The sequence below is a fragment of the Oryx dammah genome, unplaced genomic scaffold, assembly GCF_014754425.2.
Source record: "Oryx dammah isolate SB20612 unplaced genomic scaffold, SCBI_Odam_1.1 HiC_scaffold_26, whole genome shotgun sequence".
NCBI classification, from domain to species: domain Eukaryota; kingdom Metazoa; phylum Chordata; class Mammalia; order Artiodactyla; family Bovidae; genus Oryx; species Oryx dammah.
Genome location: NW_024070210.1, coordinates 59,367,419 through 59,635,350, shown reverse-complemented (window position 1 = coordinate 59,635,350; position 267,932 = coordinate 59,367,419). Strand labels below are relative to the sequence as shown.

The 267,932-nt window shown below is 41.4% G+C and overlaps 2 protein-coding genes and 1 long non-coding RNA gene across 8 annotated transcripts; 1 reads left to right on the top strand and 2 right to left on the bottom strand.

Moving 5' to 3' along the window:
• The first annotated feature begins 29,983 nt into the window (after positions 1-29,983).
• Positions 29,984-41,532, top strand: LOC120853142. The gene is made up of 3 exons (XR_005718722.1): positions 29,984-30,035; positions 31,053-31,194; positions 41,426-41,532. It is a non-coding gene; the product is annotated as an uncharacterized LOC120853142 (long non-coding RNA).
• A 93,630-nt stretch (positions 41,533-135,162) lies between these two features.
• VCPKMT (valosin containing protein lysine methyltransferase) lies at positions 135,163-161,290 on the bottom strand. Of its 6 annotated transcripts, XR_005718719.1 has the most exons (8): positions 160,793-161,290; positions 160,586-160,696; positions 160,342-160,414; positions 159,418-159,537; positions 158,327-158,431; positions 155,765-156,134; positions 136,785-137,028; positions 135,163-136,602 (listed from the first exon to the last, which is right to left on the bottom strand). XR_005718719.1 is itself a non-coding variant. In XM_040226799.1 (6 exons), exons 1-6 carry the CDS (start codon positions 161,056-161,058, stop codon positions 156,120-156,122), a joined length of 690 nt encoding a protein of 229 aa, XP_040082733.1. In that variant the 5' UTR covers positions 161,059-161,290; the 3' UTR covers positions 155,121-156,119. The 6 variants fall into 6 exon arrangements, 2 of the variants coding, with proteins under 2 accessions (XP_040082733.1, XP_040082734.1); XR_005718717.1 differs by having other exon boundaries at positions 135,163-137,028; XR_005718718.1 differs by lacking the exons at positions 135,163-136,602; positions 136,785-137,028 and adding an exon at positions 155,121-155,256.
• Positions 161,291-161,712: 422 nt separating this feature from the next.
• On the bottom strand, positions 161,713-261,832 carry SOS2 (SOS Ras/Rho guanine nucleotide exchange factor 2). Its single transcript, XM_040226783.1, has 23 exons — positions 261,704-261,832; positions 240,903-241,028; positions 237,139-237,270; positions 236,042-236,206; positions 224,899-225,102; positions 221,009-221,152; positions 217,847-217,957; positions 209,356-209,454; positions 196,928-197,055; positions 195,099-195,754; positions 194,609-194,690; positions 192,893-193,015; positions 190,377-190,480; positions 187,484-187,706; positions 184,254-184,373; positions 183,935-184,097; positions 179,312-179,429; positions 178,133-178,305; positions 175,463-175,579; positions 173,882-174,143; positions 172,912-172,953; positions 164,903-165,012; positions 161,713-163,414 (listed from the first exon to the last, which is right to left on the bottom strand). The coding sequence occupies exons 1-23, from the start codon at positions 261,788-261,790 to the stop codon at positions 162,905-162,907; spliced, it is 3,999 nt and encodes a 1,332-aa protein (XP_040082717.1). The 5' UTR covers positions 261,791-261,832; the 3' UTR covers positions 161,713-162,904.
• Positions 261,833-267,932: the final 6,100 nt, after the last annotated feature.

Below are 267,932 nucleotides of genomic sequence, written 5' to 3'. Positions count from 1 at the left end.
AAAGTGGCTCGCTTTCATGATTGGTAAATTGGTGCTGACTGTTGGCAGGAAGTGTTTTCTCCCTCCATGTGCCTCTCCAGAAAGCTCCCTGAATGTCTTTAAAGGATTGCTGCTAGCTTTCCCCACAGTGAGCAATCCAAGAGAGCAAAGCAGAAGCTGTGATGCCTTTTATGATCCAGCATCAGAAGTCACACAGCATCCCTCTGCTCTTTTCTGTTAATCACACAGGCCAGCCCTAATTCCTTTTGGAAGGGTACTACTCAAAGCTATAAAGGCCAAGAGTTAAGGGGCACTGGGGGCCAACTGGGATGCTGGCCACCATAGTAGGAAATTCATAGGTAATATGAAGATAAAGGTATGTTATCATAGATCCAAGCTCTTTCTCATCTTGCCAGTCTGCCATCCATAGTTATGAATTTCTGTCCTATGGCTGGAACACAGCTGTGGTTCTGCCAAGTGTTACTTTTAGGTGCCAGAATGGAAAGCAGAGCAGGAGAAATATGAATACAGCACACTACATTCCCTCATACCATATATAAAGATAAACTCAAAGTGATTTAAATACTTAAATGTAAGACATAAAACCATAAAACTCCTAGAAGAGAACATTGATGGAACACTCCTTGACATAAATCATAGCAATATTTTCTTGGGTCAGTTTCCTAAAACAAAAGAATTAAGAGCAAAAATAAACTAATGGAACCTAGTTAAACTTAAAAACTTTTGCACAGAAGAGGAAACCATCAACAAAACAAAAGAGAACCCAAGGAATGGGTTTGCATATTTGCAAATGATGCAGCTGTCAAAGGGTTAATATTAAAAATATACAAACAGCTCATACAACTCAATATCCAAAAACCCAAACAATCCCATTAAAAAATGGGCAGAAGACTTGAATAAACATTTTTTCAAAGATGACATACAGATGATGAACAGGCACATGAAAAAATGCTCAACATTACTAATTATTAGAGAAATGCAATGAAAACCACAGTGAGATATCACCTCAAACCTATCAGGATATCTACCATGAAAAAGTCTACAAGTAACAAATGTTGGAGAGAGTATGGAGAAAAGGGCACACTGTTGATTGGAATGGAAATTGGCATAGCCCATAGGGAAAACAGTACAGAGGTTCCTTAAAAAATTAAAAATAGAACTACCATATGGTCTAACAATTCCACTCCTGGGCATATACCCACAAAACCAAAAAACATTAATTTGAAAAAATTCATGAACCCCAATCTTCAAAGCAGCACTATTTACAATAGTCAAGATATGGAAGCAACCCAAGTGCTCACTAACAGATGACTGGATCAAGAAGATGTGATACACACGCACACATCACACACACCACACACGCACACACACACACCTATAATGGAATATCACTCAGCTGTGAGAAAATGAAATACTGCCATTGGCAGCATTGTGGATGAACCTAGAGAATACCATGCTCAGTGAAATAAGTCAGAGACATATACCAAGTGATTTTATTTATATGTGGAATCTGAAAAATAAGTAAATATAAATGCAAAACAGAAACAGAGTCACAGATATAGAAAACAAACTTGTGTTACCAAAGGGGAGAGGAAATGGGGAAGGGATAATAAGGGATATGGGATATTATATATAAAATAAAGAAGCAAAAAGGATATGCTGCACTGCACAGGGAAGTAATACCTAGTATCTTATAATAACCTCTAATGGAAAATAATCTGCAAAAATTACTGAATCACTAATTTGTACACCTGACAACACAATATTGTAAACCAACTATAGTGAAAGTGAAGTTGCTCAGTTGTGACTCTTTGCAACCCGTGGACTGTAGCCCACCAGGCTCCTCCATCCATGGGATTCTCCAGGCAAGAATACTGGAGTGGGTTGCCATTTCCTTCTCCAGGGGATCTTCCCCACCAACTATACTTGAATTAAAAAAAAATTCAGCACACTTTCCCTTGTGTCCTATTTGTAACACTGTGTCATGTGACCACACAAAGCTACCAAGACAACTAGGAAAGCGAGTCTTTAACTTTTGCACCTTCTGCAGTAGAGGCAGGCAAGGGAGAAGAGTGTTGGAAGCGTTGGCTGGTCAGCCAGCACGAAGTGTTTGCCACCAACAGCTTCTATCACCATAGTAAGGCGGTCGTAATACCTAGTGGCTTCCCAGGTGGCTCAGTGGTAAAGAATTCACTGGCCAAGCAGGAGACATGAGTTTGATCTCTGGGCCCATAAGACCCCTTGGCGTAGAAATGACACCCACTCCAGTATTCTTGCCTGGGAAATTCTATGGACAGAGGAGCCTGGTGGGCTAGAGTCCACAGGGTCATAAAGAGTTGGATATGACTTAGCAACTGAGAATGCAAGCACAATAATATTTAATATTGAAGAGGAGCATGCTAAGTATTATGCATTCTTATAAATTAAAGAAGATTTTTCAAATAATAACACAGATTTTTCTCCTCTCAGAATTTCTGAGAGCAAAATGATTAAAGGCCTAACTTGGAAAGAACTAAAACGATAATTGAACATACAAAATAATACTGACTTCTAAATGGTTCTATGTTTAGGTTTATACTATACCAGATTTATGGTATTCCACATGTGTTTCAGTATTATCCTAGCATCATAAAAACATTTTCTGTTTTAATGTATATGTTATGTTATACTGTATAACTGCATAGTGCTTATATTTATGTCATATTTTCTTCTCTACCAGTAATATCTTAGTCAACATTTACTGTTGACTACAATATAAAAATGGCCATTGCCTTTGGAAGTTTATAAGCAAACTGGAGAGGTAGTAGGATCATCTGTGAAAACACATAAACAAAGGAAATATTACACAAAATTTGAGGGAAGAGATAAGGGTGTAATGTTTCAAGAAATAAATATGAATAATTTGAAATTAATTTAATATACATCAATTCTTTTCATTAAAGGGATCAGTTCAGGTAAGACAGAGATTATGAGGCAGAGAGAAAAACTAGAAAAAGTGATTTGCATGATCTCATTTCAGTACAAAAGGCAATGTTCACATTCTCTGTTGCACTTCATTTCTTAGGGTTGTTCTGGAGTCACAAGCTCCAATAAGCCTTTGGATTGCACTGAGGGATGTTATATTTAAAGGGACAATTTGATACACAGTGTATATTTATCATAGAACACACAGTTGAAAATGTGTACTATAGAATCAATCAGGGTCTTCTATATGAGACCCTACAGGAGAGATTCCTTATGCCCTGCTGCTGCTGCTGCTAAGTCGCTTCAGTCGTGTCTGACTCTGTGCGACCCCATAGACGGCAGCCCACCAGGCTCCACCATCCCTGGGATTCTCCAGGCCAAGAATACTGGAGTAGGTTGCCATTTCCTTCTCCAATGCATGAAAGTGAAAAGTGAAAGTAAAGTTGCTCAGTCGTGTCTGACTCTTAGTGACCCCATGGACTGCAGCCTACTAGGCTCATCTGTCCATGGGATTTTCCAGGCAAGAGTACTGGAGTGGGGTGCCATTGCCTTCTCCCAGTACCTTATAAATGCCTTGTCCTGAACAGTTAATAAATTTTTATAATAAGGACAATATAAATCCTGTGACTGGTCATGTTTTCCTCTTTTTTTTGGCCACTAAGATCCCCAGGGTCTGATGAAGTGGACCACTTTTAATAATTACAAAGCACTTACTTCATGCATTGATTTCTTTGTACTAATAAATACTTCCTGAACTTATCGTACCTATGAACACTTATTCTTTTTTCTCACTCTAATTTTTGTGCTTGTTTTTCATCTTAAATGAATGTTAGTAAATTGCAGATATTTTTTGGAATAGAAAGAATATTTTAATTTAAAAATAAAATTGCTTACACACCTACCAAAAGACTAAACCTAAAATGACTGACAATACCAATTGTTGGTGGTGATGTGGAGCAACTGGAATGTTCGAATATTGTGGGTGGGGATTCTAAATGCACAACTCTCACATCCTACATATCCATTAATATGAGACTGGATGTACACACTGTGATATAGTAGAATACTACTCAATAATATATAACAAACACAAAAAACAAAGTGGATGAATCTTGAAAACAAGGTGAACAAAAGATACCATATACAAAAGAGTACATACTTTATGATACCATCTATATGAAATTAAGCAAAACTAATCTATGATTGCAGCCATGAAATTACAAGACGGTTACTCCTTGGAAGAAAAGTTATGACTAAACTAGACAGCATATTAAAAATCAGACACATTACTTTGTCAACAAAGGTCCATCTAGTCAAGGCTATGTTTTTTCCAGTGGTCATGTATGGATGTGACAGTTGGACTAGAAAGAAAGCTGAGCACTGAGGAATTGATGCTTTTGAACTGTGGTGTTGGAGAAGACTCCTGTGAGTCCCTTGGACTGCAAGGAGATCCAACTAGTCCATCCTAAAGGAGATCAGTCCTGGGTGTTCATTGGAAGGACTGGCTGGAGCTGAAACTCCAATACTTTGGCCACCTGATGTGAAGAGCTGACTCGTTGGAAAAGACCCTGATGCTGGGAAAGATTGAGGGCAGGAGGAGAAGGGGATGACAGAGGATGAGATGGTTGGATGGCATCACCGACTCAATGGACATGAGTTTGGGTAAACTCCAAGAGTTGGTGATGCACAGGGAGGCCTGGCGTGCTGTGGTCCATGGGGTCGCAAAGAGTCGGACACAACTGAGCGACTGAACTGAACTGAACTGAATCTATGTTGGAAAAAAATCAGAATATTGATATCTTCTAAGGGCATGGAAGTATGGATTAACTAGGATGGGGCAAAAGGGAATTTTGGGGGGGTAATAATAATGTTCTATATTTTGATAGAGGTTTGATTTACACAGATATATGTGCTTGTTAAAACTCAGTTATATGTGCATTTGTTGAAACTCAGCAAACATTGAAGTGTATTCATTGTATATACAAATTTTACATAAAAACTGTAAATAAATATTGAATTCTAGTTAATCATAGGGAGGAAATATTTAGGGGGAAGTGTACTGATGTTTATAATTTTTTAAAAAATGCATCTATGGGAGTTTCCTGGTCTAGTGGTTAGGATTTGGCACTGCAATGATCCAGGTTCAATTCCTGACTAGGGAACTGAGATCTTGCAAGCTGTGCATGGTGGCCAAAAAAAAAAAAGCATTGAAAAATAAGGTGGATTAATAATGGTAGAGGGATGGATAAGGTGATAAAGCAAGTATAAACAAAACAGAAATAATTGAATCAAGGCAGAAGGTACATAGATGTTCATCACAAAATTCTTTCAACTTTGTTCTTTGCTTAAATTTTTCATGAAAAGATTTTCGGGTGGAGGAGGAATGCCCTTAGACTTTCATTAATTTGCTCTGACTGGATGTGTGCACTGCGCGCTCAGTCATGCCCAATTCTCTGCAACTCCACGGACTGTCACCCCTCCAGGCTTCTCTGTCCATGGAATTTTCCAGGCAAGAATACTGGAGTGGGTTGTCCTTTCCTACTTCAGGGGATCTTCCTGACCCAGGGATTGAAACTTGCATCTCTTGAATTGGCAGGCAGATTCTTTACCAACTGCGCCACCTGGGAAGCCTGTATATATTCTTCTCTAATCTCACATAAATGTTCAAACATTTCCTCTCAGGGGGAATGTGTCATACTTTCAGAATTTATATAATGCCTAATATACACTATTTCTCAGAAATTCAATGAATGGCCTTCAATCTTGATATAACTCACTTAAAAATTAGGTAAATGGTGGTATATTTTGATATTTTTTGCCTTGTTCATGGCGGGATATTCCCAAGGATACCGGGGATGGAGCCAGATGTGTGCCCTACATAGGATCCATGATTTTCCACATCTGTTATGATTTTGAAATAAACTCAGCCTTATCTACTTTTTTAAAAGACAGAAAAGCTCCTGTTATGTTAGCTAAAGACCCGGTACGTCAATAATACTTGTGTCAACACACATTTCACCGTTAAGTTTTTTCTCTTTTAACTTAACTAATTTGGAATTTAATATCCTGTGTGCTAATTCACTTCAGTCGCGTCCGACTCTTTGCCACCCTATGGACCATAGCCTGCCAGGCTACTCTGTCCATGGGATTCTCCAGACAAGAGTACTGGAGTGGGTTGCCCTGCCATGCCCTCCTCCAAGGGGTCTTCCCAACACAGGAATCAAACCCACATCTCTTATGTCTCCTGCATTGGCAGGTGTGTTCTTTACCACGAGTGCCACCTGGGAAGCCCATTCACTAGCCTAGTGGACCAGAAGTATGGTTGTGGGGCATTTTTATCCCAGAAAAGGCCAGGTTAAGCTAGGACCATTCTTAGTTCTATATCTGAGGTTTTGTGTTGGTTTAGCACATAATGACAGCCAAGGTGGGCAAACAGAAAGATCAGCTGGGATGGCTGAGGTGCCCATTGACCAGGAGAAAATGGTGGATGGAGAAGAGAAACTAGCTGATGAAGACGAGCGTAAGGCAGATTCTTTTCTAAGTCATTGATTTTAAACTCCTGTCATGGCTATTTCCAAGAAGAAGAAACATAGCTGATGAAAATCATATGCTTCAAAGCAGGTGAAGTGAAGTGAAAGTTGCTCAGTCGTGTCCAACCCTTTGTGACCCCAGGGACCCCAGGCTGGAATACTGGAGGGGGTAGCCTTTCCCTTCTCCAGGGGATCTTCCCAACCGAGGGACTGAACCCACGTCTCCTGCATCTCAGGCAGATTCTTTACCAGCTGAGCCACAAGGGAAACCCAAAGCAGGGGAATTTGCCGAAATAAGAAACTCCTGCGTGATGGAGATGCAATGCATAATGAAACAGTGCTTTAAACTGGAGAAATTGCATTGTCTGCTTTTAATATTTAAAGAACCTCACAAACCACAGTATTTTATTTTTCATAAAAAGGCTTTTGTGTTGGTCACCTCTAGCCTACGCTTTGGGTTGAGTACTCCAGAAGGATTTCTTCTCTCTCCAACCCCCGCCCTCCTCACTGAGTGCCCACTTGATAAGCCAGGCACTGATGCAGGCGCTGGCAATGTGGTGGTGCCATAGCAGGCCAGACCCAGCTCGTCTAGAGTTTAATCTAAGGAGGGAAGACAGTGAATAAATAAATGAAATGGATATTTGGGGAGAGTGAAGTGCTTCCACTGAATTTTCATGGGAGGCCTTCAGAGGAGGTACCATTTGAACAGAGACGCAAACATGGAGGAGAAATCAGCCTTGGGGAGGTCTGGGAGCACAGTGTTTCAGGAGGACACAGCCAGTGGAAAGACCTGAGTGGGTACACAAGCCAGCATGCAGGGTTCTAGTTCTGAGACTGAGAGAGAGATCGTTTTTTTCACACTAAGGAAGCACACATCTATTCCTATTCTAGGGAGAGTTTCTAATCAAGAGGTGATGGTACATTTATATCTAATCTTTTTATAGCATCTATAGAGGCAATCATACATATGATTTTTCTCCCCACATCTATTAATATGGTGATTATTATAATAGGTTTTCTAATGTTAAACCAAACCTGCATTCCTAGAAGGAAAGCTACTTGGTGTAGTATTATTTTAATATGAGGCTGGATTTTGTTTGCTGACACTCACTGTAGACTTTATGGCATTGATAATCTTCAAAAATATTGGCCTATAGTTTTCTGTGTGTGCTATCTTTGTCATATTTTAGCATCAGTTTTATCTTAATTGGTATTATCACGAAGTAACACTGATAATAATGTTATAGATTATGTTATAGTTACTATAAATAATAATTACTTATTATAATAATATCAATAGTAATATTGCAAGGTAAGAATTTACCTTGTAAATTGTTAACAAGAATTTCCTTTATTTTTCTATGGAAGGGAGCAGTTTGCTTTTTTTTTTGGCTGCACTGAAAGGTTTGTGGGATCTTATTTCCCTGACCAAGGATCAAACCTGGGCCCTTAGCAGAGAACACCAAGTCCCAACCACTGGACTGCCAGGGAATTCCCAAGAGCAGTTCAAGTATCATTTTCAATGTCTTTAATAATTTGAATTGTGCTTCTCAGCCTTAGCTAAGTATTGGAACACTTGAGGAGCTTAAAAACTACTGCTATCTCCCAGAGATGTAGATTTAATTGGCCTGGGGCACAGCCTGGACTCCTAGAGATTTCAAAGCTTACAGGAGATTGTAACCTGTGTTGTTTGACCATTTTCTCTGTTTCTTCTCTACAGTTGGTCTATTTCGATTTTCTGTCTCTTCTTGGAAAGTTAGTTAAATTATACTTTTACATCATCAAACTTTCATGAGTGCTTCAATTTCTTCTGTATCTGTGATTATTTGCCCTTATGTTTCATTTATTTTATGTTTTCAAATTTTCTCTTTTTGTCCTTGATTTGTTAGACAGGATTTTATTTGCCTTTTCTTTTGTTTTTAAAGCAACAGCTTTTGAAATTTATTTCTACCTTTTCTCTGGCTTTTAATTCACTAATCTCTATTTTTATCTTTATAGCTTAATTCTGTTTTCCTTAGAAAAGAAATAAAAATAACTAAACCTAACATATTGAGAGTTTAAAGTTTTGTCAGAGTTTTAAGTTTTTGTTTTCTTTTTCCTTTTTATTTAGACATAGCTATTATTGAAGACTATAAGCTTCCCTGGGACCACTTTTCTAATTGTACCTCTAAAATCTGATTTGTAGTGTTTTCATTATTGCTATATTTCAGATATTCTGAAATGTCAATTTTTTATTTCCTCCTAGATCTAAGAGTTTTCTATTAAGGATGGTTGATACTGTCCTTAATCTTCTCTTTAGCCAATAATCTGTTAATTCTCTACTGTGAGCACTGATGAGATTATTATACTGTATATCCTCTTTATTTTCCTTCCCTTTCTTTTTCCATCTAATTTTAGTTATATTACCTATATGATATTATTATAAAAAGATATCATCTTTTTTGGTAACTTAATTATTTCTATATTCTCATTAATTCCTTTCTCAGTTTAAAGAAATCTTGAGGCTCTCAGCTAGAAAAAATGGAGAAGTTAATATTCTTTAACTACCTCCTCCTACCTTTCCACCTTTCCCTCTCAATATTTTTATTCAAATTTTTTCTACTTTGGTAGAGTTTTTAGTGTTTACATTCGGTTCTGAAACCATAATTCCTACTTTTGTTTTCGTTCTAGTCCCACAATTAAATAGATTCAGGGGCTCACAGGCAGTTCTTGGCTGCAATTTTTCCGTTTATGTCTCAGTTGACTGAAATTTGTCCTCTGATCGTTTCTTCAGAAAGAGCTCTTGGTGTTCATTTTGGCAGCACATATACTAAAACCAAAAGAGCTCTTGGAAACAGTATTTCCTGAGCGTTTGCATATTCAAAACTACTTATTGTCTTTGGAAGTGAGTGACAGTTTGGAATATATATTTTCTTTCTGGGAGAATTTTTCATGTATTGCTACAGTATCTGTCTAATGTTATCACAGAGAAATCTGGGGCTAATTTGACTGTTTTTCCTTATAAATGTCTTGATTCCTCCCTTCAACTTGCTTGGCTGCTGAAAGAATATTTATTTTAAAATCTCTAGATTTCAAACTATACATTTACTGTGACTGTTCCAAATCAAGATTTTTGTGGGACATGGTATGCAATTTCAATTTGTAAATTCAAGTCTTCTTTTATTCCAGGAAAGTTTTCTTAAAATATATCTTTAAATGTTTGTTCTCTTCCACTATTCATGTTGTCTTCTTCAGATACTTTTATTTTGTGAATACTGAATTCCCTCTCCTGTGTGCGTATAAATTGACCAAAATTTACACATTTCTCTCTGAACATTTTGGTCTTTGTTTACGTTTCATTTTGTACTTTTCTCTCATTTTCGGCTGCTGTGCTCCATGCTGGATCTTTTCCTCCTTACCCTGCTTCTGGTTTTGCGTGTATCGCTACCATAGTCTTGGTTTCTTTTTCATTTATTTCTTTGCTGAGCTCTGTCAGCTTATGTTTCTGCTCCTTCAGTCACTTCCCCCCACTGCTTCTCTGAGTGTTGTTTCTTTGTTTCATGCTCATTTACTGAAAGCAATTGCTCCATTACATCTTTTGAAAAATTTAAGACAAAATATGTGTTTAGAATTTTCATCTGCTCTGAGGTAACATCTTCATGGTGACTATTCATCAGCATTTGTGTTTCTGTATGTTTTCTTTTTTGTTTTTTTCTTATATCTTTGTTGCCTTCTTTTCCATTCTTCATGTTTGAATGAGAATTTTTCCTATATTAAATATTTATTTATAGGAAGTTTGTATATGGAATGGCAGCCCATTCCAATACTCTTGCCTGGAAAATTCCACGGACAGAGGAACTTGGTGGGCTACAGTCCATGGGGTCGGACACGACTGAGCAACTTTCACTGTGTAGTGAAGGGGCCAAGGGCACCTCCTATACCCTGGGGAATTTTTCTTTTACTCAGGGCTTTGTATGTGAGATATTTTAGCCTTTCTCTTCCCCAGCCAGTGAAGACAGGCAGTGCAGAGCTGTTCACAGTGTAGTCTCTTTTCTTTCTTCCTGAATATATGACTTCTTGTGAATACGGTTTGTATGTGGAATTCTAACTTAGGTCTACTTTCTCTGCTACTCAAAACCAAACTAGGTCCAGGGAAACTCGCGCTACCAGCCTACCCATCTGTATTAGACAGCTAGAGCTGCCGTAACAAAGTACCACAGATCAGGTGGCTTAAGACAACAGAAATGTATTGTCTCACAGTTCTGGAGGCCAGAAGTTCAAAACCAAGGTGTTGGCAAGGTTGGTTCCTTCTAGAGGCTCTGAGGGAGGATCCATCTCATGCCTCCATCCTAGCTCCTGGCTGCCAGAAACCTGGGTGTTTCTTGGCTGATAAAAGCATCACTCCAATCTCTGTCTTCATCTTCACATGGCATTCTCCTCTCTGGGTCCAAATTTCTGTCTTATAAAGACACCAGTAATTGCACTAGGGCCTACCCTAATCTAGTATGATCTCATTTTACCTTGATTATGTCTGCAAACTCTAAATGAGGCCACATTCAAAGGCTAGAAATTCAGTGCCTCTTTTGGAGACACACACAAATCAACCCTTAATACCAGCTTACTTCCACTGTTGTGCCAACCAAGCAATCGATTTCTCGCCTCAGCATGTGCCTCTCGTTGGTTGCCCTGTTAAGCTCTTTCTAAGATATGTAGCCTCGGGTGCCCTCTCTCAGCTTCCTTTCATGCCTTTGCTCAAACTCCACTGCTTTTGGTACCCCTTCCATCCTTTTGAGGGCTTCCTGTTGGCTCAGTCAGTAAAGAATTTGCTGGCAATGTAGGAAAGAGAGTGCCTGCAATGCAGGAGACCTGGGTTCAATCCCTGGGTTGGGAAGATCCCCCGGAGAAGGAAATGGCAACCCACTTCATATTCTTGCCTGGAGAATCTCATGGACAGAGGAGCCTCGACATAGCGACTGAACCACAACAACCACCGCATATTTTGTGGTTAAATTAAAAAGGACTTTTTGTTCGAAGGTGAGATTTACTCCTTTTTATGTCTTCTTTCCTTTGTTGTTGTTTTTTTTTTTTTTTTTTGGGTGGTTTTTTGAGAGATAACAGAAATGCCAATTTTATGTGACATCTTCCAACTGGAAATGCCTTTGGTCTCCCTTATTTTATAGGGGTCACTAACATACTGAATTGAACAAGAAAGGAATGCACAGTATTTTTTAGTACTTATTTCAGTAAAAATAGCCTTCTAGTATCCTAGTCTCAGTTTAGCATGCCAGTTCTACCAACAGACTCATAAGTAGGAACTAATAGAATTTATTAATGCTTACATTGAACTTAAAAATCTTTCATAAGGATTGTATTGAATTGATATACAATTGCATTATTTTTATTTTTATATAACAATCAGTGTCACAGTTCTTTACAGGATAATCAGAAAGTTAATATTTATTTTTCGCAGTATTTAACAAGTCTGTGTTGTATCTTTAGAACTATGTAGCGTTGAATAATTTTTTGACATTTAAATTATTTTTGCTCTAGTTGAACCTTTCTAAAAATAAATACTTTAAGAAATCTAAAACTATTCTGTCAAAAACAAAAGCCATTTTGTCAACTTAAGGGATTTATTTCCAGGAATAACCACTACTTCTTATATATGAAATATTAAAAAAATTCTTTGCCCCCCAAATATTCCTGAAATCTGCTCATTTATTGAGATTTATTTTTGTAATACTTTCTACTATGGTCTATTAAATACCTGATTCCATTAAATGCTAATAACAAGCCTGGCTTTTCAAGTCTTTCCAAGTCTGTCAATTTTGAATTATTACCACTTCAGCTTCAGAGCAATTCTTCTGAATGGCAGAGTCAGCAATTATATTCTGCTAAGTAATGGATGCACTTAACATACAGAACTATTCAGAATTACAGAATACACGAAGCAACTTATTTTAACCATTTCTCTGCTTAGGACTGTGAAAGGTTACATATGATTTGGGGGAAATTTTTTGGCATTTGGGGACAATATTTGCCTGCTTTTTAAATAAAACATTCTTGGGATACTATTAACCTAATCATGTGAGAACCAATGTAGCACAGTATTTAAAAATGTGGACTTGGAGCCAAGCTGCCTGGGTTCAGATCTTGGTTCTATAAGCTGTGTGAGCTCAGGCAAGTATCTTAACCTCTCTATGCTTCAGTCTCTTCAACTATAAATGAAAGTTGGTGTTGAATTAAATGGGTTAAGGTATATAAAGCCCTGGGAACTGTGCCTGGTCCATTTTAAGCCCTGTATGAGTGTTAGCTATTATGACAGGCCTTAATTATTTTATTCATTTACTCCCTGGACCTGCAGCCAAATCAGCAGAGTAGCAGTTACTAACTAACAAACTACACTGAGAATTATTAGTGCATAGTAGGTGTTCAGAAACCACTGTTGAAACAAGTGAAAGACTAGGGAATTTGTATGTGAAAGAGGGACACCAAACTTGAACCCTCGCCTCAATATCTTCCAGACAGGAAGTTACATTCAAGAGGGAAAGCACCTCAGATTTCCAAGAACAGTGTCTGGCACATGGGCGCTCTGTAGCCGAATAGTTAATGACACTGTTTCAGAATTGGATTGTTTAAACCCCTCATTCCAACTAGAGAGAAACAAGGGTAAGGTACTGAACACCAAGGAATGGAGAGTTTCTAAAAGGAACAAGTCAACTGGTGACGCTAAGCAAAAACAAAAAAAAAAATTTGCTCGCCCAAGAAATAAGCACCCAGAAAAAAATCCAGGTGATTAAGTAATAAGATGAAGCTACTGTATCTGATCTGTTTTGTGGCTATTTTAACCCTTGTCAATAAAACTTCCTTCTTTTTTAGGAAGAACATATGCATTTTTAACAATTAAACGTTCTAGGCAAGGTGTTTGGCTTCCACTTCGCTCTGTGTGGGAAAGGCTGAGTGAGGTGTGCTGGCTGTGTCTGGGCATCCCCTCTGAGGCCCCTACGCTACCCACAGACCTCACCTGGCTGCTCCTCATGAGATGTTTCAGTTTTCTTGTGAGAGGACCGGTAAAGCTATTTTGGTCAAGTGACAGGAGGCCTGGCGATCAGATGGAAAATAAGAGCCCTGTTGAATAGGTCCGGCGGTGCTATGAAAAGACCAAGAGGCTTCGGAGGCAAAGACTGATCTTCCAATCCAGGCTCCAGGACCTACAAGCTGGGTGATTTTAGGCAAGTTACTTAATGCCTCAGAACCACATTTTTCCTATGTGTAAAATGGGGTGAATATTACCTTCTAAGTCTGTTGTGAGGATTAAAGTTAATTCTCATAAAATGTTAGGTACAAAGTAGGCCCTAAACTATTAGGGTTTTTTTCACTGTAAACTGAAGACAGAAGCATCTAAACTGACTCTACTTAAGCCAACTTGATATTTCTTGTCTCCAGCAGTGAAAGGAGAAATAAGACAAAATTTTATAGACATAGAGATTCTACTCAAGTTCTCTATACATTATAGAATCATGGAGGATCTAAAGTTTTAGAAAATTGTCTATTTTATCCAGTGATCAGAACAATATGACCACTTGCTCACAGTGAAACAAACGAGTTTTGATGTTAGCTGAGGAGCAGTATAAAATCAGACTTAGATGCTAAGGGTGGAAACTGTCTTCTTTAGGGTTCCCGGAAACAGCTGCTCTGGTGTGGTGTACACAGGAAGTGCTGAAAGTGCTTGTAAAGTATTTTACTGAAGTGCCCTTTGTACATATTTATACACAGATACATTTTTATAATTCATTTCTGTATCTTTGAGGATGAATCTTAAAAGAAAAAAATGTAATCCAGAGGGTGGGATGGGGTGGGAGGGAGGGAGGGAGGGAGGCTCAAGAGGGAGGGGATAGATACATACATATATATGTATATATATAATATACACACCTATGGCTGATTCATGTTGTTGCAGAAACTAACATAACATTGCAAAGCAATTATCCTCCAATTAAAAATAAAAATTAAAAGAAAAAATATCGTCAAGCAGAGCCTTTGCTAGGGTTGTCAAGGCCAGGCTTGAACATTGATTCATCCTCTGTCATTGTTATGGACTCTTGGTGCTGTACAAATAAGCAAGCCTGGGTAGGCAGAGGATGTGAGGGAAATAAGGCGAACTCCTGCTCCATGAGGGCCTGGACTTCAGGTAAATTTTCTGTTACCTATGTTTTAATTTTCTTTAATGAATACATTGAATACTTTTAAACTTTTCAACCCAGATGTCTTCCCTCCAATCATGGATATACAAGCATGCATGCATCCCTCATCCACTTCCTCAATACATACACACTACACCAGAGTGTGAATATCACCAGACAGGAGTTACTGGGGTCACCTGGGAGGCTGACTACCAGTGTTCTACAAAGTGTGATACAAAAATATTGCTGTTTTTTAGCATCTGCCAAGTAGAGATGGAAGTAAGGGGTCTGTGGGGGGAGATTTCCTTCTTTCCTGAGAATCATTTGCAACTTTTAGCAGATTCTTTTACTGTGCTTACTTTTGATATAGATTTTCTGTCTCTTCTACTTTTTCTCACTTCCTATCCCAATTTCTAAAACACTGTCCCTACACTTCTTATTCTTGTTCTAGTCTTCCTGGATTTGTGGGCAAATAAAAATATTGAGTGCGGATGAAGGTAATGAGGTAACTTTCTGTAAGTTAAACATTTAAGTTTCAGGACACGAAACATTTACAATCTGGACAGTGTTTAAGGATGTACAATTTGTTCATCATGGAAGGAAATAGAACTTATTATCTATGTAATAAAGACATTTGGGCATTAAGTGCTATATGACACATTACGAAGTTAGACATATTAGATGTGATTCCTGGCTTCAAAATTACCATGAAGGGAAGAGCCGAGATGAACTGAGATATTTTAAAGGACAGTTTGATGATGCTTAATCCCTACATAAGCTTTTTAGTAGAGTCACACGTTTGCCAACTCTTCAGGGCTATACAGTGCCCCCAGTGCCCTGGAGGACCAACTTCATGTGATGATGCTGTACTTCAACATTGATAGAAGGTAGACTCCTTGCTCTGAGGGCTGGCTGTGAATCAGGCAATAGAGAGCCATGGGAAGAGGTGGACTCTGGGCACATCTAGAATTCCTGTGGCTCTTTAAGAGCTTTTCAGACTCCTTCTGACTCTCCTGGTCATTTCTCACTGTTTTCTGGGCTCAGTCTCCACCTCACAGTCACTTCTAAGTTTTTATTTCTTTAGAATTGCTGTGGACCAAGAAGCAAAATAACCAAGCATATTTCATTTAAGTTAAAAAAAAAGGATATTAATACTACTAATAAAATGAATAATACTAAATGAATGCAGCCACCAGATCCCCTGGGATCTGGCTGTGTGTTGGAAGGGGTCCAGAGCTAGGTAAAAGAGTTGTGAGTTAACCCAGTGAAAATTTTGACCTACTAGTACTGAGTTACTTCTGCAGAGCAACTCCAACAGAAGCCTAATTGAGGCATTCCAAGAAGGCAAATGTCTGTTCCCTGGTGTGCAGGTGGGGTTAAGGGATGATAAAAAAAGAGTCTGTGGATTCAGTCATTACAAAGACTTCAGCTGGGTGAACTTGAACAGATTTTTTAGCCTCTTGAAGCCTTAATACCTCTTCCTTTAAACAGGAGAGAAAAGTGCCCAGCACATAAGGTTTTTGTAAGGATTAATGAATAAATACATATAAGGTCCTCAGCATACTGCTTAGTGTACAATAAGCTTTCAAACACTAGCATTTATTAAAAAACACATGCACACACCTTGGAGCCTCACTGTATTTCACCATGGGATTTCATTTCTTAAAAGTAGGATGCTTTAAAGTGAGAATCTTCTCTTTTTTCCCCACCAATTAAAATCTCTTGTTTAAAGAACAGTGATAGAGCAAGAATGGGTCTTATAGAATAGCAGTTAGGATATGACTATGGGATGGAATGTATTCACGTACGCATATATCAGAGGCTTGAAGGCTTTGACAGGTATGGGTTTATATAGGAAACATCCTTTCAGAGTTAGGTGCTGATCTGAGTTTAAAGGACTAGAGGGGATAATATGGAAAATTTAAGGCAAAGGCCACAAAAGGGTGGAAGATAACCATATAAATAAGCTGGGGAGGGGATGAGCTTAGGTGTTGGGAGGCTTTCAGGGAAAGAATCACATAATATGTAGATGAAGCAAACATGGGACTTGACTTGCTCACAGAAGTGAACTCCAGGCTCCAGACAGGGTCAGATGCAAGGCTCAAATGGTGTGTATGGGAAGTCCCCTGCCTCCAGCTGGCAGACATATTCTCTCCATGTGGTGAGCAAGACTCACATTCTTTTAGCTCAGTGCACAGAGAAAGTGTTATCTGAGAACTCAAATTATAAGAGGTTTGGCTTGACCTGAGTCACAGGTTCAACTTTATCCCAGTCACTGTGGCCTTGGAGGAACTGAGTGCTCTGAGGATGAGCAGAGGTCAGGTGACCCACATGGATGGGCTCACCACAACCAAGAGGAACTTTTCTCCTAGAAAAGCAGGGCGAAGGATGCTAGGCAGGCAAGAGGAATATGGCTCCAGCTGGTAGTGCTTGACTTAACCTCCCCTCGCCATCCGCCAGTACCCCATGGGCATCCATACCTTCTGCTTCAACTTGACACCAGCTCTCTGAGCCAACAAGACCCCCTGAGATGATTGTGAAGTCACATGGGTTCCTGGAAACCCCATCTTAGGGTAGATAGTTGTTAAGAGGACTGAGTGTAGACAGTTCCTTTGTTCCAAGAATGACAGAATTCACTGAATATGAGATCAGCAGAGTGAAGAATGGGGTGAGGGTATTGCTCAGGTGGTATAACACAAGCACAGCCTCTGGGACCATGCAGGATCTGGCCACAGGTTGAAGGGAGTCCAGTGCTGGGTAGGTTACAGTAGACCTGTTGTGAGTTAGCCCAAGTAAAACGTTAGTAGAGACGTGCTAGTACTGAGTTACATGTACAGCCTCATTTCTAGTATTCTTCCTATGAAGACATGTGGTCTTCAGTTCAATGGGATGTTATTCTTTCTCTCTAGTAGAACAATCTCAGGGACATTTTTAGAGAACTGTTTATTTACAGTAAGAATTAGTATATATCCTGTGCTTGACATGCATGCTTCAAAGACTTCTGGGTGAAGAGGCACGTGGGGCTGGGGCAAGGAGCAAAGGAAAGTCGAGCACAGGTTACTAGAATGCTTTAGAAATCCTTTTCTGCTTCAGATAAGTGGCTAATTAAATTTGGGGTTGGCTACTGGAGAAGCGCCAGTTATGGAAACGAGCATCTGTTGATCACACTTTGCTTCGGAAGCTTGGCTCCTGACTCGAGCCATGTTGGGGAGAAAGTGGGGTGCCGTGCTCGCACCACACACCGGCATGGTGGGAGGAGTGATTCATCGGATTTACTTTCAGGCTTTCATCTTGTAACAAGATTAATTCAGTAGAATTCAACTTTCAGAGAAAAATGGACCATTTATTGTTTTAGATTCAGGCTTAGGCACAGCAGGTGGATTTCCAAAATTGCCTCATCTGACATTTCCTAGAAATGTAAGCTAACATGATTCCATTTTTTGGCAACTGGAAAGTTATATTTGAACATTCTACAAGTCAGTTGGCAGGACTGGGAATTTCGAACATTTAACTGTCTTGCTAGAGCTTGATTTTGTCGAATGATTTGTAACTGTGTGACAGTCCTGAGATCTGGAAATCATCTCAGAAAATGTAAGTCATTTGCCAAAGGTCACTGAATAATATACACATGAAAGCTGGGAACTGGTGAATATTGATTAGAATCTAGTTCTCTTAAATCTCAGACTCACTTGTAGAAAGTGACCACAATTTGTGATGTGTGTAACTGTGTTTAACACATGGAGGAAATGAAGATTTTTGACACCCATCTCCTGGCTTTTTCCCCTGGCACTTCTAGGGCTTGTTTACTCTGGTGTCTGCTCTACTGTAAGTGAGTGTGAAAAGCTACAAATCACATTTACCTTTCTCCTAGAAGCACATGTTCCTGCTCTGTTGGGCAGATCCAGCAAGAAAAGCAACTTTGCCAACAGTAATACCATATTCCAGGTAATGATGTCCTTTGATCTTTTCAGTGGGACGTGGTAGGCCTAAGCAAATTAAATTCAAGCAAGAACCATCAGTTTTGACTTCTTAATTAATAGCTGTCTCATCTTCACCAGCTGTCTCTAAGATACCTTATTAATTCACTATTTAATCTGTTTTCCCATACATCTTTGGGGGTTTCTTTATTCAATAATTTTTTAGATTATTCTTCAGCGTTTTTCTTGTTTGCTTTTATGGATGTCACAGATTTCTTCCATATTCCTCTATATCTTTGGGATTGTTTATTGTGTGTAGCATTTTCTTGTTTAGAATTTCTGATGTTTGAAAGTAACTCTTAGGTTGATAAAATTCAGGCATTTTCTGGGGATGTGGATTTGAAAAGAGATGAGAAAACAGATGAGTTTGGATTTAGACTTATTTATTTAGGTGCCTCTGGCATATCACCTCTGGCACAGCCAGGTGGACATAACCAGTATGCACTGAGAAATGGTTTGGAACTACGAGTTTAGAACTAAAGATAGATCTTTGGAATTACCAGCTTTTAAGTAATATATGACATCATGAGAATAGATATAAACATCCAAAGAAGAAAGTGCAAGTGGGAAAAAAAGCTAGTATTAAGTGCATTCAGGACAGCATGAGTGGCAGGTGAAGAGAAAGGAGGACAGTGGACCCAAAGAGATTGGCAGCGAGAAGGGGAGGAGTAGAACGAAGAGGTTTTTCAGGATGGAGAGCACTGACCATGTTTCTCAGGGAGAAGATGGGGTAGGGGAATTACTGGCAAGGGAGAAAATGAAGAAAGGATGGAGCACTATCAGGAGCATTATGCAGGTCTCGGAAGGGGTACCCATTCCTTCGGCTGCAGGCAGGAGGTGAGTGAACATGTAAGGTAGGAAGTAGAGAGGAGAGACATGAAGCAAGTTATCAGTCCTGATGCCCTTTTTCTTCTTCATGGATCAGGAAACTGAGTCATCTGCTGAGCACGGAGGGAACTTGAACTGCTGAGCACTTGGTAAAGTTTGCAAGCATCTTTATAAATTAAAACTCCGGTGTACCTAGATCTTGTGGAACTATATGGTACACTTCCATTTTGGAATTGAAGTCATTTTCACTTCCTTCTGAGCCCTAAAACATGATCGAGAGCCAGCAACTTACACCAAAACACACGGAAGCATGAGGGTCCCAGCCCTGCTTGTAAAGCTCACCCTGGGAATTTCTGACCAGCTGAAGGCTTGCCCTCAGATGAGCAACTTGGTCTCCTATAGCATATCTATGCAGATCTGATTGATATAAAGACTGATGGCCGAGCAATGGATGCCTTAACTAATGTGATAAGTTGACTCACTCCTTACGAATGTTCTATCTTCTTTGGAGATGGAGTAAAAACTCCTTGGGGCAGGGAGGCCCCTTAAGAAATGTTAGTGTTCCTGAAGTAATAATAGGGTAGAAAGCCTTTTACTGTAGGATGATTGTGACAGCTGAGAAATGGAAAGAAATGAACATGAGTCACACAAAAACCTCAAGTCATGACCTTCAGTTGTTGTCAATCATATTTAAGAAAATGTGAGGAACTTCAATATTAGGTATTTTATTTATATTTTCTATTATATCTATAATTGCTATATATGTTGGCTTCAGCTCAGATGAGAAATGAGACAAATGTGTAGTTTCACTTTCCCCGAGGCTGAAACTCCTTAAGCAGAGTGATCAGTCATGAGGGAAGGGGGCAGGAAGGAAATACAGGCTTCTGTGTCTCAGCGGAATCCTTAGAATTTTAAAATTTGCTCTATTTTCCTTCAGGACTCTTTACCTTTACCCCAGGTTTCCCTTTTCAGAGCCTAAATTGGAGTAAGCCCAGAGCAGGCTCCTCGCCCCTGTACGTCCACAGGACTCCGCAGCACTTGCCTGCTCTTGTCCGGGCTTCACACCGCACCTCAGGGTTGGGTACAGAGCAGCTTTCCAAATCTGAGGTATGGCCAGCCAGAACCTGTTCACTGCTGGCCAGTGGCCAACTTTGGAGCCACTGGTGCTGTGGCTTTCAAGGCCCTGCCTATTGGCACATTCGGTTACCCGGGACAAGGAAAGGTGGAGGGAGGCACGGCCTGGGATGACTTGGTCCTTCTTTGGCCTAACTAACAACATAAGACCCTTACATATAGCATGAGCCAAGGGACAAAGCTAAGGAAAACTAGAACAAGAAGCATTGGAGAGATTTTGCCTTTACTTAAATTTTCCCTACTTCTCTTTTTAAAAGAAATTCAATGAATTTGCATATATCAAGCATTGGTCATGCTTTGACCAATGCTTGCCTGGAGAATCCCAGGGTCGGGGGAGCCTGGTGGGCTGCCGTCTATGGGGTCACACAGAGTCGGACGTGACTGAAGCAACTTAGCAGCAGCAGCAGCAAGACCTTTGTAGTGCTCACTGCAGGTTTGTAGCATAGCGGCTCAGAATCAGCCTGCAATGTGGGAAACCCAGGTTCCATCCCTGGGTCAGGAAGATCCCCTGGAGAAGGGAATGGCTAACCACTCCAGTATTCTTGCCTGGAGAATCCCATGGACAGAGGAGCCTGGTGGGCTATAGTCCATGGGGTCGCAAAGAGTCGGACACGACTAAGCAACTAATACACACACAAGTTTGAATGTGCCCTTAGACCTCATCTGGTTTTTCCCTTTCCGGAGCATGTGTTCCCCTCTGTCTGGATCCTGATAAACCTCTTGAAAAAGGGAGATTCTTTTGTCAGACTCAGATCCTGAGGCTTATTCCCTCCAGCGCTGACAGCTGTGAGAGAAGCTTCCACCTCCAACAGAGGCTTTGTCTGCTCACTTTGTCTGCTGCCTGAAGCTGGCAAAGCAGCCAGGAGCAGTCATGCATGTGGGGAGGTTATGTCCCCAGCCACTGTCATAATCCCTTGGACAGCCTCTTCCTCCTATTCTTGTCTATCTTCCTTCACATTTTTTTGGTTTGTTTTTTAATTTAAGTATGGTTGCTTACAATATTATGTTAGTTTCAGATGTCTAGCACAGTGATTTAGTTATATGTTTTATATATATATTCTTCTTCAGATTCTCTTCCCTTAATAGGTTATTACAAAATGTTGAGTATAGTTCCTATACTATACAGTGGGTCTTTGTTGGTTGTCTATTTTAAATATAGTACTGTGTATATGTTAATCCCAATCTCCTAATTTATCCCTCCCCCCACTTCCCATTTTTACCAAGGGTTCTCTGTTTTCTTCTGAGTCTTCAAACACAGTTTGTGTCTTATGTATTGTTGGATATATCGAGGATAGTGTTTTTCTGCCTCTTGAAGAGCTTAAAAAACAGGCCATATTACTACTTTTCAAGAATTTGGTTCTGTCTCTAAGTAAGGAGATGAAATATCTTTCTAATTCTGTGGTCCTTAAGCCTGAATATGAATATATGTGTGCACGCACAGATGCACATTCGTATCCAACTTTGGGACCCCCATGGACTATAGCCCACCAGGCTCCTCTGTCCATGGCGTTATCCTGGCAAGAATACTGGAGTGGGTTGCTATTTCCTCCTCCCCCGAGGGATCTTCCCTATCCAGGGATCAATAAGGTCCTTAAGCTTATCTTCCCTCTTAACTTTACCAGGAAGCCAACAGGACTCATGTGTACCTGAGAGGTAAGAGGTGAGAGATAAAGTGAAAGTGTTGTTCTAAATGTGGGTGCCTGGCAAACCTCTGTCCCTGAGCTGGGAATTGCTATCGTAATCTAAAATCAACAGAAGCAGCAATCCAGGGCCAAGTACGGGGCAGGAATCAGGGTCATGGGTTACAAATTGATCTGGGAGTGAAATTACAAGCCTACGTAACACTTTTACAGGGCTTGATTCCAAGAAATAAGGCAAATGTATTTCCAAGGTAGTTCATTTAAAGCTGGAGCTTTCAGAACTTTAATACCCTTTCGTTCTCCCTGAATGGTTGGGAATGTGGTGGACATTTGCCTAGTTGGTTTTCTGCTCAGCATCTCCCTTTCCATCTGGAGGCAATGCCTTGCTGTGTGTCGTACTGGGGAGGAGCAGTGCTCCACTCTGTATCAAGGATGATCCCTCCTCCCTACCCCAGTCATTCTGAGGAGGATCCAGGCTCAGCCAGTCAGACCCTCCTCTCTGGGACATTGAACATCAAGGGAGTAAGGCAAAGATTCAAAGATTGTTTAGAAACCACTTGTAGTGATGGTGTGCTGTGGGCAGACACTCCCATGGCATGACTTTGGTCCCTACTGTCCATCCTCTCTTGGTGTCCAGCCCATTTTCTGAACCTTGGTCTCCAATCCTCCCATTTATCCAATGAACTCTTCAATATCCTCCCAGTACTCCATCTAAGATAAAGTGAGCAGAGTTGTCTTCTGTTGCTTGCAATCAGGCCTTAGGTTGGACCATCCGATGCTCCTGAAATTTAAAGAGGTGTTTCTGGTGCTGCTAGTTGGTGTCTATCTAGAATGGTCTGGCAGCATGCATGCTGTGCCCCTCCACATGAAAGCTGCTGTACTTGGAGATTTTAAGACAAACTTAGAGTCAAGGGTTTCTGGCACTTTCCCAAACTTAACATAGAGAGGGATTTCGCTGAGGGTGGGCCCTAAATGGTCAGTGTCTGCAGGTATGACTTCTAGGCCACAGACCTAGGTGGCAAGTTTTACTGAGTTTTTGCATGTATTTAAATCAACTTAATTTCAACCTCACCTTTTCCTATATAGCAAGAGGGTAATGTATATCTATAGGCATATATGACTGCCCCCAGAGCCTCCTCACCCTAAGGGTTGTTTGGAAGTTCGGGGTCTCATAGCACCAAGATATAGGGGAAGACCCTCTGTTCTTCAGTACCTGGACTGTACTGGTGACCTCTGAGACACCTTCTGCCCCAGCCAGTACAGTCTCTTCAAACCTTCTGGCTCTGTTTTCTCCCCTGCAGCACATAGAGCATGGTGACCTATGGTGAGGCTGCTGCCTAGAGTTCTAGTTCCTTGGTTGTATCACAAAGTTGAGCCTTTGAAGATCTGGTCACTCCTTAGGTCACTTATAGTTATGGCTCTGGTCGCTGATGCTTGAGGAGCCTAGACCTCTGTCCATCTCCCTTGTCTCCTGGAATCTTTTAGTTTGATGAACACTCCACTTTCTTCATGTTTCCCTTGTAGGTCCCCCACCCCTCCTGCCACACATGCACCCTACAAATGAATCAATGGCTTAAGCTTTTGAAAACGAAAGTCGAGAAGGAAAATATATTGCAGGTAACTTGTGCTCTAAGCTCTGCCACAGCATCCTTTGAGACAAGGAAGCAAACGAACCTGTTCTTTGCTCACATGGTAGAAGGGAGAGAGTGCTCACTGCATGGGGTGGGAGAGGGATTAAAAACAAATGAATAGGTTAAAAAAGTCTTGTCAATAGCATTTAAAATTAATGAGGGGAAAAAGAAAATAGACATGCTGAAAGGCTATTAGCTGCCAAATAGAAGGGTTAATTGGCTTTGTATTTGGTGTCACTATCTTCTGTGATTCCTTAAAATTTCATAAGTGATGCAACCTCATCTCGAAGCTATTCTGGTATGAATAACGTCACTCCTCCTTTCCCCTTCTAACTTCTTAGAGTCAGGAATGAGGAGTGTTTCTTGTCTATATTCTGTAAACCAAGTCAGCAATTCTAGCTCTAATTAATATGGGACTCCTACTCCAGCTGGAAACAAATATTTGTGTAACAAATGAAACAGCATATAATCCACAATCAAGCTTCTTACTGAGTCCGGCTACTTCTCTGAATAGAAACCATTTACTATTATAGTCTCCAATCGTACATAGCAAGGCAGCTTAGGTGGGGTATCTCTGCTGGCATGTGAGCCTAGTAATTTATTGATACATTTAAGACAAGCAAGCGTATGCTAACTTTTTTATTCATTATAGATCCTATCCCAAGAAGCAAAGAACCCACATTTTGGGGATTCACAACTCTAACTCATGCCATACATATGAAGGCTGGATTCTAGCAAAAACTGATGAATCACTCACAGAGGGAAGGTCAGTTCTTCTTAAACCTATAACCATGATTGACTGAGTCACAGAAACTCTGATTCAAATGGGGTAAAACAATAGGGGGATTTATTGTTCCATTTAAAAGGCCAGAGGTAGGTTGATTCTAGCATTGGTTAATCCAGGGGCTCAGTGACATCATGGAAGACCCAGGCTCTATCCAACTTTCTTCTCTGCCACCCACTATGTGTTGGCTCTTCCCTTGTCCCAAGACAGATGAAGCTCTTCCAAGCTCTAAATCCCAGCAAGATTTCCAGAGTCAGAGGGAAGGAATGGCCTCTTCTTGCCTGTCACTCCTTAATAGCAAGAAAGTTTCTCCCAGAAGTATGCCCCTAACCAGAAAATTTCTTCTCATGTCTCATTGGCTAGAACTGAATCTAGAATACCGTCCCAGGGCTTGACCCATGGTGCCCCTTTCATGGCACCTGGCCATGGGAACCAAGTCAAGGCTTTCCCAAGAGCGGAAGGGATAGATTTAAACAGGCAACTGACAGTGTATATCATACCAGCTTATCCCCCATGAGCTAATAAATGGCTTATAAATGTATTTTCTGGAATGTAGTTAGAAGTAAATATATGATGTTAACACATATCCTATCAACTGTGTTTTTGTGTGTGTGTTTGTTCCTTTTGTTTACTTTTTTAGCCTCAATTTTAGTTCCTTGACCAGGTATTGATCCAGGGTCCTTGGCAGTGAGAGCACAGAGTCCTAATCACCGGACTTCCAGGCAATTCCCTACTCTATTAACTGCTAGATGTTTCATCTGAACTTTCATCAACTTTTGGAAGACACAAAATAATTTTTAATGGGTACCTTTAATGATCTAAGTCTTTCTTAATTCATATCATTGACACTTATTTAAGAGATGTCTTAGGAGTCAGGGAGATGTTATACGACTTGGAGGCTGTTACTTCTCAAGAGTCATCCTGAATGCCCAGGTGTCTTCCGCGGCTCCTCTGTAGACTCATGCAGTCATTGTCTTCACATCTTGGTCTTGCTCTTTGCTCTTCTTCATGCCCGTCTGCTCCTCTAGAGAGGTGTCTGCTTATGTGATGCTCCTGTAGCAACCACGTGAATTACGGCCACATTTACATTTTGGTTCTTTCTTCCAAACTGCCTCCCTCACATTTCCGTATGATTGATGGATACCTCCAGTAGGTATATTGCTAGTACCTCAAACTCAGCACATTTAAAGTCACCATGCCTTCTCTCATCATCTCCAGTTTTATTCTGGTCATTTAATCAAAGCGAACCAACTCAAATTTTATCTTCTTCGTAAAGAACTTTCTGATTTTCACCCGTCCAATAAAATAATATGTATCAAGTGCCTGTCATGGGTCTTGGCCTACAGTAGGCCTCCCTATAAAGTGGTGAGCAAGCCCCCCTGGAGCATATGTTCCTGTGCAGTGATGTATCAGATCATGAGTGACCGATCATCTCTGCAAAAGCTGGCCTCTAGTCTCTGACCTTCCAGAACTTTCACTGTCTATGTGAGACACTGTAATAGCGAATTCATACCTTGGAAAGAATTTGGGCAGGGCGTGGTTCTAAGTGCCTGAAATGTAATAACTCATTTAAACATCATGACAACCTTGTGAGGTGGCCCTGCTTGCCCCACCCTTTACAGAGGAGAAAACTAAGAGAAGAAAGGTTAAGAAATTCACTCAGGTTTACAAAGCCAGTAAGTGATAACCTTCCTTCCTTGAAAGCCAGGAAAGTAAGTTGGAATAAAGTCTAGTTTGAGTGAAAGTAAAAGATTGAAACTTAAAATAATGTGACGTTTAGTGCACTTACTTTTACATTTTCAACGTTTTCTCAACTACATCAGTGTCACAGGAAAATAATAGCAGTTAAAACTACAGTGAAACATCTGCGTAGGGACACATGGTTTTCTTTCGTTTAGGGCTCCAGTATGACTTGACACGGGATTGCTGGAGACTGTATGTATTCAAACTTTTGCTATTTTGTGCATCATGAGTTTTTTGTATTAATTTTGATTTTCAAAAAATATTGCATTAAAATATTTATCTTGATCACCAAACTTTTGGCACCCTTGTAAATTGTGTGCCCAAGATGAGCCCTTAACTCTAATCCTGGCCTTCAAGGGTAGAGCTGGGATTTAAAATAAGGCACTGGGCTCCAGGTCTGTACTTTTGACTATGGCACAACTCATGTGCTAGCACTGTTGATTTTTGTATCTATATCGACATACCACTGCTCTTTCCAATTAAACTAAAAATGCCTTGAGGACACAGACCATATATCATACTGCCTTCTTGTATTCCTAAAGCATCTGGCATGGTATTTGATATAAAGGGTGCTTGATAAAGATTGGCTGAAAGGGACTTTTCTAGTAAGCTAAAATTTGCTATAGAACCAGCTACTTTTACCACAATTTGTAGTTTTGCTTTCTTTCTGGCAATTTCCCTCTTATATATTACATTTTAATTTTATAAAGATAATTAACTGAATAATGCGTCTCATATAAAGATGATGAATGAACACAGGCTAACAAAAAAGTTATAAAAATAAAATGCTTTCTTCCACCTAGTATTTTCTTTTTAGTGAGACCTTTTGCATTTTTCAGAAATATATGGCCTTTGAAAAGAACATCTGTGTTAGTTTTGTAAGTGAACAGATGGATATAGTAAAGAGAAAGTAGAATGTTCATTGACATAATTATCAGCTCTTTGGTTACAATGCAGCAGTTTCTGAAGTACAACAGTTCTATGATTTATGCCTCCCTGCAAACTAGAGCTCTGTTCATTACCTCCCACACCTTGCTGGGATTCAGCTTTACCTGTGGGTGTACCCCTCTCAGGGTAGTGATGACACACCTGGGCGGTTATGTTTTCTCCAGCACTACTTCTGGGAATGATGGAAGGGTAATGAGTATCTTCTCTCCTGCCACTGAACTTAGAAATGTGGCCTTTGGAGGGAAGAGGGAATCAGTGATGAACACAGGGATTTCTTCATTATATAAAAGCCATTGACTTGCTTTTCTGTATGTTAACATCCTATGAACAGGTTTCAACAGCTTTTGAATTTTATCTTTAAGCAGTCTACAGGTAAATTCTATAGGATACTCTACCAAGGTATAGAGCCTAAGAAAGTAACAAATGGGGAGGTGTGTGAGGATGTGATTTAAGAAATACTTGAACTGGGGTCTGAGCTGGGGTCAGATTCCACTCTCACGGGAGCCAGGGAGTCATCTGGGCAAGCTGGCCGCCACCGCTGCTCGTGCTGCCCTTGCTGCTGGCTGCGTGGCCCAGGGCTGCCCCTTCCACCCAGGCTATGGCTGCTACCAGCCCCTGGGCTGGGAACAGCATGCCCAGCTGGGGTGCAGGACAGACAGTGGGCCTCGTGAGTATGGGTCGCCATCAGATCTGCCCAAGAACTGGAACTGGTGCAAGGTGGGATGGGGCTGACTAGGCCAGTGTTACCAGGAATGGGCACACTCCCAGCATGGCAGTACCCACTGGATCCAGCATCCACCCCACCACAGCCCCAAGGAGACCAGTAACAAGTACCAGGCCAAGGACCAGGAGTGTGACAAGGTTAGCCAGTGCAGAACAGCTGCTGAATTCAGACAGTGCCATACCCTCCAGAACCACACCCTCTAGAAAGTTGGTGACTTCTCCCTCTCTGGGAGGGAGAAGATGATGGCAGAAATCTAGGTGAGCGGGTCCATCAGCCACAGTACAATGGCAACAGGCAAGATGTCTAATCACTCTGGAGGCATCTATGCTGAATACCATGAGGAGACCCATTTCCGTGGCCAGGTGGGATGTCAGCGATGGAAGAGAGTACTGAATTGTCCAGAATTTACAGAGTGAACCATGGGGTGAGAGAGGCTGTATGAGGATAATGACCAGCATCTACAAAGATGGGAAGAGTACTGATTACAACCTTGCTATCCAGGAGAACTGCATATTTGGGGACTCCATCACTTAAGGCAGATGTCTCCAGAAGAACACTTCTTAAAGAAATGATCTCATGAGCCATAACCAGAGGGGATTCCATCATCATGGGCACTGGGTTGGTACTACCATGGTTTGAAGGAATGGGAGTTAATGTTCAAGTACCTGATGGCTGGTAACAGCACTGAGTAGAGGAGGGACAGCTGTCTAAATGCCAGCATGTGCTGAAGGAGCGTTCCTGGGGGAGAGTCTGACTGGATGACTTGCACCTACACAGGACCACTTCCTGCCACAATGATGGCTGTGAACCATCTTACCTGGAGAAGAGTGATCGCCAGACAGTGAATGATGTGACCTACGTTTTATTCAGTAAACGATTCGGCAACTGTGGTCTGTGATGAATTTAAGAGGCAAAACAGTTCAGACTTATCACCAGTTTGTCACCTTGAAATCCATGGTAGGGTTGGGGGAGGGGAGATGACAATTCAAGTTGCCTAAGGGATGAATGAAATGGCAACCCACTCCGGTGTTCTTGCCTGGAGAATCCCAGGGACGGGGGGAGCCTGGTGGGCTGCCGTCTATGGGGTCACACAGAGTCAGACACGACTGAGGCGACTTAGCAGCAGCAGCAAGGGATGAATAAAATACACATGTCACACTGGAAAGAGGGAAAGAAGGGAGAAAGAAAGAGAGAAGGAAGAAAGGAAGGGAGGGAGGGAGGCCGGCGAGAGGGAAAGGAACTGAAAGCCATCCTGGGGCAAGGTGCTGGCCCCAGGACTGGAGAGACCCGCATGGTCAGACACGAAGCTGCCCTCCTGTAGCTGTGATCTGTCTGGGATTATGTGCTGTATATGCCAGCCTACTGCGGCTTTCCAAGACTGGACAAGTTGCAAATCCACTTTCAGAACCACGTGCTAATATTTGTGGAAATAATAACTGAAAAGTCTGTAGTGATAGGACTCTGTTTTCTTTCCTTACTTTAGTAGTATTTCTCACACTTCAAAACACCTTTGTATTATGCATCTTCCAGGCCATGTTTCTTCAATACCTGCCTTGACTTCCCTCCTGCTGAGCCCTGCTCTACCATACATTTGCCTCCCTAGAAGCTAATTAGAAGTCTGTATTTTAATGCCTACTTACAAGGAAAGCTTGTGTCAAAAGCAGCACACACACACACACACACACACACAAATATATACATAAATTGCAAAGAGTACAATTCCAGAACAGTGATGGAGCAATGCCCTTGGATATGTTCACCAAGGAATGATTCAGGGAAGTTGAAATAGGTCTGTTCACGTTAGTGCTGGCCAAGTCCCGATGCTTAATCAGTGTTTATTGACAATAGTCATCATGATAGTGATGAAATGACCTGGTAAAGTTCATTTGGGACACTTTCTATCTATAAAAAGGGGCAGATGAACTTCTGTGCTTGTCAAGATCAGAGCTTAGGTTCCTGAAGCATTGAAGGTAAGTTCATGCCTTTGCAGGTCCACAAAGTTTTTCACTAGTCCTTCTCAATCTTGAGAAATAATGTTTCTGTTGTAATAGTAGCTTAGAATATAGAGTGAGGTCTTAAGTTTTGGACTTTTAATCACAGGCTTTCTAGCTAATGTTACAATCTCTTTTTGGTCTTTGGTCTCCTGAGCCAGTTCTGAAAAGCTGAGATGCTATTATCACTTTCTCTTTTGTACTGAAATGTTATGAGGTGTAAGGGGGAAAAAGTATAAATAGGAATAGTTTAAGTATGTATTTACATCTTGGATTTTTGAAGAGAAAACTCAGATCTCCCAAATTGTCTTTTATCATCTATTTAATGTCTAGAGCACTGTTGAAGCTCGCCTCCCCTTAAAACCAAACAAACAAAAATGTTTTTCAGAGCTTCCATGAACTTCTGTGTTTATAGATGGAAAGATCTATGGGACCACACACTTTCAAGCATTGTTGCAGGACCCTAGTTTTAGTGGGATCATGTAAAACCTTGTATTGTTGAAAACCCAACCTTGTATTGTCTTCCATCTTGAAGCACCATTGAGTATTTTATCAAACTGATAGCAAGGAAGTGTTTTACCTGCTTGACTTCTTACTATTTCATTCGAGTTTCAGTGCAGTGTGTCTACACCCTACTGGGTGTGGAGGCCGTGACTCACCTAGAGAGAGGATGTAACTCTCTGGGCGCATCCAGGCTGTTGCAGGATGACTGAGGCACTTCTCACTTGGGCTTGATGCCATTTTGTTCCTTCCCTGGTTCTCACTTGGATATTTACTTGGCTACTTGCTCCCAAGGAGAACCAGTCCGTTGAGTATTCTAATATTAATTCCTCTTTCTACACAAGTGGCTGAGCAAGTTTTTACTGGAAGCTAGACTAGTGCCTGAGGAAAGATGGGGGTGGGGAGAAGAGAGATTGAGGTTAAGAGGCAAAGGGACCTGCAGAAAATAGCTTTCCTGTCTAATTACAAGTTTTATGATGCTGTCCCATTGTCCAGGATCTCTGTGCACAAGCCTAAGAAAATGTTTTGGTGAGAATAACCTCACATTGATCAGTTCACGCCAAGGAGCTCCCTCTCCTGCTGCAGCACCACCGCTTGGAGCTCAGGGAGGGACCTGACGCCTGGTCATCTGAGTCCTGTGCATTTTGTACATAGCACCTTCTCTTTTCACCCTCTCTCAGACTAAGCAGTTGCCCAGAATGCTAGTGGCTGCAGGCCAGGTATAACTGTGGGGAGAAGCTATCTGGATAGAAGCAGGCGCAGTCAGGCAAAGGGTGAACCTGTACGCCAGGCAACCTTTCCTCCCGAGGGTGTCAATGCTCTCCTCATTCTCAGAGGCTCGTTCACCCCTGTGTCCTTTTCTTTCCCTCCTGTGGGCACTTCCAAAGCTGGGTAGCTTGGGTACATTTCTTATCCAAAGCCTTTTCTTTCTTTTTTAAAATATAATATGACTAGTTGATCAAGAGTTGTATCTAAGAGTGGTCAGATTGGGTGTTTGGGGTAGTCAGGCCCAAACCCAACTCTTTATCAGAAACATGGGAGCAGGGGAGAGGGAGAAGTTGGTTAAAAAAATATACACTCCAAAACAACAAGTACCTACTGTATATCACAAGGAATTGTATTTAATATCCTATGATAAATCATAGTGGAAAAGAATATGAAAAAGAATGTATATGTGTGTAACTGAATTACTTTGAGGTACAGCAGACATTAACACAACATTGTATATCAATCATGAAAGTGAAATTGTTAGCCACTCAGTGGGGTCTGACTCTATGACCCCATTGACAGGCTTTTCTGTCCATGGAATTCTCCAGGCAAGGATACTGGAGTAGGGTAGCCATTCCTTTCTCTAGGAGACCTTCCCAACCCAGGGATAAAACTGAGGTCTCTGACACTGCAGGCAGATTCTTTACTGTTTGAACCACAAGGAGATCATACTTCAATAAAATAAATTAGGGAAAAAACCATTCCAGGATGATATATCTTTACTGATGCATTCCACCAAAAATTCAAAGCCTTAATACCACTCTTTCTCACAATCTTCCTAAATCGAACAGAAGGGAATATTTTTTAACTCATTTTATGAGACCAGCATTACCCTGATTCCAAAGCCAGAAAAAGATACTACAAGGAAAGAAAACTATAGACCAGGGTCCAATAAGAATATAGCTTTTAAAAAAAATATTAGCAAATCAAATTCAGCAACATATTAAAAGGATTATGTACCATGACCAAATGGAATTTATTCATGAAATGCAAGGAGAGTTCAATATTTAAAAATCAGTTTCTGCAATATACTACATTAATGTAATGAAGAAAAAACACTCAATTAATGCAGAAAACTGTTTGACAAATTTAACACTCAATGACAAAAATACTCAATAGACTAGAAACAGAGGGAAACTTCCTCAGTATTAAAAAGGCTATATATTAAAAATCCTCAGCAAATATCATATTCAACCGTGAAAGACTGAGAGCTTTTCTCTTAAGATTAGGAATGAAAGAAAGATGTCTGCTTCTAGTCAACATAATATTGGAAGTTCTAGCCAGAGTTATTAGGCAATAGAAAGAATGAAAACATATCTAAATTGGACAGAAAAGAATAAAATTATCTCTGTTCAGAGATGATAGAATTTTTTATGTAAAAAATTCTAATGATTACACACACACACAAAACAACTAGAGTGAATAATATTTAGCAGTTTCAGGATACAAAAAAAAAACATACAAAAAGTCAGCTACATTTCTATATACTAGCAATGAAAAGTCTGAAATGGAAGTTAAGAAAATTATTCCATTTATTAGGATGTCAAAAAGATAGTGTTCAGGAATAAAACTGTATTTTTTTTGGTGACACTGTGCAGATGTGGGATCTTAGTTCCCCACCAGGGAACAAACCTGTGACCTCTGTGGTGGAAGCATAGTCTTAACCACTGGACTACCAAGGAAGTCTCAGGAATAAATTTTTAATCAAGGAGGCTAAAGACTTGAACATTGAAAATTACAAAACATTGCTGAAGGAAGTTAAAGAACACAAATAAATGAGAAGACATCCTGTGTTCATGGACTAGAAAGCTTGGTAAAATGAAGTATGTGTTAGTCACTTGGTTGTGTGTGACTCTTAGTGACCCCATGAACTGTAGCCCATAGCCCACCAGACTCCTCAGTCCATGGAATTCTCCAGGCAAGAATATTGGAGTGAATAGCCATTCCCTTCAGGAGAGCCTCCTGATCCAGGGATCAGACTTGGTCTCTGGCATTGCAGGCAGATTCTTTACCCTCTGAGCCACCGATGAAGCCCATTAAGATGAAAATATTACGGAAATTGCTCTATGCATTCAATGCAATCTCTTTCAAAATCCCAACAGCGTTTTTTTCAGAATAGAAAAATCTATTCTAAAATTCATATGGAATATCAAAGGACCTGGAATAATCAAAACAATATTTCAAAAGAGGAACAAAGAACAGAATTGGAGGTCATTCTTCCTGATCTCAAAACTTACTACAAAGCTACAGTAACCAAAGCAGTGTGGTATTGGCATAAGGATAGACATATAGACCAATGGTACAAAATAGAATCCTAGAAACAAACCCTTGTATATATGATCAAATGATTTTTGACAAGGGTGCCAAGATCATGCAATAGGGAACAGACAATCTTTTCAACAAATGGTACAGTGAAAACTGGATATCCACATGTAGAAGAATGAAATTGGATACTTTCCTTATACTATTTTAAAAAATCAGCTTTGTTAGGAACAAAGGCCTAAACTTAAGAGCTAAACTATAAACCTCTTAGAAGAAAACACAGGAGAAAAGCTTCATGACGCTGGACTTGATAATGATTTCTTGGCTATGACACCAAAAGCACAGGCAAGAAAAGAAAAAATAGACTGGGCTTCAGCAAAATAAAAAACCTTAGTGCATCAACGGACACTCTGAAGAGAGTAAAAAGACAACCCACACAATGGGAAAAAATATTTGCAAGTATGATAAGGAGTTAATATTCAGAATATATTAAAACTCCTATAACTCAGAAACAAAAAAATAAAACCAAACCTAATTTTAAAATGGACAAAGGATTTGTATAGATATGTCTCCAAAGAAGATATACATATGGCCAATAAGCACACAAAAAGATGTTCGGCATCATTAGTCACGTTGTTATTGTTTTGTTGTTAAGTGGTGTCCGACTCTTTTGCGACCCCTACGGAAAGGTAGGCTGCCAGGCTCCTTCTGTCCATGGCATTTCCTAGGCAAGAATACCGGAGTAGGTTGCCATTTCCTTCCCCAGGGGATTTTCCTGACCCAGAGATCAAACCACAACGCCTGCACTGGCAGGCAGGTTCTTTACCACTGAGCCATCAGGGAAGCACCTATTAATCATGAGGGAAATGCAAATCAGAACTACAAAGAGATACCCCTCTACACCCCTTACGACGGCTTTTACCAAAACCAAAACCAAACAAAATGAAAAACAAAAAGAAGAAAGCAAAAACAATGAAAAAACACACAGAAAATAGTAAGCGTTGACACAGTCGTAGAGAAACTGGAACTCTCATACATTGCTGAGGGGAATATGAAATGGTGCAGCTGTTGTGGAAACCAGCTTGATCGCTCAAAATGGTAAACATAGCATTGCTTGTATTCAGTAATTCCACTCCTTGGTATATACTCAAAACAACTGAAAGCAGGCAATGAAACAGAAAGTTGTACACCAATGTCTGTGGTGGCATTACTCACAATAGCTGAAAAGTAGAAACAACCCAACTGTTTAGCATGAGATGAATGGTTAAAGGCAATGTTCCTTATACATATAATGCATATTTAGCCATAAAGAGGAATGAAATTCTAATACATGTTATAATAAATGAAACTTGAAAATATTATGCTAAGTAAAATAACAAAAGGGCAAATAACATATGATTCAACATATATATGTGGTGCCTGGAAAGTAGAATAGAGATTGCCTGGCACTCAGGGGGAGGGAGAAATGGGGAGTTATTTTTAAACTATTCCTGAGTTTCTGTCTGGGATGATAAAAATGTTTTGGGAAATGAACAGTGATAATGATGGCACAACATTGCAAATGCATTAAAGCCACTAAATTGTACACATGTCTGGTTAGTCGTGGTTAGTTCCTCAGTTGTGTCTGGCTCTTGTGACCCACCCCCCCATGGACTGTAGCCCACCAGGCTCCTCTGTCCATGGGATTCTCCAGGCTTGAATACTGGAGTGGGTTGCCACGCCCTCCTCCAAGGAATCTTTCCAACCTAGGGATTGAACCCAGGCCTCCTGCATTGCAGGTGGATTCTTAACTGTCTGAGCCACCAGGGAAGCCCAAATTGTACATTAGAAAAAAAACACACACCATTTATTTTTAAATTGTACATATAAAAATGGTTAAAATGGTAAAATTTATATTATAAATATTGTGAAAGTGAAAGTGAAGTCACTCAGTCGTGTCTGACTCCTTGTGACCCCATGGACTGTAGCCTACCAGGCTCCGCCCTCCATGGGATTCTCCAGGCAAGAGTATTGGAGTGGGTTGCCATTTCCTTCTCCGGGGGATCTTCCCAACTCAGGGATCAAACACGGGTCTCCTGCATTCCAGGCAGACGCTTTAACCTCTGAGCCACCAGGGAAGCCCCTATAAATATTTTACCATAGTTAAAAAAAAATAAAAATAAATACACATACCAGGGCTCCATTCTTGAAGAACTGAGAGGCAGATGCTGTAAATGTGGGATGGGTACTTGGAATCTGTATATATATATATTTTTAATGCCTTCCTGTCTTTCTTGGGCATAGACAGTTTTGGGAATTTAGGATATAATCTCTATCAACTCTTTCCAAGGGGACTGACGCCAGCCTGTGAGGAAATGTTTAACAGTCTATGAGGAAAATGTGTTTTTCATAAGATCTTAGTGTATTAGAGTGCTGCTTTTAAAATCTGAGATTGTCATTTTCACATTGTCTTGGTATTAGAGTCAGGTTGTTTTTGAAACCGTCTGTACTTGGTAAAATGAAAATCATTAATCCTTTGTTGGGCTCCTCCGAAACTGTGAAATTTTAATGGCTTATTAAATTCCAAAGGCTGGAAAAGTTTGCTCCAGAGGCTAACCATTTGAAAATATAATAGCATAGACTGCTCCTGCTATTTATTTGTACAATAAGAAACTGGAAGGATGTATGCATTTTTCGTTGTTCATAGGATCCTTGAGGAAAAAAAAAAAAAGAGTTGCAGTCGACAGTATTAAAATATTATTTCTCTTGCTGCCTGTTGCAATGTTCTTCCTCCATAAGGGGAGGAGGGGCCAGGAGGACAGAGAATAGTATAACTCTTCCGGGAGAAGAACTGCCTTCCGGGCAGGGCCTTGAAGGCCCTTGCCTCTCTATGTTTGGGGGCTGAGGAAGGGCAGGGTCCAGGGAACAGCCACTGCTAAGGGATGCCTTTGCATTCCAAAGGACTGTTTCTGTCCAGGGAGTGTAGAGTCGTGGGAGCCACACCCACCTCGCCCTTCAGGCAGTTTAGTTAATTATTGAAAAGTGCTTCGGAAGCACAAAGGGCTGGAGAGACTCCATGTGCCCTTGCTCCGGCCTGTGTGGGAGCTGGCATTTGTGAGACACTGAGGCTCCTCTGGGAGGCTGTGGAACAAGAAACACTTCTTTCCTCTTGCGGTTCAGTCTTTAGGACTTGTCCAGGAAACAGAGAGACGGTCCAGGGACTGCATTCTATCTATCTCCAGAGAGAAGTTAAGGTGCCTTTTTTTTTTTTTTGGTGATAGGATTTGTAAGATATTTAAATAAATAAGCCACATCAGATTTTAGTTTTGTTTTCTTGTTTTAAATTTTATTTTAAAAGTTTACATTCAGGTCATTTATATATAAACGAGATCATATAATATGTTTCTGTTCTGTGACTTAACTTTTTTTAAACTTAACAATGTTTGCTGGAGTTCTTTTTGTGTTAGTACATAAAAGCTTCCCTCATTTTCTTTAAAGGCTACATTCTTGCCAAATTATGGACACATAGGTGGTTTGCCATTTTTCAGCATCAAACAAACAATACCGCTGCAAGCTTTTTGTTCACAAATTTATGTGCTTATGCATCAGTATTTCTGAAGGATATATTCCTGAAGTAGGATTTCTGCATCAAAAGGCAAGCACATTTGAATTTTGGGTAAATAATGCCAAAGCTTCTCCCTGAATAGTCTGTTCTAATTTACAAATACACCAAAATACTCATGAACATTGAACATTATAAATTTAAAAAGTACTGCCAGTATCATATGCAGAAAAAGCTGCATCATTTAAAATGGCATCTTTTCATTGTGCATCTTAAAATATGCCTATTGACCATTTGGATTCTTGGTAGCATTTTCTCGAAGTATAAAAATACAGAAAAGTATAAAAGTATACAGAAAAGTATACTACTGAAAGAATTAACAGAATTCTTCTTATACCCACCACCCAGGTCAAGAAACAGAATATTATCAGAACTTTTCCCACCTCCCCCAAAGTAATCACTATTCTGCAATATAACTTGCATAGATTAGACGTGCCTGGTTTTAAACTTCATAAAATGGAATCATACAGCATACACTCATGTCTAGCTTCCTTCATTCAACATTATGAGTCATTCATGTACTTGCTTGTTGCTGTAATATATTCATTTACATTGCTTATTATATTCCATTATGTGAATATACCACAATTTATTTACTGATGGATATTTGGATTCCTTCCAACTTTCAATTACTAGCAAATTATGATGCTATGGATGTTCTTGTGCATGTCTTTCAGAATACATGTCCATACATTTTTGTTGGGTATATTATCTAGGAATGAAATTTTGGGCTCATGAGTAATATCAACCTGGCCAATTATATTTGTGAATTTTCTATAACTCTTCCTTGTACATTAGTTATTGGGTGGTTTGTATGTATTCTATTTATTGTGGATGTTTTTTCTGTGTTATAGCTCTTATAAATATTTTCTCCTGGTCTTTATTTATATTGACTTTTACTTCACAGAGTTTAAAATTTTTATGCAGTCAAGGTTATAAATATTTTTCTTTATGGTTTCTGAGCTTTATATTTTGTTTAGAAAGTCTTTCCCTATCTCAAGATTGTAAAATATTCTATGTTTCCTTTGAATACTCATTTTTATTTTTACATTAGGATTTTTAATCAGTCTGAAATTTATGCTGGTAAGAGGCAGAGGCTAATTCATGCCCAACACTCGGGGCATGAATAAAATGATACTCTTTGCTGTCTGGATTTTTAGATATTTATTTTTAAAAATTCCAAGATAGGTGATGACACCAACGAGCTAAGAAACTGTCAAAAAAATTTTTTTTAATTCTTTTTTTTTTTTTTTTTACTTTGTAATAGTTTTCCCTAACATAAGCCTCAGATCTTAAATGGGCAAAAGTTCTGTATTAGTGGTTGCTACCACAAATGCCGTGCTTGTAAATGGTCAGTGACAATTCATTTACTGTGTATTTATAAAACTTTAAAGTGCAGTTCTCGTGGATTTTTGTGTCTGATAAGGAGAAAGACTCCATCCTAGAATCTTCAAGGCAGACTGATGGCACATTGGATCTGGGCTCTCAGGCCAGGAAACCCATAGCTTCTTCTTCCCTGCTAAGAGCCCAGCTCCTCTCCATCTGAGCAGATGCCCCCAGATAGGTTATGTGATCTCAACCCATCCTCAGTATAGAAAGGGGTCCAGTTAAGATTTTATCCAGTCCCCAGGGTCAGCTTTTGTTTATAGACTTGACTTTCTCACCTAAGTCTCACCAGACAAGTCTGCTCATCTAAGGGAAACTATTTTCTTGCCTACCTGGATGATGGGTGTAGGGCCACATATGGAGAAGCGTGTGAGAACTCAGTTTGTCCTCCCAGTTTGTCTGAAGTGAAGCACTGGCTTGTTGTGCCTGTGAACTAGCAGTGCTCAGTGTGGAGTTACCTGGTTGTTCACAGACTTTCCACTGGCTCACAGTGTGAGCTGGTTTTATTCTGTTTGCCCCTCCTTTTTAAAACCTTTTTCCTTACACATGTTGGAGAAGGCTGGTTACCTGTGGTTTATAAGCTCTATGACTGGAGCTTGAGCTGGAATGAGAAGAAACATCCCCCTAGCTTAACAAAGAGCTTGGTTTCTGGCTGGTGAACCGCACATTCCCTGGTGAACCGTCTGAGCTGGTGCACTTGGAAATTGCTCTGCTGAACAAGCTCCAAAAATATAATGAAGGTGGGTTGAAATCACTCATTTTGTCACTTTCATTCTTAGTTTCACAGTTTAAGGATTTGGCTGGTGACTGTCCTGAAAGCGTGGAATTTTCTATTTGTGACATATGGCATCGTGTGTGCACATATTCAGTGTACCGGGCTTGTCTGTACAGGCACGTTTTCAGCTGAACTATTTACACCTAAAGGCATGCCCTGATTAAAGATTACAGCGTACGGCGTTTTCTTTGATTTCCAGAATTGCCTATCTGAACTTGTAGGTTAGTGTCTTTGGAGAAATGCAATGTGCATCCGACTGATCACCTAGGTAGAGGACCTTGCCTCAGAAATACCCGAGGATAATTTACGTAGAAGAAACCAATATGCCTTTTTTTTTTTTTTTTTTGAGGAACAGGTGTATTTGACCACACATTGGGGAAGTGAAGACCTGAGCTTTGAGGAAGTCAAGTGTGAGGCCTCACTGTGGTTATTTATATCAGAGTGATGTGTATTGAAAGTCAAAGACATTCATTCCCCCAACATCACAGAACCAATTTAGAGAAGAGGAAAGGTGTGAGTTTTGCCTTGTTAAATATCTGTTGCACTGAGAAGAGTTCTAGTGTGGGTCAGACTTCTCAGGATCCACACACAGGCTCTACTGTAGACAGAAGGGTACTCACATGCTCTTGCTTCAGGACTTTGTGGATAAAGGGGCTCACTTCCCATTGGTTGATGGATGTGTGACTTGATTCTGGCTTCTTTTCCCAAGATGCTCCTCCCCCAGCCCCACCATGTGAGCAGCCTGGTGTGCATGTTTGGGGGAGAAGGGGAGGAAGAACCTTACATTTTCTCTCAGCTCAAAATAAGATCACTGGACTCTAACAACCACCCAAAACTATACATTAGAAACTCTTGCGTTCGCTGTTAGAACAAACGAAGCCTCATGTGACTAGTTTCCACTTTTATGTCTCTTGAATTGTAAAGTTCCCCTGCTCCAGGCTCTTCTGGTTACGGGAAACGAGTGTGTTTTCAGACCAACATGTCAGAATTATGAGGAAGAAACTTGGCTGTGGAACAAACTACGTGATATGCTTGACAAGAACTGAGTAAAAATACGTCTCAGATTTTCTGAGGTGGCCTTCCATTTTTGGTTCAGAAATAGGACCCAGTAGCCACAGAAAGAGAAGCACCTTTGCGGCACCATTAGGGTCACATAGAGTCTCGAGTCGGAGAAGGCAATGGCACCCCACTCCAGTACTCTTGCCTGGAAAATCCCATGGACGGAGGAGCCTGGTGGGCTGCAGTCCATGGGGTCGCTAGGAGTCGGACACGACTGAGCCACTTCACTTTCCCTTTTCACTTTCATGCATTGGAGAAGGAAATGGCAACCCACTCCAGTGTTCTTGCCCGGAGAATCCCAGGGACAGGGGAGCCTGGTGGGCTGCCGTCTATGGGGTCGCACAGAGTCGGACACGACTGAAGTGACTTAGCAGCAGCAGCAGAGTCTCGAGTAAGGAACCAACAGAGGATGTTTCTGCACAGAAAAATGGGGTGTCTCTAGGAGGAGAACTTAGTCCTGTTTCTACCAGGGGTAGGTGGAAACTGAAAAAAGAATTTGTGATCATTTGCTCTAAATGAGAAGACCAAGGTGCCGAGTCCCCAGAAGGATGGAGCAGTGAGGAAATGTGAGGTGGCGGGAAATCACGAGCCCGTTTACATAAACGTTTAGCTCCTTCTGGGTTCGCCTAATCCTAGTCCTTTGGAGTTTGCCTTTTACGAGAGTAAACATGGTTTAAGAGTGAGCAAATATTAGTTCACATAATTAAAACCTGTTGAGTTGAACAGGAAACGTTCAAGGGAAATCTGCAGGTGTCTGCAAGCAAGGGTGACTCTGGAAGGATCTCCATATATTGGCGCCTTTTCTCCCAAGGGGAGTGTCCCTGGAAGGAAGCCACCAAGGACAGGAGAGGAAACAGACAGCTTGTAAAAAACTGGAGCAGCGTGGAAAGGTTCTGAACTGATTAATAAGCCGCTAGCCCTGGGGAGGGTATAAAAGGCATCTGGGATGTTTGCATCTTTGTTTATTGAAGACAGGAAGGCGTCTCACAACTCTCTTTCTCTCCCTAATTCATTCAGGACATGATATTTCCAAGACTGCTGCCATCTCAAGCCTTGAATCTGTTTTCAGCTTCTCTCCAGGTTTCATCATACATGTATATTTAAAAAAAAAAAAAAGACAGTTCTAATATGACTTTAAAAAGAAAAGCCAGCCTGACTTCTAAAATCCAATTTTGCCCCATGGATGTGTTTTCTTCCTGGAGGGGGCCATGTGATCCCTCCCCTCCTCACCATCCTGCATTCTCTGCATTCCAAGGCCCCACAGCCAGACAGAAACCCTTATCCTCAGGCTCTCTGTAGTGAATGAGAGGGGGGCCTTGTTCAGCTCAAGGGTGGAGACAAGTGGGTGTGTAACTCACCATAATCCATGGCAAGAAATAATACACATCATGAGAGAAAAATAAAGTGCTGATGGAAAATTAATCTCATTAGGGAGATTTGTTTGTGGTGGCATTTGAAATGAGCCTGAAAAAATGAGTAGGCTTTTGACAGATGGCAAAGAGTATCACTGGTATTATTATGGTGTTAACTTTCAATAAAGTCAAATGAATCTGAATCTGTTCAGAACTCTATAAATTTCTGTGAGGCTGGGCCTGGGCATACTGCTCTGCTGGTAGTAGCACCCTAGTTATGCTCTGGGGCATCATCTCCCAATCTCAACCAACCTCCTGGCTCCAGGTTCAGGCATGTGACCCAGACTAACCAATAAGAGAACCACATTCCCTTAACACAGTGATTGATTCAGTTGTAAGCATGTGACCCAGGCTGAGCCAATCCTAGAGCTTTTTCTGGAACCACTGGGTAAAAGGCATCCTCTTTCTACTGGGATTGCTGAGGTGGTGGGTTGATATGCAGGAGCCCCAGGCGGCCAGTCTTGTTACCGCAGAGCTAGAACCTGAGAGGAGAGATTCCTGTGAGCACTTGGAGCCAGCTGTGCCTGAAATTCTACTTTGGACTTTTTAGTCAGGGCAATAAATTCACTTTTTAATAAGGCATTTTGTGTTTTTCTCTTGCAAACAAAAATCCTAACCTATACAGAAAATTTTAGTCTGCTTTAACAAACAAAAAAACCCCAGTGGGGCAAGGGTGGTTACAGATTCACAGAGCAGTTTCCTAGCAAAAAGAAATCTTCCTACTGCTAACATTTCCAGGTGCCAGTGACTAAGAATTTGGAGACTGTATCCTTAACCCCCCTGGTCTGAGGCTGCTCACCAATCTAAGTGACTCCTGTGTGCTGGATATGCCCCAATGAATCAGAAATGAAATACACAGCACAATAGCCACAAAGCATTGAAAACAGCTCATTTGCCTTTTGTTTCTTTCTCCAAGCTTTGTTTTTTCTGTGTCACACTTTGTAAGTGAAGAGTCATAGTGATAATTCTGTTTGGATTTATTAACAGTTGAATAGACCTTTGAGAAAAGATTTGTTAATCGTCAGAAGCAAATTCACCGCAGAAGCATCGTAGACAGAGTGGGATGGTTGCCTTGAGCCAACTAATTCTCTGCCCCTTCAGGGAAAACTTTTGGATGTTTGAATTAAGTGCCACATCTGGAAGTGCAGAAAGAGAATTGCTTTTATTGAATGCATAGTATGTCCTTGGTACAAAGAACAGCATTTTGCCTGCATTCTCTCTCAATTTCCTCAGCTCTGCAAGGTAGGTCTTAGTCCTGTTTTACAGGTAGGGAATGATACAGACACTGCCAGTTGCTACCACCAAATCCATCCTCTTTTTGTTCCTTACAGATAGATAACCTCAAGCAGTTACTGCTTCTAGTTCAGCGTTTATACTCCACGGGTGATTGCTGTCAACATTAATCATTTTGCAAACATATGTCATGTCTTTCCTGCAGCTATGAATGGCCATGTGATATGGTTCTGACCAGTGAGACTTAAGTAGAAGTCTTCTGGGGATTTCTGGGAAAGTGTGGCTGTCCTTGTATGGACATTGCTCCTTCCTCCTGTTCTTTCCTTCACCCTACTTGGAACACGGATGTGAGGCTGGTGCTGGAACAGCCATGTTGTGACCTTGAGGCTACCATAAGGAGGACAGCCATATCCTGAGGGTGGTGAAGCAGGAATACGGAAGAACCCTGGGGTATTTTGATATTCTGAAGCTACTCTTTCTGCCCCTAAAGGCCTACTTTCAGTCTTGGCGCGTGAAAAAATAAACCATTGTTTCATTAACCCAGTGAGGTTGGGTTTCTGCTACAGACAACTGAATTCTATCCCTGCCTGACACAGAAACTGAACTAAAGAAGTTTAAGGGACCTGCTCATATTTCCATATAAAGTAATGTCTTAAAGCTGAATGAGGCATAGTACCCAGCCTTAAAGAATTCAGGCCTAGTTTGGGAGGTAGATACATAAATAGATAATTATAGTGTAATGATGGGATTTGCCTAAGGGAACCATAGATGCCTCAAAAAAAAAAAAAAAAAAGAGAGAGAGAGAGAGTCAGAAGTGGAACAGGAGTTAGCCAGGCAGAGGAGTGAGGTGGGGAAAAGAGAGTACAGCTTGAATAAAATGTATGGAAGTGAGATGCAGCACAGCCTATGCAGGGAGTCACAGAGGCTGCTATGAGTTGTTGAAGCATAAAGTATGAGGCAGGCAGTGGGGAGAAATGCAGCTGGAGGGGTGTTTCATTTTACTATTGAGCATAATAAGCCACCACCCAAAACTTGATGGGCTTAAAATGACATTTTATCATTTCTCATAATTCTGCAATCTGAGTTGAGTTCAGCTAGGTGGTTCTTCTGTTCATGGAGTATCTACTGGGATTGAGACATCCAAGAAAACTTCTTAACCCCCAGGTTTGGTGCCTTGGCTGAGATAGATAGAAGAGCTGGGCCATTCTCTCTCTTTCTCTGGCCTCTTCAGGTGGCTTCCTCACACTATGACATCAGAGTACATGGCAGATGGCTTCCAACTGAGAGGAAGAAGAAGCTTCCAGTTCATGTAGGGTCTGGGTCCAGAACTGCCAGAACATTACTTCTACTGCACTCTGTTGATCAAAGCAAGTCACAAGACCAGCCCTGAGTCAGGGAAAGGAAGTACTTTCTACTTCTTGATAGGAGGAGCATTGCACACACAGGGAGAGATGAATTAACAATGGTCCTCTTTGGAGACTACCTACCCCAGAGGTAAGAAGGGTACAGATGAAGGACAACCTTGTCTGCTTGTCAGGGAGGTTGATGTGAACCCCAGACCTGGGAGTGGGTGGATGTTACTCTGCTTCATATTTGGGATCAGAAAGGAAAATACCTCTCAAACTGCCCCAACTTATCACAGTGAAACAGAGTAGTGTGATTAGGCAGAGGAAGGCTGGAGCTTGGCTTCTCTGAACTCCCTTCAGTTCCCATGTCTTATGGGAGATGGTTGAGTTGAGAATCAGAGAGTCTACTCTGGGGTTTGTAGTGGTAAAGGACAAGGGGAGCTGCTAGCCAAGGCTAGGAGGGCCTCTTGTGTCATGGGCTGGAGGGGAGGGTGGCAGAGCAGCCCTGGAGTCAGAAGCTGAGCGGGCTGAGTCCAGATACCCCACAGCAGGAATCAGAGGGTGTGGTATGGGTATGAGCACCTTGTCTTTTACCCTCCCAACCCCTACCCAAAAGGTCCCCAAAGACAGCATCCTTCCCACCCAGTGAATTTACACAAAGCATCACGCTGGAGAGCAGCAAGGAGGAGAGGTGACCTGAGAGTCTGAGAATGTACCCGAAGGGACAACTTTTTCAGTGGCCTCTTCATAGCATTTCCTGGACTTCCCTGAAATCTAACCAGCAAGAGAGGCTCATAAGGAAAAGTGACAAGTTATAATGAAATAGAAAAGCCATGTTAAGGCAAATTACAAAGACATCAGGAGTGCTGGCAGATGCGGAATGGCAGTTACCTCTGTGGGAGAGGATGGGAGGGGACGCAGGGGCAGTTTTGGCTGTTGTAGAGATAAGGCTTTATCTCTGAAGCTAGGGGATGGGTATGCATGTTGTTATAGTCTTTATGCCTTTTTGTGGGTTTTAAATAGTTCATAATGTAACTTTTTAAAAAGCTGCCATTCTGAATAGAATTGTGAGCTGCCAATGCCAAGTTTAGGTTTTGAACATATTGCATGGGAGTGGGAACATAGAAAGAGGCTTGAAATGGAATCAGATTTGCTTGCTTGAAAAATCAGCCAGGCTGGATATGAGGAGGACAAGAGTAGAGACAGGGAGGCCAGGGAGGGGGCTGCCACTCCAGTCCCCTGAGAGGTGACGGTGGCCTGACTGACATCCCAGGTTGTGGTTAGGGTGGCTAAGGGGTCTAGTCGGTCATAAGGACTTCGTAAGATGCAAGGGTGGGATGGTAGGGAAGATTTCTGCTGTGAGTGAGCACCCCATCCCCTGACTGAGATAACAGAATCCAAGTGGAGGGCATATTAGAATGGAGAGCCACCAGGGTCACTCAGGAAAGGTTGGATTTGAGGTACCAGTGCGATGTCATGGTGGAGGAGGGATGCATGAGTCTGGTCCCCAGGGAAGACATCTGGGAACCTCGAGCGCTGATGCAGATGGGAGCTGCAGAGGTAGGCGAGATGCTCTGATGGGGATCCTGGTAGGGGAGAACAAAGAGGACCCAGGACAGACAACTGCAACACCCACTCAGGCAGAGAAAGCAAAGCTCCAGCAGGTCCCAGCCCTGCAGACACCCTTTGGTGTCTGGTTAGCAGGAAAACCAACCCCCACCACTACTTGCTCTGATGGGCTCCTCCCTCTGTCCTCCCCTAGTGCGGCCCTACCCTTCCTGCCCCTGCCCATCCTGTTCTCTATTTGCTGTGCAGGTTTGCCTGCCTGGGGTATTGTATTCCTTTCCCTCCAGAATTAGTAAAAGAGCCAGAGAGAAAGGCTCCCTCCAGATCTGGATTGAGATCCTCACACAGGAAGGCCCAGCAAACCCCTGGGCCTGTCTCTTTCAAAGACAGAGCCCTGAAAGACCCACTCCTGGAACCTCCTCTGAAGTAGAGGCCAAATCGAGGAAGAGTACGTAAGACAGGTTACAGCCTAGCTGGCCCCTTCCTTCAGCCTCTCACCTCCCTTTATTTTTCCTTATGATAAATGTGAGACAGTGTCAGGCTTTGTCTCCGCTGACAACCTAAGTATCCTCTTTTCTATGCAGCCCCTGGTTCTAGAACTGGAAATCGGTTTCTTACAATTTGAACTTTGATATGAAGTTTGGGCCCTGAGTTAGGCAGGGATGGCTCTGGGCTCTAGGAAAAAAAAAGAAAAAAGTGTTTCTGTCTCAAATTTGGGAAAACTAAAAACAACGAAGTTGCATTTCAGAAATACCAATCTCTCAAAGCATTTCTCCAAAAATGTAGATTTTAACTGTGGTATGAAAATATACTGGAGGGAATGTTACAGGGTTTTGCTTTTCTAAAACCAACCCTATGGTCAAAAGTAATAGAGCTATGAAATAAGATAATCAAAAAAGGAAAGTTTTCATACAGGAAACATTTTAATGAGTCAGTTTAATGCCAAACTGTTGCATCTATCTACTCGGAGATCTCAGAAGGGCTTTCAGAGTGAGTTACTTACCAGCCCTTTGAAACTCACTTGTATAAACCATAACCTTCTGCTCTAAAATATATGCCAAGAAGAACAGGTGTGTGCAAAGAAGCAATCTCCAGTCTCATGATCTTTCTTTTCACCCAATAATTGGGTTTTTACAGAACTGCGCAGGAGGCATTGAAAGGTCCATTGGATCATTCCTCTGCATCCAACTGAACATCAACCAAATCAGAGAGCAGGCAGCCATTCCCTCTCAAGCCTTCCTCTGCAAACCTACACTGGTCTTTGGTTTCCTTTCCTTGAACATCAAATTGTTTTTGATGTGCCTTCTAACTCTTGGAATGCTCACTGCCATCATTCTTATTCTGGGCTTATCCTTGGGGGATGGTAGCCCTGGCCCGGTCCTTCCATCCGTGTTCACTGTGGGCCAGGATTCAGCCAGCTGATTGAATCAATAACCTGGAGGAAGAGTTGAAAGTGGTGCTTTTCCCAGGTAATATATTTACATTTTAATAAGAGTCTCCTGGGAGAAAAAAGTGTTAACTTCCAGGCACTAAAACTAGCTGTGTGTGTGTGTGTGTGTGTGTGTGTGTGTGTGTGTGTGTGTAGAGGGAAGGAGAGAGAATAAGAGGAGAATTGAGGAGGAGGAAGAGAGTGGCTGCCATTTATCAATGCAGCAGGAAGAACACAGAGAATACCCAGAGATGATCTCTGTTAATATTTTGATTTGGGCTTCCCAGGTGGCTCTCGACTTCCCTGGTGGCTAAGACAGTAAAGCATCTGCCTACAATGTGAGAGACCCAGGTTCAATCCCTGCGTCGGGAAGATCTCCTGGAGAAGAAAATGGCAACCCACTCCAGTATTCTTGCCTGGAAAATTCCATGGATGGAGGAGCCTGGTAGGCTACAGTCCATGGGGTTGCAAAGAGCCGGACATGACTGAGTGACTTCACTTTCACTTTTCAGGTGGCTCAGTGGTAAACCATCTGCCTACCAAGCAGGAGACACAGGTTTGATCCCTGGGTCGGGATGTAGTTGAATCCCTGGAGTAGGAAATGCAACCCACTCCAGTATTCTTGCCTGGGAAATCCCTGGGACAGAGGAGCCTGTCGGGCTATAGTCCATGGGGTTGCAAAAGAATCAGACACGGCCTAGTGACTAAACAACAACAATATCTTAGTATATATCCTCCCAAGGACCTAGTGATATAAATATGAAGAATCATCCTTATCTCTAGCAGTCACATTTTAGACACTTTTATAAAATTCAAAGTTTGTACACATTGTTTTATGCGTCCCATTCAGTAACACTTACACCGCTGTTCTAGTAATCCCACGTCTAGGAATTTATCCTAAAGAAAAAACTAGAACGATAAGAATAACATTAGCTCTTATATATTGAATTTTAATTGTGTACCAAGAGTACTGTACACACATTAACTCACTGAATTCTTACACCCAGCCTACAAGGCAGATAACATCATCCCTCACTCGAGGTCAGAGAAGCCAAGGACCTCGGGCAGGGTGCCCTGCTAGCAGGTGGGTCTGGAGCTGGGGCTCTGTGTGAGGGAAGGAACCCCAGAAAAAACTATCATCCACTTGGCCTCTCCAAGAGGAGTGTATCCCTTATCCCAGGGTCTCCTGTCCTCCCCAATGGCTCCAAAGGTCCTGGACAGGAGGAATGTGGCCAAAGTCTGGCCCTCGCCTTCGAGAGTTGGGGGGCAGCAGATGACCGTGCCTGTGTGCCTCCCACTGTCTAGTTTTCAGCTCTTTTTTAAAAGCACTTCTTCCAGGAAGCCTTCCCTCAGTCTCTCAGACCAATTCTGTCTCCCCTTTCTCTGTTCTTTCGTGGGACTGGAGCCACCTCAGTGAAGCTGGCAAGAGATTCTATTGCCTCCCACTGTGTCACCGTGTCTCTCAAAATACATTCTTAGGGTCCGAATCAGAATGCCCTGGAGAGGTGTTAAAAGGGCAGACCAACTGGATCAGATTCTCTAGTGGGGGGTGGGGCCCAAGAATCTGCCTGTCGTAAGCATTTAGGGGTGCCCGTAGCACATTTGAGTCGGGGGGTGGGGGGGGACACCGCACTGGCGTGGATGCCTCCTCCGAGCAGGGACTGTCCCATTGCTCTCTGAGTTCCCCTCGACCCTTAGCGCAGGGAGGTACAGCAGACAGCAGTGTTTGGAGGATTCATCACAGAGATGTATTTTGAGAGGAAGGAAATGAAAGTAGAGGAGGTGGAAAAAGTGGGATTGTGGGTGTGGAATAACTGAAGAGGGTGTAATTTGAGAGCTTTTATAGAAGAGTAAATGAGATGGGAAATCTTGGGGCTGATTGGGGTCCTTTGAGTGCTACCAATAGATATTTGGTCAATATCTCCTTTTTACTCCCACAGATATTAATACATACTTTAGTCCCAGGGATTTTTTTTTTTTTAATCTGGACTTTCAATGCCAGAATGAGTAATTGTGTATAAAGTGGGTCACAAGGAAGCGATAACTAATGCACAGACTATTTTAACTGCTGAATCAGAAATCCCTATGCTACATTATGAAATATGCAGGAAGGAAAATAAGCAGATGATAGGAGTGAAAGCAATCCTAAAATAATATTTTCACAAACAGATTCTAGCCCAACCTACGCCTGAAGGGTGGGGGGAGGGGAGCGGCAATGATACACTCCCCTGCACATTGACAAAGTGAGGTAAGATTGCCGAACTAGAGAGCTTTCCAAATGACATAAGACCTTCTGAGGCGCATGACCACCCAAACCCACAGCCTGAATGGCTTTGGCAATGTTGTTGGGGGCATCTTAGTCACTCTTCTTCCTAGCACAGGCAGGCAGGGCTTAAAGCAAGCAGAAACAAACAGAACAAAACCCAAATGGAATTAAAAAATCTGTTCTATTTACTCTTCCTAAAACAAATAAACAAAACCCATCTTTTCAGTTTAATTTTTGTTTAATAGATTTTTTTTCCTTGTGGTAAAATATATACAACATAAAAATTACTATTTTAACCATGTTTAAGTGTACGATTCAGTGGTATTAAGGACCTTCACAATACTGAGCAACCGTCACCACTATTTTCCAGAAGTTTTTTTATCAACCCAAACAGAAACTCTGTACCCAATGAGGAACAACTTCCCAACCACCCTGCCCAGATCTTGGTAACCATCATTTTACATTCTGTCTCTGTGAATTTGCCTATTCCAGGAAACTTACATAAAGGGAAAAAAAATAATATTTGTCCTTTGGGACAAAAATAACACAGTATTTGTGCTTTTTCATTTTGCATCATATAGTCAAGTTTCTCTCATGTAGCATGTATCAGAATTTTGTTCATTTTTATGTCTGAATAATATTTCATTGTGTACATATACTACATTTTTTTTAGTCCCCTTCATAGGCTGGTGGATAGTTGGGTTCCACCTTTGGTCATTGTAAATGATGCTCCTCTGAGCACTTGGGTGCAGGCATCTGATTCAGTCCCTCTTTTCAGTTCTTTAGGCATGAGATCGCTGAGTCATGGTAATTCTATGTTTAATTTCTGAGGAACTGCAAACTGTTTTTCACAGTGGCTGCATCATTTTATAGTCCCACCAGCAAGTGTTCCAATTTTTCCACCTTCTGCCAATACTTACTGTTTTGCGTTAAAAAAAAAAAAAAAAGCCATCCTAATGGGTGTGAAATAGTATTTCATTGTGGTCTGGAGAGATTTTTAAAACAGAAATCATACCAAGAACACATATTATAGATAATTTCATATAATTTAGATTTTGAACCAAAAGTAGGGATCATAACATATACTGAAAACAATACTAAGGATATCTATAAACTCATTGTGCAGACCATCTTTTGCTTTATTCTACTTGTGGTGTAAAGTTCTAACCTCCTATATTCTCATCCTGTACATTAGCTGATTTTTCTTTCTGACACAAGTTTAAATTTTGTCTAATATTCTAAAAATAATTTGTGTACATAACATGAAAAGGTGTGTTCATCCCTGGTGGTGATTGTTATTACTTCTGGTATCCTGTTGCACTAGTTTTCAAGGTTGAACAGATTCCTTGAATTCCACTGTTAGGTTATGTGGCATTTTACAGTCACAAGGAACAAAGATAAGAAGCTATTTCTTTGAAGTTGACCTGTGGTCTTTTCTTAAACTGCTTATTATAGTCAAATGACAGATCTAATGTATTGAAATACTCTCTGTTATATCTTACTTTTCTTTGGGCATAACCAACACATTTGATAAAGAGAGACCTTTCATGAACACTTGGTTAATACAAAGTTGAAGGCCCTGCTATGAGCCAGCCATTCTGCTGGATCTGGATACACACTGGTGACTAAACAGACTTTATGGCATGTGGCAGACATTTCCAGAAAGAGATAGTCCTATTGTTTGATTAATACCTTAAAGGATAACTAATAATTTAAGGGTAACTCATAGAATTTTAGAGATAAATTTGGACCAGGACTGAATTACACTTATTGAATTGAATTTTACCTGATTTCCCCTAAAGGATTTGAGTTAACTTATAAAAGATATATACAATAATGTTCATATACAGAAAGACAGAATCCAGATCAAGAAGTAAGGAAGGTAGCAACATACTCACCCTAAGCTGCCTATGTTAGACACAATTACTATTATGTAATTACGATGTTTGACACAAACTTTAGAGATGCATTTGCTTGCAGAAAAACAATTAACATTGACTTGTTATAACATTGATATATTGAGGCTCATATATTGATATATATATATCATATATTGATATATTGAGGCTCAACATTGATATATTGAGGCACATGTATCTCATAACAAGAAGACTCAAGTTATGCAGTCCAGGGCTGCCACAGTAATTCTCTATTAGGACCCAGTTTCATCATCTTTCTGCTATGCCATCCTTAGCATGTTGACCTTTGTCCTCATGCTTGTCACTTCATGGTCCCCAAATTGAGGTTGCTGAAACCTCAAGGCAGGAAGAAAGGAGAAGGGCTAGTGGGCAAGAACTCTCTCCTACTTTTCTTTCTTTTTTAAAAAAAATTTAACCAAAAACAATGAAGGGTCTGAGGTATCATCCTGTTTGCAAGCTAAGCAGTTAGCCTGCCTTGGTTTCATGGTTGCTGGTAGAAGTCATGAGACTCCTGGGTCAGGGACAGCCAGCTCTATTACTCAGCACACAGCAAGCAGCAGGATTTGTGGTAGTTCTCCTTGCCCAAGTCCCATAGGGGTGATACAGATAAGCCCACAGGAATGTCAGCACACTCAGTGGGTTGCCTCCAGGGAGAGGAACCTTGAACTCAGGGATCCCAAATCTTACAGGATGAGCAGTAGGCAGGCCGGCCCTTTGCTCTGGAGAGAGAGTATCTGTATCTTCGGAGGCTGTTATGCTATGCAAGCATCCTTGGAAGAGTACTCTGTTTCTATCAGTAAGTCCTCTGCTTGTAAGGTACACAGAAATGAGAGAGACTCTGGAAAACTGTCACCCAACAACATCCTCCCCAGGGACTTCTGCCTAGACGCTACTGCCCAGAACTGTATCTCCAGGCCACCTCTGATTTGCCAGGGAGCTGTGAACCTGGGCACTCTGGCTGGGTACACTGTTGTTCATTAGGAAAGACGAGTGCAGGATGGAGCTTCTCAAGAACACAACAAAAGCTGTGCCCACAAGTTTTTAATCTGGGTGACCAATGTCTTTTTTCTCATTGTATAACAAATGTTATGACACTTTATTTATTGGTCCTGCCAGAAATAGTGTGTCCAACTTAGAAGAAAACTCCTAGTAAGTACCACTTTGTAAATTTCAAACAAGGCATCAGCAGTTTAGTGCAGAATTTTAATGTCATAACTGCATAATATCCAAGTGTATAGGCCCATCACTCCTTAGAACTCTTCATATTAAAAAGAAAATCTGCATTTGTTAATTTTCCAGATCATTTTTAGGGGGTGAGTAACCATTCTTTTAATAAAATGTTTATGTCATGAAATTCCTCCCAATCTTTGAGTATCTGTCACTTAAGGAACAGGTTCTACTTTGTCAATAGATAGGTGTTTGATAAGAGGTTTATAAATATATCTTTTCTGGTTTCATTTATTTTAAGAGAATTTTTTCACCTCATGACAGTCATTTGGGGCTGACGATGTTACCATGGTAACCATGAGCTACAATACTGGTTGCTGGTGAATATTGATCCTCCGCCTCTTTCACTACAGTGCTTGCTCCCTTACTAGAAGGAGCCTTGCTCAGAGCACATCTAGGTCAAGGAACCCAGGCCCTGTGGCAGCTGGTACTATAACAGAAACCTCCTGGCTTTTCCTCCCAGGAACCAGTCTAAAGATTCCACTGAGAACCCTGGCTCAACCCATATCATCATGGCTTACATTTCTACTGTGACAAATAGAGGCAAACTTCTTTGTTTGTTTTTTGGCTGCACTGTGAGAGCTCAGAAGCTCAGTCAGTGCGACAGCTAAGGCACTGAGGGAAAATCTCTGATGTGAATGGACATGCCTTCCCCAGTGGCAGAGAAGTTTACAAACTACTCTTCAAAGCCCTTACCATATGATTTTGAAATAAAAATGCTTCTTTCCTGAGAAAGAAGGAAAGATTTTAATCTGGGTGGTGCCCTGGGAATTTAATGATGGAGCAGAGTCCAGGGGCATCCCAGAGGTGACAACTATCAAGGGTGTGGCAGGGTGATCGCAGATGGGGTTGACCTCGCTTCTCCACAAATGGGGGAGAGCCTGTCCCCTTCAGCAAGGTTTTGTGTATGAGAAGTGGGGGGTGGCCGGGGGTGAATGTGTGGGGAATGGGAGTTTGTTTGAGAAAGCAGCTTCGAAAACTTCGTTCTCCTTGCCAAGAACTAATGGACTGTCTTCAATGTGCATGAAAATCTGTTCGGCATGGTGACCAGGGGAGCCAAAATGAGGCCTCCACAGACCTAATTTGGCATCAGTCTATCTCCGTGTGAGAAGGTCTAGGTGTGTTTATTCTACTCTCTGCTGTAACTAAGAAGAAAACAAATAAAAACCCTGCAAAGGTTCATTGAGACAACAGTTGGTCACAAAAAAGGAATTTGAACTAAGATAACACTGGTTACATTTTATCCACATGTTCCTGAAGCCAGTGCACTCACAGTTGAGTACATAGCCTTTCACTATTAGATGAAAAAGGAGCCTAATCAGCGTAGACTTTGTAAAATTAAAGTAATCTACATACACACACTTTTGATATCTCAAGAACCACTGACACAATGAAAGGATTCCTACATCAAGTGAGACATTTCATTCTCTTATCATCTTTGTCCCCTGTTGGGAGAGGTGAATGAGTGTTGGTAGAGTGGAAATGTGTGGAAAAACTGCTCCCCTGACACGTGCAGTGACAGCCAGCCTTTATGGAGCTCTGTGACCTGCACACTGTTTCTTAGCGCTTTCCAGTGGGATTTCGCTGAATGCTGGTTAATGGCCCTTTTAAGTAAACTCGATCCTAATCCCCACTTTACTGTTGTGACAACTGAAGCACAGAGAAGTTAAGAGACTTGTCTAGCGACACACAGCTAGTTGCACAGGACCTATGCCTCTTGTGAAAAATGATTTGCATGTCCCCTCCAGCTTTGTGGCTCAAGGTCCTCACAACAAAATGCTCCGACAGGAAGGGGAGAGGAAACCAGGCTGCGGTATATTGGAGGGGGAGAAAACAAGGGAGGTTCTTAAAGTCCACTAGGCAGCGTCTCCAAGGACAGCGCAATTTCTCATCCGTGAGCTATTGGTCAGGCTCCCTGGCCTCAGAGGCCTGTCCGGGGTCACATTGCTCAACAGCCGGTAGGGGAGCTGCAGGCCTGGAAAGAAGCCCAGGCTGTAGGGCTGCCAGGGCCTGGCTGGTCTTCGACTCCCAGATAGAGGAGAATGTTGTTCTGGGTACATTTTCCTTCTAATGACCTTTCTGAGATAAGCAGAAAGGTCGTTTCAAGGTCATTCTGTTTCCCAAACTGTCTTCCTCCCTTTGTCTTCTTCAGCACCAAAAAGTCTCCTCCTCTGGGATCCAGCCAGTTCCCCTGACCTCCGTGGGGACTTCTGACTGTGCTTCTAGGGGAGTGAAGTCATTCCTGGCATTGCTTTTCTGCGGGGATCCAGTCAGGCTGATGGTGGTGTCACGACTGAGTACAGACTGGCTTTTCAGCAAGATGCACTTCTTTTTGGTTTATGCTGCCCGTTTCCCCCAGAGAATCAAATTTTGTTTAATCTGAATGGGAACTGTTTGGAATGGTGATGTCACTGTCTGTCACTGGAAATTAAAAAGCAGAGGGGATATATGCCAACACCTTCCCTTGGAATTTCTTTACCTCCTCCCCGTTCAACATAGTAACAGAGTTTCTTGGATCTTAAATCTTTTCACCCTTTATCTCTTAGTCATCAAGATAATGAATGCTTCTGGCCCTAAAATATGCATTATTTCATTTCTTTGGTTTAAGAATATATGGATAGTTTTCATAAAAGAGATGATGGGATCAATTCAACTTTCTAAATCCAAAGTCAAGCCATCTTGGTTAAATCTATAATACTGTGTCTCACAGGCTTAGTTTTAAACCAAGGATTTAATGCGTAACGTATTTGTTCCTCTGAAAAACTTAAAAAAAAATCCAAATGGGGATAATTGTTCACATCTGCCTAATGATGTTTCTAGTTGAAAGACATAAGAGAATGTACAGTTTTGAGTTACAATAACTTCCAGTTTATAATTAAAATCAAAATGGGAAATTCAAGCGAAAGAACTAGAGACTTTTGAAAGGTATTCTTTATATGAAGACTCAAGCTAACACATTTTCTTAGCTTTAGCAGGCATTGATTTTTTCATCTTTGTTTTTTTCTATTTTTGTGCAGGTGAGGTAGGGAGGAGCAGATGTTTTGTCTCCATCACATCAATAATTCACTTGATTATTATTGTTTGACTTGCCTGTGTGTACTGTTCACTAATGAGGCCTACAGTGCTGTCCACAGGGTCTGAAATGTGTAAGAAGGGGTCAGAAGGCCTTGGGAGAACTGAAAAAGAAGTCACTGCCCTGGCTTCAGCCACCTGTCCCCAGACCAAACCACAGCTAGTCATCCATGATGATCTGGAGACCGGCCCCCACTCAGCTGCTATTTTTGACCACAGTCCTTGTTGCCCTAGGCGCTCACCCATGAGATTGAGAACGTTAAAGCCAGAAAGAAGTTAGAAACTTATATTGAAGAGCAGACCTGTGTTGTAAAGAACATAGTTCTAGGGAGACTGGTGAATGAAGAAGGGTAGGTATGAATGGGGTCTGACTAGAGCGTGACAGAAAAGATCAAATGTGCTGACGTAAATGGAAGCCAAGATTCTAATGAAAGACTAAGGTGTTCTACTGAAAGACAGCAGTGCTCAACAAAAGCTTCTTAACTGGATTAATCACAAGATGGTGGTCAAGGGATCCTTGGTGGTGGGGGGGCGGCAGGGGGGCAGAGAGCAACCAGCTCAAGATGTTAAGGGTCTGAAAAAGTGAAAGTGAAAGTCACTGAGTCTTGTCTGACTCTTTGTGACCCATGGATTATACAGTCTGTGAAATTCTCCAGGCCAGGATACTGGAATGGGTAGCCTTTTCCTTCTCCAGGGGATCTTCCCAACCCAGGGATCAAACCCAGGTCTCCCGCATTGCAGGTGGATTCTTTACCAGCTGAACCACAAGGGAAGCCCAAGAATACTGGAGTGGATAGCCTATCCCTTTTCCAGCAGATCTCCCTGACCCAGAAATTGAAGCAGGGTCTTCTGCATTGCAGGCAGATTCTTTACCAACTGTTAAGGGTCTGTGGAGAGGGTAATTGCAGCTTGAATCGGGAGTCTCTCTGGAGGAGCAGATACCAAGCAACAGAACTGCACACTGAAGCCAGGCTTGGTTGTGAAGTGAGATGGGGCAAAAACTGCTAGTTGCCTACACAGTATCTACTTGTCCCTTTTCCCCTCATAACAAAACTCAGATTTTAAACTGGGTGACAATATGCCCAGCTGGAAGATTATATATGTCAACCACATTTGCATCTGGGTTGGCCATTGAGATATAAGCATAAGTCTTGGGGTTGATCTTCTGTGAAAACTCCTTAAGAGGAGCTAGACTGCTGACATACTTGTTTGTTTTTTTTTTTTTCCTCCTTCTCCCTTCCTCTTGTGCCTTCTTGGACCAGAAGATCAATGTGATAGCTGGAGCTCTAGCTGCCACATTGGACCATGAAGTGAATTTGAAGATGCAAGTCATATACTAAGGATGGCAGAACAAAAAGAGGAAATCTGAAACTTTGATGACACTGTAGCTCCCATATCAGCCAGAATCCTGTTTTATTTTGTATGATAGAGAAATAGACTTCTATTTTATTGAAACCATTGTTATTTCCTCCTTCACCTGGGACATCACAAACCTAGGGAATTTTTGGAAGGCCTTGACTAAACAGTGGAAAATTAGGGATTTTATTTGTTTTTTGGTATGTTCATTTTTAAAGTTAAATAAGCTGTAAAATAAAGGTGATATAACTTGACAAAATGGTCTCTGAGCTCAATCATAAAAGGAATCAAGAAGTTATGTATTATTGTGTTATGTATTCATTTGGTTTAAACGAAAAGAGGCTTTGTTTGCTTATGTAACAGAAATTCAGAGGTTGTGTGGACTTAAGTAAGGCCAGATATAATAGCTGGACAAGCCAAAGAAGACCCAGTGTCTCTTCATTTCTTCTTAGTCTCCCATGGTTTTATTCTTAGACTGTCCAGGTGGCCAGCCCCAAGCCAATCACTGTGGCTAGGGTAGCTATGACAATAGAACCCACTGGATGTCTTGACCCTACCAAGGTCCACCCAGAGAACTGCAGTTAGGTTAATCTCTCCCAGATGCACAGCTAGGAAGTGTGGGGCTCTGCTAGGAAAGGGGAAAAGGAAATGCACATATGGAGGTCACCATGTGCTCTATATCTCTCCTGGCCATCCTTCCCAAATAGTGTTATTTAAAGTGCTCCAGTTTTTAAAAGGAGCCTGGTGGACTATGGTCCATAGGGTCGCAAAGAGTCAGACATGACGGAAGCGACTTAGCACACAAGCGTGTATGTATCATACAGTCAGTAGGTCTTGCTTGAGAGGATGAGCACATATTAAGCCATGAGGACGAGTGGCGCTAGCACGCAGGGACACATACTCTTTCTGAAGGTCAGGAAGCATGCATGAGGGCATGGGGAATAGAACGGGAAAGACTATGACTAGGACTGGGTGCTGCTCAGAGAGGGTGCACCTGGGTGGGTCCCTAAGCTCGGCCCCTGGGTAGCTCACTGGTCCTGTGCATCTGAGAGAGGGAAAAGCAGATGGGGGATGCACATGGGGGCCTCAAGCTGCACCTGTTTTGCAGTCTTACCAGTGCTGGGTTTTGACTGGGGTTCTGAGTCCTGCTGGTTGGGGAGTCTGGGGGAGGAGGATGGTTAGAATTTATTGGCTCTTAACTGGGATTTGGGCAATGCTTGGGGGATAAATCGTTAGGAAATGAGGGTGAAATCCCTGAAACTCTTAGGAAGAAGAGTTTCTGCCAATCCAGCCACTCAGCTGCTCTCCTGACCCTGGAGCAGTTTCTTGGGGGTTTTCGGTTTATCATGACACAATTCTTTTTCCTAGAAGAGTTAGAGAATAAGGGCTCTATAACCCAAAAATAATTCAGAGCATGGTATTGTCTCTATTTTAAATCATCTCCCATGGGGTTCGGTTAACAATGTACATGTCAAATTATGTCACGTCCATTAGCTGCTCTAATTTGGTCAGGCTGGGTCAGGCAGTCCCTGAACTGACGGAGCTGTGAACGTCCCAGCAGACAGTTAGAGCAGCGGCGCCCGAGCTGCCCTTGGCTTAAGCTGCCTCGGGGTGTGACATCCCGCTAGGGAGCGCCAGGCAGCGACACATGGAAGGTTAACCTCATGATGACAGAGGCCCGTCATCAGGCCCTTTTATCAGAGGTTTGCCCCTGGAGGCCAGAGTATGTGGGTTTGAATCCCAGCTCTGTCATTTAGCAGCTCTGTGATCCTGGGTAAGTTCTTTAACTTTTCTGAGCCGATTTTTCACATCTGTAAAATGAGAAAACTCGTAACACTTCATTTATAGGGCTGTAGTGAGAATGAAATGCATGTAAAATGTTTGGCAGAGTGCCTGGCACTTAATAACAACTCAATCCTAGCTATTTACTAGTAGTAGTAGCATTTAATTTTTTATCTTGTGTGTGTGTGTGTTAGCCTCTCAGTCATGTCTGACTCTTTGCGACCCCATGGACTGTAATCTACCAGGCTCCTCTGTCCGTGGAATTCTCCAGGCGAGAATGCTGGAGTGGGTTGCTGCTCCCTTCTCCAGGATCTTCCCCACCTAGGGGCTGAACCTGGGTGTCCCGCATTGCAGACGGATTCTTTACCCTCTGAGCCACCAGGGAAGCCCTTGTTTAGTCCTACAAAATTGGGGCTCCTTCCAAGATTACCCCCTCAAAATTCTTCACCAGCCCTCCAGAGACCAAGAGAAGATGAGCAGCCCTTTCTGGAGGGCGTGTAGAGGTAGCTAGGAGTCACAATGGTATTTTGACATAAAATTATTTAAAATGTGGCAAGCCTTGACTTTAAGTCCAGCTCTGTGTGGGCACGGAAGGCTTCTTTATCTGCCTAAGTGACCACAGGATGCCCTTGTACGGCCACACAATGGGTCCGTGGTGCTCCAAAAAGGCAGACATAAGGGGCCGCCATCCTCTCCATTTTTCGATAGAGGTAAACTGAGGCACAGAGAAGTCTACACACACAGGCATAGTTCCTTCCCTGGCTTCTGAAAGAACAAGTGAAACTGGGGTAATTACAGAGGCAGAAGCAAAATCTCCTCCTCAGATGCCAAGAGACTGAGGTATCTGGGCCGTAAACCACAATGGGAGCTAACATCAGGGAAGTGTTGCTTCACATGCAGACAGACTTTGCCTCTCACCCTCTTCCTCATCCAAACCCTCTGGAGTTGTCTGGCCACCCTATTCGTGGGTACATCCAGGAGGTGGTGTGTTGTAGAGAAAAGGTGTTAATTGTTCAGTTGTGTCCGACTCTTTGCTACCCCATAGATTGTAATCTGCTGGGCTCCTCTGTCCATGGGATTCTCCAGATAAGAATACCGGAGTGGGTAGCCATTCTCTTCTACAGGGGATCTTCCGGACCCAAGGACCAAACCTGGGTCTCCTGCTCTGCAGGTGGATTCTTTACCATCTGAGTCACCAGGGAAGTCTAAAGTGAAGAAAGTGTTAGTCGTTCAGTGCTGGCTGATTCTTTGTGACCCCATGGACTAAAAAAGCCCCGGTTTGTATTTAAGAGACCTGTACTTTAAGCCCAGTCCTGGCAGACCAGCTATGTGACCTTGGAAAAGTTACTTAACCTAGGACTGTACTTTAGAAATGGAAGTGAAGGGTTTGCATGACATCAGTGGTTTCCCAACCATGACTGGTCAGGAGAATCTCTGGGTGTGTGTTGGGGAATAGGGTGGGGAGGTGAGATCTGGAGCTTCAGAATCTGTATTTGCAACATGTTCTAAGTGATTCTGAAGAGCAGTCTCTGTTGGGAACTCTGGAGCAGATGCTATCTAAGATCCCTCAAAGGGCTCCAGGGTTTTCTGATAACAAAGCCTCCTTAAGCACATGTTGCACAATTCAGTTCAGAGGAGATGGCAGCCCTCACAGTGAACCCCATGAGAGAGTCGGTGTGTGTGTGGGAGTGGGCTCCGGGGCTGGGCCTGTTTCTTAGCTGGTTCTCCCTTGGAGCCAGTGAACTGGGCTCACCTGGGGTCACTGGGACCTTGGCCTTGACTGTGACTGTCCGCTGCCTTGTACCTGAGGGCTTGGGGCTTCTTGGCATTGTGCTGTGGTCTGGAACACCCAACACACCTGCCTCAAGACTCAAGAGCCCATCAAGAATCTCACAAGCCTGCTGTGCATTCTGGAGGCCGCCATCCTTCACGTGAGCTTTGGAATTATTCAGCCCTGTGCCTCCAGCTGTCCCCAAGTCACAGGAAGTCCTGGTTTTAATGAGGAGCTGTGGAATGCTGTGGCTAAATCTGCCTTTAGTTCTTTTTCAAAAAGTTTCAATTATGGGTTGATCCCGACATTCTTTGGCTTTACTAAATGGAGAGGAGGCTTTTGTGTTTGTGTGGGGGCTGAGGCAGGAGTCAGTCATGGCTCTTGGAGCTGACTATGATCCGGAAATGTGTGTCTAGACTGCCTCTGAGTGGCAGAGAGAATGGAGTGGTGGTCCCTGGAGGGACCCTCCCTGCCTACAGAACAGTGAGCAGGGGGGCGCTGCATGGGTGTCCGTGTACGGATTTGTGTGCCTTAGTTCATGGGGTTGGCCACCACCAGCTCTTGACTGTTGTTGCCATGTACCAATGAGAGCCTAACGTTGCCAACACTCCTGCTACTTTAAAGAAGTCAGAAGTTTCCATTTTACCTGAATTCTCCCAGTTTTAAAATAATGACACCTTGAATTTAGAAATTCCTCAGACCAAGCAATGGCACCCCACTCCAGTACTCTTGCCTGGAAAACCCCATGGACAGAGGAGCCCGGTAGTCTGCAGTCCATGGGGTCACTAAGACACAACTGAGCGACTTCACTTTGACTTTTCACTTTCATGCATTGGAGAAGGAAATGGCAACCCACTCCAGGGTTCTTGCCTGGAGAATCCCAGGGACGGGGGAGCCTGGTAGGCTGCCATCTATGGGGTCACATAGAGTCAGACACGACCGAAGTGACTTAGCAGCAGCAGCAGACCAAGCAAACCATACCTTCAAGCCACAGTCTGAGACTCTAGGCAGAAAACCTGGTCCAGAGGACTGGTCTGGGTATGCTTTAATAGTCTGCTCCCAAATGAGCAGAACCCCCAAAGGGAGACTATTAGGTCTTAAGAGTGAAAGCCATCTCCTAGGTGAGTTCCTTGGCTGGAGGAGAAGGAAGGCTCTGGCTTTCCGAGGCCCTAGAAATCCCCCTTTCCACTGCTCTATAATACCCCGCTGTAGTGCCAGGGACCCACAGAGCTCACCTGGGCTCTTCCTCTATGTGACCCTGCTCCCAACAACCCCTAATAACACAGCCTGCTTCCTCAGGTGTGACACCCAGTTACAGACTGTGACACCATTTCCTTTCCCACCTAGAAAAACAACTGAACCCACGTAACACGGCAATAACTTCTGACATGGACAACTTTGAGGTTTCTTTTATTTTTTAAAGGTTAATCACTTATGTAATACTTTGGTACTCTAATAGAGACGATTTATTCATGACACACGTCTCAGTGTGGCAATACATAAAACAGATTTCTATATGGGAAAATCTTGGGGGTGGCATTTTGTTGGAAGCAAGGAATAGCTGAAGGATTTCTTCTAAAGCTATGCTATATATTCTTAAATTGCACATTTATCTAAAAAGCAAAGGAATCCCCAGCAGCCAGGCTTTGGCCCTACCATTGTGATGGGTCAGGACACACGCAAGAGCAACACTAAGGTAGAGACCCACCCTCCTCCTTCTCGATGGGGAGGGGGATGGGCAGAATGAAGTCCCAGAACAACCCAGGTGCACCACAGGCCCCATTGCTCAAGAAAATATTCAATCTGTGGCTATTACCAAAAAGTCGACAAATAAATGTTGGAGAGGGTGTGGAGAAAAGGGAACCCTCCTACACTGTTGGTGGGACTGTAAAGCGGTACAGCCACTGTGGAAAATAGTATGATTCCTTAAGAAGTTAAAAATAGAGCTACCGTACGATCTGACAATTTCACTCTTTGGTATATACCTGGAAAAAATGAAAACTCTAATTCAAAACGATATATGCACCCCAATGTGCAAAGCAGCACTTATAATAGCCAAGACACGGAAGCAACTCAAGTGCCCATCAACAGAAGACTGGCTTAAGATGTGGCATATGTACTCAATGGAATAGTACTCAGCCATAAAAAAGAATGAAATATTGCCATTTGCAGCAACATAAATTAACCTAGAGAATATTACACTTAATAAAGCAAGTCAAAGAAAAATTCTATATGATATCATTCATATGTGGAATATAAAAATAAAACAAATGATTTTATATCTAAAACAGAAACAGACTTACAGACATAGAAAATAAACTTATGGTTTACCGAAGAGGAGAGTAAAGGTTGGAGGGAGGGACAAATGAGAAGTCTGAGATTAACAGATACAAACTACTATACATAAAACAGATAAACAACAAGGATTTACTATACAGCACAGGGAATTATAACCTATAATGGAATGTAATCTGCAAAAAACAAACTCAAATCAATTTGTTGTACACCTGAAAGTAACAGAATATTATAAATCAACTATACTTCAATTTAAAAATAATTATAAGAAAATATTCAATTTGGAGGCTGATGATTTTGAGCCTAATCACTGAAGTGTCTTGGACCAAAAGTGGAGGCTGAGCCATTCTGGATAAAACCAAACCTGCTCCTTGGTAAAGGTCAATGGTAATGTCAGTAATATCTCAGACACCTGCTCCCATGGGCTCCTTCCGCCAGGCAGCCAGATGGCTCATTATGACCAACATGCAGCCCTCCAGGTCTGGTGGCCTGGTTTGTTGGCAGCAGATGCCCTGGGGGACAGGGACTTAACCCCATTGCTCAGAGTGGTTCCCAGGGGATCCTGTCCTTGGGTCCCTCCTTAGAACTAGCAAACTCAAGGATAACCAGGGGGAAGTTTACTTTGAAGTGACTTATAAACTAACTCTAGAAAAGGAGAATAAAATGAAATAATACTCATACTTGCCATGACGTGGCTGAATTATTTCCATCACCAAAATGCTACTATTAATATTTGGTAATATTTCAAATATTACCAATATTCATGTATAACTCAGAGGGTTCCAATATTTGACCCTTCATTAAACTGGTGGTTGTCATCACACTTAAAACCTAACTCACTAGCACATCATACCTTTCTGGAATATCGATCATCAGCAACTGGTGAGAACTCACATCGTTTTTACTTAAATTTATCTGTTCATAGATGGCTGGATTGTTCTTTCTTTCTTTTCTTTCTTTCTTTATTTTTTTTTTACTCTTTAAGCAGTAGTAACTTGACACTGAAAAGGCTTATGATGTTGGTAGCTTATGTTTCTCCCTGGGAACAAAGAAAGCTGGCAGGACATACACACAGGTATATACATAGACACACATGTGGGTCTGCATTCCGAGCTATGCACCAAGAGTGTGTCTGAGGGACAAAGGGACCAGAAAGTCACTTCTGCAGAGGGGGTTGTCCATACTGTGGTTTCTTCTGTCCTAAGTCACCTCCTTGCAGTTACCCCTGGGTGTGTGCTGTGCTCCGACCCACTCACCCAGCTCACCCACAGAGTTTCCTCATTCACCTCCCTCAGGCCTGGCCAGCCAGGAAGTTCAGCCACAGTAGAGACTCTGAGCTGAGCATCTTCAATGGCCCCAAAGGCCAGAGGCACTTGGTAACATCCAAGGCAGGTCTGAGGCTTGGGGCCACTTCACAGCAGGACCATCTTTCTACTTGGGTCATTCTAGATTAGAGCTCCCTTGGATTTCTTTGCCTCAAATGCCTTTAAATGTCTGCAGCTCTCCTGAATGTTCATCTGGTTTGCTATGTCTTAGCCTGCTAAACACAGGTGATAAGATGGTAGATGAGACAAGAGGCTTCATAACATCAGTTTTTGGTGATATGTGCAATTTCTTAACACGCATGTGGCCTAAACACTTGCACATGCAGCATCTTGAGAACAGAGAGTGACTTCTTTAGCTGGTTTTTTTTTTTTTAAAGGAATGATAGTAATCCAACCAGCATACATCATCTGAGAACAGTTGCTATTTTTCAGGTATTATCACAAGACTGTGAGTTTCAATGTCAGAAAGCCTCTGCCCTCCAGAGTTTTACAGTTTCAGTGGAAAGAGATTCTTGCTAAAAAGTATAAAGCCAAATTCCTCTTGCTTCTTATGTCAGGGATGTTCTATCCCAGTGTGAGCAGCAGCCTGCCAAGGCAGGTAACAGCACAGAACCATGGGCTTAGCATGGTCCACAACTTACAGAGAACAAAGGTCCTCAAAGATTTGGAGGGAACATTAATCGTTTTTCTTAAAATAACCACAAACCTATTCTGGAATAGCATGCAAAAAAAATGATATAGTCCTCCCACCCCCAACTGCAGTTCCTCTTCCACCCATATCTCCTTGGTGGAAAAAGGGCTGCTGCTTAAGACAGGGCTGCCGAAGGGACAGGGAGCAAAACTGAAGAAGGGGGAGTGGGGACAGTCAGAGAGGGTCAGCTGGGCAGAGGCATCTAAGAATGTGTAAACCACAGACAGCGTCCCTGCTGGGCAGGCCCAAGCACCCCAGGTTAGAAGGAGACACACAGAAGCGTCTTTGGGGACTTTGTGGCTTCAGCAGTTCTTCACTTAGTTTCAGAAACAGGGGAGAGACATTCACCCTGAGCTCCAGACCAGGAGGAGACACCATGTTTGACGCAAGCTGGGGTCTCCTCAACTGTGGCCTTGTCTGCTTTAAAGTTCTCCTCTACTCTCCCCACGAAGTGGGGAGGCTCATGAGAGCCTGAAGCAGAGAAGTTGTGTAGAACAGAAAGCGCCGGGGCAGGCACACCATGCTCTCCAGCACCGCAGGCTGGCAGGAAGCTCTGCGGAGCAACTTCGGTTTTAGTTGGAAACCTTCTGTCCTGTTCCCACTGGGGCAGCGGTGGGGGGGCGGGGCGGGGCGGAGATGTGGTTAGATTTCCTCCTTCCTTGCAGTGGGGAAGGGGTGGGGAGGGGTGACGGCGGATGAAGCCAGCCATGGACGTGTGGAGAAGTGACACTGAGAGAAGGGGGAGGTTATCCCAGAGGGCTTTCAATGCACAAAACTTTTCTGCTGTGGGGAGACACTCGCCTGTGCAACAGGCCACTCACTGGGGGAGGTTCCAGAGGAGGGGCCGCCCAGGCCTCCTGACTTGTGGCTTTAATTACCCAGTTAGTCACTGGTTTACTGTCAGCCAAGAGTAATAAGCTTGACTGTGATCCAAAAATTTGAATAGGCCAAAAAGAACCCCAGCCACTCTGTGCTGTCCGGCAGGCTGAGGGGCAGGACGCTTGGGAGTCCATTAGTCCTGAAGGAGCAGGGGCCGCCTACCTCTTCATTTCTTTTTTTTTCTTTAGACCTGGGATCCTGAACACAGGGCCTCATGTGCAGGCCAGGCCAGTTAAACCGGAAACATTAAGGAGGCGACAGCATGCAGCTGCTCAGAGGGAAGGTTCGCTGGCACGGAGCACCCATGAAAAGCAGAACCCCGATCTCCCAGCCTGGGAGGCTGTAGCTGAGGTTCTGGGACCCTGACAGGTGCTGGGCTGCTCATCCAGCTTTTCATGGGCAGAGACAGGTCCCCTCTGGTCCTGGCCCCCTGCCCAAGCCCAGGAGGAATGGATGTGTTTTAGGTGGCATCCTCCCGGACAGGAAGAGGCAGGGCTTTGTCCCCTGACCTTGGAGCACAGCCTGAAGCTCAGGGCATAGCTCAAGCCTCCATTGTGAGAAACCTGATCCTGGGACTTGAACACTCTGCTCTTTGTGTTCTGCACAACAGGATGGTCCTGCTACTCGCTCAGCTCAGTGTGTGTCCTGGCTTCAGCTTCCCTCCTAAGCACCTGACTGCTGGCAGGTTACTGTGATTCATGGCCATTATATCTGCTGGGCTTGTACTTCCAGCATCTCACTGGCATGGGCATCTCCCAGGCAAGGGTTTCCATGCAGAGGCTGCCAGGCCAGCAGGAGAGGAGACCTCTAGCCCATCTGTCAGCACTAAATAATTTCATCCGCACGTACTTCTCTTCCAATCACCCAGGCTACTTTAGCTTCCCTGAACCACGCCAGCCAAAGACACTGGACGACCTGCACCCTCTCACGCAGGATCCATCTCCTCCAGTGCTTTGGGAGGCCCACCACACTGGTTTCTCTGTGAGGTCATCTTTGCCATGATACTCCGGCCTCCTTCCTGGTAACTTCACACATTCTGGTTTGCCAGACTTCTGAAGGTGTTCAATTAAGTCAAAACACAAGGGCCTTCTGATCATTCAGCTCTGTGCTTCAAGCCATGGAGGATAAAAAAGTCCCTAGGGGGATGGCTAGGAGTTGTCCAAGGCTTGTCCACCCAAAGGGAGACCCAAAGAGAAAGAATTCTACTGTCAGTTAGATTGGGGAATCTTGATCCTTCAAAACATATATTTTTATGTGAAAGTTTCTGTGAAGTCCTGTCATAAAGAAAATCTGTTGCCTTTTTTTAAAAAATCATCCTTACTGACATCTCAAGGAACTAATGAATGCTTTTGGAATATAATTTAGGAAATGAGTTAACTGGTCCTCAGCCTGCTGCTGCTGCTGCTGCTGCTGCTGCTGCTAAGTCTCTTCAGTGGTGTCTGACTCTGTGTGACCCCACAGACGGCAGCCCACCAGGCTCCCCTGTCCCTGGGATTCTCCAGGCAAGAACACTGGAGTGGGTTGCCATTTCCTTCTCCGATGCATGAGCGAAAAATGAAAGTGAAGTCGCTCAGTCATGTCCAACTCCTAGCGACCCCATGGACTACAGCCTACCAGGCTCCTCCATCCATGGGATTTTCCAGGCAAGAGTACTGGAGTGGGGTGCCTAAGGAAGTATAATCTCTAAGGAGCATTTGGACACAGGCAGTAGCATTTTGGGTTGTCAGAAAGAGAGGGAGGTGCTCATGGCCTTAATGTATGAGGGAGGGGTAATGCGACCCTGCAGACAGTGACCCCAGCCTCACTAAGCCATGAACAGTTCTGCCCCAAGTGTCCTGGGCACTCCCCACCCCACTGACAAGCGGAAGCTGGACAAGTGCTCAGCACGGAGTCTCCCCACCGCCCCCCTCCACCACCCACAGGGTCTAACCCTTCCCGGCTATCTCCTTGGTCCCTGGTCCCTTGCTTCTTCTTATGGGGTGCCTTCCTGGCATTACGGCATCACAGGACAGAGTTCATCCTTGGATCCGGCAGAAGCAAGCAGAGAGCAGGGTTCCACAGTTCCAGAGTGGATGAAAACAGGGTGCTCAAGAGGACCCGGGAGATAAAGTGGAAGGGGCTCGTCTTCCTGAAAGTTCTTTCACTTCACCTCATCTGGCAGAGAGAAGCCTGCCCCATGGCTCAAGCCAAGGAGAACACACCTGGCGCTTAGCCAAAGTCAGGTGACTTGAAAAGGAACGTGAGAAGGGCGGGTGCAGCCCTCCATCCTTCCGGGTTAAAGGAGACACCAACTTCCACAGTCTGCAAAGTCGGGGGATTCGGTCTGTGCCTGCTTCTATCAAAACAGAAAACGCCCATGGCAACCGGCAAGTGTTACCTGAAACAGCAGAGTGTGTTTCACAAAACAAGGGTGGCTCATCGATAGTCACCCAGGGAGATTCTGGCCCCGTGCCCACGAGGTGGCAGTTGGTGGGTGGGATCTCTGCAGAGCTGGGGAGTTTCCGGGCCGCCGCCCCTCCAGGGAGGAGCCGTAGGGGAAGCGGGCGGCCTTACCTGCCCGAGCGACCGAAAGCAGCCTCCATCCGCGCCTGGGGCGGGAGACCGGCGAGCAGTTGGACTTGTGACGGAGAAGTGCGATCACCATCTGCCTCCTGTCCTACACACAACGAAAGAAGCAACGCCTGCACATTTGCTCCTTGCAGGACAAGTCCCATGTCTGCTCTCCTCATTCGGCTGTAAATATGCGTCGTTGGGTGGTGGTTTCTGGAGCAGTCAGCATGGTTTTCTCCCAGGATATTGCTTTGCGTCTGTTCTCCCCTTCCTCTTTTTCTCTCAGGATTAATTAGTATGGGTGATGAAGGTGGGGGTGGTGGGATGGGACGGATGCGGGGGTTTCTTTTGTGTGTGTGTGTTTAATTTCAAAAATGACCTTTAGCACAACGTCCTGCAAAATGTACAGTCCCTCAAATCCCATAGTATAGACAAGAACACGGAGAGCCAATGCAGTCAAATTTAAGGTCACCCTGCTGGTGAGCTGCCAAGCCAGGTAGAGAACCCTTGTGCCCCACACTTTAAGCATTTGGCCTCCCCATTCACTATCATTTCCCCTTCTTTAGTACCCATTGAAGCAAAATGTTGATGTTTCTCCCTGTTAAGAATAATGATTAAAAAAAAGAAAAAGACTAATGATTAAAACTTTCTCAGTTCAGTTCAGTTCAGTCGCTCAGTCGTGTCCGACTTGGGGAGGGGCAAAAAACTTTTGATATCAAATGAAAGCAATGTCTAATGAGCCCATCTGGGGTCACCAGGCTCTCAGGGGAAGGTAACTTTGACTATTTACTATTAATTAGAGTCTGGAAAGGCATAATATTGTAAAATTAGATGAGACTGTGTAGAAACTGTTAAAATGTAAATGACTTTTCTGTTTCATAGTAATGCAAATGATTTCTATCTGGTAGGGAAAATATAACCCCAAAGATTACAGTTTTGTTGCCCCTGTAACCAGTGACTATAACATTGACCAGTTTTGTATCTAACTTTGCATTCTTACATCAAGCATTCCTTTTTGTTCTGAGTGCACAAAATCTTTGATCCTATGTCCTCTAAAAATCAGCTTATTTACCCCTCTCCATTTTCCCCTAAAATAAATGAAAATCATGGGCACATATTCATCATCTGTCAAGGCTCATGTTCCTCTTCCTCTACAGCCCCCACCAATCCATGATCAGCTTGGAAGGCATACTAAGCACCCACCATTGATTCTTTGACCCAACTGGAGCACACACATGGCATCAGGGGGAACTAGGGATATGTACTCACCAACTTTGCAGAGTAAAAGAAATCTCTGTGTCAGAAACACACTAGAACTGTCAAAAGGATACAAACTCAACACGTTAACTCCAAGTAATCTCTGCCCTTCCCCGCTCACACTTTAATCATGTCACAGCTATGATCAGGGGCTGGGGGCTCTGGCCCTCGGGACACCTGCTACACTTTCAGTCCCTGCAAAGAACTTCTGCCACCCCACACAGAGTCATACCCATGACCCCATCACCCTGGATCCAAGCAGCTGCCCACTTCTGGTTGGTGAGCCAGTTCAAAGCTCAGCCCAGTGACACCAATGAAATCCTCTATCTGGGCAAACTTGACAAGGAGACTTTGAGGGAACACTTGTTAGTAAAGGAGACAGAGACAAAGCAGGGATTTGGGGTCCTGAAGCAGCAGATGTGTAAATAAGCAGCAGGAAGAGCAAGGGCAGAGAAGGAGTCCCCAGGTTGCCCCACTGATGAAGCATGAAGGCAAGGATGGATGGAGCCTGCTGCTCAGCTGACAAGATGACGGAGTGTCATTTTCTTAGGACTCTTGGTTCCTGCACTACGTCTGTCGGGCTCTCCAGAGATCCTGTGTGGTTTGTCCCAGGTCACCATTAGATCTGTCATTTGGTCTATGGCCCTCACTTCCTTTTCTATGTTTGGTCTTAAAATAAATCCTACCATGCTTAAAGGAACTTAGTGGATCTCTACTCCTTCCAATCTAGCTCCTGATCACTTTCTCATCTTTTTGAATAACTTAATAAGTTAAATAATATGGTAGGATTCTTGATTACCTTTTGTTCAGCTCTCCAGATTCATCAAGGATTTTCTAGGAAAGAGCAAGTTTCCCTGGTTAGAGCTTCCTTTCCCCACTGTGTCCCTCAGTTTATTTCTGCTTAATTATTCATTCACTCATTCATTCTCGCCACAAGCTCACATGGATTCTAAAATGCACAGGGCCACATCCATGCTTTGAAGGAGCTCATAGGTTCACAAGGACAGCATCATAATTGGGGTCAGTGCAGGAGTAAAGAGAAGGGTGGGTGCTGCATGCACCCCAAGGTGGAGGCACTGGAATCTGGGGCATTAAAGTGGGGGTGGGGAAGTCTACTCCTTGGCTCCACTGTTTGCACTGGCAGCTTTTCCTCCTGACCTTCCTGCAAATGCTGGCTGTTGTGCCTCTGGCCTGGAACCACATGTAACCAAAGCCATGTGTTCAACTTGGTTTAATTAAATGGTGGCCTCAGCAAATTTCTGATTCTGTGTATGATGCCTTGGTGTTATAATATTGTTAATATTTGTTACTGTATGTTGTTTGTTGTGCTTAACCCTGAGGCTGAGATTCTTTTAGTCTGTAAAGTTTAAATATCGAGAGACTTCTGGTCTTGGTTTTTAAAAATCAGTATTATTTTTCATTTATTCCATGAGAACGTATCTTCTCTCCTCTAGGTTGGACCTGGGAGGATCCACAGTCCTAATTTTTCTGGGAGATGAATATTTGCAGGGCAGCAATGGAGACGCAGACATAGAGAACAGACTTACAGACACGGGGGGATGGTGGTGGTGGGAGGAGAGGGTAGGACAAATAGAAAGTAACATGGAAATTTATACACTACCATATATAATACAGATAGCCAGTGGGAATTTGCTGTATGACTCAGGGAACTCAAACTGGGGCTTTCTGACAACCTAGAGGGCTGGGTTGGGGTGGGAGGTGGGAGAGAGTTTCAAGAGGGAGGGGACATATGTATACTAAGCTGTCTTATGGCATCCATACATATCATGTTGGTGTATGGCAGAAACCAACACAATATTTTAAAGCAATTATCCTTCAATTTAAAATAAATTAAAAAAAGAAATGTTAGAAGAGAATGTTGTGCTGTGAATACAAAGATCTGTCCTCGATTCTTAGCCCTAAACTGCAGAAAAACCTAAATTCCCTATCCAGTTTCTAAGTGCAGTTGCCCAAGCACCCAAGATGGCAAGCAAAAGGGAAAACCCGCCTTTTCCTAGGTGAGGGCCTCTCAGGCTTGGCTCAGCCCCTACTCTCCCGGGGCCCATGTGGGCAGGTGAGAGGGGAAGCCTTGGCCAGGTGTGTAAGTGAACCTGCCTATCTGTGTTCTCTAGCCCACAGAGGTTTGCAGAGGCAGCAGAACTGCCATCTCGGCCAGGTCCCACTCACGCAGCTCCTGTGCTCTTGACCCAAGGGCAGATTTGGTCATTTTATTTGGGGGTGGCGGGGTGAGGTTGATACAGTGACAGAGAGTCCCGCCAACCTTGTACAAGTTCCCGAAAGGGCAGGCCTAAGTGTCGGCTGGCTCCTCGGCAGCCAGCTGAGAGAACGCCTGTTTCAGAAGGTGAGAGTGACACAGGACGACATTGGGGGTGATTGCCTTGGGAGAGGGGGACCAAGGTTGCCTTCCTGATGCTTACATCCGTATTTTTGGGCTGGGGCGACTTTCAGAGGCAGACAGGGCACTTCTGAAGGTGGGGGGCCCCAGCATGGACCTTGAGGAGGGCCTGTGGGAATTTCCCTGAGGCCTCCAATTCCTGCGCAGGGCTGGGCTGGGGACGGTGGTTTTGATGCTCACAGCTGTGCTCCAGGCCCAGCGAATACAGTGAGACCTACCTGCCCTTCTCACTGGGCTGGAACTTCAGGGAGCTGGGACTTCCCTTGGGTACCTCCCAGCACAGGCTCCTCACCCTGTCTAACTGCTCTGTACATCTACCTCTTGGATCCAGGGAGATTGGCCTTGATTTCAAATAAGCAATAAACATTCAGAAGACGAGCTTATACTTAGTTCCAAGGCTGCTGCCCCACCCCTTAGCTTTTAGCTTTCAGTTCAGTTCAGTTTAGTCACTCGGTCGTATCCGACTCTTTGCAACCCCATGGACTGCAGTATGCCAGGCCTCCCTGTCCATCACCAACTCCCAGAGTTCCACTCAGACTCATGTCCATTGAGTCAGTGATGCCGTCCAACCATCTCATCCTCTGTCGTCCCCTTCTCCTGCCTTCAATCTTTCCCAGCATCAAGGTCTTTTCAAATGAGCCAGCTCTTGCATCAGGTGGCCAAAGTATTGGAGTTTCAGCTTCAGCATCACTCCTTCCAATGAATATCAGGACTGATTTCCTTTTGGATGGACTGGTTGGATCTCCTTGCAGTCCAAGGGGCTCTCAAGAGTCTTCTCCAACACCACAGTTCAAAAGCGTCAGTTCTTCAGTGCTCAGCTTTCTTTATAGTCCAGCTCTCACATCCATACATGACTACGGGAAAAACCATAGCCTTGACTAGACGGACCTTTGTTGGCAAAGTAATGTCTCTGCTTTTGAATCTGCTGTCTAGGTTGGTCATAACTTTTCTTCCAAGGAGTACGCGTCTTAATTTCATGGCTGCACTCACCATGTGCAGTGATTGTGGAGCCCAAAAAAATAAAGTCAGCCACTGTTTCCACTGTTTCCCCATCTATTTGCCATGAAGTGATGGGACTGGATGCCATGATCTTAGTTTTCTGAATGTTGAGCTTTAAGCCAACTTTTTCACTCTCCTCTTTCACTTTCATCAAGAGGCTCTGTAGTTCCTCTTCACTTTCTGCCATAAGGGTGGTGTCATCTGCATATCTGAGGTTATTGATATTTCTCCCGGCAATCTTGATTCCAGCTTGTGCTTTATCCAGCCCAGTGTTTCTTATGATGTACTCTGCATATAAGTTAAATAAGCTGGGTGACAATACACAGCCTTGACGTACTCTTTTTCCTAGTTGGAACCAGTCTGTAGTTCCATGTCCAGTTCTAACTGTTGCTTCCTGACCTGCATACAGATTTCTCAAGGGACAGGTCAAGTGGTCTGGTATTCCCATCTCTTTCAGAGTTTTCCAGAGTTTATTGTGATCCACACAGTCAAAGGCTTGTGGATCACATAGTCGAGCAGAAATAGATGTTTTTCTGAAATTCTCTAGCTTTTTTGATCGATGATCCAGTGCTATAGAGTTAGTCCCAGGATTTTGACTAAACTATTGAAAAGGAGTGTTTGGCCTTCCACTGGGCTGGCTTGGCTGGAACCAGGTGCTCCTATGGCTCCTTTGTCCCTCTTGCCACTACCTGGGGAGGGGGAGCCTTGTGCATGCGTGCTAAGTCGCTTCATGTCTGATTCTTTGAAACCCTATGGACTGTAAGCCCGCCAGACTCCTCTGTCCATGGAATTTTCCAGGCAAGAATACTGGAGTGGGTTGCCATTTCATCCTCCAGGGGATGTTCCCAGCCCAGGTATCCAACCCAAGTCTCCCACTTTGCAGGCAGATTCTTTACCATCTGAGCCACCAGGGAAGCCCGGGCAGCCTTGTAGAGAAAAGCAAAGCTGAGAGATAGCGCTGAGGATGCAGTCCTGAATCCAGCTGCTTGTGGAACCCCTGGACTTGCCAGTTAGATGAATTGATAAATTATTACTTTGTGTTTGCTGCCGCTGCTGCTAAGTGGCTTCAGTCGTGTCCAACTCTGTGTGACCCCATAGACGGCAGCCTACCAGGCTCCCCTATCCCTGGGATTCTCCAGGCAAGAACATTGGAGTGGGTTGCCATTTCCTTCTCCAATGCATGAAAGTGAAAAGTGAAAGTGAACTCGCTCAGTTGTATCCAACTCCTAGTGACCCCATGGACTGCAGCCTACCAGGCTCCTCCATCCATGGGATTTTCCAGGCAAGAGTACTGGAGTGGGGTGCCATCACCTTCTCCACTTTGTGTGTAGGTCCTTTTGAATAGGAATTTATTTCACTTTCAATTGAAAGAGATCTGACTGCTAGCTAGCTGATTTGTAAACTGATTTCTAGCAATCAGAGACAATGTGTTTTTCCAGGTAAAGCAGAGGGAAAAAAAAGCAGGGTGAAGGAATAACAGAAGCTCATGTGGAGAGCTGGGAGTCTAAAATGCTGCCTTTTTCTTACTGATTTTTAAAATCCTTCCCCTCCCACCCTCACAACCATGTAATCACGTGCTTTCGGAAACACACTCTTGAAAAGGAGACACTGAGAGACTTGCTTTGGTCTTGCAGAATTTTTGGACCATAGCGAGGTTTTCTCTCGGAGGATCCCTTCATGAATCCTTCCTGAGATTGTTTTGCGCTGATGGCAGCAGCTGTGGGGAATGGTGATCTGGATCTCCCCTCTGACATGGAAAATAATTCTTGGAGGAAGTGTGCGGCTTGCCGAAGTCTTCAAACCTCCAGTGGGACAGGCAGCCTCATGCCCTAACCAGGTGCCAGCGAGACTTAGATTCAGTTTGTAATGACCCCGCCCTCCACCCCCAAACGGTTAAAACCAGACAGAAATCTCTTTCTTGCTCACATAAAGGAAGTCTGGACTTAGGCTTCGGGAGGTTGTTGAGAACCCAGTATCACTTTATCTCGCCTTATCATCCTCAGTGTGGGGCGTGTTCCTCCTAGTGTCCCTCCCTTGCTCCCTCACCCCTCCCACCCCCACACACCACACACTCACTTACAGCATCGTGCAGATGCAGACACCACGAACAAGACACTGGAAGACTCTCTTCACTCTGCGTGCCAGCTAAATATTGGGTGTACGTTACTAAGGAAGAAAACTAAAGTGGCTACTGGATAGTTAACCCATGATGGGACAAACCAAAGCCCCTCTCGGTGACTGCCCCACTGCTGGGGCTGCCAGTGAGGGTGAAACCGGTTTCCCCTGCTGAGTTACTGATTAACCTCTCTATCCAAAACTTTATGCCCTTCTGTTAGAGAGCTGTTGACAGAAACCATCTGCCTTGGCCAGGCCTGCTTGCTTGAGTTATCTCACGACAGGAGGTCCCAATAAGGAATAGGTGCTGCTGCCTGAAAACTAAACCGGAGAATTTGGGAGGGGCTGAAAGAGGGAGGAGATGGCCAACCTCCCAGAGTCCTTCTTGTTGGAATCCATCTTGGCTGAGAGATGCATGCCACCAGGAAGGACCCTGAGTCAGACTGTGAACCAAGCAAGATAACTGGCTGGAGGCAACCTGGAAACTAACCCCAGTACCATAAAAGCTGAGACTAGGAGCCACGTGGCAGAGCAATTGTCCTGGGTTCCCTCACTCTCCTGCTCTCCACCTGGGTGCCCCTCTCCGATAAAGTCTCTTACTTTCTCAGCACATGTGGCTGCTTGGATGATTCATTTCTGAGTGTTAGACAAGAGTCCACTCTTGGGCCCTAGATGGGGCTCCCCTTTCCTGTCCAACCTCCCTGATCCCCTCAGGACTGAGGAGTATCAAAGAAAAGAGGGGGATTGAAACTGAGAAGGACCCTGTGGGGGCTTCCCAGGTACAAAAGCCCCACGTGTTCCCCACGTCTTAGTTTTAGAAAAAGCCTGATAGCCTCCTAGCCTTCACTGAGTTCCAAAAAGTAGGCACAAGGAATGAGGGAATGCAGAAACAAAGGAAAAGCAGTCAAGCAAGAAAAGTAATGACTGTAAAACAGAGTCCAAGTTCCTCCTCAGGGGATATACGTAACAATCCTGTTTTGCAGACACTGAGACCCTCCTCCCCTCCCCACCCCCACCCCTTCCCAAGGTGGAGAATGGTAACTATGAGCTGAAACCCCAGACTGGTTGGAACCAGAAGTTTGATGATTGAGATTCCTGGAACACCACCCTGTTACCTCACCACCAACCAATCAGAAGAAAGTCATGTACGCTGCAGCCCTCCCTACAAATGTTGCCTAAAAACCTTTCCCTGAAAGCCATCCCGGAGTTAGGGTCTTCTAAGCTTGAGCTGCCTTTTCTGCTTGCTTGGTGTCTGCAATAAATCCTGCACTTTCCTCCATCACAACCTGGTGTCAGCAAATTGGCTTTGCTGCTTGGCAAGCAGACTCAAGTTCAGTTTGGTAACAAGGGCCACTGGGAAAAAGAATAATTCCTTCCATTTGTATCAGTTGTATGTGTAATTTCTTCCTGTTATAAATGCTAAGAAATGGCCTGGGACCACCTAGGGAAACCTTCCCCATCGCTATCTGTCCTGATTATTCAGGGGTCACTGTTCTTCAAGAGTAAGGACTCAAATCCCACCTCAGCTTCTCAAGGACAGCTGGACTTATGATGGCATTAGATCCACAGAAACGTCTGAGAAAACTCCCAGGGAGCCAGAGAACAGGCAAAGGAGCTGTGTCCCTAGTTGACACCATCTCAGCTGAGATTACACAATAGCAGCTTTCTTAGTGAAGAAAATAAAGTAGGAAGAGTTTCTTAATGTATTTCACTATCATTTGATATGAATAAGTGAACTGTGGATTTCCACACAATGTTGTTGGATCCCAGAGCTCCTTCTGCAGCTCAGGAGAGTTGTAGCCACATTGGTTGGTCACTAACAAAAGGCAACTATCTTAGGGAAGAAACTCAACCTCCTTACTCACTGCTTAACATTTTCAAAGTGCTTAAAATCCTGGTTGGCATTTGAAAGGAGCTCAGTAAATAGTAATAGAATATGAGCCTGAGTATTTCTGGGTGAGAAAAACACTTATGGTCATCATTACTATTTTTAAAAATATTTATTACACATCTATTATATATAAGGGACTGCTCTAAGGGCCATGGGTTGTCACAGAGATGAAGAAGATACCATTCGTGCCTTCAAGGAGTTTATTAATATGCAACCCCATGGACTGTAACCCACCAGACTCCTCTGTCCTTGGAATTCTCTAGGCAAGAACACTGGAGTGAGTAGCCATGCCCTTCTCCGGGGGATCTTCCCAATCCAGGGATTGAACCAGGGTCTCCTGCATTGCAGGCAGATTCTTTTTCATCTGAGCCATGAGGGAAAAGTGAAAGTGAAGTCGCTCAGTCATGTCCAACTCTTTGCGACCCCATGGACAGTAGCCTACCAGGCTCTGGGATCCATGAGATTTTCAAGGCAAGAATACTGGAGTGGGCTGCCATTTCCTTCTCCAGGGGATCTTCCCAACCCAGGGATCGAACTCTGGTCTTCTGCATTGCAGACAGATGCTTCACCATCTGAGTCACGAGGGAAGCCCCTGAGGGAAGCCCATTACTAATAGGGAAGATAAGAATAGTGTTTTATTTCATGTCAATTACCAAAACAAAATAAAAAACAATCAAGAGATGCTGGGATCCTGCTTCCTGCATTTGTAAGTGTCTTGGAAGAGGCTGGTTTCTAAATCCCCATGTCTGCCTCCTGGAAGAGATGCCGAGGTTTCGCTGTGCTTCACGCGGGCCAGGGCATGGGGAGTTGCAGGTCGACCTTTGGAAACAGCAACAGTGGTGCCTTTGGTTTGCCCTGTCACCTCCCACCCCCTCGATGAGCCTCTGCCTCAGTTTACCTCTCTCTAAAATGAGGACAACTGCATTTGTTTCTTCCCAACTCCCTCCGTCCCTTGCACTCTGTGCTGATGAAAGCAGCGATAGCTGTGACTCACGTGGCGCTTCCCGAGAACTGGTTTTACATCAAAGGTTTCTTGGGAATGTAGGAGTGAAACAGCTGGCTTTTCAAAAAGGCTGTTTCATTTTGCATTACTCTTCACCCCAGCTCTTTGCAGGATCCATGATGAGGTTGGGGAGAGAGGGCAGCACAAAATGCCCATGGGAGAGCAAATAAGATGCCAGAAGACCTGGGGAAAGACCAGTTGTTCCCAGAGCCCACCCCTCTGTCCCAAGGCAGCTCTTTGATCTCTGGGCTCGGTCCTTGAGGTCTGTATGTTGGGCAGTACTACCCCTACCCTAGGGCCACTCTCCTCTCCACCAAACAGCAAGTGTGTGCGACCAGCAAACCATAGCTGACATCAGTGGGGGCTTCAAAATCACCCACATACGTGTGTCATTCTTTTGTTGGCTCATTTATTCATTCTCTGTTTATTCAGCATTTACTGAGCACCAGTAGGTTCTGTCTGGAAATCTTGCCTCCATTTGATACCAGGAAGAGTATGCATTTGTATTGACTTTCTGTACAATTAGTTTCATTTACCAAGAGTGGTTTTGAACTTGAAAGTAGATGTTACTCACAACCTTTTCTGAAAGCTGTGTCTCAAGTTCGCAGAAAGGGGCCCACTCCTCCAAAGAAGTCTTACATATCCTGGCCCAGGTGAGCACATCCTCATGGGCATTCAGAAGACCCAGAGGTATCTTTGCACAGTCCCGGGCTGTCCCCAGGGAAATCAGAGCCACTTGGCTGCAATTAACAAGGACTCTTTGTGTTTATGGGGTTGAGTCACCTGACAGGTCTGAGATATAACTTCCTTCTCTGGGGCCAGGGGAACTGAATGCGAAAGACTAGAAGGATGGGTCGAAATGAAGGTAAGATTTTACAGGAATCAAAGTAGAGTCTTGTACTTAATGGTTAAAAGCGGGGGGGGGGGGGGGGAGAATGACAAAAGAAGAAGGAATTCCGTCTCAGTGGTGCTGTGTGTGAAACTGACCTAGAGATTTTGTTTGACTGCAAGCTCAGTGTAAACCAAGAGCTGACCCAGCATCTGGAAGACTGAACAGCCTTTGGCAGTGTTGGCAGAGTCACAAGTGTCTAGAGATGGAGATGGGGGCCCCCTGGGCTGGTCACAGGGCAAGGCCATATCTGAAATGTTTAGGCTCAGTTCTGGGTCCACACTTTAAGAGAAACTTTAATATATTAGAAGGATCCCTCAGGTGTTTGTGTGAAACCACACCACGTGAAAAAACACTGGTGTTTAGCTAATTTATGGACTCGAATCTTTCTTCAAATAGTTGATTGGTCTGGTGGAGAGGAAGGCTGGAGAACTGAAGAAAGGCAACATCATTCTCAGATCACAATTTCCAGACCCCTGCACATCAAAATTTGATATGCACCTTCCCCTATCCTTTCATTCCCTCCTGGTCTCGGAAGAATTGTTGTTCTTCCTTCTTGGAGGTTGACCTCATCTCTCCCACCCCTCTTGGACATGCCTTGCCAATTACCTCCCCTTCCAGAATCTTTCATTTGTCCTTCTCTGCTGGCTACTTCCCGTCCTGCAAATATGACAAAAGTGGTGATCTGGGTACCTACTATATGCCAATTGCATGATGATTTGTTTGCCTTATCTTAGTTAATCCTCGCACCAACCCAACAAAGTATGAGATACCTTCTCCATTTAGAGATGAGGAAACTGAGGCTTCAAGGAATTCTGTGCTATTCATTCCCAAACTCAAGCAATTGCCAAGTGATGAAACTAGGGCTCACTTCAGGTTCATCTGCCTCCAGGACACAGAACCTCACTTCTCAGGCTGTTAATAACTCTCCTCCCCTTGCCAGCCAAATTCCTTTAAAGAAGTTCCTTTTTGTGTGTCTACTTCCTCACCTCTCATTCACTCCTCAGCCTGCTGCAGTCTGCTTTCTGCATTTACCCTCTGCAGAAATAGCACCACCTCCCCTCCAAGGTCATCAGAGACGTAATGGTCAATCCCAAAGACCTTTTCTCAGTTCTCATCCTGGTCAGCCCTTCTGCCACATTTGACGTACTGAGCATGTACCCTTCTTCCTTCTGTGTCTGACTGAGCTCATCCATTCCCACCACTGTACTTCTCACCCTTCTTATCCTCCTTCCAGTGTCATTAGTCATTTTAAAGGATCTGAGGACTCAGCTAAAGTTGGAAACCAGGAATCTGTATCTGAGATTTCCCTGGTAGGGGTAGAGGTGAGACATAGTGTGCAAAGAATCGAACATGCTGGAAAGCATAGCTCCAGGGGTCCAACTGTCCTCATACCACTAGTGGGGGCAGTTAGAGGGGGTGGGGAAGTTATAGAGCAGAAGTAAAAGGGCCAGGAAGGGGGACTGGTAGAGTCTCAAAAAGCAGCGAAAGGTGGCAGGGCAGAAGACAGGGAATGAGATGGTGAAGTTGAAAAAGCAGGCTGAGACCCTGGGAAAAAGGTGATCATGATACAGAGCAGGTGAATATTGCTGGAATTATAGGAATGCTAAGAAATTAAGAGTCTAGATTGTTGGGATGGTTAACCAGCTCCACCTAGACTCTGACATTCCCCTAGATCGTGGAAGGAGGTGGGCTGAATCCCCCTGACTTGAGCCTGGATCCCCTGTGAAGCTGTCTCCTCAGCAGCAAGTCTATGTACCCCATTGTCAGCTTCCAGTTTTCCACGAGCTGAGGGTCCTGCTCCAGTGAAGGAGGGGTGTGAGTCCAGGGCTGTGCTGAGTGGCACAACTCCAGGAGTGCCCTTCACATGGAATTCCCACGGGGGGCCTGCAGCCACTCCAGCAGCACCGTGCCCAGCACGCAGAAGCACTGACCGAACGAGCAGAGGAGCAAAGGCGCTCATTTCCAGTGCCCCTGACTCCGGTTCGGGCCAGCGGCGTTCTCTGAGCAGCCAGGCTCTGTGTGAAGGAATTAGATCAAGAGGAGCAGAGAGAGCCAAGGAGCAGCCTCCTGCCCAGGTGCTGATATCCTGGCTGATTCTAAATTAGAGTGAAACCTTAGAGGGTTCCAGACGCAGCCTTCATCTCTCTCCTCTGGGCTCCACATTTGCAAGCCTCATTTCAAACCCCAGAAACTCTTTAGTCTGATAAACGACGGGAAGTCAGCCTTGGTGAGACCACCCAAAAATATCTGGCCTTGGACTTGCCTGGTGGTCCAGTGGTTAAGAATTCACCTGGCAACACAGGGCACATGGGATATGCATCGCAAAGAAGAAGAGCCGCCACCCGCCGTAACTGGAGAGAAGCCTGTGCATAGCAACCAAGACCCAGGGCAGCCAAAAACACAAATAAATAAATAAATAATTTAATAATGTATTACTGGTACATTAAAAAAAAAAGAGAGAGACATCTGGCCTCTTAGTTACTGGGCCACCCCTACCCCCAGAGTCACCAGGTGAATGAAGTCAGATGTGTGTCCCCTGGACAGAGATGCTGCTAGGTCCTCAACGGAAGCCTCTGGAAGCTGCATCCAATAAAGCCTCTCCAGATTCTCCCAGTGGGGAAGGGGAGTTAACTGCTCATCTCCTTTGCTTCCTCTCTCATCTAATTTTACTCTGAAAGGAGTCTGAGGATCTCTTTATTTTCACGTGGAAACAACTCCTGTCTCTAAAACCTTTGGAGTATTTCTTGGAGAACTACCTTTTGATTCTTTTCTGTCTGCACCAACAATAGCTAGAGGGTACAAGAGGTTCTCTTCCTAATTTCCAGGAGAAGAGCCTTCCAAGGAGAGCCCCACATCCCTCCTTGCTTTGCCCACACTGAAGTAGCCATATCTCCCTACTGTGTATGGTTCTAAGTGGTGATGCTTCAGCAGAGCAGAGCTGATGATTCAGCTACACAGAAGCAGAGCTCTCTGATGGTTGTCACCATGGGCTGCTGCAGAAACTTCTAGAAGAGGCTCCCTCTCTGTCACTTGCCAGGTTGACCATGAGTGTTCCTGCTGCAGGCCCTGGGCACTGAGTTTCCAGGTACAGGAGCTATGAAAACCCAAGCCACACTAGAGTACCCAACTGCTGTGGGTTTACCTTTTGTGGGCAGGCCTCCTCCATCAGTACCACAACCCCTGCCCCCAAAAAGAAAGGGGGGAAGAAGCCAAAGGGAGGAGCTTAGGACAGTGGCGAGGAACGTATTGATCTACCAGACTTGCGGAGAAATCCTTTTACACAGAGCCAGCTTTGACGTTCATGGAGCCATTTGCCAGAGGTTGGACCCAGACCTGAAGTGCCAGGACGCTGGTTCTGTTCAGATTCCATGGGGAGATGCTGGGGCTGAACCACTGTGGTGACAACTGGCAAACCTGGGGACACGTTCGCTTGCAGATGTGTGGCACAATATTGTAAAAAAAATTTGATCCAGTGTTAATAGACTGGAGAGTCACAGATTTATAGCTTCTTTTGGAGGGAAAAAAAATCAAAGGATATTCTAAACTGGGTTCTTGTGGCAAAATTGTCTGTGCTGGTTACACAGAATGGGTGGGGGGGTGGGACAATGTTCTCTGAAGTCCCCTCTATGCCCATGTCGTCCCTCACACACAGCCAGGTGCTATCGATCCTGAACCCATGCTGCTGTTTTTCTTACAGTAGAGGGAGATTTCTCAATGTGCCCTTTGCCACCAAGTGACTTTTCCACACTGGATCTCCAGGCTCCTGTTGGCATTTGACTTTGCAACCCTTGAATTTGCACCTAAGAAGAGCAGGAGCCACAGGAATGGCCATTCCAGCCCACAGGACTCTCCCCTGCTCCCCATTTTGCTGGTTTCCACATATCCTTGTCTGTTGCCCTCATTCTCTTTCAGCAGAGATGCCTTGGCCATGTGGTGAGGATCATGGCCCCCAGAAGCCTCAATTTAGAAATCCCAGTAGAAAAAAAAGAGCTTCTTTTCTCTACTTCTGAAAATCAAACCTAGTAAAGAATGCTGGCCCCACATGGGGTGTGTGCCTCAGAGCTGCAAGATGTTGTCTTTGGAATCCAGCACTTAAGTAGCTGGTCATTGTTCTAAGCAGGTCACAGATAGTAACTTATTGAATCCTGTTTTTTAAAGAAAGCCTATGATTTAGGTGCCATGACTGCCTCTGATATAAATAAAGAAACTGAGGTACAGATAAGGTAAGCTGCTTTCCCAAGGCCACACAGCTATTAAGAGGTAGAAGTAGAATTTGAACCAGATTGTCTAGCTTCATCTGTAGAACTGAGTTCTAGGTGGGGTGAGAATAAAAGCTGACAAGCCTCAGGGTGTGAGTCAAGAAGTCACAGAGCACCTCTCTTGCTACATCCTACTGGTCAAAGTAAGTCATAGGACCAGCTCTAGACTTGTTGGAAAAAGTTATCTACATAGGAATGGGAGGAATTTAGGGCTATTTTTTTGCAATTTGCCATGTCTTTTCACTTCCTATAACCTCATTTCAATAAACTTGGCATGTGTCTGGCACACGAAGATGATAACTGGTAGTATGTGTGGGAGAATGTGGCAAACCCTGCTATGTCCCAACTCATTATTCATTCTCCACTTCTCTCTTATTGACAGAACCCCAGTTCTTTTTTTTTTTTTTTCAGGGTGGCGATGTGCCCAGGTACAAATATTCACCTTCCCAGATGCCCTCATCACTGGGCTGACCACGTGACCTGGTTTTGGCCCATGAATGTCTAGATGTCTCCTGGGCAGGGCCTCTAGGAGAGCTGTCATTTTCTCAGTAAAAGGGAATAGGCTCTGTGTCCCTGGCCATTTGCCTTTCTCCTTCCTGTCTCATTCCTGCCTGGATCCCATACACAACAGTTTGGGGTGGATCAGCCATCTGGAAACCACGAGGGTGTCATGTAGGATGGCACAAAAGGGCCACGGAAGCCTGATCCCTGATGACACCACGGGGCCTCTACTCTAGTCCTGGATGCCCCATCTCAGACCTTCTTGTCATCTGAGAAAAATAACCCCTCCTTGGTCATGCCACAGTTAAGAGTTGTGGATTCGGCTACTGAAAAAAGGCGTGACAAGAAAATGAGACTGAAAAGTGGGCAGAAGGCTGGCCGTGAAGCGTCGTGACTATTAGGAAGACCCGGCAGCTGCTGCGAGCACCGCAGTGAGTTTCTATCTTGTTACGCACGTGTGCTTATGTGTGTGTTTGATGTACGGGCATCTGGATGTATCTGCGTTTGGGTGTGGGGGCAAATGTGTGCATGGAAGGAAATGCTATAGTCATGGAAAAATTTAAACTCAGACTGGAGCCCAGATTTTGAAAGACTGAAAGAACAATGTTGAAAGTGAAACGGTCAGTTTAATGGTGCCGACTATAAACTGAGTACTCAGTTTTTTTTTTTTTTTTAAGATGTCAGGATAGGAGAGTGTAGTTTCACAGCCTGGGGGCTTGGGTTGACTGCAAAGGCTAAGAATGAGCTCACAGAGTGAGCTGTGAGTGCCAGGAGCTCTGGCTCACCCTCTGGCTGTGATGATTATCTAGGGTCCAGAACAGAGAGCGGACCGCCCAGCCTCTGCACGGTCAGAACACTGGAAGCCTGCACCATGTCCATCCCAGGACCAGTGAATGGAGCCCAGCCAGAGGACGAGGCAGAGATCTGGGAAAGTTTGACTTGGACAAGAGAAGACCTGGAGGGGCCTGATGGGATAATAACTATAATAAGTCAGCTGTCACTGTATAGAAACCACACCTAAAACTTGGTGTCTTAAACCAACAACGGCCAGTCATTTGCTCACAATTCTGCAGTCTGGGTTGGAGAGATTTTCCCTACCCCATGTGGTGCAGTGGCGTGGGCTGGGCTCACTGATGCATTCGCAGCCAGCTGGCAGATTACTGGGGCTGAAGGAGCCGCGAGTGCTTCACTGACATGTCTGTCTCCTTCAATGAGATGATTGGACTGGCCACACCCCTGTCCCCAGCATGCTCGTTCATCTTCCTTCTCCACATGGCCTCTCATCCGCAGGGAGGGTAGCCCAGGCCTCATGACTTCTCAGGATGGTAAGATGGTAAAAGTGGAAGCTGCAAAGCTTTGAATGCCCAGGACTGAAATTTTTGTCACATTGGTACTGAACCAAGCACATCATGAGAGCAGCCCGGATATAATGTGGAAATGGGCCATGCAGCAGTATGACTTCAGGAGCGTGATTCACTGGGGGCTATTTTGTAACAGACTATTAAGATAAATAATCTTTATTATTTCTATCGACTTTATAGTTCACACACTAGTTGCACTATCTTAATTGATCCTTACCACTAAGTTGAGAGATGGTCAGTGATATGCTGGTAAAACAAAACATAATCCAATAAGAAGTCCCAATTTACAGCATTGGCCAATGTTTATGGTGTAAATACTCCCACTGTGGCTCATTTTAAGCAGCCAGCATGAGATCACGGGGCAAAGAGGAAAGAGGAGACACACTCTGGTTCCAGCACACCACTCTATCCAGTGGGGACCAACCCCACTTGCAGATAGGGTTAAGAGACTTCCTCAAAATCACAAACACAACCAACAGCGGCAGACCCAGGACTCAATCCAGATCCAGATTTTATGTTCTGGTCACAATATCACCCTGCTTCCTAGATATTTTCTTCGAACATTTGAAAGGCTGCTATGCAGGAGAGGGTGCTATAGTCTAGATTGCCCTAGAGTCAACATGAGTGTTAGAGAGACTTCAGCTTAAAGTCAGTATGAAATGGGTTCTGCCAGACTAGAGCCTCCCAGAGAATGGGCTGCTTTGCGCCATAGTGCTGTTCCTGTCACAAAGTGTCTCCCAGAGGCCAGATCTTTGAAGATTTCCTAATTAGAGGAGAAGTTGAACTAGATAATCTATGAGACCCCATTTATGCCTCAGATTCTTATTTTATGAATATTCCAAACCCCCAAATCTGGAATATACTTATTGGCCTTTTGAGACCAAAGGAGGCACAAGGGAAGAGAATGGAAGAAGGAAAGAAGGTGCGTGTTGAATCTGGGAAGAGCTTGGCCAGCTGAGGAGTCTCTGTCCTAGGGAGCTCTATCCGGGGTAGGGAAATGGGTCTTCACTAGGGTGGCTCTGGTCCAAGAGACAGAGCCATATGACTCACAATGTGGAGACACAATATTTACTTCATCCCAAGTCAATTAAAATGGCAGCAGACAGCTCCAGACCTTTCGTCTGAAATGAGGATGTTCTCAGTGTAGTAGAATGCGACTCCTGATATTACAGCCTGGCTGTTTAGATAATGCTCTTTCTTTCCAAACAGGCTTTCCTAATTTTTCTCAGAAAGAGAGCTTGCTAAGGACTTAGCATTTAGTCTCTTTGGCTTAACCAGAACCCAACTGCTCCTCTGCTTGGCCCCAGCTCTGCAGAAGAATAGATGCTCTGCTTGAGGTCTGACAGTCTTAGACACTTTCCACTCAGCTCTGGGGGCTTCCTGAAGCAATTAAATTTTCTGGTTTTATAATGAGAACCACAAAACTGGAAGCTTTCCTGAAGGAACAGCTCAAAACTTGAGGAATAAATCTCGGCATTTGGGAATAAACACCTGGGATGTTTCCTGGAATGACTCAAGCGTCACCAACCATGCCAAGAAATTACACGGGTAATCATGCAGCCTGGGAGCTTCCAGAGAATGCCCAAGACAGTTACTGAAGTAGATAATTCACCTCTGAGAACATGTCTTTCAGCTCAAAAATTGCAAAAGGTCATGTATCTGGTTCTGAGAAACTGTTATTTTCTTGGGCTGAACCCAAAGAAAGGTAGGTAGTTGACAACGAGTGAAGCCTGGCCCTGCTCTTGCAGCAGGACCAACCCCATCAGAGACTTTCAAGGACACTTTCACATCAAGATTTCCAGTCACAACAAAATATTGGGTTGGCCAAAAAGTTTGTTAGGGGTTTCCCAGACACTGTTATGGAAAAACCCAAATGACCTTTTTGGCCAACCCAATATTAGCACACCAAATACAACAATGCATAAAAAGGATCACGTACTATGATCAAGTTGGATCCATCCCAGGGTCACAGTATGGTTCAACAGATACAAATCAATACGATACACCACATCAACTAAATAAAAGACGAAACGCACATGATCACCTCAATAAATGTGGAGAAAGCATTTGATAAAATTAAACATCCATTCATGACAAAACCCAAAATGGGTACAGAGGGAACATCTGTCTCAACATAAAAGCTATTTATGACAAGCCCAGTTAACCTAATACTCAATAGTGAAAAGCTGAAAGCCTTCCCACATCAAGATTCCCCATTGCCTACTGGGTGACATGCTCCCCAAAGCTCAGTGGCTCCATCACCCATGGGTAAAAGAGTCTGCAATGGCTGGGCAGGATGTGAAATAAGAAGCAAGGATGGTCTCAAGAGCTTCTCCCCAGGAGACAGGTACTGGGGTGGTTGCACTCCCCTCTGAAACACATTTACACACTAAAGAAGCATCATCTATTTACATGCAAACAAGTACCAGCTCTGGAAACTGGGGGAGCTCTCTCTCCAGGAGCGGAGTAGCTTGTTTGGCTCTTGCACAGAAATATGTCAGGGAAACAGGGTAGCAGCTATCAGATCAGAGCCTCCCATTCCCATTTCCTTGCTCAGCAAACGGTAGGACTTGCATCCACCCTGGGCCTAGAGTCAGCTCCAGGGCTTAGGTCCTGGGGTTGTTTCACAAGACCCAAGTTCCTTTCTCTTCCTCCTCTTTTCCTTCTTCACTCTTTTCTTCATTAACCTCAAATGACTAGAATCACAGACCTCACAAAACTTAAAGACCGTGTTAGTTCAAACACTTTACAGAAAGGACCCAGAGATGAAGAGCAGAAATGCAGACTTACAAAAGACCCTTGACTAGTTGATGAAAGAGTACAGCAGATGAGACGGGTTGTCACTGCTGAGATTAAGTTATCAAATATGGTGGCTTCTACCTTGGGCTCTCTCTTCCTCTCTCTCTTCTATCAGTTGCTCTGGGGGAAGTCAGCTGCCACATTCCTAGACCAGGAAATTGATGGGCAAGCCCTGTTGCTCCTTACCCTTACCACCATTCAAGAGTAAATGGACTGGGCTTCCCTGGTGACTCAGTGGTAAAGAATCCACTTGCCAATTCAGGAGACATGGGTTCCATTGCTGATCTGGCTACGATCCCACAAGCTGCAGAGTAACCAAGCCTGTGTGCTACAACTACTGAGCCTGTGCTCTAGAGCCCAGAAGCTGCAACTACTGAGCCCTGCACACCCTAGAACCCATGCTCTCCACAAGAGAAGCCACCACAATGAGAAGCCTGCACACTGCAACTAGAGGGTAGCCCCTGCTTGCTGCAACTAGAAAAAAGCCCATGCAGCAAAAAGACCCAGCACAGCCAAAAATAAAATAAATAAATCTTGAAAAAAAGAGTATATGAACTTAAAATTGAGCTCTGCCATCAGATTTTGCCATCACATAGAGAGGATCAAGTTTGCTTTTTTTGTGAACAGTTTGCTAACTGAGAAGGACAACCAACGTGAGCTGTATCTTTGAGGCACAAATGCAGCAAATCCTTCACCTTGCTCTACAGATGGAGCTGAAACAGTCCTGGGGCTTTGGGCCCTACAGGTGTCAGTTTGCTCTCTCTCTACACTTTCAGGGAAGGAGGACCCACACTGAGAAAGCAAAAACTGCACAGAAGTGGCTGTCCTGTCAGTGAAAATGTGGCATCTCTTGTTCAGTAGATTGCAGTTTTTAAAAAAGTAAAGGTTGTAAAGAAAAGACTCATATAAGAATAAGCATTTCCATGGGTGAAGTCTGAAAACAAAGAACAATCTCAGCTGCTGGGAAGCACCGTTTTGGTTTTCTTTTTGTTCTTTCTTTTTCTTCTCACTGTAGACTGAACTTTGTTCTCTGCTTTCTCTTTCTTGGAGAGGACACAGTTTTAAGTCAGCACTGATTTGGGATTGTGCCTAAGGCACAATCAGTGCTTCACTGTCATTGTGTTTTTAAGCTTTTTAAAATTAAAACAGTTCTTTGGGGAATGAAAAAAAGTGAAATGTCATGAGGACACTCAGGCAGGCTATGAGATGTTCATTTCGTGAGGCCCTGAAGTCTGGCCAACCACCAGTGAGGAATGAAGTTCTGCTGACAAGCATATGGCTGAGCTTACAGGCAGATCCTTCCCCAGCTGAGCCTTCAGATAACTGCAGTCCCCAGCCAACCGCTGAACTGCAATCTCATGAGAGACCATCCTGAATTCCTAACTCAGAAACTGTGAGATGATAAATGTTCATTGCTTCAGCTGCTAAGTTTAAGAGTAATTTGTTATGCAAGAGTGGATAAAAACACTGGGCTCTTTTTTTTTCTTCTTCTTCTTTTCTTGGTTGTTTTCATTTCCCTTTGGGAGAAAGAGATGGGGGCAAATTCCAGCTTACCAGTCAACAAGACCTTGTCCTCTACCACTTTAAGAGATGAAACTGTGGCAAATTAGGAATAAAAAAAGAAGGAGCTTCCATGGAGGCCCGGGGCAAGGGCCTCCTGAGCAAAGAACTAAGTGTGTTTCCAAGCATAAGTGAAAGAGTTTCAATTCATAGGCTGCTAGAAAGCACCAACTTTCTTTATAGAAGTTTTGAGTATGCGGCCACTGCAAATGCTAACTGCAAATGTTGCCTTATGTATAAACCTGACAGAGCTATAGAAATGGTGTCTTGGTGGCAACAAAGACAGAGCCTGAATTCCAAATGGCCTCCCCACCCCCATCCACTCCCATGGTGGACCAGTCTAACCCTGTCCACCATATACACGCTACCAAGAGAAAAGGCTCTTTGAAAGAGGCCTAAGCAAAAGACATCCTACAAATGCATATATTCAGCAGAATATGGTCACAAGTGCTCTTTCTGACAAACTCACTCATTGAAGGGTCCAAAACTGCAGGTTCTTAAGCAGCAGGCTCCATCCTCTGCATTCTACCCTGTGTGCAGAAATGAGCCTTGTCTTGTTTTCTCTTCAGAAAACCTAGAGCTGGAAGCAAAACGGGTTTTCCAATGCCCAGCATTCATTTCCTAAAATATAGCTAAACTAGGTTAATGCTTTTTTTTTTTTTTTTTTGCCCTTGAAGTACAGATTCAGAGCTTCTGGGAAACATCCTGCTACTGCTGCTAAGTCACTTCACTCGTGTCTGACTCTGTGCGACCCCACAGACGGCAGCCCACCAGGCTCCCCTGTCCCTGGGATTCTCCAAGCAAGAACACTGGGGTGGGTTGCCATTTCCTTCTCCAATGCATGAAAGTGAAAAGTGAAAGGGAAGTCGCTCAGTCGTGTCCAACTCTTAGCGACACCCCATGGACTGCAGCCCACCAGGCTCCACCATCCATAGGATTCCCCGGGAAACATCCTAGCTTCTTGTTTTAAAGATCTAACAAGAATGTAGTTGTCACCTTTCTTTAGGGAAGATTTTCAATTCAATGCTGGAAGCAGACAAGTCATAGGAGTGGGCCTGGCTGGCTCTCCGGGGTCCATTAGAGACAGTGGTGTGGGCCGCGCATGGTCTGCAATGGCATGGCACCTTACTGTACGAAACAGCGCCAAGTTCATTTGGTACAGCTGGGGCAGGGCTGGAGGCGTTCTTAGGACCTATTATATGTGAGCCAACAACCTCATCTGTCCAGCTGTTCCTTGGTGTTCTAAAGGAGACCAGGAAGTAAAAGAAAATGAAGAAGCGGGAGCCAGAAGTCAGTTTCCGCCAATGGAACAACGGGTGCGATTGTGCTTCTTACATGGCAACAACTGCTCTCAAGGAGCATGTAACAGAATTTCACACACACTGCTACCATCACGAGAACCTCCCCATGGGAACTTCTGGATGCAGTCTTTTGGAGTTTGAGGGATCTGGGAAGACCATTCCAGTAAAAGGGAGATTCTATAGAAAAGTTGGGGAAGGGCCAGTTCTTAGGTGACCTCTCCAAGCAAGAGAAAATGCAAATATGTGCTTTAGGAGTTTCCCCCAAAACCAATGCAAATCTTTCTTGATGCAAAAGCCATGCTTTCCTCTTAGTGTTAAAGATAGTCCTGGTCTTGCTTCTGGAAAGCTTCCAAGGACAGAGGCTAAACAGTTACCAAACTCACTGGAAAGGAAGAGCTCCTCAGAGCTCAGAAATGATTGTTTTACACAGTTTCTTGCCCCTTGTCTTGAAATGTGCTCAAGCCAAACTCTGCAAAGACACCAGGTGGGGGCTCCTGGGTATGCGTTGTGATCCCAGGCCCTCTCAAAGGAAGGCTGAGGTGGAATCACAGAGGTGATGTGGAGTGCTAACAAGAGCATGTCACTTGAGTCCTGCCTCAGAAAGTTCCTTAACTTCTCCCCAGCCTCTGTTTCATCTGCTCTGTGGAGATAATACATATTTTATGAGGTTTTTTTTTTTTTTAGTGAGACATCAATGAGACAATGTATGTGAATGAGGTTTGAAAAATGAAAAATAATCTCTGGATTCCATTTAATCACTTGCGCTCCACCACATTAATAGTCCAGTGACTGAGGGTCAGTAGGGGAGGCCTTGCCATGGGCTCCATACCATGGGAGATCTCATGCCAGACCTACTTGAGAGCCCTGCTCCACCATATGATGAGAAATGTCTGGTGGGCCAACTTAGTAGTCCTGGGACTTCCCTAAGTTGATGGAGTGATGCTTCTGGAAGATCTTGGGTTTAGTCCTTCCTCTTCCTTCTGTCCGTCCAGTATTGCTTTCTGTCTACAAATGTGGTATCTGTGTTCCATTTCTCACAGCCTGTGATGTTTACAGATCAAAATACCAGTTTCTAAAAACTCACTGGCCCAACTAGCCTTGACCCCAATCTGAAATGCCTACTGGAGATTACTAGCTAGATATCTACCCTACTTTAAATTTTTAAAAAGGATATCTTTTTTCTTGAAATGCTTCCAGCTCTCAACTATGATAAGCTAGTCAGTAAAGGATTATGTATTTATTTACCCTTTACTCTCCTGCGTTCCCTCTTCCAACCTGTTACCAAAACCCTGTACCTCTTCCTTCAAGGCAACTCTTGAAGTCCGCTGATTCTTCCCAGGTCTTCTCTTGCTATCCTGCTTAAGCCTTCCTTTTCTGATATCTGGATTCCTGTCTCTCCTTCTTATTACTTGTTCACCTCCAACTCTCTCTCTCCCGTTTATCTGACACAACTTGATCTTTGGTATCAGTCAGTCTAGGCTAGGCTATACTGAAGTAGCAAATGACCCTAAAATCTCAGTGGCTTAACACAACAAAGGGTTATATCTTATTTACCTTATGTATATATCCATCATGGCCTTGCTCTGGCTCTGCTCCAAGTTGTTTCATTCTGGGATCCAAGCTGATGGAGACCTCCCTATCTGGGACAGTGGTGTTCCCAGTGCAAAGGGAAACAAGAACATGGAGAACCATGGTTCAGTTATCTTTTGCCTAGAAATGACATAATTCCATTTTACTCACACTTTATTGGCAAAAGCATCACATGGCCAAGTCTGGTGTCATCTGGGGGAATCCCTCCCTAGGAAGGGGAAATATAATCATGAATACTGCTACAATCTGCCACAGCGCTCACTTCAGCTGTTTCCCTCTCATGACTCAAATGCCATGTGTTGAAACCCCAGCCATGTCATGGCCCCAGGAAGCCTACTCTCTCTGGCTCAGGTAATTTCTCTTCCCTAAGACCTTTGGTTGACTTTATAATCAAGAGGCCCCATACTGGATTTGTTTTAAGTGTCTGTCTGCACATAACGCTTTGGGTGGTCTTGTGATCCACTACTCCTGGCCAAAGCTGACTGGACTTTCAGGGATGGCAACAGATCCAAGGATAATCAAATCCAGGCTCACAGAGGCCTAGAAGCTGGACCAACCAAATGTAGAAAGAACCACCAGGTGACTACCAAATACAGAAAGAATATACTTCTTGGGATAGTGGTTAAGGCTCAAAAGATGCCTTGAGGTAGAGTCAGAGCAGGTGGAAGCTTTGGGTAAGTTGAGATTAGGAGAGAATTGAAACTGAACTTGTTATAGAGAGAGGCAGGGGCCAAATGCATGGCGAGTGCAGAGACACCATGAGAAAGGGCAGGGCCCTTCCACGACAGGGTGGAGAAGACTCACCAGGCCTTCGGAGCCAATCACCTGGACTTTTACAATCCATACCCATTTCCCATGCCCACAGAGAGAGAGCGGTCTCAGCAAATCCCGAATAAAGCCACTCTGAGCTTAGAGAAACATCAGTTGTCAACTTGTTTCACACGAGTTTAGTTTGATCTTCCTATTTAGACTTTAGGCCCCTAAAATCAAGGCCCATATTGTGTTCACCACGAGCCTGGCACAGTGCAGGCTGCCATATGTGTTCTACAAATGGCTTTTCCCTCAATTTCCACATACCTTTGCCTCATTATCGTGATCATCTTCTCTGCAGCCAATGCTATAAAATCAACCCAAAGCATTACTGTAGAATTAACGAGAAAGGAAATACAAATTGCCTTATTCAGGAAACAATCTCTATGCCCACTTAGCACAGACTTCTGGGACCTTAATAACCAGTGTGCTGTGCACCATGGACACAGAATGGACTTTTCACAATGGCATAGCCCCATCTCATGGCTTCTCATTCAGCTCCCCAAGGGTGAATTGCTGAGTCCCAGATTCAGGCTCTTAAAAATGGGGTTAGCATCTGGTTATGGTGAGGCATATATGGTAGATATAAAGGACTATCAGCAGAACAAGAAGCAACACAGATGCTTCCTAGCTACAAGTCCTCATCTCTTCACACAATATCCTCTGTACCCAAAGCAGCCTGAGTCTAGACTATGGGGATAGGAGGTGGTACCAGGGCGCAGATGGGAGGAGCCAGTTGTGGTCGCTGGGCTGGCTGACTTGCTTCTGCAGAGCCTTTGCACGTCCTTTGCGTCTCTTCCCCCATCCCTTCTGCCTTCCAGTCCCCCAGTGCAAAGCACAGGGTGTGTGTGTGTGCATGCAGCGAGGCAGGGGAGGCCGCATATAATTTTTTCCTGTGTGTGTTTGTACACATACCAGAATCATTCAACAGAGAAAGACTTTAGTGTGGGTCTGAAAAGACTACATAACTTGAAATATTCCTATCCATCTAGATACTGATTTTTCTGCCAGGAAAATGAAAAAAATAGCAGAGATGCTAGATAGATAGACAGATAGATAGATAGATATTCACAGGCAGACCTTGCCAGTTAGTGTCAGCCCTTCTCCCCTGGGAGGTCTCCTTGTGTAACGTGACTCCAGGAGGAGAGCAGAGAAGCCCCTTCTGAGCTTACTGCGGCTGCCGCTGGCTGCCTGCCTGCAGGGGCGAGAGGACTCCCTGGGGTCTCTATCAAGGGGAATGAGCCAGGGGACTCCAACTGCCCTAATGTCTTTATACTCCGATGAGAGGCAGCGGGGAAATCACTTGAGCCCAGTGCTGTCACCAGACTCCTCTGTTACTGGCACTTAAAGGACCTCACATTAGAGGTTAGGGTTGCCCTAGTGAAGTACCACAAACTGCGTGGATTAAACAACAGAAATGGGTTATCTCAAACTTCTGGAAGCTGGACGTCTGAGATAAAAGTCAGCGGGCTTGGTTTCCTCTGAAGGCTGTGAGAAACTGTCACAGTGGCCAATGACATTTACCCAAGGTGTGATTATTACTTATTGAAAACTGAGGGCTGGGAGGGAGAATCAGCCCCAGGCCTCTCTCCTGGCTTCGGGGGAGTGGGGGGTGGGGGGTGGCTGACAGTCTTTGGAATTCCCTTGCTTGTAGAAATCCTCCCACCTCTGACTTTATCTCCACATGGCATTCTCCCTGTGTCCTCTCTGCCTGCAAATTTGCCCTTTTTATGAGGACACAAGTCATTAGATTAGGGCCCATCTTAATGACCTCATTTTAACTTATTACTCCTGTAAAGATCCTATCTTAAAATAAGGTCACATTCTGAGATACCAGGGGTTTAGGACATCAACATATTTTGGGGAGGGGATCTAATCCAACCCGCATGAGGCCTTACTCATCTGCCCTTCACAGCGAGGGCGGAGGTCTGCGTTCGCCCTGGCCAGACCCTGAGTTTATCATCACACAGCCCTGGTGTGTTTATCACCAGACACATGGCCCTTCTCCCTTTGGATCATGACTTCTTGGACCCAGTTAGCCAGAGGCAGGGCAAACAGACCACTTCAAGCCTGCAGAGCCTCAAAAGCTCAATGCAGGGAAGTTTCACTAGTCATTCTTCTGGTTTCTCTGAGTTAGTGCACGTTCTCAGCTTTGCCTGATTATTCTCACTCTTCACCCCTCCTTGGGAAGGGAGCAGAAGCTACTTCCCTGACCCACCCGGGCCTCTCTGCAGTGGGACTCTTGCCAAGCAGCTGTGAGGGGAAGGCAGCAGGAGCTCCGAGGACTTTTGGGCTGTGAGGCTGTTAAGTCGTGGAGGCAGAAACACTGAGGTCAGGCAACTCTGGTGTGGGAGTCAGGAAAGAGGAGGTGCAGGGGGAAAGCTGAAGACAAAGAGATGGGAAAGGGATAAAGGGGGCTGGGAAAGAGACAGTATCATCATAATAAAATAGGTAATTTGTGGGTATATATATAAAGGCAGTTGTGTCTGTTGCTTAGGATTATATTTGGCTTTGTATAATAGAGAATCCTCAAATAATAGAGGCTTTGTAAAGAATGACCTTAATTCTCCTATCCACAAAAGAAGTCTGCAGACAGACAATATAGAGCTGGTATGGCAATCCTGCGGTCATCATGAAACCAGGCTGCACTTAAGATTCTGTACCCTCAACCTTAACATGTCTCCTCTTGGTCCCTGCTAGCTGCTCAGCCTCCAGCCATCACATCCAGATTCCAGACAACAGGGAAAGGGCCCCTCAGAGACTCCACACATTACTTTTGCTTATAGCTCATTAGCAATAACTTAGTAAGGTGGCCATATAATCTTTTCTTTGGGTAGCTATGTACTTAACAAAAACTAGGAATGTGTTATTAAGAAAAGAAGAAAGAATGTTGGAGAGCAAACAGTGGTTTCCACCATCACATTGTATATGAAGGGAAGATAGTTATCATCTAAATTCCCAAACTCACGCTTGAGAAAAGGATGCTCCTGAAGCACAAATCTTTATGTCCCACAGAATCTCCCCTCTCAATGTCATGTTCCACTGCACTTAAATCACTCTTCAGGTCTCAGCTTTAACCTCCTTTGCTCAAGGAACTCTCCCCAGACTTCTCAGCCTGCATTGGCCTCCTTGTCTCACGCCTCTGTTGCATCTTGTGCTTCTCCTTCAAAGCCCTCTTCCTCCTATTCATTGTTGAATTTTAGCTGAAGTTACTTGTGTAAGGACCACCCTCCCTCTAAACGAGACTGTCCTCTCCCCGAGAGCAGGGGCTCTGCCTTGCCTGTCATCATCTTGGAAGTTGATGTAGAGGAAGAAGAACTTCCTTCCACCCTTTTAGGATCTAGAACTGGACTGAAGACTTCAATTGACGTGAGACAGATTAACAGGAGAAAAGCATACACTTTTATGTGCTATTTTTACACCTACAAAGGAATCTTCAAAAGGAAAATGAAGACCTGAAGAAGTTGTTGGGCCCTGAAGTTTATACACCATTTCAACAAAAACAATGCATTGTGGGGATGAGACAAGACAAAGGGGCTTAGGCTTGGGGCAGTGAACTGTGGGCCAGTGACTAGGAAATAGACAGAGGAAACCAGTAGAAGATAAATGTCATTTTAGTGGGTTTGTTTGTACAGGTCCATTTGGGCCTCTTCTCCCAGTCTCTGGAGGTAAGAATGTTCTTTCTTCCTAGTGCACAGAGGTCACCATTCTTGGGGGGAAATTTTGTGACCTGCTTTTAGGTAGAAAGGGAGAGGTCAGAGAGCTTTGCCTGCATCTTCTGTTTCTCAAGTGACTTCAGCTCAAAACAATCAATACAGGTGGCATATTTTGGGGGTGGCATGTTCTGAACCCCTTCATAGACCCTCAGTAACTATTTGTTAACTGACTGCCGTCGAGTGATGAGAATACTAGAGAGGTTCCAGACTCAAGGCTGGTTCCAGTGAGACTCTTCTTTAACTGACTGCCCTGGTTGAGACCAGGGGAGACTGGCTCCTCCTGTGTTGTCCACCTGCCAGGATTTGGGTAGCCTGAGCGTGCACACTGAGGTCTGGGAGGGTTGGGGTTGAGGCTGTCAGACCAGCCTCTCTGAGGAGAACACCCACACCAAACTCCGCTTTAGGAAGCCAGCTCTGGCCAGAAGCACGCCCAGGAGGGCAGGGGAACAGAAACTGCTGCAGTGTGGGTGAGATTTAGATCTGAAAATGTAGCCGGCTGCCCAGTCTTTGGAGAGGAAAAGTAGGTCACCATCTTCCCCTCGATCTGCTTTGACGTCATCCCCAGGCTCGAAAGGGGAAGGGAGGTTTGTGTGATCTCTGGCACCACAGGCTGTGGGCACATTTGCTCACACTCAGCTTTGTGAGAACTCTGCCCCACCCCTGCCATTCTCAAGACTCCCTTAAAATCAAGGAACCATCAGCTGGGCTGTTCAGCCTTGAGGTCTCAGATAGGGAGGCTTCCCAAGGCCGGCTTTTTGAGAAAGAGTCCATTTCTCCACTACCCAAGCCAAAAGGTAGGACCCAGCCAATGGCAAGACTTCCAAACCCTCCATTTAAAACCTGTCCAATTAAGGGACGAGCAGTCTGTGCTCTGGCACAGGAGCACAGGGTTTTAAAGTAGAGGGCGAGAAAGAGAGAGAGGTGGGAGCCCTGAGAGACCGTGACGCTGACTGCTGACAGCAGCCCCGAGAACACGACTCCCTCCAAGGCTCCAGCCCAGGGGAGGTGAGGCCAGGATGGAGCCATGCAGCGGTAGTTCAGTTGCTTAGTCCTGTCCAACTCCGTGCAACCCTGTGGACTTTGCCCACTAGGCTCCTCTGTCCATGGGATTTCCCAGGCAAGAATACTGGATTAGATTGCCATTCCCTTTTCCAAGGGATCTTCCCAACCCAGGGACTGAACCCCCGTCTCCTGCCTTGTCAGCGGATTCTTTGCTCCTGAGCCACCAGGGAGAAAAGCAGACTTCATCTCCAACTTGAATTCCCCGCTGAATCCTGTCCTTCCACATTCACCACGAAGAAATTCAGTCATCACAGCCTGGGCGTCCTTCAACTATTTCTGACTAAGAGGCCCAAAGTGATATTCACCCCTGGTGTGATGTGGGGATTTTCTGGGGCAGAGTTGAGAGGATTAGCTACTGTCTCCCTTGGGTCTGCAAGGGCTTTTGATTAAATATTCAAGAATTTTGTTAGCCAGTTGTTAAACCATTAGTAAAGCTGCCATGGTGGGAGTATTGACACTGTGGAAATTGGCAAATACTACAAATTAGAGTTTGGGTTTATTTTTATTTATTTATTTATTTTCCCCAGAGAGCTGCTTTACCAGCCACAGACTCATACAAGAGGAACTCTGAGAGGGCTAGAGTTGAAGGGGACCACGGAGTGAGCAGTGCTAAGGGCAACTGGCGCTTTCCTGACGCCTTCATCATGTCGTCCTTGGCTTTTAGACATTTCCTTGGGGGTCTGTGTTTTCTCTGTGGAAACATCTATGGATGCCCTCTTGCTCCATCAGGGAACATGAAGAAATTTACTTTCGGTTGCTCCTATGCAAAAGGACTCCAAGAACACAACTTCCAAAGGCAGCAGGTGCATTGTCTTGAAGAAAGAGAAGAGAAGGGAAAGCTGAGTGGCAACTTTAATAGCAACAAGTGAGTGCAGAAGTAGATCCGGGCAGCCTGATCCCCAAAACTTAGCTTCCTTCAAATCCCCTGATACAGCCAGCAATCCAAACCTGCAGTTAAGGCCACAGGTGGTGTTTCTTATGTAAGTAGATCCCTCTGCTTCAGATTTCATTTTCACAAGTCACAAAAGTTTAAAAGGGAAACACTATTTTCATGAAAAGGACCATAAAAGAGACCTGGATTAGTATAAAGGAAGGTTCTTAAATTTCACCATGTTGGTCAACCTGGGGAAGGGTGTGCTTCTGGAAAAAAAGATTTCTAGGACTTTCTCTGAGAAATTGAGACTCTGCAGATCTGCAGAGGTGGCCAAGCACCAGCCTTTTTTAAAAATTTCATTTATTTTTAACTGAAGGATAATTGTTTTTACAGTACTGTGTTGGTTTCTCCCAAACATCAACCTGCATCAGCCATAGGTTTACCCATGTCCTGCCCACTCAAGCACTGGCCTTTTTAACAGCCCCTACTTCTACCCCCACATCTGCTACTGGTGGCCTAAGGACCACACTTCGAGAAACTGGTCCCAAGAGGATCCTTGGGAGGAATTCTATAGAGGAGTAACCTTGAGTGGGACCTTCTTCTCCACCTGGATCAGCCACCTGTGACCAGAATCCCCCAGGGTCATGCCCAGAGCAGGGGCAGCCTCCTCACCCAGGCTCCTCTCCTTGGAATCGAGGGTTGACAGTGAACTTGATTCTTGGCACAAGTGCAGAGAACTCCTTCCCCCATGGACCCAGGGACCCCTCCAGGAATCATTGAAAGTTATCAGATTGATTGTGCTTGCTGAAAGCACCTTAAGAGTTTAGATTTATAAGGTTGAGCAGAACTCCTCTCAGTAACTCAAATCTACATGCAGAGATGAGGTGGGAAGGGGCTGTGGTATTCCACAGATGGTTCACTCTGGAGAGAAACCACTGATCCACAACTGCCCCCCTCTGCCACTCCTGCACAACACCCCCAGAAAGACATCCCACTCCACATCTAGGCAGCCCGGCCCTGCCATGATGCTAGAGGGCATCATGGTAATAGAGAGAAAGAAAAGATGCCAGGCTTCACCTCTGCCCACAGCATACTTCCTGCCCCGAGGCTTCTACTGCAGCCCTGCCTTAGCGGTATTCTTTATATTTCTAAGCCACTTCCTGTTTCCATTTCTAGGTCATAAGCCAGGCTTACAGTTGGTGGGGCTCACTCACCCAGGAGGCCCAGCTCTTCTTATCTCCCTTCAGAGACCATGGCTGCCTCTTGGGGAAGGGTTCAGAGTGCGCAGCTTGGAAGACACACAACTTGTCCTCAGCTTTTCAGAATGCCGAGGCCCAGAAACTTTGCCCGCCTGGGAGGTCTGTGACTTACTTGGGTTGTGTTTCTCTGCCGTGCTGATGCCCAAGTGCTCACTTTCCTGACGGACTGGACGAGTATGCTTTGTGAAGACTCTGCAAAGACCTAATCAGAAACCTCGCTCCTCCAGACAACCATCAGGCACCAGCTAGCGTTCCCAGAGGGAGATGCGAACAAGAAGCCATCCATGAGCAATCTCTCTGGAAACCAAGTTTCAAAACAAGGAGGAAACCACAGCTCAGCTGTGTGCTAGTGTTTGGCAACATGGGCTCACTTGAAGAGAGACAAGTACAGGCTTTGCACAATTTTATTGACGTCCCTCTGTGATTTCTAAGCAGTTTACTCCTGACTTCCACCACTCACTCACTGGGGAAAGATTATCCTGGTGGAATGCTGAGTGCTCAGGACAAGCCATTGGACGATTGGGTCAAGGTACATGTGCCAAGTCAGCATCAGCCTGTTGTTTTTGCCTCCCAATTCCGTTCTTTAACCTTTTTTTTTTTTGCCTGTGAAAATGTATCATAAGCTGGAACGCACCTGAGATGGCACAGAAAATGCAGAGCTTCGATATTTTCCCTGTGCCCCCAAGTGAGCCAGGCATGATGCCAAGGCTTGGACGGGTCCCCTGAATGGGAAGGGAAGCAAGGAAGGGAAGAGGAAAGAACAAGGAAAAAAAGGGAAAAAAAAAAAAGACCCAGAACTGGAACTGAGCAGGACGCTGTGGGGCCTTCCCAGGACAGACCCCTCCCCCATATCCTCTGCTGTAGACCCTCTCTGAAGTACCTAGATGATAGTAGCAGATACACGTTTCCTGAGCTGTTTTATAGATGTTAAAATCCCCACCAAATGGAAGAAATCAACTACTGGACGACCATGAGCACACAGCCCCCAGACCTACTGACGCCTAGGGATTGATAATGGGATCTTGCCCTGTTATCACACCATCAACCAATCAGAGAACTGTGCACAAGCTGCTCCCGTGGCCTGTGACTCCTCTCCTTCCCTGGATTTTACAGATGCTTTCCTGAAACCCACCAGGGAGTTCGGAGCACTAGCTGCCCTAGACATCCTGCTTGGTGCCCTGTGATGAATGCTGCACTTCCCTTCACCACAGCCTGCAGTCAGTAGGCTGGCTTGGCGAGCAGACCCGAGTTTGGTTCAGTAACAAGCCTAGGGGACAGGGATGCAGGCTGCTCTCCTGAAGGCACTCCCGAGTGCAGAGTCCTGGCTCTCCTGAGGGTAGGGGCCTGATGGCAGCGAGATTATCTCCAAAGAGAGAACCAGGTGCAGAGAAACAACAGAGCCACACACAAAGCAACTGAAATCTGAACAAAGACCATGTCTCTTAATTATTGAGGATATAAAGAAATAGGAAATCTCATATCCTGTGGTAGAAACATAAACTGGAAGAACTTGGTTGGTTGGCAAGTTTGAGGCAGAGACAATACTCTGTGTTCATTGCACTTTTGTGTTTTCCTCCTGGACACACACAAAGACTATATTTCCCAGCCTCCCTGGCAGTTAGAAATGTTCATTCGACTGAGTTTGGGACAAAGGGAAAGTGGCAAAGGAAGTGATGAGAGTCACTTCCAAGTCTGGACCTAAAACCACCTGTGCAGTTCTCCATGTCTTTTCCTCTCTTCCTACTCCTTTGCCTATTGGTTGAAATCAGAGCATCCAGGGAAGAACTCCAAGATCCTGGCAAATGCAGAGCCATCATATGACCAAATCTTGGTTCTAGATGACAGGGCAGAGCTCCTTCCATTTCCAACCACATAACTTACTTTGAACTGCAGCGTAAGAGAGAAATGAATATTTACTGTGTTAAGCCACAGAGCTTGGCAGAGTGTTACAAGATTTAGCCTATTCTGACTGACGTAGTATCAAAAGCCTTACAAATATCCATAAGCTTTGACCTAGCAATTACATTCTTTGGAGCATATCCTAAGGAAATAAGTAAGAGTAGTCACTACAGCATTGGTTATTATAACAAAAAAATTATAAACAACATTAATAATGAAGACCAAAGTCTAGGACCTAGTAGACGATCCATTAAAGAAGTAATACAGCTCTGTAAAGAAATACTAGACATTTAATATCATTGAAATGTATTTCTTGACTTGAAAAACTTTCATGGTATATTGTTATGTGAAAAAGAATAAGTAACAGAACATAACCATTTATATATAAATATATATATATATATGCATAGAAAAATGTCTGGAAATATACCAAAATAGTAGTGATTATTTCTGGTATTAGGATTACAGGTGGCTTTTTTCTGCAATTTTATGCCCTTTCTGCAATTAGCATATATTTCTTGAGTTAAAAAATTTTTTTAAGTAGCCAGCTGGAAATGGATTTGTGTCACCTTTGAACTTGAAGGTTGGCCTTACTCTCTCTGTGTAAGTGTATTCCATGCAAAAGAAACCTAGGTCCTTTGGATGCTCTGCTGCTCAGGGGCTAAAACCCCACCATCCCTACACATCTGTTATATCTTCACCATGGGGAGCAGTGCCCAAGCCCTTCTCAAATCTTCCAGGCTCAGTTCCACTGACAGATTGCTCTGGCTTTAAGGAAGAAAGTGCCTTTTCATCACCATGTTTTCCAGGATTTCCTCAGAGGGTTGATGGGCCTCTGAACTCTCTTCTTTCTGGGTCCCCATTTGGATGATTTTGGAAAACTGTGGCCACAGATCCTCTCTCCCTCAAGACCAGCTGGGTGGTGCAGACCCTGCCAACACTGCAGAAAGCGAGGCAGGAAATTACACACTAAGCATAGGTCTTTATTCCGAAACCCAGCAACCCTGCCGCAAAATAAACTCAAGGGCCCTGCAGCCTTGGTGCCCTGACCCACCAGATCAGAGTCTCATGAAATCTCTGCTAATGAACTTTGAATACAAAGTAAGGCTGTAGGTTTTTGTTTTGACCTTCCAACCACATGATCATGCCAGAATTAAGGTGGAACTCCAATTTTTTTTTTTCCCCTCCCAAATGACTCCCTGCTCTTTTCAACAGACCCTCGAATAGAGAATAAGCCACTGAGGTTTCCTGTTGTGGAAAGTTCTTTGCATTCTGTGACGGGACCATGTAATAACTCAATACCTGTATAAGTTTTGTGTATAGTCAGGTAAAGCTATTTTAGTTGAACTTAATGTCTTTTTGGCAAATCATGTGTCCCCCAAATGAAGACACATAAGGAAGAAACAGCTTATTTTGGGCATGAGATCTCAACAGCCTGCATCAGGAAAAGTGACTTCCCTTTTGAAGGCTGAAGCCTCGAACCTGAGAGAGCTGACAAGAATACTTCCATAGCTCTTTCCCATTTCCCCCCACAGCTCAAATCCTTCCTGCCCTTCAAGGCCCAGCAGAAGAAAGTACAGAGGCCTCCATGGGCAGGTCAGCCCACATCAACATCTTTCCTGCCCCAAATCCCTTTCTAGTGAAAAGGCTCGGTCACGTGATATACAACCTGAGTGCTGAGGAAATTTCCCGGGCCAGCATGGTCACGTTCACATCAGTGCCCAGCTTAACCACTGTTCAGGGGTCCCACCCACTCAGGTCTCAGCCCCGTGAAGACTCCTCTTTCCCCAGGTATTGAGAACCCAACAGAGCAGCTGGAGTGCTGTGTGATCTTGGGCAAGTCGCCAGGTTTCCCTGAGTCTCACTTTCTTGTGCGCCTGGTTCTAATCTTAATAGTTGTGAGGATTAAATAAGGAACTCATGAAAGACACTTCACACTCAAAAAAGGCAGTGTTCCATTTTTAAAAGTGACCTCCAAGTCCTTTGACCCACCTCTACCCAGAGGTGGTGCTTTGGATCCCCTCTCCTGGAATCTGGTCTCTGAAACTGCCTGACCAACAAACAGGTCAGTGGGGAATGCCCATGCCTTCAGAAGCCTGGGCAGGGCTTGAGCCCCGCCTCACTCTTGGAATCCAGAGGCCATATGGTGAGGGAGCCTGGCCACACAGAAGGGTGTGTTCTGGCAGAAAGCCCCAGAGGCAGTGTTGGCCAACAGTCAACGTAAAAACTGACTCCAGGTGCGGCCACCATCTGACTGTAACCTAGGAAATTGGAGATCAGAAGCCCTTAGCAAGAGACACCTCCCTGATTCCAGTGAACCCCCAGAACCACAGTGATAAGAATAAAATAACTGTCATTTTAAGTCCCTAAGTGTTCCAGTGATTCATTGCTCTGCGGTCTTTTCTTGTTGCTGGTGGGAGGCTCCCATGGGTCCAGGAGTGACCTTGACCCTGGATCACCTGTCCTCCCTAATCCTGCTGCTTCTTCCTCCCCAGCTTCATACAGTCAGGCGTGCCCTTCCCCACAACATGTCTGTAGGTCTCTGAACCCTTCTGTGGACCAAATCCAACTTTTCTTCCCAGAGGACACTTCTCAGCTCCCAAGCCATTCAATGGGTTCAAAGAACTGTCTGGGAAGAAGGATGCTGCCCAACTCTGAGACAGGACAGCCTCGGACACTCACATGCTGCCTTGTTCTCTTATACTTGCTGTGTGTTCAGTTCAGTTCAGTTGCTCAGTCGTGTCCTACTCTTTGTGACCCCATGAATCGCAGCACGCCAGGCCTCCCTGTCCATCACCAACTCCCGGAGTTCACTCAGACTTATGTCCATCGAGTCGGTGGTGCCATCCAGCCATCTCATCCTCTGCTGTCCCCTTCTCCTCCTGCCCCTAATCCCTCCCAGCATCAGGGTCTTTTCCAATGAGTCAACTCTTCACATGAGGTGGCCAAAGTATTGGAGTTTCAGCTTCAGCATCAGTCTTTCCAATGAACACCCAGGACTGATCTCCTTTAGGAGGTGTTAGACATTGTTTTATCAAAACGAATGTAAGTTTCTTGAGGGCAGGAGCCCTGTTTAAGTTTTATTTTTGGAGCAATCTTTTTTTTTTTTTCAATTTAAATTTTTGAGTGAATTTTAATTTTTTGAGAAAATGATGATCATAGCTAACTGAAATGAGATGAGCCTGAAAAACCCAAGTCCATGACAATTCTCAAAAGGGAGAAGGAGAAAGGTCCCACTGCTCAGTGTGAGCTTGTTCGTGCCCGGACTCTCAAGAAATGAAGGAGGTATATGGAGATAAGTCATTCATTTCTTAAAACAGGGTGAAAATGGCTCAGATACGTGAAGATTTCAGGGGTCGGAGGGTTTCAGTTGTTTCAATGTTGTCTACTTATTGGGTCATTCAAGTCATTTACTGTAGTCTTCCGAGATGTAAAAAATATTTTGCTTGCTGAGTTGATAACTTCAAAAGTCTTGACATTTAGGACGGATACTAGATTGCAGGAACTGTCAGGTGAAGCATATTCAGTGGCCAGGATGGGGACTGGGGGAGTGATGGTGGGACAGGGGAGTGATGGTGGTCCAGAGGAGTGTTACACACCGGCTCATCCACAAGCTCCATCTGGAAGCATGTTACATGACGTCTCCTGCTCTACGGAGCCACCTCCCTGAGTTTCCCTATCAGTTGTTAACGAAGATGCTTAACCTACTGTGTAACTTTGGCTTCTCTTGGTCAACCGTATGCCTCCCCTACTGGGACGTTGCTGGTCGATCCCACCTCCAGGTTGGGTGGTGGTGTCTCCTGTGTGCTCTGGCAGCTCTCCATGCTTTTTCATCACAACCCTTACACGGCTGTGCTGCATATGTGTACACATCTCTTCTTCCAACACACTGAGGTTCTGGAGGATCTTGACAGTCATTTGTTTTTCTCTTTCTGCTCCTTAGAAGTAGCAGGACCTCATTAATAAGGCTGTAAATGAATGTGTGTGTGTGTGCCCAGTTGTGTCTGACTCTTTGTGACCCATGGACCCCAAAGATTTTTGGATCCCATGGATTCCACCAAGCTCCTCTGTCTATGGACTTCTCCAGGCAAGAATACTGGAGTGGGTTGCCATTCCCTGCTACAGGAGAGCTTCCTGACCCAGAGACTGAACCCAGGTCTCCCGCATTGCAGGCATATTCTTTATCATCTGAGCTACCAGGGATTTAAATGAATAAGTAAATGAATGAATGAATGAATGAGATAAGTTTCCACTGCTGCTGCTAAGTAGCTTCAGTTGTGCCCGACTCTGTGCGACCCCATGGACTGCAGCCTACCAGGCTCCTCTGCCCATGGGATTTTCCAGGCAAGAACACTGGAGTGGGTTGCCATTTCCTTCTCCAATGCATGAAAGTGAAAAGTGAAAGTGAAGTCGCTCAATGGTGTCTGACTCTTCGAGACCCCATGGACTGCAGCCCACCAGGCTCCTCCGCCCATGGGATTTTCCAGGCAAGAGTACTGGAGTGGGGTGCCATTGCCTTCTCCGAAGTTTCCACTATTTCCTTATATATTTCAACCAGCACAGGCCACCTGCTTCTTCCCAAATGTGCCCTGTGTTTCCTTGTCTCTGAGGGGACTATGTCTCAGGTTTGTGGAAGTCTTCCCAGTACACACAGTAGTGTGGCAGCAAGATTGGCCACCTAATTTGTAGGATCCAGTGGAAAACGAAAAAAAAATGTGCAGTCACAGACTCTGAAGGGGCCCTCCTTCAAAAATTGTAAAGAATTTCAGGCTGGTGACAGTGGAGTGTTAAACCAAGCACAGGGTCCTTCTAAGCGCTGGGCCCCGTGTGACTGCACAGGTCACACATCCATGAAACTGCTCTGTTAGCCCCTGTTGTTTGCATCAGCAGTGCATGCCACGCCCCTCCTTGTGGTAATGGCCGCTTTTGTTTCTGTGTGGCTTGTGCAGGACTGATGCCACCATTGCTACTTCAGATGGGCCTGTGATTCTGGGCTGGCCAATGAGAGCACCGCATCCTCCAGGTCACGATTAGTTCAGGGCAGGGCATGTGACCCAAGCCCAGCCAATGAGAACTGTACGTCAGAATTTTGATGGAGGTGAAAAGGTATCTTTTTGCTGGTGCGAAGTCACCAGGAAGTTAACCTAGAGTCCCTGGGGATTGCTAATTGGAGGAAATTCTGCCTGAGATAAAGCTGACCCTGAAAAATCAGAGTCGAGAAGATAGGGCCCTTAGGGGAGAGATTCTTGCCAGCATCATTTAAGCAATTACTGAGCTGATCTTCTCCTTTTCATTTGTATAAACCACTAACTTTCCTTCTTGGCCTAAATCCGCTTACCTTGGATTTCAATCACTTGTTATCAAAACAGTCCTGTGGGTCAAAGCTTAATAAATACCTTTCAGTTTGAGTAATAGATCTGCAGGGCTTGAAGGAATCCATTGTTTAGTTCTATCACCCATTCTTTGCTTGGTTCCATTTGACTTGAGAATCAGGGCAAGAAATAGAATAGCCCAGGGAGACTGTGACCACATTATTAAAACGAGAATTTATAGAGACGTATCTCTTACTTGTGTTCATTGTTTTGTATGCAGGAGACAAGGATCAGGAGCATGGGGTAGAAGGCCTTTTTGCTTTGGACATTTGAAAACAAAGTTTTTCAGTTAAGCATGTTTTACTTTTATACTATGAAAAAATAAGAATAAAGTTTTTTGTTTCAAAGAATTTGAAAAGACGCGACTCAAGCCAGTTCACCTTTCCACAGACTGCTAGGGTAATGATCCCACACAGGTAACTCTGACCAGCTACGCCAACCCTTCGGGTAAAGCCAAGCTCTGCAGAGCACACAAGTTCATCTGAGCCGCTCTCTCCCCACCCAGGACTCAGCCTGCCCATGCCCGCCACCCAACCTGCTCAGAGGGGCTGTGTCAAGGCCAGCAGTCCAGTTGGATGTTTACCGACTTGGGCCTAACCACACTCAAACTATATCCCTTCACATTTCTTTTGGTATCCTGAGGAAATCCTCAGACTGCTGACTGTACTGCCAGTAGCAAACATTATCTACCTTCTGGGTATGCTGGCAGGAAAACCAAATTTTATACCTTCAGGCTGGCCCGAATCTTAAGGCCACTTACCTTCCCTTGTGATCTCACCCCAGTCACCCTTTACTTCTTCCCAGAGTGAAACCTTCATCTATGCTTTGCTCGACTCTATGTCCAGCATGGCTTTCTGACACCCTCTCCACCACCAGCCCTCCACCTTGTCTCCCCTCACAGCCTTCCCTGACAACCTCTTTCTTTGGGTTGCCCTCCTCTGTTTAAATGTGAACAGACTCTCCATCCTACTTCTGTGGGCAGACTCTTTACTAATTCCTTTTTGCCTTGGTTGAAACTAGATCTTTCCAAGGACACTAGCCTCCCCTGTGGACCTCTCACAATTCTCAAGTGGAAGGTTTTAGGGCCTTTCCCCACAGCTAGTCCTGCCAGCAAGTTGGGAGAGTTTGATTTTTCTCATGGGTGTCCTAGCCTTATGTTGTCCACCTCCTCAACTTCAAGGACCTTTCCCTCTCTCCATTTCAACCATGGCCACATGCTGTATGTCCTCAAAACTCAGAACTGAAATGTTAAACTCTAAGACCCCCAAACTTGGTTACTGGCACTCCCAATGTCAAACATCAACATTTTTGCTTTATTGAGATTTCTGGTCTATGGTCCAGTCCATTTTCCCCAAATCTGTGCATTCAACAAATCCCTACTGAGTCTATGCATGTGCCAGGGACTGCTAGGCAAAGCTGGCGAAGCTTCATTCTAGTGGGAAGAGGTTTCAGTTACCTATTGCTTTGCAATGAACCTGTAGACTTTAGTGACTTCAGACAAGGGCTGATTATGTCTCATCTTTCTCTGGTCGGGAACTGGTCACGGGCAGGTTAGGCAGCTCTTCTGCCTCCCTGGGTGTCAGCTGGGATCACTCATCTACAGTCAGGCATCGCTGCACGTCTGTCACTTCCCTGCTCCTCCACACAGAAGCCTGAGCCTCCTCACAGCACGGCAGTCTCCAGGTGGGCAGCCTCATCACATGGCAGCCAGCTCCCAAGAGTAAAAGTGGAAGCTGACAGACTTCTTAAAAGTTAGGCCCAGAGCTTGGACAGCATCATATCTGCTGCATTCTGTCAGTCAAGGCAAATAATAAGAAATCAAAAGTCCAGATTCAATGAAAGGAGAATCAGACCCCACCTCATGATGAGTGCCGTAGCCTGTATGTACAATGAGAGAAAGAATTGGTGAGGAACAGGCGGGAGGCTTTTGCAGTAATCACCCAGGCATGACAGGGACTTGAACTGAGATGGAGCCGGGCCACCAACGGTGGCTGTTTTTGAAGATTATCGACTAAAGAGGAGGGAGACCATAGATAGGTAGGCAGATAAACAGAAAAATGCCAGATGGTAGTAAAAGCTGCTCAGACAACTGAAACAGGGTGATTTGATAGAGAACCACTGAATAGCTCCTGTAGATTGAGGGGATTTTCGAGGAAGAATCTGAGGAAGAGATATTTAAATTGCAACTGAAAAGGCAAGGATCACCAGCGTGTGACGATCCAGGCAGGAGGGAGAGCTAGCACAAAAGCTCTAAATGGAATGAGCTGGGCAAGTTTAAGGAATAGAAAGAAGGGCCAGGGGTTAGGGAGCACAGACAAACACAGAGGGTGTGGCCGGCAACGAGGCTAGACAGGTCGGAGGGGCCAGTTCAAATGCACTTGGGGAAGGAGCCTGGATTTTACTCCAGGAGCAGTCGATGGAAAGCCACTGAAGGGTTTTAAGCAGAGAGGGACAGATACACTGTTAAAAGTTCACCTTGGCTTCCCCGTTTGTGAAGTGAGTGTGGAAACAGCAAGACCAGTTACTGTCTACCGTGGAACCCAGAATCAGGAGATGGTGGCTCATTTGGCTGCCAGATGTGGGGAGAATCATGGATATGTTTGAGGGTTGGGCCATCAGGAGGAGCTGAGACTTGAGCCTGTTCCATCTCGGTTCAAGTCCCTGTCATGCCTGGGTGATTACTGCAAAAGCCTCCCGCCTGTTCCTCACCAGTGCACCCCCAGCCAGCTGTCACAGTTACTGCCCCTCCTTAAACGGCATCTTAGTGTTTTAAAAATTATTTCCCAAGTAATGTATCTTGCATATAAGGCTTCCCTAGTAGCTCAGTTGATAACGAATCCGCCTGCAATGCAGGAGACCCTGGTTTGATTCCTGGGTCGGGAAGATCCCCTGGAAAAGGGATAGGCTACCCACTCCAGTATTCTTGGGCTTCCCTAGTGGCTCAGATGGTAAAGAATCCACCTGCAATGCAGGAGACCTGGGTTCCATCCCTGGGTTGGGAAGATTCCCCTGGAGAAGGTAACAAACAGCTACCCACTTCAGTATTCTTACCTGGAGAATTTCATGGGCAGAGGAGCCTGGTGAGCTACAGTCCATGGGGTTGCAAAGAATGCCTCATGACTGAGTGACTTTCACTTTCACATCTTTGCATATAAGCCAACCCCCAGTCCAGGATCTGTCCCTCTCCTCACTCAGGCTCGTTTCCAGTCTATGTCCCATATTTCCTTTTTGCTCCAGCTCCATCTGATCACCCATAGTACCCTGATAACATCGTAGGTTGTGATCCTGGGCCTCACACATCCTGTTTTATCTTCCTAGAATGCATCTTCTCCCCACCTCCATTCATCATCCACCCAACATCTACTTCACCTTCAAAATATAACAGGTGTTACCTTTTCCAATAAGCCTACCCTAAAAACCCAAGTTTATTTAGATTTCTGTGCACTCAACACAGTGTACCACGGATGTCCATCTTTGTCTGTCTCTTCCAACCAAGTGTGGGTGCCTGAAGGACTGGAATCTAGCACAGCACTCCCCAAGTGAAGGCAGTGAGAAATTTAGGAGAGCGAATGCTATCGTATTTGGCATGATTTGCCCTTGGATTGAGAAAATGTGCATTACAAGGTCAAATCACAGCAGAAAGATGGATGTGATAGATGCTTTTACTGTGTTCCTCTTTCTCCAGGCCAACTCTGGGAGGTTAGAGTTGGAAGCTAGAATGAGAGGAGAACTTAGTTTCCTCTGTGCTCAAGATCCTCCAGGAAGAGTCTGTCCTCTGTATACACAATGCATCAACATCATTGTTGATAATAGTATTGACTTCTGGCAAAATTAGTACTCAGACTGCCTTTCTCCTGGGAAAGTCTGAAAAGCCTGCTGCTGGCAATGTGAAGTCCACCAGGATATTTAATGGTAAATACACCGGAAGCTGATGACTTCCATATCCATACCCAGACCTGGTCCTTGCACCGAACTTCAGACTCTGAACTCCAAGTGCCTGATGCCCTTCTCTTCCTGGACATCCCCCAAATTTGGCCAGTCTAAAATCAAACTCTTCACCTCTCTTACTCCTGTATGCCCAAGACTGGGGATCTACCAGTAATTCATGGATGAGCCACCGATGAATATTGGAGTTCACTCTCTTCCTTCTGAGTGCCAAGATCCTGGTCCAAGGCCTCAGCTTCTCTGGGCTGTACGACCACCAGCCTCCCTGCTCCCAGGCTGTCCTCTGGTTTCCAGGGGATCCACTGGAAGTGCAACGGAAATGCAAATCTAATCTTGTTCCCGCTTCTCACCCATCCCATCTGAAAATCTAAAACCCTTTAATTCTTTAATTGTCCAACACCTTGAGAGCTTCTTTAAAATGCAGATCTGAGCCCCTCTAAAGGCTTGGTCAGTCCAGAATCTGCGGGTGAAGCCTAAGAATGAACATTCTTAACATTCTCTGTGTCCAGGGATTCTGATGGGAGGGGGTCCACCCTGAGACAAAGTGTGATCCAGGGAAGGAACCCAAGCTCCTCATTCACTTTACCAGGCCCTTCATGCGTCCTCCTCTTCTTAGGTGAGGTCACAGCCACCTCCTTGCCTCACCCACTCTCTCCCCACACACCCTGCTCTCCCAGGTTCTTCTCCTCTTTGACCTTTGCTGTATCTTGCCTGTCTCCAGGAATGTCCTCTCTGAATGACTTCTTTCTTCAATGAGATAATGAAACTGAGTCCCCCTAAAATCAAGTTTCTCTGCTAAGTTTACGATTAACCTCTCTATTCAAAACTTTACTCCCTTTCTTGTTCTGAACCTGTTCTCCTCAGGATTGAGAAGCATCAAAGAAAAGGGGGATCAAAATGGAGCAGGATGCTGTGGGGCCCTCCTGGATAAAAAAAACTTGTCCATGTTCCCCGTTTTTATTTACAAAAAAAGACTTTATAATCTCATAGGCTTTCCTGGAGTTTCAAAGAGCGGACATAAGCAGTTACTAATTAGGGAAGGAGGGAATGCAGAAACAAAGGAAAAGCAGTCAAGCAAGAAAAGCAATGATATTTTAAACAACAGTTCAGCAATAAAGCAGAATCCTAGTTCCTCCTCAAGGGGTATACAGAACAACCTGATGCATATCTTTGACTTATTTTACAGAAACTAAGACCCCCATTCCAGTGGAGGGTGGTGACTACACGCTGACCAAAAGCACGTAGGCTCCAGACTGGTTGGAAACAGAAGGTTGATGATTAAAATCTCCAAACCACCACTGTGCTGCCTCACCACCAGCCAATCAGAAGAAAGTCATGCACTCTGCAACATCTGGGAGCCAGAGGTCTGTTCTCACAAGTGACCCTACCACTAACTTCTGTCACCTTGGGCAGCCCCCTGTACCTCTCTGAACCTCTGGTTCTTGGTGTGTAAAAATGAATAAGAATACTTGTCTGGTCTACCACACTCCTTCCTCTAGATACTCAGAGGTGTTTCTACAGTTATGACTGTCTGGGTGAGGTGCATATGCGTATGTGTGCACATGTACGCATGCGCACGCGCACACACACACACACACACACACACACACACACACACACTCATAGTCACTTCCTCTCCATGCTGTTCATTGACCCAAATGCAACAGAGCAAAGCCCCAAGTCTTCCCATGAGCCTTCCATGCCGCCATGATGGCATCCATGAATGTCCAGGCTGATGCTCTCAAGGGCATCACCAATGCTGAAAAGAAAGGCAAACACCAGGTTCATTTAAGGTCATGCTCTGCAGGCATTGCCTGGTTTCTGCAATGGCGAAGCATGGTTACACTGGCAATTTTGAAATCATTGTTGGTTACAGAGCTGGAAATATTTTTATGAACCTCACTGGCACATTAAACAAGTGTGGGTGGAGCCCCAGATTTGATGTGCAACTCAAAGATAGAGAACAATGGCAGGGAAAATGAGCCGGACCCTTCTGGATACAAAAGCCCTTGTGTCCCCTGTTTCTTGTTTGTAGGAAATAGGCTTTGGCCTCCTAGACCTCCTCCTTCCAAAGGGCAGATCCAAACAGTTGCTAATCAGGGAAGGGAGAGAAGGCAGAAACAAAGAAAGAGCAGTTGAAAAAAAAAAAGAAAAAACAGTGCAGTAAAATAGAGTTCTAGTTCCTCCTCAAGGAAGGTACACAACAACGACAACGTATCTCTGAGTTCTTCTGCAGGAATAAGGCCCCCTCCCAGGTGGAGGATGGTAACTTCAGGCTGAAGCACAAGAGTCCTGGCACATCACCCTGTTACCTCACCATCAACCAATCAGAGGACGGTCTCACACCCTGCATCCTTCCCCTCAAATTTTATCTATAAAAACGTCTCCCTGAAACCATCAGGGAGGTCAGCATCATTGAGCACAAGCCACCTGTTCTCCTTGCTTTGCCCTGCAGTAAACCTTTCTCTGCTCCAAACTCCGACTGTTTGTTTGGCCTTGCTCTGCGTCAGTCACACGCACGTGTGTTTGGTAACAGCAGGACCATCTGCCCCAGCCTTTTGGGTTCACTGTAGTGGTGATGACCTCAGCTGGCATCACAGATAAAAACACACAGACGGGAAAACCCCGGGACTCTTCTTCTAGAGGTGTAACACATACATACAAATCGACTGTCACAATGGGCCAGAGGGATGGAGAGAGAGAGGAGAGCAAAGCCCGGGTCAGCTATCTGCCCCCGCAGCTCTGAGTCTCAGCTGGAGCCCTGGACAAGAGGGAGCTCAATCACTCGGCATCATCATGAGTGTCTAGATTGGAGATTGACCATCTGGGACAGGTCAGGCAATTGGTACACGTAGAAGTTCTCACTGAGAAGTGTCCTGGAGCCATTATTATGCACTAAGGAAGGATGCTGCCTCCTGGGAGCCTCCCAGCAGAACCTGGGCTTGCTTTCGTGTAAGAATGAGGGACTGCAGGCCCTAGAGCCAGGGTGCTCACCTTGGACATCTACAGTACCTATTTTACCTTTTGCCTGCTTGCATGTAGGGCTAGAGGGTGCTATAAGCTGGTAGGGGCCAGAGGACACAGGCTTTACTTTTGGAATAGTTATAACTCTTAGGCAGAAATAAGACTTGAAACTGGACTTCTCCTCCCCTGCCCCCACTTAATTAACAGCGATGATTTATGGCACACCTACTCTGTGCCTGACAGCATCTTAGATACTAGACTTGTATAGTCTTCTCACAGAGTTGAAAATGAGGCCAGGGAGCTCATGCAATTCTCAGAACCCAAAGCAGAACTGGAGTTACTGACTCTCCCAGTGCCCCGTCCCTCATCCTGGGGCCTTGCCCACAGCATTCTCAGTAAACACCAGTTGGAGGGACCATCTGTGGTCAAAAGCATTTGAGAATGTCTACATGCTCTGTCCCCTTTGGTTTCAGAATGCTGTGAGCTGAAAGACACAGAACACTCATGAGCAAGGAAGAAAAAAGCCCAGAGAGTTAAAGAAACAGCTGAATTACACCAAGGATGGAGAACCTCTCTGGGTGGTCCAGGCCTTCCCCTCAAGATCCCAATCTGACTGCAACAGTTCCAAGCTCACATCTTCCTGTGCTAGTGTCAAAAGACAGAAGAGACAAGTACAGTCTTGTGTCTTGCTTTGAGAGGGAGGAACAACTTCCTGGGAGTCCAAAAGCCTGATTTGCCTGTGGGCAGAGCTGTACTACAAGCTCCTGCTTAATAAGGCAAACACCGCCCCCGGGAATGGTTCAAACCCACTGGCCTTCATCCTTAGGACTGGGGAGGAGCCCACAAAGTAAACAAGTATTTAACCAAAACACTTCAGGTTATCTGAGCAGAAAAGTGGGGGCCAGGATGAGTATTAAGTGGGAAATCAATAGCATCTTCCAAACCGCTCTTGGTGAGCCACACTGCACATATAGTTAAGGTTCTCAAACATACTTCTTTCTTAGATCAAGAAACCCACTTTATTTCTTTGAACCCAATGCTTTCCCAAACTTATTTTTCCTGAGAATTCTTATTCATTTCCTACAGGCATGCTGAGAAAAGCTGGACCCACCTTGCTGCTTGTCCTCAGTTAAATGACTGTCCTGAGTGCTCTGAGAGCAGCCTTGGGGCCAGGCAGCACTTCGTGCAAGGAGAAAGGCTCAGAAATTCAAAAGGGAGAGATTCCTTTGGCCTAATTAACAGGAAATAAAGGTAGGCATTTTTTATCTTTGGTGGGCTCCTTTTCTTTTTGGCTACTCCAAATTAATAGGTTTAAGACATTACTTTTAGTTGAATTTCTTTCCACTAAACTTGCCACCAGAAAGGGAGAAAATGATGGCTTTTAATAATGATTATAAAGGGACAGATGGTTAGGTCAAGCGAGGACTGCGACCGCACCAGCAAAGCCTGCAAGAACTCATTCCTTAGTCCTTCTTATGGCTGTCAGCTCTCTAGGTGGTCCCCTCCTCTCTAGCCCTCCTGTCCTCCCGTCCCCGCTTCTCCTTGGTGCCTCTTCCTCTGTTAGAAATTTCTAATGAGTTTTCAAAAAGGAGACCTTGAGGTTTCTTTGTCACTGATATTTGAGTGAAAGTAGAAACCCCACCACAGCCCTCTGCTTGGGAGAACAGCCGGATCCAGCCTCCTCGCGGTTGTTCAGAACCACAGAGAAGGGGCAGGGACCAGCAGACGGGAAGGCCACTCTTCACTCTGGAGATAACCTGAGGCTCAGGTTGATGTCACAGATAGAACCATTGTTCTCTTTCCTGTTCATTCCAGGCCCTCCTGTGGGCCCAACTTGTTCCCATTCTTGTACGTGGGTTTTAAGAGGCAGAGCCATCATGCTGGGTGTGCGAGGGAAGGACAGGTACCCTCAGCAGCCTCTGCTGGCTTCCTCAAGCAAGGCGTCCCACCAGCTGACAAGCCGAGGCCTCTGGGCTAGTGTCTCCTGGGAAAGATTGGGCGGGAGGGGTCCGTCTTGCTAGGAGGACTGAGAGGAGCTCAGCTCATTCTACCTGGTTCATCCAGATACAAGAACAAGGCAACTAACAAGTAGTGTCTGAAAAACTGAGATTCTGGGGATGCAGGATTGGGGCAGGTCTAGGGTGGACCCGGCACAGGCTTGTGTGGTGTTCCCTCTCCCACGGTGTGTGTCTTCCTTCTCTGTGGCTTCGACGGCTGCCTGGTCAAACCCTCCCACTCTGGACTCTTGTTTCCTCGATCACTTTGTTTCCTGTTTCTTTGCCACTGCCTCAAAAATGACTCGCATCCGTCCACTTCTCTCTGGTTCTACGGCCTCTGCCAGCATCCAGTCCCCATTGTCTCTTGCCTAAAGAGACCTTGTCTCAAGGTCAGCCACAATGCCACTCTTCACTCCACAGCCAGACTGACCTTCAAATGTCTCTCATCTGCTTGGAACCCTTTGGTGGGTTCTCACTGGTCAAAGGCCAGATTTCGCAATCTTTACAGTGACTCACAGGCCCTGACATTCTGTGGCCCCTGCCCCTCGTCTGCTGGCCCCTGCTCGCTGAGGTCGGTCATGCCGGCTGCTGCTCAGTTTTGAGCTGGGCTGGCTTCATGTGTCTGTGACCAGTGCAGCCATGCAGGGTCCTGCCCTCTGAAAGGGGGCCTCTGCTTGGGGTCTAATGCTCTGTGATTACCATCTTGCTGTTCTTAGTGATTATCTTTTTTGTAGGGGCCATGTCATAAAGCTTGTGGGATCTCAGTTCCCTGATCAGGGATTGAACCTGGGTTACGACAGTGAAACCCCGGAACCCTACTAGGCTACAAGGGAAGTCCCAGTAATTATCTTAGAATTTGTTTTATAAGTGAAGTTAGATGGGACAATGGAGCACACCATCTGCACTGGGCCTAGAGCCTCAGTTCTCTGGTCCTACTGCCTCCCTACTCCCTGGACCCCCCGTCTCACCTGGCCCCCTCCTTCCTCCCTGTGGCCACTGCCTCCCTCTGCCAGGAGCTGTGATCAGGCACACTGGCAGGCCCACATTCTGCTGTTGCCCTTCACCCTGGACAGAGCTGTAGGAGGGTTGGACAGACACCTGATGTGACGTCATTTCCGCCCAGGCTGGCAGCCCCGCAGCTCTTGAAATCATTGGATCCAGGCATCCATCATGTCCTGGGACAGAGGCTGCAGTTCTTTGGGGAGGCCCCCATCTTTGAGGGGGGCAGTGGGAGAGACTGCCTTACCCCTGGCTGGGGGCCTGCATTTTTGTCTGTTCTAGGTTTAGCAAATTACGTAGTCAGCCTGGCCTCTGAGAGTCTCTGGCCTCTGAGATTTGCCGCCCAGACTGCGCTTTCCATGGGTGGTTCTTTCTCATCCTTCAGGTCTCCGCTCACAGTCGCCTCCTCAGGTCATCCTGCCCTGCTCCTCCTGTCCAGAGGAGATCACACCTGCTGTCCTCTGCTGTCCTTCAAGTGTCCACATCACACTTGAAGAAACTGCTTGAGACACAGAGCTCACACATTTCTTAGCATAATCCATGCATGCTTTTAAATCACTCATGCGCACAGAGGGGACTCCAGGGAGGCAAGGTGAGTGGGAAAATGCTCATGGCTCTGAGCTGACTGGTGGACCTGGTTTTCCTCCCCGGCCTCTTACTTGCCATTGCCTCTTCTGCAGTCTCTGACTCCTCACATGGACATAAGGAAGGTTCTGGAAATCACTTATCTCAAGGGAAAAAAAAGTGATTCCCCTTCTCTGTTTCTATTCAGTCACCCTCTCTTCACCTGGGAAGAGAGCAGGAAGGACTTGAGAAAATGTACTAAGAAGTCCTTTGTTTTTAAAAATAGCAGAACATTGCTGCTCGATATTTCCCCCAATTTTTATTTATTAAAAATCTGACCCCAGCTCCTCTTGAGTTCAGTATGGACAATGGAAAGGCTTGGACTCGTCCTAGAATCTAGCATGCATCAAGCAGGAGGTCCTTTTGGAGCATGTCCGGGTGTAGCCTGGGTGCCGATTAACCAGGAAGTCACTGGTCCTAGTGCATAAGCAGGACGTGGAAGCCCCCTACTGCATGAGTTGATGCCTGCTTATTTGGTGTTATGAACCAAATGTCTGTGTTTCCCCAAAATTTATATGTTGAGGCCCTAACTTATTATGTGACGGTATTTGGAGATAGGACCTTTGGGAGGTAATTAGGGTTAGATGAGGACATGAGGGGGGCTTCCCAGGTGGGACTAGTGGTAAAGAACACGCCTGCCAGTGCAGGAGACATAAGATGCCAGTTCAGTCCTTAGGTTCGATTCCTGGGTCAGGAAGATCCCTTGGAGGAGGGTAACCCACTCCAGTATTCTAGCCTGGAGAATCCCCATGGACAGAGGAAACTGGTGGGCTACAGTCCACAGGGTCACAAAGAGTTGGACACGACTGAAGCGACTTAGCAGGCACGTGCTAGGACGTGAAGGTGGGGCCTTGGTCTGATGGAATTAGTGCTCTTCTAAGAAAAGACACTGGAGGAAATCCCCTGGTTGCCCAGTGGTTAGCACTCAGTACCTCCACTGCCATAGCCCTGGTTCCGTCCCGGGTTGGGGTTGGGGTTGAGGGTGGGGAAAGACCCTGGAGGATTCCCTCCCTCTTCCTCTTTCACTCCCTCGGTTCCTCTCTCTATGATGGGTGTGTGCGTGTGTAAGAAGGCAGCTTTCTGCAAGTCAGGAAGAGTGCCCTTTCCAGAGTCCCCCTCCAAGCACTGACATGGCCAGCGCTATGATATTGGACTTCTCAGTGCTCCAGAACCGCGAGAAAATTAATTTCTGTTCTTAGACCACCACGTTTATGGGATTTTGTGACGTCAGCCTGAACAGACTAAGGCTGTCAGGTATCTGGGAGGTGCCGTGGAGTGGTGGGACGAGGGTCCATGGGAACTTGGGGCAGCGGCTAGTCACTATTTGGTACAGAAATATTTCAGTCTATTTAACAGTTGGAACAAGGAGACTGTGATGGCCCAGTACTGCTCATGGAAATAACATTATAGAAGAGGCAGACAATATACAAAATAAGCAAAATTAGGGTTAGGGTTAGGGTTAGGTCAATGGTTTTATGTGCTGTGAAGAAAAAAAAAAAGGCAGAGGAGAGGGTTAGGAGACGCCATGGAAGAGGAAGGCGTAAAGAGAAGGACACAGCATGTTCCCTCCACTGAAGGGCGCTTTCCAGAATTTACATGCTACACTTAAAGCCTGTTGCTCAGAACTTAGTCACTCGGCCACACCGGGCTGCATGAGAAGATGGGAAATATAGACTTCATTCTGAAAAGCCATGTGCTCAGCCATTGTAGGAAGTGAGGTTCCAGGACTGAAGATGCAGAGACTGGATATCAGGGAACAACCAGCCACAGCATGGGAAAATCATGATTGTGTAGAAAGATAATTTTCACAGATGTGTCAGGAGACCACTCTCCCTGGGTCTCTCACATTTGTGGGTGTCCCATAAGCAGAGGCACCAGCTGCCTTCTTTCTGTACTCTCTTTGCAAGGATGTTTGTATAGAGAATAGTCTTAGAGAGAGACAGTGTCTCCCTGTGGAACAAAGTACAGGAGTGCTGAGTGTCCAGTATAATAAGAATAAGGTTTCCTCCTGCAGAAGAAGTCAGGACCTAGGGACCATCATAAAATACTTGGGTTCCCTAACCTCAGAGTTCCTCCCCTGTAACGCAACCCACTGCAGGGTCAGGAACCACCCACCCCTCTTTGCACTGACCTGTGGGAGGAACTGGGGATCAGGAAACCCCCACTAAGATGTGTATTTATTTAGTCATTCCCAAGAATAGAAGGGAAATGGTAGCTTTATAATAAAGAATCTGGCTGATACCACCTTTACAAGAGGATCAAATGATACAACCAATAATGGGACAACTTGACATTGTGTTCAGTTCAGTTCAGTCGCTCCATTGTGTCCAACTCTTTGCAACCTCATGGACTGCAGCACGCCAGGCTTCCCTGTCCATCACCAACTCCCAGAGCTTACTCAAAATCATGTCCAACGAGTTGGTTATGCCATCCAACTATCTCATCCAACCATCTCATCCTCATCCTTGCTTCCAATGAATATTCAGGACTGATTTTCTTTAGGATGCACTAGTTGGATCTCCTTGCAGTCCAAGGGACTCTCAAGAGTCTTCTCTAACACCACAGTTCAAAAGCGTGTCCTTAATGTAACACCCTGAGAAGAACAAAACTACAGCTTCTTTTCTTTTTTAAAAAAACATAGCTTGATTCTAATCATGAGGAAAAACTAATCCAAACCAAGGAATATGCCATAAGAATATTAGCATCATGAAATACAGAAAAGGGTGAGAGAATTCTTCTCAACCACAGAGGGTAGTTCACCACAGACTGGTGATAAAGACCCTGGCTGGTTGCGAAAGAGCAGAGGCTGGGAGCCATTAAAAGGCATTGCATCGGTGTTTCCGTTTAATGCCTCAGCCATCAATGGCTCCTCAGAGGCTGCTTCAGCTACCTGTTCCAACACATCCTGGGAGTTGCTGGGCAAATATGTGGACAGCATTTCAGTCCTAAACCTGCAGGGTCCCCCCACCTGCAGGGCCTCCTGCTCTCTATAGGCAATGGTTTCAGCCTCTCCTTCAAACCCAGTCTCAGCAGGGACCATTGAGTCACCCAAACCTCAAGTCTGGTTTTCGGGAAACAGCCAGCGGCCTAGAAATGTGTCACTGTGAGAAGGAAGGAAAGGGAAAGATAACTGAAGGCCCAGGGTACAGGCAGCCTCTGCTCTCTCTCTCCAGAAAACAGAGGGCCCCTTTCCTCACTCCAACCCTTTCTCACTCTTATTCTCCGTTCAGGAGAACCTGAGTCTGTGGCTAATCCTTAAGATCCAGAATGAGTCAGACATGGGTTTGGAGTCCGGATTCTCCATCTACCAAAGAAGAAGAAGAATACGCCTTCCTCCTGGGAGTGAGGGTCCATGGGATAACTCACAGCGGGGCACGAGGGAGCCGGAGGTGAGGATCCACTGTTCTCCCCAGGAACATCTGGACAAGGTCAGAGGTGGATGGCTCCATCCATGGTGCCTCTTGGACCACCCTGGGGAGGTTTCCAGTCACACGGCAGGAGAGATGGGCCTCCAATCAGATGCCCTGGGATGCTGTGGTGGAGGGGAGGGCAGGTGCAGGCTGAGGGAAGGGGGCTGGGTCTCCACTCGAATAAACTGCACACCTAAGATCAGTCCAGGCAGAAGACTCCAGGAGTTTCCTACCACCTTCACTGCAGATGTCCTATTTATAAAGCTGAGTCACAGCAGCCACTGTTTCACAGTCACTCAACATGTGGAGACAGGAAATGAGGGGCACACCCAGAAACAGGGCCTCACCCACCCACAGGCAGGGGATACCCTGGGTCCAGCCTGGCTGTCCCGCTCTGAGAAGCACCTTGACAGGCTCTGGGCATTTACGTTTCTGGACCAGCTTTCTCTCTCTTATCGCATTGACCCCCTTTCTGGCTTCTTTGCTCCAAAGTAGCCTGCTCTGTTTCAGGGTTATAAACTTCCACGGAAAGTCTGGCATCTTCATGGCTGGCTTACAAGCAGTGCCAGGCCCTTCTGGGGGGTGGGGGGCCCTCCATCTCCCTCTGAGACCCAAGGCATCGGGCATGTGAGCGGATCTAACAGCGTCCGTCTGCGTCTCTGCATGATCACATGGGCCTGAGTGCCTCTGCTCAACCCAGCCTCTGTGTGAAAAGAGCAAGTTCTCCTAGGAGTGGTTCCTTTAGTTCAGGGGTGTGGACAACTGGTGTACAGGCCTCATCAAAGGCAGCGAGGGAGCAAAAGGGAGCAGAGTTCAGCCAAGATCCAAGACCGGCAGCACTTGCCTGTCCATCAGCCCATCCTGGGGAAGCCCTGGAAGGAGGGGCTGGAGGGGTGCCCTCCTCACCTCCCCATGCTTCAGCCACTCCACCAGCAACTGAAATCAGGGGCACCGATCACAGCTGTGAACAAGGCCTGCCCATCCTGACCCCAGCAATCCCATCAAATGTTGGGCAAACCCACTTCCCCACCCCACAGGTGTGCAGAGAAGTTTCCAAACCAAAGCAACCTTCATAGTCAGCCACAGTTACTCATCAAACAGGCACACCATGCATGGTCAAAACATTCTCACCTCCTGACCATCCCTCAATAAACTTCTGCTCAGGACCAAGTGTGGGAACCCCCAGCTCAGTGAGCCTTGTGGATCCAGCTCTGACTCCTGGGAGTTCTGGGGATGCAGGAGGTTCAGACTTGGGGGTTCCCAAGCCCTGAGGCTTTGGGAGTTAGGGTCACAGCAGCGCAGGTGACCAGGGCTGCATGGGCTGCACTGGGAAGGTCCCGGGTGCCCACACTCGTCTCCCAGGTGCTCCAGCTCCTCCACTATCCCCATGTCGGGTGACCAAAGGACCCTAGGGTTTCTCTGGGTGGCCCAGCTGGATAGTGAGGCTGTATCCTCCAGCTCTTCCAGACCTGAAGCTTCTCTTACTGTCTACTGTCCCTGATACTTCTCCAGACCAACCCCTCACCCCATCAATGTCCCCTTCAAAACTCTTTCCCTTTTCTCTGTCTTCTTTCTCCTCCTCTCCAAATCCGTCCCTCTTTTTGATAGCATCCCCTCTCTTCCCCTTTCCTGTTACCAGAGAATGTTAAGCCACTCTTTCTCCCATCACAGTGGTCAGTGGCCTGACTACAAGTCTCTGAAGCCATGGAGACCCTGGATGTTCACATCACAGAGGCCTGGCCCCTGCCTGGAGGAGGAAGCATTTTCCACTCCTTCCTCTGAGTCACACCCACAACCCTCACGACCCACCTACCATAGAGATTAAATAGGGTGGGTGCTTCTTTACTGTAGCAATGGAAAAATTGAATGTCAACTTAGAAAAAAGAAAGGTTGAAACAAATGAGAGCTGACAGGTTTCAGTAAGTTTGCCAGGCACAAATCACCCTACACAAATTGACAGCATCTCTCCCCACCCACAGTAGCTGCTAGGAAATATTACTGAAAAGATACCATTCACCCCAGCAACGGGAATTATAAAATACATAGGGGTGAACCAAGAAAACACAAAACTTCTACACAAAAGTTTTTTTAAATTCTAATAAAGGAAACAGAAATCATCTAAATAGGAAGAGCATATTCCATGCTTTGGGGCTATATGGCCTAATAGAGGATGACTTATCTTGGATGACTCTGTAAAGTCCTAATTGAATTCATGATTAATCTATAAATTCAGCTCAATCTCACTCAAAGTTCCAGGTGGACTTCTTTTTGAGGAATAATAAATAAACAACTTTCAAAAAGACGGGTAAAGAAGAGAGACTTTCTTAATCAACCCCACTGCACATCCATAGAGATACGGCATGACATTGGCTCCGTGACAGAGAGGCCTGCGGGACAGAATGGGAAACGGCAATGTACCCGTGGACTGTGTGTGAATACATACACATCAAGCTTCCCTGGTGGCTCAGACAGTAAAGAATCTGCCTGCAATGTGGGAGGCCTGGGTTCGATCTCAGGGCTGGGAAGATCCCCTGGAGGAGAGCATGGCAACCCACTCCAATATTCTTGCCTGGAGAATCCCTGTGGACAGAGGAGCCTGGCGGGCTCCAGCCCATGGGGTCGCAAAAGAGTCGGACACGACGTAGCGACTAAAACAACTGTAGTAGTAGCAAACAAGTCCCAGTGTCCTTTATATCCTGATAATTGTTGAATCTAAAGTAATGGGTATAGCAGGTTCGACAATACTATCATCTCTGCTTTCATATGTTTGAAATTTTCCGTATTGAAAGTTTTCTTTTTTTAATCTCTATGGCTTCAAATAACAAAAATTTGTTTCTTGATCCTACTATGTGCCCATCATGGATCAGTCAGGTCTCTCCCCACTCTGTCCTCACTGAGAGGCACAGACTAGTGAGCGCCTGCTATCTGCTTCCACGACAGAGGAAAAGAACCGTGGGGGGCTGTGTGATGGTGCTTAAGGCTTTTGCCTGGAGGTGAAATGTATCTCACTATTGACGTTTCATTGATAAAACAAGTCACATGGCCACACCTAACTTTTGTGACTCAGGAAAATATGACCCACTTATAAGCTCAGTAGAAGGAGACCTGGAAATATTTGGCAAACAGCATAAATGATTACCATGGCTCTGCAGACATGAGTCTAGAAATTAAAGGCCAAAACGTACTGTGATACACAACAGTTTTTATCGAAGAATTTCAACACCCCCTACCCAAACGCTCAGCTTTCTCACTTGTGATAAAACGCTCAACATTATACCAGGATTGGGAGATCCACAATGGCAGGACAGTTTATCTGTCTTTACCTTTCTAACCCAGAGCACCTGTTTTGTCTTTACCAGGTGCTAAGTTCAGGTTTACTGAACTGAAGAGACCCTGGAGACAAGCAGTGTGAACTACCAGGCTTTCCCTTATGGAACCTATTTCTCATCTCACTTCTTACTTTTACAAATTCGGTTTTATGACATTCCCAGGCAGAACATGAGGGTGCTGCTGCTTTTCTAGGCCACTAGGGTGGTGGCTGCGATGATGAAATGAAAAGATGCTTGCTCTTTGGAAGGAAACAATGACAAACCTAGATAGTGACATCACTTTGCAAACAAAGGTTCACATAGTCAAAGCTATGGTTTTTCCAGTAGTCATGTACAGATGTGGGAGTTGGACCATAAAGAAGGTCGAGCACCAAAGAACTGATGCTTTTGAACTGTGGTGCTGGAGAAGATTCTTGAGGGACCCTTGGACAGCAAGGAGAACAAATCAGTCAATTCTAAAGGAAATCAGTGCTGAATATTCATTGGTAGGACTGATGCTGAAGCTGAAGCTCCAGTACTTTGGCCACCTGATGTGAGGAGCCGACTCATTGGAAATGACCCTAATGCTGGGAAAGACTGAAGGCAGGAGAAGGGGACAACAGAGAATAAGGTGGTTGGATGGCATCACTGACTCAATGGGCATGAGTTTGAACAAACTCCGGGAGACACTGAAGGACAGGGGAACCTGGTGTGCTGCAGTCCATGGGGTGGCAAAGAGACACGGCTAAGTGGCAGAACACCACCACCATGGTTGATCTCTCTTGGCCAAGAGCCCTGAGCTTGAACTCACTTATGCCAGGGACTCCAGAAAGGAACCTTGGGATCGTCCCACCCAAAGGCATGCATCTTACAGGTGAGGATACTGAACCTCAGGGAAAGTAACCTAAGTAAGGATTTCTATTTTCTGGAAGCGTCTATGGCCAGCAGTATGCCCTGCAGTTTGCCGCAGTTTGCTTCAAAAGTGTTCAGACGGAACAGAGCTAGGGATACCCCTTCTCCCAATCTCCAGCCTCCCTCTAACTTCTTTTTCAGTCAGCGCAACCTTTAGAACCAATCACTCAGACATCCTCTGCCCCTGGAGCAGCCAACACCTTTTTTTGAATTTAGCTCTTATTTCCACTCAACCATGAGCTCTCAGATTTGACAGAATTATTCCACAGAGGTGGAGGCTGCAGTCAACCACTGAATCAACATTCATCTGTGGGATTCCAGCACCTACCTTTTCCTGGGTGTCTGTTTCAACTGCAGTGATGTGATTCTCGAGGGCCTGGGCCACTTTTTCTGCAAACTGGCCAAGGAGAAGAGCGAGGTCCCTGAGCATCTCCTAAAGATGCAAAACCAGCACAGTGGTTGCACCATCTTCCAGGATATGCAGAAGCTGTTTCCAAGACGAGTGGGGGTAAAACCCTGGATGCTTGGAAGCCATCAAGCTCGTAGAGAAGAACCTGAACCAGGCGTTTTGGGTCTGCATGTCCTGGTCCTGACTGTGCAGACTCCCAGCTCTGACTTCCTGGAGAGCCACTGGCTAGATGAGCAAGTGAAACTCATCAAGCAGATGGGCAGCCACCTGACTAACCTCCCAGGCTGGCTGATCCTCAGGAGGGGCTGGGTGAGGACTTCTTCGAAAGGCTTGCCCTCAAGCATGACTAGGAGCCTCTGCAGCCCAGCGGCCTTTGAGGAGCCCCTCTGCATGCCCCTGGTATCAGGGTTTCTGCCTGAGTGTCTCTCTGTAGCCATGGGGCAGCTTTTTAACCACCCTGGAGCCCTCTCCCAAGTCCTGGGCTAAACAAAAATAAGTTTTTAAAAAGTCTGTGTGGCCTAAATCCCTTTGCCTTAGCATTCTTCAAAATGCTTGTGGCGGAACAGACTTTGCAACCCCAGCCTGGTGCTCTCCGTGCACCATACTGTATCCAGCCATCCTGTAAATTGCCACACGTTCAGCAAAAGTAAAATTAACAGAAAGAGTAGTTTATACACTGTAGGCAAGTCTGCCTGCTATTCCACTCCGTGAAGGGATATGAATCTGCTGTTCCAAGTGGGTCTTGGTTCCTGCCTCCTTCTCATCGTGTAAGAACTGGCCAGGTTTGGTGAAGCTCTAGCGCAGTCCTAGACACAGGCCAACCGTTCTCCCGGGGCTCCCCTGAAGAGACAACATTCTGTCCCAACACCTTAGTGAGGAATGGTGTCATGGTCTCTAATGCGGCACTTCTGATTGCTTTCCAAGGGTCATTTGGACCATCCTTCCGGTCTCTGACTTCCCTGGTGGCTCAGATGTCTGCCTACAATGCGCGAGACCCAGGTTCGATCCCTGGGTTGGGCAGATCCTCTGGAGAAGGAAATGGCAACCCACTCCAGTACTCTTGCCTGGAAAATCCCATGGATGGAGGAGCATGGTCGGCTACAGTCCATGGGGTCGCAAAGAGTCGGACACGACTGAGCGACTTCACTTCTTCCAGTGTTTAGAACCTGAGCCTGGGTGTGCTGTGCTCTGTGGTAATCACTGCCAGCACAGGGGACAGGCTGCCAGGAAAGAACGCATGCAGATCAGCACGTGTGTTCAACGACCCCCTCTTGCTGCGGCATCTTATGGGCAGGGGAGTGTGGAGAGAATGAAAACTTGAACAAACCTACACATCACTGGACTATAAAAAGTCATTAAAACATCGAGGGATTTGAAGGTTTAATGACCCAGCAAAGATGGAAGATACTTAAATGCAGATCTCAGTCATTAAAAACGCATTTTGCATGCCACATTTACCTCCCATGAAAATGGCGGGGTAGGGGTAGGGGGGCAGGAAGACACTTAGGGTGAGATTGCCACAGCTCCCCGAGAGGGCGGGTTAGAAAAGTGAGTCACAAATCTCACTGAGTGCCGAGTGGGGTCAAAGCTCTCAGGTGCTCGGGTGCTCGGGTGGTCTTTCCGTGGAGGCTGGTGCCTCTGTCACCATTTAAAGCTGCGGCCAATCCACCACTGCAGAGCCTTCTGAACTGTGCAAGATGCAGGAAGCTCTCTCCTGAGAAACCTCCCCTCACAGGGAAAGATGCCAGGAAGGTTCTGGCTTGGCAGAAACATCAGGAAGTAAGGCAGCTGGAGAAACGTATGTCACAAGAAACACGAGCAACTGGGAGCAAATTCCTAGAGAGAACAAGTTAGTCTCCGACCACAGCATGCTTTTTTCTGACCAGACCTTCCTTTCTGTGTTAGTTTGTTAGGGTTACTGTAAGAAAGCACCAGAGACTGGGTGGCTTAACCAAAAGAAATTTTATTTTCTCACTGTAATGGAGGCTAGAAGTCGAAGATCAAGGTGCTGGCAGGCTTGGCTTCCTCTGAGGCGTCTCTCCTTGGCTCGCAGACGGCCACCTTTTTCCTATGCCTTCACATCCTTTCCCTCCTCCTGTGTCCAGATCTCTTCTGACACAAGTCATTGCTGGATCAGGACCCACCCTAAAGACCTCATTTTAACTTAACTCCCTTTTTAAAGTCCAAGTTTCCAAATCGGTCACATTCTAAGGTACTGGGGTTTAGGACTTCAACATATAAATTTAGGGGGGCACAGAAGCCAAACCATGAGAGTTGTTAAATGATTATAACACCTTCAAAACGAGGCTTGCAGAGGGGCTGCTTTGTTTTGTAGAGAAAAGTAAACGTTCATAGTGTGTGGAGTGGCTTCTGGCTTTCTAAGTTTTTGACTCCAGTGAGAAAGTGTGAAAGTGTTAGCTGTTCAGTCGTGTCCGACTCTCTGCAACCCCACGGACTGTAGCCCACCAGGCTCCGCTGTCTATGGAATTCTCCAGGCAAGAACACTGGAGTGGGTTGCCATTCGTTTCTCCAGGGGATCTTCCTGACCCAGGGCTCAAACTCGGGTCTCCTGCATTGGTAGGGGTGTTAGCACCACCTGGGAAGCCCTCAGAACATACCGTTAAGTGAACAAAAGCAAGTGGACAAAAGTATATTGCCACTTAGAAAGGAGGAGGTGGGTAGATATGTATATTAAAAAAAAATTCTTGGAAGAATGAAAAACAAAACAGAGGGAGTCCTAAAGACCTCCTTTAATGCTAAAGATAGTGTGACTAAGATGTCAGGTCCTGTCCTCTGGTAGCGAAAGTGGGAGCAAAGGGACAAGCGCCCTGGCCTGTCCCTCCACCCAGTTCCGGTGAGTGTGAGGAGGAAGCCGCGGGAGTGTCTGTCCTGTATAGCACCCGAGATGGGTACTTCAAAGAGATTTTCTCCTTTAATCATTTATAGTTTTGCTTTGAGATAGGTATTTTTATTACCCTCATTTATAGATAAGGAAAGGAGAGCCAAGAGCAGTTAAGCAACTTGATCAAACTCATAAAGCAAGTTGCCAAAAACAGGGCTCAGGATCCCAGCCACTGCCTCCCTCTCTGGTTGGGTGCTGGCTGGAGCTCCTGGGCCATGGCCACAGGGAGGTCATGCTTCCTAGGGACCTGGTTTCTGCCTCCTTCACACGCTCCCAGAGTGGGGTACCAGGCCCAGCTGCAAGAGAGGGGGCCTCTCCCAGCCTCCCATCTTCTCTTCTGCCTGGGGAGGGAGTGCCTCTAAGCCACTGGTTTTCAATGTAATTGTGTATGAAAATTGCCTGAGGAGCTTTCAAAACTACTGATGCTCGGGTCCTACACTCAGAGATTGAATTTGCAGCCTAGGCATGGGGCTTTTAGACACCCCCCAGGTAATCGAATTGCAGGAGATGTGAGTTTGATCCCAGGGTTGAGAAGATGGCCTGGATAGGAAATGGGAACCCACTCCAGTATTCTGGCCTGGAAAAGTTCATGGACAGGGAAGCCTGGCGGGCTACAGTCCATGGGGTTGCAGTCAGACACGACTGAGCAACAAGCACACACACACAGAGGTAACCCTAACGTGCAGCAGTTTGAGAGCAGAGCTTTGAGCCCCTGCTGTTTTCACGTGTCCTCAGGTCAGGGATCATAGGTATCACTTGGGTGTTTGTTAGACCTGCGTGCTCTCTGGCCCTGCCCAGATATACTGAATCAGAAATTTGCATGAAGGCACAGTGAAGGGAAGGGGCTCCATGACTTCTCAAGCCTTCCTCGTGATTCTCTGTGCCCCAAAGCTTGAGAACTGCCACTTGGTGCAGCAAGCCAGAGACAGACCCTCTGGTGCTGTGGTTTGCTTCATCAACTGTCACAAAATTGCTGTGTTATTACCAAGGAAGATTAAGTTGATGGTCCTGGGGAATGAGACCGTCCAGGCCTTTCCCCCGAGAATAAGACTTCAAGGCCTGTGAGAATGTGTTTAAATGTGATTTGGAATCGACTGAAAGTCGGTGTAGCTTCTGAGAAGGGGAGTGACATCAAAACATGATGATGCTACTCAGCTACTGTGAACAAGAGCTGCTGAAGGGACCATCGGCAGCCGAGGGGGAACTATGCCCCTTGGGGACAGACAGGCTGGGGTGGGCAGCTGAGGTGACCCAGCACCTTGGCAACCTCACCTGCCAAGGCTTGTCCACTTGAATGGAGTATTAACCTCCTAGGGCAGCTGTAACACATTAATACATGTGATTGAAAACAACAGACACCTGTTCTTGCACTGCTCTGCAGGACAGGAGTTTGAACTCGGTTATCAGCCGGGTTGACTCCTCCCAGAAGGTCTGCGGGAGGAGAATCGGCTCCATGCTTCTCTCCTGGCTGCTCCAGGCTGCGGGCAACCCTCGGGGCTCCTTGGTTTGTAGAGCAACTGCTCCAGTCCCTGCCCCTGTCCTCACATGACCTTCCCCACTGTGTCTTGACTCTCCTTCTCCTTTCTCTTATTAGGACAGTCCCTGGATTTAGGGCCCACCCTAAATTTGTCATGTGGATCATGACAAACTGTGGAAAATTCTTAAAGAGTTGGGAATACCAATCCACCTTATCTGCCTCCTGAGAAATATGTATGCAGGTCAAGAAGCAAGCTAGAACCGGACATGGCACAATGGACTGGTTCCAAATTGGGAAAGGAGTTTGTCAAGGTTGTATATTGTCACCCTGCTTATTTAATTTATATGCAGAGTACATTATGCAAATTGCCAGGCTGGATGAAGCACAAGCTGGAGCCAAGATTGCCAGGAGAAACATCAATAACCATACTGAGCTTCATATTCATATTCAGCTTCAGCATCACTTCATGGCAAATAGATGGGGAAACAATGGAAACAGTGAGAGACTTTATTTTCTTGGGCTCCAAAATCACTGCAGCTGGTGACTGCCATGAAATTAAAAGACGCTTGTTTGCTCCTTGGGAGAAAAGCTATGACCAACCTAGACAGCATATTAAAAGGCAGTGACATTACTTTGCTGACAAAATCCATCTAGTCAAAGCTATGGTTTTTCTAATAGTCATGTATAGATGTGAGAGCTGGACCATAAAGAAGGCTGAGCACCGAAGAATTGATGCTTTTGAACTGTGCTGTTGGAGAAGACTCTTGAGAGTCCCTTGGACTGCAAGGAGATCCAACCAGTCCATTCTGAAGGAGAACAGCCCTGGGATTTCTTTGGAGGGAATTTCTTTGGATGCTAAAGCTGAAGCTCCAATACTTTGGCCACCTGATGCGAAGAACTGACTCACTGGAAAAGATTCTGATGCTGGGAGGGATTGGGGGCAGGAGAAGGGGACGACAGAGGATGAGATGGCTGGATGGCATTACCAACTCAATGGATATGAGTTTGAGTAGGCTCTGGGAGTTGGTGAGGGACAGGGAGGCCTGGCATGCTGCAGTTCATGGGGTCGCAGAATTGGACACAACTCAGCGGCTGAACTGAACTCACTCAATCTAGGATGATCTTATCTCAAGATCCTCCACTCACTCACAACTGCTAAGGTTCTATTTCCAAATAGGGTCACCCTCACAGGTGGTGGGGGAGGGGTTTAGACTTTTGAGTGTAACTTGGCGGGGGGGGGGCTGCCATTCAACCCACTACGAATGGGAAACAAATTCCACTTTCTCACAGCAGCCCTCTCTAATGCTGATTCTGGGCAGAGGGGTGACCTGAGGAACCTGCTTCTCTCAGGGCAAACACAATGGGCCTGGAATTCAGCACTGAAGACTGTGTTCATAGAGTATGCTTTCCCGAGAGCTCACTGAAGCCCTGCGGGAGAACTGAGCTCTCTTTGTGCTATTGGATTGATATAAAAGGAGAAACTGAGGCTTAAGGAGGGCTTCCCAGGTGGTGCTAGTGGTTAAGAACTGGCCTGTCAATGCAAGAGACATAAGAGATGCGGGTTTGATCCTTGGGTCAAGATGATCCCCTGGAGAAGGGCAGGGCAACCCACTCCAGTATTCTTGCCTGGAGAATCCCATGGAGAGAGGAGTCTTGTGGGCCACAGTCCATGGGGTCCTGAAGAGTCAGACACAACTTAGGGAGGTTGACTTGCTCAAGCTCCCAGAGTTAAGGGTGGTCCTCCCACTCTAACCGTGCTGCCCCTTCTGTTTGTATCACCTGCTTTCAGGAGTCATGACAGTCTGATTGTCTTCAAGAAAGGAGGGGGCTGGTGATCTCTCACCTGGGACCAGTGGTATAATCATCGTGCCAGCCAGGTTGTCGCCAAGAGGCTCCTGGGGACGATGGTCCGGTCACTTATTTCTCTGTATCCTGTGGCCTCTCTCAGTGCCACTTGTACACACACAGAGTGCTTTGTGCCTGCCAGGCACTTAGCCTCTGGGAAGAACTCAGTAAATGTCAATAGAATGATTGTTTTGTTTGCTTGTTTTTGGCCCCAGCTCAGCAGGAAACCCGTTTGATATACACAGTCAAATAAAATACATCTATTTCTGGGACTCAACAATCCAGGGGACCCACAGACACACTTCGATGTACAGTCAGAGTAGAAACAGTGGGTTCCGACACCAATCTCCTTGCTCTTGTCAACTCATAACTGTGACACGCTGTTAAGAAAGCAGCCAGGAGACTGGTGTGGGTGCGGTCACCTCCAGGTGGCTCTGTACGGTCCAGTCAGTGACGTGAGGTTGGTTTCATTTTTAGGGTCGTCATCACTGAGCCCAGTGGGCTCAGGTTTGTTTGCTCACCTCAGCCACAGCTGCTGCAGCTTCTAGGAATTCAGACTCACGTGTGGCTTGAACGACCCCAGTCTCCCATCCCAGGACTCCTGCCGCTCTCGTCTCTGTTGCCAGCTCTCAGCCCCTGGGTTTCTAGCTACCAGTCTATTTCACCATCACATCAACCAAAATTTAAAAAATCAACCTATCTTCCCCTATCAGAATTGTTCCCCTTTCTAACCTTTCCCATCTGCTTAATGGTACCACCTAGAGAGCTGATGTCAATGCTTGGCCCTCACCTTTCCTCTCTTCTCTACAGGCAACCTCTCACCTTTAGATAGAAGGTGGCGTGCAGATATGGGGAGATGAGGAAGGGAACCAACAGTTTTGAGCACTCACCACAGTGAGACAGACCAGAGGCTGATGCTAACTCCCTGATTTTCTCAATAATCCCAGGAGGTGAGGACAGGGTTACTGTCCTACTTTCAAACGTGAAAAACCAAGGCTCAGAATGACTGAGGTCTTGGGGCCATGCAGCCATGAGGTGGGGATCAGGACCCAGCCCGTGTTCTTTGCACCCGGCAGTGATGCTCAGCCTGGTGTATGCTTCCCTTGCTGATGCCCTAACTGCTGCTTCTCTCTCACTTTTGCTAGCGCTGCCTCATTCAGGCCTTTGCCATCTCCCTCCTGAACAGCGATAACGGCTTCCCAGCTACTCAGTGCTTCTACTCTTTTCTGCTGCAATTTGCCCATGTCCAACACTTTCTATTTCTTTTATGTCTCCCACAGTGTCTGGCCCAGGACTGGACACGGGGTAGAGACTCAGTATATCTTGTTAATGGAATGATATGGGCCTGGTACCTTGGGAGATTAATTTTCTAACATCTAAGTAAGAGTTTTGATTAGGCTAGGCATCATCTGATTTGCTGCCTTCCAAGGGTGGCAGGTACTCACTAGGTTAGGAGTATGGTTGACTTGTTACCATCCTTAGTGATGAAGGATGAGGATGGAACTTACGCAGGAAGTTCACAGCTAAGCGGTGACAATTCCTTCTTAAAGCCCTTAGCTTCGTCTTCACCACTGACAAATCTGTAGCCAGTCTGTTTGTCTACTGCTGCACAGCTTCAAGGGAAGTCAGACAGTCCCAGGGTATTCATTACCTACGCACCAGGAGCCACAAGTCCAAGGAACTGCTGGATTCTCAGGTGACTTTGATGAAGAAAGTCAAAGTAACTTTAGCTTAATCTGACCCAGGAAGGTCTGATACACATTTCATGCAAATCAAAACCATAATAAGGTATTACTTCACACACTACAGCATTAAGGACCAGAAGAGTCAGCTCCATATGTAATCCTGGAACAGCAATGTAATGAAAAGTATATGCTCGTGATGAATGTCAGAATAGTTCCTGGTCTCGGGTTTGGTACCTTGGGAGATCAAGGTGGTAGAGGACAGTGGATAGGAACAAGGCTCTGTAGTCACATTCCAAGATGTGGTCCTGGTGATGCCATTTATTAGTTATTTGACCATGAATAAATTACTCTCTGGTCTTAGTTTTCTCATCTATAAAATGGAGGTAATTCTAGCACCTATCTCCTAAGGTTGTAGTGATGATGAAAGAAATAAATACAGGCAAAATATATACCAAGTGCTTAACCAATGTTACTACAGCCTTAAAATCTAATCTATTTTTACAAAAATCATTATTTCTGCACAGTAAGCATTAAAAGCTTCAAACTTCTCACTGCCCCTCCCCTGTCCTAGCTTCCTGGGGCAGTGAATTAAAATAATAGACTTGATCTTTGTCTCTTAAATTCAACAGAGCGGTTATTCCTAACCAGTGTTGTCTATTGCAATGCAAATTAATGTAAACTATTCATTTTATCTCAAAATCATTTCAGACTCCCACAGTCATTAATTTCAAAACCAGACTTGCCTTTGTACACAATTATTAGTTCTCTCAGAGTTGGGAATGTAGCACTTTCATTCATTAACAAAAAAGTTTAGGAGCCCTCCTTGGTGGTGGTGGTGGTAGCCATGGGGGTAACTGAATGAGTCCAACAGAGCTCTGGAGTCAATGTGTTAGAAATTCCCATTTGCTGCTGGCAGAAAAGTTATACCATCTCAATGGGGTTTTTAGGCTGAAAGCATGGCAGTTTCTCTACCTTGTTAGCAAGATAGGGGGTTCCAGAAAGGAGGTGGCTATGGGATCCTAAGCAAGCCTTCACCTGTCTGTGTCTTTAGATATCTCTAAAACAAACAGGTATATTAAAAGGTGCAGTGGTTCTTTCCCTTCCAAAAGACCCTATGTAGATGTGAACCCTGTATCAGGAAGCTGGGCTCTTTTTTTAAAAACTATATTAAAATACTCCCCTCTGACCCCATCATTGCCACCACACACCTACACACACACAGTGAAATTATAAAACAGCACCCATTTATTAGTGCTAAGTGCCAAGTGCTTTACATCCATCATGACACTAAAGCTCACAATAAACTTCTGAGGCCGCTATTAAGTTTTCAGACACCCAGAGAGGCCACAGTGAAGGCCAAAGAGGGAGCCTAGATTCTTCCCTGTAAAACAGGAACCTGAGCCAGGTGACCAAGGCCCTCCAAGTGCTTGACCGTTCTATACATCCAGATTATTGCATTCCCAAGCCTTCACAGTCTGCCATGGTCCTGGGACTGGGCAATTCCTGTGGGACACTTCCTGACGTCTGAAGTGTGAAATGGCACTGTGTCCTTGGGGTTCTACTTTTCGAATCTGTTTTGGGTGGGCTGGTTTTATGAAGCAGTGCAACAAGAGTTCTCTTCAGGCTCTTGAGAGCCTCCAAAGCAGACAGACATTCTGTACTTTTGATTCCAAACTGCCTCCCTTCCTCTCAAAAACTCAAGGCGCTCGACAGTCTCACTGGGGAGAGACTCAGCTCCCTCCTGTGGCTTTTCAGTTTGTGTCAGGCTGCTGGGCAAGGCTGCAGTGATGTGACCTCACTTTCGGTGTCTGGTTTCAAAGCACGTATTTAAGTCTCCGATTCTACTGCAGCTGCACATTTTCTGAGCCTTTATCTTCTATCCCTGCCTTCAGAACTTCAGTCTGTGAGGCCAAGCTCCCTCCCTCTCTCACACACACATTCTCATTCATTCTCGATCTCTTTGAAAATATTTCACAGTGGAAAATTAACACATCGGAATTAACACGGTTCCCTGTGACAAGAAACCACACAGAAGTGAGAACCAGTATTCTTATAACCGCAGTCATAAGGAATGTCTTTGGAATCATTCTCCTCTTCACAGGGCTGAGAGCTCCAACAGAACTCAGCAGACTAAGACAGGCTTGGAATGAGAAACGCACACATTTATTACGAGCAGCTGCATTCATCTGAGTTCCTGGAGGGATGTGGGGCAAGACCGGCATTCATTCACTGCTCTGGAAAAGCCTGATGCCATCAGCACCCAAAGGAGCGAGTTCCGGGCGCCGTGTGGGGCATTCACCAGGCTGCAGCCCCTGCGAAGGTGGAGTCCAGGCTCTCCAGGGAGTTGAGGGCACAGGGTCTCCTTATCCCCACAGCTGGGGCACCAAGGGGCGGGGCCCAACCTGTAAGAGGTGGGCGGGGCCATGTGGGGGTACTTCTGAGCAGTTCCGCACACTGGCCCCCTTCCCCCACCCCAAACCTTCAAAGAAACCGTTCAAGGGTCGCAAGTCCGCGCCCTGCCCTGGGCGTTGCAGAGGGGCAGGGCCCAGCCAGGCACCTGCAGTCCCGTCGTTGGCCCCTCAGGGATCAAAATCCTGCCATCTGCGAAAGGAAGGCGCCGCTTTATTTCCGGTTGGTCCTTTCTTTGGGTGGGGATTTCTCTCTGGTTTTTAGCAAGAAGAAATACAGAACACTCAGCTTAATTTGAATTTCAGATAACAAATATGTTTTGGTATAAATATGTCCCCAATCCTGCAAGGGGCATGCTTATATTAAAACATTTTTTGTTATTTATCTGAAATTAAAACAGCACTGGGTGTCCTGTATTTTATCTGGCAACCATACCCCCTTACAGTCTTCCCTCCCGGAGGCCTTCCCAGGGAGTGCTTATCTTGCAATGTGCTCTCAAGCAGAAATTCGTCAGTTCTGATTCTCCTGGGATTCCTGGTGAAAAAGCAGACTTCAGGCCACATCTACTGAATATAATTTCCAGGGGTAGGACCCAGAAATATACATTTTATCAAGGTGGTTGTCTAGGTGATTCTGACACACATTTGTATTAGTTGTTTACTGCCTCCAAACAAATTCCCTAAAACACAGAGGATGAAAACAACCACATTATCTCACAGTTCATATGAGACAGGAATTTGGAATTGACTTAGCTTTGTGATTCTGGCTAAGCTTCTCTCATGGTGCTGCAATCAAGGGGCTGGTTCAGGCTGCAAACATCTCTAAAAACTGTTCTGTTGCTGGAGAACCTGCTTCCAAGCTCAGGTCCTTTTTGGCTATTGGGTGGAAATGTCCGTTCTTCAACACATGGGCTGACTGATGCCTTTTCCCAGAGTTAGGGATGACAGAGACAGAGACACACAGAGAGGGAGGGAGAGAAAGGGGAACTCTCCAAGACAAATCCACATCCAAGGGAAGAGAATTATGCAAGATCATCCATACCAAGAGGCAGAATCGTTGGAGGGTTGTCTTAAGAGGCTGTCCACCACCATATTCAAGTTCGAGAATTATGATAACAAGTTAGTCCTCAACGTACCACAACCAAAATCACATTTAAAAATTGGAAGTCAATGTCTTCCCTTACTCACTTTTTTTCCTGTTTGCACCCCTCCTCCCCATATAGCCCTTGGGGATTTAAGACAACATCAGGAAGAAAAATAGTCAGAATGACAATCTTAGGAGACTAGCAAAATGTTAAGAATTTTAAATGCCTGCAAATATTGAAGAGGAGAAAATTAAACACCAATCCCATGCATACATGGCTGTGTCCACCCAAAAAACCCTCAGCATTCAATGTGACTCTTGAAGAATCTATGAGGACTTCTGGAAATATAATATATAAGATGACCAGTTGTCCCAATTTGCCCAGGTTTCTCCCAGATCCTTGGAAACCCTTCAGTCTCAGGCAAATTGAGATGGTTGGCTATCTTCTAACATGGAGCCAATAAGAAATCAACCACTCTGCCCCTGTCTATAGATTAAGTGGGTCTATCTTGTGATGAAATGGAGAGTGTGGGCTTTGAGCTAGAAGCCCACCAATATGTGCCCTCAGCTGTGACTTAAGCTATCTCACACAGGCCCCATGATTCTGCTTTAGTGACGCTTAAGTATAACGATGCCCATGGAAGTACCTTGTCAACTGAGAGGTATTGCTTAGATGCTCTTTTCTACTCTTTTGAAGAGAAGACCCCGATCCTAACGTGAAAGGTGGGACCAAAGTCATCACCCATTTATACTTTTGCAACCAAATATGACATTGTCTCTTTCAATCAGGCAGATGTGCTGGTCTCCAGAAAAGTAAACACAGCCCACAAAAGCCTTATGACACACCTTTAATCTTCATTCAGTTTGCATTTTAATCCCTCAAATTGATTCACACTGTTCCCTCCAGAAACTGCTACACTACTGAAAAGGACAGTCATCTCTATTGTATCCTCAATGACAAGTTTCCCAGAAAATCTGTGCAAAGTCTTGATAGGAAAGACATGATTCACTTTTCACAGCTCTGAGGGTGTGATTCCCTCCTCTCGGGAGAAAACCTGTCACCAGCGGCACTCCATCCCTCACCCTCCTCTTCTATCCCTCCAGGCTTGGGAGGCTTTTTTTTTTTTTTTTTTTGCTACTGAGAAAGGCAGCAGTCTGTAAATCATGTTCAACTGTTCAAGGCAGGAGTCTGTAATCATGTTCAAGTGTTCATTCCTTCTCTTTTTTTCTTCTGCCTTTAGCAGTTCTGTGCAGGCCTGCCCAGTTATATTAATATGATGCCAAATCTCAAAATCAAAATAGGAAATGCCATTTTGAACAGACGCCAGTGATTTTTGAGGAGGGCCGGTTAGCAAGACCAGCCACGGCTTGTGTTTTGTCCACTCTCCTCCTCCACCCGCCCCTGTACCCTGGCCGTGTGTCCCAGGCACCCAACAAAGATGCCGGACTGATGACTGGATGCCGAAGAAAGCCCATCTGGTCTGGCCTGTTCCCTGCCACTCTGCCACCATATAAGCTAGGAGCTGTCCTGAGTCTCAATGGGAAGAATGATGTCTGGCCCTACTGCAGCATGGGGCAATGTGCAAGGATCAAATCAGATTCATGTAAATGAAAGATGTTTAAAAATCTTAGAGTGCCATAAAAATGTAAGGGGTTAGGTTTTATCAGAGTCCTTCCTTCAGCCTGCTTCAGGTATCTGCATAGCTGAGTACTCCTGTAGTAGTATAATCTGCACGGTTTACTAGATGAGAATTTCTACTTACTGACCTCAGCCAGCTTATCTCATAACTATAATCATCTTAACACAGCCACAAAGCTGTTGCCTTATGGTTTCTGTTTTACAGTTTTAATGCTTAAGAGGCTGATTTTTGGCCCTGCGTTAAATTAGACCAGTCTTCAAGGTGTGTCCTTTCCTTGATATGCAAGACGGTCATACCTCAGTTTATGAAGCAGTCTTTAGCTTTCTATTTTATAATATCTCTACATAAATATAGACTGTTTTAAAAATTTGTTTTTGAAGATTTTTCTACAATAAAACTAATTTTAAAAAACAGCAATGCTTAAGCTAAACTTAAATGAGTACCATAATTAAAGAAGGGATTATAAACACATTTCCTCTGTTCATTAAGTTGCGTGCAAGCTTGTATTTAATATATAATCAAAACATTCACAGCCATATCAAAAGAAATAACAGAAAGTATTCACTAATAACTCTACCTACCTGATACAAGTGACTAGTCTGAAAATGAAACCAAGTAAATTGTTTCACTATAGCATTTTTCTTCTGGAGGAGAAAGGATGGGAGAGTTGGGCTCAAAGACTCAACCTTATTCAGGGCACTTGGGGAGTAGGCCTAAGGGTGAATACCATGCACAAGCTCTCTCAGCACATCCTTGTTTTTTTCTGAGCAAAGACACTGTGAGATTAATTTTATGTGTCAACGTGGCTGGACCATGGAGCCTAGATTACTCATCAAATATTCTGGATGTTTCTGCGAGGGTCTTTTTGGTTGAGTTCAGTTCAGTTGCTCAGTCGTGTCCGACTCTTTTGCAACCCCACGAACTGCAGCACGCCAGGCCTCCCTGTCCTATCACCAACTCCCGGAGCCTACTCAAACTCATGTCCATTGAGTCGGTGATGCTATCCAACCATCTCATCCTCTGTCGTCCCCTTCTCCTCCTGCCCTCAATCTTTTCCAGCATCAGGGTCTTTTCAAATGAGTCAGCTCTTCGTATCAGGTGGCCAAAGTACTGGAGTTTCAGCTTCAACATCAGTCCTTCCAATGAACACCCAGGACTGATCTCTTTTAGGATGGACTGGTTAGATCTCCTTGCAGTCCAAGGCACTCTCAAGTCTTCTCCAACACCACAGTTCAGAAGCATCAATTCTTTGGCGCTCAGCTTTCTTTATAGTCCAACTTTCACATCCATACATGACCACTGGAAAAACCATAGCCTTGACTAGATGGACCTTTGTTGGCAAAGTAACGTCTGTGATTTTTAATATGCTGTCTAGGTTGGTCATAACTTTCCTTCCTAGAAGTAAGTGTCTTTTAATTTCATGGCTGCAATCACCATCTGCAGTGATTTTGGAGCCCAGAAAAATAAAGTCAGCCACTGTTTCCCCATCTATGTGCCATGAAGTGATGGGACCGGATGCCATGATCTCAGTTTTCTGAATGTTGAGCTTTAAGCCAACTTTTTCACTCTCCTCTTTCATCAAGAGGCTCTTTAGTTCTTCTTCACTTTCTGCCATAAGGGTGGTGTCTTCTGCATATCTGTGGTTATTGATATTTCTCCCGGCAATCTTGATTCCAGCTTGTGCTTCATCACGCCCAGTGTTTCTCATGATGTACTCTGCATGTAAGTTAAATAAGCAGGGTGACAATATACAGCCTTGATGTACTCCTTTTCCTACTTGGAACCAGTTTGTTGTTCCATGTCCAGTTCTAACTGTTGCTTCCTGACCTGCATACAGATTTCTCAAGAGGCAGGTCAGGTGGTCTGGTATTCCCATCTCTTTCAGAATTTTCCAGTTTGTTGTGATCCACACAGTCAAAGGCTTTGGCATAGTCAATAAAGCAGAAATAGATGTTTTTTTGGAGCTGTCTTGCTTTTTCGATGATCCAGTGGATGTTGGCAATTTGATCTCTGGTTCCTCTGTCTTTTCTAAAACCAGCTTAACATCTGGAAGTTCACGGTTCACATATTGCTGAAGCCTGGCTTTTTGGTCAAGGTTAACATTTAAATTGGTGAATTTTCAGTAAAACAGACTGTTCTCCCTTAAACAGGTGGGCTTCACCAATCAGGTGAAGGCCTAAATAGAATAAAGACTTGGGGGGGGGGTGTCTGAATGAGTCCCTCAACTTCTCTTAGGCTTGATTTCCTTGTCTGAAAAACTGAAAGCGCTTTGTAAACACTACTATATAATGTCTGGTGTTACATTTATTGTATTACCTAAACTCACAGTGGCAGCTAACACTTGAGGACATTGTATGTGCCAGGTTCTGTGCCACATACATATATTATCTCATTTACTCCATCCAACAACCTATGTGGGAAACAGCAGTACTGACCCCATTTTACAAATGAAGAGACTAAGGTATAGAGAAGTTAAGGTACTCGCCTTAGGTCATGCAGATGGGACGCAGCAGAGCTGGGACTTACACCGAGATCTATCAGAACTTGGGGAATGTTCTCCCTAATGATTAGCTCTGTGACCAGGGGGGAGTTATTTGACTATTCAAGTTCTGACATTCTTGTATGTAGTGTGGGATGCGTGTATGTCTCCCAATCCTGGTGTGAAAATTCAGGGGATCACATTCTAGCACAAAGGAGGCATCTAGCACAGTGTCTGGTGTGCGCTCAGAGTGCAACAAGACTTCCACTCCAGATAGCTGGGTCCCGCACTGCCAGTCCCTGTGTACAGAGGATGGCAGGTGGCCACAAGCCCAAAGGAGCCAGATTCACTGGACATCAAAGGCCACTCTGCCACACTTACTAACATCGTTTCAAGAAATGTTCTTCCTGAGAAAAGTCAATGAATTTGAACAATTTTTTTTTCTTATATGTTAAGACTTAAGTATGTTACGAATATCTTCTTCTTAAATATATTTATGAGAAGGCTAATTTACTCTATAACTCAAACCTTTTGGCAAATCAAACATTCCTTAAAATACTAATGAAATACATCCCATATTTAAAAATACAGCTATGAGATTATTGTGTTAGTTTGCTCAGGCAGCCATAACAAAGTCCCAGAGACTAGCTAAAACAACAGAAATTTATATTCTCACAGTAATGGGGGCTAGAGGTCCAAGATCAAGGTGCCAGCAGGGTTGGTTTCTTTTGAGGCCTCTCTCCTTGGCTTGCCAACAGTAGCCTCCTCCTTGTCTTCACATCTTCCCTCGTTATTCATCTGAGTCCTAATCTCCTCTTCTTGTAAGGAAACCAGTCATATTTGGTTATGGTCCACCCTAATGGGGCTTCCCTGGTGGTGCCAGCGGTAAAGAACCTGCCTGCCAACACAGGAGATGTATTTGATCTCTGGGTCAGGAAGATTCCCTGGAGGGCATGGCAACCCACTCTAGTATTCTTGCTGGAAGAATCCCGTGGACAGAGGTGCATGGTGGGCTACAGTCTAGATGGTTGCAAAGAATTCGACACAACTGATGCGACTTAGCACGCAGTATAATAATGGCCTCATTTCAACTTAATTACCTCTTTAAAGGTCTATCTCCAAATACAGTCACCTTCTGAGGTACTACAAGCCAGGACTTCAACATGTGAATTCTCAAGGTACACAATTTAGCCCAAAACAAATATATATTTATTAATTATATTTACATTAAAATAAATTCCTATTTAATGGACCTCTTCAGAATCACTGAATATGCACGAAGAATACATTCACTGACTATATTTGAGAAAATATATGCATGAATATATTCATACAGAGACTCCTGAAACAAGCTTTCAGTAAACTGGTTATTTCGGTAAACCTGACAAGTTGGCCATATGGTGAAATGACACTTGTTCAGTCGTCTCTCTGAGAATCAACAATTGGGCATATTGATCCAGAGCTGATGAAAACCTGCATGAACCACAATCCAACAGGACCTCCCCACCCCCAAGAGTATCACACTGCTCCCTGAGAGAGAAAGGCACCAAAAGCCATGATCGACTGTGGAAACAAGGGCAGCAGGTGGTTGCCAGGAGGCCAGGAAGAGGTGCTGAGGGAAGAAGGCGTGGGGGAACCTCCGAATCTGAAGTAGGTCAGCTCAGCAGAGTGCTCCCAGGGAGCCCCCAGATCCTGGATCAGGGGACGGGCTGGGGAGAGAGCAGGGTGCGCCTGGAGATAACTCCTGTTTCCGCGTTTCTTTTTCCCTTCCCCAGGTTGCCCCAGTCAGGCCACACGGGCAGTTCTGTGCCACAGCTGCTACTTGCTAGTCTCCCCACTAGTGAACCCTTTAGCAGCTTGAGCTCCCTCATGTCGAGGCCCAAGTCCCCTCTTTCATTCATTTAAGAGTGAAAACCCAGGGTCTTGGTGATAAACCCCTTTCCCCCTAGGTGCAAGCGTGCATGCTAAGTTGCTAAGTTGTGTCTGACTCTTTGAGACCCCATGGACTGTGGCCTGCCAGGTTCCTGTCCTTGGGATTTTCCAGGCAAGAATACTGGAGTGGGTAGCCATCCTCTCCATCAGGGGATCTTCCCGACCCAGGGATCAAACCTGAATCGCTTATGTCTTCTGCATCGGCAGGCAGGTTCTTTACCACTAGCGCCACCCGGGAAGCCCTTTCCCCCTACATCCCCGTCCACATTTAGCTACATCTTCCTCCCTCCCCCCTTTTCTTCCTTCCTTCCCTCTGCTTTCCCTCCCTTCTTCCCATCAGTCCTCTAAAAGAGATGACCCTCTTCCTTCCAGAATCAGTTTACCTGCTCTGGATCTGACTCCTCTACTCTGGGCTCCTCTACAACCCCCCTCCCCTCATGCCCCCTCTTTATCTTCAGCCACACTCTCTTCTCTTCCATCCTTTAGTACAAGCCTTCTTTCAACTAAACTCTATGAAATAAGCTACTGCTTTCACTTTCTCCACTCTACTGCCTCACTTTTCAGTCATATTTCATTTTTGTATTCTCTCCAGGACCTACCACAAGCATCACAGGCACTCAAGAAAAGTTGGTTGGATTAATTACTGGGGAATAGAGTATTCCTCAAGCGAGATGTGCAAGGATCATGCAGGGTGCAAGGACTCTGTTCTTGACTTTAAGGAGGGGGCAGAAAAGTCAGGGAGACAAGGTAGAAACATGGGAAAACAATGTTACTAGAGCCAAACTGGAAACAAACATTAGAGAATCTTTAAAATGGAAGCATGGGGAGATGGCCGCCCAGGGCTTCCGTGAGTGCCAATCAGTGAAATCATGGTGAGTGGCAAGTACCATGATGATTGTGCCACAGCAGGGGGCACAGAGAATGAAGGCGCATCATAAGGATGGGGGATATTCCAGTTGGGAAGAACGGTGTCCCTGGCAGGAGAAAAGCAGTGGAGAACGCATGGAATCTGGGCATAGGCCAGCTCTGGGGACCCAAATGGCAGATTTCCCATGGCTAGGCGTCTTTAAATCAGACCTCGGAGCCCTGCAGGCCAAGCAGCGTTTACAGCCTCCCCTGGACAGACCTGCTACCCTGGATTTTTTCAAGAACAAGGAAATAAGACCATGTTGAGTTGAGGAGGCCTTTCATATGACAGGTTGAGGAATCAAGGAAAACACATTTGCAAAACCAGTCTAATCACCTTTGCTCCCACAGTAAGAGTAAGAATAACAAGAAGATAACGACACATCAGTAAAATGCTCAGCATGTCTTGGGCCCTGTCCTAGCGTGCTCACTCCTTTTAGGAGCCACCTCCTTTCCATAGCGAGCAACTCACAACCCATGGGTGTCCCATAAGCCTGGCCCACTGAACACAAATGAGGAGAGATGGTGACTGTCTCTCTTCTGTGACAAGAAAGAGTGAAGGTACCTATTGATAAGATCTGGGCCAAGGTCAACTAGAGTCCAAAAAGAAGACAGACTGAGGAGACCAAGGGGAACTGAGCCACCGTCTGTCCCTCCTTCCTTCTGTGGACCTTTGGCTAAGGCCCCCTGCTCATTAGAGATGAAGCAGATACCCTGTTTCGTTTTGAATGGCACATACTTGGCTGGGAAGGGGAAGCATCATCCAGCCTTTTGTCGGATGTCAGCACCAAGCGCAGTAACTCGCATCTCCATCCAGCTTTCAAGCTGACACTGGGCTCTCCCATCCATTTTCCTGTTTGAGCATCCTAAGGACTCTGTGGGTGGGCAAAACAAATGTCACTATCACCACCACCATCCCCATCTGATTGAGGGATCTGCCAGAGGACTCACAGCTAGTCAGCAGAGGCAGGAGGTCAGCCTTCACCCTCTGGCTCCAGTCATGCCAGGAAATCTCCATCAAATGCTGCTGAGGCATATCTTTAATCAGGAGGCCAGGGTAACCTGAGGGGCGTCAGCTAATCACAGTCAATACCTGGCACTGAGTGTTTGGAAAGATGACAGCTAGGTACCTGGGAACTCACAGAGGAGTCCAGAGAGTTGTGGGAACTCTCTTGTGCTCGGAGAAGTATTTCTGTGGAGATTTGCTGGTTGGAGCTACTTTGTCCCCAGGGGAGGCTGAGGAGGCCAGAGTCCTGGGCTCTTAAGAGAAGCCCACTCTCCCTGCCAGGATCCTCGTGGAAGGACAGCAAACAACACCGTTCTTTTTGTTGAAGAATAATGGTCAGTTTTTCTAGGCTACCCAGCAAGTTCAGAGACATTGGTAAGAAAAATAAAGCCTCCAATCTTTTATCATTAATCACAACCCCATCCCCACCCCTCCCACTCCAAAACACACTCATTATCATACTCTCTGCTCTCTACTCACATTTCACAGGCCTGGGCACAGATCTTTATCTAAAGCAAGGCCAAGTGGCATCTTAGCTATTAGCTTGGGTCTTATGTTAGCCCTGATCACATTAAGCATGATCACATAAAGTAGAACTTACATCAAATCTGACAGTCTTGAGCCCATCCACACAGAACACCAACATCTAATCTGGTTTCCTATTGTTTGGGAATTTAATTCTCCTACCACTGCAGTCAATCACCTGTCAATCATCAGAGCTGCCTTTAAAACTAACCCAGACCTCTATTGTGAATGGTTGTCTTGTCTTTCATCAATCAGTCCTTGTGAAAGTCAGGGATCATTCTGGAAACTTAAAATTCATGGTTAGATTTTTTTTTTTCTTGACTTGGTTTCAAGATGCCATATAGTCATAACATAAGGCCCTCAGGTATCTCACACAAGAAATTACAATTAATTTTTAAAACTAGCTTACCAATATATTTGGAATAAAATGCTGCTGCTAAGTCACTTCAGTCGTGTCCGACTCTGTGCGATCCCATAGACTGCAGCCCACCAGGCTCCCCCATCCCTGGGATTCTCCAGGCAAGAACACTGAAGTGGGTTGCCATTTCCTTCTCCAATGCATGAAAGTAAAAAGTGAAAGGGAAGTCGCTCAGTCATATCTGACTCTTCGAGACCCCATGGACTGCAGCCCACCAACATGATATGAATATAAATTCTAGTTAAAGTTTCATATCTGGTGATACAAAAAAAAACATCAGGTTCACTTCAATGTTTCCAAATACCTTGATATTCATGACAATTACATTTAAAGTTCAGCAAAATATGTACTGCATGTAACATCTCTAACCCAAGGGTCAGCTTTGCCTCCATTCCAAAGCCCTCCTCTGGCATACACTGGGAAGGGGAGGTTTTCTTTTCCATCACTCTCGGTGGCCCCTGCAGTGCTGAGACCCTCCGGGGCTCTCTCTTCCTCCCAGAATTTATACTCCTATCATGTTATTCCAAACAGATTGGTAAGGCAGTTTCTAAAACTTACTCTTCACTTTCTGCTACCACATGGAGTCAGACTTTTAGGAAAGCTGTGGAACTAAACGGAATTGAAATAAAGTAAAAAAAATGAAAACTTCACAATAAATGCAGGTTTTCTTCTATAACCCAAGGAAGCTTTCCAACCTTTCTTAGCTGACACCCTCTGTGTCTGGTCTTGCTCTCCAGATCTTGGACCTCACCTAATACCTGCTGTAATTCTCCCTCCACTTTTCACACTCAGCCCTACGCAGATCCACTTGCTCTCTGAAGCAATTCATTCTCTCAGTGCTAAACAACAAGTCCATGATGGGGATGGAGAGAGGGAGGCTTGAATATTTTCTGGATGCAAAGGTGATGGGTATGCTCTTTGGTAACGCAGGAAAACCACTCCCACAATGGGTTTTTATTTCTTCACTTTTGCTGAGTAGTTTATGACATTTACTTTTGTAGTTTGATAGGTTAAGATACTGATCACCTGCAGTATGATCAATAACTGACACTATTTTAGGAAATCTATAAATCAATGGCTAAGATGATTAGGCTGGAATTATGCACAAAATGAAGACTTAAAAAGCAGATTACTTCTTGGGAAAAGTACTGGTTGGGAAGGATTGTAAGATAGGGGTAGAATTCGAAAGGCAGAAATGTTTGAAGGGTCTAGTTAGGACCTGCTCCATGGCAGGGAAGAGAAATCCAACCTCAAACCAGCAGAACAAAGTTAACTTGGTTATACAACTGGGAGTCTAGGTGGTAGAGCTGGCTTCAGAGTCTCAAACCGAATAATCAGGACAGTCTTCTGATTTCTCTCTCTGAATCTAGATTCTGCTTTTGTCTGTGTTGATTTTTCTTTGGGGGAAGCTAGTCTTATTTTTATCCTTAGCATTAGCTACCTTGGAAAAGAGGAAGTGCCTCTTATCCAGGAGGGCTCTGTGGGGCTGGCATCGGTCATGTGATACCCATCCTTTAACTGTGGGGGTGGGGGGGAAGTGAGTCTGTTTGGCTGGGCTTGGTCATGGGGCAGGCAGAGGGTCAGTTCTTAAGAGATTTGGTCTTCACAGGTCAGCTGGGAGAAGGCTGATGGAAAAGATCACGAGCAAAGATAGAAGCCATGAGGCACACTGTGTACACATCCAAGAGAAGTCCATTTTGAGAGGATAGCAAGAAGGAAGCAAAAGGACATACACCAAAGCGCGGACTGAAGACCTCATGTGGGACTTTCTAGCTTTGGGAGGTTTTTGAGTAGGATGCTGAACAGTCTGGAACTCCCTGTCAGGGGAGTACACTAGCGCCACTATTTGCACAGTGTGTGGAGAGATGCTACAAGTGGGAGACATACAGGGGCATGGATTAGCGGCAGTGAGCCCTGGTCTCAGGTGACAGCAGCAACAGGAAGGGGAGGAAGATGGGACACACTGAAGGCAGCTGAAGAGGTGACGCCAGGGCTCAGAGGAAGGGTCAGGAGCGGGGGCAAAGAGGGGGAATCTACAGTTGGCTTGTGGGTGGGAGCAAGAGAATGGCCAGGTCTCCCCTGTGACTTCTTACTCCCTTCTTGTGATGAAGGTGGAGCCTAAAGAGAAAGTGAAGAAGTCAGGGTGCAAGTAAATGACAGACAGGCTGCTACACTGGGAATCCCACCTTTCTGACAATAAAGGCTTGTGTTTTTTGGACCAAGCTGTGTTGCTTCCATGGGATAACTTCTCTCCAGTTTGCAAGAATTTACGAGTCTGAACCCTCAGAGCAGATAACTGAGGCTTATGCTGGAGAGACGCCTTCTTCCCTATCCTTGTCCACATATATTATCTAGTCTAACCATCACCACTGTGCTATCAGGTAGATGTCACTCTCACTTTACAGAGACGGACACTAACATTCAGAGAACTTAACTTGCCCAAGGACATACAGCTAGATTAGATGGTAGTCAAGTGAGCCATTTTCTCCTTAGGAAAAGAACAGAATGTATAAGCTTGGGCACATAAAGGGACAGTGAGTGGATTTAGAACAGACCTAGGGTTGTCTTTGGAGCTAATTTGGACTTTCATTCCTTTTGGCCACAATGAACCTTCACTCCTCTCTTCCTTGGAATCTCAGGTTAACAACCAGACACTTATTTCAGACAGAGAGTAGCAGACTGAATGTGGATGTCACAGATATGCTAGAGTGAAAAGAGAGCTCTGAAAGACAGAATTTTAAAAAAAAATCCTTGTGACAAGATTTAGAAAGACAATAGCTATTTTAAAAGTACACTGTACCTATGTTCATAAATGTCACCGAAACCCAAAGGCATTCTCTGGTTAAACATTTATTATTTGTGGGAGTGTGAAACTTGTTTTTCCTGTTTTTAAGTTTCAAGAAGCCAGGTGTATGTTCAAATGTCCATTATATGCCATGAGATTATTCTTTACACTCATTTGGAATGAAAATATCAAGCTTCTCATCTTAGCTTTGGATAAAACATGCTATTTGTTGTATCCCAATATGCAACTGTACTGTGCTCGCAGTACAAGCCAGTTTTCAGGACACATTCCTAAAAGAACAAGGTCAGGTAATGAATGGAGATACATGCGATTGTTTGTACTATATACAATGATTTGTCAAAGCACCGATGAGCCAACAAATGAATCTGGACCTCAGACTGTTAAATGCTTGGACTTCAATAGATTAACAACTTAGAATAAAAGTTAACTTTAAAAAAATTACTCAAGAGTGTTTAAAAGCACTGACCTGTTTTAACAGACTGCCAGTGATGATTCATGAGAGCTAATGACATGAAGGAAATCTGTTAAGTACTCAATATGGCATCTAGAACAGCTCTTTCAAAAGCCTTAACTTTGTTTTGCAAAGCAGCAGCATCATTGTTTCTAACCTTGTGAATAGTAAAAAGTGTGAATTTACCCTTCATCAAAGTAAGTTAGTGTGTCATAGCTAATAGATGTTTCTAAAAATTAAGACCAGCTATCTAGTATTCATAATCATCTTTTCCATCAACTGCAAACAAAAAAGGCTTGAAAGTTTAACATAATGCAGTTAAGCACTTGTGTTATTTTACACTGGCTTATGGAGAAGTAGATACAGTTCATGGTTCTGGCTCTCATTCTTGTCTGCTGGTACACACAGAATCAGCCTGAAGTTAAATGAAGTTCCTGATTCTCATCATATATACTGATCACAGGGTAAAAGATGGTTTACCCAGGAGGCAAGAGCTGCAGAGTATTTTATAGTCACTTTGTTCTTTTAGAATGAACACATCTAAATTCTGATAGTATGAGCCCCAGACTTCAGAAAAATGACCTGGTGCCACTTATCTGGTCTCAGTTTAACATAGAGAAGAACCACACAGGGAAGAATTGGGTAAGGTTCAGGATGGTGGGATCCTGGAGCTTCAGCCAACAAGCCCAAGCTCTGGTATTTGGAAATGAGGATCTCCTCTGTTTTTCTGGCCTCTTAATGCTCATGGCACTTAGCTTTAGAACTGTAAAAATGAACAGCAAACAAAGGTTTTCTTTTCATCACATTCTATTCTTCTAAAATTGCTTACCTGTTCAACTTACTGTGGAACACTGTTCTCAGACTCCTCCCACACAAAAGCCATTCCCACCGTGATGGGGTAGTGATGTTCATGAGCTCGATACTCTCAAAAAGATGCCCAGATTTCACACCACAACACAGACTTGCATTAATTACATTTCCCCAGGACCCTCACGTAAAGTAATTCCAAGCCTGCTATAACCACAACATTTATCGAAGGCTTACTGTATGCTGTGTATTTTATGTATTAAACAGAATTAATCCCTATGTCAAACTATGAGGCAATCCATCATGGTTTTACCTCATATAGGAGGAAACTGAGGCACACAGATTCATACAGCTAAGTAAATGAAGAACTGAGGTTTAAATCCAGGTAATCTGGCTTCAAGGCTTGTGAGCTAACAGTTTTCAGGATGGTCATGAGAGAAAACAAAAATCATAGAGATAACTTGTTCTAACATAGTTCTTTGAAAACTTTGCTATTAATAATGAATTACATAAGATATATCTCACAATTGATATGACCTGAAATACGTAACAGCTTTCACCCAACTGGTGAAAATGATTTCAGAATTTGTTTTCCTACCCCAAATCATTTAAAGCGAAAACTTAGTTTCCCATTACTTGATTAATTTTCAGTAAAATTTTGTTGCCACAAACTTTTTCTAATTCAAATAAGGCTTAAAGATCTTTATGTTATAAAAACTGAATATTATTTTTTTTAATGTTTATTATCACTGAATCAAAAATTTCAAATCCTGATGTTCCTTGAGGAAAAATTAAAACTGAAAGTCAAACAGGCAGCCTAAGTTTACAGAACTGTGATACAACCAAAGGCAGAGCTTTAGTCTTTTGATGTAAAAGCTACTTATTACTCTAGTGAAGAAGGCATACTGGTTTGAAAACTAATTAAAATTAATTAGAAGCTTCAAGTACCTCAGATGTAAAATCATGCATTATATAAAAAGTACTTTCAAGGTGAATTTCATTTTTAGAACTTGAACTAATTTAGCCTTTGAAGTATCTGTCATAGAAAATACCAACAGTAGAGAAATGATTTATGAATTGTAATTTATGTAGCTATATGAACAACATTCAAAAATTCAAAAGGCATATCAAAATGCAACAGAAAATAAATACAGATTTACAAGGAAAAAAAAACCCTGTTTCACCTACCCTACTGTTATGGTCTGGATGCTTACACCACTCCCCTCCCCACCCATTCATACTCTGAAATCTATTCCTTGGAGGTGGGGCATTTGGGAGGTGAGCAGGTCATGAGGGTGAAGCTCTCTATAAATGGGATTTGTGCCTAGTAAAAGAGATCCCAGGGAGTGCCTTGTCCCTTCTGCCCCGTGAGGACAGCTGCCTATGGACATCTTGATCTTGGACTGCCCAGATTCCCAGAACTGTGAGATATAAATTTCTGTCATTTGTAAGTTACCTAGGCTACGGTATTTTGTGATACCAACCCAAACGAACTAAGACAACCACATTATATTCTGAAAGCAACTCATAACAGGTAGGTTTATTCTTTAAAATCTAATGTACTTCACTTTCAAAATGCAAGTGTGAATCCATTTAAAACATTCTATTTTAACAATTCCTGTCTATAAACTGTTTAAAGACCAAGTAAGCAACGCCATCTACAGGGAACCTTAGGAACAACAGTCATAGTTCTATGACCCACATTTTTTTTTTTTTATGTTTTATTTATTTATTGGACATGCAGCATGTGGGATCTTAGTTCCCTAACCAGGGATTGAACCCATGCCCCCTCCATTGGAAGCTCAGTCTTAACCCCTGGACCACCAGGGAAGTCCCCCACACTTTTCTTTGGGGCTTTTCCTGGTGGCTCAGACCGTACAGAATTTGCCTGCAATGCAGGAGACTTGGGTTTGATTCTGGGGTCGGGAAGATCCCCTGGAGGAGGAAATGGCAACCCACTCGAGTATTCTTGCCTAGAGAATCCCATGGATGAGAGCCTGGGGGCTACAGTCCACGGGGTCACACAGTCAGACACAACTGAGCGACCAACACTTTCACACTTTCCTTTAAATAAAGTTGTCTGTACTCTGAATTGACATCATTTAACAAGGAAACTGGCCACACTGTGTAAAAAGTCCCACTAAAAATCATTCTGGATTGTTAATACTTCCTAATAATCAACCTTTACTTCCAAATTCACCAAACATGACCCATGGACCCTAGGTTATGAACTGTAGCAGGTTAAGATTTAAAACTATGTAACCTTAAAGACCTTGATAGCTATAGTCTATACAGGGAGGAAACAAGTCATTGGAGGTTACACCTATAATAATTTTCTTTTCCTAGCTCTTGAATCCTCCCCCTTCTTTTTTGGGGTGGCTACCCTGTGCTGCAGGTGAGATCTTCAGTTCCCCTGCAGTGGAAGTGGAGTCTTAACCACTGGACCTTTACGGAAGTCCCTCCCCTTTATTCTTGAGGAGTATCACCTTTACCTTCTTGGCCAAACTTTCTAAATTTTCACGTATTTAGTTCCTAAAACTCAGCCCTGTTTATTTTAAAACATCCTATTTCATAGAAAATTCCACATCAGATTCAAAGCTCTTTCCTCCCTTTACAGTACTGATCTAATCATGATTTGTTTTTATGTATCTCTTTCCTTTTCTTCGAACTCTTCTTGGGAAGTAGCTGCTAGAAGAGGCTTCTTCATTGCATTCTCAATCTAGGCACTTTAACAAATTTAACTCTGGTTTAACTGGACTGGGATGGAGACTAAACACAGTTTTTGTTTGCTTTTAATCTTCCAAGTACATCTAGTCTGAGCAGCACTGCCTTACTGGGTGGCTGGGTGGGGTGTGTGGCTCTCTAACTGGCTATAGCTGCACTGTGGTAAGTGGCTTATAGGTTTCACTGTGCACAGTGACAAGCCCCACTTGGGCTAATTCCTGAGCGGTTCCTCCTGGCCCTGGCAGTCCCTTGAGATTTGAGCATTGTCTATATTCTAACTCCCAGCTAATGGCATCACACCTCACTCGTCTGCTGCACCTGCCTTTTAACCACCCCATGTTGCTGCAGAAGTCCTAATGCCTTCAGCTCACATATCAACTCTCAACTGCCTGAGATCCATCTTTAACGCCTCTCTGCCTGACAGTCCAAAACTGCCATGCTCCGAAATTAAACAGATGTATTCATCTGCAGGATAAAGACAAATCCAACCAGGTGGGAAAATGCTAGTCTAACCTTCTTGGAGGCATCCTGGATCTTGAATTTCTCCCCAGGTCTCCCTCCTGTGGCTTCTGAGTACAGATATGCTCTGTTCCCTCTCTCATGAGAGCTCAAAGGACTAAATCCCTTTCCTCAACACTGCACTTCCTCCAAAAGAAGACCTTTCCCAGGTCTCCACAGCTGTGTGTGGATGGCAGTTAGTGACAGAGCTTGCTACATGACCTGGCAACCCTCAGGAAGCCCGGCAGTGCTTACTAATCACTATGGTTCTCTGATCTTAGAACATGGGGATTGGTACCTTTTAAACTCTGCTTTGGCCTTATTCCAGAATAAGAAAAACAATCTCACTTCACTTTCTGTTACAAAGTACTTAATCCTGTAGTCAGTACCTTGTATCAGTTCCCCAGAAACAGATGGTAATCAATGTATGACGGTGGTTTAGTCTCTAAGTCATGTCTGACTCTTATGACCCCATGGACTGTAACCCGCCAGGCTCCTCTGTCCATGGGATTTTCTAGGTAAGAATACTGGAGTGTGTTGCCATTTCCTTGACTTATTAAGCAGTAAGAAAGAAGGAGTGGAAATAGGACATGGAAGAAGCAGCAGCACACATAAGCAAGGGGGTGATTCCGGCAAAGCTGCCAAGAGGCCGATCTCATCCCAACCCCTCCAGGAAGTTTTGGTGTAAGGTCCCCTGTCGGAAGTAAAGGAGCTGGGCTTTCATTACAGGAATGTCAAGGAGGACTTCAGCTGAACACCCACAGCTACTCTATTTTAGAAGTGCAGTCTTAAGGGGAGGAGGGTGAAAGGGACCTGAGGAATTGGAGTGGACTACTAGGGCTGGTCATTGTTAATAAACTCATTTCTACAAGTTTTATAATGTTACGAAACAAGCCAGAAAGTGATCATTTGTTCTAAGACTTCACTAATAAAATACCTGGTATTATCTGTAACTAGAAAAATATCATACACTTAGGTTACACTAGCTGCTTAGTAAGCTGATTAATGAAATGCTAAGAGCAGTTTCAGAGAAGGCAGTGGCACCCCACTCCAGTACTCTTGCATGGAAAATCCCATGGACGGAGGAGCCTGGTAGGCTGCAGTCCATGGGGTCACGAAGAGTTGGACACGACTGAGTGACTTCAGTTTCACTTTTCACTTTCATGCATTGGAGAAGAAAATGGCAACCCACTCCAGTGTTCTTGCCTGGAGAATCCCAGGGATAGGGGAGCCTGGTGGGCTGCTGTCTATGGGGTCGCACAGAGTCGGACACGACTGAAGCGACTTGGCAGCAGTAGCAGCAGCAAGGGCAGTTTGGGAAGAAAAACAAACAGCAGAACAAAAGTTAAAGACTGAAGAAAGCCTGAAGGAAAAAAATTTTCTCTTGATGTTAATCTTTAATTTATCTAGGGTTGCTTTTGCTCTTTCTGGAAAGCAGTCACCTGCTTTAAACGTTTATTTTCTCTAAAGCTATTTCTGAAACATTCGCAAAGTCACAGGATCTCAAAAACAATGTTTATTTTAACACATAAAATGTGCCACCTAGCACCAATGCCTGTTAAGTACCAGCATTCCATCTGGTTACTATTACGCTTTGGAACCAGTGCGACTGGGAAGTCCTGACAGATCAGTCTGCGAACAGATGATTATCATAACATAAAACAGAGACCACACAGAAAAAAAATCATTTGGTAAATGTACACAGAACTACACTTGTAGTTATTTAAATAGCTTTCTGTTTCATATAAACAAGTTATCACCAGTGATTTTAGCCACATTTTCCTGGAAGCTACACATGAGGAAAAGTGCACAAGCCACATAAATTCACGAGCCTGAAGCTGGGCCTTTTATTCTCACTCCATTCTCAAATAAAAAATTTTTACAGATATCTTTCCCTCCCTTGCACTCTGACTTCTGACTTTTCATCTTTATTAACCGACCACAGTATAATTTATTATGTAATTCACAGGGTAAATTATACTATAATCAGTACGATGAAGGAAAAGCACAGAACTTTGGTCACAAAACAGTCTTAACCCTCTCTTAAATTTATCTTGATGACAAATTAAACTTTACTGATTTGAATTTAAACATTATTAAAGAGTAACTATATCTCTCTTTAGAAACTGGATTAACTTACCTCTATTTTCCTAAAAACACACCAAGCCAACCATGCTACTTCATTATTTTTGGCAGACTTTAGGCTAACCTCAGTACCTATTTTTATTGGAGGAGTGACTGACACAATGTTTCTTTTAAGCAGAACTTGATGTGGAGCTAAAAGTAAACTAAGTTGGATTTCAGGCCCATTGGCAGGTAGGCAGTCAATCAAGTCATTTTTCATATTGCAGGCAGCCGGTGGTCTATAGATCGGATCCCTAAAGACATGCTGAAAAAATCTGTGAACACAATCTTCCCATGCTGTATTCACATGCTTCATTCACGTTATTAGCTTACCCATGTTGTTAGAGGCTTGGGTAAGATGACTAAAGATTTCACGATGGGAATTTCTATAAGAAAAAAAACGGAAACCTTAAAAGACTGATTTCTTATTATATATTAAATATTTACTGGGCATTTAATACTAGGTATTATGCTTGCTGACAGCTAAATGCAATTCAAATGAATAGCTATATATAATGCTTTGCTTGGAGATGGTCTTTGTTAATGGCTAAAGTACAAGCAACCAAAGAAAGAACAGATATACTAGACATCATCAAAATTAAAAACCTCTGTGTTTCAAAGGACATACTATCAAGAAAAGAAAAGGACAACCCACAGAATGGGAAGAAAATATTTGGAAGTCATAAATCTCGTATGAGTCTGGTATCCAGGATATATAAAGAATGTTTACAACTCAACAGTGAAGACAACTCAATTTTAAAATAAGCAAAAGATTTCTACAAACATGTAAAAAGGCCAGTAAGTACACAAAAAAGATACTCAACATCATTAGTCATTAGGGAAATAAACACCACAATGTGATTACCACTTCATACCTACTGAGATGACTACAATAAAAAAGATTAACAACAATAAATGTTAAGGAGGATACGGAGAAACTGGAAAATGCAGATAGTGCTGATGAGAAAGGAAAATAGTATAGCAGCTTTGGAATAGTTTGGCAAATCCTCAAAAAGCTCAACATAGAGTTCCTGTGTGCCCTAACAATTCCACTATGGGTATACACACCCTCAAGAGATTAGGAAACATGCCACACAATAGTTTCACATGAATATTCACAACAGGATTATTCAGTAGAGCCCAAAGTGGAAGAAATGCTCATCAACTGATGAATGCGTGGATAACGTGTGGTATATCCATACAAAGGACTACTATTCAAGTGTAAAAAGAAGTGAAGTGCTGATGCAAGCTACAACATGGATGCACCCTTGAAAACACTGCTGAATGAAAGAAGCCAGATATAAGAAGCACACATCATGTGTGATTCCATCTGTATGGAATGTTCAGAATAGGCAAATCCACAGAGATAGACTGGTGGTTGCTAGGGGTTGGGGAAGGCAGGAATAAGGTGTAACTGCTAAAAGGTATGGGGTTCCTTTTTGGGGTAATGAAAATGTTTAAAATTAAAACGTGGTGATGGTCGTCCAATTAGGTAAATATACTAAAAATGGTTTAAGTGTAAACTTTATTGTATATAAATTATATCAAGTTAAAAAAACAAATGACTCTCTGCCCGCCCCCCACCCCTCCAAACAAGCCTTTATATTTAGGAAACACAAAATGTTTAAGCCTCAAAACAAACAAACAAACAAACAAAAACAAAAAAAACAAAAAAAAACCCACCCTACTTTTAAAATTATATAACAGCTTTGGCTAAAACTGGATCCTTTAAGGCATAAAATATTTTTAATTCATTGTTTTATCTCTAGAACCATGCCATATAATAATTGATCTGAATTACTAATCCCACTGTTCTTCTTTCTTTGTATTCAAACACCTACTCCTGATTCCAAAAAATGCACATTATCTGCTTTTGGCTAGAATGCACATAAATCAAAAAACTTCACCACAAATCCAAAGGAAAGATAATAGAAACAAATGGAACTAAATTAAGTTTAGCACCCTCAATTCATAAAAGTGATCTTGTTCTTGCCTTATACCAGTCACACACACACAAGGTGCTGGGGTGCACAGGTAGATGGGACACAATTCTTCCCCTCTACACATTCAAATACGAGGCACTGTATAAAATGTACTGATGGTTAAAGGAGGCAATCTAAAAGGGGAACATAAAAATTCTATTTAATTGAGTGCATTTTTCTTTATTGGACAGACCAATAAATAAAAACATATAACTGTTATAGTTGGACTAGTAAAAAAAAAAATTTGAATGGTTGGAGAGAGTTCACAAAGGTCAGAAGTGGCATTTAAAAACTTCTAAGAGATAACAGCAATTTATAAATAGCTAAGTTACTTGACTGAGGTAATGCCCAATTATAAAGCTATATAATTTGCAGCTAGAAATGACCTTTACAAAAAAGTCTGCCTTTTAGAGAACATACCTGAGGCCCAGTAAGTTAGGCAATCTTAACACTGAGCATTAGCACCCTAGTCCTGTTGTTAATCATTATAGCCATTTCCCCACATGAAAATTAATATCTACATCATACTCAAGCTCAGAGACAGTGTCCAGCTAGTGAAATCACTTCAGAGAATGATAAGGCAAACATGTATTTACCGATTTTTTCTTTCTGATGTATAAAATGTGAATATCTTCACTTCGATATTCTTCATCATGTTTTTCCAAAGGAATTTTTTCAAAGTCAAAGTCTAGTTGAAGGAGCTATAAATTTAAAAAAGATGCTGTTCAAATTCAATAATATGAACTATTCATTGATGACAGAAATCAGAACGGTGGTTACCTTTGGAATACTGACTGGGAGGGGTATGTGCAAAGCTGAGCTAAGCACTTGATATATATGCATTTGATATGTTTTAACTCAACTGAATACTGATTAATGACATCAAATTTTCAAGTATACATTATTTCAAAAGTTCATTAAAGTTCTTCACAGTCAAGAAAAACATAAAAGTAAAAAACCATTTCACCATATATCTGAGGCAGAGTCATGAAGAGTCACTTTACCCAAAGTAACCCTTTCAGAAGATAAAACTGAAGAGCCATAAAGATGTTTCCTTAAGAGGAACCACTTGTAATATGATGGATCTTTACCCATAAGAAGCATTTGGGTGACCACTGGAGGAAGATGGGTGAAAGACAAATGGGATTCTAAGTACTACTTCTGCAGCTTCCTGTGGGTCATTAATTCTTGCAAAAGAAAAAAAAAAGAAAAAGAAAAAAAAAAGAAAAAGAAAAGAACAACTTCAAAATAGGTACGATACATTGGCCAAAGCTACCATAAAAATACAGTGGAAAATACTGAAATGAAAACATATCACATATCATGTTTCTATGATGTATTCTCCAAAAAATATATACATCTTTAATATGTTCCTAAAAGCCAGCAACTTGTCTGATAAACACTGAAAACTTTCTCAGGAAATACAAGGGTGTCACATTATTATTTTACATGGCTTTACAAATACTAGATCAACAAGTCAGAAAAAAAAAATAAAGGGTCAGAATGCGGGTACTGGGAGGCTGGAGGCAGTTGTTAGAATGGTGCACTCTAAAGAATTCTCTCCTTGAGTTCATTCAAGCAGAATGTTTTCCCTACTCAAAATTACCACAATATACTGGAACACAAAGTCACACACAGCATCTCTGAAGGGTAATCCCTACAAAGGTAGATCTAATAGAGTACTCACCTCAAAATATTTTTTCTCGATTTCTGGATTTTTTCCCATTGTTCGCTGTTCATAACAACATATAATACAAGTCTCAGACCCACTGAGATCTTTTAGGGTTTTCAACAGTGGCTCCAAAGACTGTTCAAAAAGGAATATGATTTTGGTTAATGACTTTTAAAAACACATCTGTTTACTATAAAAGGGGCTGGGGAGGCAGAGGAGATAATTATAACTCTCTTAGAATTCACACATCTTTGAATCAATCTAACCCAGTAAACACAGTTACAGCTCTGTAACCAATGATTTGGTAAACTCTTAACTAATCAACCACTGTATTAATTTCAGCTTCCAGAGAATGGATTCAAGTGACTGCATTTTGGAGTACCCATGGGTAAAAATGGAATTGACAGCATTCTTAAAGCTTACTCTAACAGGATTTAAACAATCAACAATTTACTTACAAAAGAAAGCCCAACTTTAACTTGAACATAAGTTGGTTCAATGTTCATTATTGTAAAAAAAAAATGATTGATGCTTACACTATACAAACTGATATTCTAAAAGAAAAAAAATTCTATAAATATAATAAATCTTGCTCCAAAACAATGAATCCTTTAGGATGCAACTTACAGCTAACTTTAAAAAAAAAAGAAATCTTAGCCTTTTACAGGAGATCCAGAAGAAAAAATCCTTTAAAAATTTTAAGGAAGCCTCTCCTAAAATGCTCATAACACTTTTCTCAATAAGCTTCAGGGACCTCTATGTTAATCATGAGCACATATACGTACTTCCTGGTGACCTTTTTTTTCTCTTTGTTCATCAACTATGGAACATATATCCTGCATTCAGAGATGTTAAAATGCTAAGTAATGCGTGCTCCAGAATCCTCAAAATACAGTTTAAGTCTTCTAAAGGAAGAGACTCCACTCATCAAATACTCACCTCTTCGTAGTATATGCAGTCAGCCATCAGTATATAGTCTGGCGGAGAAGGAAAGTCTTCTAATTCTTCCCCCCTTAAAAACGTCAACCACATATTTTAAACTGTTGCTTTACTAATTTAAAATAGTCTTGTTTTATAAAAAGACCCAGAAATCTCCACTCGTATTAATCATGCTTTCAGTGAAACGCAATTTAAAGCCAACTACAAATTGTTATCTTAAAACAAGCTGAAAGGCCATACAAACCATTTCAGTACCTTGGCTTGAACAGAACCAGTGACAAGATGCTTGTTCATATTAATATTCATCTTCAGCAAGTCTTGCAATTCCTCAAGATCGGTGACTATGACATCTGCCCTATAAAATAACGTTGATTTAGGTGTAGGCACAAGAGTGGGAAGCCAGTAATCGGGGTTCCCGAACAAAGCGGCGTACCCTCCCGCCAGGTCTTACCCGAGGGTAGCGGCCATGAGCCCCACAGCCCCGGTGCCTGAGCCCAGCTCTAGCACCGACCGCCGGCTCAGCGCGTGGGCCCCATCGCCGGAAAATCCGGGCGTTTCCAGGTATTTAGAAAGGACAATGGCGGCATCCCAAACAACGCAACCCACGCCACCGGAGCCATACTGCTGCAGTCGTAACACCGTGCCATCTCGCTTCTCCAAAACTCGCACAAAGTTCCGCAGTGGATCCTCCCCAGAGGACTCCAGAGAAGCCGCCATCGCTGCCCGGCAACAAGATGCGTCGCACGCAGCGACGTCACATTCACGCGCACTATTCAGGGCCCCGCCTTGCCAGGGCCCCGGCGCGTCCCGGTGGTGGAGTTGGGGCTACGGCGCGTGCGCGAAGGCACAAAGCCCGGAAGGCAGCATTCTTCCAGCGTGGCCCAACGGTGGGTCGAGGCACCCCTACGCCCGAGACCGTCTCATTCTCCCCTAAATTACAAGTGTGGCTTAACGAACGGGCAGTTTAAATCACTTTTCCAGACAACGCCAACCTGAGCGTTTTTACCTGGCTGGAGACTGATTCACAGAGTCTTTTTTTTTTTTTTAAATTACTGGCTTTAGATCAAGGCAGCTTCCAAGATACTACCAAGGGTGGCTATAGTCTGCTTATCTCGAGTTACTAATAGGCTCCTAAATTTTCATCTAAATGCATAAAACGGTTGCAGGAAGCTTGTGATTGCGTTTAACAGTGAAGACAGTTTCCCCTCTTCCCTCTAAAGTTTACATCACTTAAATTCTTTGGGATTATGGAATTTAAATTGCACAAAATAACTGAAAATAATGTGTGTATATGTATTACTTGTAGAGAAGTCGACAGTCTTACCCCCTTGTTCCTTATAATGAAAACACATTTTAAAAGTCTTTTAAAAATTAAGACTGGGGTGATTTATTAATCTTGTTAGGAACTCTGATACAAAGCACAGTAAAAGGCCACAGACCAGTAAATAAACAATGTGGCTTTTGGCTACTTTACAACTGCTGCTAGCACTAAGAGCAAAACACGCTTTTTCATCACTTTGAACAGAGGAGTACAAATGGCAAATAAAAGTTTTAATCACTTCTCTGATTAAAAAGTTTAATAAAGCTTTAACTGCTGGTTTAAATATTACCAATCTAAAAAAATACTTTAAAAAATTTTAGTTAACACGAGATTTATAGAGAAAGTTACTTGGTTTTGAAGGCAATGCAGTTGGTTCCTATGCCATAAGAAAATTATCCTCCGGATTTATGAATTAGTAAAGTAGCAGATTGTATTATAGGCCTTGAGTCACATAAATTTATATAGGTTATTAGCATTACTTTTAAATATACAATATAAACAAAACTGTACATATATGGCATATTAACTTTGTTTTCCAAAACAATAGGCAACTCGTTAGCTAAAGACACCATAGTCTGCAAAAACAAAAAGGCACATCTGTACAAGACATATGCCCTTTTTCCCTCTATGACTGAGTTAGGTAGTCTTTACATTTTGACAAAATAATAAACACAGTGCATTCTATTATTTTCATTCTATTTTTCACTTTTGTCTTCAGCAGCAAATTCTGGCATTTAAGACATGGCATTGAAGAGTTTAAGAATAGTGGGTGTTATTCACAATTTTCGGTTAAAAACTAGATGTAAAAGATGGTCAAAGAGGCTTAAAAATCAGTTATCACCACACACCCCCTGTATGTGTGTAAATTCACTGCCTTAAATAGTCATCTGTTACTCAAATTTGAAAAATTCCACAAATGCACCATCCCCTTTCAGTGCAATCAACTTCACTTTAAACCATATTTAGCAGAGTCTACAGTGCAAATATGAATTCCTTATACTGGCCTTTTGGCAGCACTGAGGATCCAAGACAAGGCAATGCTACTGATCACCTGAGGATAATGGTAAGTGACTTCTGTATTTTTATTTTTCCAATTCTGAAAGCTTATTTGATCAGTAGCATTTTTGTAAGAGCATTATTTTTTAAAAAGTACTAAAATACTATGCCTTTTTTGAATAAATTAAAAAAAAAAGGAAATTTTACAAATACCATTCCAGTGTCAATGACTACATATGGCTAGGGTCATTGAGGAGTTTCTGCATTTTCTAACAATGGCAGTCTATACATTGGGGGGTGTGAAAGCTCCCGTTTGTAAGTCTTTGGTGGCAGTTTTGGTAGATGAGGGCTTGAATTCTGCCTTGGTGGAACAGGGGGAGCTTGAGGATGAGCAAGATTATTTTGACTAGAACTGAGCACATAGCATCGACGAGGTACCCTTGGAGAGGGTGTGCTAGGAGGAGTGTTCGGAGAATTTGGACACGTACTAACGTCTCTGAACCAGTCTGGATCTCTGTGAAGATGTCCCAGTGGAGGTGGCTGAAGAGTAAACGGACAGTTTATAAAGTGTTCTGGAGGCCGAAGTGGAACCGGTGGAGGGGTATCAGGAAGAGGATCTCTCGGCGGTGGTGGAGGTGGACTATGCAGAGGCCCGTCAAATGGACCACTAGGAGCAGGAACTCTGGGTTTTACCTTTGGAGGAGGAGGTTGTCTTGGTGGAATAGCAGGGGGGTCATCATCAGATTTCATAGTTCCCTCAAAAACAAAAAAATTAAATTATACCTCTGTTCTCTTGAAACATCTATAAGAAAAAGTTTTAAAAAAGTCTGAAAAATTCTTATGTGTTAAGTTAAATCCAGAGACACAAAATAGGTTAATCTGGTTTAATGATCAGATTTATGAATAAATTACTCCCAGTTTCACTCAGGGCTCCGTTTAATATTTTTATATATGAGATGTTTTAATTGAAATCTTATAAAGCCTCAGATTATCTTGCTTTGTAGACAGTTTATAAATTTATGCATTTTAATTATAATAATGGGCAAGTAAGTAAAAAGAATATTTAGTTTTGTAGACATGAATGCTGAAGCTGAAGCTCCAATACTTTGGCCACCTGATGGATGAGAAGAGCCAACTCACTGGAAAAGACCATGATGCTAGGAAAGAATGAGGGCAAGAAAAGGGGGCAGCAGAGGATGAGATGGTTGGATGGCATCACCAGCTAAATGGACATGAGTCTGAGCAAACTCCAGGAGATAATGAAGGACAGGGAAGCCTGGTGTGATGCAGTCCATGGGGTATCAAAGAGGTGGACATGACTTAGTGAATCAACAAGAAGACATGAAAGAACATGATGTTAAGAGGACTTAATATCCAGCTTCTGCTTTTTGGCCATTTACTTCTACTATCCCCAGTGAAGTTCAAAGTGGTGGTTCTCCAAAGTTTGACCCAGGATCAGCAGCATCAGCACTATTGAAAGTGAAAGTGTTACTCAGTTGAGTCCGACTCTTTGTGACCCCATGGGGTGTAGCCTGCCAGGCTCCCCATTCCATGGAATTCTCCAGGCAAGGATATTGGAGTGGGTAGCCATTCCCTCCTCCAGGGATCTTCCTGACCCAAGGATTGAAACCGGGTCTCCTGCATTGCAGGCAGATTCTTTACTGTCTGAGCCACCAGGGAAGCCTTAGTAGGGATTTGTTATAAATGAAAATTCTTGGGCCCTGCCCCAGACCAACTGAATCAGAAATTCTGGCCATCTGGTTTTAACAAACCTTTCAGATGCTTCTAATGCAGCCTGAAGTTTGAGAAGCACCAGCTGAAAGTCTGGAGAATGCTTTGAATACTACAGTTTTTCCCATCTCTACCCGAAAGAAAATGTACTTCTGAGTATCTATGAATCTGCCCAGCCTCTTTCTTTTTTTAGAAAAAGTATTATGTGGGTTAAACAATTATTTAAGGTATATTCTAAATAAAACAACCTAAGTATTTAAAAAACATAAAAGGTAACCAAATTATAATTGACAGACTCTTTTTAAGAATAAGCACTGTTTTGAAGATTCACAACTTGGAATAAGTTGAGGCAAACCCAAGTCCTGTTGACTACCTTGGATTTTTGTTGTTGCTCTTGTTGGCCGCAAGGCACAGCATGTGGGATCTATAGTTCCCTGACCAAGGATCAAACTTGTGCCTCCTGTAATGGAAAAACAGCACCCTAACCACTGGACCATTGGGGAAATTCCCTACCTTGGAATTTGAAGCATCCTGATCAAATTTTTTTCGAGGTGGAAGTGGAGGAGGAATCAGTGGCTCTTCACTTAGCTTATGTAAACTACCACACGAACTGAAGAAAGACTCTGGGGGTAAAAAAGATTAGTTTAACCACAACTCATAATGCAATCATAAGACAAAACTTTATTTCAGTCTGTGATCACCTCTCCTATGGCATCCATCAGACTGTACGGTAGCTGACTGTTGGTTTAGCTATCCTCTCCATCAAGGTGTAAGCTTTTTGAGGGCAGTATTTATTTTCATATCTATAGCATGTAACACACTGATAGTGCCTGCCACATGCTACATACTACTGCTAAATGAAAACAGAGTATCCAATTAAGATTAATAAGGAGATTCTGCTCCCTGAAAAGTCTTTTGTTTGTATAACTGTACCTATTTCCAAAGAAAGAGCATCCATAAACAGAGACCATGCATTTTTGAGAAAGTTACTATGGGATACATTTCTACATAGGTAATAAAACCTCCATTTAGGAGATGATAGGGTATGGTTGCATCACAGAACCGTTCTCTATACAAATTTCCTATTGATAATGGACACATTACATAACCACATTAATGGAAATTTACAAAATAATAAAGTATTAGAGGAAAAATTATCCCTAGACATAGAACAGTTTTCACGTTCATTTATTTCTTTTATCTTTTTCATATGGTTATAATATCTGTCATTATGGACCTGTATAAAGGCATTGATCAAGTCTTATTTATCATTATACTGAGATTGGGTTTAAAGGAGCTTGTTGGGAAAGAAGCTGATGAGTTTAATTTTAAACACACTGAGTTTGTGTGAACTGCTTATGGGATATCCAAGTAAAGATGTCACTCATTACTCCATGTCAAAAATTGCTATCCTGATCATATCACTCTGCAGTCACCCCAGGGGGTCCTGCTGGCTCAGAGTGCCAGCAGCAGAAGCGAACAGTGTCCCTATGTGGTGTTGGCAGATGGTGCGAGGAGGTCAGGTAGAACACCATCCGCTGTCAGTACGTTCCTTTTGCTTGCCCCGCACTCTGCCCTGTCTTTGTCTCTAGGTGATGGTGAATCTATTCCATATGGTTTAGTCAGCCAATTCTGCCGAGGGCGCCCCAATTCCAGTCAAGAAGTGGACAAAGGACTCATTTTCTTGACAAGATCAGATCTGTAGCTACCTCTTTTTTATGCACGCAGCCATGTGCTTCAGTGAAATCTGACCTCACCCCTTGGCTCCAAAGATGGGGCCTGCTTAGACCATTCCCTCAGCCAGAGTAACTGGTTTAGCTGTTGGCACAGGACCCAATTCAGACTACTGAAATCTGAAAGGAGTTATGTGAGAGGCTACTGAAAAGGAAGTTTCTTGTTCTTTTGGAAAAGCAGTCTGTCATCTGTACCTCTTTTTCACTTGACTGAGCAAGGACACACATAACCTTTTTACTGCTCCTGCCACCCCTCTTTCGACTTTGAGGAAAAACAGCCTTAGATAAAGCTGATAATCTGGACAAAACAACGAACAGTCAAAAAGAAACCTGGTCTTTGATAATATCACTGAAACACTGAATCAACCAGCCTTAAAGCAACCGTCCTCCAGATTTTCAGCTAATGAGTCAGAATGTTTCCTTACTGTTTAAGGCAGACTTAGTTGAGTCTTCTCTTCCTCACAGAAACACACATGCTTATGGAAGAAAAAAATATCTTAATGATGATGAGACATTTAAGTTTTTGAAACTGAGTCTGACTCGACAGTCAGACCACTTAACCACTATGACAGGAAGTACTTAGTAACCCGTGCTGAAGTCTCAACTTCAATTTTATTTCCATTAAGAGCACTTCCCCACAGATTATTCAGGTTTTGTGAGCTTTTAAAATAACTTCATTATTCTATACTAGTGAATGTAGGATAATTTACTAAACAATTTCTGTAATGTTAGTTAGCTATGTTAAGTTACTTCCAATTTTTTATCATTCACGCATCCATCCATGCAGCAAATATTTATTGGGTATCTGCTATAGTGCCAGCACTCTTCTAGGCACTGGCAATATAGCAGTGAACAGGAAGCAAAAATTCATGTCTTTATGAAGCTTACATTCTAGGTTGATAAGAAAGAATAAACATGATGATTAAGTAAAAGTATAACAGCTCTAAGTTAAAAGAAGAAATGTTAGATAAGGAATGGGGAGCAAGTTCAAACAGGGTGATCAGGGAAGACCTCCTTCAGGAAACACTGAGAAAAAAGGCTGAAGGAGGCAACGGAGCTTGCCATTAGGCCAGACGGGTGAACAGCACTCTAAGCAGAGGGAATCGGAAGAACAGAAGTCCTTACGTGGGATTATGTCCAGGGTGCAGAGTGCCTAGAGCAGAGTAGGTGATAGGAGAGAACAGCAGGTGATGAAGTCTGACTGATCAGAGGTCAGATTTCACAGGACCTTATGGGTCCTTTTTGAAGAAACTGAAACGGTGTCTTTTACTCTAAGATGGAAGGCCATGGGCTTTAAGTAGTGATGAGTCAAGTCTAACCTACATTCTAAAAGGACCCATCTGCTGTACTGAAAACTGAAGTATGGAAGGTGGGAAGTGAGGATGCTACTATAATAAACCAGGTAAGTGATTGTGGTCACTTGGACCAGGGTAGCAGTAGTAAAGAAGTCAAGAAATGGTTAGATCCTGGATATATTTTGAGAGTAAATAAAACTTGTTGATGGATCACACTTTGGGTATGGGAAAAAGAAACAGGTAAATGATAGCTCTTAATATTTTCAGCCTCAGCAATTAGACAAATGTGATTATAACTGGGAAGAGGTGGCAATGGAAAGAACGACTTTAGAGGGTATGATATTCAAATACAGACATCGAACAGGACACTGATTATACGAGGCTAAAGGTCAAGAGAGAAGTTCTGGGTAGACAAAAAAATTGGGGAATTATCATCTTAAAGATGATATAACACTGAATGAGACACCAAGTGAGTGAGAAGAAAAGAGATTCAGAGACTTAGGACATTCCATTTTTAAGAGGTTGGGAAAATGCAGAGAAACCAGCAAGAGAGAGTAAGGAGCTAAAAGTAAAGTAGAAAAACGAAGAGAATGAGTGGGATGAGCAACGTGATCTTCATGTATGTGCCTTCTTCACAAAAATTTTTTGGTATTCAGTATTAATGAAGGCAGAGACTTTTTCTTGTTTGCTACTGAATCCTTAGTAGTTGGCAGAGTAGCTGGTCCAAAGTACTCAACTTTCTATTGAATGAATAAGACCAAAAGGTGTGAACATTTTTTTGGTTTGATACATTGTTTTCAAATTTCTCTCCAAAAGGATCATACTAATATATCAACTCACAAGGGTAAGTGATATATGAGTACCTTTTAAAATGGGCTTGCTCATTCTTTGATGTAAACTGTCTATTCATGTCCATTGTTTCTTGCTGTTTTTCTCACTGTACATGAGCACTTTTTGTACTTTTATTTCTTTTAGGACCTTAAGACACTCAGAATTTTAATTGCAGTTATTCTCAATGTTTTCTATTAAAATTCAAAACATGATTTTATTTATGATATGGAAAGTCTATTTTACTATCACTCAAAATAATGTCTAAAACTCCTTGTTCTAAAATGACATAGTACTATAAATTGAACTGTGTCCCTTCCCTCCATAAAAGTTATGTTGAAGTCCTAGCCTCAGTACCAATAAATATGACGCTATTGGGAAATATAGACTTTACAGCTCTGAAATCAAGTTAGGATGAAAGTGAACCCTATTTCTGTCTGTGTGCTGTGTGCTCAGTCGTATCCAACTCTTTGCGACCCATCAACAGTGGGTCATAAAGAGTGGGCCGCCAGGCTCCTCTGTCCATGGGGCTTCACAGGCAAGAATACTGGAGTGGGTTGCCATTACTTCCTCCAGGGGATCTTCCCAACCCAGGGATCGAACGCGCATCTCCTGCTTCTCTTGCGTTGGCAGGCAGATTCTTTACCACTGTGCCACCTGGGAAGTCCTAACTCTGTGTGACTGGTATCTTTATAAAAACAGTTGAAGAGAAAACGAGATACAAGGAGAAGCTGGCCATGTGACAACAGAGGCAGAGGTTAAAGTGATCTATCTACAAACCAAAGGATGCCAAGGATTACCAGCAAAGGTAGAAGCCGGCAAAGCCAAGGAAAGATCCTTCCTTACGGAGGGCGCACAGCCCTGCCATCTTGATTTTTCAGACTTTCAGCCTCAGAAGTGGACTTGAAGTCACTCAGTTTGTGGTACTCTGTTACTGAAGCACTAGAAACTAATATATGTAGTAAAAACATTTCCACTGTTGAACAATAAGGAAAATAAGAAACATATACAAACTTCAGTGAAACCAGGAAACATCTGAATCCTGAAGCTTCAACCTATAAAGGTGGACTACAGTGTGTATGAAGGAGACAAATGGAGGAAGACGAAACCCAACTGTCTATACTGAATGAGACTGACAAACAGCAGCAAAACTGCCCCCACAGAACCAAAGGAGGGCTCAGGAATTAAAGGCACTTAGTATAATAGAAGGCACAGACAGAGGACTTGAGTAAGTCTATATAAGGGACAACGAGAACCCTAAAGCCCTATTCTGCACTTAATGAGGCCAGGAAATTACCACATTTCCACCACTGGCAGGAGCCTGAGGGTTTTATTCACTGGAGAATCTAAATATCAGACGTGGGGACACTAGTCTGTGCTGAAAACAGATTTTCATACTAAGTGCAAAGATCACGCAGGGAGAAGATTCGAAGATCTTTCTTTGGAGAAACTAAATACTCTTAGAGAAAAGGCCTCACAGATTCTGAAATATGAGGATTTCCTAATTTAAAAAATTCTCATCACTCTATCACCCTACAGTGAAACCCACAAGTCAACGAGTTTTACCCATGGATACAGGTCTTCCCATCAACTTATACTGTCTCACTTTAAAACATGAACAGAAAGCTAAGGATATAAGATAAGAAAGAAAAGCCTCCAGTATAAAAGACCACAGACCACAACAAATAGAAGAAAGAAACTCAGGAAAAAAAAAAAATACCAGAAACAAAATCTTTCAAAAATTAAAAAAATTAAGCCAGAAGAGAAAAATATAAAAATGGCATGCTGAGAGGGAATTTAGAAAGAATTCTGAGAAATTCAAAATCATGATAGATGAAAAAAATAGAAAAGCTGGGTGATTAAAGTAAGGCGATCTCCCAGAAAACAGAACATAAAAACAAAGAAATGGACAAGAGGAGATAAAAGAAAACTGAATCATGAATCTAGGATGTACAATATGGAAAATAAGCTCCAAAAAGGGACCCAGAGAACATGGAAGCGAAGAAAGTATTAACAAAATGATATATGGAAAATTTTCTAGAAATCAAAGACATAAATCTCTAAATTTAAATGGCTCATTAAATACACAGCAAAATGAAAAAAAAAAAAAAAGACCCACATCAAAGCAGATCACTGGGAATGTACTGATCATTAGGAATAAATAGAAGATCCTAAAAGCTTCTTGAATTTAATGTGGCCACCTCTGAGCCACTAGGGAAGCCCCATTTTAATGTGGCAGAGACTCCTAACTGTCCCCGCAGGGCACCTTTCCCTTTCTTCCTTTTAGTAATAGTATCTGCCTAGTTAGAGAGAACATTTCTTACAGCTGTGTCCATGTGACTAAGTTTTGGCCAATGAGATGAGAGCAGGAGTGATGTGTGCAACTCCCAGACCATGTTTTTGTAAACAAAGTTCCTTGCCCTCCAAGTTACTACTGGCAGAAAAATGGCAACAACTCAAATCAGTTGCTCAAACACATTTTGAGAATCCTGGATTGCCCTGCTAGTTTGAAAGCCTAGTAGAGCAGAGTTGTTTACTTACTCTGGCTATTTTGAGAAACAAACTTCCACTTCATTTAAGGCACTGCATTTTTGGGTCTCTTTGTTATTACAGCAAGTAAACTGCAGTTTTCAAAAAAAAGTATTAAGAATGTAGGGTCACTGACAGAAGGAGTTTTGTCTATTTTGTTCAGTGCCACTTCTCTTGTACCGGCAATAGGGCCTACATGTAACAGGCATTTAAAAATTATGCATGAATAATTTATGAGTGAGTGATACTCGACTTCTAAACAGCAAGTATGAAAGCTAAAACACAGTGGGAAACTGTCTTCCAGATTCTGACTGAAAATGACTTAAATTTCTCTACCTAGCCAAACTTTTTTTGGGGGGGATTTGGGGGGGCAGTTTGTACCATGTGGGCTTGGAGAAGGAAATGGCAACTCACCCCAGTATTCTGGCCTGGAAAATTCCCTGGACAGAGGAGCCTGGTGGGCTATAGCCAAAGGGGTCACAAAGAATCGGACACGACTGAGTGACTGAGCATGAGCGTGCAGGCTTGTGGAATATCAGTTCCCTGATCAGGAAACGAACCCAGGCCCTTGGCAGCAAAAGTGCACAGTCCTAACCACTGGACTGCCATGGAATTCTCCTGGCTAAACTATTAACAATGAAATGTATAATAAATACATTTTTTAAAATGCAAGAACTTAAAAGTTTATATCCTATGTATCCTTTCTCAGGTAGCTACTACAGAATGTACCCCTATCAAAATAAGGCAGCATATCAAGAAAGAACACAAGGAATCCAAAAATCAAGAATACAATACATGAGAGATGAAGGGAATTTCCAGTATGACAGCAGAAGAAAGTTCTAGGATTTCAGCTAAGTCAGAGGCCGAGACAGCAACTAGTCCCAAATGGAGCAGGAGGACAAAAGATCATAAGTAAGGAAGTTTCCCGTGAAAAAGCATACATGAAAACCCTCAAAACCAAAAACACCTTGGTAATTTCCCGAAATGGTCTGACTTTAAGGAAAACTGTGGTGTTAAAGGGTGTGGGAAGACTTAGCAATAGACGTTTGAAAAACAAAAAAACAAAAATCCTAAACATTAACGAAGCAATTATTAACTTCAGGAAACAGCATACAAGAAAGGAAGCATAATCACAGTATATACTCCTTGACTTAGCAGTGAATAATATTTTCCCCAAATGCAGGAAGTTTATTAGGTAAAGAGGGAAATCCTCATTTACCTTGTCTTTTAAACACTGTGTAAAAGTAATGGTTCAAAAGAGAGAAAATATAAAACATTACTTAGAAAGGTAGAAGAATCACTGCAAAACAAGGGGTGGGGAGTCATGAGGGAGAATACTGTTGTTAATTTCACCCTAAGTGTTTTAAGCACTATTTGCCTTTTGACACTATGCATATATAACCTTGACAAAAACTGTGAAATTAAAGTACAGAATTAAATATTTAAAAGAATAAACTTACTTTTCTCACAAGACAGGGATTCTCTTGTTACTATCTATATGATCTACATTTTACTATCATAGAAGCAGAAGTCCTCTAGATTGGGAGAATTATTCCTGAAGCTGCTGTGTCCCTTTGGGTTATTCTGTTTTAAACAAACGACCACAGAAAGGTAGGTGACAGTATTTATGTCATACTATGATATAATTAAGGATGACAGAATAGTATTTTACTTAAAATGCTACTTTAACTAAATAAGTGCATGAGAAGAAATAAGTCATCAAGGCTAGCCTAGGAACCTGATAAACATTTAATATTATTCCTGTAGAAAAATGAATTGGCAATAGCAGGGAATAGGAAAGACAACCGATATGAAATCACTGTTTCTTCTGTGCCAAGCAATGTGCTAGGAGCTCTATATAGTTATCTCATTTGACCCTTAATAAATTGGAGATGCTAAGTAATTTGTTCAGCACCATGCAGTCCCTAAAACATATACAGTAAAATGATGAAAATAAACTGTAGTAAAGTGTAAATAGTACCCAATTGTAAAAAAATAATTCCATCCATTTGTAAGAATTTCATTTAGTAAAATCTTTAAATGTTGCTAAAATTCAAAATATTCACATACAAAGTTCATCAATGCAATTATTATCTTTATAATCATTTCATTAGAATGAAGTTAAATTTTTACTTACTTGAATGAGGCAAGAGGACTGGAGCAAAGATGCTGTTGCTTCCTATTAGAAGGAGAAAAATCAATTTGAAAAGGAAGGTAATATGTATGATTTTATTTTAAAGATATGTTTGCATAATGTAGCATACATAATAACATGCACAGAGTTCAGAACTTTATCATCATCTTTTGCCATGTTAGTTTTTAAAGAATGAATATGGTATTCTTTGTACTTGGAATTTTTTTCCTTTCTTAGCATAAATAGTTCCCTCTCTATCAGTCTCTTTAAATTTCCTTCACAGAACTTATCTGCTTTGTTTTCTTTTTCATTGGCTATTGCTCCCTTTAGAGTAGTATTGGGGCTCAAAAGGTCCTGAATAAATCTTTGTTGAATGAATAAACTAGAAAATAACATGCAGAAAGTGAAAGTGAAGTTGCTTAGTCATGTCCGACTCTTTGCGACCCTGTGGACTGTAGCCCACCAGGCTCCTCCGTCCACGGGATTCTCCTGGTAAGAGTACTGGAATGGGTTGCCATTTCCTTTTCCAGGGGCTCTTCCCCACCCAGGGATCGAACCCAGGTCTCCCGCATTGCAGGCAGACGCTTTAACCTCTGAGCCACCAGGGAAGCCTGCAGACTGCAATGAATCTCTTAGGTCGAGAAATTAAGCCATTAAGTTCATACAAAATTTTCAATGCATAATCATCAAACCATTGTCCCTCTAATTTTACAGGAACCATCAAATATGGTGGTTGCTTCAATCATCACAGCCTTATAATTACTATAATCATTCCCATCAACACAATATGCAGAAGCAATGCACAAATACTGCTTTCCTCCCCTGTGTTACAATCACTATTTTCACATATAGATGTCATTTTTCACACTAATATAGTCTGTAAAGGATTCTACAGTTTCCTAACTAAAATGATGAGAATTAACTAAAACACAAGATTCCCTTTTTTGCCAAACAATTTACATCAAATACATACCACAGGAACTGTTGAGATCCACATCTAAAAACACACTAAGGTCTGAAGAAGCAGATACTGGTGGGGTAGATGGTGTATTTGGAGAGGTTGGTGCTGACACTGTTGATTCAAGCTCCGTTTCAGCAATCCGACTAAAGCTTATTTTACACGGTTCTCTTTCTAATGGTGTTGGGTGACCTCGCAAAGTACCTGAGGTAGAGCCATGTCGGCCTGTATTAGGCCTTATTCCAGGAGATTTTAAGGAGAAAGCTGATTTCCTAGGCTAGGAAAAGCAAATGTAATTATCATTACTAACTTGTGTGTACTTTATTTATTAAATAAAGTACATTATGTAAAGTATTATGGCTTAGCATATTAGTAGTATACAGTTGAAAGAGTACAATAAATCCAAACCTGCAAGGACAGTCTGTAACATTCCAGCAGAATACTTTGAGATTTGATTGGCTTAATTTTAAGGTGGACTTGAATAATGTATAAGTAAACCTCTTTTCATAATTCAGAAATAAAATACTGCAAAATTCATGTGAAAACAACTGTTTGCTCCCAAGACACTTGAATCTAAATTTCTTCAAATTATTGATATCGATTTTATAAATATTTACTGTAGATATAATTCAGTTCAGTTCAGTCACTCAGTCATGTCCGACTCTTTGCGACCCCATGAATCACAGCACGCCAGGCCTCCCTGTTCATCACCATCTCTAGTTGCTATAGTAAAAAGAGACATCCTCTCCCCAACTCCACAAAATAATAAATGACTAACCTCTGCAATGATACTCTAAGAGTCTTTGGGGAAAATTGCTATCATTGTCTCTCACCTTCATCCTCCACTTTAAAAAATTCCCACAGTGGTAACTTAATGAAAAATATGAACTCAGATTCAGATAATCTGAATTAAAACCTCAAGTGTGCCCATATCTAGCTATGCAGCGTTGAAAAGGTTATTTATCTCCTTTGAGCCTCAGCCTTTATGTCTGTAAAATGAGACCACGGTCAATATCATACAACTGTTGTGGAGATGAGGTAACATGAAACTTTCTGGCCCGAAGTTCATGTATTACAAATGCTTTTTACTTCCTTCCACATCTTGTTTCACTTTCAGCTACTTATAATTGGTTTCCTGCTACTTCTGTGTCACTGTAAACCCCAGGAATAAATAGTAGCAAATTTTAGCAAGTGAGGTGGGTTCCAGTGGTAACTGAGGACAGTGGTGCTCTTATGGCAGAAATCATGGTTAAGTCAGAAGAACCACGATGTATCTCCTTACTCTTTCCCAAGTCTCTTCATTCCCTGTCCTATTTATTACCTACCTGTCATTAGGTTCTCACTTTCTCATAGCTTTCCCCCTTATGCTAGGAAGGATCAGAAATGGATGGGTAAGTAAGTGGTTTAAGAGAGAGGATACATCAGGTTTTATCTAACTGCTAACTTTCCCCCTACAGGATATATAATTTTAGAAATAGTTTAATACTGCAAAACAGGCATTCAAGCAAAGTATGATTTTAATGGAAACAGTCTGCTGAACATTAAAGACACTATTGTTTTAAAAAACAAAATTTTCCAAAATTGTAATGGACTTACAAATCGAGGTGGCTGTTTGCAGTTTCGGGGTTCAATTTCTAGTGACTTGTTGAACAAATAATCTGTAAACTCTTTTTCAGAAGCACATCCCATGGGGTTAAGGTTTTCAAAGAATCTCTGGAATTAAATATCCATAAGTACATATTTTAGATTTTATTAAAATGTTTACTTCATCGCTTTAATATCAAAAAAAATATCAACAAATTAATAGATCCTAATGTCTGAAAAGTCCTCAAGGATTGCTGATTCCAATCTCTCTATTTTGGGATAAAATTATAAAGTTTTTATGGAAGTTTTATACTCCAGTCTTAAAGTTCTATTAAGAAGATGACCAGACTTTCACTTATTATCATCTTAATAGCTTGGTATCCCTCAGTTAACATTCCTACTGATTACACAACAAAATGATCATCAGTAATAAGTCAAAAGTGTTTAAAACAGAATTATAGTTATAATCCACAATAAAACTTTGATGATAAGGAAAAAAGTAGAGATAAATTGGATTAAAGTCTATTCAAAAATAATTTCAAGGACAATAATATATTTTAACATATCTGTGCTCACATCTAACAAAATAACTTTTCTGTCTTTAATGAAAAAGTATTTCCTAAACTTAAACATAGGTTTTTAAGTAGAAAGTTTAGATGATTTAACAAAGTGCAAAAAGAAAAACAGTAATCTCACAATGAGAGATTGCACTGTCCATGTTTTACTGTTGGGATAGTCTTCCAGTGTTTTAACTATGTGTGTGAACATATGCACATATACATTATTATAATTTTTTGCCTGCAAAATTGGGGTCACAACATAGGTATTTTTAGCCTTTTGAAAATATTAATTTTTTTTCTGTATGGTTTACTTTAAATAATACAAATGTTAGCTATATTGTACTTCATCAGATGAAATGTTCCAGAATTTATTTCACCAATTTCCATATAGGTAGTAACGTACATAGGTGGTTTCTAATTTTTTGCTATTATAATTACCGTTATTATCAACTCCTCATGCATAAATTTTTCTGTGCATTTCTGATGACTTCCTTATAAGCAAATGATTGTATTTAGTTTAATTTTGAAGCGGCTTAGAAACATATGTAAATATAAGTTCTGAGTTTTAGCTTTACCAGCAGGCAAAATGAGCTTTAGAATTTCTAGTATAAACTTCTTCCGTTTTTTTTCTGCCAATTTCAAGAAAATTGCATTACTACTTTAACAATACTGAAATAATTTATTCTTATATTCAGGTCAGCTAAATTAAATCATATGGACCAACAGTAATTTAAAGACTTTTATAAAGTTATAATTGTGATTTTCTCATTTGTTACTCTACTTTTAAATACTATTTAGTTTGGTTAACTATGCTTTGAAAGTGAATGGCTACTTTATCTTTATTTTAAGCTTACTTTGAGTCAATCGTAAAAAAAGCATTCTCTGCTCCTTACCCGTAAAAGAATGCTTTAAATGATGGCGGGATGTCTAGATCATATGCAGAAACCTATCAGGAATTATTGAGATACGAATGCTAAAAGCACTATTTTAATTAGACCCAACTAAAATGCAACATTATTTCTGTGACGAAATACAGTATGAATTCTAATTTGGGCTTCAAGAACATTTCTTTTTTCTTTTGGCTCCATCACACAGCTTGTGGGATCTTAGTTCCCTGAACGGGGATTGAACCTGGGCCCTTGGCACTGGATCTCCAGGGAATTCCGTCAAGAACATCTCTTTACCCCTATGGAGCACCAAATCACAGAGGGTTGGCTAAATGCTGAGAGAAGGGGATGGAACAAATGACCATTTTCTTTAAAGCAAGTATCTGTTCATATTTTCATAATGGTGTACACTTCAAGTCAATTTTTCTTAGGACTTTAGGGTTCTTTGTTTTGAACTTGGAACAAAGAATAGTTACCATCTTACAATTTAGGAGGATGGGAATGATGGTGACCATTTTCACTCAATATGCTCAACCTGCAGACTATATCTGAAAGTGTAGCACAATTTTTAATGTGAAAGGTAAACCTATTCTCTTATCATATGTTCTGAATTTCAAATAAACATAACGCAATAATATCTACTTACTATAGACATAATACCATAGTATTTATTCTAATTTAGAAGATATTCACACCTTATAGTACCACAGTATCAATATTATGAACTATTGCTCAAAACAGAGTATCAAGTGATAAAATACTTTTTTAAAAATCATTTTTTTGCTATGCATATATACATATCACTCTCCCAACCCCTTCCCCTACTTAAATGCAGTGTTCTTATAAAGGTATTAATTACTTAATGTTATACTGGCACATGTAAAATATCTAAAATGTCTATTAATTAATGATAGTACTGGTAGTGGATTTTCTTTTAACTGCGTGGACATCAGAAAGCATCTTTCATTCCATTTTGTCATTCATTTTTTTGAAAGTGTTACTTAAACCTGTGGCACAAAGAAGCAATAACTGTCAAGACAAAGTGCCTAGTAATGTTATTAACAGCAGATTGTTAGTGGTGAATATCTAATATTCACCACTTCTATCTACTGATTCATTAATGCATATTATTTTCATAGCAAAATAAAGATCATAATGTATGGCTATGGAATTTCTTAGAGAGGGCAGAGGACTTAACATGTTCTCTTTTAAAGATAAGCAAAAAAAATATTTACCCTCATTTCTGGTTCTATCCGTAAACAGTAAGGTTGATTTTGATACTGCTGAATTTCTCCAGTAATTTCAGCTACTTTCCTCCTCTTACTGAAATTGATTAAATCTTTCCCTTTCTTTTTTAAAAAATCATTATTCCCTTCTTCAGTCTTCAGTATATTTGTTAAATATATTCCTAGTAAAAAAAGTATTTGAAGAAAAGTTTTAAAATTGGTTACTTAACCATTTGGGAAAACAATTGATCTAGTAAAGTTGAAAGACATCCTATAATACAGCAGGTCTTACTAGTGAAATCTCTGATATATTTAATAATCAACTCTACATGAAGAATTTTTTACATGGATGGAAATAATTTAAAGTTGAAAGAAAATTAGGGTTTGGGCTTAATTTGCCATTTCTTAGTCTAATAGCCTAAAATAAAAGGGAGGATTCATTCACAGTCTAAATTATGTGTTAAATCTACTCTAACCATTTTAATATTTACTTATAAATATTTAACGGCAATGATCTTAAATGATTATTGATAAAATATTTAATACCAATGATCTTAAGTGATTACTGACCAACAAATTAATTTTAAGCCAATTCTGGTTAATAAGACTACAGATTTGTAAACTAATTCTGCTTTCCCAAAGCCTGTAATTTAGACACAAAAGAATTATTCTTCAGTTTTGGACCGGAAGAAAGTTTTCAGTTTCTCTTTCACACATAATTAGATTCATTTACATCAGTGGCTCTCAACTGGGGACAATTCTGTCCCCCAGAGGACAGGTATCTGGGAATGTCTGGAGACATTTTTTGGTGTGTGCTATAATTTGAATGGTCGAATGTTCAAAATTCATTATGGTGAAATCCTGATGCCAATGTGACAGAATGAGGTGGTGAGGACTTTGAGAGGTGCTAAACTTATATGAGGTTGGAGCCCTCATGAATGAAACTACTGGTCTTATAGAAGAGAGTCCACAGGACTCCTTACAACTCTATGAGATAATCAGCAGAATTACAAGTTTTATAGATAAGAGTCTACATATAGAGTTTAGGTTTTATTTATCAATATAGACAGCTAATAAAAGTAGATGTGCTCAGATATAAAATCAGGACTATCTGCTTCTAAAGGCTGGTCTCTTTTTGCTATATAACAAACTCTCCCTCAAAATATAAATCGATATTTTGTAACTTACCAAAAAAAGGCACACAGGGTGGATTGATTGACTTAAGTTTCACTAGATATTTTTTAAAATGATCTTGACTTAATTCCACAGCTTCATCCAAAATTTTCCTTTTTCTTTCCTGCAATGCCTTTAAAATATATAAATGGAGTATAATTTGTTTTTTTTTTAAAAAAAACAACTCAGTCATATTTTTTAGGTGCAGAGCTTTCAATTTTAATATTGTACAAATGTTTGAAAAAAAAAGCTTTTAAATTAAGAGATCAGTAGTATTCTTATCTCTACTTGCTGGAAATAACTTATCTATAAATATAGAACTTTAAAACTTAGTTTTTTTCTAATATAAATTAGAGGATTAAACAATAAAATAATCTTCCTTAAGACATTACTAGTTATAATGCTGATTAGCTGGAGTTTCAAGTTATAGCTAGGGGAGAAAAATATAATCCCATGGCATTCAAGTATTTTTCTACTGGAAAGTCTTTTGGGACTAAGGGTAATAAGATTTTGGTAAAGAGGAGGCCAGGGGAGGGAGACAAGAATTGAACAAAAATTTATTAAACCAAGTAAGCAGTCATTTATTTTATTAAACCAAGTAAGCAGTCATTTATTTTATATTTCATTATTACATTTTATAATTAAAAGTCAGTTATTTTATTTTTAACCTGATACATACACACACACACACACACACACACAAATTGACAGCAAACATACTTGATGAAAAACCACTCAACTCATTTCCTTTAACTTAAGGAAAAGCAAAGGTGACTGCACTGTAACTTTTATTCAGTACTCTACAGAAGTTCTAACTAGAATGGACAAGAAAAATAAATAAATAAATAAAAGACTAGCTACTGAGAAGAAAAATTGCCAGTATTCACAGAGGAAACGATTATGTAAAGAAATGTAATAAATCTACATATAGAATGTTAATGAAAGAATTTAGCAATATTGCTGGATATAGAACCAATAGGCAAAAATCAACTGCATTTTTAGATATCATCAATAAAGAAAACAAAATTTAAAATATTCTAATATAAATCTAACAAAACAGTTGTGAGGTCTTCATCAATAAAACCATAAAACTTTATTAAATAAATAAATGGAGAGATACACTATGTTCGTAGTTGGGAGGATTCATTATTGTAAAAATGTCAGTTCTTCATAATTGATTTATAGAACCTATACAATTCTTATCAAAATCGCAACCTTTCAGATGATTCTACAATTACATAATAGCAAAGGGTCAAGAATAAGTCACTCTTGGGAATTCCCTGACAGTCCAGTGGTTAGCACTCAGTGCTTTCACTGCTGGAGTCCAGGTTCAATCCCTGCTTGGGAACTAAACAAAAAGAGTAAATCACTCTTGAAAAAGGAAGCTTGGTGGGGACTTGGCCTACTATAGTGTATCAAGAACCAGTATAAAATTCTGACAATTTAAACATGCAGCACTAGCACAGGAATAATGGAATACATTAAAGGAATAGAACAGAGGAGCCAGAACAGGGCCACACATTAATGGATACTCAATCCATGACATAGCTGGCACCTAGAGATCAATGAGGAAAGAATGCACTTTTAATAAACGTGTGGGGTCATCTGGCTAGCCAAATGGAACACAAAATGAAATTAGACTCCATACTCAAAACTTAGTTTCCAGCTAGATTAAGGACTTAATGAGACAGATAAAACATTAAGATAACAGAGGAGGATCTATTATACAAGACACCAACAACCACAAATTACAAAGGAAAAAATAAATGTGACATTAATAATTTTTGTTCACCAAAAGACATAATAAAAATGGTGAAAACAGAAGCTTTGATCTGGAAAAAAGGTATTTAAAACAAATATAACTGACAAAGGATTAAAATATAGTATATGAGAGAACTCATACAAATTCATGAGAAAAACTCAAGCAAGAAAAGTAAAAAAATTTCCACAATACAAAGAGCCAATAAACATCTTAAAAGAGGTTCAAACTCAATAGAAATCAAGAAATTATAAACCCAAACCACAAGACTGGAAAAATTAAAAGAACTGACAATATCAAGTGTCAGTGAGAATGTGGAACAACCAGAGTTCGTATGTTTCCAGTGGGAGTATAAACTGGTACAGTAATTTGAGAAAACAACTGGACATTATCTATTCTATCATCCAATAATTCTACTTCTAGGTATGTGAGAGAAATTTGTATATGTATGCACCAGGACACAGGTAGAAAATGTTTATGACAATAACAGCATCAAACTAGAAACAATATGAATGACCATTAACTAATAAATAAATAAGCAAATAAATAAATTTTAGTAAAGTTATTTCTATAATTTTCTTGATGAGATCTCTAGTTTTTCCCGTTCTATTGTTTTTCCTCTATTTCTTTTTGCATTGATCACTTAGCAAGGGTTCTTATCTCTCCTTGCTATTCTTTGGAACTCTGCATTCAAATGGATATATCTTTCCTTTTCTCCTTTGTCTTTCGATTCTCTTCTTTTCTCAGCTATTTGTAAGCCCTCCTCAGATAACCATTTTGCTTTTCTGCATTTCTTTCTCTTGGGGATGGTTCTGATTGTCACCTCCTGTACAGTGTGTGAACCTCCGTCCATAGTTCTTCAGGCACTCTGTCTATCAGATCTAATCCCTTGAATCTATTTCTATAATACGACACAACTATAAAAAAGAATGGCCTATAATTATAAGAAACAATATGGATGAATTTTAGGAAAATAATACTGAGTGAAAAAAGTCTTGGAAGAATTATATTCACATATAATTGAGAAAGAGGAAAAACAGAACAACGTTGTTTAGCGCTACAAATAGTAAAACTATAGAAAAAAGCAAAAGAATGATAAGCACAAGATTTAGCACAGTAGTTGGCTCTGAAGGGACAAAGGAGATGGAACTGGGAAAGGTTTTTAAACTGGATGCCAGGTAAACAGGCTTTTTTTGGTATTTTTATTCCTTATACCATATACCTATTTTAAGAAATATTGTTAAGGTGAAGTCGCTCAGTCGTGTCCGACTCTTTGCGACCCCATGGACTGTAGTCTACCAGGCTCCTCCGTCCATGGGATTCTCCAGGCAAGAATACTGGAGTGGGTTGCCATTTCCTTCTCCAGGGGATCTTCCCGACCCAGGGATCGAACCCAGGTCTCCCGCATTGGAGGCAGACGCTTTAACCTCTGAGCCGCCAGGGAAGTAAGAAATATTGTTGAACATTTAATATTTTAAGAAACTAAGGCTTAACCTCTCAAAATGAATATATTTCTTTAGAGTTTACAAAATGAGAACTGAAGTTATTAGTCTCTTAGATTAATATTTGGCAATATTTGACTACTAACATCTTTAATATATAATATGTCCAGACAAATCAATAACATGCAAACACTCAAATAGAAAAACACACAAATGAAAGCAGTTTAACCCTATACTCCCCTCTAATCACAACCCACTGTAAGAATGAATGCTAAGTGAAGAGTACATATCCTTCCACACTCTTCTCAATGCTTGTGCAAGTCCACTTACATGTTTCGAGTTTGTTCTGTTCTATCAAAATGAAATCATATTATATTAATTTTTCTAAAGATTTTTGAAATGGCTTTTCCCCTGAATGTCACACTATTCTTTTAAGACATACACATAGATTCTAGTCACTTTTTTCCCCTAGCCAACCAATACTCCACATGATAGGGATAGGATAACATAATCATTCTCCTATTGATGGACATACAGGTTGGATCTAGCTTTCTGCTACTGTTAGTACAATTAATGCTGCAGAAACTAGATCTTAATTTGTACCTTAATTTTATAGTCCTGAGCCTTTTATTCTGTGTCCAAAAGTATGTGTATTTTAACATCAGATTAAATGTTGTCAGATTACTTTCCAGTAACACTATAAAAGTTCACATTCTTAAAGGCAAATATACTTACATGGCTGAGTCTCTAAATTTTCTATACTTTCTATATCTTCCAAATTTTTAATGATAAACATGAAAACATATACCGTGTTTACACAATTATTTTTTATAATTTAAAAAAACATTTAAGTTTTAGAAAGCATTCTCTCCATGTTACTTGACTATATACTACAGGTAATTAAAGTAATTTGTATGTTTATATTTATAAAATATATTTAGTCATTTATTTGAAACTGTCAGTCAATGTACTACTGAAAAATACATTTGGAACTTTATACATCTGAAAGTGAACGTGTCAGTCGCTCAGTTGAGTCCAACTGGTTGTGACCCCATGCGCTATAGCCCACTAGGTGCCTGTGTCTGTGGAACTGTCCAGGTAAGAATACAGGAATGGGTAGCCATTGCCTTCTCCAGGAGATCTTCCCTGGGTTCAATCCCTGGGTCTCCTGTGTTGCAGGCAGAATACTTACCATCGGAATCATTAGGGAAGCATTTAGGTAAGCACATTAAACAGTCACAGAACACATATTCTTTGATGAATTCTAGCCTTACTAGCATATATTGATGTATTTTCTAATATTGAGATACTGTGCTTCAGGAGTAAGATAGATTATTTGTAAAGGATTTACTCAAAAAAGATTGGTAGTAGAAGGAATCTCCTTTACATTAATTTTATCTCCTCTCAAAAGATAAACTATTTAAGCTTAAAACTTACCTCAAAGGTATGATCTAGTCTATAGACTGATACTGAATTTACTGCACTGACGATCTCCAATACACCATTGAAATTATTCAAATCTTGAAAAACTTGCAGAATTTCTATAATTCTACTCAGTATTGCCACCCGTTCCTCAAAATTTTCTGCCTCCACAATGCATCTAACAACAACAACAAAAAAAAACCATGGCTTAGAAAGCAAGAAGCAAGTGCCTTGTTTCATACAGAAAAGATATACATTTTCAGCCAGAATGTTTGCTTATATGTGACTTAATGTTATATTAAGAAGTAATAATACAAAGTAAGTAAAAACTTACTTTTCAAACCAGAGGGTGAGATTTGTGGTGTGGCGAATCATTTTTAATAAATTTGGAGAATTTATTTCTTTATCTTCTTTGGTCCATACACTCCCTACAAGTTCAGAAGGTTGAACTTTCCTGTGGAACCAAAAATCCATGCACTTAATCTACAAGGGATCAGTATCAAAATTATTTAAAGGCCTCCAAAAGCTTAATAAGAAAAAGATAACTAGTTTAAAAGATAAGTGAACAAACATACAAGGAGATAATTTACAGAGAAACAGAACTGAATAGCTATGGACATGAAAGAATATTTTAACTCTTACTCAGAGAAAAGAACATTAAACCACAATGAAATCCCACTTTATTGCTATCACTATAAAAGAAGTTTAACACCAAATGGATAAAAATGTTGAAAAAAGAGAACTCCCCATCACTGATGTACAAGTAAAAATAGATATAACCACTTTTCAAAAAATTTCACAATATCTCATAACATTGAAGATATACATACTAGATCATTTAGCATTTCTAAGAACGTTCAGTCAGGCAAAATTTGCAAGAGTGAAAAATCCCAAACAACCTAAATGCTCATCATCAAGAGAATGGATAAACTGTGGAGTATTCATACAATGGAATACAATACAGCAGTTAAAATAACCAGACTGGAGCGATACTCAGCAACCTGAACAAATGGCAGAAATGACTTAAGTAAAAAAACAAGTTACAGAATGACACACAGGTAGAAACAGACTTAAAATGTGTAAAATAATGCTACGTGTTATGAATGGTTGTATGTATATAAATTATAAAGACACACATAGCAGTAGATGCCAAATATAAGATAGCAATTATCCTTTGGGAGAAAGAAGAGGAACGGGATTGGAGAGAATTACCCAGAGGATTTCACTTTTATTTGTAATGCTTTTGTTGTTGAGCCCTTACTGTATTATCATCTATATTTTTTAATAAAAAACAATCAGTTGAAAAAGCAGATAAAATCACTGTATATAGTGATTCAGGATTATATGATTTTTAAAATATTGACCAATGGCATTGCCATCACTGTCCGATAGATGTGGCTATTATAATAATAAAAAAATTCAGTAGATTTGAGTACAAAAGGGTACTTTGAACAGTCTTGGAAATAAATTTTCTTAATTGGTTCTATTATTTCACCAGAAATTTAGTTTACAGAGTGTCAATGTTTTACATATGGTATCCTTCTTCCATAATACACATATCACTTAACAAAGGTATTTCTATGTTTTGAAAGTAGGTCCACATAGAGCTCAGTGCTTTTTTATTCCTGATGTCCATTCATGTAACACTGTAAGGGAAAATCTAATTTCATACTATTTGCTTTGTTATCTAAGTAATAAGTCTCTTCATTCCCACCTATCACAAATCCCACAGTAAAGAAACAACTTAAGTGCCCATGAACCTAGAGGGTATTATGTGACATGAAATAAGTCAAGCAAAGTAAGAGAACACGTTATCACATATATATGGAATCTAAAACATATAACCAACAAATGAATATAACAAACTCATAGATACAGAGAACAAACTAGTGGTTATAGGTAAGGAAGAAGAAGGGGGAGGAGCAACTGGGGTAGATAATTAAGATGTAATAAAGTACTATGAACAAAACAAGTAAGCTACAAGGATATATCGTATAGTACAGGGAATACGGCCAAAATTTTATAATAACTTTAAATAAAATAGCCACAAAAATATTGAGTCACTATAATGTACACGTGAAACTAATACAATATTGTGTATCAACTATAATTTCAATTTAAAAAACTTTTTTCCTTAAAAAAATCCTATAATTCAAACAAAAACCACTTGAACTCCAAATTATTTAAAATATAACATGACACTCTGAATCAGATGGTAACAACCTCTGATGTGTGTGCTAGTCTGAACAGAACAACCAGGGCAAATCAGAAACCCAGTTCTAAAGGTTAAGTTTTATATCTGGTATCTTTCTACACTCTCCACTAACATTAAACTTTATATATTCTCTCTTTTCCCTGTGTAATCTCAGTTTAAAAAAACAATGGCTGCTAATTAGGATAATTTCTTAAGGATGTTTGTATTTCGAAAGCAGCTCCTGAATGCAGAAGTTTTTGATACAACCATAGTGGTACAGGTTAGTGGGTGGTGATTACCTACAAGGCCTATATTTTTTTTTTTGCAAGGCCTCTACTCTTCACAGGAACCTGGGTTGTAAACAAAAGAAGAAAGCTTATATTATGAGGGAGGAGAAGACAGAAAGAAGCTAACGCACTGGGAAAAGATAGGGGTTTAAAAAAAAAAAAAAACCTGACCAAGAAGTTGATAAAGCAAGTTGAAAAGAGAGAATGAGATACATGAGTTAGTAATTTGGGAATAAAATTTGAAATAAATAATATGACAAAGGGAAGTGTCCGATTTGGAGTAGATAGTGACCCTGGAAATGCCATAGCCATGATACTAAAAAGTTAGGTTGTAAATGGGTGATATGTGTGGATACAGGATGATGGCAGGAACTGCTTTATATATAAGACAAATGATGGGATACAGATAAAAATAGTCTAGCATATTTCTAGCAATCCTTATAAACAAAAGAAAATGATTTACAAGTTTTAAGTATGGTTCATCATCTACTTCAAAAATCCTTAAAGTCAATACTAATTTCAAATAGCTAAAGTATTTGAGACTCCTTAAAAGAAGTGAAGAAATCTTTATTCTACTAAGAACTGTTATTCATTTGCCTTGCAAAGCTAATCCAGTCAAGTCCCAAGTCAAAGTTTTTATTACAGAGTATTTGGAAAAAAAAAAAAAGAAGAAAGTTTATCTCACTCAATAGTCTATGGACTGAGCTGCCCAGAGCCTAGCATCTATACTGAGTGTCTTTTTTAACTGAACCAAGTTAAACTAAAGCAATATGAGAAAGCATCAGGAATAGGAGCTGGGTGATAGTCTAAAGTGCCTGCTTATTCTATTGCATTAGTCTTCTCTTTGCCACTTCTCTTGTGAAGGATTGCTAGTACCTAATCTAGGCCTAAAGAGCAATAATTTATAAGACTTTCACTTGCAGAACAGATAATTAAAAAATTGCTATGAACTTTCTTCCTAGTCCATAAGAATAGACAAGGTATTTTTAAGTACACATGAATAATTTTCAGAAAGTTCTGAAAATAGATAGAAATGTTCAATGTTCTTGAAAACACAGCAGCAAATTAATGTTAATTGTCTACCTGTAGAGATCAGATTCCAAAAGGGTCAGCTGACGTGCAATTTCTATTGGATGAAGTGTCATGAGATCAAATGTTTCAAACTGTCCTGGTCTGCTGATATGCCATTCAATTGGTGGAGGTGGACTTTCAAAAGTAATATTATGGCTTATACCATTTGCCTGAGCTTGTTTTTTCCTCTTGATGATCTTAGCAATTGACTCTACCCATTTCTTCATTGCTTTCCCTAGAAAAAGAACACAAACAAAAAAAGCCCTTTATTTGACAAACATTAACTGAAAATATTCATATAATTTGTAACTTTCATCTACTTTCAACAATTATCAACTCACGGCCACTGTTTTACCTAATATCACTCATGTCCTCCCTCTACTCCTTATATTATTTCAAAGCAAACTGAAGGTATAATATAATTTCATTCATATTTAAGTATGTATCTGAAAGTTAAGACTTTAAAAAAAACACAGTACCATTATCACATATAAAAATGACAGTATCTTCTTCATATCATCAAATATTTAGTTAGTATTCACATTTCTCTGATTGTCTCAGGGAACCAACTGTCTTCCTACAGTTGGTTTGTAGAAAATAGGATTCAAACAAGATGTACACATTGCACTGAGTCAGTATATCTCAAGACTCCATTAATCAACAGGTTCCTCTCTTATCTCTCATTTCTTCAGACAATTTATTTGTTGAAATTCAGTCACTTGTGGTGTTTCTCAAGTCTAAATTTTGCCAATTCAATCTTTGTGGCATCATCAGCCCTATTTCTCTGTCTCTGTATTTTCTGTAGGTCAACACATACAGATTGATCTGGTCCAGGACAAACTTTAAACATGAATACTTGCAAGAATATTTCTGACAGGAGGCATAAAATGTCTTTATGATGTTACTGTGAGTTTGAAAAATGGTCATACTCTAATTCTGTCATTCCTTCTTCACTTATTAGGTGCAATGCTTCTACAAAACCTTTCCCTCTTATGACCCAGCAATTACCACTCCTAGGCATATACCCTGAGGAAACCAAAACTGAAAAAGACACATGCACCCCCATGTTCGCTGCAGCACTCTGCAACAGCTAGACATGAAAGCAATCTAGATGTCCGTCAACAGATGACTGGATAAAGAAGCCGCGGTACATATATACAGTGGAATACTACTCAGCCATAAAAAGGAACACATTTGAGTCAGTTCTCCAGATCCTATTATATAGAGTGAAGGAAGTCAGAAAGAGAAAAATAAATATTGTGTATTAACGCACATATATGGAATCGATAGAGAGAGTAATGATGAACCTATTTGCAGGGCAGCAATGGAGACACAGACAGAGACAAGACTTATGGACAAGGACAGCAGGAGAGTGGAAGGAGAGGGTGAGATGAATGGAGAGAGTCACACAGAAGTATATACACTACATATGCAAAATAGGCAGCCAATGGAAATTTGCTGTATGACTCAAGGAACTCAAACTGGGGCTCTGCAGTAACCTAGAGGGGTGGGATGGGGAGGGAGATGGGAAGGTTAAAGAGGGAGGGGACATACATACACCTATGGTTAATTAATGTTGATGTATGACAGAGATCAAGCCAATATTATAAAGTAATCATCAATCAATTAAAAACAAATAAATATGATTATTAAAAAAAAATCTTCAAAAAAAAAACTTTCCCTCATCAACTACTGAGTTATCTTGAGGAATAACTTGTATTGGAAAGGCCTTTAAACAAAACTATTTAATTGTTTTATTCTAATATGTGTATTTTAGAAGCTTCTTATAGCAAATAAAATCTAGTGTCTTCATTAAGAACATTAAATTAAAAATTAACTTAGTACTATAAAGCACACATGATAAAAATGTGTTTTAAACATCTCAAAATTGAAACAAATCACATTCTCTATTTTAAGTAAAATTCACCTTAAAGAATAAGTAGGAGATGAAAGAAGCTATATTTAATTTACAGTATTCCAATATTTTTAAGGCAGTGGCACCCCACTCCAGTACTCCTGCCTGGAAAATCCCATGGATGCCTGGTAGGCTGCAGTCCATGGGGTTGCTGAGGGTCGGACACGACTGAGTGACTTCACTTTCACTTTCACTTTTCACTACCAGGGAAAACATGAGTTTTCTGGATTCAATAGCATATATCTGATATGTTGCACATTTTGATACATACATTTGTTTGATGCTCACTGCCTAGAGTTTCATCTGATGGACTGTGCTCTGCAACTTCAGGTAGGAAACCCCTACCTTTTAGGTGCTAAAAATATACCAAAAACTTTTCCAGGGGAAATAGATATTATTTAAGAAGCTGTTAGGGCTTCCCTCATAGCTCAGTTGGTGAAGATTATATGCCTGCAATGCATAAGACCTGGGTTCAATTCCTAGGTCAGGAAGATCCCCTGGAGAAGGAAATGGCAACCAACTCCAGTATTCTTGCCTGGAGAATCCATGGTTAGAGGAGTCTGACACACTACAGTCCATGGGGTCACAAGAGTTGGACATAACTTAGTGACTAAACGGCCAATACCAAGAAGCTGTTAACCATTCAAAACTGAAGAATAAGATAAAGGAAAATAAACAGGTTAAATTACAGAAATATTTAATTAGTTAAAGGAGTGGCAGCAATGAGATGAGATAAAGTTTTAAATTTACTAAAGAGGACATCTGACTTCTTTAAAAAAAAAAAAAGATTTTCCTAAAAACCTTTAACACTTCAGGTGGTTCTAAACATATGTGAGAGCCTTCAAGTCTATAAAAATTATTCCAAATCTTAGTTCTTTTTTAAAATGAAAAATAGTTTATCTTCTTAAATTGAAAGTCACATAAATTAAAAAAAAAAACACAAAACCTCATGTGCAACAGAAGAGTCAATCAAATCTTTAAATAATATACCTCTTACACTTGAAATGAAGAATTCTAGTCTTTCAAGCAGCTCCAAGTCTCTTTCAAAGTCATAAAAATGGTGTTCAACCCAGTGCCGAAACACATTTAAGACCCTGACAAAATGAAAAGAAACACATTTTAGTAAAACCCAAGCATTCAATTATACTTCTTTCACTTCTCTAATGCCATGGTGATACTTTTATACACTAGGGCCAATATAAAACCCAAGAGTTTAATTTTATAAGCATGGAAAAGTACCTTTTCTTTTTTTATATGTAGAAAATGTATTCTCTGTAATTACAAAAGATACTTTTAAGTTCTTCAATTGTAAAAGGATTTCTTTGAAAGATCTAAAATTTGAAAACCAACTAAGATTTAGTGTATTTGGTTCTAAATGTAAGTACTATCATCAAATTATCTGTATTTGCAGGTAGGCTCACATTCTTTTATTTCAAAAGACAAAAGTATTTCTGACAGAGCTATTTTGTTTTACGCTGCTGCTGCTTAATCACTTCAGTTTTGTCCAACTCTGTGCAGCCCTATGGACTGCACCCTGCAAGGCTCCTCTATCCATGGGATTCTCTAGACAAGAGTACTGGAGGGAGTTGCCATGCTCTCCTCCAGGAGATCTTCCCAATCCAGGGATCGAACCCAAGTCTCTTACATCTACCTGCACTGGCAGGCAGGTTCTTTACCACCAAGCACCACCTGGGAAGCCCATTTTGTTTTATAGTACCTCAAAAATAATTACTTACACCTTGCAAATAAAGATGTAAACAATTAACACAAATATAACATTCCATTCTCCATCACAAAGATACAGTTAGTATATATTAATTTCATTAGCATTTTTCCTTCATTATATCAATGAATGACTATTTCTAGGTTATCTTCCCACCTATACCATCCACAACCACCCAGCAGTTGTCAGGCAATAGTTTTTTCCCCAGACTAGGAAAATACTCTAAATTTCTAATGCTATCTGGAATAAGTGCCTGGTTAGCTCAGTGGCTTAATGCACTATCTTCTTACACAAAGAATGACATACTAAAAGTTTTGGCTAAAAGATATATAGTTGGAAGCATCATCACGCCTCCAAAACTGCATTTATTTGTGGCAATTATCCTTGAAAATAAACATTTAATATACTTAGTTTTAAATTTTCAGTTTACTGGTTAGCCTTAATCAAGGAACCTTAACATTTATAGGAGAAATATTTAATCATATATAACTAATAAGATATCTCAGTTTTCCCATGGAAAAGGTTAGGTAAAAGTTTTGATTTTCACTTGCACTATAAATAGGCCTAATCAAAGGCGCTTTCACTTTTCAATGCTCACTGAACACTGAAACAAACAAACAAGCACTGGCTCAGGCAGCCAGATATAAGTTTGAACCCTGTCCTGTCACTCCTTTTATACGACCTATCTCAAATTACTTGATCCTGTTAACTTTCAATTTTCTTTTAAACAAAGTGAAAATAGTAACTGTGAGGACAAAATAAAAAAGATAAAGCACTTAGGCACACAGAGTAACATAACAACTGGCAGATGCTGTTACTAAATACATTTTTAGAAATTACTACATAGATAACCAACAAGGACCAACTGTATAGCACTGGGAACTATGCTCATTATCTTGTAATAACCTATAATGGAAAACAATCTAAAAAAGATAAAAAGTATATATAAAACTGAATCACTTTGCTGTACATCTGAAACACAAGATTATAAATCAACTGTACTTCAATAAATTTTTTTTTCAAAGTCATAAAAAAACAATTACTGAAATGACACTGTTTAGGTAAGTAACAGAGAAGGCAGTGGCACCCCACTCCAGTACTCTTGCCTGGGGAATCCCATGGATGGAGGAGCCTGGTAGGCTGCAGTCCATGGGGTCGCTAAGAGTCAGACACGACTGAGCGACTTCACTTTCACTTTTCACTTTCATGCATTGGAGAAGGAAATGGCAACCCACTCCAGTGTTCTTGCCTGGAGAATACCAGGAACAGGGGAGCCTGGTGGGCTGCCATCTATGCGGTCACACAGAGTCGGACACGACTGACGCGACTTAGCAGCAGCAGCAGCAGGTAAGTAACATATATCGATAGATCTTGTGGGAAAAGAGTGGGGAAAGAACTAGAACTTTCATAAATATTATAAACAGAAAAAAGTCCAGGATTACTAAATGATCACACTGAGACAAAAACGAAATCAAAAGTGTAGAGAGGACTGACAGTAGGCAAAATTCACATAAAATTAAAATATTTTTACTTATTAGGTACCCTAGCCTGTAAGCCATAACATATTGCCTGTGAGAGATATCTGATGCATATAACACAGTATATTTTAATAATTAAATTTCTTCAGGGAATTAAGAGTAGCTTCACATAGAAAGAACTTGAAAGTTTAACTGCTATGCAATTAATAAAATAACCTACATCTGAATTAAGAGGTAAAAATTTTTGTGCTAACTATATACTGAAAATTGAATGACACATAAAAAATACAATATTCAGGCCAAACCTAAGTTGTACTGGTTGGACGTATTCCTTGCGAAACCTTTTAAGGTCTGTACTGATGGGCTGCTCGCCTTTTTCTAATGCCAATTTATCTGCTTCAGTAGGTTCTGGCTCTGGAATTTCAAATCTAAGAAGAAAAGCAAAATGAGAGAAATTTTTTGTTGTTCATACAGAAATGAGGGTTTCAAATATAGCAGGAAAGATATTTTAACTAATAAGCAAACTTCTTTCCTACCTTTTATGTGAAAAGTGAAACTGATAAACTTCTCTTAAAGTACTACATACTACAAAAACTGCCCTTTAGCTATATAGTACTGAATATCTATATTCTTACTTTTATCAAAAGTTTAATAACTAGCACTGACCAACGTAGAAAAGGTGAATGGAAAAGATCCAAGAAGACAATCAATAGAGTATGACCTCTTTAAAAACATAACAGAAATACCTTATCTAATTCTATCTTTAATATGGAAGTAAATGTAAGTTTCCTTAAATAAATGAATATTAATCCAAAGGAAGTCCTACACTGAATTTTAAATAGTATTTAAAAAACATAACTAAGTGGAAAAAAAATCAAAGTTAAAAAAAATACCTTCCCCAACCACAGGAAATGTAGCTAAAATATAATAATGGGGCTTCCCTGGTGGCTCAGACAGTGGTGAATCAGCCTGCAATGCAGGAGGCCAGGGTTTGATCCCTGGGTCAGGAAGATCCTCTGGAGAAGTTAATAGCAACCCCAATATTCTTGCCTGGAGAATTCCATGGACAGAGGAGCCTGGTGGGTTACAGTCCGTGGAGTCACAAAGAGTCAAACACAACTGAGTGACTAACACTTTCACATAAATAATAGTAATAAATAAATATATAGAACATATGTGCCTTCCTTATTTTGAACATGAAAAGGCAACCAAGTAAATCTTCATAGCACATTATACTGACTCAGTCTGGTATAGTTAGCTTCATGGAATAACATAATGATAGAGGTCCAGATAAAAATCTGGTTAAGTTTTAAAATATAAAACAAAATTATGTTGAAGCTCAAATACTACAGTTTAACCTATAAAGCATTTTAAAGTACCACTAACATAATCAGTAAAAAAGGAAAAAGTCAATTCAAAACTTAATTTTTAAAAATTACTCAAGAAAGGAAATCTTAATTTTTTAGGTCTAATAATGATAGTGATTATGCTTTTAATAAGAATACTTATCTTTTAGAAATACTAATGGAAATAATACAGACAAATATGTTGCCAAGGATTTACTTCAAAATAATCCTGGGACGAGGGTATTCAAATCAACAGGGAAACAGATGAAATACAAGGAGATAATTATTGAAGTTGGATGATTGATAAATGGGATTTATTAACAGAATATATTTTCTCTTGCATGTTTAAAAATTTTTCACAATAAAAAGTTTGTTTTAAAAGTGAAAAGCTTCTTTCAAGGAAGCATTGTTTTATTGCATAGAAAAAATTTCATTAAAATTCATATTTTTTATCCTATAAAAATGAGTCTTTCTGATTACCACTGGGTAATCTGTTATAAACAGGGATTTCAGTAAGTATGCTACTTGAAGAGAATAATAATACTGTAAATTTAATGTTGAATAAATTATGTTCAAAAACTACCTGAGTACATACTAGGTACCTAGCACTTTGCAAGGTAAAACAGTTAACTTTTAAAAAAATGTAAAAGTAAGTAAAATAAATATTTTTCTTACCGTTCAGTCAGTAAGCTGAGTAATTCCTGTGGTTTACAAAATGAACGATATGTAGTAAGAAAGGTACGAACAAAATTGGGATCTGAAAAGGTAGAGCACATATTCAATTTATTCATATTCAATTTATTCAGCTTAATTAATTCAAAGCAGCATATTTTGGAGGCCTTCCTTTCTTTCTCTTTTTTTTTGGTTCCTCCCACTGTTGCTTTTCCTGCCAATTGTGGTATCTCTCGATAAAAGGATTGCTTCTTGATAAAGGGATGTTTTCAAATTCAAGATTCATGACCATAACATTTTGATGAATGTTTATTAATGAAGTTAACACTATACAGACATTTAATTAGGTATCTATTCCTATTGATTCTGCAGTATTCCTTTTAAATTTTAGAGGCAGTCCATTTTCTTCCTAGGCCCTAAGTGTTTCTGGACAATCTTGAAAAGGTTTTGGATCTTCTGCCCTATATAACCACTTGTAAAGAGCTTCACATACCTGCGTACATATGATATGTTAGCCTTTCAATTAATTTCACCACAGTTCCTCCTTTAATAATGGGGATTCCACTTCTACTCTGCAAGTTGTCTTCAAAAACAATGTTTTCCTCAGAGTCTTTTACCACAAAACGATACACTTCAGGACTCGGTAATCTCAGTGGTTGTTCATTTTCTTCCTTCAATAACACCGAGTCTAGCATGCGATCCAGAGTGCTACGATACTGAAGGGAAATAAGCGCTGCCATCCAGTTATTTTTCTCTTCAGCAGACTTAGCAGCATATATGGTGCTGTTTTCATCTTTGGATACTAACTCAAAAGCATGCTTGCACTCACAAGTATCTTCTCTATCGCATATCTGTATCTTCCTCATGACAAATTTCTCTTTTAGTCTGTACTCTGCACTGCTGCATCCTGGGAGGCGTGACTGGCTGTGGTTGGGTTTGCAGCTGATCATTAAGCCATCAAAGAGAAAAACATGCCGTTCATGCTTAGCACCAATTCTTGTCAATGGGCCTTCCATAATAAATTCATTACAACACTGTCCAATGTCTTTGCCTTCCCATCCATCTATGTTTTTCTGAATTTCATTCATTTTTTTAATAGCCAGGTGCTTGCTTCTTAATTGACGATTATAAAAAGGGCAAACAGGATCCCTAAAAAAAAAAAACAAAAACACACAAAAAACAAGATAAATTTAGCTTACTCAATGGCTAAGCAACCTTAATTGCCTGAAGTACAAACTACTTTAAATCAAATGACAAAAATATTAAATAACTAAACACTAAATTTTGCATACAGCATTTACTTTCTCCTAACGAAGATCATGGCATCTGGTCCCTTCACTTTATGGGAAATAGATGGGGAAACAGGGGAAACAGTGTCAGACTTTATTTTGGGGGGCTCCAAAATCACTGCAGATGGTGACTGCAGCCATGAAATTAAAAGACGCTTATTTCTTGGAAGAAAAGTTATGACCAACCTACATAGCATATTGAAAAGCAGAGACATTACATTGCCTACAAAGGTCCGTCTAGTCAAGGCTATGGTTTTTCCTGTGGTCATGTATGGATGTGAGAGTTGGACTGTGAAGAAAGCTGAGTGCCGAAGAATTGATGCTTTTGAACTGTGGTGTTGGAGAAGACTCTTGAGAGTCCCTTGGACTGCAAGGAGATCCAACCAGTCCATTCTGAAGGAGATCAGCCCTAGGATTTTTTTGGAGGGAATGATGCTGAAGCTGAAACTCCAGTACTTTGGCCACCTCATGTGAAGAGCTGACTCACTGGAAAAGACTCTGATGCTGGGAGGGAATGGAGACAGGAGGAGAAGGGGATGACAGAGGATGAGATGGCTGGATGGCATCACTGACTCGATGGATGTGAGTCTGAATGAACTCCCAGAGATGGTGATGGACAGGGAGGCCTGGCGTGCTGCAATTCACGGGGTCGCAAAGAGTCGGACACGACTGAGTGACTGAACTGAACTGAACTTTGCCATTAAATAATACATGCTTCAATTTCATTATTCGGAAAGAGAAATAGTAGAGACTTGACATGATTCCTGAGGTCCTAAGAATTAAAATGAAAATAATACTAAATTTCTTATATAAATAATATGTTATTAAATATATCTTTTAAAAATTTATTAAATATATCTTAACAATATGACAACACCAATTTTAAAAGGCTAAAGGGCAAAAGAAAAATGTAAAACAAAAGTATAACTCTCAAGAATGCAACTATCACTGTAAGTAACACTTCAGAAAACCAGACATCAGATTTAAGTGAAATACTGCATAAGCATTCATATTTTCAACAGTGTGGAATTACCCAGGTCGGCGTCTAGGTGAGTACTGCTTGTAAATTCGGTCCATACTACCTTGGAGATTCATGAGAGCAGTAATAGCTTGGTTCAAACATTCTCTGTCTTCATGCTCTTCACTACATATTTTCAATTGCTAAGAAAAACCAAACAGAAAAATTAAACCTGCATTGTTCAATTCTTTCCCTTTCTCATACTTAGAGGAAACAGCAACAAACATTATGAACTCTAAAAGAATTTTAAGTATACTTAATAAAAACAATTATAATTTTATATAATTAAGTATACCTCCTGATCCTTCAAAACAGCCCTCTTTCTACATATGCAAATACAATACAGATATAAAGTACTATAACCACTACAATCATAAAAAACAAAAAGTAAATTTCCAGGTTATTTCCAGAAAATGTCTTGAAAAAGACATTTTTCCAGACATATAAAAATAGTTTAAAATATGCAAAACATGAGGCTTACAAGTTACTTTTATTTGTAACTATGAATAGAGAAAAGATAAACATATACTATTTCACATTCTCTAATGATTAAATTCTTAACTTTTAGAGATTTCTAAGAGCTTGCATATTTTTGTTACACAATAAAATCAAGTATGCTAATTTTAGCAATTCAATCTTTCATAAACTTTTCTACAAACAGCATCACAAAAAGATCCAACTGACATTTTTTACAACATAAAATTCAACTATTCTAGTAAGCATCAAGAATCCATGAAAATTAATATCCTATCTTACTAATCCTTAGAAATGACATTTATAATAACAAATTACATTATTAATCTTAACAACTCTGGCTTTATTTCATTTAAGCAAAAACTTCTCTAATAGCTCAGTCTCAAAATGGAAGAAAATTCACCTTATAATAAATAATTCAGACTGGATGATGTGTCAGTGCTTTGATAGAAGAACTCCAAGAGGAGCATTATACAGAGATTATGTAGATATAAATACACATTTATATGAGAATATGGAAAAATTAAAATTGCTTCAGAAAAATTTTAAAAGTTTAAGTCTATTTCATGATCTTAAACTACCTTACTAGAAATTTTGTGATAAATTTTCCTTAGAACAATCCAAGAACAATCTGAAAACCATTCAGCAATGGCTCTTTTTCCTCAGCAAGGAACTGAATGGATGCTGTTTAAGTACTAGGTCCATTACCTTTCACATATACATCTAGAAATTATTCTCTATATGCGGCAGAGACCCATTAGATATTTTTCAAGATACATATAGAAATCTTGCTATCAAAGATTTGCAATATAAATAATTTAAGTGACTATCATCATCTCCAGATTTAAGAAATAAATTGAAAAGATGAAGGGAAAAAGACTTTAAAAATAACCCACAGGTTTTAAAAGTGATTAGCACTTGATCACTTTGACTTCTAAAGGTGAAAATTACTACCAAAGCACTTCATTTTTCTGTTTGAAAGCTTCTTACAAAAAGATTCTTTTCAGCTACACTCTAAAATATTTCCCTAATAAAGACACTGATGATACAAAATGCTTGACTACAGATTTTTTATTTTTACTGCTTCTGTTGATCCAAATTTCCAAATTATCACTAATAATGAGGTTCTACCAAAATGAGAACTGCTTTTCAATTTAGATGTATGAGGACACTAAATTTCTATTGTAAATTTCATTGTAAGGTTGCTCAAACTCTTCCACGCAAGTGGCCTTATCATTTCTACATATCCATGAATAATTTCAGGCTATCAAAGAGAAATAAAACTTCAGGATGTTTAAAGCACAGGATTTCCCAGTGATATAAGTATACAAAACAATGGCTTTCTTTGGCATAAACACAGTCCAACAATTTGCTAAATAAACATTTCTTGAATTTGGGCAGTAAGATTCAATAAACATCAGATTAATGAAAACCCAAGCTAATTCTCTATAGATATTTGAGAGAATATATTCTTACCATGATGTAGAAATTACCATACTGAATTACCTTGCATGTAAGTCATGCACTTTCACATTGATAGTGCTTTCTGCATATCTGTCTGTGCTTCTCTTATCTACCTGGTGAATTTAGCCTCTATGATTACAATTCAAATGCCTCCTCCTTAGGAAGCTCTTTCCTTTTTCCTCCCCCTTGAATTTTTTCCTTTGAAATAATATCAGATTTGTAGAAAAGTTATAAAAATAATGTAAGCAACTCTTGTTACTCGGAGTCACCAGTTTTTAACACTTACAAGAATCTACCTGCATATACCAGAGACCTGGGTTCGATCCATGGGTGGGGAAGATCCCCTGGAGATCATGTCAACCCACTCCAGTATTCTTGCCTGGAGAATCCCATGGACAGAGGAACTTGGCAAGCTACAGTTCATGGGGTCACAAAGAGAAGAACGTGACTGCGCGACTAACACTACTACTACTGCCACAAAAGCTATCCCATTCTGTGCGTGAGTGTATGTGGCATTCTCCCCCTGAACCATCTGAGAGTAGTCTGTGACACAATTCTCTCAGTTCCTTGTTGAGGAAGGTGCTGTGCTTGCTGTGCTTGGTTGCTCAGTTGTGTCCGACTCCTTGTGACCCCGTGGATTGTAGCCTGCCAGGCTCCTCTGTCTATGGGGATTCTCCAGGCAAGAATACTGGAGTGAGTAGCCATGACCTCCTCCAGGGGATCTTTCCAACCCAGGGATCAAACTCAGGTCTCCCGCCATTGCTAAATGGCTCTGAGATTGTTTCTGGAACATCAGGGAAACTCAAATACATCACAAACTATTCTCAAATAGTGTCATTTCCCTTATTCTTTTGATATTTCAGCGTGTCTTAGAACAAAAATTCTTTTATGGTATAGTGATAACTTCAGGAAACTTTTGCTTAATGTCCCAATCCTGTTCTTAGAGCAATCCCACCCACCCCCTCCCCACCCCAATACAGGATCCAGTCAGTTTGTACTTAGTCGTCATGTTTCTATTATCTCTTTTAATCTGTAATAGTCCCTCAGCATTTACCTTTTATGGCTCCCTCAATTTAATAACACCAACATACCAGAACAGGATGATAAATTCCAGCATACCCAACACTCATATACATCTTTTTCTAACTTTCCTAGACAGAGTTGGTAATTCCTGCCTCACTATCCCATAGAATTACTTCTATTAGGCACTTACTATATTGTAATTATTTGTCTGACATTTATCTTCTTTACTAAAACATGAACTCTTTAGCTTGGGGATATATTTTATTCATTTTTGGTACAGTACCCACAAATGGTAGGTACCCAAGAAAGTAATGAGAATGAGTGACTGTTGTATAAATACTTAGAATCTTGTTAAGTGTTTAGACAAATAACAACAATGAACATTTATTAAGCTCTTGATAAAAAGCATTCTGTGCATGCTCTTTTATGCATTAGCTTATTTAATGCTTGTTACAACTCTGTAAGATAAGTACTATCATCATACACGGCACAGATGAAGAAACTGAGGCACCCAAGATAAACCAAGGAACTCAGATTCCAGGGTCCATCCTTTTTGCATGCCTCTCTCCAATGACACCAAACACAATTACGCAAAAAACTGGACTATGCCAAACTCTGGTGAATGAATTGAAGGGGATTCCCCTTTATCTTAACAATAAACTGGACAATTACACAGTTTAAGAAATAAAATGAAGTGTGCTTTGGGAAAGAGGTCAAAGAGAATAAAAGTGAAAGTGAAAGAAAGTGAAGTCTCTCAGTCGTGTCGGACTCTGCGTCCATGGACGCCTACCAGGCTCCTCTGTCCATGGGATTTTCCAGGTAAGAATACTGGAGTGGGTTGCCATTTCCTTCTCCCAAAGAGAATAAATGCCCTTGTAATTTATGCTTAAACTAAGTAATAAAGGGGAAATAATCTTTCATTAATGTGTAGTACCTTATGAATTTGACTGAAGAATATATTCTTTGCTTACCTGATAAACACTATTCTCCTTAGTAGCATATATGTGCATCTTGCCTAAGATTTTATTCTTTATGTAAGTTTTTTCTTAACTCTAAGACTTCACTGAAACTCTTGAATTTCTATAAGCTGCTGTATCAATTCGGGATATGAATTCATTTATGTTCAACTCTTTGTGACCCCATGGACTGTACGATTTTCCAGGAAAGAATACTGGAGTGGGTTGCCATTTCCTCCTCCAGGGATCCAACCTGCGTCTCCTGCACTGGCAGGTGAATTCTTACCACCGAGCCATCTGGGAAGCCCATCTATTACAGATATATGTGCCTAAGACAGGAGAAATTGTATTAAATTATGAATTTATCTCTAATTTATTATGCTGGGAGTTCAGTTTAGATGTGAAATAATATATGTGATCAATTCTCTTTCGGTAATAATAAACTTCTCTCTAGATTTTCATAAAAATAGGATTTTAGAAATTTGGTGGGAAATTCAACTCAATAAAACCTGTTACTTCTCTTTATGTGCTTTTTAAAAATGTGCATTATCTTCCTTCAGATATCTTTGAGTGTACTGAAAAAGTAAATATTACATAGTAAAATATTCTCACATATTTTTTTCAAGAGTCAGAACATTTCTTTTAATAGACATTATCTCAACTTCTTGATGTGATAAATACATTTACATACACACATAGGAATGCTTTATTGTCACTTTCTCTGTAGGTGACAAAGTAATTGTTACATAATGTTAACAATTAGAGAATCTAGATGAAGGGAGCATACTATTTTTGTAACTTTTTCCCTATATTTTCAAAGTAAAAGGTTAAAAAAAATATTACCCAAAGAAACATTTTCAATTGTTTCACTGAAATATTGGCTTATCTTTCCCAATGAACTTCATTAAAGTTATTAATAATAGGTATTCCTATTAAGCTTCAAAGTAACATAGATTAAGTTCTCTTCAGAGGAAAATATTTATTCTTTCCATTACTAAATTTCCAGGGAATGACCAGAGTAAGAGAGTAGAAGAATGTTACTTGGATTTGAAAAAATCAATTCTGAACTGAGAGTTGATATGTTCCTAGTAACAGAAGGATAAACAGATTTTTTTTCTTAGAATATAAGAAGTATATTATAAAGATGCTTATAAATCAGGAAATGAATTTGTGATTTCTGTTTCCTCTTACATAAAGGTTGGAATATATTAAGGAAAAAAAAAACTAAAATTTATCTGAGAAAAATAAAGAAAATGAAAGTAGTTTATGATTAACCCCAGAGGGGCTTAAATTGGAAAAGAACAAAAAAAGAATCATATTACCTATACCATGAACTTGAAAGTATTGCTAAAAGTAATAATAATCCAACAACAAAATACTATTTTACAAGTGTAAAATAATTTTAGGAAAACTATATATGATATCCTATAATTTCTCATTATGTAGTTGTTTTTCTGTCTTGTTTACCATAAATTCTGACTCTGAGAAGTAAAACTCAAATATTTAAACATTATGTCCATAAATAAATCTTCCTTAGTACATGACCAAGGCAAATATTTCAAATTAAAACTGGCCTAAAACTGCTCCAGGACAGTGTTTTTTATTCCCAAAGGAACATGACAGCCTTAAGATACACTGGTCGAGCCTTCTTTCCTATGGGTCTCATCCCAAAGTAAGCTCAATATGAAATGAAATTTCTTTTGGATGAGTGCTTGAGCTCAAACAGTATCACAAAAAGACAGTCATCAGAATGGGAGACAGTACTGGAAATGACACATCCAAAAAGGTTTAATATTAATATTCAGAATATATAAAGAACTCCTATAAAACCATCACCTTTACAAATAACCCAAATAAAAAGTGGGCAAAGGACTTGAATAGACATTTCTCCAAAGAAGATACAGAAATGGTCAAAAAGCAAATAAAAGGATGCTCACTATCACAAATAGGGAAATACAAGTCAAAACCATGAGATACCATCTCACATCCATCGGCAAGGCTATTATCAAAAAATAAAAATATAGAAAATAACAAGTGCTGGCAAGGAAGTGGAGAAACTGTAAACAGTGTGTGCTGTTGGTGGAAATGTAAAATAGTATAAAGTTACTACAGAATCTTATACAGTGCTTCCTCAAAAAATTAAAACAGTATCACCCTATGATGCAGCAATTTCACTTCTGGCTATATATCCAAAGAACTGAAAACAGTCTTGATGATGTATTTGTTCACAGCAATATTATTTACAATAGCGAAAAAGCAGAAGCGATCCACGTGTCCAACAGCACTGGGTGTATAACAATATACTTAACACTACTGAACTGTACGCTCGAAATGGTTAAGACAGTAAATTTCATGTTTGACCACAACTAAAAAATAGTAAAATATTAGTAAAAGGAACAGTATCACAGAACAGATATAAAAGTAAAAAGTAATTTCTTATCTGATCATGTGATAATTCTCTTTGCTTATGTCTAGAATTAGTCCTTATTTCAGTTTTTCAAAATATATGTCATAATATACTGAATTATGAAATGAATACATCCTTTTTTAAAAAAAGAAACAGAATAGAATAACAGAATATAGGGTAGGAATATATTGGATGAAATGCTGAGTAGCATTTCAAAAACCTCTTTGCTTTGTGTGTGTGTGTTCATATAGCATTATCATGATGTTAAATGTATTTCTTACTATGGATCATTCCCACTGTATAACATACAGACTGATTCCCACAGGACAATAATGCTATAAATAAATGGGTCACTTTCTAGAATACCTAGGCCCTTGTGATCCCACTAACTTAGTCATATAATTACCAAGAATCAGTAGTAAATGTTTCCAAATATGAATGACAGTTGGGCTTATGTTGTAATTATATAATTCAATAACTATATAAGCTAAAGAAATATGACTATAAAAATATTTATATGAAAACTCAAATCAATAACTTTAAAGGCAAGTCATTTTTAAAAGATATAGGGAAGACAAATCATAAAAGATTTGGAAAAATTATAAAAATTTAGATTTCTGCAATCAGATTGCTTTACAAGGATCTTAAAGGTAATGTACCATCTAAAATAAATGGAAAGTAGAAATCATAGAGATACTTTTTGTGACTTAAGCAAGATTCATACTTAAAGAAAAGCTTTTACCCTAAGTCAACAGATTAGCATATAAATATATACAAATGTTCATCTCTAGGGGTTTTGTGTGTGTTTATTAAAATGATTATGACTGATAATTAAAATGATTTATGATTCTTCAGTTCATTTTCAATTAATTGACCAACTACTAGTCCCAATCACATTGGCTAAAAATACTTGGAGTCCAGTAATTAATTGGTAGTAAAAGTAGCTGTGGCATTAGGATGAAGAGTTAGTGTCTGTTTTTAGATTCAGACCTCAGAGATTTTAAAACTAATCATCTAGACAGGGGAAAAAAAGTAAGCTTCTATTATACCTAACTTCTACTATAGTTAGGTCCATGAATCAAGGCAAATTGGAAGTGGTCAAACAGGAGATGGCAAGAGTGAACGTCGACATTCTAGGAATCAGTGAACTAAAATGGATTGGAATGGGTGAATTTAACTCAGATGACCATTATATCTACTACTGCGGGCAGCAATCCCTTAGAAGAAATGGAGTAGCCATCAAGGTCAACAAAAGAGTCCGAAATGCAGTACTTGGGTGCAATCTCAAAAACGACAGAATGATCTCTGTTCGTTTCCAAGGCAAACCATTCAATATCACAGTAATCCAAGTCTATGCACCAACCAGTAACACTGAAGAAGCTGAAGTTGAACGGTTCTATGAAGACCTACAAGACCTTTTAGAACTAACACCTAAAAAAGATGTCCTTTTCATTATAGGGGCCTGGAATGCAAAAGTAGGAAGTCAAGAAACACCTGGAATAACAGGCAAATTTGGCCTTGGAATGCGGAATGAAGCAGGGCAAAGGCTAATAGAGTTTTGCCAAGAGAACGCACTGGTCATAGCAAACATCCTCTTCCAACAACACAAGAGAAGACTCTACACATGGACATCACCAGATGGACAACACTGAAATCAGATTGATTATATTCTTTGCAGCCAAAGATGGAGAAGCTCTATACAGTCAGCAAAAACAAGAGCGGGAGCTGACTGTGGCTCAGATCATGAGCTCCTTATTGCCAAATTCAGACTTAAATTGAAGAGAGTATGGAAAACCACTAGACCATTCAGGTATGACCTAAATCAAATCCCTTATGATTATACAGTGGAAGTGAGAAATAGATTTAGGGACTAGATCTGATAGACAGTGTCTGATGAACTATGGACGGAGGTTCATGACATTGTACAGGAGACAGGGAGCAAGACGATCCCCATGGAAAAGAAATGCAAAAAAATGGCTGTCTGGGGAGGCCTTACAAATAGCTGTGAAAAGAAGAGAAGTGAAAAGCAAAGGAGAAAAGGAAAGATATAAGCATCTGAACGCAGAGTTCCACAGAATAGCAAGAAGAGATAAGAAAGCCTTCTTCAGCGATCAGTGCAAAGAAATAGAGGAAAATAACAGAATGGGAAAGACTAGAGATCTCTTCAAGAAAATTAGAGATACCAAGGGACCATTTCATGCAAAGATGGGCTCAAGAAAGGACAGAAATGGTATGGACCTAACAGAAGCAGAAGATATTAACAAGAGGTGGCAAGAATACACAGAAGAACTGTACAAAAAAGATCTTCACGACCCAGATAATCACGATGGTGTGATCACTCACCTAGAGCCAGACATCCTGGAACGTGAAGTCAAGTGGGCCTTAGAAAGCATCACTACAAACAAAGCTAGTGGAGGTGATGGAATTCCAGTTGAGCTATTTCAAATCCTGAGAGATGATGCTTGCTGTGAAAATGCTGCACTCAATATGCCAGGAAATCTGGAAAACTCAGCAGTGGCCACAGGACTGGAAAAGGTCAGTGTTCATTCCAATCCCAAAGAAAGGCAATGCCAAAGAATGCTCAAACTACTGCACAATTGCACTCATCTCACATGCTAGTAAAGTAATGCTCAAAATTCTCCAAGCTAGGCTTCAGCAATACGTGAACCGTGAACTTCCAGATGTTCAAGCTGGTTTTAGAAAAGGCAGAGGAACCAGAGATCAAATTGCCAACATCCACTGGATCATAGAAAAAGCAAGAGAGTTCCAGAAAAGCATCTATTTCTGCTTTATTGACTATGCCAAAGCCTTTGACTGTGTGGATCACAATAAACTGTGGAAAATTCTGAAAGAGACGGGAATACCAGACCACCTGACTTGCCTCTTGAGAAACCTATATGCAGGTCAGGAAGCAACGGTTAGAACTGGACATGGAACAACAGCCTGGTTCCAAATAGGAAAAGGAGTATGTCAAGGCTGTATATTGTCACCCTGCTTATTTAACTTATATGCAGAGTACATCATAAGAAACGCTGGGCTAGAAGACGCACAAGCTGGAATCAAGACTGCCAGGAGAAATATCAGTAACCTCAGATATGCAGATGACACCACCCTTATGGCAGAAAGTGAAAAGGAGCTAAAAAGCCTCTTGATGAAAGTGAAACAGGTGGATGAAAAAGTTGGCTTAATGCTCAACATTCAGAAAACTAAGATCATGGCATCTGGTCCCATCACTTCATGGGAAATAGATGGGGAAACAGTGGAAACAGTGTCAGACTTTATTTTGGGGGGCTCCAAAACCACTGCAGATGGTGACTGCAGCCATGAAATTAAAAGACACTTACTCCTTGGAAGAAAAGTTATGACATAGCATATTCAAAAGAAAAGACATTACTTTGCCAACAAAGGTCCGTCTAGTCAAGGCTATGGTTTTTCCAGTGGTCATGTATGGATGTGAGAGTTGGACTGTGAAGAAGGCTGAGCACTGAAGAATTGATGCTTTTGAACTGTGGTGTTGGAGAAGACTCTTGAGAGTCCCTTGGACTACAAGGAGATCCAACCAGTCCATTCTGAAGGAGATCAACCCTGGGTGTTCTTTGGAAGGAATGATGCTAAAGCTGAAGCTCCAGTACTTTGGCCACCTCATGCGAAGAGTTGACTCACTGGAAAAGACTCTGATGCTGGGCGGGATTGGGGGCAGGAGGAGAAGGGGACGACAGAGGATGAGATGGCTGGATGGCATCACCGACTCGATGGATGTGAGTTTGAGTGAACTCCAGGAGTTGGTGATGGACAGGGAGGCCTGGCGTGCTGTGATTCATGGGGTCGCAAAGAGTCGGACATGACTGAGCGACTGAACTGAACTTAACTGATTATAGTTAAGTTGGGATTTTTAAATGTTGGCAAATACTAGAAGGCAACTATAAAACTAATGATGGGACTTCCAATTAGACATGAACATTCTCTTAAAACTTTTAGGAATCTAAGTGTACATCTGTGGCTGCTGATATATTATTCATGTGAAGCCTACAATCCTTTCTATGAGTTCTTTATGGATGCATTACTCTCCATGGAGATACACAAAATCAAGGTGCTCATCTATTTGTGTACAAAAGCTAGCGAGCTCCAGTATCACACATTATGGGTAGTAAGACTCCATAATAAAAGAATTCTTGAGGTAGGTATTCATTATTGTCGTTGTTTAGTCGCTAAGTCCTGTCTGACTTTTGCAACCCTATGGACTATAGCCCGCCAGGCTCCACTGTGCATGGAATTTCCCAGGCAAGAATACTGGGGTGGGTTGTCATTTCCTTCTCCAGGGGATCTTCCTCTTGAAGGGATCAAACCTACATCTCCTGCCTTAGCAGGTGGGTTCTTTACCACTGAGCTACCAGGGAAGCCAAGATATTCATTAGAAATCATCTAAAGATTTCTTTGCCTAGATGTCTACTAAGTTCAGTTATTCTGGCTTTTATTTTAAATATTACTAATGAGTTATATGGAAAAGTTAGAACAGGTTGTCTAAACCAACAACTTGATATAGATACAGTGTCTATATATAGACAAAGATAGTATACTCTATATACACAGAGATATAATATCTATATAAATAATGAATAATAAAGAAAAACCACACATGATCTCATTAGTGAAACTAAACTCTTAGAAATATGGAATATATTCAGCTTTAGTTGATGCACAACAGTAAGAAAAACAATCAGAAAAACTCCAAAGACAAGACCCAGAAGATATTTACAATGGCAAAAGACTTGAATGATACTATAAAAAGTTATTCAAAAGGCCAATCAACATATGTACAAGCACATTAATAATCAAGAAAATATAAAATAAAACATTAGTTACCATTATAAATAGATATGATAGAAAATCTTAAATCTGAAAAATGCATAAAGAGAGACGTCATGCATTCTGGTAGGAGTATAAACTGTACTTTGGAAAACTTTCCACTTTGGAAAACTGCCTGACCTCATCTATTAAATTTGAAAACATACACACCTTATGACCAAGCAATTCTAACGCTGAGTACATACTCTAGAGAAACAAAATGCATGTACCTGTGTATCAAGAGACAGAAAAAAGAGTACCAATAGAAGTGTTATCAGTAATAGCAAGAAAACTGTTGTTCAGCCAGAGAACAATAAATAAATCATGGTTTATTCAAACAATGGAAAAAATTAAATTAGAAAAACATAAAATAACATCAGTGAATCTTATGTTGTATGTTAGCGCTCAGTCATGTACAACTCTTTGTGACCCCATGAACTGCAGCCCATGAGGCTCTGTTGTCCATGGGATCAATGAATCTTACAAATATCAATGTAACTTTGAGAGAAGATAAAAGACACAAAATACTATAATAATTTGATCTAATTGATAAAAAGCTCAGAAACAGGCTACATATATTTTTACTGAATATACATAGGTGGTCAAACTGTAAAGAAAAGCAAAAAAGTAACTGCCATTAAAGTCAGAGCAATGACTTACCTCTGGTGTGCTTATACATTACATTTATTTATTATAAAGCATGTTTACATTTTTCTCTAAGTATACACCATAAAGTTTATACTACATATTAGACCCTTAGAAATTCAGTATATTTTTATGTGTACTGATTTAAAAACGAGTTCAAGTTTTATCACAATTTTAATTTTTAATTTATTACTTGGGTTCTACCTACTACATTGCATGGGGAAAAGGTATCAACTTTAAACGTGTTTTTCTTGACAAGTTATATATGACAGAAGTTTAGAACAATGTTATACATAAAAGTTATTAATTACCTTTATAAAATATGAAGTTAAACCATTGTTGCTGTGTGTCTCCAAAAATTAATTTTTAAAAAGTCAACTTTTTCATGTTATTACTTTGAGAATTTATATTATCGAGTGATAGATAAAGTAACATTTTCCTCTATCTACAACTTGGAAATTATATGAATATAAAAAATAAAGGCATTTCTCTATGGTTCATGCGAAGTAGGAAAACATTTAAGATACTTTCTTTTCAGGAATAAAAACTATTAAAACTAACATCAGATAAAAAGTTTTTAAGTCTCATAAATCTAAGTATTTCTTTTTGTTAAAAAATTTTTATCTTACCTTTAATAATTCAAAATAGTGCCAACAATGATATACTGGCACCAGCATAAGGCGTGGAAGGACATAACGAACTGCCTCTTTAAAACCATCAGCAATGGACTGCAAAGTGAAAAGACAAAATAATATATCTCTGATATAAAGGTTACGTAAACAGCAGTGCCTAACAGAAGTAGTTTTTAAGAATACAAGATACAGGAAACACTCTGGCAGTCCAGTGGTTAGGACTCGCCACTTTAACTGCTGGAGCCTTGGTTTCAATCTCTGGTGGGAGAACTAAGATCCCACAAGCTGCTAGGATCCCAGCAGCTGCACACAACTTAGCAACAACAATAACAACTTAGACTAAACAACAATAATAACAACTTAGACTAAACAACAGCAACATAAGGGTACAGATATCTTTAATGGAACTAGTTTCTAGTCTAACCTCATTTGTGTTTTGGGCATGACTTAAAAAAAAAAAAAAACAAGATAGAGATGTATCAAAACTATAATGAAAGCATTCTATATTGAAATTGAGTGCTATAAATCAAGTTTTTTCCTTAAGTTATCAGCTAATTAAAAATATACATTTCATCTTTCATGGCTAATATAACTTTAACAACAGTCTTCTCAGCTTTTTTTCCTAAAGTTTTGGGTTCCACATACCATAAAGGAATGCTGAAAAGCTATACACATCTTCTCACAGATTTCTATGTCACTTTTACTCAAAATGTTTTAAGTTTAAGTAGTTACAAAGAATGTGTTTGGGGGGATATGGTACATTGCAGATGTGATTTAAACCTATTTCACCAAACAACAATCAAATAAATTTCAGATTTAGCTCATTTAACTTAAGAAAAATGCTGTCATATAACTTAATTGATACAGCCAATCTTCACTGTCAAAATAAACAGCCAGATCAGACTAAATTTCCACAACAGGTCTGACTTCACTCTTAAATTGAAATACACATGTTAATACACAGTCTTAAGTACAGGAAGCATCTGAAAGAAACTATAACTGCTTCTAACATAGCATGTTCAAGTATGAGAGCTTTACAAGCCTCCCCTCTCCTTTATCATAATGGAATCAGTGGATAAAAATGGATGGGAATGGGTGAATTTAATTCAGATGACCATTATATCTACTACTGTGGGCAAGAATCCCTTAGAAGAAATGGAATAGCCATCACAGTCAACAAGAGTCCAAAATGCAGTTCTTGGCTGCAACCTTAAAAACAACAGAATGATCTCAGTTTGTTTCCAAGGCAAACCATTCAACATTCCAGCAATCCAAGTCTATGCCCCAGCCACCAACACCGAAGAAGCTGAAGGTGATCAGAAGACCTAGAAGACCTCCTAGAACTAACACGAAAAACAGATGTCCTTTTCATCATAAGGGACTGGAATGCAAAAGTAGGAAGTCAAGAGATACCTGGAGTAACAGGCAAGTTTGGCCTTGGAGTACAAAATGAAGCAGGGCAAAAACACTAACAGATATCTGCCAGGACAACTCACTGGTCATAGCAAACACCCTTTTTCAACAACATAAGAGAACACTTTACACATGGACATCACCAAATGGTCAATACTGAAATCAGATTGATTACAGTGTAGCCAAAGATGGAAAAGCTGTATACAGTCAGCAAAAACAAGACTGAGAGCTGACTGTGGCTCAGATCATCAGCTCCTCATAGCAAAATTCAGGCTTAAACTAAAGAAAGCAGAGTAAACCACTAGGCCAGTCAGGTCTGACTTAAATAAAATCCTCTATGAATATACAGGGGAGGTGATGAAAAGAGATTCATGGTATTAGATCTAGATATCAAGGGAACATTTCATGCAAAGATGAGCACAATAAAGGACAGAAATGGTATGGACCTAATAGAAGCAGAAGATATTAACAAGAGGTGGCAAGAATACACAGAAGAACTATACAAAAAAGATCTTCATGACCCAGATAACCACGATGGTGTGATCACTCACCTAAAGACAGACACCCTGGAATGCGAAGTCAAGTGGGCCTTAGGAAGCATTGCTATGAACAAACCTAGAGGAGGTGATGGCATTCCAGTTGAGCTATTTCAAATCCTGAGAGATGATGCTGTGAAAGTGCTGCACTCAATATGCAAACTGAAATATGCAATATGAAATCTGGAAAACTCAGCAGTGGCCACAGGACTGGAAAAGGTCAGTTTTCATTTCAATCCCAAAGAAAGGCAATGCCAAAGAATGTTCAAAGAATGTTCAAACTGTACCACACAATTGTACTCATCTCACATGCTAGCAAAGTAATGCTCAAAATTCTCCAAGCCAGGCTTCAACAGTATGTGAACTGTGAACTTCCAGATGTTCAAGCTGGATTTAGAAAAGGCAGAGGAACCAGAGATCAAATTGTCAACATCTGCTCGATCATCAAAAAAGCAAGAGAGTTCCAGAAAAACATCTACTTTTGCTTTATTGACTATGCCAAAGCCTTTGATGGGATCAAAACAAACTGGAAAATTCTGAAAGAGATGGGAATACCAGACCACCTTACCTGCCTCCTGAGAAATATGTACACAGATCAAGAAGCAACAATTAGAACTGGACATGGAATAACAGACTGGTTCCAAATTGGGAAAGGAGTACATCAAGGCTGTATATTGTCACCCTGCTTATTTAACTTATATGCAGAGTACATCATGCAAAATGCCAGGCTGGAAGAAGCACAAGCTGGAATCAAGATTGCCGGGAGAAATATCAGTAACCTCAGATATGCAGATGACACCACCCTTATGGCAGAAAGCAAAGAAGAACTAAAGAACCTCTTGATGAAACTGAAAGAGGAGAGTGAAAAAGTTGGTTTAAAACTCAACATTCAGAAAACTAAGATCATGGTGTCCAGTCCCATCACTTCATGGCAAATAGATGGCGAAACAATGGAAACAGTGACAGACTTTATTTTTGGGGGGCTCCAAAATCACTGCAGATTGTGACTGTAGCCATGAAATTAAAAGACACTTGCTCCCTGGAAGAAAAGCCATGACCAACCTAGACAGCATATGAGAAAGCAGAGACATTACTTTATCAACAAAGGTCCATCTAGTCAAAGCTATGGTTTTTCCAGTAGGCATGTATGGATATGAGAGTTGGACTATAAAGGAAGCTGCACACTGAAGAATTGATGCTTTTGAACTGCGGTGTTGGAGAAGACTCTTCAGAGTCCCTAGGACTGCAAGGTAATCCAACCAGTCCTTTCTAAAGGAAATCAGTCCTGAATATTCATTGGAAGGACTGATGCTAAAGCTGAAACTCCAAACTTTGGCCACCTGATACAAAGAACTGACTCACTGGAAAAGACCCTGATGCGAGGAAAGACTGAAGGCAGGAGAAGTGGACGACAGAGGATGAGATGGTTGGATGGCATCACCAACGTGATAGACATGAGTTTGAGTAGGCTCTGGGAGTTGGTGATGGACAGGGAAGCCTGGCATGCTGCAGTTCATGGTGTTGCAAAGAGTTGGACACAACTGAGCGACTGAACTGAATTGATTAGATCTAGTAAAGAGAATGCCTGAACAACTATGGACAGAGGTCCTGAATATTCTACAGGAGGCAGTGAACAAAACCAAAGAAAAAGAAATGCAAGAAGGCAAAGTGGTTTCCTGAGGAGGCTTTACAAATAGCTGAAGAAAGAAGTGCAAAGCAAGGGAAAAAGGGAAAGGTACACCCAACTAAAAGCAGAGTCCCAGAGAATAGCAAGGAGAGCAAAGGCGGCCTTCTTCAATGAACAGTACGAAGAAATAGAGGAAGACAGCAGCGAAGGTAAGACAAGAGATCTCCTCAAAAAAGTGGAAATATTAAACAACACCTTATCCAAAGATGGGCACAGCAGAGGACAGAAATGATGAAGACCTAATAGAAACAGAAGAGATCAAGAAGGGATGGGAAGAATACACAGAAGACCCGCACAAAAAAGATATTAACCACCCAGATAACCGTGATGCTGTAGTCTCTCACTCAGAGCCAAGCATTCTGCAGTGTGAAGTCAGATGGGCCTTAGGAAGCACTGCCAATTAATGCTGGGATTAATGCTGCCAATAAAGCCAGTGGCAGTGATGGAATTCCTGCAGAGCTATTTAAAATCCTAAAAGATGATACCATTAAAGTGCTGCATTCAATATGTCAGCAAACTTGGAAAACTGAGAAGTGGCCACAGGACTGGAAAAGGTCAATCCTTATCCCAATTCCAAAGAAGGGCACTACTAAAAAAAGCTCAAACCACCAGACAGTTGCACTCATCTCCCATGCTAGTAAGGTTATGCTCAAAATCCTCCAAGCCAGGCTTCAGCAGTACATGAACCAAGAACCTGCAGAAGTTCAAGGTGGGTTTAGGAAAGGCACAGGAACTAGAGTACAAATTACCAACATTTGCTGAATCATAGAGAAAGCAAGGGGTTTCAGAAAAACATCTACCTCTGTTTTGTTAACTATGATAAAGTCTGACTGCGTGGATCATAACAAACTGTGAAACACTCTTAAAGAGACGGGAATACCAGACAGTCTTACCTGTTTCTTGAGAAACCTGTATGTAGGTCAAGAAGTAATAGTTAAATCCCTGTATGGAACAACTGGTTCAGGATTAAGAAAGGAGTATGATAAGGCTATTTAAATTTAACTTATATGCAGAGCGTGTCATGTGAAATGCTGGGCTGGATGAGCTACAAGCTCTGGAATCAAGATTGCTGGGAGAAATATCAACCTCAGATACGGCAGGTGACACTACTCTAATGGCAGAAAGTGAAGAGGAACTAAAGAGCTTCTTGATGAGGTTGGAAGAAGAGAGTGAAAAAGCTGGCTTAAAACTCAAAAAAACTAAGATGATGGCATCTGGTCCCATCATTTTATGGTAAATAGGAGGGAAAGAGGTGGAAGCAGTGACAGATTTCCTTTTCTTGCATTCTAAAATCACTGCAGATGGTGACCGCAGCCATGAAAGTGGAAGATGACTGCTTCTTGGCAGGAAAGCTAGGACAAACCTAGACAGAGTGTTAGAAAGCAAAGACATTACTTTGCCGATAAAGGTCTGTATAATCAAGGCTATGGTCTTCCTGGTATGGATGTACAGATGGGAGAGCTGGACAATAAAGAAAGCTGAGCTCCAAAGAACTGATGCTTTCAAATTGTGGTGCTGGAGAAGACTCCTGAGAGTCCCATGGAAAGTAAGGAGATCAAACCAGTCAATGTTAAAGGAAATCAACCCCGAATACTCCTTGGAAGGACTGATGCTGAAGCTGGCCACCTGATGCAAACAGCTAACTCACTGGAAAAGACCCTGATGCTGGGAAACACTGAAGGCAGAAGGAGAAGAGGGTAACAGAGGATGAGATGGTTGGATGGTATCACCAATTCGCTGGAGATGAACTTGGGGAAACTCTGGGAGATGGTGAGGGACAGGGAAGTCTGGTAGACCACAGTCCACGGGGTTACAAAGAATAGGACACAATTTGATGACTGAACAACAACAATAACAATAAACTCTTCTTCAGGAGCAATCTTTTTTTTTTTTTTTTTCTGATTGGTACCCTGGAGATTTTTACACCTTGGATTAATGCATGATAGGAGACGCCATAGTATAATAAGTAACGTGTAGGAAAAATTGGAAGAGAATGCAAAAAACATAAAGTAAGATTAGAAACAAATTCTCTTCAAGATACTTATACTGGTAAGTTGTTGTTGTTTAGTCTAAGTTGTTTTTGCTAAGCTGTGTCCAACTCTTTTGCAATTTCATGGACTGTAGCCAGCTAGGCTCCTCTGTTTGTGGGATTTCCCAGGCAAAAATACTGGAGTAGGTTGCCATTTCCTTCCCCCAGAGGATCTTCCAGACCTGGGGACCAAACTCACATCTCCTGCATTGCAGGTGGATTCTTTACTGCTGAGCCACCAGGGAAGCCCCCCGTACCCTTGTATCACCTGGAAAATCAACAGCAGCAGCAGCAGGTATATCCCAGTTTTGAAAACTAATAGTCTGAAGAATAAATGATTTTCTAAAGTTTATGAGGCATTTAAAAGTCACTCATGTTGATTTTAAATGTCATATATTTATTTAAAGAAGCAATATACAATGTGAAGAAAGAGTTCAAGATGCTGTTTTTAAAATATATCTTCATAGGTAAACACAACCATAATTCTCACCTATTGTTAACTGAAGTAAACTATAATTTGTTCAACAGACTTTTACCAGAATATGCAGAGATTAATTTCTTTTATCATTTAATTAAGACAGTGATACAGATTATGCTGGATATAGGTTTATGTATTTTATATACAATGCTTTAACTAGAAGCAAGATGAAACTTTAAATTTAGTCTAAAATTGTCATTTACATTGTTAATTAGCACTGAAATGGCTACTAAAGTGTCTTCTAAAATATTAATGCAATGTATGTTTATAGTGAAAGGAGGCCTGTAAAGACAATATACACTAATGTTTGCATGTTTAGTATGTGCCAAATGTGCTTAGTGTATTCTTGTTTAATTTTCATAACCATAGAGATGTACATTATCATTATCATTTTACAAATAAGTAAACTGATTCTCAGAGATTAAGTGATTTGTTCAAGGTAAGATAACTGGCTCAAAGCCAGAAGTTCTGACTCCAAAGCTCATATTCTTAAAGTGTGCCTACATCTAAAGATTTGTTGTGTTTCTTAATAAAGCATTACTTTTTCATCTTACAAATGAAAAATTTGTTTTATGTTAATAGAGTACAAGTGAGTCTGGCCTGAAAAAGGGTGTTATCTAACTCTGAATTTCACTGAGTATCTGCAATAACAGCTTAAATAATTGGGTCAGAAACATTAAAATCTCATAGTAAGAATTACTGGGTGCTTCCCAGATGGCACTAGTGGTAAAGAACCTGCCTGCAAATGCAGGAGACATAAGAGACGTGGGTTTGATCCCTGGGTTGGGAAGATCCCCTGGAGGAGGGCATGGCAACCCACTCCAGTATTCCTGCCTGGAGAATCCCATGAACAGAGTCTGGTGGGCTATTTATAGTTCATGGGGTGGCAAAGAGTCAGACATAACTGAAGCGACCTAGGAGCAGCAGCAGTAGTAAGAATAACTAATAAAATAAGGATGAAACAATCGTTGTACTTTTAATGAGCATGCAAAGATCTTATAAGCATACTGTTCCATTTAACTAATGCTTAATTTATGGTTTATATGAATATCTAAGATTTAGCTTAAAAATTATTTCTTCAATTAAGTAAATTTTGAGAATTAACTGTAAGTTTTATTCCAAATTGACAAGTTTTTGAGGAATAGATGATAATAATGGGAATTCACAGTAAAGGAGGCAGGGAGAAGACAATACGTTCAGTTTTATTTATTTATATTTCAAGTCCTTGTGGGATATTCAAGTGAATTAGTTCAAAAGGTTGCTGGTTATATGAAGGTGTATACACACACACACACACACACACACACACACACACAGTGTTCAAAAGAAAGTTATGGGTTAAAAACACAAATAAGGAAGTCACCAGCATACAGATGAAAGCAAAGGGTATGGATAAAGTCTTCAAGGACAGCACAAAGGAACAGAACAGCAGAAGCTGATATAAGAAGTTGGGTAACACAGGCAACTAAGGAAACTGAGAAGAAGAAATCAGAGAAGATAAAAATTATGTAAAAGTAGTATCATAGAAGTAAAAAAGAGCAAGAGGAATAGTCATAAATACTACAGACATAAACGTGAAATCAAAATAAGCACGAGATTTGGTGGTTAAGTTCATTGTCCAAGGCAGGTTTTAGTGTTATAGCCTGGTTAGAGCACAGATGGTAGCAGTCTGATAGAGAATGATAAAAAGTAATATAAGATAATTGGTTACAAATGGAAAAAAACAAAAGGGGTAAGAGTAACAGTGACAAAGATTTGTTCATTTATTCACTTGTTTTAGGACAATAAGGATTTGACCATATTCATATGCTAAGGGAGAAGAGCCTGTCTAAATGCAGGAAGCTTCTATAGCAGCAGGTAGTCAAGGATCATCGATGCCAATTTAGCCTTCATTAAGTGTTGAGAGAGTAAAATGAAATTTTGTCTCTCTCCACTTACTCTCATTTTTTCTAACTGCATTACAGAACCAATTAACTTGCATAATCTCCATTAATATACCTATCTCCTTTAAATGACAGCCCTAATCGGAAAATAGTATGAGTATACATGAGGATATTCTCCACTCTTTATTATTTCAGTTCTGTCTCTCGTAGGGAAACAGATCCTGAAATAGCTCTCCATAATCATCTCTACATCTCAGATCTAGAGTGTACCAGATTTTTCTAGTCACACAGTATTTGTGATGGTATTCTATAAAAGATTTCCACATTAAGGACAAATTGAAAGAACTCAAGACAGAAAACAAAAGACAACCTATAGTAGGCTTACAATTAACAGATTTTGAAGGACTGGTGAAATATTCCTTTAGTTTATTAAAAAAAAAACAGCATTCAATTTAAGTTTACCTGAAAGTGTAGAGCCACTGCAGGTCTGGCCATCAACTTACTAAAATGTTCATTAAACTTTGGTGAAAGAATATCCTGGGATAATGTTTCATAAGGATCAAATGCTTGCTCCTATTTTTTTTTTTAAAAAAAGAACAATATGTTAGGTTTAAAAGAAAATATTTTCTACTATCATGGCACAGATTATTTAATAGCAAATTTTTAGTTAAGCCCTCCATTAGGTTTCAGAACATTTTTTTATTCTGGGGACAAATAATAACTATGAACTATAACTTGGAAATTTTTTAAAAATGTAAGTAATGACTTTAGGCAGTAGATGACAAGAAGCTACTAGTCTTAAAATAGATCACTGATTTGTGATCACAAGTATCAAACTATTAAATGCGTATGCACATTTATCCCAGCTAAACAAAAACTGTATTATTAGTAAAATAAGGCTGGGATTTGAAATTTCAGTTAGGTTTGCTGCTGCTGCTAAGTCGCTTCAGTCGTGTCAGACTCTGTGTGACTCCATTGACGGCAGCCCACCAGGCTCCCCTGTCCCTGGGATTCTCCAGGCAAGAACACTGGAGTGGGTTGCCATGTCCTTCTCCAATGCATAAAAGTGAAAAGTGAAAGTGAAGTCACTCAGTCGTATCCGACTCCTAGCGACCCCATGGACTGCAGCCTACCAGGCTCCTCCATCCATGGGATTTCCCAGGCAAGAGTACTGGAGTGGGTTGCCACTGCCTTCTCCGTCAGTTAGGTTTACCTAGGCTAAAAGTCTAGATGGTTGGATGGCATCACTGACTTTATGGACGTGAGTGTGAGTAAGCTCCAGGAGTTGGTGAAGGACAGGGAAGCCTGCCTAGCATGCTGCAGTCCATGGGGTCGCAAAGAGTCGGACACGACTGAGTCACTGAACTGAACTGAACTGAGACTAAAAGCAGCTTACACTGAGGATATTTTCAAAAGAAGCAAGAAGTGATACTTCTGCTGTTTTATACCACACTTTTTCAAAATTAGAAAAAGAAACCAAAGACTAACATACAGTAAAATAACAAAACAGAAACTGCCCATATTTTGTCCATGTTTATATATTTTTTAATTCCTATTATTTTATAATAATCAGTATCTGCAAAGTTTAGTTAGAACTAAGACTTGTTTCATTTTCATATGTTAAAAATACGGTATGTTTTCCAGAAAATAACAAGTGTTGTCAAGGATGCAAAGACACTGGAACCTTTGTCCACTGACACTTGGAATGCAAAATGGTATAGCTCCTGTGGATAAGTTTGACAATTCCTCAGAAAGCTAAACAAAGAACTACGATATGACCCAGCAATTCTACTCCTAGGTATATATCCAAAAGAACCAAAAAAATGTGACTCAGATACGCATATGCCAATGTTTACTGTAGCATTATTCACAATAGCCAAAAAGTGGAAAAAGCATAAGGGTCTATCCACAAATAAATGGATAAACAAAATGTGGTATATACACAGAGGAGAACATTGTTCAGTCATAGAGAAGGAATTCTGATAACATGCTATTACATGGATGAACCCTGAAACATTATGCTAAGTGAAATATGCAAAGGAGAACACTATAATAATTCTACCTTTATCAAATATCTAGAATCAGCAAGTTCATAGAGACAGAAATAGATTAAAGGTTACCAGCGTTTGTGTGGGAGAGTACAAGGAATCTATTCAGGGTGGTTAAAAGGTTTCAGAAATGGATAGTTATAATGATAGTATATTACTATGAGTTTCATTTATCCCGTAAACTGTACACTTAAAATTGCTAAAATGGCAAATTATGTTTTACCATAAAAACAAAATAAAAATTAGAAAATACATTTTTGAATACATGTTTTTGACTCACGATATCTTTAAGAGTACAAGCAACCAGATTACAAAGTAATAATCTAAGATATCACAATATTAAAAAAAGCTTTCTAATAAGAGCAAGCCTAAGTATCTTGGTTAGGCATCAGTAACTGAGTACTTCTATACTATCAGTTCCATTGTCTACACAATGGATGTAATAAAAGTGATGCATATTTTCATAAAAATTAAAAAGAGATTATAAAATTATGAAATTTACATAATTAAAGAAAGAACTTTTAACATCTGTTTTCCAAAAGAAATAAAACTAACCAATGATATGAAAAGGTGTTCAACATCATTAAAGAATAATGAAATACTGTTTTTCTTTCACTAGACTAGCAAAATTTAATGGGATAACAACCAGGTCTGAAGATGTGGGGAAAAAAGAGGGCCTGCATATACTGGAACTTATCTGGAAGTAAATTTGTAAAAATGCTTCAAGGTTCTAAAAATGTACCATAATTCTACTTCTAGGACTGCATCTTAAAATTATTAATGGATTATAAAGGCATTATATAAATGTTTGTTATAGTGTTGTTTATAATAACAAAAAGAACTAAGACAACCTACTCGCTTAATAATAACAGATAATTTGAATAGTATCTCCATAGTACATGGTACTTTCAGACTTTAAAAGCTATAAAGTATATTTATTAACATGGAAAATGTTCATGATATTGAGTGAAAAAAAAGCAGGTTGTAAAATAGTAAGATCCTATTTTTGTAACTACACATAGGTTTGTTTAAACATGTAGACAAATATTCACAAGCATAAATAAATCTTATAAAACAATTAATCTCTAGGTTTTGCAAAACAGTGATTTTTGTCTTATATTTACCTACATTTTTCTGAACATTTTCACAATGAGTTATGTTGATTTTATAATCATGTGAAGTACAAAAATATGATTTTCACTTTGAGGAAAAAATATATAAATTTCCTTTTTCGTTTTTGGAAATTAAGACTAAAATCCAGAAAAGTTAAACTTTTAGCTTGGTCAGTAAAATTTCTATGGTCAATAAAAGCAATGATCAACAAAATTTCTTTTCTTTCCACCTTAAGTGCACTTACCGTCAAAAAAGAAAGGTCTTAAACATTACTAGTCTATCAGCTTTTGATATAAATATTAGCATAAATACACCATAAAGTGCCACTATAAAGACAATGTAATTTTAGTTTGCTACTGGTTAAATCTTAAACATTTTTTATAGCAGGCAGCAGTGTCTTCTAATTTTCACAAAGAAATACAGCACTTAGGACTTTAAAAGGAAAACAGTTTTGTAAATTTACCTCTGCCAGATCTTCAAAACAGCTGCCAGCTAAGGGATGAGGGCTACTTTCATCAGTCATTTCAACTGTGTCTTCAATTAAACCTAAAAGTTTCACAGTCAACTCATGTATATCTAAAATGTTACTGAAAATCTTTTCAATATCCTAAAAAAAAAAAAAGAAAAGGAAGGTTAAGACATGTCAGGTTGAAAATTTCATTAAAGAATTATCAAATATAAGTAATATAAGTGCTAAGGGTATATTTTCATCCAATTACATACCAGTATATTTCAAGACATAATATATATTCCAACTCATAGCAAAAGTCAATCATGAATAAGGAAGGGAAATAAACCTCTTGGAATAGATTTAGAATTATTGATCAAAACTGTATAGAATCTATATTTTCCAGTAAATGTGCTGTAAATCTCATATGGTGGATGATTCTAAGCAACTTTTTAAATAAAGAATTCTGGCATTCGAGTATTTTTAAATTGGGTAGGTGCTAAAAGTCTTGATCAAAGTCTCAGAGTTGGTTAATGACAAAAGCTGGGATCAAAATGAAGATCTGACTCCTAACTGAGACACAAAGTAGTTCCACAGTATGTGACCTGTCTCTTAAATTTGAGGAGGAATCAAAGATTTCAGTCAAGCTCTTCAGTGTGAATTTTATCTGGGTTAAAACCTGTTAAATACTCTGGAAACAAGAAGACCACATGACTGATTATCCAGGTTATAGACAACTATTATTCATTCTGCATCTGGTAATGGAAACATGGATTAAGGAACCTAACAGACTTGAGTTTGGATCCTTGTCCCACTACTTGCTAGGTGAATGATCCTGGATTAGGACAAAAATAACAGCTAACATTTCTCGGTCACTTACTATGTTCCAGGCACTACTATAAGTACCTGACATGTAAGTTCATAACAGATTAGCTACTATCATCATCTTCATTTTACGAACGAGAAAACAGAGGCACAGAGCAATTATGTAATTTGTCCAGGGTCACACAGCTGGTATATTAAGACCTACATCATAAGGTTTTTAAGAGAATGAAATGAGATGATTTCTAAAAAATGCTCCTGGTATATATTAGGCCTTCCGCAAATGTGAGTTTTCTGAAGACACAGGGGTAGGGGTACACCCCAAAGGAGTAAATTAAGATTAACAGTCATTCATTCTTTTATCAAATATTACTGAATTCTATGCTCTGATCTTAGATGGTCTTTATTTCAAAAGTTTACAGTCTCATCTATGTTGTAAAAATATAATATAGAGATAAAGGGATTCACTCTTTCTCTTGGCTCTTTAATATTTAATAAAAAATTTCTGTCAAATCAGTACAAATTCAGTGAAAAAAGAACCATAAAAATTAATTCTTGAGGAATGAAAACTGATGGGATGAATAAAAGGTAAAGAGGGTAATAGTTCCAGCAATTGTTATTAGCTAACAGCATTTGTTAAGTTTTTAATTCTTCATACACTTTAGACAAAACCCAATTGTGGTATAAAAAAATCAAGTTCAACCTCCATAAGTAACTTATCATGTCATAACTATTTTGTGTCTATTTCCTCACCAGTAAAGTCGAGATGATAATACCTGTCCTACCTATCTCAGAGAATTTTTAAGGGTCACACAAAATAGGACAGTACTTTGAAAAACATAAAAATGTTAACTATTTAAGGCACTGTGTCCAGTAGAAGTTATTATCAAATGTTAAACTAAACATGCATTTTTTTAAAAAAAGGATAAAAGCCAATTAAAACACCTTACATTTTCATTAATAACCTCAGATATGCAGATGACACCACCACCCTAGTGGCAGAAAGTGAAGAGGAACTAAAGAGTCTCTTGATGAAGGTGAGAGAGGAGAGTGAAAAAGCTGGCTTAAAATTCAACATTCAAAAAACAAAGATCATAGCATCCAGTCCCATCACTTCATGGCAAATAGATGAGGAAAAAATAGAAACAGTGACAGACTTTATTTTTTAGGGCTCCAAAATCACTGTGGACAGTGACTCTAGCCATGAAATTAAAAAACACTTATTCCTTGGCAAGAAAGTTATATGACAAACCTAGACAGTGTATTAAAAAGAAAAGACATCCCTTTGCCAACAAAGGTCCATATAATCAAAGCTATGAATTTTCCAGTAGTCATGTGCAGATGTGAGGGTTGGACCATAAAGAAGGCTGAGCACCAAAAAATTGATGGTTTTGAATTGTGGTGCTGGAGAAGACTCGAGAGTCCCTTGGACAGTCCCAAGGAGATTAAACCAGTCAATCCTAAAAGAAATCAACCCTGAATATTCACTGGAAGGATTGATGCTGAAGCTCCAATATTTTGGCCATCTGATGCAAAGAACCAACTCATGGGAAAAGACCCTGATGCTGGGAAAGATTGAGGGCAGGAGGAGAGGGGACAAGGTAAGATGAGAGGGTTGGATGGCATCACCGACTGGATGGACATGGGTTTGAACAAACTCTGGGAGATAGTGAAGGACAGAGAAGCCTGGTGTGCTGCAGTCCATGGGATTAAAAAGAATTGGACACAATTTAGGGACTGAACGCATACACTTACACACACAATAGTTATTTGGGAGAGGAAGTCAGGAGGTAAGAGAAAAGCTAAGAATTTAAAGTGAAAGACACTCAGACATCCAAGGAAAAATAGATCATGTAAGAAAGGAAGGAAAGAAAAAGAAATCTAAATTAAAGAAACAAACACAGTATCTGTCTAGATAGATTCCTTAGAAAACTACAGAGGTAAGAAAAACATGGACAAGACTCTCTTGGATCCTCATCATAATTCATCCCATTACTACCCAGCAGAGTAGAACTCTGCCGCTCTGCCTTTGTTTATGAGACATTCTGCATAAACTTTTATTCTTAAAAAGTCTCACCATTAAAATTTTATACTACCCTAAAGTATTTACCAAAAGATAGGAAAAAATGTATATCTTTCTTTTCTAGACCATACATTTCTTTCACCATCTTCAAATGAATAACTATAAATCTCAAATACTGCACAGTAGAAAGAGATTTTATTCCAGTGTAATTCCCCTAATTTTGTGTCTAATTTTCATTGTCACTGAACATATTAGTCTAACAATTCATGTACTAAAAAACCCACAACATGATTTTGTCACAGATATATGGGCAAAGCTCTGTAAGAAATCAATTGATTAAAGTTGATAACTTTCTTTCAAAAAAAAAAACTCTCACAACATCCCCAGTGTTCATAGCAGCATTATTTACAATTACCAAGATATGGAAGAAACCTAAGTGTCCCTCAACAGATGAATGGATAAAGAAGTGGTATATATACACAATGGAATGCTATGCAGCCATAAAAAGATGAAATTTTGCCATTTGCAGCAACATGGATGGACTTGGGAGGGCTAAGTGAATTAAATTAGACAGGGAAAGACAAGTATCAATTATACGTGGAATCTAAAAAATACAATAAGCTAGTGACTATAACAAAAAAGAAGCAGACTCACAGATATAGAGGACAAACTAGTGGTTACTATTGTGGGGGAAGAGAGGCAGTATCGGGATGGGGAAGTGGTTGGTAAAAACTATCGAGTGTAAGATTGGCTACCAGGATGTATTGTACAACATGAGGAATATAGCCAATAACTTATACTAACAATAAATGGAGTATAAACTTTAAAACTTGTGAATCACTATGCTATATAGCTACAACTCATTTGGGAATGTGTATCAGTTATATTTCAATAAAAAACTGAAAAAATTTAAATAAAGCCAAACAATACCACAGTGCTATATAAAACCATACTTTTGTTTTACATACTCATTAAGTTTATAAAGTTACTATTTATGATTTTTAAGCTACTATCTGACATTTGGGGGTAGACAGACTTTCAGACTCAAAAAGGTACTTACAGAAGGTTTAAACAGCTTTCTGTCAGAAAGAAAAGCTTCTCGAAATACTTTTATGATCATGTTTAGTTCCCGTAGATACTGTCTTTCTTCTGCAATTTCAGTTCTAACAAGGTCATAGTAGTTTAATTCGCCTGAAGAACTAGGTTCATCTTCACAAAGAGAAACCAAGCCTATGTCATCCTGATCAAACATGTCCATCAAAACCTAAGAAATATAAATCAGTAATGAATAAACTTATCTTACTTACTGTTATAGGACCATTTCAAAGTACTTGGAATTAAAATATTATTAAACAATGAGAGCTATGTGTATTATAGGCCAAATTTATAAAAGAAAACTAAAGAGAAATATGAAAAGCTGGAGTGAGATATATGTTCAAATAAAACTGGATACAGAAAAATAAATATTTATGAAAATAAATCTAATAGTGAAATACATATATACACACATTATATACACAAAACATGTGTGTCTGTGTGTATATAGATATATATACATACATGTAAACACAAAATATACAATAGCAAAAAGAGCACACGTTTGGAGAACAATAATCTGAGCCAAAAATCACAGTTCTATCATTTACCTGTGATTATAGACAATATAATATTTTCGAATATTCATTCGAAAGTCAGATCCCTTACATGTATGTAATTGATGAAAGAATTCAATGAGGTAAAGGACATAAAATGCATACTATTATGACTAGCAAATAATAGGCATTAAAAATAGTAGTTATTTATCCTACTGTAAGAATGCCTAGGTGCACTTAAGTGGAGTTTAAAGGAGAAAAATGAAACAAGACACAAAATATAGTAATAGCATGATGCTTATCTGATGCATATTTACTACATTAACAACTGCTATAGAAAGTTCATTTGTTAAAATCAAGCATCCCACAGATGCTTAAATTGCTATAGTGATAATTTCCCTTTTCAGGAAAGAATAAAGATTGGTACTATGGACTTGAGTCAAGCAACACGCAGTAGCTAGCTGTATATTAAAATCAATAGGAAAAAGGTGACCATACTTTTTAGAATTAAAAATATTGATAGTTTTTAAAAAAAGGAAAATTGGACCTACTTAATTATATATGCATGACTAACTGAAAACTACTTTCTTAGAATTTAAGAGAAAAAAAAAAAAAAGCACACTTCCAAAAAGGAAGCCCCAAAAGTAAAACGATTCAGAGAATGAGCAAATTCTGACAATATGAGATATTCATTCATTCTCAAAAATATCTACTGATCACCAGAAATTGTGCCAGATATTGGTAAGATATAGCAATAAGCAAAATAAACATGAATTCTGCTTTCCTGATCTTTTAAATCTAACTCAAAAATATTTCTTAAACCTGGTCAGTTCTCTCCATTACCCTCCAAGCTTCAAATCAGACTATTAAGCAGCCATATCACCTCTTAGAGGGTCTTGCAATATGAGCTCCTTGCCACAGGTTTCTTCCCAACCCCAGTTCCAAAATTATGTTCCTAAAACCAAATTGTGTCACATCTTACATAAACATGATACTGGATATCATTGCTTTCAGTATACAATTCTAATTTCATGAAGATAAAGCCACTTACAATTTAACCCTGGCCTACCTCCCCAGCCTCAGATCCTGTGATACTCTAAAATCCCTCTTCTCTTCCTTGCCCCCTCCATCTGAACATCATCGCCTCCCATTCTCAGCCACTCAAGACCTTTGAAGAAACCACTGGGGCTTCACAGGGAATTAGAAAATGAAATCTGATTTTAGGCAGACACACAAAAGAATGGAAAGTATGACACAGAACTGTCTTCTCTTCCCCACTAGAGATATTTTTAAAGTAGTCTGTACTTGGTATCTCTAATTTCTTAGTTCTCAAGCTCACCACTCTGCTGAAACTCACTAATAATGTCTGAATATCTTTTTGTTTTCTCTAGTTATTAACACAGCTAACCAGAACTTCTTAAAACTTTCTCACCCCTTGGCTTCTCATACACCATTCTATCAGTGAGGCCTCCTTCTCTACTGCTTACCTTCCCTGCCACCCACTGAAGGGTCCCATTTTTGAAACTGTTTTGGCCACACGACTCCCAAAATCCTGAATGTAAATGCTACAGGAGTCAGGCAGATGATACATCATATTAACACCTGAGAGGTGACAGGCAGTGTGGCAAACTAGAAGGTGCATGGACCTAAACAGGAAAGTGTGCTCAATGGTAGCTATTTTATCAGGCATTTTGATTTTCTTTTTCAAGAAGAGTCTGAAATCTAGATTTTATGTAGAATTTTCATTATTTGTAAATATAAACAGACTGCAAATAATTCAAAATTTAAAAAAATAAACTTGGAGCCCCTATTCACTAGGTGGAGAACCCCTATTCATTAGCAGGCCATCAGTCTGAAACATGTACTATATTTTCTTCTGAGTGAGCTCACCTTCTTAGATGATTATCAATCACTACATAATGACTCCCTAAATATTTATGTCAGAAACTCTCTGGAATCTAGACGAGTGCTATGAAAGGCTTGCTAGGTATCTCTCTGTCTGACAAACCCATACATGTACACTTCACTTCAGAATCACTAATCAAACATCATCTACTTCATAGCTAGAAAACTTGTCCTTACCCTAGACTTAACACTTCTCAACTTTCAACCAAATCAGTCCCCAAATCCTTTAAACTCCAACTCACAAACAGTTCTTAAAACTGGTCAGGTCCTTCTATTCTCCTGTCTAGAACACCTTCTCTTACTTCTCTTTCCTTCCAATTCTCACCTTTATTCACCTGACAAATCCTTAGTAATTTTCATCACTTAGCTCAAATGTAATTGTCTTTGTATAGCTTTTCCCAACTCTTCATGAACTCCTTCATTAAAATCTTTTCCCTGGCTTCAGTCCTCCATAAACATCCTCTCTCTTTTCTATATAAGCACCTAAATTATACTGACATTTCTACAGATAAGAGCCATAATTTCATCTTAAAATCCACAGCATTTGATGCACAGTAAATGCACAAAAGACACCTGCTTAAAGAGCATACATATATTGTATGTTTGCAAACTGCTAAGAAGCACAAGCTGGAATCAAGATTGTCGGGAGAAATATCAATAACCTCAGATATGCAGATGACACCACCCTTATGGCAGAAAGTGAAGAGGAGCTAAAAAGCCTCTTGATGAAAGTCAAACAGGAGAGTGAAAAAGTTGGCTTAAAGCTCAACATTCAGAAGACTAACATCATGGCATCTGGTCCCATCACTTCATGGGAAATAGATGGGGAAACAGTGGAAACAGTGTCAGACTTTATTTTGGGGGGCTCCAAAACCACTGCAGATGGTGACTGCAGCTGTGAAATTAAAAGACACTTACTCCTTGGAAGGAAGGTTATAACCAACCTGGATAGCATATTCAAAAGCAGAAACATTACTTTGCCAACAAAGGTCCATCTAGTCAAGGCTATGGTTGTTCTAGTGGTCATGTATGGATGTTGAGAGTTGGACTGTGAAGAAAGCTGAGTGCTGAAGAATTGATGCTTTTGAACTGTGGTGTCGGAGAAGACTCTTGAGAGTCCCTTGGACTGCAAGGAGATCCAACCAGTCCATCCTAAAGGAGATCAGTCCTGGGTGTTCACTGGAAGGACTGATGCTAAAGCTGAAATTCCAATACTTTGCGAGTTGGAGCTGAAACTCCAATACTTTCCACCTCGTGCGAAGAGTTGACTCATTGGAAAAGACCCTGATGCTGGGAGGGATTGGGGGCAGGAGGAGAAGGGGACAACAGGATGAGATGGCTGGATGGCATCACTGACTCAATGGACGTGAGTCTGAGTAAACTCCGGAAGTTGGGGATGGACAGGGAGGCCTGGCGTGCTGCGATTCATGGGGTTGCAAAGAGTCGGACACGACCAAGCGACTGGACTGAACTGAACTGAACTGAACTTGCTAAGACTGGTAAGGGCTTCCCTGGTGGCTCAGACGGTAACGCATCTGCCTGGAATGCGGGAGACCTGGGTTCGATTCCTGGGTCGGGAAGATCCCCTGGAGAAGGAAATGGTAATCCACTCCAGCATTCTTGCCTGGAAAATCCCATGGACGGAGGAGCCTGATAGGTTATAGTCCATGGGCTTGCAAAGAGTCAGACACAACTGAGCGACGACTTGCAATAGCCTTCCAGGTGGCTCAGGAGTGAAGAATCCACCTGCTAATGGAGGAACCACATTGGAGACAGGGGTTTGATCTCTGGATAGGGAAGATATCTTGGGGGAGGAAATGGCAACCCACTCCAGTATTCTTGCTGGGATAATCCCATGGACAGAGGAGCCTGGTGGGCTATAGTCCATGGGACTGCAAAGAGTCAGACACAACTGAGTGACTGAGCAGACACAGGACTTGTAATGAATGGCTAAAGACTAACTGAATTAAGGATCAGAATAAATGTTAGGACAATAAAAGCACTTCTTGGTCATGTTCACAAGAAGAGTAAAGGAGAATCAGTTCTTGAAACAGATGGAGTAATATTACAACAAAAGAAAAAATACAGAAGAATTCAACTCCTATTACATCTGGGTCCACAGAAATAATCTTCAGAACAGCTCTGTGCTCTTACTCTCTCTAGCCTTGCTTCAGTTCAGTTTAGTTGCTCAGTCGTGTCCGACTCTTTGCAACCCCATGAATCACAGCCTGCCAGGCCTCCCTGTCCATCACCATCTCCCAGAGTTCACTCAAACTCATGTCCATCGAGTTGGTGATGGCATCCAGCCATCTCATCCTGTTGTCCCCTTCTCCTCCTGCCCCCAATCCCTCCCAGCATCAGAATTTTTTCCAATGAGTCAACTCTTTGCATTAGGTGGCCAAAGTATTGGAGTTTCAGCTTTAGCATCAGTCCTTCTAATGAACATCCAGGACTGATCTCCTTTAGGATGGACTGGTTGGATCTCCTTGCAGTCCAAGGGACTCTCAAGAGTCTTCTCCAACACCACAGTTCAAAAGCATCAATTCTTCAGCACTCAGCTTTCTTCACAGTCCAACTCTCACAACCACACGTGACCACTGGAAAAACCATAGCCTTGATTAGATGGACCTTTGTTGGCAAAGTAATGTCTCTGCTTTCCAATACGCTATCCAGGTTGGTCAAAACCTTCCTTCCAAGGAGTAAGTGTCTTTTAATTTCACAGCTGCAGTCACCATCTGCAGTGGTTTTGGAGCCCCCAAAATAAAGTCCAACACTGTTTCCACTGTTTCCCCATCTATTTCCCATGAAGTGATGGGACCAGATGCCATGATGTTAGTCTTCTGAATGTTGAGCTTTAAGCCAACTTTTTCACTCTCCTGTTTGACTTTCATCAAGAGGCTTTTTAGCTCCTCTTCACTTTCTGCCATAAGGGTGGTGTCATCTGCATATCTGAGGTTATTGATATTTCTCCCGGCAATCTTGATTCCAGCTTGTGCTTTTTCCAGCCCAGCATTTCTCATGATGTACTCTGCATATAAGTTAAATAAGCAGGGTGACAATATACAGCCTTGACTTACTCCTTTTCCTATTTGGAACCAGTCTGTTGTTCCATGTTCAGTTTTAACTGTTGCTTCCTGATCTGCATATAGGTTTCTCAAGAGGCAGGTCAGGTGGTCTGGTATTCTCATCTCTTTCAGAATTTTCCATAGTTTATTGTGATCCACACAGCCAAAGGCTTTGCCTTGCTTAAACATCAAATTTCCTCCTAAGCATATATTTTCTATTTTTCCAATCTGAATATTATTTTCCTTAATAGTGAAAATATATGATGGGTTAAGCTTTAAAATTCCTTCCTATGATCATCTAAGTATTCTCAGGAATCTCTGATGGGTCAGAATACATCATATACTCAAATGCTGCTTTTTTTAAATGCAGAAAAAAACTTGATTCTCAAGTTCTCTGTCAAATTATATGACCTTGTCTGGGAAACTAGAGACCTCTAGAAAGCACTTATTTGAACAGTTTATTAAACAGATGGCTTGTAAGTTCCTGAAACAGTGCTCACAGGAAATCAGTTTAGATTTACTAAGATCACACCATATCACACTAGTCTCATTACTCCATTCACATGACTAGTCCCACAAATAAAGTCATTTGGATCTTTCCTATACATACAACAGTCTCTTGTGACAAATTTGGAATCATAGGAGTAAAGGATGGGCAAACTATAGCCCACAGTCTACAATGAGCCTACTGCCTTTTGTATAAATAAAGTTTTACTAGAACACAGCCTAAACTCATTGTTTTATGGCTGCTTTCCTGCCACAAAAGCAAAGATGAGTGGTTCAAAGAAAGGCAAATATATATATAACAGCCCACAAAACCTAAAATATTCATCTACCTATCTGGTCCTTTACAGATAAAGCCTGCTGATTCCCAAATTAGACAAAGGGGTGAAATGGCAGCTGACTAAAAGGCCATAGTGAAAAAATGTGGTAATTTATTAATCTAGAAGGATGCCTCTAATAACATTGTGAGGAATATCACCTATTATACCTTTTCTAATATTTTTAATAAATAATTCAAACTGAAACAAACTAAGTTTCTTAGACTGGCATATATTACAAAAAGCTAGTAGGATATCTACAACTATGAATGACAAAATCAGATTTTTATAATATCTTGATATGCTGGACACAGTCTCAATAACAGTATTGAGTTTTAGAGATAAATTTGAATTCAAACTTGGAGGAAAAAAAAAATACCAACAGCACACTTTTCGTGTGAAAAGGCCTAGGGAGTTGAGACATATAACATGCTAGCACCTCACGTGAAAAGTCCTAGAGAGTTGAGACATATACTAGCACCTCCAGTGAAAAGACCTAGGGAGTTGAGACATCTGTGAACTCATTAAGTAAACAGAACAACATGTGCGCTCCAAAAAGTTAATAGTAAAATTATAAAAGAACATCATACCAAATAAAAGAAGTAGGCATTTCATTGCACTTTGTGTGGTCAGAACAAATCTAGACTGTTGTCTTTATTTTTGAAATCACAGTCTAAGAGCAATTCAAAGAAAATCTGAAAATCATGTCAAAAAGATTGGTTTGTGAAGTCTCAAAAGGTGAAAATTTAGTACATGGGAAAATGCTTTAAATAACAGAATGACTTATTCTGAAAAACAGTTTCATCTTATCTAACGTAGTCCAGAAGAACGATGAGAATTAGGGAATCAAAGTTAATGGGAAAGTCAGATGAAAACTGACTTTTTATATATAGGATGGATAAATAATAAGGTCCTATTGTATAGTAGAAACTATATATATAAGAAACTATATTCAATATCCTATGATAAATTGTAATAGAAAGGAGTATGAAAAAAGTGTATATATATATATGTGTGTGTGTATATATATATATAACTAAGTCACTTTGCTGTACAATATAAATGTAAATCAATTATATTTCAGTAAAAATTTTTTAATGCATGCCATACTTGATATTTATAGTTCTACTACAGGTGTGTACCCTAAAAGTGCACTGAATTTTAATAAATTCTCTTTTGGATAATTCTATCCAAAAATTTTTTTAAAAAGCATGGTGTGTTTAAAATTGTACATATTGAATTATCAAGTATATTCTTGCTAATAAAAGACAGCTAGTCTAGAAAAAAGTTAATAGGAAAGTTAATTTTAACTCTCTATGAGGAAGACATTTCACTAACTAGAAGTCTATAAAAATGAATAGACAGTTTTATGAGCAAAAAGCTCCCCAGTGCTCAAACAGATGCTATGTGACTACCACCTGTCAGTTTTCGTATAGATCTGGTCTCTTATAATTCTGAGACTGTGTAATTCTCTAAGAATTTAGCTACTTTTGCTTTTAAAAAGAGTCATAGCAAAGTTATGAATAGAATAAAGTCTCCCCTTCCCACAGTCTGTCAATAATCCCATGCAAGGCCACTCTTCAGGGCAGGGAGAGTGGAGGAATGGGGCAAATAAAGGAGGAATCCCTGCATGAGGGTGTGGAGAAAAGTTGCAGAGCCCCATCTCAGTGTGCTAGTTCCTGAGAGGAGTAGGGAGGGTGTTTACAGGAGTGGAGGGTGGTGGGCACAAGATGTTAAGAGATCAATCAGAGTACACAGACTATCCATATAATAGGGCAGCTTGATGCAGGGTGCTGGAGCCCTAGTGGGTAAGGAGGGTATTTGCACAGGAAGTTGGTCCAGCAGCAGTGGACCAAGATGGGACTGTCAGAATTTGAGGAGGGTTAGGAGAAAGTATACAAAGAAGGAGAAGGGTTTCTATGCCAAAATAGGATGTCTACACCAGTGTGGGGAGATAGGCCTGCTGGGAGACTGGTCACATACAGAAGAGTTGATCAAACAAATAAATATATTAAGAAAAACAGGAGCCAGGTTTCTCACTATCAGATAACAAAATTACAAATGTAAAAAACGGGAGGGGAAAATGAAGTCTGTGGTAATGAATGTGGGTTGAAGAGAACTCATCTAAAGACACATAAAATATAAATATAGATGTATATGTATGTGTTGTTATTGTTGTCTCAGTCACCAAGTTTTGTCTGACACTTTCGTGACCCCATGGACTGTAGTCCACCAGGCTCCTCTGTCCACGGGATTTCTCAGGCGAGAATACTGGAGTGGGTTGCCATTTCCTTCTCCATGGGATCTACCCAATTCAGGGATCAAACCCACATCTCCTGCTTTGGCAGGCAGATTCTTTACCACTGAGCCACCAGGGAAGCCCATGTATCTACACACACACACACACACAGGGAAGCCCATGTATGTACACACACACACACACACACACGTACTCCACACACACACAGGGAAGCCCATGTATGTACACACACACACACACACACACACACACAGGTACTCCCTAATTTTGACCTTAAAGAGATCAGAGGAGTAACACTCCATTATCAATGAGCTCATCGAGCACCAAGATCATGGTTTCTAAATACCATTCTGCACTAAAAGGAACCAGGAATTTTTAGAAAACTAATTCCAGGCTTGAGTAGCCAGGTAAAGAACAAATTGAACCTGGAGCATTTTATGTCAAAAGAGAGAGAGGGACAGAGAAGCAAACTGAAGGGGCTCCCACTGGTCAACTTGAGATAATCTGAATATCAAAATAACTAATAAAGTAACAAGTTATGTTCCACTAAATAAAATAAGAATCAATGAGTCCATATTAAAATAAATCGTAGCTCAGTTGGTAAAGAATCTGCCTGCAATGCAGGAGACCTGGGTTCGATCCCTGGCTTGGGAAGATCCTCTGGAGAAGGAAATGGCAACCCACTCCAGTATTCTTGTCTGCAGAATCCCATGGACAGAGCAGCTTGGCAGGCTACAGTGCACTGGGTAGCAAGAGTTGGACACGACTTAGGGACTAAACTACCACACAGTGTGATGAGGAACAAGATATTTACATAGCCTTAAGATACTCCACAAAATATTCATTAATTACCAAAGGGTAAGGAGTCCTTGAAAGTAGAGAAATCTAGGAGACAAACCCTTAATCAAGGGATTGAAGTGACCATCACCAAAAGTGGGACACATCAAAACTGTTGTCATGTGAGAAAGTACAATGAAAACTTCTATGGCATTTCTGCCACAGCTCCATACATAACCTGAAACTTATCAAGAGAAAATGTCAGAAAAAACTGAAGAGCATTTTAAACATTAATAAGCATAATCCTTAAAAACGTCAAGGTCATAAAAGTTAGAGGAAGAATGAACTGTTCCAGAGTGAACAAGGAGAAAAAAAAGATACATGACAACTAAACATAACACGTGATTCTGAACAGGATCATTCTGCTATAAAAGACGTCATTGGGACAACTGGCAAAACCTGAATGGGGTCTGAGGATTACATAATATAATGTATCAGCATTTATTTCCTGGATTTTGACTGTCACAGTGTGATTATACAGGAAAATGTTTTTGTTCATATGATACACTAAACTATGTCAATAGCCTACTCTCAAGTGGTTTAGGGTACAAGGGAGTATCTTTTTTTGTACATGCAACTTTTCTAAATGTAAGCTAGAAACTAAGTTTAAAAAAACATATAATCATTGTTTTTCATTTTTTGAGAAGTCAAACAGAAATAAGGAATTTCTATAATAAAATTTAGGTGAAAAATCATTTTTGAGACTATGGCATAGTACAATGGCTCTCAATTGTTAACTGTGCATCAGAATCACTTGTGAGCCTAAAGGCCAATCCCAGGCCAAGTAAATAAGAACCTCTAGAGGTAAGATGCAGACAGACATCAGTATTCTTTTAAAGAATACTGGTAATTTTGATGTGCAAGGTGAAGAACCAGTGTCCTAGGCCAGACCCTGGGGGTAATTCACACCTAGAGGTCTAGCTTAGGCACTTATCTATGAAGTGTTTCTGGTCTTCCCTATCCAGAGTTCATCACTTTCTCCACTGCACCTTTGATTCATTTGTATAATAGTACTTTTAATTATCTTATACTGCAATTATTCACTTATAATACTTTATTACCCACTAAAATAAATTCCTTCTAACACAGGGACTGCTGATATGTTCAGTGTTGTACATTGCTCAGGGCAGTATCTGACACATAACAGGCATTCAAAAATGTTGATTTCAAAAGAAAGAAAAAAAAAAAAGGAGAAAAGTAGAAAGGGAAGAAAAGGAGGAGAGAGGAAAATAAGACTCAATTTCTTTCCTCAGTAGCTTACAGAGAGGAAGAATGAAGTAACAAAAAAAATGATCAGAAGAAAGTAACTCTGGCATTGTAAAATCTTCTTCTCTTTCCTCATGCCCCACTGAATTATGCTACAAAATCGAAGTATGTTTTTCAAAATTACTTCTTAAACTTAAAAGTATCTGAATATTCTGGATTTTTTCTCTTTCTAAAAATACAAAACTCAAACTACTTTTTTAAAACTTGTTTGAGGTTTTGGATGTTTTTTTCTCTGCATGTAAAGAATTTTCGATGGAAAAAAAGAGATTCTCATCCCACCATATGCTGAAAAATCTGAAAATATCATTGTTATTAGTCTGTAAGGCCACCATTTTTCTGTCTTGTAATACTAGGAATTATAAAAATCACTAATATAACCCTGTATTAAAAAACAGAGATAGAAATGACATATAATCACTAGCATTGTAGCTAAATTTAAATACTTTTTAATACTTACCTTATCTGCACACATTGACACTTTAATATCTTGTTGAGATATTTCATAATGTCGGATATTAAAAACATAATTACCAGCCAATTTCAAAATATCAGCTGAGATATACTCTAGCACAGCCACAATATACAGGGATACATGGTAGTCCACTTTGTACCCTAAAACTTCCTGTGGAAAAAATAAACAATTTAATTCCCCCAAATGGCAGCACTGTCAAGTAGCAGGTAAAACGCACTTAAAATTTTGTTTAACATTCTTGCTTATAAACAACTTTCCAGAAACCAAATGTCTAAATTCAAAGGTACCACAGGATGTAAAATGAGCTGTTGGCTCAGTATCAGGGTTTTGGTTTTGATTTTTTAAATCTAACAAATCTGCCTTTAATATCAAACAAGAAGAGATAGTTGATTCTAAGACAGAAATCTTAGACTGGACTTCACTGAAAACCTCTTGATATATGATCCAAAACCCATCTGACAAATATTTGCATTTTTTAAATTAATATTCCCAAATTACAACAGTTTCTACTGATGAGAGGACATATATGTAGGGGGTTCTGAAACTGCTACCAAGGGATATTCAAATCCAGGAACACCAGCTACTCTGTACAGACTAAATAATATTTCCTACCCAACACCCAACTTTACCAATGTATATAAAAATATCTATAACAGATACAAATGAATTTAAAAACAGTTCTGAACTCACAGTAGCTTTTGCATTATACACAACAAAAAGCTGAAAGTTAATTAGGGTAGCAGTCATCAGAAGATGCCAAAAAGATGCATTATTTCTTATCATTAACTTTTAATACTATTTGAAAAGCAACTGATTTTATCAGAGTATATTCCTTTTTGCCTTTTGCAAATATTAAAGAACATCTATATGTATTATGCATGTGTGTATGTGTATATACAAGTATATACATATTCAACCACACATACACAGTCACACAGACCACATATATAAATACATAAATATATTTATAGACCATGTATATAGATACATAAATACTACATAAAGGACTATTTGCTAAAAACAACTTCTCTCAATGGTTTTTTGTGTGTCTTGTTATTGTATGTTTGCTCGTTTGCTTTTACCTTCAATGAAGGATGGATTTTGTCCACAGGCAGTAAGAGAGGATTTCTTCTTTTTCGTTTCTCTATGGCAGACTGTGCATCAGCAATAGCCCATTTATCAATTGGATGAGGAAAGGTCTTTTGAACTCGTTCCTGTTCAGATCATAGCAGAACTATCATTAACAGAAGTGCTCATAAACAGAAAGTTCATACAAAACTAACTTCATCATCATCCTCATGCCAACAGTTAATAGCAACATAACCTGTTCTGATTCCTGCAATAAATGAACGGTTTTCGTTTAAAAAAAAACTCAAAGCACTATCAAGATTTTTCCACATAATTCCCACAGGTAAATAAAAAGGTGACGTTTAAACAGAAAGCTTTAAGTGTAAGCATAACTAAGATAAAATTGGAAAAAAAAGAAAGAGTAATAATGTTAGAGATTAAAGCAAACATAAAATATGCTAAGTCAGTGATTCTAAGGTCAAAGTTTCTAGGGTTAAAATTGTTTACCCGGCAGAAGTTGTTAACTTGTTATTAATAATTATTAAGCAGTCATTCTCCTTCTGCTAATCTCAGAGCTTTATAGAGAAAAATTTTAAAAAGGAGAAATATCATGTACCTCTTAAAGAATCAAGTGTGTGGCAGAGCTCAGAATAGTTTAAAGAAATGTATTGCTTGGCAAAAACAATACAAACCTTTTATATCATCTAATCTTATTAATAAATGTTACCAGTAATTGGCAGGAATAATGAGAAGTGATGATAACTGAATCAAATTCCAATTCAGCAGAATTTCCTGTTTTTTAAATTACATTCTCAGCTTCTAGCATATTTAGCTTCTGAAAAGTATGCTTTTCTTATATTTAGTTATGTCCAATTCTTACAGCAAAGAATAGGGAAACAAACGCACTAATTACCAGAGTCTCTGAAAATCTTAATAGATCTATTGTTGTTACTGTTAGTTGCTAAGTCGTGTCTGACTCTTTGTGACCTCATGAACTGCAGCACACCAGGCTTCCCTGCCCTTCACTATCTCCCAGAGTTTGCTCAAACTCATCTCCACTGAGTCAGTGATGCCATCTAGTCACCTCATCCTCTGTCGTCCCCTTCTACTCCTGTTCTCAATCTTTCCCAGCATCAGGGTCTTTTCCAATACGAGTCATCTCTTTGCATCAGGTGGCCAAAGTATTAGAGTTTCAGCTTTAGCATCAGTCTTTCCAATGAGTACTCAGGGCTGATTTCCTTTAGGACTGACAGATATGATCTCCTTGCAGTCCAAGGGTCTCTCAAGAAATCTTTTCCAGCACCACAATTCAAAAGCATCAATTCTTTGGCACTCAGCCTTCTTTATGGTCTAGCTCTCACATCTGCCATGACTATTGGAAAAACTATAGCTTTGATTATACGGACTTTGGTCAGCAAAGTGGTATCTTTGCTTTTTAATACGCTGTCTAAATTTGTCATAGCTTTTCCTCCAAGGAGCAAGTCTTTTAATTTCGTGGCTGCAGTCAATGTCCACAGTGACTTTAGAGCCCAAGAAAATAAAGTCTGTTACTGTTTCTATTTTTTCCCCATATTTGCCATGAAGTGATGGGACCGGATACTTCATTTTCTGAATGTTGAGTTTTAAGCCAACTTTTACACTCTCCTCTTTCACCCTCATCAAGAGTTTCTTTAGTTCCTCTTCACTTTCTGCCATTAGAGTGATATCATCTGTACAGCTACGGTTGTTGATATTTCTCCCAGCAATTTTGATTCCAGCTTGTGAGTCATCCAGCCCGGCATTTCACATGATGTACTCTGCACAGAAGTTAAATATGCAGGGTAACAGTACACAGCCTTGATGTACTCCTTTCCAAATTCTGAACCAGTCTGTTGTTCCACGTCTGGTTCTAACTGTTGCTTCTTGACCTGTATACAGGTTTCTCATGAGGCAGAAAGGAGGTCTATTACTCCAAAATAAGATTATCCTTTAACCTGGAAGTTGTTGCCTTGTTAGAAAATAATTTTCAAAGAAAGGTGACATAAGCAATATAATGCCAAAGTAACTTTTAAAAACTATACTGACAGATATTTCTAAAAATTTAGAAATACTCACATGTAACTGAGCCAAAACAGTATTTCAGCACTAAATTACACATGATCTTTTAGGCAGACACACACATGCTTCCCTTGTAGCTCAGACAGTAAAGAATCCACCCGCAATGTGGGAGACCTGGCTTTGATCCCTGGGTTGGAAAGATCCCCTGGAGAAGAAAATGGCTACCCACTCCAGTATTCTTGCCTGGAGAATTCCACAGACAGAGAAGCCTGGCAGGCTACAGTCCATGGGGTTGCAAAGAGTCAGACATGACTGAACAACTTTCACATTCATTCATTCATATATATATATATATATATATATATGTGTGTGTGTGTGTATATTTAATCGATGAGTAAATATCTTTATTCTATGCTAGTCCTTTATTGAACCTAATATTTGTATGCAGTAAAATGCACAGATCTTAAGTGTATAATTAGATACGTTTTGAAAAATGTTTATACCTGTGTAACCATCTCACTAATCAAGATTACAGAAAATTTCTATCATCTTAACCTCAGCTTCATAGGCAGCCACCACTCTGATTTCTATCACCATTACTTTCAGCTATTTCTGATTTTCATGTAATTGGAATCAATAAATATATACTCTCTGGGGTCTGGCTTATATTTTGCTCCACGTGATAACTGTAGATTATAGCTATGTTATTGCATGTATCAATAGTTTATTCCTTCATTTTACTACTGAGTAGCATTCTATTTTATGAATCTATCACAATTTGTTTTCCCATTTTCCTATAGATGGAAATTTTAGCTGTTTTCAATTTTTGCTTGTTATGAATAAAACTGCTTAGACATTCTTATATAAGTCTTTTGTGAAGGTATATTTTCATTTCTTTAGGATTAAATACCCAGCAATAAAACTGCAAGGTCATAGGTTAGGTATTTAGTTAACCATAAGAAACTGCAAAACAATTTTCCAAAGTAGTTTTGCCATTTTATACTTCTACTAGCAGTGTTTAAGAGTTCCAGTTGCTCTACATTCCACCAGTATTCCATGTTATCAGTCTAATTTTATCCCTTTTAGTGGGTGTGAAATATCCCCTTTTAGTTTAAATTTCTATTTCCCTGATGAATTATGAGTTTGAATACTTTTCATATGCTCTTTTATGAACTGTCTATTCAAGACTTTTGCTCATTTGGGTGAACAAAGAATCTTTTTATTATGGATTTGTAATTGTTTCTCTTTTTAACATATTCTGGATACAAGCCCTTTGTAAGGAATACATACTGAAAGCATTTTCACCTAGTCTGTGACTTGTATCGTTTTTTTCTTCACATCAGTTTTATTATTTTGATATTTATGGTATTTTGAGTCCTCTGTAAAAAAAAATTTAACATCATCTTATAAAGATATTCTCCTGCATTTTCTTCTAGAAACTTCATAGTTCCAGCTATTATTTTTAAGATTATGATATATCTTAAATTTCTGAGATTGGTTTCAAGGGTTTTTTCCCACCAAAAATTTATCCAGTTGTTTAAACACTTATTTTGGCTGAATAATTTTACTCTCCTCATTGAATTGCCTTGACATCTTTGACAAAAATGAATTGATCATACATCCCCCATATGATTTCAATGGTTTTAGTTTCCATGATAATTTTAAATGATACTGATGTAGATATAAAAATTAATTTATACAGTGGTTCAATGACTTTTTGAAATAATAGAATAATTTTTACCTCCACATCTTGAACAGTCCTTGGTTGGGCCATGCATAATTTATTAAGCAGCTGAAAAATCAGCTCTTCAATATAATAGAGAGACTCTTCATTAGCTGAGAGATTGGGATGTACTTGCTCCTGAACCTTAAAAAAAAAAGTTCTCAATTTAAGTATAAGCAAAATGATACTTATTAAACAAAAGCCTGAGAATCTTATGTATAATTAATAGTACTTTATCAGAATGGTTATTCAAATACTGACATAAAACACACCAAAAAATGGGGGGAAAAAACTGTTGGTTTCTGTAAACTTTTCTTAACTCATATATGTCATTCTTAATCTTTTTTAGACTATGGGGTTGGAGACTGAACAGCAAGCAGATCAAACCACTCAATCCTAAAGGAAATCAGTCCTGAATATTCATTGGAAGGACTAATGCCAAAGCTGAAACTCCAACACTTTGGGCACCTGATACAAACAACCGACTCATTGGAAAATACCCAGATACTGGGAAAGACTGAAGGCAAAAGGACAAGGGGGTGGCAGAGGATGAGAGAGAGGATAGATAGCATCACCAACTTAATGCACATGAATTTGCGCAAACTCTGGGAGGCAGTGAAGGAAAGAGGAACCTCGCATGCTGCATGCAGTCCATGGGGTTGCAGAGAGTTGGACATGCCTTACTGACTAAAAAACTTGATTTTCTATGAAAATCAACTGAAAGCCACTGGTCTGTCTTACCACCAAAAAACCATATACACATAAAATATTCTATACAACTTGAGAGGAAGCATAGATACCCTGAAGTTAATTAATAAACCTACTTGTACAAGGATCCTATTAGGAATGATATCAGTCACTCTCACAAAAGTCCTGAGGCTGTAAATTTCTGTGATAAGAGGAGAGGCAGCCATCTATCTGCGTACAGAAACATGTACATAACTTTGTACATGCTTTGGGTTTTGCCCTTCCTGTGACAATTATAATCCTAATGTCTTTTCTTTCCCCTTTGAGTAGAGCTATTGCAGTGCCTCAGAGGTTTGTCTATATGCTTTGGTGGATTGCATGTGAGTGTAAAGCCCAGTTGTTGGGGGTGGAGGTGGGGGAGGAGGAAGTTTGGCTAAATGTAGGCCAATGGTGGAGCTGAGGCACTATCAGCCCCACAGAGGTGGGTCAGAGCTGTCTCTCTATTACATTGAAGAGCTGCATTTTCCCCTTACCCAGAAACAACACCATTCTTGCTCCCATTCCTACACACCCAACTCTGCCTCAGATGAAAGCCACACCATTCTGCTTACAGATAACAAGTTCAGGTGCTTTGGGTCATTGGTCTTCAATCTACCCTGTTTTTTTAGAGTTGCGATCCAACTCCAGAGGCATTTTCTGAGAAAAGTGGTTGAGGTCTGCGGTCATGACTAAAAAGTGATACCAATACTGCACCACGTGAGTCAGATGCTTCTCTTCAGTTTCAGCATGACTACTACCAACCCTCACTCTCCCAGGGAGGCAACGGGCAGGACCCTTTTCACTTAGGCCTCACTCTCCCAGGGAGGCAACGGGCAGGACCCTTTTCACTTAGGCTGCTGACTCTATTACAAAACTATTTCCTACAGTTCAAAAGAAAGAGAACATTTTGCATTAGACCTGGCCTATATGCAGAATCAAAACTGGCTGTGAGTTAGAAGAGACACCATTAAATTTGAGGCCCAGAACACCCAGGGAGTCTGTATAGTGTGTAGTAAGGGTCTTCAGTGTATTTGGGCCCACCTCACAACTTCTGGGCCAGCCTGACTGCTGATATCCACATTAGCACATACTTGAACTTCTCTGAACTAATGTAGTTCAGATGTTTGACCCCTGAGTTTGAGAAGAGAAAACTGGGTAGCCTAGCTAGTCAAAACAGACCAGATATCCCTCAAAAAAGCATAGGTTCCTGGCTAAGGACCCAAGGAAGGTGAATCAAACCTTTTTCCTTTGGCTTTTCTTTCCAACTTTATTTGCTTTTAAAAACTATAAACTCTGGCTATTGTTTCCTACGTCCTCAGGGCCCCCTGGGTACACCTATAAAGCTTGATGATTTCAGAGCAGATGTAAGCCAAGAAACCACGGCACTGAATGTGCTGAGTTCAGACAAATGATATTTATATACACACTCAAATTTGAAGATAATGTGTAGTTCTTTACATTTCAAACACTGTAATTAGATATAAAGCAAAAATTAAAACGTGTTGCAAAGTTAAAAAATAAATAAAACAAACCTACTAGAAGTCTATGAACACTAGGTCATAAACCCCAGCAATAGAAGTATCTCTGAATGACCGTACGATTTTATAAATTATAGAAGTGCCCTATGAAGTGCACCCAGGAGAAGGCAATGGCAACCCACTCCAGTACTCTTGCCTGGAAAATCCCATGGATGGAGGAGCCTGGTGGACTGCAGTCCATGGGGTCACTAAGAGTCAGACACGACTGAGCAACTTCACTTTCACTTTTCACTTTCATGCACTGGAGAAGGCAATGGCAACCCACTCCAGTGTTCTTGCCTGGAGAATCTCAGGGACGATGGAGCCTGGTGGGCTGCTGTCTATGCGTTCACGCCAAGTTGGACACGACTGAAGCGACTTAGCAGCAGCATGAAGTGCACCCTACTTCATAGGGCACCGCTATACCATCCCCAAGAAAAAGAAACGCAGAAAGGCAAAATGGTTGTATGAGGAGGCCTCTCAAATACATGAGAAAAGAAGAGAGGTAAAAGCCAAAGGAGAAAGGATATACCCATCTGAATGCAGAGTTCCAAAGAATAGCAAGGAGAGATAAGAAAACCTTCTTAAGACCAGTGCAAAGAAACAGAGGAAAATAATAGAATGGGAAAGACTAGAAATCTCTTCAAGAAAATTAGAGATACCAAGGAAATATTTTATGCAAAGATGGGCACAATAAAGGACAGAAATGGTACGGACCTAACAGAAGCAGAAAATATTAAGAAGAGGTGGCAAGAATACACAGAAGAACTGTACAAAAAAGATCGTAAAGACCTGATAACCATGATGGTGTGATCACTCACCCAGAGCCAGACATGCTGCACTGTCCAAATGGGCCTTAGGAAGCATCATTAGGAACAAAATTAGTGGAGATAATGGAATTCCAGCTGAGCTATTTCAAATCTTAAAAAATAATGCTGTGAAAGAGCTGCACTCAATATGCCAGCAGATTTGGAAAACTCAGTAGTGGCCACAGGACTGGAAAAGGTCAGTTTTCATTCTGGTACCAAAAAGGGGCAATGCCAAAGAATGTTCAAATTACTGCACAATTACACTCCTTTCATATGCGAACAAGATAATGCTCAAAATCCTTCAAGCTAGGCTGTAACAGTATGTGAACTGAGAACATGAACATGTACAAGCTGGATTTAGAAAAGGCAGAGGAACCAGAGACCAAATTGCAACATCCGTTGGATCATAGAGAAAGCAAGAGAATTCCAGAAAAATATCTACTTCTGCTTCACTGACTATGTTAGAGTCTTTGACTGTGTGGATCACAACAAACTGAAAAAATCTCAAAGAAATGAGAATACCAGACCACCTTTCCTGTCTCCTGAGAAACCTGTATGCAGGTCAAGAAGCAACAGTTAGAATCGGACATGGAACAAAGAACTGGTTCAAAATTGGGAAAGGAGTACATCAAGGCTGTATATTGTCACTCGGCGTATTTCCATTGTTTCCCCATCTATTTGCTTTGAAGTGATGGGACCGGATGCCATGATCTTAATTTTTTGAATGTTGAGTTTTAAGCCTGCTTTTACACTCTTCTCTTTCAATAGATGGGGTAAAATTATAAACAGTGACAGACTTTATTTTTGTGGGCTCCAAAATCACTGCAGACAGTGACTGCAGCCATGAAATTAAAAGACATTTGCTTCTTGGAAGAAAAGCTATGACCAACCTGCTGCTGCTGCTGCTAAGTCGCTTCAGTCGTGTCCGACTCTGTGCGACCCCATGGACAGCAGCCCACCAGGCTCCCTCATCCCTGGGATTCTCCAGGCAAGAACACTGGAGTGGGTTGCAATTTCCTTCTCCAATGCATGAAAGTGAAAAGTGAAAGTGAAGTCGCTCAGTCGTGTCCGACTAGTAGTGACCCCATGGACTGCAGCCTACCAGGCTCCTCTGTCCATGGGATTTTCCAGGCAAGAGTACTGGAGTGGGGTGCCATTGCCTTCTCCAATGACCAACCTAGATGGCGTATTTAAAAGCAGAGACATTACTTTGCCAACAAAGGTCCATATAGTCAAAGCTATGGTTTTTCCAGTAGTCACGTACGGATGTGAGAGTCGGAAAATAAAAAAGGTTGAGCACCAAAGAACTAATGACTTTGAACTGTGGTGTTGGAGAAGACTCTTGAGAGTCCCCTGGACTGCAAGAAGATCAAACCAGTCAATCCTAAAGGAAATCAACCCTGAATACTCATTGGAAGAACTGATACTGAAGCTGAAGCTCCAATACTCTGGCCACCTGATGCTAAGAGCGGACTTACTAGAAAAGACCCTGATGGTGGGAACGATTGAGGGCAGGAGAAGGTGGTGACAGGGTGAGATGGTTGGATGGCATCACTGACTCAATGGACATGAGTTTGAGCAAACTCCAGGAAACAGTAAAGGACAGGGAAGCTTGGCGTGCTGCAGTCCATGGTTGCAGAGTCGGACACAACTGAGCAGCTGAACAACAACAAATAGGATTTAAGAATGTTGATATAACGATAGAGAAACAGATGAATGGAACAGAACAGACAGTACAGAAACAAGTCTACAGATATGTAGACCCTAGATGTACAACAGAGGTGGCACAATGGGTAGGGGGAGAATTGCTGAGGAAAGGTGGGGCAAGTGGATGAATAATGAACAACTGGACACTCATACAGAAAAGAATGAAATCAACTCCTATTCATGCTTAATACAAAGATCAATTTTAGTTGGATTTTAGATTAAATAAAAAGACCTAATAAAGTTCTGATAATATAAAATAATAGATAACAATCTCATGACCTCAGGACAGAAAAGGAGTTACTAAAAAGGACACAAAAATTACTATCCATAAAGGAAAGGATTTACAAACTTATCAACATTAAAATTTAAAACAAGTTCAGCAAAAGACATCTTTAAGAAAGTGAAAAGGCAAGTTACAGAGTTGAAGATCTATGTTAACACATAACACAAAAGGGCTCACATCCAGAATATATTATAAAGAACTTCTAAAAATTCAACAGGGAATAAATGATGAAAATCCTAACAGAAAAAAATTGGCAAAAAAATTTTAAACCAGTACTTCACAGAAGAAGAAATTCAAATGGTCAATTAATGTGAAAATGTGCTCCAGCTCTTTAGCCATCAGGGAAGTGCAAATTAAACCACAGTGAAATCTGTCACCCACTTACCAGACAAGAAAGTGAAAAAATATGGTAATATCAAGTGTTGGTAATTATGCAGAAAAATGGGAACTCACACACACTGGCACTGGGGTGCAAAATGGCTCTATCACTTTGGAAAACTTTGCTGTCATCTACTACAGTTCAAGATATGATACCCTATAATCCGGCAATTCTACTGTTCAATATATTTATATCTTTTAAAGCTCTATAGTCCAATACAGGAGACACTAGCCTCATGTGGCTAGTATGAGCACCTGAAATGTAGCTCGACCAAACTGAGATGGGCTATAAAATACATACCAGATGTCAAAGATCTAGAATACAAAAAGAATGTCAAATATCTCAATAATTTTTTTTGTTGGCTAAATGCTGAAATGACTACATTCATTGGGTTAAATATGTTATTTAGATAAACTTGATCTGTGTCTTCTTATATTTTTAATGTGGCTATGCACACATGTGGAGAAGGCAATGGCGACCCACTCCAGTACTCTTGCCTGGAAAATCCCATGGACGGAGGAGCCTGGTAGGCTGCAGTCCATGGGGTCACTGAGGGTCGGACACAACTGAGCTACTTCACTTTCACTTTTCACTTCATGCATTGGAGAAGGCAATGGCAACCCACTCTAGTGTTCTTGCCTGGAGAATCCCAGGGATGGGGGAGCCTGGTGGGCTGCCGTCTATGGGGTCACACGGAGTTGGACACGACTGAAGCAACTTAGCAGCATGCATGCATGTACATGCGTGCTCAGTTGCTAAGTCATGTCCAACTCTTTGCGACCCCATGGAATGCAGGCTACCAGGCTCTTCTGTTCATGGGATTTTCCAGGCAAGAATACTGGAGTGGATTACTATTTTCTTCTCCAGGGGATCTTCCCGATCCAAGGACTGAACCCTCATCTCCTGCACTGGCAGGCAGATTCTTTACCACTGCACCACCTGAGAAGCCCTAACATGACTATGAGAAAACTTTAAATTACATATGTGGCTAATATTATATTTCATTTGGACAGCACTATTCTAGAGAAATAAGCACAAACATTTACAGAATATATGAACAAAAAGGTTCAGAAAAAACGTTATTGGTATACCTTCAAATTAGAAAGGCAAATTCAAATACCTATCTAGAGTATGTAGATAAATTGTGGCATATTCATACAATGGAATGTATATACAGCAAAAAATAAAACATGAGTAAAGACAGCTCCACAAAATGTGGCTATATCTTTAAAATAATGTTGGCAGAAAGAAGACAGATAAAAAGAACAGAAACAAATTTCATTCACAAAGTTCAAGATCAGATAAAATTAAGCTGCGGTGTTTAAGAACACATGCTTAGATGATGAAACTATAAAGGAAAGTAGTGATGACTACTGGTTACTTTCTGGAGAGTTCTCTTGAGAAAAATGTTTAAAATGTGCTATTTTCTCACCTGGGTGATGGTTAAGTAAGAGTTCATTAAATTGTATATTTATGTTTTATGCATTTTCTAGCTGTACGTTACATTTCACCATAGATAAAGTTTTGAAAAGAAAATCACCACCAAGCAAACAGAAAATCAAGGGGTGAAATTATCAATATATAAAATCATTAAGGGCCCTCCTAGTTCCCATCTCAATGAAAGAAATGAAAATGTCAGAATGCCTGGAGATATAGAGAATATCTTACAAGTTCAGAGAAGAGGGAGAAAACATGTCATGCACAAAGTAGACAACATTAAATCTGCTCCAGATTTCAACAATAATACTAGAAGTTGGAAGGCAATAACTTCCAACCTTTAATAAGATCTTAACAAATTATCAATCAACTGTTAAGGTATAATGAAGACATGCTTGGATCTAACATGGCCAAAAATTTTACTCTCACATACTCTTTTTCGTTGAGCTTTATAGTTTGTACCACAATAAAACAAGCATACAAATCAAGACAGAGAAAAATATGGGATATAAGAAACAAAGGAACCGATGCAAGAGAAAAGCCAAAGGAATGCCTAGGATGAAGTGAAGAAAAATTATGAGATCTGTAAAACGAGCATAAAGGTCACCAGTCCAATCAGAGCAGACCAGGAGGCTGTGAAAGAAACTATCTCAAGAAGACGAAATTAACAGAGTATCTGATGGATCTAAAACTCTCGAGAGAATATTTAGACAACTGGTAGGGAGTTTGAGCTTAAATTGATAAATACATAGAAAATACACAAACAAGAACACAAGATAATTATTAACTTCAATAAAACGTTAAGTAGGAAAGAAAAAGGGGTTTAACTATAAATAACATATAGTATATGATCATTACGTACAGTAATAATACTATAAACTCTGAATATTGATCCAACCAACATTAAGATAGAAGCGTGGAGGGGGAGGGGAGACAGGAAGTATGTACATGTGGTAAATCTATGTGTGTGTGTACAAAAGATATTAGAACCTTACCTTCCATAGTAGGAAGCCAACAGATACTGCCCAAAACAGAAAGGTCAATAGAGCAGAAGCACTTTTTTTTTCCTTAGAGATACAGAATACTGAAATAAATCACTTTGAAAAATTAAAGGGACTGCATCTAGGAAGCAAAAACTGTTGTGAATAGTGAGGAGATACTGCTATTTTTCCTAACAAGCCTTATAGAGCTAGTTATCTTTTCATTTCCAAGAGTAATTTTGATAAAAACAAACTTACAAAGAAACATAATTTGAAGTGGGGAAGTGAGAGAGAGAAAGGACACCCGAAGCTGGAGACAATAACCAATAACGAAGTCTGGATGAGAAGAGCTTAACTAAGGCAGCCGGAAATCCATATAGGACTAACATCCAAAAAACCTGGCATTACGTTTTTTTTTGGAAATTCAAAATAGATGGGAGAATAAATATTTCCTGTTACATGCCAAAAGGAAACTTAATTACACTCCACCATATATTTCTATTATATCAACAGAACAGATATTTAAAATATATGTATAAATACATATAAATATATGTATAAAATAAACATTTATATTGGAAGTTTAGCTTTAAAAAGTCCATAAGACTGTTTCTTATTAACATTCTTCCACAAAAGCCAACAGCCCCACTCAGTACAAATGACTACGCATGAGAATTAAGATAATGTCTAACTGGGATACAGATTTTTTCCATGATTATCATTTCAGTAAGTAACCTGAAAAGCAACCTTAACACTGAGCATCTGAGTTTCTTATGCTAAACTCACTAAACTGCAAAGATGAAAAGTCATAAAAACAAATATAAAATCTTAAAATCCTAGCTATAAATACTAAAAAGGACATCAAAACGACAACAAAAGATAACCGTACTTTGCAATACCACAGTATTTACTATCTCAGCACCCTGAGACAGTAAATATAAAATTACCACATCAGAACTCACTCAAACTCACTTTTCATATTTTTCTGAAAGACTAGGCAGAAAAAAGAGCAATTAAAATAATTTTCAGTCTTTAACAGTAGATTAACAAGTCAGACCTGTATTTCCGTTACACCATATTTTCAAATTGCCCAAAGGTCTTTCCTTACACATACACTGTAAACAGAAAAATCATACTGCTAGATTTCTGTGTAGACACATATAAAAGCATTAAACTTAATTTTTTAAATTGATAAACCCTAGATCTGACAAATTTCAGAAATGTTATTTCCTAATACATATATATTTTCAGTTTCCCATACTCAGAATCAAATAAAAAAATTTGCTAGTGCAAATTGTTCAATCAACTAACATTTGCGTTTAGGGTATGGCAGAAAGTGAAGAGGAACTAAAAAGCCTCTTGATGAAAGTGAAAGAGGAGAGTGAACAAGTTGGCTTAAAGCTCAACATTCAGAAAACTAAGATCATGGCATCTGGTCCCATCACTTCATGGGAAATAGATGGAGAAACAGTGGAAACAGTGTCAGACTTTATTTTGGGAGGATCCAAAATCACTGCAGATGGTGACTGCAGCCATGAAATTAAAAGACGCTTACTCCTTGGAAGAAAAGTTGTGACCAACCTAGATAGCATATTCAAAAGCAGAGACATTACTTTGCCAACCAAGGTCCATCTAGTCAAGGCTATGGTTTTTCCAGTAGTCATGTATAGATGTGAGAGTTGGACTGTGAAGAAAGCTGAGCACCGAAGAATTGATGCTTTTGAACTGTGGTGTTGGAGAAGACTCTTGAGAGTCCCTTGGACTGCAAGGAGATCCAACCAGTCCATTCAAAAGGAGATCAGTCCTGGGTGTTCATTGGAAGGAGTGATGCTAAAGCTGAAACTCCAGTACTTTGGCCACCTCATGCGAAGAGTTGACTCATTGGAAAAGACCCTGATGCTGAGAGGGATTAGGGGCAGGAGGAGAAGGGGATGACAGAGGATGAGATGGCTGGACGGCATCACGACTTGACTGATATGGGTCTGAGTGAACTCCGGGAGTTGGTGATGGACAGGGAGGCCTGGCGTGCTGCGATTCATGGTGTTGCAGAGTCAGACATGACTGAACGACTGAACTGAACAATATAAAAATAAATCCCTTGGATACACAGTCTGTGTATTTATTCATGCCAAATTCTTTATTTCATTGTCAAAATTTCTGCAAGGACACAGTGGCTCAAACATCAATTAAAAATACTGAAAGTTATAAGAGTTAAAATTCAATTTAAAAAGAAAAAGCAGAAGATTTTACCCTAAAGATGTACATTAACTACAAAATATTGCTGATACAAATGTTTAAAAATCTAAATAAATCAAAATACAAACTTTGTGGGTTCAAAGACTCAATACTGTTAATATTTCAATTTTCTTAAAAAAAATCTATAAATTCAACATAATCCCAATCAAAATTCCAGCAAGGTATTTTTTTTTTGGGGGGAGGGGTAGAAATTGACAGGCTAATTTTAAATTTTCTATGGAAATGCAAAGGTCCTAGAATAACCAAAACAACTGTGGGAAAAAAAAGTCGGAAGGCTAAACCTACCTGATTCCAAAAATTTTTTATAAAGGTGTAATAATTAAATAGTGTGGTAGACTGATGTAAAGATAGGAAAAAAGGGATTTCCCTGGAGGTCAAGTGGTTAGGCTCTGTGTTTCCATTACAGGGGACTCTGGTTCAACCCCTGGTTGGGGAACTAAGATCCCACACGCTGATGGCCAAATAAATAAATAGAATTTTCTAAAAAAAAGAAAACAGATCAATGGTACAGAACAGAAAAACCTCCCTGTAAAACCTCTCTATCTCTTGTTCATTTAGTTTACAAACTTACACTATTCGTTAGCAAATAAACTGCAGCAGGTACCACAGAATTAAGAAAAACTTAGAAAAAAAATAAAATTAATACTGGCTCTTTTTCCTGTGGCCTGGGGAAAAGGTCACTAAGTATATTTTATTCAGTCAAACTTTAAGACTCCCTGGGTCAAATGCTCATATCCTTCAGCATCCCACCAAAACTACCATATGCACTCTTTCTTAAAGAAGATCTGCCTGCAAGGTGCCTGCACTCAAGGAGTAAATAATGCAGATTCTCCTTTCCCATCTCTCCACAACTGCCTTCCTCCCACTTAACTGAAGAAGGGCAGATCTCTTATCTTGAATGTCGTTATTCCTCTGCAGAGCAATAAATAATAAATTCTATGACACAAAACAAAGAGATGGTGATAAATACTTCTCATTTAAATGATAAATATTTCTCATTTAATCTTGCTTCTTTCATCCCCTAGCCTAGAGTAAAAAAAATACACTATAAACGAGGAGACTCATGAGAACAAAGAAAAGAAAGCATCTTTAAAAAAATACTAAATACAGCCAACATCATCTTATTTCAGTAAGGAGAAACAATTTAAAGCAAGTTTTCACACCTTATCTTTCTATCTTACAATTAGAATTCAGAAGTGAAATGACTGGCACATAACAAGTATTAACACATTCATCTGAATTGAAAAATTAAGTCAGACTTGGTCTGAAAGAAGATAAATATGATAGGCAGATTGGCTTGACAACTAAACTGACCTTTCCAATTGGGTTAGGGGGGATATTTTCCGTAAGATGAATGAGTATGGTAGGCAGAATTCTAAGGTATCTGGCTCCCAAGATTCCAATCCCTGGTTTACACACCCTGTACACCCCTCTCACCTTGAATATGGGCAGGACCTGTGAATATGATGACATACCACTCCTGTGCTATTACTGTATATAGCAAAGGTTGGTAATTAAGTTGACTTTGAGTTAATCGGAAGAGATTATCCTAGGTGGGCCTGACCTAAATCAGGTGAGTCCTTTTAAAAAAGGGTCCAGAGACAAGAAACAGCAGCAGATGCAGTCCTGTTTGCCTTGAAGCAGTAAATTGAGTTATTACAGGCAGGACCATGGAGAAGAAATGGCAGCAACCTCTGGGAGCTGAGGCCCTCAGACAGGCAACTGAAGGAAATGAATTCTGCCAATAACCACATAAACTTGGAAGAGGATCTCAACCTCAGATGAGTCTGCAGCTAAAGCCCAAACCTTGATTTCAGCCTATAGACCCAAAATAGAGAATCCAGCCAGGCCATGTCTGGACTTCTGACAGTAACTGTAGGATAATAAACATGTGTGGTATTAAGCCACCAAGTATTTGAAAATTTGTTATGTGGAAATAGAAGGGCATGGCAACCCACTCCAGTATTCTCGCCTGGAGAATCCCATGGACAGAGAAGCCTGGAATGTTACAGTCCATAGGGTCGAAAAGAGTCAGACACAACTGAAGCAACTTAGCACACACACAACAGAAATTCGAAACGTTTATGTTCTTTTGAGCAACTATGTACTACTAAAGTAAGTGCTCAGTCTCTAAGTCATGTCTGATTCTTTGTAACCGCATGGACTGTAGCCCACAGACTCTTCTGTCCATGAAATTTTCCAGGCAAGAATACTGGAGTGGGTTGCCGTTGCCTCTCCAGGGGATCTTCCCGACCCAGGGATGGAAGCTGCATCTTTTGCATTGGCAGGCTGATTCTTCATCACTGAGCCACATGGGAAAGCCAATAACAACCTAAAAGAAAGCACGTTGTCATACACATATACTAAAAGGATGAATGGTGTGCATCAAATTTTATGGTACTTAGGTTTCATTGGGTATTAAAACACTAATGTAAATGTTTTATTTTATTTTTTATTATTATTTTTTAAATGTTTTATTTTAAAACATCTGTACTTAGAAAACAAACCACTGAGTTGGCCAAAAAATTCCTTTGGTTTTAAAATAAAAAGACACATCTTTCATTTTCACCAAGAATTTATTAAGCAATGTATTCAACCATTCTGTTTCACAAACTTCGGCCATTTTTCAGGCAACTTCATAATTCCATCCACCCAAAACATTTTATCTTTTTGAGCAAAAAACTCATTTCAGGTGCCTTTTACAGTTTTCCAGGGAACTGAAATTTATTTCCATTAGGAGAATTTTATAAAGACTAAAATAAATGGAAATCTGATGGTGCAATATCTGATGAATATGGAGCATGTATCAGGAATAGCTAGTCAAGCTGTAACAGCTTTTGCCTGGTCATCATAGAAACATGTGGTCTTGTGTTATCTTGTTGGAAGATCATACATTTTCTGTTGACTAATTTCAGACACTTTTCATCCAGTGCTGCTTTCAGTTGGCCTCACTGGAAGCAGTGCTTGGAATTAACCGTTTGGTTTTCCAGAAGGAGCTCATAATAGAGGACTCTCACCAATCCTACCATATACACAACATCACCTTCTTTGAGTCAAGACCAGCCTTTGGTGTGGTTGGCAGTGGTTCATTTCACTTGCGCCATGATCTGTTCCATTGTTCATTATCGCTCAGTAGCCACTTTTCATTGCCTGTCATGATTTGTTTTAAAAACGGAATATCTTCATTATGTTTAAGTAAAGAATCATATGCAGAAATATGGTTGAGAAGGTTTTTGCTTAACTTATGTGGAACCCAAACATAAACGTGATGAACATAACCAAGCTGGTACAAATGATTTTCAATGCTTGATTTGGATATTTTTAGTATGTCAGCTATCTCCTGCATGGTATAATGTTGACTGTTCTCAGTTAATGTCTTGACTTGATCACTATCAACTCCAACTGGTCTACCCAACCATGGAGCATCGTCCTGTGAGAAACCTCCAACATGAAATTTCACTAACCACTTCTGACACATTCAATCAGTCACAGCCCCTTCTTCATGTAACACAAATCTATTTTTGTGTTCCAATTGTGTTTTTACCTTTCTTGAAACGAAGTGAAAGTACCTCAGTCATGTCCGATTCTTTGCGACCCCATGGACTGTAGCCTGCCAGGCTCTTCTGTCCATGGAATTTTTCAGGCCTGAATACTGGGGTGGGTACTGTTCCCTTCTTCAGGGGATCTTCCCAACCCAGAGATTGAACCCAGGTCTCCTGCACTGCAGGCAGATTCGTCACCATCTGAGCCATCAGGGAAGCCCTTTCTTGAAATAGTAAAGTATGACAAAATGTTGCTTTTTCTTCCACCTTCAACACTAAGTGAAAGTCGCTCAGTCATGTCTGACTCTTTGCGACTCCATGGACTGTAGCCCTCCAGGCTCCTCTGTCCATGGAATTCTCCAGGCAGGAATACTGGAGTGGGTAGCTGTTCCCTTCTCCAGGGTGTCTTCCCAAACAGGGATCAAATCAAGGTCTCCAGCATTGCAGGCGGATTCTCTACTATCTGTGCCACCAGGAAAGCCTTGAACACTGAACACTAAAATGGCTACACAAAAATTCTCTGGTTTGGTAAGTTTTTAAAATGCACACTGATATGACAGCTGTCAAAAAACTGTGTCAACTGAAGTTACAGACAACTAAGCACGCTACTAAAGCCACCAGATCTTCCTGAGTGGTTCAGCAGTAAAGAATCTGCCTGTGGGTCCGATCCCTGGGTCGGGAAAGAGTCAGATGTTAGACAAGAGTTAACAACCGAACAACAACAAGGTCAACTTACAGAAAACCAGATGAACTTTTTAGCCAACTCAATATATCCTCTGAAACTAAGCTTAAAGATGAACATTTTTAGATGTCAACATAAAAATGTACAAAATTTTCAAAATTCTTTTGGAATACATAGTAAAAAAAAAAGTTAGAAAGCTCCTTTTAGGAGAAAAGAATCAAGACTGGGTGTTGATTAGACATGAACCTGGAGATGAAAGAACAGATGACGACTAGGCTTCTAGCCTGAGAAATGAGTGCAAGATCATTTAAACTGGGGACATTGGTTTATGGAAGATGATAGTAAGCTTGAACTGGGACACACTGTTAACATTTACATAGGAATTTCCAGTAAACAGGAGTTGCAGAAGTTTAGACAGGCTCCAAGAGAAGGACTCTTCAAGATCTTTGTCTGAAGACTTATCGGAGGTAAAAGGGCCACTCATGTTTTTATCTGCAGGAAGGTTGTTCCAGGCAGAAGAAACACCCAGTACAAAGCCCTGAGACTAGAACATGTCTGTGAGTTGGAGATACCAGGAAGCCAATGTGCGGCAGGAACAGAGCAAAAAAAGGACAGTAGTAAATGAGATCAGTGAGGTTAAGAGGGAAGTGGGGCAATACCAGACTGTAGAGGGCATAGCAGGCGGAGAGGACTTTGACTTTTATTCTGAGAAGCACTGAACAAGTTTTGAACAAAGGAATGACATGATCCCACTTACCTCTATGTGCTGAGAAAAGACTATGTGTTGGGATAAGGGGAGAAGAGAGGAGACCAGTTAAGAGGCTACTTTAATAGTCCTAGAGTGTTCCCAGAAGGTAGAAGTGGAAGAGTAAGAAATGGTGACTGAATATTGGTACAGTGTGAAGTAGAGCTAAAAAGATTTGCTGACACATAAAAAAACACAGAATTCAAGAATAACTCAGTATTTTGAACAACTAGAATGAGGAAGCAGCCATTTACTAATGTGGGAAATATTACAAAAGGAGCAAATTTTCAGGGGAAGAGAAGGAGCTCAGTATCAGTTGAGATGCCTATCACACATCTTCATGGAAGTGTTAAGAAACTAGATATCCAAGATCAGGAGGGAGCTCTGAGCCAGAAATATATATTGGAACCCATCAGATAGAGATGATATGTGAAGCAATGAGGCTGGGTGGGATCTCAAGAAATCTATTGTAAATAGAAACAGAAATTCAAAGACTAAGCTCCAGGGAGGTCAGGATGATGCATTATAGTAGGGAAGATGAGGAGATAAACAATGGTGAAGAACTAGGAGGAATATAGTCAGAGAGGGAGAAAACCATCAGAGGTTGGTGTCCGGGAAGACAAATGAGGAAAAGAAGGAGAAAAAGATCAACCGTGAAATGTTGCTAATGGGTCATTTAAGAAAAAATTACAAAGTGCTACGTAAGTAAGAGGTAGTATTTGAGTTTATAAAGTGTTTTTATTTAGAAAACTGGGTAATGAAAACTTTACTTGGAGATAATACTAATGCTCTCATCTTGATTTTGATGTTATTTTCATTGTGTTGCTTCCTCTCTAAATATTAAAATGTGAAGTATATAACACTTTACACATTTAAAAAGTTTCTACTTACTATGTGCTCTTATGTAAAAAAAAGAAGAGAATTTTAGGTTGTTAATTTTTAACGTGACTACATGAGATAACGCTAAATCCATTAGTTCCATTAAAATTCCTTCCTGATTCAAATATGCAGGCTAACAGAGGATATAATCAAACCACTGCTCCGTTGAAAGAAAGGCCCTGATTAATATAAAAGATATAGATTTGATTTATGTCAAGTGGTAACACAGGTAATGCTTTGGATACTCAGCATAAAACACTTTAATGGAATATTATTGCTCCAAATATACCATACCAAAATTAAACTGAAAACAGAAGACTACTAAATCATGGCTGACAGGAAGCTAAATGCAGCAAGCTAAAATGCATTCCTAATGCTCATCCAGTTCTGGCTGAACCCCTTGGGTCAGTTTGGGTCATTATTAGTTTGGAATAATTCCAAATGACTCCCTAGAGTTACATTCACTGTTATACTCAGTGGCTTTAGGAAATCCCAAATAGGCCTCATGTCACAAAATCATAGTTTCTCCTATTCCTTTTAGCTGGAGTGATCTCTTCAAAAAAGCAAGTTTGATCAAGTTAATCTAATTAATTTGTTACATAAATAACCCTACAGGATTTTCTATTCTCAGGAAAGACCTTAACCTGAGTCTATGTAAGAGTCTCCCAACTTGCTCAACTCCTTTTCACTTGATCTCAGTTCCTAAAGTCATGGTCCTACCTTACCCTACAGCTCCAATCTTTCCTCTCCCTTTCTTTGTTAATTCCTATTGACTTTTCAAATAATTGTTTACCTCTTTACTGTCTCTCTCCCCAGGCCTCTCTGCTACAGTCATTTATTAAGAGAATAGATGTTTTTAATGAGAGCAGGGCCTTACTACAACCTCAGTATCAAGGATATTGCCTGGCACGTATGAGGCACTCAACAAATATTTAAATATATTCTCCAGAAGTCAGCACTAATGTTACTTCCTTAAAGAAGCCTTCCTTGACCTTCTGTCAATGATACCAATTTCATTTTCTCAAAGAACTCCCATGCTTTTCTTCTGGGTCCCAGGAAAGATCCAGTGCAATCTTCTAAAACAGTTCCAAGAGATATTAGTACAAAGGCATTTCTGAATCAAAACCTTCAACCTTCTCTTCCACCCCCAACCCCCAGCATTGAGTGCCATTAATTAACTCAAACATTCTCTCACATCTCCTGAATTTTAACAGATATCCAAGAGTAAACTATAATGGTTGAGGCAGAAGGTCAATATTAAACCTGAATTAAGTTAGACTCAGGAACAAGGTAAGTTTACTGATTCTTTCTAGCTTTCGGTGACATTTGTAATGACAGATAATAAGAAAATTTTCTTCTCCATGGCTAGCCTGGTGAATAATATTCTACAGAAAAGGCATCTACAGGGAAATATCAGAGACTAAAAAATCTGCTAAAATGATTTTAAGGCATGTTTCCCCATATGTAGAATGTTTACACTGACTTTTCTTAGCATACGATTCAAATAGCACATGCACAAAGTACCACAGGCATTTCAAAGACACAGGTAATAAGATGCATTTACAAATATATCCCACACTCTTTTTCCCCCCAAGTAATATGATAGCTTCAATGTTCTCGAGGAGTAGTAATGAGAGCAATTACGTCTCTGGCTCTTTTTAGGTAAGATACATAATTCAGCAGTAATGTTAACAATGCACATATTATCCATTAGTAGTGTCATATTGCTCTACCCTCTGTAGTTCTCTATGTATTTAAATGCCCTAAGTGAAGTTCTTTTTTAATAGGTAAAGAACAAAAGCACAATAAAACAAAGAGTTAAAGAACACCACATTTCTATTTCCAAAATTATTTTTCCTTAAATCTATTTCTCAATGTTCATGTTTCTCCATAGTGAAATGAATATTTAATGTTGGTTTAAAGGAATCTCTTCCATTTTCAAAGTCAGTATAGTAACTTTATCAAATATATGTATGATTTTCAGAAAAATCAGGAAAACTTGAAAATAAGCAAAAGAGATAACTTACTGTTCTTCAGTCCAACACTATGCTTGATTACTACTGACTGGGCTATTTTACAAACGGGTAAGATTAACTTAAAGAGATTTTTGTCCGGCAAAGATGCAAAATCTAATCAGCAGGAAGATAACCCCAAACTTACTGCTTATGTTCCTGTAGGATATTAACTATTTTTGTGTCCAATCCAACAATCTTACCTTGAGATTCTTTTAAGTTTCCTATAAATACTAAACCTCCTCCAGTTTTCATATGAAGTGGCTTTTAGCATATCATAAGTCATAAATTAAGTAATAATTGAATCAAAATCACTGATACATGTTCATTCATACTGGCATGACAGTTTTGATTTTACCTTTCAGAAAATTATATTTTAACTGTTTTGAAGGTTCCATCAAGATGCACAAGTGAACTAACAGAACTAATTAAACCACCTGTTCTTTTCACACACACAGATATTTCTTACAGAACTTTTGAGTTCTACATAAACCAAAACCTCAAAGTTTAGAATTTTTAGTCTGTGTGGTAAACATTTTAGAGCAAGGCATCTTGGTTTTATTCATGTTTGTATCCTTAGGATCCAGTTTGGGGCCAAGTACCTACAATGTGTTCAACAAATGTTAATGAAACTAGCCCCCACATGTTTGATGGCAACATCCACCAGAGGAGAAAAGTCTGAGTAGTCTAATACTATTGCTGCTTTTACTATTAGTATTAATCCTAGTAGTGTTTGCAATAATCTGGTCAGCTGGAAGAAGGAAGCCATGTTCTAGATACCTTGAATGTGAAGACAGAGCCTCTGCCTAAGTGGCAGGAATTCTCACTGTACAAGAACACGTGTGGTAAGTACAGACCAGAATTTAACTCATCCTGCAAAGAGTGAACCTTGAACTCCTCAAGAACTACAAACCTAGCAAGCACTATAAACCTACGTGCTGCACAACCACAAAACTGGATATAACCTGGAATTACAAACATCAAAAAATTTGCAAAAACATAAAAAAAAAAAAATGTGTTCCATGGGAATATACCTCAATTCTAGAAAAGCAGTAATGTAATAAGTTAAATAAAAATTGTTTTTTTAATTCACCTCAAAAGGCCAGATTTCCTTAGCTGTATATATTCCATAAGCAAAGGACATACAAGAACTGTGGAATAAGGCAAGAGAGAGCTACAAGGCATCTGAGATCCAAGAAAACAAGCACAACATATAAATGCAAAATAACAGACTCAAAGCAATTAACTAGGATCGGATGCTATCCTGGGTTTATTTCCAGACTAACCTGAAGATATAAATCTGTATCTGTGCATGAAGGATTATTAGGGTCAAAGCTACCTACTGAATAAGTTATGCAACACATACTCAAATTCTATTTGCTACCAGAAAATACTAGTAAGAGACCTATACTGCCAACAACATAGGCCTACCTGATAACTGCATTCACATTTCTATGTGGTAGAAGGTTCAATCACTATCTAAGCATTTCCCTCTTTGCTTTTAACTCAGGCCAGTGTTCATTATCACCACTCACCACACTTGCCATTTCCTTCCCTCTCCTTATAGAATCGGGTTGCCCACGGAAGGAAGGTCAATGTAATACTTTAACACCTAAAATACCTGTGAAATGATAACTGTCTAGCTGCTCTTAACCGCCTCCACCAAATTCTTTAAAAAATATTACATGATGTTTGGCCCAAGGAAGGCAATACCTCTTCCTAAGAATCGTGAAAAAACGGCAAATCTGAAACTTGAATACGTGAGAGAATGTTTTTTACTTCAAAATACTACTACTTCTTTTCACTTAGAGAAATTTAATGTATGAAGATTTATTTTCCGGAGTAGTATTTTAAATTAACATTTATTCTTTATTATTTTAAAATTTATATTTGGTTATTTTGCACAAAAGGTAATAGGGACTACATCTGTATCAATGGCAAGGAAAGCCCATGCTCAGTATGTTTATCTTCTTCTGCCCCCATTTACACTCTTTAAAAGTCTTGACCTTACAAAAGGCTTTACTATAAAAACCTATGATTATTACATATTAAAAAAATGGTACGATTATTAACTAAATTCAGAAGAAAACTGACATCATCTACAGGACAGACGCACCCTAGCGATGTACCCAAACTAAAAAGATTTTTTATGAGCTGAGCCTTTTTCATCCCCTTAAAATGATTCTAAATAATAAATTGCACTCAGTGAAGAAAATGACCAAATTTTACAGGGGAAATCTCTCCTAAACAGGCGGACGCCTATGGCAGGAAGGGTGGAGGCACTTTAAATTGACCTCAAGAATTGTAAAATCAATATTATGGCTCACTGACATTTCTCAATCGAGAAATACCTCCATCACCAAAAAAAAAAAAAAAATTACCTCTTAAGTGAGTGGACACCCTTCACCCTTCAAACTGCCTAAGGGAACAGCCCCAAAGAATTTAATTAAAAGTGATTACTCGGCCTAGAAACGTGCTTTTGTTTTAGAAACTGTCTAAATACCAGCGGGACTTTCTCTTGCCCGAATCCAGCCCGAGGACAACAAATTGGTCAACGGCGGAAGTCGCCTGACGAAACGACTGCAACATGAAATCCAGTTTTATGATCATAACAAAACCTTCCTTCCGGGGCCAGGCAATAACTTGAGAAAACGTCCTTTGGGACGCAAAGGCAATCACAAGCCCCTAGTCGCCGGCCGGAGAGAAAGCGCTGGGCCCTCCGGCGCCGAGCGCGGGGAAGGCGTGCAGCTCCCCCGTTAGAGCGTCCGAGGGGCCGCGGCTCGGGCCGTGGCTCGCGCCCCGCCCGCCTGCCTCGGCCCCGGCACCTCCCTCGGGCCCCGAGGCCGCCCGGGCACCAGCACTGACCTTCCGCAGGGCCGAGACCAACAGTCCCCGCCATTTCGGACTGTTCTCTTCGCTGTAGAACTCGTAAGGCTGCGGCGCCTGCTGCATGGCCCCGGCGGCAGCGCCTCCGCATCGGGGGCGGCCCGCGGGCCGAAACGGGCCGGGCCGGTGATCTGACAGGCAGGGCGCGGGCCGCCTAGCCTCACCGGCCGCCGCCGCCTCCCGCCCGGGCCGCGGCTACGGCCGAGGCGGCTCGGAGGCGGCGCCGGCGGGCGGGCGGGGGCTCCGGGAGCGGCTTCCTCGGCCCCGAGACCTCGCCTCGCGCAGCGTCCTCAGGGGAAGCGCGGCGGCCCGTGAGCCCGAGCGGCCCTCGGCTGCGACTAAAGCGGCGGCCTCCTTTCCCGGTGGCGCTGGCCCGCTTCTCAGGCTGCTGCTCCTCCTTTGTCTGGGTTCGCAGCCCGGCCGGGGGTACAGCTGGCCTCGTCCCCGCCCGGACTCCCGCTACGGCCGTAGTAGGCGGACAGAGGCGGCGGCAGCTTGTGTCCTCATCGCCTCCTCTCCGCCCTCCCAACCGGCAACGCTGCCCTGCCTGGGCGGCCCGAGTCACCTCCAGAGGCCCTGGGGACCGACCGGGCGTGCGCGTCGGGCGAGCAAGCCACACTCCTGCGTGCACAGTGCCGGCCGCCGCCGCCGCCCCTTCAGCAGCCGCGCACAGCGCCCCAGGGCCACCGCCAAGCTCAGGTCCCAGCAGCCGCGGCTCGGCCCGCCCCCTCCGCCGCGCGCTCATTAACCAGAGTAGCCGGAGCAGCCCCTCACGGAGCATGCGCGCCGCAGAGCTGGCCGAGGCGCCGGCTGGGCGCGGGGGCCTTCCCTCGGGAGTGCGCGTCTCCTGGGCGCTCTCTGCGAGCCAGTTTGAGAAACACTCCCTAGCTCCCTGACTGCGTTTTACACACTCTTTCCCGCGACAATCCTGACTCGATGCCATTCCTCAAGCCTCAGAACTCCCGTCGTGGGAAGCAATATAGGGAGTTAGAAAGAAAGGGGTTTTCAGGCCGGACACGATGTTTAATGTATTTGTGTTCTACATGACTCTTCTGTATATGTATTTCATAGCGTAGTGTTGTGGGGACTGAAGAAGGTGAGGAGTGGAATGTCCTTGGCGCACAGTAGGGCCAAAAAAGGCAGACGGCAGCGTTATTCAAGCTTGAACTTAAAAGTCCTTCACTTACACGAGGCCTTATGTGTTCACAGAAATTTCATACCGTTTTGGTAAAACTTTCTATATTTTTGCATTGTTTTCTTAATGGTGTTCTCCAAATTGTGGCGGTGTGGAGGTGCCAGGTCCCACAAAACCTGGATCCGCCCTTGGGGCCAGCCCTACTCACTAGCAACCCCCAAAAGATCCCTAGACCTTAACCCCTCCTGAACTGAAGACTCTGGAAACTTTAAACCCGGTTAGCATAAATTTCATCCCATTAAAGATGCTGAGCACATACATAAATTACAATAGATTGTTGCCAGCCAACATCCCGGAGGAAGGGAAAGGAAGAACAAGGTACAAAAAAACAGTGCCACACTTCAAAATCGGTTCAAAATCAGTAGCAGAGCAGTTAAAACAAGCATCATTTTGTCATTTTGGCAAAATCATAATGGCAGAGTTGGAAAACTTAGATCATTTTTCTAATCCAAGTATCCACTGAATCAACCTTTTCAAATAGATAAGTAACAAGGATATGTTGTACAGCAAGGAAATATAGCTATTGTTTTGTAATAAGTTCAAGAGCAAAATATATTTTAAAAATTGAATTATGTTGTACACCTGAAACTACTGTAAATAAGAAATACTTCCTTTAAAAAGGAATGGCCACATCCACATCCCCATGTAATTAGGATAAAAGGTAGAATAATGAAATGCTTGTATTTCTCCAAAGAATCTTTCCATAAGTGAGGGCAAAGGCCTTGGCTAATCTAGACCTCTTTACTTTTCTCTCTTCTTGAACTTCAGCTGCAAACTGCTAGGCTGTCTAGCTATTAGACTGGGGTTGTATTTTCTTATAGGAAAATGAAGCTGGGAAGTTTCATTCTTGGCTAAGGAGATTAGGAGCCTTCTTTGAGTCAAATCAGGTCTTAAGACACATTTTGTTCAACCAGAACTGTATTTACCTTTTTAAACCTGATATTAATATTTTTAAATTAAGAGATTTCATGTAAAAAATCTGGATTTCCAGCTTCTCTTGACAAAGATCTGGCAATACTGGGCCCTGCTCCCTGCAAGGGAATATCAGTAGGCAGGGGGTAGTGGCTGCCTCTTTAGAAAAGTATGCCATCCCATTTGAAGCTGGCTAGCCTCCCCACCTGGCACTCTTCACTCTTTTATGTAACCTGCCTCGTCTCTACAAGCATCTGAGCTATGATCTCTGGGCTAGACAAACAGAAATGTGATCCACGTGCGTGTGGAAGATAATCCAAGAATGACACCAGTAAGAAGTTACCCAACCAAATGGGCCATCCAGGAAAATGTGTTGGATCCATACCCTATACTGTACACTAGGCTAACCCCCAGATGTGTCAAAAATTTAAATATAAAAAATAAAACCATAAAATAATGTTTATAATTTCAGAGTACAAAGACCTTTCTACTATGACATAAAATGTAGCTTGATAAGTTCTATTTTTGAAAATGTATACCAAAGAAAAACATAAGTAAAGCCAAAAGGCAAACGACAAACTGGAAAAAATATTTACAACTTATTTCCTACAGTTAATCTCCCTAATATCTAAAGGAGGTCCTATAAATTTATGACTAAAATGTAATAATAAGGATATGAAAAGGAAATGTAAAATGCCTCAAACTTATTAAAGATGCACAACTTTCTCATATTATAAAAAATGCAAATTTAAGTTATCATTTTTTACCTATTAGAATAGCACAAATCAGACAGTTTGATTATATACTGTGTTGGTGAGAATATGGGGAAACAGGTATTCTGATATATTGTTGGTGAGACTGGTAACTCCATCAGAAGCACTGTGACAATATCCTAACTGCAAAGCACAAACCCTTCAGTTCAGTTCAGTCACTCAGTTGTATCTGACTCTTTGCAAACCCATGAATTGCAGCATGCCAGGCTTCCATGTCCATCACCAACTCCTGGAGCCCTCTCAAACTCATGCCCATTGCATTGGTGATACCATCCAACCATCTCATCCTCTGTCGTCCCCTTCTCCTCCCACCTTCAATCTTTCCCAGAATCAGGGTATTTTCAAATGAGTCAGTTCTTTGCATCAGGTGGCCAAAGTGTTGGAGTTTTAGCTTCAGCATCAGTCCTTCCGATGAATATTCAGGACTGATCTCCTTTAGGACTGGCTTGATTTCATTGCAGTCCAAGGGACTCTCAAGAGTCTTCTCCAACACCACAGTTCAAAACCATCAATTCTTTGGCACTCAGCTTTCTTTATAGTCCAACTCTCACATCCATACATGACCACTGGAAAAACCATAGCTTTGACTAGACAGACCTTTGTTGGCAAAGTAATATCTCTGCTTTTTAATATGCTGTCTAGGTTGGTCATAACTTTTCTTCCAAGGAACAAGCGCCCTTTAATTTCATGGCTGTGGTCACCATCTGCAGTGATTTTCGAGCCTCAAAAAATAGTCACTTACTGTCTCCATTGTTTCCCCATCTATTTGGCATGAAGTGATGGGACCAGAGGTCATGATCTTCATTTTCTGAATGCTGAGTTTTAAGCCGTTTTTCACCCTCTTCTTTCACTTTCATCAAGATGCTCTTTGGTTCTTCTTCGCTTTTTGCCATAAGGGTGGTGTCACTTACCTATCTGAGGTTAGTGACATTTCTCCCGGCAGTCTTGACTCCAGCTTGTGCTTCATCCAGCCCGGCATTTCACATGTTGTACTCTGCATAGAAGTTAAATAAGCTTAGGGTGACAATATACAGCCTTGACATACTCCTTTCCTGATTTGGAACCAGTCTGTTGTTCCATGTCCAGTTCTAACTGTTGCTTCCTGACCTGCATACAGATTTCTCAGGAGGCAGGTAAGGTGGTTTGGTATTTCCATCTCTTTCAGAATTTTCCAGTTTGTTGTGATCCATGCAGTCAAAGGCTTTGGCATTGTCAATAAAGCAAAAGTAGATGTTTTTCTGGAACTCTCTTGCTTTTTTCGATAATCCAACACATGTTGACAATTTGATCTCTGGTTCCTCTGCCTTTTCTAAATCCAGCTTGAACATCTGGAAGTTCACAGTTCAGGGACTGTTGAAGCCCGGCTTGGAGAATTTTGAGCATTACTTTGCTAGCATGTGAGATAAGTGCAATACTTTGAACATTCTTTGGCATTGCCTTTCTTTGGGATTGGAATGAAAACTGACCTTTTCCAGTCCTATGGCCAATACTGAGTTTCCCAGATTTCCTGGCATACTGAGTGCAGCACTTTCACAGCATCATCTTTTAGGATTTGAAATAGCTCAATTTTAATTCCATCACCATCTGCATTCAAATGTGCATATCTTTCCTTTTCTCCTTTGCCTTTAGCGTCTCTTCTTCTCTAAGCTATTTGTAAGGCTTCCTCAGAGAAACATTTTGCCTTTTTGCATTTCTTTTTCTTGGAGATGGTCTTAATCACTGCCTTCTGTACAATGTCATGAACTTCCATCCACAGGCCCACTTGACTTTGCATTCTAAGATGTCTGGCTCTAGGTGAGTGATCACACCATTGTGGTTATCTTCACTGTGGTCATTGTGATCTTCATTGTGGTCATGAAGATCTTTTTTTGTATAGTTCTTCTGTATATTCTTGCCATCTCTTAATATCTTCTGCTTCTGTTAGGTCTGTACCACTTCTGTCCTTTATTGTGCCCATCTTTGCATGAAATGTTCCTCTGGTATCTCTAATTTTCTTGAAGAGATCTCTAGTCCTTCCCATTCTATTGTTTTCCTCTATTTCTTTGCACTGATCGCTGAAAGCTTTTTTTTTTTTCTCTCTCCTTGCTATTCTTTGGAAATCTGCATTCAAATGTGCATATCTTTCCTTTTCTCCTTTGCCTTTAGCTTCTCTTCTTCTCTAAGCTATTTGTAAGGTTTCCTCAGAGAAACATTTTGCCTTTTTGCATTTCTTTTTCTTGGAGATGGTCTTAATCACTGCCTTCTGTACAATGTCATGAACTTCCGTCCACAGTTCTTCAGGCACGTTATCAGATCTAATCCCTTGAATCTGTCACTTCCATTGTATAATCGTAAGGGATTTGATTTCAGTCATACCTGAATGGTCTAGTGGTTTTCCCTACTTTCTTTAAGTCTGAATTTGGCAATAAGGAGTTCATGATCTGAGCCACAGTCAGTTCCTGGTCTTGTTTTTGCTGACTATATAGAGCTTCTCCATCTTTGGCTGCAAAGAATATAATCAATCTGATTTTGGTATTGACCATATGGTGATGTCCATGTGTAGAGTCTTCTCTTGTGTTGTTGGAAGAGGGTGTTTGCTATGACCAGTGCATTCTCTTGACAAAAGTCTGTTAGCCTTTGACCTGCTTCGTTTTATACTCAAAGCCAAATTTGCCTGTTACTCCAGGTATCTCTTGACTTCCTACTTTTGCATTCCAGTCACCTGTAATGAAGAGGACATCTTTTTTGGGTGTTCGTTCTAGAAGGTCTTGTAGGTCTTCATAGAACCGTTCAACTTCAGCTTCTTCAGCATTACTGGTTGGGGCATAGACTTGGATTGCTGTGATACTGAATGGTTTGCCTTGGAAACAAACAGAGATCATTCTGTCATTTTTGAGACTGCAAACCCTTGGACCTAATAAATTCTAGGATTATGTCCTATAGGTATGTGAAAGTCATATGTGAAATGACTTTGTACAAGATTATTCATCCCAGTACTGTTTGTTACAGCAAAACAAGGAAAAACACAGTAGAAATAAACAATTCAAATAATCATCAGTAGGAATAAGGGGCTGGTTCAACAAATAGTAAATCAGAGAATGGAACCTATAAAGTCATTTAAAAATACTAGGCCACTGTGTTCAAGCCACTTGAACATTCTCCAAGAAACGCTGCAAAGTGAAAAGAGCAGGGTGTATATAATACAGTATGCAGAATACGCTACCACTTGTATTTAAAAAATGGAGACAATGTTTTATTATATATATTTCTGAAAGGCTGCACAAGATATTGACAATTTTCATTGCCTCAGGGGTGGAACTGGGTGGCCAGAGAGGGACTTTCCACTGTG

Excerpts from the sequence above, each read along its gene's own strand:
- VCPKMT (XM_040226799.1), bottom strand. The coding sequence starts at position 161,058 with ATGGCGGCTTCTCTGGAGTCCTCTGGGGAGGATCCACTGCGGAACTTT. Across the intron at positions 160,415-160,585 it reads CAAGCCAAGGTACTGAAATG|GGGGGAAGAATTAGAAGACT; the intron begins GTTTGTATGGCC and ends GACGTTTTTAAG. Across the intron at positions 159,538-160,341 it reads ACTGCATATACTACGAAGAG|TCTTTGGAGCCACTGTTGAA; the intron begins GTGAGTATTTGA and ends CTTTTTGAACAG.
- SOS2 (XM_040226783.1), bottom strand. The coding sequence starts at position 261,790 with ATGCAGCAGGCGCCGCAGCCTTACGAGTTCTACAGCGAAGAGAACAGT. Across the intron at positions 241,029-261,703 it reads TGGTCTCGGCCCTGCGGAAG|GTTCAGGAGCAAGTACATCC; the intron begins GTCAGTGCTGGT and ends TTTTTTTTTAAG. Across the intron at positions 175,580-178,132 it reads GGATAGAACCAGAAATGAGG|AGATTCTTTGAAAACCTTAA; the intron begins GTAAATATTTTT and ends ATTTAATTCCAG.